Source organism: Hippocampus guttulatus, chromosome 8 (genome assembly GCF_054856545.1).
Source record: "Hippocampus guttulatus isolate MCC_2025c chromosome 8, RoL_Hgut_1.0, whole genome shotgun sequence".
Classification (NCBI taxonomy): domain Eukaryota; kingdom Metazoa; phylum Chordata; class Actinopteri; order Syngnathiformes; family Syngnathidae; genus Hippocampus; species Hippocampus guttulatus.
Window position 1 is genome coordinate 2,936,672 of NC_141268.1, and position 233,329 is coordinate 3,170,000.

A 233,329-nucleotide genomic window follows, 5' to 3' on the forward strand; every position below is an offset into this window, starting at 1 on the left:
GCCCAGATTAGCACCAGTTCTTTCTTTTTCCAACACCGAAATTGGCTCTAGCTCTAGCTCTGGTGCTTGAAACTGGTGCTTAAGATGGCCCCAATTACGTGTTGGGCCAAACTCTGGCACCAATTACATCAGGGGTTGGAGTTATCATGACAATCGCAGATGTAGAGGAATGACTCCCTGGACACACGGAAGTTTCGTACAAACAGTATTGATCGGTGAACTCCAGCACAATGGTGTCCCACCAGAAGAACGATCACGGATGTACCCAGATCGCATGCGATCTCCAATTCGCAGCCAGCCTATGTGATCATCTGATTGAAAGATATAAGCGTTTGTTGATTGCATGTCCATGATTTTTATACACTACAAGCAAGTATAATCGATGCTATGCTAAATTGCCTAGCAGATGCTAACAGTGCATTATTATTATTATTATTATAATTATGATCGCACAGGCAGTCTTGGGTAAACGTCGATATAAGCAGTGACGTTTAGACGCTTTATGATGACATAGCTCCTACTTGGCTCTTTGCCGGTGGAAAACCAAGCACATTCTTCGAAAGAACTTGTTAAGCGCCAACTAAGCACAGAACTGGCCCTGGCGCCAAACGTGCACCGCGTTTTTTTGGGTGGAAAAGGGGTATCAATGATTTCAAAATTAAGTAAGCTGAATTTGCGTATTTCCTGTTCAAATACATTGGCGAGAAGAAAGGCTGTGATAGACATTGCACCCTAAGTGCCACAAGAGACTACGCACATGCAGACAGTTCTTGGCGCGTGGCCTCATACAAGAGACATTTCTGGTTCTCTTCATTTCATTAATATACTGTACATGTTTTATCATTCATGTACTGCTCATGCTAATGTCTAAACGTCTGTCAAATAGAGAATTTACGTGACATATGGAGTCCAGAAAGTATTGTGCCAGTTTGGCAGGTGGCAGTGCTGAGGTTTAAAGGAGATGCTGGAGGTGGAGGGGGTTACTGTGGATGGCCCCCTCAGGTGGATGTCGCACCCTTTGCACACCTGTGATCAAACATTCTCCATTTACAAAAAATAGTAAAGTTATAGTTTTTGATTGACACTGTCAGGAGGAGCGGTATTACAACAAAAACATGCTCATTAATGTGGTTGCGCTTTGCAGTGGTGAAGAACTACATTGCGCTCTATATGGCAGGTCCGATGGTGTGGGAATAACTGTCAATTTGTCTGAAATCAATGAGGGAAGTCTTTAATAAGGATGACAAAAATAGTGTGACGTCAGATACAAAGTACAGTATTTAGTCAGTGAGGTAAAGGAATTTAATAATCTGCCAATCTATTTTATATTAATGAGTGATTTCTTTCATAAGAATGACAGAAATAGTGTGAGGTTAGATAAAAATATTTAACAAGCTAAGAAGCAAAATAGCAAAGTTGAAAATATTTAAATGAACAATATATGATAATGTACAGTAAAATAGTAAACAGGAAAATACATGACAATAAAAGAATATATATAACTGGACTAAATTAATTCTACCCACATGCAGAACTGTTATTCAAGTTAAAATCCCAATGTAACAAAGTTACAATTCCTCAAATTGTCAAAAAGGAATATCCTTCCATCCATTTTCGGATCCGCTTATCCTCACAATGGCCACAGGGCATGCTAGAGCCTATCCCACCCATCTTCAGGCAGTAGGCAGGGGACACCCTGAACTGGTTGCCAGCCAATCGCGGGGCACACATAGACATACAACCATTCGCGATCACATTCGCACCCAGGGACAATTTAGAGTGTTCCATTAACCTGCCATGCATGTTTTTGGAATGTGGAATTTTGGAATTTTCTCCTCCCTGTCACTCATGCTAAAATTTTGCTAAAGTCCAACGGATAACAATTTATTCCTATCTGCTCTAAGTCTCACACTATCAGCAATTAAAGAAAAGAAAACATATCACTTTCAAGTAGCTTACCTCGTTCTCAAATTAAAGAAGATAGGGTCTGTCCTTCGAGACAAGTTTCTCCTACGGGAGACCAAATAAAAAGTCAAATTCAAAATAGTCCTAATCTCCCAGAGGAAAAGAGCCCCAAATTTTAGGGATTCTTACTTTCATAACCTTGTATATTGAGTAACAAGAAGGGAGTGCCACAAAATGTTTATTTTTTCCCCAAATATTGACTATTTTAAGCTGGCTCTTGTTCTCCATTTCTGCAACATATTTTTCTTAGTTCACCGTCACCCATTAGGACCTCCTGTTCACTCATATTTATACCCTATAAGATATTAATTCAATCGTCAACAGCTCATTTGCCCATCAGGGTAACATGTTGATGTCAATCCTTTGAACACACTCGTTCTTTTGCCCAATTATGGCATGAAATTTCTCATCAACAATCTAATCTGTCTCTTTCCCCATCTGGGTACCACAATGATATCAATCCTCTGAATAAACTCATAAAACACATACCGGTAATCATAATTATACTTAGAAATCATAAAACACATAATCATGATTATACTTCGAAAAGCTGATTGTATAATTGTGTTTGTGTGTGTGTGTGTGTGTGTGTGTATGTCTTAAACAAAAAACAAATCAATACCTTTTCGCACATGTAATGACAGGCTTAACGTTCAAACACATAAAACGTAACTGTGAGATACATGCTTCAAGGGAAAACTCTTTTGGAATAAATTATATATATAATATATACTGATAAATTGTTACCATCACCAAGTATACCATCACATTTCTGTTGTAATATTTTAACATATGAAACATATTTGTGAGAATATGATCATTGGCAAAACTCTTACACTGTAAGAGTTTTGGGTACATGTAAGTAAGCTGTTTCTGGGTACATGTATCCAGAAACAGCTTTTCTTGTAATACCTACAGGTATTACCTGTATTGGCAAATATGATAACCATTTCACCATAAAAAAAGTCGTTGTCAGCAAGCAATCTCATATTTGAATATTTAGTTTGAGTGAAACTATATTTTAATTTGATTAAGTTCGTATGTAACCTTTGTGTATTTCATTTAGATGCTTAAATACAGTATGGCACACTGTAGTGTCTAATTCCGACATTTTCATTCTCTTCTGAATGTCGACTGTGGTTCTCTCTATTCCCCCCTCGTGGCTAAACCAAAAATTACTATTACAATGCACTGCCTCATTCCTTCGAGACCAGTGGCTCTTTACCTCATTAGAGGCACCGAACCCAACCAGTTTATAAGCACATTCATTACTGAAAAATAACAATTCAAGAAGTGTTTTTTCAGTTTTGCCGGTGTGAGACCAGAGTTGCTCAATTGGCATGACAAATCATGCAGATAGGATGCCAAGTGCATGTGGTACATATTCGTCAGACCACTTTGTTTTGTTTTGTTTTTTTGCTCGACATTGTTAGCGTGTATTCAAACATTCAAAAAAAAAAAAAAAACAATCACACGACGTAATATCATGACAGTCACACGTTGACTACTGAGCGAACTAAATTACCTGCAGCACTGATTGTAATGTGATCATCTGCAGCCAGTGTCTTAACCTCCTGAGTCCGAACCCCTGAGACCGATTTACCTAACCCCTGGGGTTCGCTCGAACCCAGGTTAAGAACCACTGTTTGGTTTGGTTTGTTTATTGAACATAAAACATATACAGTCATAATTTGACAGAAAATAAGGTAAATAAAATAGTAAAAGAAATAAAGAAATCAGTCTTCATTCAACACAGTTATTATGTTCAAGGGAGTAGGAAGAAGTAAAAAACATATCTAGTCCTACCCCGTTATGTGTTTATATCTAATAAATCATTTTTATATCAATCAGAAAAGAATCCACACCCTGGCACTCTTGTGTCAATTTTCTCTTGTATTCATAATGGATATTTCAATACCTTTCTCTATTTGTCAACTTAGTTCTGATTTATCATTGTATTTAATGTTTAGAATTTATCATTTTAACTCTGATTGATGTAGGTTGTTTGTACTATTTTTTTGAATTTGTTTTTGAACTCAGCAAGCGATTTACTCATTTTCAGGTCCGTTTCAAAATTATTCCACAGATTAACACCTTTGATAGATACACTTCTTTGCTTGATGTTTGTTCTTGTTTTGAGTTTTTTGAATAAGTTGGTACCTCTTAAATCATAGCTGCTTTCTCGAATTTCGAAAAACTTCTGAATGTTTTGGCAGAGCAGGTTATTGTGTGCTTTGTACATTAACTGGGCGATTTTAAAGTCAACCAGGTCATAAAATTTCATCGCATTTAATTTGATAAATAGTGGATTTGTGGGTTCCGTATATTTTGATCTATTAATAATTTTTTTGTAGTTTTAGAATAGGGAGTGTGTTTGTTTTGCAGGCATTCCCCCATATTTCCACACAGTAGGTCATATATGGTAATAATAATGAAGAGCATAATGTGTACAAAGATCTCTTATTCAGCACTTCCTTGGTTTTGTAGAGGAACTCCATGAGTGATTTTCAGTTGATTCGTTTTTTTATTTTTGAGCTGCACGTACTGATATCTGTTTTCTAAATAACTTTTTATCCATTTATAAGCTACACCTCTAATGCCATATCTTTCTAGTTTTTTCAATAATATACTGTGATCTATTGTGTCAAAAGCTTTTTTTTAGATCTAGGAAACCCCCAACAATAAATTCTTTGTTGTCTATATTAGTGGCTATTGCTTCCACAAACTCCATAACTGCCATTGAGGTGGTCCGTTTTTCCCTGAAGCCAAATTGATTCTTACTTAACAGCGCATGTTTTTGTATAAAGCTATCAAGTCTGCGAGAAAATAGTTTTTCTAATATTGTCCTAGACTAAATGTCAAATAGGGTTCTCCCAAGTTACTATCTCATTTGTAGAGGGTTCCATTAACCCGCCATGTATGTTTTGGGAATGTGGGAGGAAACAGGCACAGGGAATCCGGGGCCGGAATCGAACCCTGCACCTCTCAACTGCGATTTATTTTTTTCCTGTGGAGAAAAGGTGCAGATAAAATAAGACTTCTTTCTGATCCATTTCATTCTAGATTGGAGAACATCTGTATTTATATTATATTGCTGTTTCTTCTTTTGTAAATGAATGAAATAAATGAAAGGACGCACAAAACTGAGGCCTGGCGGAGAGCCAGTTCAGGCGCTGGTGGCAAGCGGAGGGTTCAGACATCCTGTCTGACGGTCCACTCCAAAACAGAGCGCTGGGCCTGGAACCGACCACGAGTGGGTGTGAGAGGTCCGCGGTGATGTCGGTGCTGTTGGATTCGCCATTGTAAAGATTGTCTCGATCAGACTCTGTAGCGTCCCTCTGGCATCCATCGAAGCAGCGCTTGTCGCCGTGACTGCTGAAAAATGTGTTCCTGAAGAGTTTTGCAGAAGACTAATCTTGATCAATCTGTCGCTACACATTTAATTTTGTTTGGAATTTATTGTGGGTTTCTGGAACACACAAAATATTACATCCTATTCACAATGTTCGCTCTGCACCGCCATTTCCACCCTGCGTATGGCTGTTCTTCGATCTAAAATGCGATTATGATACAGACTTTTTTAACCAAGATCAATATCATCCTCCAATAAACTTTTGCATATGTTCAGTACAAACACATTTCACATGTGTAGCATATACGTTAGCTTTGCAGCATTGTACCTCACACTCACTCACCACGGCAACAGTAAGTTATTGAAGTGCATTCTTGGAAATGTTTTATTAGTGGTGCAAGAGTAACAGTAAGCAAAATGTTTCGTGTGGAATTAAGGATGGTGACAGCTGTCGACAAGTCTTTGTGATTTTTATTACCTGTACATTGATGCTATTACAGGTTTTGCTAGAAATTTGTTGAATTTGCATTTGAAGCGCAGTAGTTCATTTTCTGAAAGTGAGAAGCAGATATTCGTTGAGAATATTAAAAGCTGCTGCAATTGAATTGATGAATGAAAGCAAATGAATGAATCATTTGAGCTCTGTATTGTGAAAAGGAGGTGAGCACAACAACCCAGGCGTTGAGAATCACAATTTTAAAAAGCTGTCCTTCCGACTAGCGTTGCAGCGTCTTATTTTGTCACTCGGTGGCAGTATTGCGACTCTGAACAGGTTTACCAACAAATATGCTGCAAGAGAAGAAGCGTATGTTGATTTCACCAATTTAAATGAATGTGAGCGAGCACCTTCTCCAAAAATAAATGGAGGCGTTTGAGCGATACGAAGAAATGTAAGTGTATTAAAGGTTTGACCGAGTCGTGTTTTCCTATGACTGGTTTAATTGTGTCGTTTTCACCCGTGATTTTGCAAAGATTTACGCCGCAACGAATGAATCAAACATTAAATGATCAACAAGTTGGACTGTTTTCATTCATTTATTACTCCTGATCAACTTGTATTACTTTACCCGGAATGGTCTTGCATATAATGGAAGCTTTTTAAATTACTATACTTTGATGAATAAAGTAAGATTGAGTTCTCTTTTCTGTTGTTTACTTTTTTGGCCCACCAGTTTAGCAAATAGGGCACATCTGCTCGAGCAGATGGAGAGCCGCAGAGAGATGTTGAAGATGCAAAGTAAGCAGCAGTTCAGCAAGTCTGAAGTCGCTCGTCAAAGGAACAGCAGCCTGCTACAGGTACAGCATCCCGTCAAGACCTGCAATGTTTTATGACCAAATGCACCCTCAAGCTTCGTAATTCAATGGCCCCTTTGCGGCACACACGTGCAACAATAGAGGAAGATCTTGGTTTTGTCTCATGTTTTCAACATGAATACTTTTTTTCTTGTCTGGAGACTTGTTTACTCAGCATGATAAACTACTACTTGCTATTTTGAACAGAAGAAAACTCAAACCAGAACCAGACTTTCCTGCTGCTCAAATATCAGGTCAACTACTGTGCAGTAAATGGAGTTTTGTAGTAGAGACAAAAGTTACTGAGCATAATTTCTGTGTTTACACGGGAGCCGAGGTCCCTGGAACACTTAAAATATGAATCAAGCTGATGCCACAGCAGAAGTAACTACAGCAGCAAAACCCGATTCCAGTGAAGTTCTGACATTGTGTAAAATGTTAGTATAAACAATACAATTATTTGCAAATCTTTTTGACCTGTAGTCAGTTGAATACACAACAAAGATATTTAATGTTCAAACTGATGAATGGAGTCGTTTTGTTGTATTGTGAGCATATCTTTTCCTATTTATGCATCTTAACCACCTATTAGTGGAGGCAAACGTGGAAAGCATTTAACATCTAAATTTCATCATATATAGAAACAGCAAGACAGAAGATGAAGTGAATGGAGGATACTATGGAGAAGATTGTGAAGTGTCGACTGAGATCTAGACCAGTACATTAAGCAATTTCAGTAGGCTCTGTCCTCGACAGTCTAAAGTGCTATCATAGCTTGTTATTGCACTGAGGATGAACGGAGGCTGCTGCTGCCAAATATCCTGCTCTGACAGAATCACAATGTTTTTTTGTACCTCAACTGTTTAACCCGGACAGACAAAAAGAGAATTTAAAATGAAAATTTACAAGCACAAGGCAAAGACAAAAATGCTTTCATGTTTGTGTTCATTTAAAGATGCATGTGGTTTGTTGAGACTATCATCATTGATCTTTTGTCAAGTACAAATGTTAATGCCATTGTTCTGAACAGTCTGTTTATTGTAGTGTAGTTGTCAGTTTCTACGATTGTGAATGGCGAGTAGCTACCCCAAACTAAAATGCGGAAGTACACAGGAATTGGGTTGTTATATCTTTCGAGATTAATTTTCATAAGGTGCGAAGCTCGGTCATCCGGGAGGGGCTCAGAGTTGAGCCGCTTCTCCTCCACATCGAGAGGAGCCAGATGAGGTGGCTTGGGCATCTGATTAGGACGCCTCCTGGACGCCTGCCTGGTGAGGTGTTGCGGGGGCATGTCCCACCGGGAGGAGACCCTGAGGACGACCCAGGACACGCTGGAGAGACTATGTCACCCAGCTGGCCTGGGAATGCCTCGGGATCCCCCGGGGAGAGCTGGAAGAAGTAGCGAGGGAGAGGGAAGTCTTGGCTTCCCTGCTAAAGCTGCTGCCCCCGCGATAGAAGATGGATGGATGGATGAGATAAATTTTCAGTGCCATTTAGTCAGTTACCTTTAACGGACACATTTTTAATTGTGCTGGCTTTCTGTTACGATAGGATGTACAGAGGTTAGAGAATCACCTCTGTGGAAGACCACTACACCAACCGAAAGTCCTTGCCCTTGAGGTAACAAATGTTTTATTTGAATGACAAATACACATTTCAGATCGTTTTTGTTACTTGGCACACAGACGCACTTCCGATCTGGACACATTGTATCACCACTGTGAACGTTCCTCCCACTAATCACTGATGATTTTGTGTCTCTAAACATACTTTTAACGCAGATTTTATTAATTTTTTTCTTGTTTCTAACACATTAGGTTTTTCAGATATTTTCATTTTTTGTTTTTAAGTTTGACCTACTGTATAAAAGCTAGCGCGATACGCATTTTACCATATGTTGTAATTTATAGCATTGATGTTTCAGTAAAAAAACAAAACAATATTACTATATTACATATATTATTCATTATTATTATTTAGAGGTGTCAAATTATCACGTTAATTGTGAATAATTAGTCATATTTAGCGCGTTATGTTTTTTAATCGCGTTAATCAAAATTTTAATCTCTAACTTTATTGTTTCTGTAGGTGGGTTGCCTTTTTCTAACATCCCTTTTTATGTGTTGGCTTCCTGTGTTCGAGCTGTTGAGGGTGGGGGAGCAACTGTCAGTCACAGCCTGAAGCGGACATTGATTGGCTGCCATTATGTTTGGGCTTGTTTAGCATAAGCTGATTGGCTCCCATCAGAGTTGGGCGGGCTTAGTAAGCAGTGTTGAGGAGAGGAGAGGAGAGGTGAAAATGGAGGAGCATGTGAGCGTTCTCGGCACAATGAATGGACAATTTACATTTCAAAAATGCCCTGACGGCACTATTGATAAAGGTAGAGTGTTTTGCTTAATTTGTAAGGAGCTTTCTTACCAACGAAGCAGCTCACGTTTAGCCTCCTACATCAATGCAAAGCACCCAGTCGCGAGTGCAGCCACGGCTAACGTTAGCACCGAAAGCATTAGCAATAGAGGGAGCCATAGCAAAGCTCTTCGCCAAACTAAACTCAAGGAGAACACCCCGCCTATGGGGCATGAAGTCAGCATAGCTGCTGTGTCCTCTTGTAGCCTATTAGAAGTGGTTGATGTTTATTTCAGCACTTTATTTTGTCATGATGAACAGTGTTATTTCTGAAGTGCTAACTTACAGCACTGTGATTTAATCGTCTGTTTTATACTGCGGTCAAGCCAGCCTCCACTCGCAAAATCGAAGTCAAGTGAGCCGCCACTGCGATTGTCAGTGCTCTGCATTACGGTAGTGCATTACGGTAGTCTGCCACCAGCGAGCGGCGTTGGCCACCTTCAAAATAAAAGTGCGTCCATTAATGCATAAACGTCATTTGTTTGGGTTAAAAGAAATTAATAAAAATATAAAATAAGTAATTTCTTGGCTGTCGGGTAAAAATTCACAGAGGAAGAACAAGAACTCTCAGAACAGCACCAATAAGCGTTCTCAAGTGGAGCTAGAAAATAAAGTCAATGGTAATTCTACATCAATTTCACCTGATTAAAAATAAATAAATCTAACTGGGTGATCGCGCAACCACACCAGGTTGTCGTCACACTAGAGCACGCCAGGTATACAACCACAGTACTGGCATTCAGATCAAATGTTCCATTACCAATTAAAATGCCTCTCAAATATGACATTTTGAGCTCCTCTCCTTATTGACCTGATTTCTGAGTTGATCTGAACATTAGTGATGGGTCCAGCGACACCGATGCGTTGACGCATTCGCCGGGCTCACAGAGCAAACCACGTGTTGGTGCATGTGCTGCTTCATTACGTCATGTGATTGACACGTGAACTGCACCGGCGCAGTTTGGACTGCATCGGCTGCTTGGCACAGTCCAGGCTGCGGCACTTAGTCCAGGGGGCGTTGACTCAGTGCAGGGGGCGTTGACGCAGCAAAAGCCCGCACAGTGTATCTAAGGAAGTGCGTCTGGCGACACGATGCCGACTGCCGAAACAAGCCAGACCTCACCCTCGCTCGATTAAAAATATATGTTTGGGCAATACGGAAAACACACTGATTATCAGAAAAAATGTGTTCGTCTGACTTCGAGCATCATGTCGGCTGTCATATAATAGGCTGTTATTATATGAGAAGTGCTTTATGAACGTTTGTACTGTACGTCATACTCCAGTTGATTGAGAGGTCCCGCCTATAAGGGGGAGTTCCAGAAAGTGACTGCGAGTGAGCACACCGCATGTTTGATGACTCTGCCACGTTGTTATTAAAAGTCACATAAAACGTAAACCTTGTCTGCTGACCATCATTACATCGGCTAGGCTAGCTTAGCTGTTGTCGTAGTTCAAAGCTTAATATGTGGCGTGGGTTGGGTCGGCGCCGCGAGTACGTGCTCGCGCTCACGTGCGCACAGCTGAGAGCAGCAGACTATCGACTGCTGAGACGAGCTTCACTCGAGTGACGTTGCTACAGTACGTGCATATTATGGAGCAGCTTCCGTACAAATACAAATTGTCCGCCATGTAGAGCCATTTTGATCTCCTTTTGGAGAATAAGGTAATTATTAAAATCTCCTTGTCTCACCAAGTGCCTCTCGGATTTTTGACATGTCTTATTCCATTGTGTGTGTGTTCTCCACAAGAGGGGAAATGCATGCATTAAACGCAACAGACTGAAATTTAAAACACTGGAGCATCTTATTTTTCTAAATCAAAATTTGTGAGGACAAAGCCCACAAGCATCCTCATTCACATTATTGAAACACATTGAATGATACAATATGAATGCATGGATGTGAATGATATTGTCATGGGTCAATGTCATCTTTGTTGTCAAATATGCTTTATGTATGACATGCAGCATAGATGAAATTTTTTCCTCTCAATCCTCAGTGCATATATGCATGCAAACATGCTGTGCATTAAACACACACAGCTAAGAAAGGATAGCAGCTACACTGTATAAAAAAGACGTAATCTGAACAGTATAGACAATATAAACAGCATAAACAACAACATAAACAATGGCTATTGTGGAAGAGTGAGGTAGTGCATTGTATACACTTAATCATCAAATCAGTCTGTTCAGTCTGTCAAGTGGGTTGGCTGCAGGGATTTTGAAGGTCCAGCAGGTGGCAGTGGTCAGCGACACAGTATCAACACAGTGTGTCATTGTGTCGACACGCCTCATGAGGCCTCATGGACCCATCACTACTGAACATGTTGACATTTTCGACCGTTTTGAAAAAAAATTCTTAAAAATTGAATCTTTGTTCTCCCGTGAGGGCTGTAGATCTGGGGGATCAGTTGCACTGAGGAATGGTCTGTGAGTCAATTTATACCAGTCCAAACGAGCAGATTGGCAACAGGTGGGTGATGAGCTGACGAGTCTCAGGTGTGAGGTGCAGAGCACCCTGGCTGAGGAGGCTGCCTGGCTGCCCCCTCCCTAACACAATTGAAGCAACCCTGCTCATATTCAATTCAGCCACATGTTTATCTTACAGAAACCATATTGAAACAAAAATATATACTGTATATTTCTCTCCCCCATCTTTTTCCATTTTCAAACATTTTTGAAAAAGCTCAGGGAGCCACTAGAGCGGCGCTAAAGAGCCGCATGCGGCTCCATAGTCGCAGGTTGCCGACCCCCGAGCAAGATGGTTCCTGGGAATAGTTGGCCAGTTAGTGAGCACTAAATAAAAAGCACTGGAACACCGGGCTGCCCCTCGTATTTTTTCATTTGTTGGATTATGATGTTTTTTTTTTGTTTTTTTAAGTGCATTGAGTAAGATTCCAACTCATTTGGAAGTAATTTACTGCCTTCAACAGCAACACCTATTCGTGAATGGGGATTTTCTTTAGGTGATTTTCATGCTATATTAGAGAACAACATGGAGTCCAAATATTAACATTTAACATCACATTAAAAGATCCAACTCATCAGCAAATTGGCAACTTCACTCGCTTGGGCATGGGGCAGTCACAATTTTGAGCTCTGACATTGGCATTTTGACCCTGAATCATTTGAGATAATGATAGGCTGCTGCTGTAATTGAATTGGATCTGTCTTTCAGGCATGCTATTGGGCATTTGTGGAAAAGTCCATTCCAATCTGGGAGCGCTTCCTTCTGGGCAAAGAACCACATCCTACTGATTGTCCTGGACCATTGACCAGGAGAGTTTATCAGGCACATCAAAGAGCAAAGGACCATGGCCTGCCTCCTCGTCCAAAATCTAGACCTGTCTAATTGTTAAATCTTGGGTCTACTGGTTTACGAAGACTGAGAGAGAACACAAACTGTGTCATTTTCAAATGGTGGGGGGGGGGGGGGGTCGCGTGTAACCCCAGGGAACACTTATTTTTTTGGCCATACTTGAATAAAGTATAATTGCACTTCCACTCCAGTAGGTGACAGTGACTTTTATTGTCAGAGTGTGCATATTCTGTAATGACTCAGGTGTAGGGTTTTTGTTGCACATAGCACAGAGCAGGTGATATGAAGAGCAATGTAAGATACCCTTTCCAAGAGACATCATGGAAAAATAAACAAGGGTGAGAAGAAAGACCAAAAACAATCTTAATAAAGTTATTCAGTTGTGAGTTGGATCTTATTTCTTTTGTTGTTGTCTTTAATGTTAAGGATACAATGTTATTTAGGTGGTGCACTGATAAAATCTTTTTAGACATGATAATATTTAGAGTTACAGTATGGAGGAGATTTGGAGGCGTGCAAAATATTTTCTTCTTTGTTAGGGAGGTAGGTGTAAGAAAAAGTAAATGAGAAGCACTGGTATAACTGATGACAAATGGTTCTGCCAGTCCCTCTTGCTGACATTAATGTCACACATCCCATGATGCATTGCACCACATTTGAGCAACACCATTTTGTCAGAATGGATAACATTGAAAACAAATGGAGAGTCAGAGCTTTCCCATTCAAATCAGAAGAGTCGTAGGATATTTAGCTGGATTTACATCAAGACTTCTTTGTCAGTCAAATTGAAATAATTCCGAATGAAGATCTGTGGTCACCTGTTTATATATGACACATGATCTTTTCTGCCTCGGCTGCGCCTAGAAATTCTGTCCATAAAGCTTATGAACAGAATCTGTGATAAATGGCAGCCTTGGTGGAGTCCAACCCTAGATAGATAGATAGATAGACAATGGGAATTCCAGCGTGATGGGGACTGGGCACGGTACAGTATAAAATATGCAGATGGGAGCAGGGTTATACAGTCGGGAAAAAAATGTATGAAATATTGAGAATCCATGAGGAAGCGCGGGTCGACAAACTGTTCAATAAAAGAGTGGAATGCAACTTTTGTTGTTTTTTTGTTTTTTAATGTAGCACTACAGAAGTGGGATTCATGCTGAACGGGAAGAGGACGTGATGGGAGTCATGACCGGAACAGGCACTATTAATTAATCAATTGCTTAATTGATTAATTACTGTTCATTACTTTTGTCTGGTATGAGACTGGATTATTTTTTTTTTTTTGTGAGAGTGGAATGGGACGGGACAGGAGTGAGAATCCACTAGTTCATACCCGGCCCATATAAAACTAAAGAAAATGGATGGCTGGATGGACATTTATATTTTTATTTGTCAAATAAATGCAAGTTTGGATCTTAGCTTTCATTCTGTTATTGAATAATTATTTTAAATCTATGAAGCTTCGAACTTTGAATGTTTACACAAAGAGAAATGTGAGAAAATTAATGCCTGACTGAGAAAAGGCTATAAAAGCAGGGGTCTCCAACTCCGGTCCTCGTGAGCCCGGATCCAGCCTATTTTATGTAACCTTGTTCCAACACAGGTGATTCAAATGATCAGGATCATTATCGCACTTTTGAAAGTTTGCTGATGATTTGATGATGAAGTGCTCACAGTCCAAAGCCCTGCAAAGAGCATTTTTTAAATCCAAGGCTTTGCTGACTTTTTCTTCAGTGTCCAGTGAATGTTTATATGGTATTTTCAATAAAAACAAGAAAAAATGAGTGTGGTATTAGTTTAAGCAGACTGTTCTTTTTTTTTCTTGTAATGTTGATGATCAAAGCACATTTAGAGAATTTTATGCAGAACTTAAGAAAGGCTGAAACCTGTCTTACTGCAAAGCATTTCTTATTTTCAGAAAAGAGGGGGAAAAAACAATATTTTGGTGAAATGTGTAGTCATTATGACCTGGTCTTTATGACATATACAAGTGCTGATCTTGACAATGTATATTTAATAATCTTAAGGTTTGCTTGAAGTTTATTGTTTATCTCTTTAGATTTGCCTGTTTAAAATCGCAGAAGAAAGAAAATATTTTCTATAAATTCAAGGGTTCACGAAATAATACAAAATGCAAGGCCTTTTTTCTTTTTGGCAAACAGTTCAAGGCAGACCTGGTCTATTTACAACGAACTCCCAGATGACATAAAAAATTGGAAATCTCACTGGCGGGATTATATCTAGTTCTCTCACAGCAGATAAAATTCAGCTGGTGTTGGAAAATATCTCCATAGAACAACTTTTACAAGGAGCAATAAAACAGGGTCAGGTCAATCAAGAATCGGCTTTTGGCTAATTTCAAAGAAAGTGGTCGCCATAATTCTGTTTTTGTACGTTTCCAGCAGGTGGCAGAGGAGGGCCTTCCCTTCAAACTGCACACCTGCTCCCAGTATAATCAGTCAAGCATTTAAGGGCTTCCAAGTTGCCAACTCTGTTGGATTTTTCCTCATCTTGCTCTTGACTTTTTCTCCAAGTGTTGAATTCTGTACACAATCTTTCTTGTTCCCCCTCCATGAGCCGTCACCTTACCGTGGTGGAGGGGTTTGTGTGTCCCAGTGATCCTAGGAGTAAAGTTGTCTGGGGCTTTATGCCCCTGGCAGGGTCACCCATGGCAAACAGGTCCTAGGTGAGGGACCAGACAGTCCGTCCGGCTCAACAGACCCCTTATGATGGATAAGATAAATGGATCTGAGTTTCCCTTGCCCGGACACGGGTCACCGGGGCTACCCTCTGGAGCCAGGCCTGGAGGCGGGGCTCGTTGGCGAGCGCCTGGTGGCTGGGCCTACCCCCATGGGGCCCAGCCGGGTCAGCCCGAAGAGGCAATGTGTGTTCCCCTTCTCATGGGCTCACCACCTATGGGAGGGGCCAAAGGGGTCGGTCGGGTGCAATGTGAGCTGGGCGGCAGCCAAAGGCCTTTTGGGCATACTCATTGCCCCCAGCTCAGTGCCTGTACATTGGGGTTCACACTGGTACATGAGAGGGTTGCCTCCCTCCGCCTTCAGGTGGGGGGACGGGTCCTGACTGTTGTTTGTGCCTGTGCACCCAACAGCAGCTCAGCGTACCCACCCTTTTTGGAGTCCTTGGAGGGTGTTCTGGAGGGCACCCCTGCTGGGGACTCCCTTGTTCTGCTGTGGGACTTGAATGCTCACGTGGGCAATGACAGTGAGACTTCGAAGGGGGTGATTGGGAGGAACGCCCCCCCCCCCCCCCCCGACAAGAACTCGAGTGGTGTTTTGTTATTGGACTTCTTTGCTCGTCATGGATTGTCCATAACGAACACCTTGTTCAAACATAAGGGTGTCCATATGAGCTGTGGGTTGTGACCGAAAGAACGAAATCCCGGATACAAGCGGCCGAAATGAGTTTTCTCCGCAGGGTGTCCAGACTCTCCTTTAGAGATAAGGTGAGAAGCTCGGTCATCCGGGAGGGGCTCAGTCTCCTCCACATCGAGAGGAGCCAGATGAGGTGGCTCAGGCATCTGATTAGGATGCCTCCTTGACGCCTGCCTGGTGAGGTGTTCCGGGCATGTCCCACCGGCAGGAGGCCCCGGGGACGACCCAGGACATGTTGGAGAGACAATGTCTCCCAGCTGGCATGGGAACGCCTCAGGATTCCCCGGGAAAAGCTGGAAGAAGTGGCTGAGGAGAGGGAAGTCTGGGCTTACCTGCTAAAGTTGCTGCCCCTGCGACCCGACTCTGGATAAGCAGTAGAAAATGGATGGATGGATGGCTGGATCTCTCTTGTTCATGCCATGCATTTTCTCACCTTGTTTTTTTCATCCTTCAGAGTAAGTATTTTGGTAAGCCTACTCTCGGTTTTGTGTCATTCACGTTTGGGCTATCGTCTTGTCTTTTCATGACAAGCTATTTCCGTTTGTTGTCTTTGCCCTATGTAAGTGTTGTTGGTTTGCTCTGTTTTTCTGATTATTTTCACGATTTGTTGGACTTTGTCATTGCATTTTTTGCTGTTGTTGTTTTTTTTTTTGTTGGTATTAATAAATTACTTTTGTTCAATTCCATCTGATTCCATGTTTTGAGAGTCCGATTCTGTTCCAGACCCTTCCGGGTACCGTAACAGGGGTACAGTCATCCCTCGGTTTTCGCACATCATGGGGACCAGAACCCGCCTGCGGGGAAACTTTCTCTCTCACGCATTAACATGAAACAACACATCTTTCTGTAATATTGTGTATGTGCTGTGGCATGACCTTAAAAAGGCAGTTCATGCTCGAAAACCCTCTAATGTGGCAGAATTACAGCAATTTTGCAAAGATGAGCGGGCCAAAATTCCCTCACAGCGCTGTGAAAAACTCATTGCAAGTTATCGCAAACGATTGATCGCAGTTGTTGCTGCTAAGGGTGGCCCAACCAGTTATTAGGTTTAGGGGGAAAACACTTTTTCACACAGGGCCATGTAGGTTTGGATTTTGTTTTCCTTTAAATAATAACAACTTTATTTTAAAAACTGCATTTTGTATTTACTTGTGTTACCTTTGACTAATTTTAAATTTGTTTAATGATCTGAAACATTTACAGTAAGTGTGACAAACATGCAAAAAATTAAGAAATCGGGAATGGGGATATCACTTTTTCACACCACTGTATGTGTTCATTTATTCTCCGAAGTACTTATCTGCAGTAGGGTCGCGGGCGTACTGGAGCCAATCCTAGCTGTTTTTGGGTGAGAGGCGCGGTGCACCCTGAACTGGTCGCTAGCTCATTGCAGGGCACACAATAGGGGTGTTCACACGGCACACATTTGCTCCGGCGCTACACCAATGTATTTTGTTGCGTTATATCTTACACCGGAGCAACTTTTGTGGAGCGTTCACACGTACAAAGCCGCTGCGCGTGTTAGCACTGGCGCAGCGGCTTTGTAGCTCCACTTTGTAGTTCTCCACTTTGTAGTGGTGCAGCTCCACTTGCGGTCACACGGCAGTTTCTGCAGCGGAGCAAAACGACAGAAAACAGAGCTGTCGTGTTGGTTCTTTTTAAAACTTATACACAACTCAAGCAACGACTGTACAGACATGTCCTTCTCCTTCTCGGTCTCCGTGCCTTCTGCTCGAGAGTGACCGCCCCCGAAAACGTAGATCAACATGACTTCAATGACACTCAGAAAAGCAAACATCTAACAACTCAGAGACAATCCAGTCTCCTACAAAAGCAAAGATGACGTTTGGGGACTACCCCCCCCCCCCCCCCCGTTCTAGTTGAGTTGGTATAACCCAAGAGGTGCCGCTTACTGTTACCAGCCATGTCTTGTGTCGTTATTAAACAAACGCATGACGGAAGTCCGACAGAGCACGAAAGCAATGCATTCTCCCTGTACGTAATCAACTCTTCTCGAGCATTTGCTCTGGAGCAAATTGGAGAGTTCACACGTGCAAATTTACATCGGTGCTGCTTCGCAAACGAGCATTTGCTCGAGAGCTAATTTTTAAACCACCTCCCTGAGGTGGATCAAATTTGGTCTGGTGTAAGCCTTTTTCCGGGTCTACGCCGGAGCTAATTTGCATGTGTGAACGCTCTACTGGCGCAGCGCCGGCGTAGCACCGGAGCAAATCTTGCCGTGTGAACACCCCTAATGACTAACAACCGTCTGCGCTCACACTCGCACCTCGGGACAATTTAGAGTGTTCAAAGCATGTGTTTAGAATGTGGGAGAAGACCCGAACGTGCCTTGTTTTTGGACAGCTGATTCCTGTTATCTCAATGATTGGCATGAATAATATTATGGTGTTGAGTGAGTTGTTGTGTTTTGGATTCCTGCAATGTGTGGGTTGTTTTTTTTGAGGGGGGGGGGTTGCATTTAGTTGACAATTTGTCATGTTTGCTTCCATGTTGTTGCTGTGATTTCAACATTTCTTTATTGTGTGATTTTTTTTGGGGGGGGGGCATTTATGTGTTTATGTTTCTGTGATTGGCTGGCAACCGGTTCCGGGTGTCCCCAGCCGACTGCCCGAAGACAGCTGGGATAGACTCAAGCACGCCCATGACCCTCCTGAGGATAAGTGGATTCGAAAATGAATGGATGGATGGGAATTGTTGTTGGGAATTGTTGAGTCAAAAAAAGTATTGGCATGTATCAGCAAAGTAGGGACCATGAATCACAGTTTGCATTCTCTGAGCAGTCCTTCCAGCCTTTATGTAGTCAAAAGAAATCCTTTCACTGCTCTTGTTTTGATGTGCATGTGTGTCAGCAGTAAAAACAAACCAGTGCAATGATTTGTCCGAAGTGTTGCAAACATGGACATATTGGGCTTCACTAATACTCTGTACACAAGATGTGCTTATACGAAAAATCACTGTAGGATTCAAAACACCGGCCGATTTTCTTCGCACCACTGTGCGAATGATTTTGATTCATCACAATCTATTCTAAAGGCCCTATTTTCGTGCCCAGCACAAGTCAAGTGCAAAGTGAAATCTAACTGGGTGCATGGGAGCAGTTTTCATTCTTTTCGTACATGCCCCGCGACCATTCTGAGGATAAGCGGCTCAGAAAATGGATGGATGGATATTTATGTTTTTGGTTTGCATGTCTCCTGTGTTTGCAGGCGTTTGTAGAATTTTTTGTTGTGCGGTTGTTTTGTGTTTTTTCATTTGCATGTGTGTTTGTCTTTTTCTTTGTTTGCATAATATAGTTTTCGTTTGCAGCAATCCTTTGTTTACAGCATTTGGCCCTGTGCGGCACGTTTGCACCTGTCAGCCATTTTCATTTTGTCCACTTTCATCCTCTTTTTTTACCATTTATTCTTTATAACTATAACAAGACATTACTGGAGCAAGCAAATATACTTTCCATAATTGGAAAAATAAAATGTTATCTATCTATCAAGCTGGCTATTTTTGCTACTTCATGGCTGGCCTGGTACTGAACCCCCACAAAATAACGGGGGCCCACTCAGCAGAAATATATATTGTAGCAGTATTTTTATTTATGTAGTCATTTATTAATCCTCATTAGCATCTTTGGAATTGACGGAAACAAAAAGGAATTAAATGAATCAAGTTACATTACTTTAATATTGTGGTACTTGGATTATGTTACAAACAACATATTTTAACAGGTAACTAGTAACTGTATCAGAATACATTTTAAAAGTAACCGTCCCATACACTTGTTAACATTCCAAGTGGAAGTTTTAGAAAGAGTGTAGTGGGGACACATGGTATGTGTCCAAGTAGAGGTTCAAACATACTCGCAAGCACGTTCGAACGTATTTGCTCGTCAAAATAATTTTACTCCGCAATGGCATCTCCACGTTTCCGTCCAGGTCGGTGTACGGTCGACACTTTTTCCTGTGCCCTGCCTATGACTATGTTTACAAACATTTTGACATTGTGTAGACAAATCCAACTTCATGCCTTACTCACCAATATATAAAACGCATGTAATTTTCCACATAATGTAAGTGAAATAAAACCATGGGTCATTTTGGAAAACCCGGACAAACATTCACAAAATAATGCACAGTCTCTTTTAGCGGTGCGCGTTCCCGAACACACGCACGTACTCGTGCGATCTGTGCCTTCTCAAGCTGACTTCCTGCACTCGCGCGCATATCATCAGGTGGCCATTGTGCTGCTCAAAGCCTGCTCAAACTGACCCCAGAGCAGCAGGTCCCGGCAACGCGGTTATCTCCAAGCCCTTCCTCCTCATCCAGCTCTTAGCATCGTCAATATCCTCCTGCTTTCTCTCGTGCGACCCCTCCCCCAAATGTGGTCTCTCCTCATGAATCTCTTCCGCGTGCGTTTGATTGACAGTTAAAAGATAGGAAACTGGTTCTACAACGTCACGCCAACTGCATCCTGTAGTTTGTATTTGTTTTGTTTTTTAAATTGTTTTTGTCGAGTCGTTTTACGGCAGTTTTCCCCCCCTCTCCTCCTATCCGAGGAAGAAGCAACATTTTTCGTCTCCCCTGGGGATTCGCCCCCACCTCTCCTTTTCCCTCTCTGAAGCTGTGAAGCGTCCTCCTCTTGAGGTAGTGGAGTTGTAGCCTAGCAGGTGTCGCCTCCGTCCAAGACTCAGCAGCATGTTAGATCCGTCTTCCAGCGAGGAGGAAGGGGATGAGATCCTGGAGGTACACCGCAAGGAGGTGGCGGCTCCGAAAAGCCTCAAAGGAGCGCGGCCCTCACCGAGCCGAGACACCGACGGCCACGGCGGCGCGGGTGGGCTGCAGCCGCGGGGCCGAACGGGCAGTGGCGGGCGAGCCTCAAGCCCCAGCCCGTCGGTCGGAAGCGACAAGGAGAAGGAGGACATTGAGAAGATGCAGAGGGAGGAAGAGGAGAGAAAAAAGAGACTCCAGCTCTACGTGTTTGTTATGCGCTGCATCGCATATCCGTTTAACGCAAAACAACCCACTGACATGGCCAGAAGGCAGCAGAAGGTAAGATCAGGTGGGGAAAAAAAGCCCAGCGGATCACACGCCCTGTGATTGTGCATCGCTCACACACACATACAGTACAGTACGCGGACAAGTCTCCTGACACAACTGTTGCTTCCACATGTGCACAAGCAGAGGTACCCTTTGTTTGAATTTTCGGGATGTGGAAATGGGTAATTTCAGATTGTGAAATGGCTTAATTGCTGAAAATTGATTGAGTAAACTTTAATGTGCAGCGGTCGTTGTTTGACAGCAATTGAGGAAGTGCAGAGGCGTGGCTCTGACTCCCCTTTAGTCTCAGTTTAAGACCCAGTAAACATGATGGAGTGGAAAAAAAGTGAATTGAAGACAAAATCTAGATATACAAACAACATGCTAAAATGGCAGTCATCAAATCCAAACTTGTGGCTGCAAATAGGTGGAATATGTTCAAGAAACACCAATTTGTGGGTTTAATAATATGTCCAAAAGCAATTTAATTAGAATTTTGTGATGACATTACATTTATCATAATCTATTTGTCTCTTTTGCACATCATGCAGGTCAATGAAGGGTTAAAAAAATCATTGTCAAGGGAACAGAGACTACTTTTTTTTCAAACAAAAAGCCTCGATAATAGAGAAAGGTGAGATGAGAGAGGACATGTGTATTCATGGCCTTCCCATCCATTGTAGAAGCTCTTGCATCAGCGCAGATGAATGAAGCGGCAGTGTTTTTTTTTTCTTACTCGCTTGTGAATCATCCAATCTATTGTAGAAACTGCTCCTTTGCATGACCTACCCAAAGCACTGAAAAATAACATCCTCTCTTCTGGGCTTGACATTGAGAAAACACCTTCCATCTGGGATTATCACGTGTCATTCCAGAGCGATATTTTCACATTTAAAAGACACAATCATGGTGAGGGATGAACACATACCTGTCAGTCTGAGGCTGTAGGTCATCTTCCAAGAGTTGCTGTTTGCGCTTACACACTGGTAAATGATCCTACAACATTCGTATCGCATGGACTATCAGCATAATGAAATTCTTAAAACGTAAATGAGTCTTTTGATACATTTATTGTCAAAATCTAACCAGGAGCGATCAAAGCACATTTTGAAATAATATTTTCAGTTATTTGGCAAAATTTCAGCAATTCATTTCAATGTGATCTTTGTTGTATGTGTAAGTGCCACTTTTTGCCATTTCAATCATCCCTTTTGATAGTTCCACTTCATAGCATTTCAGTTCACAGTCCTTGACTTGGAGAGAGTTTGTCAGTGTATCCATTCCCAAAGACTTCCTGTTTTTCTAGTGTTGTCACGACTTCCTGAGAAAATGGCAGCCCGGTGGTTGACTGGTTAGCCCGTCGGCCTCACCGTGCAGAGATGCAGGGTTCCATTCTGGCTCCGGCCTTCCTGTGTGGAGTTCGCATGTTCTCCCCGAGCCTGCGTGGGTTTTCTTCGGGTACTCTGGTTTCCTCCCACGTTCCAAAAATGTGCGTGGCAGGTTAATGGAACACTCTAAATTGTGCCTAGGTGTGATTATGAGTGTGAATGGTTGTTGGTCAATGTGTGCCCTGCGATTTTTTGGCAACTGGTTCAGGGTGGACCCCGCCTACTGCCCGAAGACAGCTAGGATTGGCTCCAGCACGCCACACGACCCTTGTGAGGATAAGCGGATCAGAAAATGGATGGATGGATGGATGACATGAGAAAATGCCTGTGCACTGACTGCATTGCTATATGGTAGACAACATGTAAACACAGAGCACCTATTATCGTTTTTGCATTTGCCTATGTACATGAACAGAAATTAAATAAAAGATAGAGAACCTATTTTTTTCCATTATTTTATGTACACAAGCATAAAAAATGGCAACAGAAAATCCAGAGGCAGAACTTTAATGTTCGCTCCACAGGGCACGCAGTAGGAGGACTGTGCTCCTTTTGAAGGTGCTTTAATCCATCCAGCACACTCGCCGGTGTTTGTCTCCCATTCTAGCAGATGGCGTCCATTGGCGAGTTTTTCTCTTCTTTTGCGTTGGTTCATCCATATTTTATCACTTTTGTAGCACCTTTCTCTTGCTTCACTTCGAACGATTACACAGTGCCATGGGCTGCAGTCATGTGATCGGAAGAAGCAGACGATGAATAATGATTCTCGATTCTTGTGAGGCAAGGAAATGGGAATTTGGGCCACGGTTGCAAGGAAAAAACTAACAAAATCGGAATGGGGGAAAAAATAATTGAGGCATTGTCAAACGTGATTAGTTGGTGAAAAAAACCAAATATGCACGTTTCCGTGAAGGCAACATGATCAGTCCACATTCCCAATATAGCAGCAGAGGAACTTGAAAACCCTCATCGCATGTAATTTTTTGTAATTCGGATTTCGCAATTTTTATTTTTATTTTTTTAATGAGATCTGTCTCCTGTAACCCTTTGCCGTCATATAGACATGCCAAGGAAGCTGCAAATATACTGAGAATGTAACACGCTCCCAATGCAAAGGCTAACTTCAAAATAAAGGCTTACTAAATAATAAATTGTCAGATAGAGCGTTCACACGTACAAAGTTATACCGATGTAGCCCCTGAAAACAGCTTAAAGTGGAGCATATTTAACCCTGCTCAGGAGGTGGTTTAAAAATTTACTCCGGAGTAAATGCTAGTTTGCGGGGTAGCACCGATATAAAATGGGACGTGTGAACGCAACAGGGGTAGACTCGCTACGCGTAAGAAGAGTTGATTACATACGGGTATTGCATAACTTGCATCCTGGGTATTTTGCACTTCTTTCCTTTGCCTCTCTCATCCTTTCACGGTGTCTGATAGACCACAGCGGTGATTTGTCTGGAGAAGTATAAACCATGGTTTTTCGATATGTCACAAACAAGGCGGGGAAAGGGAAGTACACATGCATGCGTATGTTTTATTTCCGTATTATTACTATCGTATTGCACGGCCGCAGAAACTGCCGTGTGAACGCAAGTGGGCCACACTTCTCTTCAGTAATCAGCTTTATACGTGTGAACGCTCCACAAAATTTACACCAGTGTAAGATATACAGTAAATAATAAATAATAAATGCTCTTGCGACGCGGAGGCCCAGTCTCATTCGGCTGGGTCGTCGCAGTGCGTAGAGCCGATCAGCTTCACCAGGGCCCGCCAATGACCACGGTCATGGGCCAGGTCCGCTGCATCCTCTAGGGTAAGGCCCTGGTGTTTTAGATCCTCTCTGATGACATCAAGCCATCTGGTGTGGGGTCTGCCGCGTGGCCTTTTCCAGCCGGCTGTCGCTGGATCGAATGAGAAGATGGCACGAGTTGGGTGTTCCGGGGGTAATCGGAGGAGATGTCCAAGCCAACGGATGCGCCTCTGAGCGGCCAGTAGGGATGCAGGGGGCTGAAGAGTACATTTTCGGAGGTCTGAGTTGGAAACATGGAGAAGCCAGCTGATGTTCAAGATGGTTCTGAGTGACCTGCTGTCAAAGCCGTAGATCCTCTTGGCCAGGGTCTTGTTTAAAGGCCAGGATTCTGCACCATACAGGAGGATGGGAAGAACTGCTGAGTTATAAATGCGCATCTTGGTCTTTTGGGACACTGAGTGGTGACGCCAGAGGGGCCGCCACAGTGACTGCATTGCCGCAGCCGCGAGGGCGCGTCTGCGGTCAATCTCTGGCTTGAGATCGTCGCTGCTAGTAATAGTGGATATACAGTATGGCAACAAAATACATCGGTGCAGCACCGATGCAAATGTGTGCTGTGTGAACACCCCGAGAGTTATCAATTAGACATTCATAATAAAGACCAACTGAGGAGAGATGACACTCAATTCTGGTACCAATATCGCGAGGGGGAATGAGGAGAAGCAGTAGATTCAGTTTCTTCATGTCACCCACGGATCTCCCTGGTCGCGCTCTCATTTATTTCTAATTGGGACCCATATACACTATCTCATTGAGTTCTTTGTTGCAAACATAAGCAATTCTTCGTTGCAAGCAGAATCAATTCTTTATTATTAATATACAAATGTATGATAAATAAAATACATCATTATTCACAGCAATTCAATAGCCATAGTAGACTTTTATTTTGAAGTTAGCCCACAGTCTTTTTGACATTTCTTCTTGCCTTATCACGGTTTTTATTGCCGTGCTTTTGTATAAAGATGTATTGTATTGTCTTATGTAGGTAGTTGGTATACCATCATCAACATAACTACTTCCTGGAATCATATTCAACTGCTAATTTAGGATGTTAAGAAACAACAAGTTCAGGGGTGGCCAACCCGCGGCTTGCGAGCTACATGCGGCTCTTTGGTTGGTTCAATGCGGCTCCCGGGCTTTCTCGTGACAAGTGTCAAACGCCTCGGTGGTGGCGCAGCCATTCAAACAACGGCGCTAAATACACAGAACTAACAACGTCAGCCTATCATCAAGCCCGTTACTTGATTGACATACAGGGCAACCAATCAGATGACAACTAAATCACCGCTTATGTGCAAACAATGGTGCTTAGCGCTTATGATTGTCAAACAGGGCAACCAATCAGATGACAACTGAATCACTGCTCGTGCGCAGATAACGGTGCTCAGTGCTAAACGCTAAGCTAGTCAGCTTTAAAGGTAGGGGTGACCAATAGGTCAATCGTGATCGACCCGGAGCCAGCGGACTGGTCCCAAGTGGAGCGCGAGCGTCATCAGAATCAGAATCATCTTTATTGGCCAAGTATGTAGAGCACACAAGGAATTTGTCTCCGGTATAACACACTGCATTAGTATCATCATAAACAAGGACATGACAAATAGGTATGGAAGGACATTTCGTAATGTAAGTGAACCGTAATGCGGTGCTACCACCCAGTGACAACTGTGAGACAATGTGCAAAGTATCAAGCAGAGCTAAAGTGATCAGTGGTAGAATACAATACTATGACAGTTGTACAGTTGGTGCAGAAAATCATTGAACCATTTTAAAATTACCAGTAGCAGTATTTGTTGTACAAGAAGAGTGCAATTGTGCAGATGTCCTTTTGCGCTTTAAAGTATCTGGTGCGGTGGAGTATACGTCAGTGACTGTTTACGGAGTTAATGGCGAGAGGGAAGAAGCTGTTTAAGTGTCTGCTGGATTTGGTGCGCATGGATCTGTAGCGCCTGCCTGAGGGGAGTAGCTGGAAAAGGTGGTGGGCAGGGTGCGGTGGATCCAGTAGGATTTTCCGTGCCCTTGTTTTGATTCTTGTAGTGTGTAAGTCCTCAAGAGTGGGTAGGGCGGTGCCAATGATTTTTTCCGCCGTCCTAACTGTCCGTTGAAGTCGGATTTTGTCTTTTTGTGGCGGTCCCAAACCAAACCGTGATGGAAGAACACAGGATTGATTCGATGACTGCCGTGTAGAACTGATGGAGCACCACCTGTGGCAGGCCATGCTTCCTCAGCAGCCTCAGGATGTAGATCCTCTGCTGGGCCCTTTTCAGGATGGAGTTGGTGTTGACTTCCCACTTCATGTCCTGGGAGACTGTGATTCCCAGGAACTTGAAGGTCTCGACATTTGACACAGGGCAGTTGGATAGTGTGAGGGGCAACTGTGGTGAAGGATGTTTCCTGAAGTCCACGATCATCTCTACAGTCTTGAGCGTGTTCAGCCCGAGGTTGTGTCGGTTGCACCAGAGCTCCAGCTGCTCCACTTGTTGTCAGTACGCAGACTCATCGCCGTCTTTGATGAGACCGAGGACCGTGGTGTCGTCTGCAAACTTTATGAGTTTGACAGCTGGACTTGTTGAGGTGCAATCGTTTGTGTAGAGGGAGAAGAGCAGTGGGGAGAGGACACATCCCTGTGGGGCTCCAGTGCTCGTGGTGCGTGTTGATGATGTTGTTCTTCCCAGTCTCACCTGTTGTGTCCGTTCCATCAGATCGTAGGGGACACACCGAGCTGGAGAAGTTTGGGGGTGAGGAGGTCTGGGATGATGGTGTTGAACGCAGAGCTGAAACCCACAAACAGGATCCTTCCGTAGGTCCCTGTGGTGTCGAGGTGCTCGAGGATGTAGTGCAGACCTATGTTGATTGCGTCCTCCACAGACCTGTGAGATAGACTAGAGATTCTATCGTGTACAGTCAACCAGTGCGCAGTGATTTTTTTATGGGAAACAATTTTTCGGTACTGTACAAATGATCCCACGGAAACGACACACTACCGGAAGCAATCATTACTGTGAAATCCTCAGGCCTGAAATAGCTAGTTTGTAGTTCACTCTCCATGATTAAAGGAAGAGGATATGCCTTAAATTGCATTTTGAGGTATTTTTCATCCACAGTCCATGGATGTAGTTTGTTTCCAGTATCCTGCCTTACAATGAATGCACTTACAGTTGTGTTTCTGAAATCTAAACGGCCATGTTTGATATGTTGTGTTTACTTTTTTTTGTTTTAAACACGCAAAAGTGTTTTATAAAATAAAAGACGGACAAGCCCAAGGGCATCAGTTTTATTGTTCGATGCTTTGCCCAGCACAACATCCCCATCTCGTCTTCCTCATCTCACTGTAAATGTCGGGTCGTGCTCTGGGAGCAGTTAGTGTTAGCATGGAGCGGTAACTGCTGAGCCCAACAGTAACCAAGTGCCATGGGGCCCTGATCCAGTACAAATGTTGTGTCCATATTTAGAAAGTAGTAGTGCTTCACTGATATTTAAACAAAAATAAACAAGTTGAAAAGAGAAAAGGATAGGTCAACAGTGAGATGGAGCTGCTGAAGCAGGCTGCTGCTCTCACAACGCCTTTGATCAAAAAGCTTTAAGGTCATTAATATCTCAAGATATTAACATAATTTGAAATTCTACAGCTCATGGCACACCGACAATTCCATTAAAATGTCTGTTCTTTTAAACTGACAAGCTGGGCGACTATCATTGCTCAGGGAAACATCAAAGAGGTCATAGGCTGCAGAGATCCACATCTCAGGTGGGAGATTCTATGAGTTGAGCATTCTAAATTGTGGGGGGAAAAAGGAGGTGCCATTTGCAATTATGGAAAACATGGATTAACATGTGAAAGTCAAATAACAACAAACACATTTTTGGCTTAAACCTTGTTCCAGAAAACCCTAAAGCAGGGCTCAGCAACCTTTTTGAAGGGGAGCGCTACCTGAATAAATGAGTGAATGAACGAACGTCTTTGTCATTCATTGTCATTGATTTGAAACAACGAAATTGAAGTGATTCTCACATTCATTCATTCATTCATTTTCCGATCCGCTTTATCCTCACAAGGGTCTTGGGGGGTGCTGGAGCCCATCCCAGCCGTCTTTGGGCAGTAGGCGGGGGACACCCTGAACCGGTTGCCAGCTAATCGTAAGGCACACAGAGATGAACAACCATCCACGCTCACACTCACATCTAGGGACAATTTTGAGTGTTCAATCAGCCTGCCATGCATGTTTTTGGAATGTGGGAGGAAACCGGAGTACCCGGAGAAAACCCACGCCGGCCCAGGGAGGACATGCAAACTGTACTTCTCACAGTGCTTGATAAATAATTAAAAACCAGAGCATAATAAATAACATCCATCCATCCATTTTCCGAACCGCTTGATCCTCACTAGGGTCGCGGGGGGTGCTGGAGCCTATCCCAGCCGTCTTCGGGCAGTAGGCGGGGACACCCTGAATCAGTTGCCAGCCAATCGCAGGGCACACAGAGACGAACAACCATTCACGCCCACACTCACACCTAGGGACAATTTAGAGCGTCCAATCAGCCTGCCATGCATGTTTTTGGAATGTGGGAGGAAGCCGGAGCACCCGGAGAAAACCCACGCAGGCCCGGGGAGAACATACAAACCCCACACAGGGAGGCCGGAGCTGGAATTGAACCCGGTACCTCTGCACTGCGAAGCCGACATGCTAACCACTGGACTACCGGGCCGCATAATAAATAACTTCGGAAACAAAATGAAAGAGCATCAATATTACATTAATAAACCAACAAGTAGCCCCAAAAAACACCAACATCAGCTAATGTGTTTAATACAGAGATGGTGTTTGCCAATAAAATAAAATATAAAACTCTATTTCTAAATTTCCTTGTTCCTCATTGGCGCCTTAATGAGGCAACAAGATTTGTCTAGTTCATCGAGGGAATGCAGAGGGCAACCAATGATTTTCTGGGCCATATTAATGATCCTTTGGAGAGCCTTCCTGTTGCTATTGTGCAACGAGCAAACCAAACACATAAACCGGTACAGTCAGTGAAGATGGTCTCTATAATGCCGATCGAAGGCCTCCAGCTTTTATCGTGGCAGATTGGTACCACTTGGGCTTTGATTAATACAAAGGGCTAGCAGTTTGATACACACTTGTGAATTAACAAATTTGCTCAAATGACCTCCGATACCATTCCTACAAAAACATAACGTCTCACTGGTGAGCTATTTTTAGAACAGGTCCACAGGCTACTCATTGTGGTCCTTGAGGACCACCCGGTGCTCACGTTGGTAAACCTTTGCCTTAAACACACCATTCCCCATTGCGGAACCTAAAGAGGGAAGCATTTCTCCAGCATGGACAAGAAATGTCAGCAGGATGGAACCAGAAACAAGGCGAGCTTGGATGAAAAACCTGTTTGAGTCTGAAAAAGACTCGGTTGGAGGTTTTCCTTTAAGTGGGAGAACAACCTGAAACATATTGCCCAGGGCTACAGTTGAATGGTTTTAGATTATTGCATACTGTACCCAGGTATTAGAATGGCGCAATCCAAGTCCAGACACCGTGACATCCGTGACAACACTAGAAAATGTATATTTGTAGATGTCCTCCATCCATTCTGACTGAACTTCAGCTATTTTGCACAGTAGAATGGGCAAACACTTTGCCAAGCGTGCAAAACTGCAAGCCCCTAACCACTTGCAATTGTGATTGCAGAAAAAGCAATTTCGACATAGTACTGACAAATGGAAGCTTATTATGTTTGCACACCAAAACTTTCAGATGTTTATTTGTACAAATATTTGAAAACAAGGTCAATTTTGTTTAACGTACACTCTTTTGGGTTTGTCATATGAAACACCAAATTGGAAAAAAAATAATTTTGATTGTAATGGGATAAAATGTGGAAGAGTTCAAGAGGAGGAATACCGGTACTTTGCAAGCCACAATAGTGACTTTGAACAGCAGGCTTTGCTGAGGCAGATAAAGAATGAAAGAGTCAGTTGACATTTTGTTTTAAGATCACACTCAGACAGACGCCTTACAAAACACATTATCTAGTCAGCTGGGAAGTGGGTGGTCCTGCTTGAGCGCCCGACATGCTCTTGGTCAAAGGAATAAAAATCATGGTCTGTTTCTTGTAAATTTGTGTCCTGTATTTAACGTGTGCTTGTATTTGTTTTGTTTTTGGGGGGGTGGGTGGGGTTGTGTTCGTGTGTCAATTCATTTGCCTTTATCTTAGTATTCTAAAATGTACAAAAATAGATGTATGTTATACTAAAGATGAATTAATTAATGGTCTTGGTTAAAAAATACAGAAAGAAAAAGGACTGAAAAAATGATTTCATATTAAATCGGAATATTGAGGAAAAAATAAATCACAATTAAATGATTTGCAAAATTGTTCAGCCCTACTAACGCCACCACTCAACTTTGCATCAGATGCCAATCTCCGAGGAGTTAAGGAAATAAACTGATGCCATTCATTTTTCAGAGCAACTCCCAAGCATTTCAAAACCAGAATTGTGCTTTGTTTGGGCACATTTCGTGGAGGATTTTTTTGTCAGTAGATTTCACACACGCTCCACATACATTTTTCAGAGGCACAGCAACACACTCACATCTTTAGATTGATCCTTTCTTGCGGCTCTTATTTTTGCCAAAATAAATAGAAATTAATTTGAGTTATTTCTCCAGCAACTTTACCGCAACCATTGAGGGTGGCGCTTATCAATATGACAGTCTGAAACATTTCAATGACTAATTTGCTACCGGGGCTTGGTAACCATCTGTAGTGGTGTTTAAGAAGCGTAAAACATGAACTCAAGATTACGTCATATCAATATTTAAATGGGAAGTTATACAATCAAATTTTGACACTAAAATCCACGGTTTTAGTGTCTAAGGTTAAACATAAAACCATAAAATATTCAAACCGTCACTCACCAAATACATCTGGACTGTACATCAGTAAATTATTGAAGTAGTAAATTAATAATTTTAAAATGTAAATGACGTGATTTATGACAAAATACAAAATGGTTTCTGTATTGTTTGTGACTGATGGTGACGGTCAAGGCAATGTTGAGTTTGGAATTGTGAGTGTGAAACTCCGTTTAAAAAACGTTTCTTTCGGGTCCCTGTGGGACACTGCGGTGTTGTTTTTATTGGTTTTGCTTCAACCTTTATGATTTAAATGTTAAATAATAACTGGAAAATGACAGTTGAGTGTTACAGAATTACAAAGTCACTACAAAGCAGGGTTTGTGCTTTTAGTTTTATAAACTGTGAGTGGTTTTATGATAGCTATTAGTAGTTTTAGAAACTGTGCTACAAGAATCATTGTTTGAGTTTAAGCATTCAGAAAAAAACAAACTCTTTCAATGCCAGCCATTTTTCAAAAAAGACAACGTCTTCGTGTCAGCCAATTTTGACAATTCTGACTGGTCTTTTAAGGCTCACACAATATTGTTTTATGACATAAAACCTACTAATTGAAAGAAAGATTCAGCTTTTTTCTTTCTTCACAAAAGTAAGGTTGTTTCTACCACATTCCAGTTTTGGTCATCAGCAGTCGAACATGGTTTGGTTTCACTCAAATCACCGATGTTGGACCAAAAGTGTGAAAAGACAGTTTATTGCAACAGTGACTTTCGTTCTAATCATTTTTGTTGAGTGACACTTCAAACATATGAACAGTCCCTTTCTTCAATAAAATGTCAACAACAACAATGCAAATGTGCTTTTAATGGCAATTTGACAAAGTTTACAAACTATTTGCACACTATTTATTCTTAGACATAGGATTTAGGAGTGTGTGTGCGTGTGTTCGCGTGCATGCATGCCATGGTCGTGTGTGTACAGTATATGTGTGTATGTACATTACGTCATTGCTTCTATTTCTAAAGAGAAATATTTTTTTGTGATACTCTTTGCAGGATATTTAACGTCACAACTACTTTAATCATGCAGTGCATATAACGTTGTGTATTTCCAATAACTTTTGTATTTCCAATTCCCGTCGCTGGCACTCCTCGTTTGGGTTCACGTCAGCGGCATGCAAGGAGTTCATTGGTACACATTTGAACATTTAATTGCTACAGATAATTGGGTGTCTGGGGTGCCTCCCTGCTCACCAATTGAGACATGAAACGAATAAGTAACTCTGGTATTTGTCTGTTTTAAAAATGTGTCTGTGAGTAAGCCATTTTTCGTTTTTAAAATGGTGTAGCCCCCCCTAACTAATAAGTGCATGGAGTATGTTCCATGAAGTACTGATACTACTCGTGGAAATCCTTTGTGTGCTCGCTTATTTTACAGTCCCGGGCATTTGCCTTGTTCAGCCTTCTAGTTTCACCCCATTGGTAATGACAACAAAACAAAAAATGTACTTGGCCTTGATTTTGCCTAAAATTAATCCGGATATCTTTTGACAACATTGAACGAACACGCGTTTGAGTTCGTTGTTTTGCTTTCACAAGCGTAACAATGTTGAGGCACGAACACTAGTAACAGTAACACCCCTCCACTCGCATTCTCATGGCCTTGCCATATTTCGGAGATTTCAAAAATTTCGGTGAGAACGGAAGCCACAAAGGTGCATGTGTGCACACAAAAGGCAGATTAATGATTGAATGTCGAGTATTTGAATAGCGTTTTGTGTAAACTAATTCATGTGTGATCGGCCAGGTACGGCCCCAGTGCAATGTTCAAACAGGTAGACAGGCAACCTGACATACGTGCAATAGACACGAGTGTTAGGAACACGTACAAATGGTCATGGCTTGAGGAAAAGGACTTGAACTGAGATTTTTTTGTCCAACTACATTAGAAAGGTTGACAAAACCTGCTAAGTCAGTTAAAATTATATATATATACAGTATATATATATATATATATATATATATATATAGTTGGTAAGGCATCGGTTTGGCATACAGGAGACGGTGGTTCGAATCCAGCTTGGGGCAAAAAATGAGCACATAACACCATCCAGTGTGGGTCCTTGGGCAAGATCCTTCACGCTAATGCCTACCTCATACAATGATGAGAGACAATAAAACGAATGACATGCCGGCTCAGACGTCGCCCGGCCAAACAAGGTCTGCGTCAGGTGCTGGGGAACCAGAGCACCTTGATGAAAAATGGGCTACTGGAACAAAGCGGAGATGGGCGAGATGCGATAACATGGCTCTGTTGGAATGCTACTACTCAAGCAACCCTAGTCAGAGGGGTTACACGCAGAGAATGTGGGCGAAATGGCTACTTCGAAACCCACAGTCACGGTCACAGTGTTCCAACATCCACAAACGGCAACTGCTGTCACAACTTGAGATTGATGAGGTACAACGCAGGTTCCATGGTGAAGGGCCCCAGGCTGCCAGATCAGAGGAGGAGGTCATACCAGAGAATGGGAGGCAAGCCCCAATGAATGAAATGCTGAGCGAGGCAGCAACTGACCTGAAAGCTAAGATCATGGCGAGAATGAAAGCTGGGCAACCTAGAAACCGATTACAACGGCTATGTGAAGTACCACCTGAAAGTCTCATGGAAAGTGTGAATGCAGCACTGAGGGCGATCCCTACCGTAACAATCACGGAAACCAATGAGCTGATATACGCTTCAGCATCAGTGATCCTTGAGATGCTTGGCTATAAGAGCAACCATGGAAGCCATGAGATACGTTACCCACCATGGAAAAGACGGTTGGAGGCTAAGATCAAGGCGGCTCGGAAAGATGTGAGTCAATTGACGCAGGCCCAGAGAGGTGTGATCAGAATCAGAATCATCTTTATTGGCCAAGTATGTAGAACACACAAGGAATTTGTCTCCGGTATAACACGCTGCATTAGTATCATCGTAAACAACAAATCATTGAACCATTTTAGAGTAACCAGTAGCAGTATTTGTAGTACAAGAAGAGTGACTACGTCAGTGACTGTTTAAGGAGTTAATGGCTAGAGGGAAGAAGCTGTTTAAGTGTCTACTGGATTTGGTGCGCATGGATCTGTAGCGTCTGCCTGAGGGGAGTAGCTGGAAAAGGTGGTGGGCAGGGTGCGGGGGATCCAGGAGGATTTTCCGTGCTCTTGTCTTGATTCTTGCAGTGTGCAAGTCCTCAAGAGTGGGTAGGGCGGTGCCAACGATTTTTTCCGCCGTCCTAACTGTCCGTTGAAGTCGGATTTTGTCCTTTTTTGTGGCGGCCCCAAACCAAACCGTGATGGAAGAACACAGGATTGATTCGATGACTGCCGTGTAGAACTGTCGTAGCACCTCCTGTGGCAGGCCATGCTTCCTCAGCAGCCTCAGGAAGTACATCCTCTGCCGGGCCCTTTTCAGGATGGAGATGGTGTTGACTTCCCACTTCATGTCCTGGGAGACTGTGATTCCCAGGAACTTGAAGGTCTCGACGGTTGACACAGGGCAGTTGGATAGTGTGAGGGGCAACTGTGGAGAAGAATGTTTCCTGAAGTCCACGATCATCTCTACAGTCTTGAGCGTGTTCAGCCCGAGGTTGTGTCGGCTGCACCAGAGCTCCAGCTGCTCCACTTGTTGGCGGTACGCAGACTCGTCGCCATCTTTGATGAGACCGATGACCGTGGTGTCGTCTGCGAACTTTATGAGTTTGACAGCTGGATCTGTTGAGGTGCAATCGTTTGTGTAGAGAGAGAAGAGCAGTGGAGAGAGGACACATCCCTGTGGGGCTCCAGTGCTGGTGGTGCGTATTGATGATGTTGTTGCTCCCAGTCTCACCTGTTGTGTCCGTCCCGTCAGGAAGCTGAGGATCCACTGGCAGATCGTAGGGGACACACCGAGGTGGAGAAGTTTGGGGGTGAGGAGTTCCGGGATGATGGTGTTGAACGCAGAGCTGAAATCCACAAACAGAATCCTTGCATAGGTCCCTGTGCTGTCGAGGTGCTCGAGGATGTAGTGCAGACCTATGTTGACTGCGTCTTCCACAGACCTGTTTGCCCGGTAGGCAAACTGGAGAGGGTCCAGCAGGGGTCCGGTGACGTTCTTTAGGTGGTTCAGCACAAGGCGCTCAAAGGACTTCATGACCACAGACGTCAGGGCGACAGGCCTATAGTCGTTCAGTTCCGATGTTGCCGATTTCTTGGGAACTGGGATGATGGTAGACTGTTTGAAGCAGGATGGGACCTCACACAGCTCCAGAGATCTGTTGAAGATTTGTGTGAAGACCGGAGCCAGCTGGTCAGCGCAGACTTTCAGGCAGGAGGGGGACACTTTGTCGGGCCCCGCAGCTTTCTTGATCTTCTGCTGCTTGAAGAGCCGTCTCACGTCCTGTTCGTGGATCTGTAGTGGAGAAAAAGAGGGTGGAGGGGTAGATAGAGTAGTTTCTGGTAGAGGTGGGTGTGTGTGGTAAATGGGGGTGTCCTTTTCAAATCGGCAGAAAAACATGTTTAGTTCATTAGCAAGACCCTTATTGTTCACTGTTTGGGGGGATGGCATTCTATAGTTAGTGATTGCTTTCAGGCCATTCCATACAGATGCAGAGTCGTTAGCAGAGAACTGTTTTTTCAGCCTCTCTGCATAGCTTCTCTTAGCGATGTTAATTTCCTTTGTCAATTGGTTTCGGGCGTGTTTGTACAGTGCCCGATCTCCACTTCTAAATGCGGCCTCTTTATCTTTCCTGAGTTGCCTGAGTTTGGGAGTAAACCATGGCTTGTTATTGTTGAAGGAGCGGAAGGACTTCGTTGGTACACACATGTCCTCACAGAAACTGATGTATGATGTTACAGTGTCTGTGTATTCATCCAGTGTGCCCGTTGAAGTTTCAAAGACGCCCCAATCAGTGCAGTCTAAGCATTCTTGTAGAGCTAGCTTTGCTTCATCTGTCCATTTTTTCACAGTCTTAACAACCGGTTTAGCACATTTGAGTTTCTGTCTGTATGTAGGTATTAAGTGGATTAAATTGTGGTCAGAAAGACCCAATGCTGCACGGGCGACCGATCGGTATGAATTTTTGATTGTTGTATAGCAGTGGTCTAGAATGTTGCCTTCTCTGGTCAAACAGTCGATGTGCTGCTTATATCTGGGAAGTTCACGGTTAAGATGTGCTCTATTAAAATCGCCCAAAATTATCAGGGGTGACTCTGGGTATTTTAGTTCGAGTTTGTTTACTTGTTCGGCTAGCGTTTGTATCGCCGTGTTAGCGTTAGCTTGTGGCGCAATGTAAACACCGACTAGTAAAAAGGAGGTGAACTCACGTGGCGAGTAGAATGGCTTGCAGTTTAAAGACAGCGACTCCAGGTCCGGGCTGCAGTGTGCGTCGAGCTTCGTGACATCAGTGCACCATTCTTCGTTGATATAGAAGCAAATCCCGCCACCTTTCGATTTCCCTGATAGCTCCGTGTCGCGGTCGGCTCGGAGAAGGCGGAAGCCGGGTAGATGTAGCGCGGAATCCGGGTGGCGGTCACTGAGCCAGGTTTCAGTGAAGCAGAGCGCAGCAGAACGTGCAAAGGTTTTGTTGGTCTTTGTGAGGAGAAGAAGTTCATCCATCTTGTTTGGCAGAGATCGTAGATTAGCAAGATGGATCGATGGGAGCCGGGTTCGAAATCCGCGCTGCCGGAGCTTGACGAGCACGCCGGCTCTCTTCCCCCTCCTCCGGCGGCGTTTCCATGCTCTGTACAGCGCAGCCGCTCCGCTCGCGATTAGCTCCGAAAAACCTTGTGGGTTTTCGCGTGCTGGTGAAAAAAGACCGAGCGTAGACTCCCCAATGCGCAGCAACTTTTCCCTCGTGTAAGTAAGCCGCTCAGGGTCGCCAAAAACTAACGAAAATGACAAAAACAGGGATAATACTAGGGAGCGTGTGACCGAGGCTGCCATACCTGTCGGCGCCCGATGAAAAGGCCGATACCCGAGAGGTACATCCAGATGACCATACCTGAAGCACTCGAAACTGCCAAACAAAGGCTCCAAGCCTTGTCCAGCCGCCTAAAGCGGAACACGAAAGAGAATGAGGCCAGATGAATAAACAGGCTGTTCGCAACACAACCTGCGAAAGTGTACGCTCAGTGGCAGGGTCCTAACAACAGATCTGACCCACCAAGACTGGAAACTGAAAGGTACTGGAAAGACATATGGGAGAAGGAGGTTGCACATAACAGCAGTGCACAATGGCTGGTGACCCTGAGAGAGGAGCACAGCAACCTCCCTGAACAGAACCCAGTTACCATAACAGTGGCAGACATACAGGAAAGAGTCTCAGATATGAAGAACTGGACAGCACCAGGCCCGGACATGGTCCACACCTACTGGCTAAAGAAACTCACAGCACTCCATGAGCGCCTAGCAGCACAAATGAACCAGCTGCTGAGGGATGGGACTCACCCAGGATGGCTAACCGAAGGGCGAACGATCCTGATCATGAGGGATCCCTCAAAGGGTGCAGTCCCATCCAACTATCGGCCAATAACCTGTCTCTCCACAACATGGAAGCTCATGTCAGGCATCATTGCGGCTAAGATAAGAGGACACATGGATCAATACATGAGCGAAGCAGAGAAGGGCATTGGTAGAGATACCAGAGGAGCCAAACATCAGCTCCTGGTTGACAGAACAGTCGCACAAGACTGCAGGTCCCGACATACCAACCTGTGCACAGCCTGGATTGATTACAAGAAAGCCTATGACTCGATGCCACATACATGGATCACTGAATGCTTGGAGTTGTATAAGGTGAACAGGACCCTAAGAGCCTTCGTTGCGAACTCGATGAGGATGTGGAAAACCACACTGGAAGCCAATGGCAAGCCACTTACCCAAGTGTCCATCAAATGTGGCATATACCAAGGTGATGCACTCTCCCCACTGCTGTTCTGCATAGGACTGAACCCCCTAAGCCAAGTAATCACCAAGACAGGCTATGAATACCGCCTCAGAAATGGAGCTACAATCAGTCACGTCCTCTGCATGGATGACATAAAGCTGTATGCTAAGAGCGAAAGGGACATAGACTCCGTGATCCACACAACCAGGATTTACAGCAGCGACATCGGGATGTCATTCGGGCTTGAGAAATGTAGTCGGATGGTGACTAAGAGAGGAAAGGTAGTCCGCACTGAAGGGGTCTCACTCCCTGAAGGAACAATAGCAGACATTGAGGACAGCTACAAGTACCTCGGTATACCACAAGCCAATGGCAACCTCGAACTGGCAACAAATACGGCTACGGCCAAATACCTCCAGCGAGTGAGGCAAGTCCTAAGAAGCCAGCTCAATGGCAAGAATAAGACCCGGGCAATAAACAGCTATGCCCTGCCAGTGATCAGATACCCTGCAGGAATAATAAGGTGGCCAAAGGAAGGGATTCAGACCACGGACGTTAAGACCAGAAAGCTCCTAACCATACATGGAGGGTTCCATCCCAAATCCAGCACCCTGAGACTGTACGCAAGCCGAAAGGAAGGAGGCCGGGGACTAGTGAGTGTGAGAGCCACTGTCCAGGATGAAACATCCAAGCTCCATGAATACATCAAGGAGAAGGCTCGAACAGATGACGTACTCAGAGAATGTCTCAGACAATGGGGAACAGAAGATGAGGCGCTGGAAGAGGGACCATCATGGGAGGACAAGCCCCTACACGGGATGTACCACCGGACCATAACTGAAGTGGCCGATCTCAAGAAGTCCTATCAGTGGCTAGAGAGGGCTGGCCTGAAGGACAGCACAGAGGCACTCATCCTGGCTGCTCAGGAGCAGGCCCTGACCACCAGAGCCATTGAGGCCCAGATATACCACACCAGACAAGACCCAAGGTGTAGGTTGTGCAAAGAGGCACCTGAGACGATCCAACACATAACTGCAGGGTGTAAGATGCTGGCAGGGAAAGCCTACATGGAACGCCATAACCAGGTGGCTGGCATAGTCTACCGAAACATCTGTGCGGAGTATGGACTGGAAACCCCAAGGTCAAAATGGGAAACACCTCCGAAGGTGGCGGAGAATGACAGAGTGAAGATCCTGTGGGACTTCCAGATCCAGACTGACAAGATGGTAATGGCGAACCAACCAGATATCGTGATCATAGATAAAGAGCAGAGGAAAGCCGTTGTAGTGGATGTAGCGGTGATGGAAACATCAGAAAGAAGGAACACGAGAAACTCGAGAAATACCGAGGGCTGAGAGAGGAGCTGGAGAGAGCCTGGAAGGTAAAGGTGACAGTCGTGCCTGTGGTGGTCGGAGCACTCGGGGCAGTGACCCCCAAACTAGATGAGTGGTTGCAACAGATCCCGGGAACAACATCGGACATCTCAGTCCAGAAATGTGCAGTGCTGGGAACAGCAAGGATACTGCGCAGAACCCTCAAGCTTCCTGGCCTCTGGTAGAGGACCCGAGCTGAATGAGGGACGGACACCACCCGAGGGGGGGTGAGACGAGGAATTTTTTTTATATATACTGTATATCTCACCCCTTGGGTGGTGTCCGTCCTCCATTCAGCTTGGGTCCTCGACTAGAGGCCAGGAAGCTTGAGGGTTCTGCGCAGTAGCCTTGCTGTTCCCAGCACTGCACTTTTCTGGACGGAGATGTCCGATGTTGTTCCCGGGATCTGTTGCAACCACTCCTCTAGTTTGGGGGTCACTGCCCCGAGTGCTCCGACCACCACAGGCACGACTGCCACCTTTACCTTCCAGGCTCTCTCCAGCTCCTCTCTGAGCCCTTGGTATTTCTCGAGTTTCTCGTGTTCCTTCTTTCTGATGTTTTCATCACTTGGGACCGCTACATCCACTACATCGGCTTTCCTCTGCCCTTTATCTATGATCATGATATCTGGTTGGTTCGCCATTACCATCTTGTCAGTCTGGATCTGGAAGTCCCACAGGATCTTCGCTCGATCATTCTCCACCACCTTCGGAGGTTTTTCCCATTTTGACCTTGGGGTTTCCAGTCCATACTCTGCACAGTTGTTTCGTAGACTATGCCAGCCACCTGGTTATGGCGTTCCATGTAGGTGTTCCATGTGTTGGATCGTCTCAGGTGCCTCTTTGCACAACCTACACCTTGGGTCTTGTCTGGTGTGGTATATCTGGGCCTCAATGGCTCTGGTGCTCAGGGCCTGCTCCTGAGCAGCCAGGATATATATATATATATATATATATACCACTACCGTTCAAAAGTTTGGGGTCACCCAAACAATTTTGTGTTTTCCATGAAAAGTCACACTTATTCACCACCAAACGTTGTGAAATGAATAGAAAGTAGAGTCAAGACATTGACAAGGTTAGAAATAATGATTTGTATTTGAAATAAGATTTTTTTTTACATCAAACTTTGCTTTCGTCAAAGAATCCTCCATTTGCAGCAATTAAGGCATTGCAGACCTTTGGCATTCTAGCTGTTAATTTGTTGAGGTAATCTGGAGAAATTGCACCCCACGCTTCCAGAAGCAGCTCCCACAAGTTGGATTGGTTGGATGGGCACTTCTTGCGTACCATACGGTCAAGCTGCTCCCACAACAGCTCAATGGGGTTCAGATCTGGTGACTGCGCTGGCCACTCCATTACCGATAGAATACCAGCTGCCTGCTTCTGCTTTAAATAGTTCTCGCACAATTTGGAGGTGTGTTTGGGGTCATTGTCCTGTTGTAGGATGAAATTGGCTCCAATCAAGCGCTGTCCACTGGGTATGGCATGGCGTTGCAAAATGGAGTGATAGCCTTCCTTATTCAGAATCCCTTTCACCCTGTACAAATCTCCCACCTTACCAGCACCAAAGCAACCCCAGACCATCACATTACCTCCTCCATGCTTAACAGATGGCGTCAGGCATTCTTCCAGCATCTTTTCATTTGTTCTGCGTCTCACAAACGTTCTTCTTTGTGATCCAAACACCTCAAACTTGGATTCATCCGTCCACAACACTTTTTTCCAGTCTTCCTCTGTCCAATGTCTGTGTTCTTTTGCCCATCTTAATCTTTTTCTTTTGTTGGCCAGTTTCAGATATGGCTTTTTCTTTGCCACTCTGCCTTGAAGCCCAGAATCCCGCAGCCGCCTCTTCACTGTAGATGTTGACACTGGTGTTTTGCGGGTACTATTTAATGAAGATGCCAGTTGGGGACCTGTGAGGCGTCTGTTTCTCAAACTAGAGACTCTAATGTACTTATCTTCTTGCTCAGTTGTGCAATGCGGCCTCCCACTTCTTTCTGACTCTGGTTAGAGCCTGTTTGTGCTGTCCTCTGAAGGGAGTAGTACACACCGTTGTAGGAAATCTTCAATTTCTTAGCAATTTCTCGCATGGAATAACCTTCATTTCTAAGAACAAGAATAGACTGTCGAGTTTCAGATGAAAGTTCTCTTTTTCTGGCCATTTTGAGCGTTTAATTGACCCCACAAATGTGATGCTCCAGAAACTCAATCTGCTCACAGGAAGGTCAGTTTTGTAGCTTCTGTAACGAGCTGTTTTCAGATGTGTGAACATGATTGCACAAGGGTTTTCTAATCATCAATTAGCCTTCTGAGCCAATGAGCAAACACATTGTACCATTAGAACACTGGAGTGATAGTTGCTGGAAATGGGCCTCTATACACCTATGTAGATATTGCACCAAAAACCAGACATTTGCAGCTAGAATAGTCATTTACCACATTAGCAATGTATAGAGTGTATTTCTTTAAAGTTAAGACTAGTTTAAAATTATCTTCATTGAAAAGTACAGTGCTTTTCCTTCAAAAATAAGGAAATTTCAATGTGACCCCAAACTTTTGAACGGTAGTATATATATATGTGTGTGTGTGTGTGTATATTAGAGCTGTCAAACGATTAAAATATTTAATCTAATTAAAAATGCAACTGTCATAATTAACTCAAATTCACTAAAAATTAATCATGATTACTCACGCATTTATGATCGTTTCTGAATTTCCTTTTATATTTTTTTGTCTTATTTTTCCCCATTTTAATGCTCTCATCAACATGGAATCATGAATCAGTTTTCTATGTGCAAAATGCTAATATTTACTGAAATAACAATTTCAATTTTCAATTTTGCATGAACATTTTTCACTTGGAGCAGTTATTCACACATAATCTCTCACACAATATTACTGTCCATCAACAACTGTGAAAAAAAATATTTTGTCACACAACAGCTGCTTTAACAGCTCTTTTTATGGAATCAAAACAGAGCAATATAACATTATAAAGTGCACATATAAGGTAAACTAGTACTCTGCCTATAGTGGATTTAAGCCATGGTTGCATACTTCGTTTGCTTTGAACACAGCAGTCCGGCTACGTTGATTCTGTTGGTCCTTCTTGCGTGGAAGTTTCTCTACGGTTTTGTGTAGACATCATTTCGGATGACTCCACTTGGTTTGATGACAACACTGGAGACGTTTTATTTTCAGTGTTCGCTAGGTCACTACCACTGCACCACTGAACTCTCGACGTGCCTCAGTGCACCGTCACTGTCAGACGAACACAGAGAAGCTCTACCCGCTTTATTTATATGGACACGGAACACTGTAACCTTCCACACAAAATAGTTCCAAACAAGTAACAATCGTGTCAGTGGCATTCATCGTTTTCGACAGGCTACCTGCTCTTTATTCACCAGAGGCTCATCAACCTAGTCTCTTATTTCTCTCCCGAAACAATGTCTTCTCCCGCTTGGTGTACCTTAGCCTTCTCCGCTACGTACAATCTCTGTACACAGCTTGTAATGTAGGCTCTCGCTGGCAATCCGTGGTGGAGTCGTTCGATGCAATGCGAATGATTTCAGCTTGAGTCGAGCTGTGGACAATGTTGACAGGCTTGCATGCAGTAGCCATACATTTAGCTCTGGCTTCAGCAAATTTGTTCGTCGTGTCATCCATTTTCTTCGCTTTGAAATGATCCATAGCTGTCTGTCTGAGACGAGGGGGCGGAGTACTCACGTCAGCTGTGTGCTTGGCCATTAAGTGGTATTTCAGACTCGACGTGCTATGATGATAGCTCAGTTTACGACTGATTACTGATGATATGGACCGTAGATGAAGAAACACAAAATTCCTTGCAAAAAAAAAAAAAAAATCCACATTACACGTTGACTGCCGTTTGAATAAAAAAAAAATCAACGCAACTGTTTGAAACTGTGAAAAAAATAAAATATCCAATCGTATTGTAGAGCAATACATGTGTATTTGTAAGTTCAATACCTTTCTGCTTTTATGTATGTACATACAACAAACATTTCCTGAGCAATCATTGTCATAATCACCATGACAAAACTTCTTCCACTAACATCTCCTGCTGTCTCCTATTCTGTGTGGACTTGTGAAAACCAGAGCAGGTACTTCGGGGAAAGAAAACATTTTCTTGCCTTGTGTGTGTCTCCTAGTGGCGTGTCATTCGCAAACAATGCGGTTTTAGAGCAGGCTCTTTGAAGAAAACATCCATCCATCCATCCATTTTCCGAACCGCTTGATCCTCACTAGGGTCGCGGGGGGTGCTGGAGCCTATCCCAGCCATCTCCGGGCAGTAGGCGGGGGACACCCTGAATCAGTTGCCAGCCAATCGCAGGGCACACAGAGACGAACAACCATCCACGCCCACACTCACACCTAGGGACAATTTAGAACGTCCAATCAGCCTGACATGCATGTTTTTGGAATGTGGGAGGAAACCGGAGCACCCGGAGAAAACCCACGCAGGCCCGGGGAGAACATACAAACTCCACACAGGGAGGCCGGAGCTGGAATCGAACCCGGTACCTCTGCACTGTGAAGCCGACGTGCTAACCACTGGACTACCGGGCCGCCCTTGAAGAAAACAATCTCAGCGAATTTGTTGGGTTTTTTTCATCGTATTTCTGTTAAAGCGTCATGTGATTGGTCAAGATTCGTGGTGATGTTTGTGTGTCCACACTAAGGCCCTGTTCACCTTGCTGATCAGTTTGGATTTTTTTACACATATCGGGCATGTATCTGATGTTTTCATGCAATGTGAAGAGTACAATCCCTGTTCTTTCAAATACGCCCCTTTCATATTGAGTACATCATTCGGAAGTGTATCTGTTGCATCTCCAAAATGAACACTCATCCGTACACATCTGACCTATAGGTCAAGAAAAAACACTCACAACAGTATGCACTCTGTGTGGGTGAGAGAGTATGCTTGGAAGACTACTTAGAATTGTCCATGATTCTGCAAATTTGTTTGAAGTGCCAGTGTGACTTTTATACTTTAAATTAATCCCACTTTTGTGGTGAAAGTAGTCATTCATCCACACTGACGATTCATTTGTTATGCGGGGCAGTAACGTGGTCGCATCTTTAGTCGACATGAAAAGAGATTTAGTAGCCACATCTCATTATTCCAAAATATTTCTCCCTCCTCCCACCTCGCTCCTCTGTTATTCTGAAATGAGCCACTACATGCGGGATCAAATTTACTTCTGTAAGCACTGTGCCACATGTCATAGTGTTTGTGTGCATGTCACTCTACGTGCTTTGTGCACATATGTGATATACCACGGACGTATTCCGTTCACATTAGAAATCACATTTGTTTTTGTAATGTGAATGAGTACATAAGATCAGATTTCACAAAAAATCCAAACTGAGCATCATGCCCTGCAATGTGATAGTCTAAGTCACAGGTGTCAAACTCAAGGCCTGGGGTTCAGGTCCGACCCACCCCTTCATTTTATATGGCACGCTAAAGCAAATCATGTGTGACAACTTGCACGATACTTGCTAAAATCTGTACTGAAATGTCACATTGTCATGTGTACTAAATAACGTTGAGATATTGCTATACTTTTGTTACTCTGTTTACACTAACTTGAACAATAATTGAACAAAGTATTATAGTTCACTTGATTTCAAAATGAGTAATCTATTACTTTGTTTTGTATGAGTAACAATGCGATGAGACTATGAAACATTTTTGGTGGATTCACCGTCATAAACGACCCTCCGGGGAAGACGTAACTCCAAAGTGGCCCCTGACAAAAATGAGTTTGACACCCATGGTCAAAGTAGACAATGTGAGAGTGCAAGTGAGCACTGCCTAGTAGTGACAGACACATTTTAAAGTTCAAAGATTGTCTGAGCACAGAGTGCAGACTGTTCAAAATTAAAAAAAAAAAAAATCATATACAGGTAGACAACGCAAACAGTCTTCATTAGGCACATGTGCACTGTTCACCTACTACAGTAGGGGGTGAAAGGACAAGCTTGTTAATGAATATACAAGTGTGTCAATTACATCTATTGCCGCAGCTACTATAGTTCTATATTCAAAATATTATTCCAAAATATTCTAGTTAATGTTGTATAGCACTCTGAGTATGCGAATTAACAAAGCAAGATCAACTTAATGTAGTTTTTTAATTAGCAACTGATTTTATACATAATTTGATAATAAAGTCATTCAAAAATTGAGTCGCCGCTAGAGCCGAAAGAACTGGTTCTTTTTGGGGAGCCGAGGCCATACAGCCTTGTCTCGAGAAACAGACGGCATTCCCATCACGAGTGCCTGTAGTAACAATTTATTGTGTCTGCATAATTCATGAGGACAGCATGTAAGCTACTAATGATGAAAGCCTTGCCAGTTGCCCTGCTGTGTTTTTACTCAAGCTCACACAACCACATATGAACATACACCACATGCTTGAGCGTCTGATGCCCCTCTCACACACCCACTTATACAAAGTCATGAGTGTAGCATAATTAGAAGTCGTGGCTGAGTCACCGTACCCATTACATCTATTGAGACTCTGATGCTCGTCATTGCTATGAAGCCGCAGGACAATTAGCATCTCAAATCCGCAGGCTTTTAAAGAGACTCAGAGCACTTTTTTCAGTGGGGCTCCATAGGCGATGAGAAAACTGGAGGTCACACAAATACAACCATATTTCATGATTACCAAGATGGATCAAAACATGTAGCAAAGAATAGCACAGATTGTCTGATATGGTAGTGACAGTCACAAAGTAATCATACAGGGTTTCCCAAACCATTTAGCTCATGACCGTAATTAGCCTCTCTTCTTTGTTTTTGATAAAAATGAAACAGAAATGATTGCAAAGTAAATTTATTGCACTGCAACTGGCTGGTGACCTCCAGCATACCCGATGCCCTTGGGTCGATATGCGGTCTGCAGAATGAATGAATGAATGAATGAATGAATGAAGGAAATTTAGTGCAGTTCTATGTGTATATGTAAAGTAAAGCTTCTTCAACCGACATTTTAATGCTAAAAATAGCATTATTAAATATAATAATACACATATGCCAGTGGTTCTTAACCTTGTTCGAGGTACCGAACCCAACCAGTTCATATGCACATTCACCGAACCCTTCATTTGTGAAAAACTTTTAAAATTCAAGATATAAACAACGCATTTATTTAAAACAGAAACAAGTAAATAAGATTTCAAGATATAAGTAAGTTGTTTTAATTTTACGATGTACTATCACGACACTCACACATTGACGACTGAGTGAACTAAATTTCCCACAGCACTGATTAGACGAGCAATGTAATGTGATCATCTGCAGCAAGTGATGGCCAAGCGGGCGTGTCATAACTAATTGACATGTTGAGTCGGGTGTGTCTTAATCTCCATGGCAGAGGCTCCGTCGAACCCCTGAGACCGATTCACCGAACCCCAAGGGTTCGATCGACTAAGGTTAAGAACCACTGGTATAAGCTAATGTGAACACAATGTCATGATTCTGTTTGTGACCAACAGGTGGCAGTGTAGGGCTCTCCCTGCAGCTGCACACCTGTTGGTCGTAATCTAATTATTGCTTTAAAAGGGCTCCCGGCAGGACTACTCAGTGTCGGGTTATTGTTTGTTTCCTTGCTACTGTCATGTTTCTGTCATGGTTGTGTTCCTGTTAGTTTTTTGCCTCAGTCATGGTTTTGTTTTGGTACTTTGAATTCCTTGTGTTCCTAGAACTTTGTTTGTTTCGGATTTAGTTTTCTCTGTGTTTTTATCAATACAACTTGTCAAGTTCACCCTGCTCCTCCCTCATGCCTGCTTTTTGTGGTCCACCACCACCAGCACCGTGCAACGTGAGACATAATAAGCTATGTACTGTACATGTTGCCCATGAATTAACATCCAATTTACTGTTTTACAAAATAAAAGACGAAACAGAGAAGATGCAGAGCAGATCCCTAGTTACTAAACCGAACCCCACGTTAGACAAAGAAAAACCCACAATCGTGATTGAAACAGAATGAAGTCACATCAGCTCTATGTTGAACCCCTTCAAGGACAGCAGTTACTACAGTGGACAAGCTTATCATGTTAGCAAGTTTCAGGGTGCATAAAAGGGTTAAAGATGCAAAAATTTAACAGACAAAGAGAAGAACAATGTACTGTAAAGATCAAAAAACAAACAAACACACACACTGAAATTACACAAGATGGACAAGAAAGAAAACATTGGAAGATTGGAAGATCAAAATCCTTTTAAACAACTGTACCTGTAGGAGGTGAAACATGTAGTCTGGATGGGCACCCTTCAAACCTTTCATAGGTAAAGGAGATCGATTAGCAGACGTGCCAAAATACCAGACAACAGTTGCAGATACTCCATTGCATTGAGAATTATGGAAATTTTGTGCGGTGATTGCATCAAAACGATCTGCAACAAAATGTTCAGTTTGGTACAAAGCAGTAGAGAGTACCACCACTTCTCAATTTTAGCCTCTCGTTCACTGGGACTATGTAATAGGACATTACATGAGCATGCAGTACCCAATCTCATATTCTTTCTCTCATGTACTTTGTGATACTCAAATGACTCCTCAGGCAATTCGGATACCTCCACAAAAATAAATAAATAAATAAATCCAGCACTGGCCACAGTTTATTTGATGTGTGCGCTGTCATTCCGAGATGTCAAGGAAGCTGCAAACACACTCAAAATTTAACACGCTGCCAATGCAAAGGCTAACTTTAAAAATAAAAACGTATAAAATTATACATTGATTGCAAATAGCAAGCCAGATTTGAACAGCATTGTTCAATAGAAGGAATGCCAGAAGTCCCTGCACTAAGGCGCTAAGCAATGTGCATAGTAAGAGAAAAGCGTTATTATATTTTTGATTATGGACTTGGTTGAACTGAGTTTGTGTGTGTGAGACGGCGCTCACAAATATTCATTGTTGAAAATGACTGTTTGTGTGTGTGTGTGTGCGTGCGCGGGCTCGCACGAGGAAGGGATGCGGTGATGCTTATGTGTGCCCATGTGTATGATGTGGCTCTTTGCAGTAACAAAGTAAAGAAAGCTTTAGAAATTGGCCCAGCAGTGGCGGATGCTGGTCCATCAAGGAGGGGAAGCTCAATTCCGGCCTACATCATAAAATGTGTCCGTTTATTTATACGTGAATTCTACTCTCCGTTCCTTTTCAAGAAAATTTTCTGGTACCCTATCATACAAACAAGGCGTCTTTTCCAGGGTCTTAACTCTGGTGATATAAGTCAGTCTGCGAACACAAACAATGACAATAAAACACACCAGAAATAAAATATTAATCTGTCGCTAGTCATTTTCAACAAAGAGAGTGTCGCTAATATTATGAGAAGAAGTCTCCAGTTCAACTCAGAACAGAATGAGAATTGAAAAATGCTCCCACGGATGCCTACGCCAAAAGATCGGTGATTGGCTAATTTCGCTGTCAATCAAAAAGAGATTCATCCTCAGACAGATCATCCAATCATCATGCAGAAAAGCTGAGCGTTCGGGCCAGCCCACTGGCCATAGACTCCCAGAGACGCTGAGCGTCCGATGGGTGGGACAAAACCAGCATTTATCCAATGACTCGTCTCATTTCAATGCATTGGGACAACCTACACTGAACTCTCTTGACGCCCAGCGTCCGCGCTGTCGACGCTCAGCGTCCACACAGTTTAAAGCACAGTGAAGCTGCGGGAATGAACGAGAAGAGAGTCGCCTCGTAACCAGTTATAAGAAGCTGATTTGGAATAAAAGTTGAGCGCGTTGTAGCGCATATTTAGTCAATGACATGTACACACAATTTCCCGGCAACAGTCGAATAAGGGGAGTACCAGTACTTATATTATTTCCACTTAAAGCACTGGAGTGGCCTCATTTGAAGGTTGTGCCACTTGTAAAGGTTACTCTCCTTAAATAAGGACTAGAGTAAGCACTAGAGACACCTCACACACAACTCGCTCTTGAAAGCATTGAAAAGGAACAGCACCAACAAGCTTTGCAGCTGTGTCCACAAGCATCTGAAATAGATCATTTGTTGCCATCCTTCTTTCAGATATATGTTGTATGAATATGTTATCGTTACAATTTCTAATCTTGCAATATATGTGTGAAATGAGGTTTTCGCAGAGATCATTTTTATTGAGTGAAGAAATAATGAAATATTTTGGTTTGTTGACCATTCTGAGGTCTCAGCATGGGAGATTTTAGTTGCTGCCACTGCCTTGCCCGCATATGAAAAGCTTGTTAACAGATAGCAGCTCTTTCCCTGATGAGCACACTGTCAATCCTTTCTTGGTCTGCCGATGTGTAATCTGGGATTACCCAACCATTTGTTGTTATGTCACCAACATCATGAGAGGGAGGAAAGCACATGCTAGCAATCACGTTTTCCTGGATAATTCTGCAGTGTACATTCTTTATTGATACACGCTTGGACTATTGGAGGTACAAATTATGTCCTTGCAATTGAAATGGAGAAGTGTGTGGCCTGGTGTTTTCTGGAGTTTTTTTTCATTGTCACAATGAAAAATGCTTCAACTGTGTTTTGAATTACTGATAGCAATCATGCCATGTAATCATTTTACATTGTCATTTATTGAAGTGCCATAATGGGCTGCAATTCTCAGAGGTGATTTTGTTGATCAGGACCAGAGGTGGGTCGTAATGCGCTACATTTGCTCGGTTGGATTTACTCAACTAACTTTTGGGATGAATTGTACTTGCCAGAGTAGTTTTGAGAATATATGTCAAAAGCATTCCGTTGTCTACTTTTATTTTTATCTCCCTCTAAATCGCAATTTTTTGGGGGGGTGGGGCCTACGGACTTCCTGCTTGGGCACTGTTCACCAATCAAACATCACTAGTGACCTTCGACTCCATTTCACTAATCAAGCGGACCCAGGCAGTCACAATGTAAGTAATTTCCATGAAGAATGGCCGAAAAAGTAGAGGATACACCAGCACGTGAATGTCAATTTCAAGAAGATGAATACCCTTGGCCTCACATTAAGTGAGAATTTCAGCTTCCAAAAGCTCATCATCTAACTTGAGAAAGCACATTGCGGTATGTTGTAGATAGTTCAGTTTTGTTGTTTACTTGTTTTGGCTGCGCATATGCGAACAGTTTTATGGTCATATGTCGCCATTTTTTGAAGTACAAGCTGGTGGCTAACCCGGGCTTGCGAGCTGCGGCTGGTTCAATGCGCCTTCCCGGCTTTCACATGACAAGCGTCGAAAACTCCTCGGCGGTGGCAATGCCATTCAAACAACAGAGCTAAATAAACAGAATGTACTACGTCAGCCTATCATCAATCCCGTTACTTGATTGACACAGAGGGCAACCAATCAGTTCCGACTGTTGCTCATCATGGCGTGCGTGCATGCATCTGTGCACGAGTGCATGGTTGGGCGCCCAAGTGCGTGCGCGTGTATATGCTTGAACGTGTGCGATCGGGTCGATCGTGGGAGGGTGGTTGCTTCAAAAGTCGGTCTTCGGGCAATAAAGCTTGCCCTATGTGGCAAGCTGACCCGAGTAGTAAGTAACCACTGCACCTCACATGCAGATAGTGCCTGCTTCGAGTGGCAACAACGGAATGCAAGCCAGATTTGAACAGCATTGTTCAATAGAAGGAATGCCAGAAGTCCCTGCACCAAGGCACTAAGCAATGTGCATAGTAAGAGAAAAGCGTTATTATATTTTTGTTTATGGACTTGGTTGAACTGAGTTTGTGTGTGTGAGACGGCGCTCACAAATATTCATTGTTGAAAATGACTGTTTGTGTGTGTGTGTGTGCGTGCGCGGGCGCGCACGAGGAAGGGATGCGGTGATGCTTATGTGTGCCCATGTGTATGATGTGGCTCTTTGCAGTAACAAAGTAAAAAAATTGGCTCTTAGTCTCTGACTCGTTGGCCACCCCTGCTGTCGGCTATCTCATGCACAGATATGTATGCACAAAACATTAAAAAAAAAAATCTTTATCAATAAACAGGAAGCTTCTTCATTAATCAAATGTTTTCTGCTTTGAGACACGATGCATTACATGCACCGTGTCTAACAACAGAAAGTATTGTTTGTGGTGCTTCGATCGATCGGCAAACAATTGTGATTTGTAGATTTTTGTGGAAAAACTGTGATCGGCAGAAATGGGCACTTAACCGTATTTGCCTGTCTGTCCTCCTTCCGTGACCTGGGTAACCTTCCGTCATCGTCCTGCTGTTCATAAAATCTTCCTCCGCCCCCGTCGTTCCATCCATCCATCCATTTTCCGAACCGCTTGATCCTCACTCGGGTCGCGGGGGGTGCTGGAGCCTATCCCAGCAGTAGGCGGGGGACACCCTGAATCAGTTGCCAGCCAATCGCAGCCCCGTCGTTCCTCGTCCTTTTAAAGTGCTTCCACCCTTACATTACACCAGTCCAGAAAAAAAGCATCCGTTAATGATGTCGTGTGAGAAAGGCTGACAGCCACGCGAATCCCTATTGGAGTTACCACTATTTTAATACCGACAGTAAAAAGTGTTCAACCGGCTAGCACACAATTTATTGCAATGCAATGTGGACCACTTTACACATAAAAACTATGAATTATGAACAGCATGAACAACTTTACATATACACACAAAAAAAAAACTTGTTTTTTTTTTCGGGTTTGGCCCCCTGCTGCTTCTCCTCCTCAAACTGCCCTTTGAAGGTGGGGCAACCCTTTCGGGACATCTTCCCCTTGAAGTAGACCAGCTTGTCAAAGCAGGCACTGTCCATGGCGGTCCTCTTTGGCCGGACGATGTCACCGGCTGTTGAAAAAAAACCCTCTCCACAGCAGCGGAGTTACTGCAGTACTTCAGTACAGGTAGTTTTTTTTCCCACTGAATGCTTACTTACTGGTACTCAAGCAATTATTTGGAGCATTCCATTTAACTTTCACTCCTATTATTTAAAATAAATACTGCTCTTACTTCAGTTCGGTTTTTGGCTGCTCAAAACACATCTGGACATTGAGCTCGCTCGTACATCAAGTAGAGGCGTGTACATATTTTAGGACAGAAATTGCTTTTGTGTTTTGAAATCACGTTATTTCATATGATCATTAATTTATGCATGTTGGAATTATTCATTAAGTTTACTTAATATCACTTTGTCAGTCGAAACATTCCACACATCCACCTGACCACTTGACCTGCTTATTTTTTTTTTCTAAGTGCCCTTTATCTCATCCCTTAAGTTTAGGACGCGATCTAAAAATTTGCATTTGTGTAAAACTGAAGCCTGAGGATACCGAGGCTAAGTCTGTTTCAGCTTTCATGCTGACTGGAGCAAATGTGTTGATTCTGTAGAGAGCAAATCTTGATTCCGTGGCCTGAAAGTTGATTTTTATGTAAAGTGCAAAATATTTCACCAAGCAATGGGTTGGAGGCAGAACAAGTGATATCAACCATTTCAGGGACAGCGGTTACGACAGTGGACATCTTATCATGTTACAGATTTACAGGGCCCATGAAAGGTTTAAAGTGAAAACTAGCCATTTGACCTGGATATTGTAAACATACTGCATACAGTATGATAATTTATGTAGTTCAACCACACAGACATTTATTACGTGCTCCAATGATGTGACATCATCTGCATTAGCCATCCACGTTACGTGCGGACCAGATGCTAGTGGAGGTGCTGAGGATAAAGCGGAGCCTCAGTGGGGATCGAGCCTTTTCTGTTGCCGGTCCTTCCCTCTGAAAGGACCTTCCATTAAATGTTACGCAAGTCCCTTCCTTGTCCATTTTTTAAAACTTGTCTGAAGACACATCTTCTAATACAATATGACACTGACACTGTTCTATTGTTTCCTGCTGTCCACTGTAAATGTATAGGTATCATTAATTTGTGGTTTAATTGACTGGTTTCACTTTATTTTCTATTATTTAAAGTGCCATGTTATGGCAGTTGTCGTGAAGTGCGCGACATCCTGTAAATAAAGTTGTCTTGCATTGTACTGTAATAACTGTAATAATTCCTCCTGAATCGCTCTTCTGCTGGGATGGAAAATACATTTGAATGTAATATTCTCCACCTCACCCTTATTTCCGTGGACTGCTTTCAGTTCCACGGTGAGCTTTGGAATCGGTGGCAAATGGAATTGCAGATTCCTGCGGGGACTAATTATTGAAAGAAAGATAGCAGCAGTTGCTCGGTGGAGAGCCCATGTTATCTCGTTTTTCAACAAACCAGATGGCAGCTGTGGGGACATTCTTTTCTTGTACAGATGATTATTCAGCTATTCACCACAGTTCAGTCCCGCACGGTCGTATTTTGTCTTGGATAGGAAACCCCGATTTGGTAGTTATTTCACCACAACCAACGTCAACATCATTGCAGCACAAACCAATCCAACTCATGAATGAAACAAAAAAATACACTGGCATTCGTGCAGCATTTCAAAAAGGGATTTTTTTTGTTTTTTTTTATATCTGGCTGAAGGGGTGATTCTCTGCACTGAGTACCTTGATAAATTGGTGATGTGTTTTTTTTTTTTTTTTTTTACTTTCAATAAACTTTCATCCATCCATTTTCTGATCCGCTTTATCCTCATCACAAGGGTCGCGGGGGGTGCTGGAGCCTATCCCAGCCGTCCTCGGGCAGTAGGCGGGGGACAGCCTGAACCAGTTGCCAAGCCAATTGCAGGCACACACAGACATACAACCATTTGCACTCGCTCTCACACCTTGGGACAATTTTGAGTGTTCAATCAGCCTGCCATGCATGTTTTTGGAATGTGGGAGGAAACCGCACTCGGAGGAAACCCACACAGGCCCGGGGAGAACATGCAAAGTCCACACGGGGAGGCCGGAATCGAACCCTGCACCTCCGCATGGTGAGGTCAAAGCGTGAACCACTGGACTAACGGGCCGCCCTCAATAAATTTTATTTAAGCAAAGTATCCAAAACATTTTGAAAATTCACACCAAATTCACAAAACACGCCGGTCATGTTCTAACGGTTATAAAAACCAACTAAAATGAAATAAAGATTAAATACAAGAGACAGTATAAACAAATATTTGGCTGTGCGTCTAATTTGTGTTGCCTTTGCCTGTGGCTTGTACGGTCTTGACACTGATTGACTGTTTTGCTACACAATGCTGCCGAAGGAAAAAAAAAGATGGCGGCCCTGAAATTGCGGTGATGAACTGTAATTTAGCGATGAGGAAAGAGGCTAGAAAAAAATTATGAACTGACGATGACAAACGGGTGGCCTGGCCACTGGTGAATGACCAATGACGGACCGGCAAAATTGACTGACACGCCCACCTCTGATTGATTATTGGTCAGCTCACACTTGCGGGTCGAAAGTATTGATAATGGCTTGCCTTCCTTGATGACCAAGTGTGAATGTTTGAACAAATATGCCAATGTTTAGGGCCTCCTGAAAAGTGATGATTTTGAAGGTACAAGGATTGTTGCATGTGCCGTTCTGCCCGACTTAACTATGACAAATCAAGTTTCGACCAAATTTAAATTAATGTCATACATCTATGTAAATTCATTTGTAATATTTGTAATGTGAATTAAGTTATACATTCAATTTTATTCAACATTCAGGAGTAGTTATATATGTTTTGATTACCTTTGGTTACATGCATGCGGTGTCCTGATTCTAATTTTGTTTAGATTACATTTGGTTTTGTATCAGTTTTGTTTTCTCATGTGCTTTTGGTCTTCCTCGTCATTTTTTATTTTTTTTTCCACCCATTGTCATCCGGGTCCCTTGTGTTATCCAGTCAGATCCCTCAACCATATGTGACTTGTCTTGTCTTCCTTGTTGTCTCGTCAGTTTTCTTGTATTTAGTTCCTTGGTTTCTGTCAATGTTCTGCCCTTTAGTATCGTCAGAAGGTGGCAGAGGAGGGCGCCTCCTCCGGATCGCACACCTGTCGTTCATGGAATCAAGCCGAGTTCTCTGTCTTTATGTCTCTGCCGGAAAATTCGCCTTACTCACAGCTCTGCTTCCAAGACACAAATTCTTCAAGACGTCACAAGCACTCATGTTCTTCGTTTTCTGATTCCGCTTAGTCGTCTTCGCTTACCTTTTGTAAGTTTTTTTGTTTTGTTTAGTTTTGTTGTTGTTGTTGTTACTGTTAGTCATGGGTTTGGTATTGTAAGTGTTTGCCTATTTTCTGACAAGCTATTTCCGTTTATATTTTTTTCCTTGCCTTTGCAAGTGTTTTTGGTTCACTCATGATCCTGGTGTTGTACCGGTGACTTTTGTTGTACTTTGTCGGTCTTGAGACCAGTATTTTTTTTTTTGTGTAAAAAAATATTTTTGTTCTTTCTTAATGAGTTAACGTTTCTGGAGTGCAGTTCCAATCCGTTCGGAATTTTCCGGAAGTCTGACCGTTTGTCAGTCTTGGTCAGATTGTTGTTGCTGTCACGTTGTATTGCTTTATTGTCATGGGTTTTTCTTTGTTGGTTAATTTGGATCATTGGGGTTTTCAGGACTTTGTTTTTTGGATTTAGTTTTTCCAGTGTGCCTTTAAGTGTTTTTGTTAATATATTTTGTTCAGTACACCTTGCCTCTTCTGCCTCCTTGCTTTTTGGGTCCAGTACCACACACTCCATGTCATGTGGAAATGAGTTTGCAGTACTGCTTTCATTTGCAGAGACGCTTTTCCTCAGTTTTTACATTTTTGACATGTGATACCAGATGGCTCTTAACATGCACTACTAGAGTGGATCATGAACTTCAGAAAATCCTTCATGGCTGCCGAGTGGCACAGGGGATGTTTCCCGAGGCGACGAAATGCATCCAAGTGTAAAAATGAGTTTCGGATACATCTGACGCAAAGAATAACAACACGACCGAATGAGATCCTTTCTCTCTCTCTTCCGTCTTGTCTCTTTGCCTGCGCAATCAGAAGTGTTGTGCAACAAAAATGTAGAAAATACATGGGATGAACCATAAAATTGATAATGGCTTACTGACAAAAAAAACCCCGAAACAGGATAGTATTTACAATGGTTAGTATTGCTGTTTTATATTGCAATTATCGTATTACGAGTGCTGTCAGTCACTGTTTCCGTCAGTATTTCAGGCCAACCCACGTGGTCCCAGTCCATTCCTTATTTGTGACTGCCTAGCAGTGTTAAGGGTGTACAGTAATTACCACGTCACACACAGGTGCTGCTAAATAAAGAAAAAAGGTCAAATAAAAACACACACACACACACACACACATTCACACACCCAGCGTTGTGATTGGTGAAATTAAATAATAAGGGACAGATATTATGATCTGTGGGTCCGTTTAATTTTTTATTTCTTCTGTATTTGGCTGCATGTCAGGTGTATGGCACCTGTGTTTGACATTTTAAGCGTTTAGCTGTCGCCAACATTTCGGGCAGATTGGGCTGGCCTGAAATACTGACGGCAGCTCACTGATATATACTCACCACACTGACAATGCCCACCTCTGCCATTTAATAATGAAAAACGAAACGTCACAGACACACTAAAAGGTCATGAAAATGATTTGAGATTCAGTAATTTGATGATGCAACTACCTTAATTAAAAACTATTATCTGTACCGTTATCGATATTGGTGGCTGTGATACTGGACCTGCATTTACTTGATATTGAATCGATATCAAAATGTGCAGTCTCGCAAACCACTATAGGGCAGGTTAACTTTTCCTGACTGCAGCTGAACAAAGTTCCAGAAGAAACTTAAACAGAACAAACAAAATTATGATTCATTTCTAACCCTGTTTAGTTAAGTCTGAGTGTGTGTGTGTGTATGTCTATATATGTATACATATATATATTCATTGCATTCAAAATTGAACTGAAAAAAAGCTTTCAAGGCTGTGAAGAATCTCTGCTTGAATCACTGTATAGGAAACCATAAAATATCACACCCATAAATCACTTTGGGTACTTTTCCATTCCCTGGCCCTGTTCTGCCCCACGGCCTCACTTGGACTGGTCTGGCTTTTGTTGCTTCTCAAGTACAATAAGCATCAACCAATTTGCCCAAGATCTATTGAACGGTGCAAGCATCCATTGCACGCTCTCAGGAAGCAGGGGTCTGCCACACCATTTCACAAGTGGCCGAGTCTTGGCCACTGGTTTTGTGGCAATTCAAACTATGAATCGCAGTTGAACGATGTGGGGACTCAAAAATTATAGTAAAAATAAATAAATAATATAGAAGCTTTCACACGGATGAAAAAGCAATTTCCGGTTTAAACGAGACACAGTCAGCCCGCCGCCAAGATATAAAAATATGGTAAATCCAGCGTATAACATTGTGTTTCACAGCAAGACCTAACCATATTCACAATATCATATGTACCGAAAGATGAAATACTAAAGATTGCTGTCAACGTTTTACTGAGCGGTATGCACGTTGTTGGTCTGTTCAAGAATGAATTGAAAGATAGCTCTATTTTCAATTGAGTTGTACAGTGGTAACAGTTGATTATTAATTGTCCTATATCTGTCATCCAATCATATGACAGTGATGTTACAGCTATCGTCGACCGGCGTTCTTTATAGAAGCACACAGGGCCAAACCATGCTGTTTTGAGATTGAAGTGGTACAATGGAAAAGGGGCTTTTGTTTCTTACGTGGCGATTGTGGAGATTGCCAAAGAAGGCATTCCCCATGATCGCCCCAGGTAACTTTGGTAAGCATTTGTGTGCATCTACAAAAGTAAGAAGGTCATGAACTTGTGTTTGTTCTTGAAGCTTACACAAATAACAATGTTTTAAATACCAGCATGCAAGCACTTGTCAAGACAAGTTCGAGTCAAACATATCAGTGAATTGTTACCACTGTTGTGATTTCAAGCTGAATGTCACTTTGACAATATTTCTATGGATTAAGAGTAGATGACAGATGGTTCCTCTGTAGCTGTGAACTTTAACCCCCATTAAGGAAGCTGTAATCACATACTATTTCTTCTGTAGCGGTGGCCATGGCAACAGTTACCAGGGCTCTGGACGGCAACTGGCCAGTGTGTTGAGTCTCTGAGCGGAGAGTTTTACTGGTCATTTATCAATAGAACAATACTGTTTCAATTGAGGGATCCTAATTCAGTAAAACATACCGTCTAACATGATTGAGTAACAATTGCAAATAAACCCACCTTATCGGTTGTGACGTTCATATCAGTGTACTTACTGTTGGAGTATGGGATTCGAGTCTGATAAACTATAATAGTTTTCTCATTTTCATTTTTATGTTTGTATTAGATCAGTAAGCAGCAGCTGCAAACAGTCAAAGAGCGTTTTCAGGCATTCCTCAATGGAGAAACACAGATTGTAGCCGACGAAGCCTTCATCAATGCTGTCCAGAGCTACTACGAGGTGAGTATAGAAAGAAAAGTGATGCCTGCAATCATGAGGATCATTTTGTCTTTGTTTCTCAGGCTGCTGTGGACTTGATCGAGCTTATTCTAGTATTTTTTTTCTCCTGAGATGATGACTTATCATAATAATTTTAAACACAAATCTAATTGTTTTACCCCAAGGCTCCAACTGAAGACAAAGAAAGAAAGAAAGAAAGAAAGAAAGAAGAGAAATTTAAACCGAAGAGGAGTCAGAGAGTGAGACATGCAAGATATTGGTGAAGACAGAAATAGAAAGATGCAGAGAAGGCTACAGAGACAAAGGATCAAAATTCATTTGACGATATTGGCTGTGTAGCATTACATTGACTTTTTTTCTGGTGTTACTGGACACTTTTGAAGTAAGTCCTTCCCAGAAGCAGTCGGAATGGAAAATATTCATCCCCGTTGTGTCCGGACTGCAAGTCTATCGCTCTTGTGTAAAACTGTCCCTTTCTAATTAGACTGCCACCTTATCCTCTGTGTGTAATGTGCAGTAGGTGTTATACCTGACCAATATAGAAGGAAGATTTCGGGAGAAAACCACAACCAAAGTCTATTTATTCCTGCATTGGCGAGTAAACAGGGATTTAGATCTAAAAGTGCAAGTGCCTTGACCCCTGGAGAAGCCGTGAGAGTTTGGTTCCGAGCCCATACCTGTCAACTTGTACATTTTCCCCGTATTTTATACGTTTTTTAAAATCATTTCAAATCATGTACGGCGTATTGCAACTTTCATATGGGAAAAAAAGAAACCGAAGAACCGATCTCACAAAGACCATTTTGGCTCAAATCCAGACCGTCTCACCTGCTGGTAGCCAACGACAATGCCGTCGTGGATCGCTACTATTGTCACGGCAAACCGGCAAAAGTAATCCTCAATCGTATTTTTTTTTTCATCGCTGCGTACGGTAGGATTGATAAAGCATGATGTGTGCATGCGCGGTAAGCTGTTGGAAGGTTTTTTGTTGCTTTGTAAGGGGAATCATAATCATTTATAAGGGCAGCTATTAACCGAGGTTGACAAGTATGCGAGCCTCAGCCGTGATCAGCTAACAACTGGCTGGAGTGTAATGTTCTACCTGTGCTTGGGATTTCTCTGGGTATTTTGTATATACATAGTATGAATCACCGAGATAGTTTTTTGGTTCAAATTACAACTCCAATGGTAACAATTCACTAAAAGTATTGATGTAGTCTGAAAAAAAAAATCTGATAGGAAGGACAAAAATTGAAGAATCTATGGGAAAACCATGGCAAATTTAGGAGAGGACGTGATTAAACTAATTGGATATGAATTCTTAATTGTTCTGTTATCCACAAAATGGTTTAGGGCAGAACGTAATTTCCATGTGTTGCTCTTCACATTACGAGTACATAAATGGTCCTTACTAATCATTAAACCCATTACACTCTCATCTTTTTACAACCGTAATGATGGCACTTCTGACGCTTTTACAAATCCGTAGCTATCTCAGAAATGACACCTTTTATTTTGCTGTTGGCTGTTGCGTAAATGCAAAATGGCTGCCTCGTCCTTGCCCTGCAGCTCGCTCACAGATCCTTCTGGTTTATCGCAACAACATAAGTGGCTCTCTGCGGAATGCCATCGCAGAGCACCAATGCTTAATGATTAAGGGTAAAGGCAACTTGAATGACAAAGACAAAGCATTTGTAAAAGAAACCAAAAAACGGAACACTTGAAGATGCATTTGTGTTAGTTTGCACGGAAAAGGAAATGCTAAGCAAAAGAACAATTCTATATGTGTCCAAAGGTGATACATATAGAATTGCAAATCAGTGAACATCTCTTGTGATTCATTTGGGAAGCTTCGGCATTAAAAGTATGGAATATTTTTTTTCCTTCGAAACAATTATGTTTGTTGAATGATAACAACTGACAGACATTAAATTAATCATATCAGTAAAATTCATGTTGATTCAAAAGGGAACTCAGTGGGCTTTGTCTTGACTGTTCTTGATCAATATTCTAGTTCAAAAAAGGTTCAGCTAATATCCTCATTTGAGCTACCAATATGTAAAACAGTATGTTTAATCAAAAACTAACACTACTCTCCCGTTCTTTTGTGGCCGCAGGTGTTCCTGAAAAGTGATCGAGTGTCTCGGATGGTACAGAGCGGCGGCTGCTCAGCCAGTGACTCGCGCGAAGTTTTTAAAAAGCACATTGAGAAGCGTGTGCGCAGCTTGCCAGAAATCGACGGCTTGAGTAAAGAGACTGTTCTCAGCTCGTGGATAGCTAAGTTTGACACCATTTACCGAGGCGAGGAGGACCCAAGGAAACACCAACAGAGAATGACTGCCAGCGCTGCCTCTGAACTGATTCTCAGCAAAGACCAGCTCTATGAGATGTTTCAACAGATTCTTGGTATCAAGAAGTTTGAGCACCAGCTTCTATATAATGCCTGTCAGGTAAGTCTTGATTATCGAGACATTGAAACAGTCTGTAACAACAAAAGTGCTTGGACACAGTCCCCTTAGGTCACATGTGGGGACTCAAGTTGACTCCATTCACTGTTTTGAGGACGGGTGACAGTGCGAAAATTAAAAGACACAGACTTGGTTTGACTTTGAAATATGTAGACTCGATTGTTGTTCATTGTATTTTTTTCGGTTTAACCCTTTGAGGGGCAGCGGTTACTCCAGTGGACAGCTTACCATGTTGACGGGTTACAGGGTGCATGAAAGGGTTAAAAATAAGATGTCAACTTAATTAGTATGCCAGCATGCTGGGAAATGACACTGCCATAATCAGATGATTCACTTGTCAATTTGGGAATGGCACAGTCGTGATTGGCTCATTAGCTTGTCACTCTGTTAGAACCCTTGTTGCTCAACGCAACTTCATTGAACATTTAAAAAAAAAGAACCAATGTTGAAACCAAGTGCTGTACATAAAACAAAACAATCGTGATAACGAATTTTTAAAAAAAAAGCTTCCTTTGGGATATATAAAAATAAATTGCTGTTTGAAATGAAATCAAGTTCACTTCACGCAAAGGCAGTCTCACTGACATAAATTTCTACTGTGGTAAAATTTTTTGGTGGCTTGTTGCTGCCGTAAAGGAGTATGGGTGTCACGTGGCAAGGTGGTGGTGGACCCCAAAAAGCAGGCAGGAGGGAGGAGCAGGGTGTATTTGAAGAAGTGTATTGATAAAACACAGAAAACTAAATCCAAAACAAAGTCATGAAAACAAAACGAATCCAAAGTAACAAACAAACACCATGGCAGAAACTAAAAACTCTCAATAACAAAAACATGACCAAAACATGACTGAAGCTAAAACATAACAATGAACTAAACATGACTGAAACAAACATGACAGAAGCCATGAGCAAACAATGACCCGACAATGAGTGGTCGGGCTGGGAGTCCTTTAAAGCCCTAATTACTTAATGACCAACAGGTGTGCAACTGCAGGGGGAGCCCTACAGTGCCACCTGTTGGTCCCAAACCGAATCATGACAATGGGTAACAAATATTTACTTTCAAAAAGGTCATTAAAGGAGGCTTAAAGGTTCCATCGAGGCAGCTTTCCGAAGTATTTTCTTAATCTGAATGACCTTTACTCCAAATATCCCAGGGTGTTCTTGCTCGGATAAAGGAAAGGAATGGAAAGTTATCTTGAGTGTGTTATAATGGGAAAATACATTTTCATCTTGCCTTTTTTGAACAAATGTAGTGTGTGAATTGAAAAAAAAAAACAGCATATCTTGGGAAAACACCCACATTTCTCCAATTCTGTTGATAATATACAATAATTTTCTGGAAATTTGCAAAATCCCCTTCAACCTATATTCTATTGAATATGATACACTAAAAATAGTTATTTTGAGTGAAAATGTATTATTTATTTGCAGAGATTTAGTCTGCAACTTTGAATTAGATGCCTGCAACACTTTCCCAAAAAGCTGGGACAGCGGCCTGTTTGCCAATGTGTAACATCACCTTTCCATTTAGCAACACTGCTAGTCTTTGGCTGTGTGTGAACCAATACCCAGCTTGAGAGAGCTCATGCATGTCGCTGAAAGATAACATCTCCTGCCTTCATTTAAACATTGCTGACAAGATTTTATATTGGTGTTATTATATATATTTGGATACATTCTAATACCGTATTGGCCCGAATATAAGACTTTTTTTTTTGCATTGAAAGAAGACTGAAAAAGTGGGGGTCGTTTTATATTCGGGGTCTAGCTTTGAAGTCAAGATGGCGCCCGAATAGGCAGCCGTCGGCAAGTGCTCTCACGAGCCTTGCTTTTTTTGTGTTTGTTTTGTCACTTTGTGTTTGTTGTTACGTCGTGTGGACCTGATGTGGACTTTTTTCAGCATTTTTTGGCCACGACATTCATCACGGAGGAGACTCTGTGCTTGGTGGTTGCGCCTTCTCGGCAGCATGGGTCGACCAGCACTGTTTTTGACTGGGAGGAATGTCGGCGCCATTTGACTGTTGTTGCTGGACAGTCCCGGGGCGCTTGTGTCTTGCGCCTATAATGGGCAGCATTTTTCACAGCCCCGCTTTGTTCAGCGGAGAGATCGGTGCCGTTGAACGGTCTGCGGCTGGATGGATGTAAGGCTTGAGGAGACTGTCTGTGTCCTATGTGTTGTGTTGTGTTATTTTTGTTATTTTGACTTCAAAATGGCGCCGCGAGAGTGGCTGCCTTTCCAGCAGCTCCTATATTTTGTTGTTCGACTTCTTCCTTTCATAACTTTGCTGCTGTGAATTGGGAATTTCTCCATTGCGAGACTAATAAAGGTTTTCTTATCTAATCTTATCTTAGACATTATACCCATTCACGACGCTAGATGGCGCCAGATATCATTGAAGCGAATGCTGAACTTGACTCCCCAGGCCAAAGTGAACTCCTGTCACGAAGAATACAAATAAAAATAGCGGTAGCACGAAGAAGAAAAATAAAAAACAGCAGTAAGAAAGAAAACAGAAGAAAATAATAGAAGAGACAACAGAAAATGGAGAAACGTAGCGACAATCTGGAGAAAACCTGGCCGAAAAGATCGGCCAGGTTAACCGGCAGCTGAGGAAAAGTTATAATGTAATTTCAAAAACCAGAAGTCATTCATTTACAAATGTGATTGCACTTTAGTTTACATATTTATTAAATGTTCAGATAGTAAGATTTGAATGAGGCAAAATAACATGCTTTTTCTCTCAATTATATTGTTCTAATCATTTGTTTCAGATGTACTGTCATTGTTTTCTGTATAAAAATTTATTTGGTGTTCAAACTTGAGTGTTGAAAAAGAGGGGGTCGTCTTCTAATCAGGGCTGTCTTATATTCGGGCCAATACGGTATGTTTTCCACCTAGCATCAGGAGCTGTAACCGTGCAGCACTTGGCATAGATTCATTCGCCAAGCAAGTAATCCTGAGCCCATTCTCGTAGAGTCAGCTTTCAATCAGTGGAGGCCACAGATGTTGAGCGAAAGCTTACGCCCTTTTGTTTTTTTCACGGACATTCCTTCTAGTCATGGTTGAACATGTTTCCTTTCTTTTCCTTTCCTGTCTTTTCTGCTCTTTATATGTACTGCGTGTATATATTAGAGCTGTCAAACGATCAAAATATTTAATCGAATTAAAAATGCAAATGTCATAATTAACTCTAATTAATTCCAAATTAATCGTGATTATCCATCCATCCATCCATTTTCCGAACCGCTTAATCCTCACAAGGGTCGCGGGGGGTGCTGGAGCCTATCCCAGTAATCGTGATTACTCACACATTTTTTATCGTTTCTAAATTTCCTTTTATATATTTTTTGTCCTATTTTTTCCCCGTTTTAATGCTCTTATCAACATGGAATCATGGATCTGTTTTCTATGTGCAAAATGCAAATATTGACTGAAACAATGATTTTCAATTTTACATGAACATTTGTCACTTGGGGCAGTTATTAACACATAATCTCTCACACAATATTACTGTCTATCAACAACAGTGAAAAAAATATTTTGCCACACAACAGCTCCTTTAACAGCTCTTTTTAGGGAGTCAAAAGAGAGCAATATAAAATGATAAAGTGCACATCTAAGGTAAACCAGTACTCAGCCTATAGTGGATTTAAGCCATGGTTGCATATTTCATTTTTCTCAAGTTTGCTTTGAACACAGCAGTCAGGCTATGTTGATTCTGTCGGTCCTTCTGGCGCGGAAGTCTCTCTATGGTTTTCGGATGACTAAACTTGTTTCGAGGCACAACACAACACTGGAGACGTTTTATTTTCAGTGTGTTCGCTACGACTGTCCCGCTGAACTCTCGACGTGCCTCAGCGCACAGTCAGTCAGACAAACACAGAGAAGCTCCACCCCATTTATTTATATGGACACAGAACACGGTAACCTTCCACACAAAATAGTTCCAAACAAGTAACAATCGCGTGTGTGGACAATGTTGACAGGCTTGCATGCAGTAGCCATACATTTAGCTATGGCTTCAGCAAATTTGTTCTTCGTCGTGTCATCCATTTTCTTCGCTTTGAAATGATCCATAGGTGTCTGTCTTAGATGAGGGGGCGGAGTCCTCACATCAGCTGTGTGCTTGGCCATTAAGTGGTATTTCAGACTCGAGGTGCTATGATGATAGCTGTTTACGACTGCAAACCATACAGGTAACTTTGGTCTTGTCAGTGGAACAATCTGGCAACTTTTTAAAAGTAAACTTTCCATTCATAAACTCTTTAAGTATCTGTTTTCGGTGTGTTGCGCTGCCGTGGCTGGCAAAACAGACATGGACGTGGACTTCTGGAGCGCGCTTGTTGTTTTGTTTCCGGTTTATTTATAGAGCAACGTAAAATCCGCTGTGACGTATGCCGTGTTAATCTCGTGAGAAAAAATTTAGTCACGTTAAAATTCATTTAAATTAAATGCCGATAAAAACGCTCTAAACTGACAGCTCTAGTATATATAGATAGATATATACAGTATATATAGATATAGATATAGATATATATACAATTCTGGAAAAGTTTTCCTTTTGGTTTTAAAATGTTTTAACTTAAACTTCGCGTGGCATTGTAGCAAAATGAGTGACTATGAGTATTTCTGCTTGAACAGTCGTTCTTCTTCGACATTCTTTTGGCAGTTGTCAAATGATTTCTGCTGCATTACCGACAAGTTCTTTAGCATGCTTTAAACAAGGTAGCCACCATTAATGCATGACTATTTCATCTTCTCCTTTATCTTCTTATCTTCTTCCATTTCTCCTTGGACTTTCTTTTGGCTGTTAGCAAATACTTTTGGGGCACTACCACTACTTTGTGGCCACTTGTGTTAATGCACCCAAAAGATTTGCCAACTGCCAAAAGAAAGTCAACACGATTTGGGAACGCGGATTGTGGATGCTGGTCTGAGCTCGAATTTTAATATATATAAATCACACCTAAGTATGAATCACAGGACCAGCCAAACTATGAAAAAAAGTGACTTGTGGTAAAAAAATATGACAAAGGAAATAAATGACTCAAAAGACAATTGCTCTTTAACAAGTTCACTGCAAAGTGAGTTGGATGTCACAAAGGGAGGGATTTCTTGTTATGATTGTGCTTTCAACAGAAATGATGACTGATAACAGGAAACAAATTAAATTGAAGCTAACACAGCGGATGTGTTGTGCTAGTAAAGCAAAGTGGGTGTATTTTTCCCTTCCATCAGATGGGCTATAGCTGTTAGGTTTGTGAGGGGGTCTGCAGCCACTGAAAGTCTCAGCATTGCACTGGGAAAGCTGAAACTGTGCATCACCAAAACAGGGTTAGAAACTGTTATGCCCTATCTAGGGGTGTCCGAGAAATTTGTAACATCAAACAGGATCCCGAGCTCCCTCAAGTCGCAATAAAGCACGAGATGCTCAACTTTGCGCTAATAAATAAATAAATAAATAGTGCGTGTGTGTGTGTGTGTGTATGTATGTATATATCTATATATATATATATATATATATATATATGGGTGGCCCGGTAGTCCAGTGGTTAGCACGTCGACTTCACAGTGCAGAGGTACCGGGTTCGATTCCAGCTCCGGCCTCCTTGTGTGGAGTTTGCATGTTCTCCCGGGCCTGCGTGGGTTTTCTCCGGGTGCTCCGGTTTCCTCCCACATTCCAAAAACATGCATGGCAGGCTGATTGAACACTCTAAATTGTCCTTAGGTGTGAGTGCGGGCGTGCATGGTTGTTTGTCTCTGTGTGCCCTGCGATTGGCTGGCAACCAATTCGGGGTGTCCCCTGCCTACTGCCCGAAGACAGCTGGGATAGGCTCCAGCACCCCCCGCGACCCTAATGAGGATGAAGCGGTTCGGAAGATGAATGAATGAAAATGAATGAATGAATATATATATATATATATATATTAGAGCTGTCAGTTTAGCGTGTTTTTATTGGCATTAATTTAAATTTGATACATAAATAAATAAATAAATAAATAAATGCAGCATTTGATACAGTGGATCACAGTATTCTGCTGACTCGTTTGCAGCACTTGGTGGGCATTGGCGGTAGTGCTCTTGAGTGGTTTAGGTCCTATTTAGCTGACAGAACCTTTTGCGTCAGCCTTGGCTGCTCTGAGTCACGCACTGCTCCCCTGTCATGTGGTGTTCCACAGGGCTCAATTCTGGGGCCTCTGCTGTTCTCTATCCTATCCTGCCTGGAAGAAATCAAAACCTGGATGCCACAAAATTTCTTGAAATTCAATGAAAAGAAGACAGAGGTGATACTGTTTGGTCCCAGTGGCCCTTGTACACCCAATCCTGTAGACTTGGGCCCCCTGTCTCCTTATCTTAAGTCAACAGTCTCAAACTTGGGCCTTAAACTGGACAGTGATTTCAAACTTGATCGGCAAATTGGTGCCGTTGTTAAATCCAGCTTCTTTCACCTTAGACAGCTGGCCAAAATAAAACCTCTCCTCTCTCATGAACACTTTGAGACAGTAATTCATGCCTTTGTCCCTTCCCGGCTCGATTAGTGCAATGCCCTTTACTTTGGAGTCAGACAGTCCTCCATTAAGTGCCTTCAGCTGGTCCAGAATGCCGCTGCTCGCCTCTTGACTGGTACTCGTAAGAGGGAGCACATAACTCCTACTCTGGCATCCCTTCACTGGCTCCCCATACATTTTAGAGTTATTTTCAAGATCCTCTTATTTGTTTTCAAATCTCTAAATGATCTCGCACCACCTTACCTCTCTGAGCTCATCCGCCCCTACACACCTGCCCGGCGCCTCAGGTCTGCGGACCAGACATTATTAGAAGTACCAAGAACTAAACTGAGGCTCAGAGGGGATCAAGCCTTTTCTGTTGCTGGTCCCTCTCAGTTTGGTGCTTTCTACCGTCTTTATTACCGATTTGTTTTACTTTTTATTGTTTATGTTAAATTGCTCCATGTACAGCACTTTGTATGCAGCGATGGCTGTTTGAAAGTGCTTTATAAATACAGTTGAGTTGAGTTGAGTTAAATGAATTTTAACGGGATTAAATTTTTTCTTGCGAGATTAACGCGGCACACGTCACACCGCTGTGACATGTGTGTGTGTAACATCCGCATGTTACGTTGCTCTACAAATAAACCAGAAACAAAACAACAAGCGCGCTTCACAGGTCCACGCACGTTTGTTTTGCCAGCCACGACAGCGAGAGACACCGAAAACTGATACTTAAGAGTTTATGAATGGAGAGTTTACTTTTAAAAAGTTGCCAGATTGGTCCACTGACAAGACCAAAGTTACCTGTATGTTTTGCAGTCGTAAACTGAGCTATCATCATGGATATGGATATGGATCATTTCAAAGCGAAGAAAATGGATGACACTACGAAGAACAAATTCGCTGAAGCCATAGCTTATGCCTGGTCATTGCCAAGGAGATTGCAATGACCAGGCACCCAGATGAGCTGAACTGGGCCCTTGGGCCCAAGGGCAGCGAAAAGGGACTGTAGGGCGGTAATCTCGGGATCAGTTGGACTGATATTGGAGATGGCGTCGGCAAGAGATCTGCAATCGGTGATGATGGAGGCAGAGGACCAGTTGTCATGCTGCTCCAGCCAGTTAACGGCATCGAGCATGGCAGCTTTCTCAGAGTGAAAAGAGCTGCTAAAGGTTCCGGTGGGCGCGTGCCAGCTAAGGAGATTCTACGCCATTCTGCGTACCGTTAAGCGTAGAGCCATCGGTGTAGATGTACAGATCAGTAGGCCCATTCATCTCTATTATGTTCCGCGCGGCCGCCAGCTGGACTTCGGGTGGGGCGGTTTTGCGGATGGGAGTAAAAAGGACAGTTGGGGGTAGGGGTGAGGGCCAGGTTAAGTTAGGAGTTGGAAAGTTGGTGGTTGGCTCAGGAAGGAGGTTGAGTTGGGAAAGAGCAGAGGTTGTAACATTACGCCAGTCTGAGCGTTTGAGGCGCTTCGGGATAGAGTTATGGAATAAAATCCTCCTGTCGTCGGTAGTGCTAAGATGGGCCCAGTCATCAGCCTTACGGAGCGACAGGTTTTTAAAACAGGAGGTCAGAGGAGGGAGGCTGGCTTCGAAAAGAACAGATTCAGCAGGAGTGGAGCGGATTTGGCCAGTGATGGCCGTGGCTGCTTGGAGTTGGGAGCGTTCCAGCTTATTCGTGTTGGTTGTGGACAGCCAGGGTGTCCATGCTGGGCCACACTCCTCATTGTCACCATGTACACAGTCCTTAGGTCAGAGGGGTGCCAGCCCCAGGACGAACCAGACAATTTGTAGAGTAGGTTGAGGCGGCTTTGAATGGACTGTGAAACATAATGGACGTGTTCATTGAAGGATAGCTGTCTGTCGTATTTCAACCCAAGAAAGGTTGGGGTGGCATTTGTGGAGAGGAGGGAGCCACCAAGATAAATTTTAGGTTGCCAAGATGCCTCAGCCGCATCCAAAGAGAAGAAAGTCACTTCCGACTTCAATGTGTTGAGAGTTAGACGGGCGTCTGCACTCCAGGCATAGACTTGTCGACTTTAGACTGCAGTCTTCTTCCCGCATGTGTTGTTCCCGGGATCTGTTGCAAGCACTCATCTAATTTGGGGGTCACTGCCCCGAGTGCGCCGACCACCACAGGCACGACTGTCACCTTTACCACTTGGTATATCTCGAGTTTCTCGTGTTCCTTCTTTCTGATGTTTCCACCACTTGGGACCGCTACATCTGCTACAACGGCTTTCCTCTGCCATTTATCTATGATCACGATATCTGGTTGGTTCGCCATGACCATCTTGTCAGTCTGGATCTGGAAGTCCCACAGCATCTTCGCTCGGTCATTCTCCACCACCGTCGGAGGTGTTTCCCATTTTGACCTTGGGGTTTACAGTCTATACTCCGTCTGCTCTGCTGTTAGAACCCTGCCACTGAGCATACACTTTTGCAGGTTGTGTTGCAAACAGCCTGTTTATTCGTCTGGCCTCATTCTGCTTCGTGTACTTGTACGACTGGACAAGGCTTGGAGCCTTTGTTTTTTGCAGTTTCAAGTACTTCAGGTATGGTCATCTGGATGTACCTCTCGGGTATCGGCCTTTTCATCACACCTCTCTGGGCCTCCGTCAATTGACTCAAATCTTTCCAAGCCACCTTGATCTTTGCCTCCAACCATCTTTTCCATGGTGGTAACATACCTCATGGTTTCCATGGTTGCTCTTATATCCAAGCATCTCTAGGATCAGTGATGCTGAAGCGTATATCAGCTCATTGGCTTCCGTGATCGTTACGGAAGGGATCACCCTCAGTGCTGCATTCACACTTTCCATGAGACTTTCAGGTGCTACTTCACATCGCCATTGTAATCGGTTTCTAGGTGCCCAGCTTTCATTCTCCGCATGATCTTAGCTTTCAGGTCAGTTGCTGCCTCGCTCAGCATTTCATTCATTGGGGCTCGCCTCCCAATCTCATCATCTACATTCATTGGGGCTTGCCTCCCAATCTCTGGTATGACCTCCTCCTCTGATTGGCCCTTCACCATGGAATCTGCGTTGCACCTCATCAATCTCAAGTTGTGACGGCAATTGCCGTTGGTGGATGTTGGAACACTGAGCTACTAGTTGTTTCGTGGTCAACCTCGACTGTGGGTTTCGAAGTAACCATTCAGCCCACATTCTCTGCATGTAACCCCTCTGACTAGGGTTGCTTGAGTAGTAGCATTCCAACAGAGCCATGTTATCACATCTCGCCCATCTCTGCTTTGTTCCAGTAGCCCATTTTTCATCAAGGTGCTCTGGTTCCCCAGCACCTGACGCAGACCTTGTTTGGCCGGGCCACGTCTGAGCCGGCATGTCATTCGTTTTATTGTCTGCTATCAATGTATGAGGTAGGCATTAGCCCTAGGACCCACACTGGATGGTGTTATGTACTCATTTTTGCCTCAAGCGGGATTCGAACTCCCGTCTCCCGTTCGCCAAACCGGTGTCTTACCAACTGAGCTATTGAGCCGCCATGCCGCCATGTCTTATATTACCAACAAACAGTCATCTAAAAAAAAAATTTAAACCAAAGAATTGCTTACCTTCTTGACTAACATAAACAGGCGAAATTTGTCAACTAAAAGGACCAAAAAATAGTTTATTCGAATATACGATAAGTAAACTATTTTTTGACTTAAATTTCCTCCCACATTCCAAAAACATGTGTGGCAGGGTGAATGAACACTCTAAATTGTCCCAAGGTGTGAGTGTGAGAGCGGTTTTTTATTCGTCTCTGTGTGCCCTGCGATTGGCTGGCAACCGGTTCAGGGTGTCCTCAGCCTACTGCCTAAAGACTGAGATAGGCACCAGCACCCCCCGTGACCCTTCTAAGGATAAAGCGGATTGGAAAACGGATGGATAGATAGATTTTATGAACTTCGCAGAAGTATACTTGGCTTGTACTAAAAAATATACAATCTTATACTTGTAGTATCCTTTTAAAACATAATTTGTTCCAATTTAAAATGAAAAAGGAGACTTTATATACTTGCACTTGAGTATACTTTCTAAACTATACATCATATATACTACTTTTTTTGTCAGGGTAGCACACGGTGATTTTGGTATGGCGAGCTATCTGACTCAACGCTGTCGTGGTTGTAAACACTATACTGAGTTAGGTGTGGGAACTCATGTCAGGCGTGCAAGTGCATCACCGGGTATCCTTTTAGCCAGGCCCCAAAAAAGTGAAATGGTATAAGACATTTAAGCACTATATCTCCACACTTATATTTCCACAACAGAGTCTTTCGTCTGTAAAAATGTTTTCAGCAAATATCTTCAAGCATGTCAAATGTGTATAGAAACCAATCTTTACTTCACAGGGTGTTTAACATTCAGGTGTACCATTTGATATTTGGATTTAAATGTTTTCAGCAAATATATTCAAGCATGTCAAATGTGTGTAGAAACCAATATTTACTTCATAGGTTCTTTAACATTCAGGTGTACCATTTGATATTTGGATTTAAATATTTAATTAAGCTTTAAGTTGACAAGTATTGGTCTAAATGTGCAAAAAATGGTTCCTCTGAAAAATTACACTAGTTTTTTTTAAACATTGTTTGAATCTAAATATGACAAAATGTTGCAGTTATTTTCAGCGAGAGCCACTTCACAAATGGCACTCTGTCCAAGAAGATCCTGCAGTTGTAAAGAGCTGCGCTGGCTAAACTGTACATTTTTTGAGAAAAAGAAAACTCCTCCACAATAACAAAAACAACAATCCCGGAATGCGATGCTTCTATTTAGGTGAGCAGCAAATTTTAGTCTGATTAGATACTTATAGAGACACAGTGAAAAGGAGGCAACAAACACTATACCACATTTGAAAAACCCAGAAGGTCGTCGTGCTAGGCTAGTCAAACTCCCTGTTTGTGTTTTATTGGTCAGGTTTGGGTTCAAACCCACTAATGTTTGGATCCAAAAACTGTAGACACAGACAAAATACGAAAAACAAAAATGTTTGTTATCAAAAACATATAACCGACAAAGTAAAAAAAAAATGCTCATCACAAAGATCCAGGGAAAAACAAGGACTCAACAAAAGGTGCTTACAAAAGGCAAGGTAATAGTCATACCAAGAAAACAAATAAAATGACAGGAGTCCAATATACACGAAAACAAGGGCGAGATCAAAATGATTAAATATCAATACTTACAAACTATGAAGTAAGAAAGAAAAAAAATGACTGAATGAGAGAGAGGTCAAGAAAACATCACTTGAGAATAAACAGAAAGCAAGATCAATAATCCGACAGCAGTCAGAGTTCTTAAATACAAGGCGTGGTGATGATGATGGGGAACAGGTGCGCCAGCTGGAGGGAAACACCCTTCACTCTGAAAACAAAAACAAACCCAGACAGTCATGACATTATCAGGGCGGCGGAACACGTTGATTTTTTTGTTCTCATTTTTTTTCATGGTCAGGATGTTGTTGATTTTGAACATAATGATGACAATTCTGACCACCGAAATGCTTATCTTTGATGACCGAGGGTAGCAAATATTAGTCGAACTAAATCCTGAGTGTCTCGTTATGCGCCAACCTTTGTGCGTGACAAATTGTGAAGGATGTTTATTTTGGTTTGGTGATGGTAATGATGCTGAGCCTGAGTAGCTTTATCATAATAATTCCATAGACCCAAACACACACAAGCATACACAGAAACTCCGTGGCTTTTATCTGAGGTTGCTATGGATACGGTACACAGAGGCAACCACTCTTTGCTGTTTTCCTTCCTTTCCCATGCTAACATAACAAATCTGAATGAAGATGGTGTGATTTGTTTTTAGCCAGTGAATATTTCATTACTGATCCATCCATACAGATGATCATAAAAAAAAAAAAAAAGAGAGGCAATACAGACAGGTGTGCGTGAGGTACTGGGGCAGCTTTAGGATTATTAATAAAGAATGATATAATGGGTGATTTGTGTGCGAGGGATGCTGGCCATCATCAAATTGTGCAATATGAAGTAGTTTGTGGGTTTGTTTCACTGGATATAATGTTCATGATATAAAGTGATAAACGTGCTTTTTAAAGTAACGTGAACAATGTATGATATATAGAGTTTGTCAAAACATTTTTTCCACACCTAGTACACACAGACACACACATCAGAATCAGAATACCACTTTTAGTTTCATCATCAGCATAAAAATCTTTTCCCCCCTCAAATTGTACAGTGTAATGGATGGTTTTATATATACAGTATATATATTATATGTACGAGGAGTGGAAAAAATGTGTGTGTGTGTGTGTGTATTGATTCCAAGTTGCAGTCATTTTATTTCTAGCACGTCAAGTTTTTTTTCTCCACAGCTTACATTATAAACAAAATTCAACTGATTAGCTATAGGAAGACTTGCCAGCTTATTGCGAGTAAACTTATCTGCAGCTGTGTGGTAACTTCTTTGTCCAGTCATACTTGAGACAGTGCGGTGAGAGGTGTGTGCATGTCTCATTTGGTCAGTGCTCTCAACATCTGCAAACAGAAAGCTTGCATAGTAGCAATCATGAGGATTAGTGCAAGCTTTTCGCTTTCATTTTATACGTGTTTTTCTGTTTTCAAAGCTTGTCAGCACTTCATCTTTGTGTTGCATTTGCATATATACACATTTATTTTATTTTATTTTTTTTAGGAAAATGAGGATCCTATAGCTCATTAACTTGATGTGATAGAGAAAGACTGAGATCATTTTTGGATTCCTCACACAACCGTTAAAATCAGCTCCCAGACCGAACTCAACGAAAAGTTTGCTCCCCAGTGTTATGTGAAACACTCAAATGCTCTATGCATAATATAAATCTTTTTTGTTTGTTTGTTTTTTTTAAACATGTTTTTTCTTTATTCATTGTTAGCATAATGCTGACTGTGACAATGACAATTTCCGATGAGGGACAACCAAACCTCAGGAGATTTGAGTGTCCTGTAGGGAGTGCAGGAGATTAAAGTTGTGACAGAAGTGTATTTTACTTGCACATGATATGGTATGAATTGTTTTTCTGAATGGTTTTCAAAACAATTCATGCTTAGAGCTCTTGACACTTTAAGTATTTTCACAGGGTATGTGAGTTCATCATTACTATGACACTTAATGACTTGCTCTCGCTAGTATGGCAAGCAACTGTTTTTTGCTGAAATTCTACTGCAACACTTTTCCTCTTTTCCCCCAGCTGGACAACCCAGATGAGCAGGCAGCACAGATCAGAAGAGAGCTGGATGGACGGTTACAAATGGCAGATCAGATAACCCGTGTAAGCAAATAAGAATGAATGTCCAAAGTGTCCTAATCATGATTGATGATGTGATGATGATGATGATGATATACTGTAGATGTAGAATTAATTTGGCAACAATGTAATATCCCTCTCCGTGAGCCGTCACCTTACCGTGGTGGAGGGGTTTGTGTGTCCCAATGATCCTAGGAGCTAAGTTGTCTGGGGCTTTATGCCCCTGGCAGGGTCACCCATGGCAAACAGGTCCTAGGTGAGGGACCAGACAAAGCACGGCTCACAAAGCCCCTTATGATAGATAAAATCGATGGCACTCAGTTTCCCTTGCCCGGACGCGGGTCACTGGGGCCCCCCTCTGGAGCCAGGCCTGGAGGTGGGGCTCGTTGGCGAGCGCCTGGTGGCCGGGCCTACACCCATGGGGCCCGGCCGGGCTCAGCCCGAAGAGGCAACGTGGGTCCCCCTTCTCATGGGCTCACAACCCGTGGGAGGGGTCAAAGGGGTCGGGTGCAATGCGAGCTGGGCGGCAGCCAAAGGCGGGGACCCTTGCGGTCCGATCCTCGGCTGCAGAAGCTAGCTCTTGGGACATGGAATGTCACCTCTCTGGCAGGGAAGGAGCCCGAGCTGGTGTGTGAGGTAGAGAAGTTCCGACTGGATATAGTCGGACTTGCCTCCACACACAGCCTGGGTTCTGGTACTAGTTCTCTCGAGAGGGGTTGGACTCTCTTCCACTCTGGAGTTGCTCATGGTGAGAGGCGCAGAGCAGGTGTGGGCATACTCATTGCCCCCCGGCTCAGTGCCTGTACATTGGGGTTCACACCGGTAGACGAGAGGGTTGCTTCCCTCCGCCTTCGGGTGGGGGGACGGGTCCTGACTGTTGTTTGTGCATATGCACCAAACGGCAGCTCAGCATACCCACCCTTTTTGGAGTCCTTGGAGGGTGTGCTGGAGAGTACTCCTGCTGGGGACTCCCTTGTTCTGCTGGGGGACTTCAATGCTCACGTGGGCAATGACAGTGAGACCTGGAGGGGCGTGATTGGGAGGAACGGCCCCCCCGATCAGAACTCGAGTGGTGTTTTGTTATTGGACTTCTGTGCTCGTCACGGACTGTCCATAACGAACACCTTGTTCAAACATAAGGGTGTCCATATGTGCACTTGGCACCAGGACACCCTGGGCCGTAGTTCGATGATCGACCTTGTGGTTGTATCATCGGATTTGCGGCCGCATGTTTTGGACACTCGGGTGAAGAGAGGGGCGGAGCTGTCAACTGATCACCACCTGGTGGTGAGTAGGCTCCGATGGTGGGGGAAGATGCCGGTCCGTCCTGGCAGACCCAAACGTATTGTGAGGGTTTGTTGGGAGCGTCTGGCGGAATCCCCTGTCAGAAGGAGTTTCAACTCCCACCTCCGACAGAGCTTTTCCCATGTTCCGGGGGAGACGGGGGACATTGAGTCCGAGTGGACCATGTTCCGTGCCTCTATTGTTGAGGCGGCCAATCTGAGTTGTGGCCGTAAGGTGGTTGGTGCCTGTCGTGGCGGCAACCCTCGTACTCGCTGGTGGACACCAGCAGTAAGGGATGCCGTCAAGCTGAAGAAGGAGTCCTATCGAGCCTTTATGGCCTGTGGGACCCCAGAGGCAGCTGACGGGTATCGACTGGCCAAGCGGAACGCAGCTTCGGTGGTCGCCGAGGCAAAAACCCGAGCGTGGGAAGAGTTCGGTGAGGCCATGGAAGCCGACTTCCGGACGGCTTCGAGGAAATTCTGGTCCACCATCCGACGTCTCAGGAGGGGGAAGCAGTGCACCACTAACACTGTGTACAGTGGGGATGGGGCACTGCTGACTTCGACTCGGGACGTTGTGAACCGGTGGGCTGAGTACTTCGAAGACCTCCTCAACTCCACCAACACGTCTTCCTTGGAGGAAGCAGAGTCTGAGGACCCTGAGGTGGGCTCTCCTATCTCTGTGGTTGAAGTCACCGATGTGGTTAGAAAGCTCCTCGGTGGCAGGGCCCCAGGGGTGGATGAGATCCGCCCGGAGTTCCTCAAGGCTCTGGATGTTGTGGGGCTGTCCTGGTTGACACGCCTCTGCAACATCGCGTGGTCAACGGGGAGAGTGCCTCTGGATTGGCAGACCGGGGTGGTAGTCCCTCTTTTTAAAAAGGGGGACCAGAGGGTGTGTTCCAACTACAGAGGGATCACACTCCTCAGCCTCCCTGGTAAGGTCTATTCACGGGTGCTGGAGAGGAGGGTCCGTCAGGAAGTCGAGCCTCAGATTGAGGAGGAGCAGTGTGGTTTTCGTCCCGGCCGTGGAACAGTGGACCAGCTCTCCACCCTTAGCAGGGTCCTCGAGGGTATGTGGGAATTCGCCCAACCAGTCTACATGTGTTTTGTGGACTTGGAGAAGGCGTTTGACCGTGTCCCTCGGGGAGTTCTGTGGGGGGTGCTTCGTGGGTATGGGGTACCGAAACCCCTGATACGGGCTATTCGGTCACTATACCACCGATGTCAGAGTTTGGTTCGCATTGCCGGCAGTAAGTCGGAATCGTTTCCAGTGAGGGTAGGACTCCGCCAAGGCTGCCCTTTGTCGCCGATTCTGTTCATAATCTTTATGGACAGAATTTCTAGGCGCAGCCGAAGCGTTGAGGGCGTCCGTTTTGGTGGCCTCAGTATTGCATCCCTGCTTTTTGCAGATGATGTGGTGCTGTTGGCTCCTTCAAACGGGGCTCTCCAACTCTCACTGGAGCGTTTCGCAGCCGAGTGTGAAGCGGTTGGGATGAAAATCAGCACCTCCAAATCTGAAACCATGGTCCTCAGTCGGAAAAGGGTGGAGTGCCCCCTCCGGGTCGGGGGAGAGATCTTGCCCCAAGTGGAGGAGTTTAAGTATCTTGGGGTCTTGTTCACGAGTGAGGGCAGGAGGGAGCGAGAGATCGACAGGCGGATCGGTGCAGCGTCTGCTGTGATGCGGACGTTGTATCGGTCTGTCGTGGTGAAGAAAGAGCTGAGGCAAAGGGCGAAGCTCTCAATTTACCGGTCGATCTACGTTCCAACCCTTATCTATGGTCACGAGCTATGGGTCGTGACCGAAAGAACGAGATCCCGGATACAAGCGGCCGAAATGAGTTTTCTCCGCAGGGTGTCCGGGCTCTCCCTTAGAGATAAGGTGAGAAGCTCGGTCATCCGGGAGGGGCTCAGAGTCGAGCCGCTTCTCCTCCACATCGAGAGGAGCCAGATGAGGTGGCTTGGGCATCTGATTCGGATGCCTCCTGAACGCCTCCCTGGTGAGGTGTTCCGGGCATGTCCCACCGGGAGGAGACCCTGAGGACGACCCAGGACACGCTGGAGTGACTATGTCACCCAGCTGGCCTGGGAACACCTCGGGATCCCCCGGGGAGAGCTGGAAGAAGTAGCTAGGGAGAGGGAAGTCTGGGCTTCCCTGCTAAAGCTGTTGCCCCCGCGACCCGGCCCCGGATAAGCGGTAGAAGATGGATGGATGGATGAATGTAACATCATTAATGTTGTTTGTATTTTTATTGTGCCTCAATTACATGTTGGTGATCCGACTGTCGTCAAAATACTTGAACGATCAAGAATTGTATAGTTTTGAGGGGTTGGCTATGTTTCACCTGTCTGCACTTGGAACCCCCGAATTGAAGAAAAAGCAACTGTGAAGTGAAGCACGTAGGAGTTACAACACAACTTGACAGCTTATGGAGGCACCATCCAGCTGCCAAATTAAATGTGTTAATTCACATTCAGACATTAGTGTGCTGCACAGCGGACACAACACCAAATACAAAAATGCCCCCACCCCTACCGCATCGACAGCTTCACCAAGAAATTCAGTGTGCACCACAGGGCGGAATCAAATCTGTGCATCCAACAAAACTCAATGAGTCTCAGTACATTTTGGCTTTGATGAAGTGATTCACCCCTCGGCATCCAGACTGCAAATGAATGAAATTTGCACAAAGCCACCACTGGCTAATTCAACCATAACCCCCATAAATCAAGCGCTCATTAAGATTTTATTGCATTTTGACTTACATAGGCCGCATTTCATCCCCAGGGAGCCCAATTACATTTCGTCTGAACACATATCCCAACGTATACAACCAAGCCACACCAGCCAAGGATGTGCCATGTAGCAAAAACGAACCCAGGTAGTGCTTTTAGCAAATGCTAATCTATGTCAACAGTGCAAGGCTGTTTACCTTTTTGTTTTAACATGCTTTTGTGAAGTCCATTGGCCGAACTCTGAACTTCACGTGAGAGTTGCTCTGGATCTTGGATTCTGGGGGCAGGGCACTTAGCGTGATGGTGGTGTCATGTAACAGTGGGACAGAAGCAGTGAATATTTAGCAGAATATTTAACATAAGGCCAAGTACAATGTTGTTGCTGTTTATTTTTTGTCCTAATCTTTTTTTTTTTTATTATGAAGCATTTGGTCTTATATTTATACAAAATACAAAGTACAATACAATACATTTTATTGAAATGTATTGTATCTTTCCTCGAAATCAAAATCAGTGATGGTACACGCTTGCTGCCGAAATGGCGCACGCATCAAGCACAGATTCTTCTTCTTCAATGAATGTCGTGGCCAAAACCCTGAAAACAGTTCGCATTGGGTCCGCACGAAGGACAACTAACACCATAAGACAAAACAAAAGACAAAAACAACAAAAAGCAAACCTCTTGAAGAGCTCTTGCCGACAGCTGCCAACTACGGCGCCATCTTGAAAAGTATTGAATAGATTAAGAAAACCAGCATCTGGTATCATTAAATGCATGTGTGATGTTTCTAACAAAGCAACCCATGTCAAAATCGATAGAGGGTTTGACGATCTTATTATTAATTTACTGGAGCCATACACAGTTATCTCAATACAAGTGAATGGAAGCGAACACTGGGGACTCCTCGTTAAAGATGTGTCTGAATCTGCACATCCTCAATCACCCATGGAGTGGTGGTTATGTATGCCTATGGGAAGAGTGCTTCCACACGTTGCGCCAATGGAGCTAGCACTGACACCAGTCGGCAGCGGCTCTGTACTTTCTTGGCTCTGCTGCGCACTTTCACTCGCTTTTCTGGCAGTGAGAGTAAATATGTCACACACCTTAATTATATCAGACTGTTGAACGTCAGCATGTGCTGTACATGTGTGATAAAACTTGTATATTGATGATATAAAGCCAAACAGCAATGCCGCTTGTGTCAGGGCACACGTCAAGTGGCTGCGTCAGCAATTCATGTGTGCGTAGTCGCTGGAGGCGTTGCACAAGAGTGTCTACCATGTTTTTGAACAAGAAATATACACATTTAGCAATTTTATTAATTTTCATGATTAAATCACGGACCAGATATGTGCACGTATACACACGCACAGAATGTACGCATGCGCATGCATGCATTTCATCATAAGCAACAGCCATAAAGGCCCCTAGCATGATCGAAACAGAAAAATAAAATTGATACAAGAGTTTGTGAGTTTGTGAAACGCAAATCACTGCCTACCTAAAGCTGACACAAAAGCATGGGACACACTTTTACAGCGTGTTAAGTACATGAACATCACTTTCGTAGCTCGACATGCAACGTATTAAAATGCTTCTTCTGGCGCTCCAGATTCCCATTCTTTGCCAGTGACAGCGTTGAATTGCAGAGGAAAGTATTTTTGAATGAGAAAAATAAAAGATATATATTGCAAAAGCTCTGATCGCAAGCTGCAATTGCAGATTGCTGACCGCTAAAAACTTCCGGTGAACTGTTTTTTTTTTTACTTCATTTTTTTTTAAAATACTTTTTTTTTTGTGAAACTGAAACTGATAGGATGCTTATGGTGTACTGTACACTAACACAAAAATATAAATCAGTAGTACACACACAGACACAGAAATCTTTTTTTTTTCCCTTTCCCCCACAGCCCTTGCGATCAATTTGGGACCAGTCCGTGGACTACCAGGTGACTGCGATCGACTTGTTGGATTATGTTAATCTGCACTTGAGTTTGTGCCTTTACAATATAGTATATTGTATGTAATTATGTTCACACCACAACTGTGTGGCAGAATTATGCTGTCATTGGTGAATACAAACTAAAGTGCGGGTTAAAATATTTATAATATATAAAGTATATACCTGGACTTGTACTAGATAAACCGCCTTTCATTTTAATTAATGCATCATTTGCATTAACCTCAGTCGTCTATAATGCATAACATTTGATATTGTTTGTTGTAATAAAGATTAATTTTCCATAATTTTTGTCACTTATAGTTGTTTTATTTTTTTTTTTTCGAAATATAGGACCAAAATTAACAATGACCCCTTTAATTCAAGTGCATTTATACAGTGGGGGGTGAAAAAAAGAATGCCATATTAAGAAATAATTGTTTTACATTAAATGACGTGTGCCACAATTAGCACACCTGGTTTTGAAGAACATACCACTGAAAATTAATTTTCCTAATTTTCTTCTATTAGGAAGTGTGTTTTAACATTAAGAGTGCAAATATCAATTGCATCAGATTTTCTGGAAAAACTTGAAGCCGATTAAGTACCAAAATAATGACATGCACTGTGCAGTGGCTTTAATATTTTGGACAACCGTCCTCTGCAACAAAACATCATATAATCTTCACCTACAACGTTGTTCTTGCTCTGTGGACACAACACTCCTGCTGCCACAGTGAACAGCTAATCAATATGTTGTCTTCCTGGTTCAATTAGCTTGGCGGAAGATTCCCTCGGTTTGCCTCGAGGGAGATGGAGACCATGTTCATCGAAGAGCTCCGGTCCTCAGTCAACCTGCTGATGGCTAACCTGGAGAGCATGCCAGTGTCGAAAGGTGGAGAATTTAAGCTTCAGAAACTGAAACGAGGTCACAACACATCAATCATGGACATGGGACAAGAGGATGAGAACACCCTTTCCAAATCTGATGTGGTGCTTTCGTTTACCTTGGAGGTGAGTGAACAGTGATGGATGAATGAGATTTTTTTATTTCTTTTATTTTTTGTACTGTAAATAAAAGTCACTAAATATGGTAAATAGTAAATACTGTATGTTTGTATTGACGGAGGTGCAAGTTCAGATCAGAAGCTACAGTACATATCTTTGTTACTGCTGCTGAGATCAACTTCCAACTTCGATGGCATTCCATCAATACACTGATACAGTACTTTTTTTTCATTTAACGTTATAGAGCAATGGTCAAATGTCTGGAAACACATGAAGAGGTGAAGAATTTCAAGCTATTTACTCATGAGGATACACAGCGGGGAAGTCAAAATCAGTTCAGGTCATATAGCATCGTCCGCACCATCAAGCTGACTGAGAATATACAAAGACGTGCAAAGCTGTTATCTGGGCAAAAGTTGCCTATGTTCAGGAATCTAAATTACACAATATTCTCTTGTGATAAATTTTCTTGTTTACCAAATAATTCCATCCATATTTCTTCATCAAGTCGATAACTTCAGTATCAATCTACAATTCAAGAAATGTTTAAATCATGAAAAAACACGGAATTGATTGCCTTTTCAAATGTTTGACTGGTACTGTAAATGTGATTAAAGTCACTCTGCACTGTCAATCTATTTTCAATCCCACCCAAGCAAACATCTACTCACAATCTGACCTTGCAAGTCACGATTGAGATGTTTATGGCTCTATTTTTGGGGGACCTGTGCCACAGCGCAAATGCCAGTAGATGTTGATTTTCGTATTTGCCATGTTGTCTCCGGCAAGACGGGCGAGCCAGCCCAGCAGAAAGAGTATCTTGGACATGCACCTGGCGGTGTGATATTTCGTGACTGAAAGGTTGATCGAAACCTGAAGCCTGCTCAGAACAAGTGGCAGGGTCGAACGCGACATAGTTCATTCATATGTTTCATATTTAAATGGCGAGCATCATACCATTTGAGTCATTGTTTTTTTTTAATCATTCTCAGTGGGCGGAACTGCTATGAGGTATGGGGGATGAAAATTGTGAACAATTTTAAAAATCAGGGTACAATTTTAAAAACCCTAAATTAAGGGTTAGGGGTTTGAAACTATGTTAGATATCAATGTTAGGGTTGGCTTACATGAATTAATTGCAAAAGCTAAATTGTAATGGTTACATCTACAATGTCCACAGCAGATGTGACAAATCTTTATCAACTATGGGCTTGTGAAGCCCATTGAGACTATTTTGTGATGCAGGTTGATGTGAATGCCTTTGACTTGATTCTCACAGTTTTCTATGGTGATATTGATAATTGTGATCAATTTTGGCAAAAAAAGTTTTCACATCATTTCATTTATTATACCAAAATTTCTTTCTGTCAAAATGGTGGGTTAGTAGAAAAATGCAATGGTCCAAGAGCAAATGCAAGAATTGTCACATTTTCAAAGTTTAAAGCATATTGGGCCATTTCATTTGGCCTCTTGCATTATGTCAACTTGTGATTGCGTGTTACAGGTGGTTATCATGGAGGTGCAGGGTCTTAAGTCTTTGGCTCCAAACAGAATTGTGTACTGCACCATGGAGGTAGAGGGTGGCCACAAACTGCAGACAGACCAGGCTGAGGCATCTAAACCCACGTAAGTCTACCCGACACACATCCTACCTCACAGACATTTATGCAGTAGAATAATTCCTAACATGAGAGCTAAAAAAAGTTCTGAATCCTGCTCGGGCATCGTGCTTTTTCCCCCCTCACTTTCCAGAGTTGTGTATTTAAAAATAGAAAACAATTTGAATAAACAAAGATGTCGAACAAATTTTACTCTCCACACTCATTTGTCTCGGCGAACATCTTTACCTCGTCCTCAAGCCAAAAACATGGAATAAGTAGTCAACATCATGCTCTAAAAGTTATTGTGGCGTGGTAAAGTTGTTGTCTTTAGAACCCAGATGAGATAAATTCTTCCTCCCACATTCAGAAAAACATGATTCTTAGCTTTAGTGAGCACTCTGAATCGCCTATCGGTGTGAATTCCTTCTCTGTCTATAAGTGACGTGTGATTGACTGTGATTTAGGAGAGTACCCCACCTACAACCTGAAATCACCTGGGATAAGATCACCCGTGTACCTAATTAGTTTAGAAAATGGAGAAATTGAATAGTTAGTTTACCATGTTAGCCTCAAAACATAGTGAACGTAGATTTACTCAGCGTCGATTTCTGTGCATCTCTGTGGTACTCTCCATTGGACTTCAAATACCGTTACGGCATTACTGTAAAAGTTATGGGTCCCACATTTAAACATGTTACTGGCCGAGGTATTGTGTGACAGCACTAAGAGTTTGTGCTTACGTGAATTTTTCTCTGGCCTCCCACATTCCAAAAACATGTATACAGGGTGGGTAAATGGGAATCAGAATGCAAATGGTTTGTTGCTCTGGCTGATTTTGCCTGGAAACAAAACCAGGAGGAAACACACCTCTTGTCCAAAATCAACTGGGATAGGCACCAGATGAACCTGACCCTTACCATCAGCAAGCAATTTAGAAATGAAATGCATGGAAACATTTGTGTAGTACTGCCACCTTATGATGAATAGTTAAACACAAAATGAGATTTTTTTAATTTGTTTTTTTACGAACCACACTGTCAATCACTAATCTTAGCTGGATGCCTGCAAAACTAGGAAAACCATTCCAGTGCCATGTAGTGAATGTAACCCATTTGTTCTGTTCACACATCCAGTCTATTACATAACAAGACAGTTATAGTGGATTTAAAAATAGAATGCTCTTTGACAAATGGCCAAGATTCATTTTCTATTGGGTTTACTGATGAATTAACTTATCCTCTTTTTGGAAAGAAGGCATTCATCTTAGCTGTGGCACAACAGATGTGATATAAATCATTGGATCTTTTGTAGATAATTCAGCAGAAGAAATGCAGTGGATGTGATTTTAATAAAAAAATAAAATAAACACTCACTAGCACTGTGAAAGCCTGTTGGACTCAGAATCGAGGAAACTAGCTTCTGTATTTGAGCACCAAATAAATGTAACAAAATTATGAAAATTGAATTTTAAACTGTTAGCTTCTGTACTTTGATGGTGGTAGTGTCGTGAATCAAATGGGTGACTTTCATGCAGGTGTTACAGGCTCATTTCACATAAATGTCTCTGTGACGGATTGGCCATCCGTCCAGAGTGGAGTCTTCCCGTCACTCAAATGAAGTAGCGTATTTAATTGCAGGAGAGACTCCAAATATAACACTGAAATCCTCACTGCAGTACTGACCCGTTAATGAATCTGTGTCTAGTTGGGGAACCCAGGGGGATTTCACAACGAGCCAGCCCTTACCTGCTGTCAAAGTGAAGCTCTTCACCGAAAGCACCGGGGTGTTGGCCCTGGAGGATAAGGAGCTTGGAAGGGTAAATTCTCCAGCCACTCTCTAATTCCACACATATACACATATTTAAACAAACACCTACTACTCATTAATGCTGTTTTTAATGAGATCATACAAAATACTCACCAACACCTTAACATATTTGCATTGCCTCTCCCCATCTTCGATCTTATTCTTAAATCCAAGTCCTTCACAGGTCAGCTTTGATCCCCTGCCCACAGCCTTGGTTAAATCCAGTCTCTCCTCACTCCTTCTCCTCATTTCAGCCATTGATACACTCTTGTCTCTCCACCGGTATAGTCCCATCATGTTTCAAAACCGCAGCTGTCACCCCAGTCCTGAAAAAAAATAAAAACAGGTTCAGACCCCAACAAATACAATAACCTCTGCCCCATTTCCTATCGACTGTTCATCTCCAAAATCCTCGGAAAAAATAGTTGCCACTGGACTGCACTCCTATTTGTCACGATAGCCTCTATGAGCCTTTCCTGTCTGATTTTCATCCCCTCCACAGTACTAAAAGTGCTATCATAAAAATCACCAATGATCTCCAAGTTGACTCTGGTTCACTCGCCATCCTCATCCTCCTAAGAGGATCCTTTGACACCATTTCACACATCTTCCTCCTCAATGGACTTCCCTCCATTGGCATCAGACACACTGCTTCCATTCGTTCCTCGAAGACCGGCCTCAGTTCATCCAGCTAAAATCCTTTTCATCATCCTCTGACCAGCCAGCTCAGGTGTGCCCCAGGGCTCTATCCCTGGATGCCTGCTTTTCATCATCTAATTCTAACACCTTCCTCTTGGAGCTATTTTTCATAAATGTAATATCCACTTCCATTGCTTCGTGGATGACGCCCCTATCCTGTAAACCCTAAGACTCATGTCCACGGTCCACCCTCTTACCTTACCTCCTGCTTATCAGACATTAACTCCTGGTTCCCATTTAATTTCATGTAATTAAACCGCAACAAAAACCAACTCTCATAATTGGCACTAAATCTACATATCCAAAGTTGACAATTTAGCCATCCCATTTTGGGAAGTCCTTGTCTTACCTTCACTTCAGGTGAAGAGGCTGTTTGTCATCATTGACAGCACACTCTCCTTCCACTCTTATATCAAAAGCATTACCCGGCTGCTTCCTGACACCTGCGCAACATCAATATACTTGGCCTCTCCCACACCCACCATTCTACCGCTATCCTGGTCACCAGTCGTGTTACTTCCCGTATTGATTATTGCAACTCTCTCCTCTTTGGCCTTCCTCACAAGTCCTAACATAAGCTCCCGAGTGGTCCATCATTGTAATGTAATGTAATACTTGTAGGTTGTGCTCCATCCAACCCCGAACAGTCCCAAGCAGTCTGAGATGCACAAAATGTCCGTTTCTAAAGGCTGCTCAGACAGTGACCTGAAGATTAGATTGGCCATCCGCATGGATAAACCCCAGAACATGAAGCATTGTGGGTAAGTATCTCTGTCAACATCAGAGTGGTTTTGTCCTTTTGTCATGTTTACTCCTGTCTTTGATGATTTGAATGTTCCATACAATTGTTGTGTCATTATAAATATGAACACAGGCAGCCCCTAATGAGACATAAAGAAACAATATTGTTTGCATTCCCTTGTAAAATACTTTTCAAAGTTCATTGTCATCGAACGCCAAATCTTTATGTGTAGTAAAGTACCACCGGGTGAATTTGTGTAAACCACTGTCATGCTGTGGCATCTGAAGTCACTCTTTTTGTACAGACATAAACCCAGGATGTTACACCCTTTTGGAGTGAGCAAATGCACTCTTTTGAATTTTTTCTGTCACGTTTATAGCATACACGATCACCTCTTTCCACTTCATCAAATAGCCTGACTCTCCGGGAATGATTGTCTGACATTTTCTGCAGACAGCACTTGCAATCATAATGGTACATTAAAGTTTGCATATATGAAGATGAGACTTGATGTACAAACAAAAATAGATACTGGATGTTTGAAGCATTGTTGTTATTGCCTTCAATAATACCACAGAGGAGGAAATCATTCATTCATTCATTCATTCATTCAGTCGGGGACCAAATGACTTTGTAAGATGCACTGATAACAGCAAAACCAGTCTGGCGTCTATCCACTGACTATATCATGATTCTGACCTATGATTGGAAACATACGGCACTTATTCATGTTTTTACATATATCTGCATTGCACCAAGGGTGTCATGGTGACCAACATCTGTTTTTTCTCTAGGTCCTTTGCTTTCCTCCCACATTCCAGAAACATTTACGTCAGGTTAATTGAACATTGTTTGTAGGTGTGAATGTGAATGGTTGTTTGTTGACATGTGTCCTTCAATTACTTGGCAACCAATTCAAGGTGTACCCAGTCTTTCGGCCAAAGCCATTTAGGATAGGCTGTCAACCATGGTGAGGATAAGTCATGGATGGAATGCATTGCAAGAACCCAGAGTCAACAGTCATTTATATGAGAATGGCGACCCCAAGTGGATCATAACGTTATATACACTCTTATCGACACTTGTTGTTGGAAGGACATTAACACGCAAAACACATTTTAAGAATGTTGAGCAAGGGAACGCATTTTTTTTCTTCCATGTCACATTAGGTCTCCGGATAAACATGACAAGTAAACATTTGCTGAGATTTGAAGAATGAATGACCAGCCGTTTTTAAGGCATTAAATGATTTGATTCATTTGCTTTTTTGACTAATGTTTGATTTGGCCCGATAGTGCTGTCTGAGTTGCTTTTTAATGATCTACTGTGAATGCAACATTTGTTCATTGATGTGTAGTAAAATGCATTGGCACTATTAGCTGGAGATGGTTTTCCTTCCTTTTCGATTCCGGCACTGGCCTTCCTGTGTGGAGTTTGCTATCCCCGTACCTGCGTTGGTTTCTCTGGGTAGTCCAGTTTACTCTCAGATTCCAGTGATGACTCTCAGATATTGTCCCTAGGTGTGATTGTGTGTGCGAATGGTTTTTCATCTATGTGTGCCCTGCGATTGGCTAGCAACCATTTCACAGGGTGTACCCCAACCACTGTCTGAAGACGGCTGGGACAGGCTCCTGCATCCCCTTGTGAGGATAAGTGGATCAGAAAATGGATAAATGAATGGCATTGTAAAAAAAAAAAAAAAATATATATATATATATATTACAGAGCATAATATAATTTATTAAGATAGATCATTATTTTAGTAGGGCAGCCTGGTGGTCAACTGGTTAGCGCTTTGGCCTCAGTGCACAGGTGCAGTGTTCAATTCTGGCTCCGGCCTTCCTCCCACTTTCCAAAACATGCATGGCAGGCTGATTGAACACTCTAAATTGTCGCTAGGTGTGAGTGTGGGTGTGGATGGTTGTTCGTCTCTGTGTGCCCTGCGATTGGCTGGCAACCTGTTCAGAGTGCCCCCCGCCTACTGCCCGAAGACAGCTGGGATAGGCTCCAGCATACCCCGCGACCCTTGTGAGGAAAAGCATATCCAAAAAATGGATAGATTATTTTAGTAAGATCAATACATTTTACTTTACTGATGTTATTATTGGAGCAAGACATACATACATACATACATACATGAGTCTTTCAGGCTTTTGCTCTGAAATACTTACAAATCTTTTAATGGGGAGGTCAATTCTCAAATTTTCTTTCCAAGAATATGTTCTATGCATCCTCACTAGTCTTAAATGGTGACTGTTGTTACCTGAGCCTTGAGAAACAACAATGTCATTTTCAGTAGCAGGAAAAGTGTAAGAGTGCACGATTGTCTGTGTCTCATGTGTTGTTTTGTATTATTTTGTCATTTTTTTGTTAACTTTTCTTTTGATAGCGGCACGGACACCCGCAGCGGCTCCTCTTGTTTTATGTTGAGAGGGAAGAAATTTCATCTGTGCTGTATGTTACACATACAGTACATTTGACAATAAAGTTTATCCAATCCAATCCAATCAGTTGACAGCAAGTGGCAAAAAAGCCACCCCCTGAAATAGCTAAAAACGAGTGAACTTTGCGACTGAATTCATACTCCACAACCGCAATATTAATCTGAATGTCATTTTTCGACTAGCAGAGCTGCATAGAACATATTATTGTAAATAAAAATTAAATGGGCTTGACTTCCCCTTTAATTAATTAATTTAAACAACAAAACGTATGCAGGAAAAGTGGTTAAGATTGCATGAATGTTCGTGTTTTATATTATGTGTTGTGTTATCTTATTTTGTTGTTTTATTTTAGGTTTATGTTAAGAAACCTGCCTTGGGACCACGGCTGAAAACTAGCAGATATGCCAAGCCCGGCACATTTACACTGTTTATTCTTATGTTGATTAATGAGCAATGTCCCAATGAAATAAATACATAAATTATTCATTCATTTATTCATTCATTTTCCGAACCGCTTTATCCTCACTTGGGTTGCGGGGGGTGCTGGAGCCTATCCCAGCTGTCTTCGGGCAGTAGGCGGGGTGCACCCCGAATCAGTTGCCAGCCAATCGCAGGGCACACAGAGACGAACAACCATCCACGCCCACACTCACACCGAGGGACGATTTAGAGTGTTCAATCAGCCTGCCATGCATGTTTTTGGAATGTGGGAGGAAACCGGAGTACCCGGAGAAAACCAACACAGGCCCGGGGAGAACATGCAAACTCCACACAGGGAGGCCGGAGCTGGAATTGAATCCAGTACCTCTGCACTGTGAAGTCGACATGCTAACTACTGGACTACCGGGCCGCTATCAATAAATAAATAAATTAATAAAAACATTCTGAACAGTTGTGAACATTAAATGTATCCATTGTAAACATTCTTACTTTCAGAGTTTTCATTTTTCTTCAAATTCAACAACACTGCTAGAGCTGAAAAATAAGTAAATTGATTCCTCAGATGACTGAGTTGTAGTGTATTTTACTTCGTTTTAGTTTATTTTTTTTGTCTCACTAAGTGCTTTTTATCATGAGAGCATGAAATGCAAATGTATATACCGGTAGCATATCAAGTCATCAAGTACATTCGTTTCATGTCTTTTGCTGAAGAGAACACTCTTGTCACAAACGGAAGGTCTTTGGAGGACCTAAGTGCAGGGAGACAAGGAGTGCCTTTTAGGTATACAAAAAAAGAAAAAGAAAAAAGAAGGAAAGAATGTTTTAATGTGCGAGGAGGCCGCCACACTTCACGAGCCTCTTTTGAGTCACCTCGCAGATGCTGTTTTATTCAGACCGACAAGCAGAAACAGCTTAGAGAAAGGCCAGGGGGAAAGGCAGAAAGCAAGCGCATCAGAGGTTCTCACAGACAGCCTGTGAGCGGCAGCCAACTGGGGTCCTCACCCTCGGATGTTCTTTTAAAATAAAATCCCTCCCGCTCACTTCTCCTGCACTTTCTCAGTGAATCATTCTTATTATTTCCCATTTATTATTATTATTATTATTTTCTAAGCGATCTTGTGAAAACGATTTCAAATTATTCCTTAATATGACTAATGATAGGCTACAGCTTCTATGTCTTCACATTTCCATGCTCATGTGCTGTTCAAATCATAGCCTTTATTTTTTTTCTCTGTGAATTTGTGATCTAACGTTTTCAGTTGTCATTTCCACGACACATTTGTGGCTTATTGTGGGGCAATTGTACAGAAATTATTTCGAGACCCTTTTGTAACTGACAGTGGTATTTTCTTTTTGTTTTTTTTTCACGGCATGAACATATTTTTGAAAATCGACATGTAAGCAGACACAATTACCACCACTCCTTGTGTCAGCTCAGAAAAACAAATTTGTGGAGCCAAAAAATCCCGCTGTGGATTTTGTGGCTGCAATAACCCACTTCAACCAGGTGATGTCCTAGTAGTATACTCGTTGGTCCATTTGCTCTCCAAGCTATGTGGGAGTCCTTCTGTGGCCTTCACAAAACATCAAAGTCACACTCTTACCTTCGCAGGAAGAAAATAGCCAACAAAGTTTAGTTTTAGCAGTTACACACGTGCGCGCAAACGCACACACACACATGCCCTGTTGGAAATGTCATTAATCATTATGTTTTGTCTAATTTTATGTTCACACGTGATTACTTTTAACCACACAGGTACCTATGGGCCATTGGCAAAAATGTATGGAAAAGATGGAAGAAACGATTCTTTGTTCTAGTTCAGGTAAGAGCAATGGCTTTTTTCCCTCTGAGCCTTGATTCCTACAAAACGTAACTCAAATCAAGAATAAAAAATAAATAAAAAACAGAAATATTTATTGGGAATAGAAGCATGTATATCTGTACGTTTGCATTATTATTACATTACTATGCTGCATTTCAAGTAAGTGGAAGATGAAGCGATTAATTCATAATACAAGTTTATAAAATTCACTTATTTTACAAATGTACTTTTTTTTCAAACTTTCTTCTTATTTTTCCTGTTTGATGAACAAAGTCTGAAGTTAATAAGAAGCCGCTGGTTGGGAATTTGGGGGCCGAAGAGGCTGGTTGCAGCCATTTCCTGGTGACTGCATCGGGACACGGGTAGCATGCAAGGGTGCGCGGGGGGGGGGGGGGACTGCCTGTCTCTCGTGCATTGGAGAGAATATGTCTCAGAGCTACACGTTGACAGGGGATTGACAAAGTCGAGTGAACACTAGCTGGCCTAACACTTGGAGCTAGAAAAGCCTGAGCGCTGCCAACTTGAAGCCTCTTGCTTGCTTTGAGCTAAATATATTGCAACTGACAAATACCGGTCAATCGACGACGCACTCAAATGTGTTTGCTGTTACGTATGACCGTGTGCGCATGCAGCAACAGAAAATACGACATTGTGTTTGTGCTTTTCACTGCTTTTTGATTTCACTTGCACTGCAGAACGTGCCTGGCTGTGTTTTTACTGTACAGCTGAATTCAAACGTCCTATCAAAAAGATAAGATGTGTCCAAATGACTTGGTCCTTTTTAAGCCCAGATACTGCTGCCTTGCAACAGATGTTGAAGATATGCTCAAATTCTTTTATTTTCCAAAAGACTTTAAATTCATTTAATTATCCGGACTTGTAAATTTGCCAACCTTTCCAAAAAATAAAACGTATCCAGTGTAAACTAATCTTTTAAGGGAGCTGGAGCCTATCCCAGTTGTCACTGGGCTCGAAAAGGTGTGCACTTTGGACTGGTTGCCTGTCAACTGGAGAGCTCCAAACAGAATATTCCCCTCAATTAATCTAATGTGTATGGGGAAAATTTGAGGAACCCCAGGGAAAACATGCAAGCATGGTGATACCATGCAAATATCCCACCGCAAGGCCTGAGCCCAAATTTTAAACCCAAACCCTACGAACTCTGAGGCAGGCATGCAGTCCGAACATGTTGTTCATGTGCGTACTGTAATAAGAAAAAAACCCCTTTATTAGTCTCGCAATGGAGAAATTCCCAATTCACAGCAGTAAAGTTATGAAAGGAAGAAGTAGAACAACAAAATATAGGAGCTGCTGGAAAGGCAGCCACTCTCGCGGCGCCATTTTGAAATCAAAATAACAAAAATAACACAACACAACACATAGGACACAGACAGTCGTGCAATCTTCACCAATTTTCTGCATACACTTTGTTGTCTGAAGCAGTTATAGATGAAAGAGTGTCCTTTCTCCAGTGGATCAGAGACGTCATGCTGAAAATGTGCACACGTCTGCTACAAGCTAAGTTTTGAAAGCAAACACGAAGCTGTAGCGTCCATTGACGAAAAGAGATGAGTTCACTTCTCGTGTCCCACGTAATCCGCTTCAAACTCCAAGCCGCGACTCCCAGCTCCAAATCCGCATCGGCGCTCCGCGCTAACGCTCCTTTCTTCTCATCGTCGGCTCCTCAAGACTTACATCCATCCAGCCGCAGACCGTTCAACAGCACCGATCTCTCCGCTGAACAAAGCGGGGCTGTGAAAAATGCTGCCCATTACAGGCGCAAGACACAAGCGCCCCGGGACTGTCCAGCAACGACAGTCAAATGGCGCCGACATTCCTCCAGTCAAAAACAGTGCCGGTATACCCATGCTGCCGAGAAGGCGCAACCACCAAGCACAGAGTCTCCTCCTTGATGAATGTCGCGGCCAAAAAATGCTGAAAAAAGTCCACATCAGGTCCACACGACGTAACAACAAACACAAAGTGACAAAACAAACACAAAAACAACAAAAAAAGCAAGGCTCGTGAGAGCACTTGCTGACGGCTGCCTACTCGGGCGCCATCTTGACTTCATAATCTGGATAACATACAGTAGAATCCGTCCACAAGAAACAGACTTGAGTCGGCTTTTATGTCATTTTGCAAACCAGGACTACAGTGTTGGGATCTTGTTGTCATCCATGCAGATCTAATAAAAGAGTAGACAAAACTCGATTGACAGAGAAGAGCCTGCCTGAGCCACATCAAATATGGTCGCCATATCTGTATGGTGGCCATATTGTATTTGACAAATTCCGGTGGAACACGAGAGTCACTCTGGGTGGAAGAGGCGACAATATCGGTTTTAATGGTAACTCAGTTTAAACATTATTAGCTGAGGGCGGTGGAATCCAGCGCCCTATGGTGCCCAACATGTACAAATTGCACAAGGATCTACTGTGCCTGTCATACTTTTAACGTCGGTGATATTCTCTGCACCCAAACCGGAACTACGTCATCGTTTGAGATGCCGGGCATAAAGCCATACATGTTACTCATCGATAACTGTATACTATTTATCCTGCTCATCTAAAAAGAGGGGCGGCGTGCTGGTTGACTGGTTAGTTCAATTCTGGCTCCGGTCTTCCTGTGTGGAGTTTGCATGTTCTGCTCGTGCTTGCATGGGTTTTCTCTGGTACTCCGGTTTCCTCCCACATCCCCAAAACATGCATGGCAGGTTAATGGAATACTCGAAATTGTCCTGAGGTGTGATTGTGAGCACGGATGGTTGTTCGTCAATGTGTGCCCTGTGATTGACTGTCAACCAGTTCATGGTGTACCCCGCCTACTGCCCGAAGACAGCTGGGATAGGCTCCAGGATGCCTGCGACCCTCGCAGGTATAGCAAAAATAATCAGTTTTAAAATTAAATGCAACACTGATCTCAACTTTGTGTTTCAGATGTTCCGAACCTGAATTGGATTCGGTCCTCATTATTTGTGTTTTATTGCTGTCCTCACATGACCTCCTCCTCATCGTCCTTGTTTGGACAGTATTCTTAATCAGAGTCCCCTCCTCAGAGCATTCAGACAGATTACAGATAAAGCTCTGCGTGAGACTGCGCTGAATGTATTGGCACGCAATGTCCACGTGCTTGAGCATGCTTAAAAATACAGTATTAGTTGTCTTTATTCATTCAACCATTTCATTCAACTAATCAAAGAAGTTGTTCCGAAAGTCCCTCGTACGCACTTTTCAAGAGACACATATTTAAATGTGTTATGATTGATCAAAATGCTTTACAATTTTCTGTGATTTTACAGTTTTATGTCCTTATGGGATATAAAATATTCTTCTTCTTTATAATGTCTTCATAAACACTCTGCATAAATGCATAATTGACCCCAAAATTACTTGGATTCGGTAGATGTTATCATTAACGGAAAGACTTTCCCAAGGCTCAAGCATGTGGGAGGCCTCTGGCACGCGTCATCCTTCATCTGTAGTTTCCGATTGTCAGCACCAACCCCCTCATTGCCCCACCCTTTAAAAAAATTACAATCTGTAGTTTTAGATTGGGAAAATCTGTCAGGAGCATCCCGCCGCCATACAACAGGATTATGTATTGGGGCGCCCAGATTTTATGCCACTGCACTGCATGTCAGGAGTACCTCAGCTTTAATATTAACACATGCACATTACACAATTGTTTGTTTCTGTCATTCCAATTCAAACATAGGACAATTGTGGGTCTTTCACTGCCTAAAATGTTTCCTTGCTAGAAAAAAAAGGTCAGCTAACTCTTTGGTGTAACTCCGAACAAATGAAGTTTGAGCTATGATTAAATGCGGCAAAAATCAGTGTTGGTATCGAGTGGAAGAAGTTCAGAAATATTACACATATCGTTTATGACTCATTGTAGCCATTACAGTGGACAATATGATTGGAAGGCAGCATACAGCTCAGTTGGGACAGGTGGGATGGATTTGGTGAAACAAGGGGGTACACTTTGTTTTTGTTGTTAAAATATTATGTTTTCACAACGTACCGTATGATGTAGACTTTTATTGAATGTTTTAAAAGCATATTGAGTAAAATTTAATATAGGAGCACCGCAAAAATGGGCTACAAATGCCTGTATCCACTTGTTTCTTACATATTCATGTGTGTGCATTTAAATACTTGATATACTTACCTGACACGATGCCTTTTTAGTCCCTCTGCATTTTAGATTTTGGGTGCTGAAGTTTGTTTGTAAATACAAGTGCATACACTGCATGCAACAAAAGAATTTGGGGATTCGCTTACATGTTTTTGATAATCATGTCTTTTGCCTGTTGAGTGACAGGTGAGAATTCAGTGGAGGGAGAACCATGCAGAGAACGGCAGTGGTAGAAAGGAACGGCTTTTTTTGGGGTGGCGGCTGGGGGCTGTCATTTAGTCTCAAATTTGCCTTTGTGGTTTCCTAAAGGCCAGAGAACTGCTGTAGAGTCCCTCCATCCTTTACTTGGCCCCAGGTCTCATCAGTGTTGTCGTTTGGAATTTCATTTGGCACACACACACACACACACACACACACACACACACACACACACACACACACACACACACACGGAGGCACGCAGGCACGCGCGGGCGCGCACACACACACACACACACACACACACAACACACACGCGCAAAGAATGCAGCTGCAGTTCGAGTGAGAGCTGCCACTTGCAGCAACAGAGGTGGCGACAGTGGCTGATTGGCCAGGCCTATTGATTTGTGACGACAGGCTGGTATGACTGGCAGCAACTGTAGCAGCAGAGTGTCACTCCACTTCCTGTTACCGGCGTAGACTGTGGCTGTCGCGCTAAATTTCAAAGCAAAGCCAAAATATCAATTGAAAATGGCCTTTTGAAAAAAAAAATCCTCAATGCGAAGATGATTTGAGCTAGAAAAAAAAAAGAACTCAGCTCATGTAGATTTAAAAATAGTACAACATTGCATAAAATTTGATAAAAAGCATATAAGTACAGTATTGTTCTTGTTGTTGTTGACTGTGCCTAAAAATTACAGAACAGTATATGTAGGACGATATAGGAAAATGGCTGTCTTCAATCAGTAACTGATCCATTGTCTTTGCCATGCGATCATAAGTTGACACATGACACAGGGCTCATTCACAATCCCCTCCTTGATTTACTGCAGGTGAGTCAGTACACATTTGCGATGTGCAGCTACCGAGAAAAAAAGGCAGAGCCAGTGGAGCTGCTCCAGCTGGATGGCTACACTGTGGACTACACAGATCCCCAGCCAGGTGACATACCGCTCAACAAAAATGTTGACATCCGTGGCTTTGATTGCTTACATGATTAAATCTACAGTACAACTATGAATCGACAAGTGTGAATACAGCATTACAGCGATCCCTCGCTATGTTGCGCTTCATTTAACGCGGCTTCAATACATCGTGTTTTTTTTTCCACAGTACTGTATTCAGAAAAAAAAATGCCTAATGACTCAGAGGTTTTGTACATGCCTGTATGCATGATTGGTTCCCGGCACAAAGTCGACCAATGACAGTGACTTGTGTCTCGTCACGCTGTTAACTCTCGTTTGCCTGCCTCTATCTGGCATGCTTACATCTGTTGTGTTTGCTACGTGCCCGGTGGATGGAGGGAGGGAGAGAGAGAGAGAGTGTGATTGGGCTTGTACGAAAAAGCAGCATGTGTCTCTTCGCATCCTCCTCATCAATACCGATTAATTGTCGTATCATAAACACATCGGCTGCCGCGGGTATAGCTGGCCAGGAGCTAGCTGGAGGCTAACGAGGTCTACACCGTCAAAGCGCAAAGTGAGAGTCACCCTCTACGTCACCAACACAAATCTCTAATAAGTGAGGGATCACTGTATTGCTAGTTGCAAGTGTGCATGATCAAAAGATTACATCATTGATAACTGCTTTGGTCCGCTGGCTGCACAGCTAATTCGTAGCGGCTACACTGCTAACGCTACGTGGGAAGACTGTGCAAACTCCGCTTGCATTTGCATGCTTTCCAAATCATCACATAGATTTACCCAGCCCGACTTTATATTATATTGTCCTTTGGAGGGTAATCGAAGGGGTGGGAGATTTGAGGCGGATGAAATCTTTTTTCCCCACCTCTGACCTGCTGTGTGGTTTAGTACTAAATGGGTAGAGACCCCCCCCCCCCCCCCCCCTCACTCCAATACACCTAATTCAATTGTTAATGATCGTTTCAGGCCTCGACTGAGTTTACTGATGAGCTGATCATTTGAATCAGATATGTTGAAGTTCAAGAGAGATTGAAAACAGGCAGGATAGGAGTCTGCAGTAACCCCCTGATGTACACCATAAGCAGGAAACTGTTCACTGTTGACGTTCACACAGTTACCGCAAAAATATTAGCTACACTTTAACCAGCCACTGTGCTACCCCAGGCATGCATGGATAATAGTGAAGGAAATTGGGTCACCCAGGATTACATCGACCTCTGAAAAAGGTTATCTAGAATTGCTGTGGCAATGAGACTTAACTCCCCTTTTTAACAATCAACAAACGAAGGAAAAAACGAATCAGAGGTCGTTATTTTAAGTTACAACTGCATGCGCCTTATATCCCAGGGCGCCCTGCGAGTGGGGCCAACAGAACAGGGGCCTTAGGGATCCAACAGAGGGGGGTCATCCACAAGGGCTGGACGATTTTCGAAAAAAAATAACCAAGGATAAAATTTCGATTGATCGTCCAGCCCGAGCATCCACACCTTTTTTCTGGAGCACCAAAAACTGCCAGTCACACCGGGCATTCACTCTGCTTGCTTGTTGGGTATATTAAACCACGTGTTGTGGGCCGCATGTTTCCAATACTTCTCTGAGCTTGTTCTTCATACGTTGATACTTTAACAGACTTAATCAATGAATATATGCTTTCTCTAGGCCTGGATGGTGGTCGGACATTCTTTAATGCCGTGAAAGAGGGTGACACTGTAATATTTGCCAGTGATGATGAGCAGGACCGGATACTCTGGGTGCAGGCCATGTACCGGGCCACTGGCCAATCCCATAAGCCAGTTCCTCCTACCCAAGTCCAGAAACTAAACTCTCGAGGGGGCGCAGCGCCACAACTTGATGCACCGATATCTCAGTTCTGTAAGTGCTTCACTCTCTAATTCTCACTTTTCAAATGATCATGATTTAAAAAAAACAACAAAAAAACCCACACTCATCCTGGATCTGATTGAAACACTTAGAAAGTGATGCTTTGATGATCAGCCCTTACTTGTTAATCAAGAAAAGTACATCGAAAAAACATTTCCTGTATCATGATCTTTTCTTTCCACACTTTGTTCTGTCCATTACGCTGTCTGACAATGGCATTCAGCTATTTCCTCTTTACTTTGCCCTCTGTTGTAAATTTGCTGTACTTTCAATGTTGGTGGCTTTGCTATGTGTCTTTATGTTTTTCTGTTTGTTCCTTCTTCCTTTTCCCCCTCTTTTTAACCTTGACCCGCTATCTTGTAGCTGGAATGAACGGTAAGCGCTTTCCTGCCTCTTTTCTCCTTCCTCTTGTTGTTCTCCCCTTGCATAAACATTGTGGCTTAAAGAACACTTGCAGAGGTGACAGATTTCTTTATCTTGAAAGGAATGCATAATTTATCATATTTTTGTAAATTTCCCCAGTGTGGGACAAATAAAGGATATCTTATCTTATCAATTTCAATAATTTTTTGTGAAATTATTTAATCAGAGTTGCAAGTAAACTTTTCTTGATGAATTTTCTGCGTTAATTCAGAATCGACCTCTGTTTTTTTTCCTCTCGCGCATCAAGGTTTCATTCTACTACTAGTACGACTAATAATATATAATCATCTTGATATGTAATATAGTGAGTGATAGTTATGAATTAAGGTCAGCAACAGCTGGATTTTTTTTCCTGAAACGTCATAGCTATAAATTACAATGCATGGTAAAATCACTGTTGAGCTTAAAACAAAACAAACAAAAAAAAGAAAATATCTCCCAAACCTGATGTGCTAAAAGAAAAAAAAAGAAATTTTAAAAGCTGCGTCAAAAATACTTTAACCCTTTCATGCACCCCATCACCTGATCACATGACAAGTTGTCCACTGTCGTAAGCGCTGTCCCTGAAAGGGTTAAGGGACCATCTCTGATTAAAATTTGCTGTTGACCAGTGTAATGTATTTACAAGTTGAAAAAGTTTCACCGATACCAGTTCAGGGTTAGGCAACAAAACTGAACATTTGCACCAAATAAAACTGACAATACTCCCTTTTTTAATTAAAATGGATCAATGATGTCTCACAATAATTGGACCTAAAATATCGTGAAAAATTGGCTCTAAGATCACTAAATTTGGGAGGTGAACCCGCCATCATGCATCACTCAAATCACAAAATGTACAGTCAACTCTTGCATATTAGAACAGTTTGGCATTTGCAACTTTTCCTGTTCGCAGATGTATTTTTTGAATCTCATATGTACTCCATTACTCACTGAATGAGCTGTTCCTGTGCTCAGGCCAAAGCAATGATAGGACTTCCTTGATGCCATCTCATGAAATCTTGGTGGTGTTGTTAGTAGATTTAATTGATGACTGTTTTTTTTTTTTTGGCTGAGTAGGAAAAGTCCTATTCTGTCGATGTGCCTTAAATGCACCTCACGTCGAGAGGAAAAGTGTGTTTGTTATTCTCACAATCCAGCTACAAGCAGCCTCCATTGCAATTGCAATTTGTCTGTGTTTTCTAACACTTAGAACCCCTGGCAAAAATGCTGGAGTCCTTAATCTCAGAGGACGTTCATTCAGTTGTTTCAATTTGCATTAAAAAAAAAGCAAATTACAGACATGCGAGAAAACTAAAGTCATTTCAAATGACAACTTTCTGGCTTCAAGAAACACGAAAGGAATCAAGAAAAAAAATAGTAGTCAGTCAGTTAAATTTTTAGATCTTTTTTTTTCTTGAGATTGGTTATTAATTTTCCCAGCAACATACGCCAAAGAATTAAATGTTTAAATTTCAAATCAAAATCAAATTATTTTTGTTTCATAATCAGTTCTGGTACGTTCTACTTTTGGAGAATCATCAACATGAATGAGTCGAAGGGTACTCCTGGTATGACAAAAAAGGTTTGGGCATACTCAAGCCAAAAAGGTTGGGAAGCACTCCTCCAGAGTATGGTGTCCAATATGAAGGCTTGTCCTCACCCTGGACATAATTTTTTATTTTATTATTTTTTTTGGAGAAACAAGCGGCTTAATTTTGTTATGGTTCCGAACAAAGTTGGAACTGAGTGCATACCAAAAATAAAGACCAGGAGTGGATCGAGTAAAAAAAAAAAAAGATGATGACAAAAACTGGTCGCGAGACCTACAAAGTACAACATAAGTCGCTGGGAACAACTCAAGGTATAATAATACAACTAAACAAAAAGCTCTTACAAAAGCCAATAGAAATAATGATGTAAAATTGCTTGTCCTAAAATGACAGGGCACAGTGCACACACACACACACACACACACACACACACACACACACACACACACACACACACACAGAGGAAAGCAAATACCAAAACTAACTGAAGAATAATAGACCAGAAATACGACGAAAAATCAAGAGCGATGAGAGATTGGACGCTGAGCCCTCTACTGCCACCTGCTGGAGACAAAACCAACCAGATCCATGACAAATTTAAGCCATTGTGTTTGAAAGCAGTACTTTTTTTCCTTCACCCCCCACTCGGCCGATATCGCGCTACCCTGTTCTTCATCAGTCACACTTATGCTCCCCGTCACCATCAGCATCCACCTCTCTTTTGATTTTTTAAAATTATCTAAAAAAAACCCCATTATTTCCTCACGGATCCTATACTGTAATCAATCATCAGCTCGTGTTTGAAGTGTTTCCATCTGTATTGCCTGACACATTGGGCACCCCTTGTTACCAATTGGAGTGGCCAGGATACTAACCCCCGTGGCACTCTGGAAAAAACACATTTAAAAAACGTTTTCAGTGTCCTAACCGTCGGGATGGAGCAGAATGCCCTCAGAGGTTATATCCAAATGCACCCATAAATAATGAGACGGCGCGATCCCTTTGTCACAGGAGAGCACGCAAGAAGAGATTGGCTAAAGCAGTGTAAAAACACGGTGTCTTTAATCACATCTTCAACAATGAGACTGCAGTGAGCAGAAAAACATACACTTGTGACCAAATTAAATTTTTACTCGCTCGGTCTCTCTCCCCAGGGAATAGCGGGGATTCACTGTACGGTATATATTGCACTTACCTCACTAGGCCTCATGTCAGAAAGCATCAAGGGCTTTCCTTTTTACTTTTTTATAGTATTGTTTTTTGATGAAAACCTTAATACCTTGGTCTGTTCTACCGGTCGGTCTCACCATCCAAAAACTCTCTAGCACCAACCTCAACATCTCCGATCACCTGGCTATCACTCTGGATCTCCACCTCCCTACTCCCCTCCCCAAGGAAAAGCGCACCATATCATTCAGAAAGGTCAAATCCATCTCCCCAACTGACTTTTCTACCTCCTTCCTCAACCACCTTTCCATATTACCTCCTCCACTGTCCCATGACCCCACTGTTCTCACCAACTACTTCAACAGCTCTCTCTGCTCCTGTCTCAATCAACTCGCCCCCATCAAAACCAAATCTGTTTCCTTCACGCACTCAGGCCCCTGGTACACCCCAGAACTCTGCAAACTTAAAACCCGAAAACGCCAGCTCGAAAGACTCAATAAAAAATCCGGTTTAACTGTTCATCTCCTCGCCTATACTGATCACCTTCAGTTATACAAGACCACACTCAACTTCAGCCGTTCCGCCAACTACTCCAACCTTGTCCACACCGACTCCAACAACCAAAAGGTTCTCTTCTCTATCGTCAACAAGCTCCTCAAACCCAGGGACATTTCAACCTCTTTTACCATCAAAGAATGCTTTGATTTAATTGACATTATTTAACATGTCCTATTAGTCTCTGGGCCCTGGGGTCACTTGGTGGCCAGTAAGCTAGGAGAAGTTAAGAAAGCATTTAGACATACAGTACAGGAAGTTGAAAGTCCTTTTTAGCAATGACCATTGTTATTTTTTCATCGACTGAAATAGCCTGAACCTGAGCATACCCAACAGAGTATTGCAAAGTGCTGTAAATTAAACAAAGAATTGTACTTTCACACTTTTAAAAATTATGAAACACTTCATACCCTGAACTTGGGCATTTCGACCTACTGTATTGTACACTTATAAAGTACTGTAAATTAAACAAAGCCTGTCTGGGGACACTTTAACTGAAAGAGGACAACAGTTAAATTAAATAGCCCATAAAGTGATGTAAATGTAACAAGTGGGGACATCTTTACTTAAAGCGGGGAAAAAAAAATCTAAATAAACATCTGAGTTTTATCGGGATCAGGAAGGAAACATTTTCAAGACATCCATTGTTTAAAATCAGCAAGGAACAGGTCTAGATTATAGCAATTGTGCGGGTTTGTGATTTATAAAAGCCTTTATAATTGGGTATCATCGGCATAACAGTGAAAATTAATGGTATACTCATAAATAGTATCACAAAGCGGATACATGTAGATGCTTGACAATAGAGAGCCAAGTACCCATCCCTGCAGGACTCCACATATAACATTACAAAACTCAGAAGTCGCATTTCCATGAATTACACAGTGCAAGTGCATCCTCGCTGTGAAGTAAGAACTACACCAGAAAGCCTGAAATGCCATCACACGATTCGAGGCATTCCAATAGTGTGGCATGATCGACGGTAACAAAAGCAGCGCTAAGATAAAGTAATAATAGTATTGATGAGGTGTCGGAGTTCATAGCTAGGCGAAGATCATTAATTACTTTGGAAAAGGGCATCTCAGTAGATATATCCTTCTCTGACATGCCACAGTAAGCCACTCCACTAACATTTGACGACATGGGAATGGTACAACATTGCACGCACATCAGCGTGTCCATGATCATTAATGCTGGGCCAATAACGCCGCTATTCTAAGCATGCCAAAGGAGAGGTTGTGTACATACTTGAGCAAGCATCACTGCATCAAGTATTGGTCTTTAAATTCCAAGTGGAATGAAGCATGTCATGGATTGCCAAGTGTGTGTGAGCATGTTGTGTTTGTTACAACTGCTGGGCCCCATCATCTGGTAATTAGCCAGTGAAACGTGCTAGGCCAGGAATTATACATGTGTCTATTGCACTATTAGGCCAGGCTGTAATCAGTTAGGTACCAAATAACTGTCTGCTTGTTCCCGCACGTATCGGTGGAATGAATAACATACACACACGGACATGAAAGTTCCGGGTATAAGGCAGTCTCCAAGTGCCCACTTCAGAGATGATCTTTGATCGCCATGGCCAACTTCACATCATGCGCCCATTATAATCTTATACTTTGCACGCTTCAACTTCACTTTGACCTCTAGTTTTAAACGAGTTTCTGCTTTAACCATGGCTGGGCCTCTCGCCTCTTGAAAAGGGAATGAGGGGAGTCGGTACACAATTGCGCAAAAAAGCCCGTTTCCGATTAAACCAAGCTGTGTACAACATCTGCGAAAATCCTAAAACTAATCTAGACCACCAACGCGCAGATTGACATCATGTAGACTTGCAAGACTTGCGTTGGACAAAAATATAAAGCCTAATCACGCAACTTTTCCAAACAGTGAAATATGCATTGTGTCAGCATGGGAGATGATATGCTAAGAGCCATCACACTATATGTTGTACTTAATAAAAACATCACATATTCAAATATTTAAATGGAATAAATAAAACATTCTTGTCACATTGCCTCAATTGAATGCTGGTCCTTGTGGCCAATATAAGACAGACAGACAAATATACTATTCGTTGAGGCGGTATTATGAATCTCACTTTACTTCTCGGCCAGGGTTCGGCAACCCAAAATGGTGGAAGAGCCATATAGGACAAAAAAAACCAAAAAATAAATATGTCTGCAGCCACAAAAAATAAAAGCCTTCTATAAAACTTACAATGAAGGAAATACATGCTGTATGTATGTAGGAGACTGGACTGTCTCAGAATTGTTTATGTTATTCATTCCTTTGTTGTGTGTTCACAAACGCCCCCATAGAATTTCTTTTGTGATTTCCTCACTTGATTTTCTGTTTTGGTGCATTATTTTCGCTTTTCTTGGTGTCATTTAAGTGATCGTTAATTTCCATTTTTCGGAGGCTGTCTTTGAACGCCTCTCAAGTTGAACGAGAGGAGAGAAGGCACAGAGTCGGACGCAGACGTGTCTGTGTTTGTCGAGACTGTTAAAAGCATAAATAAAGTGTACGTTTTAAAAAACCAATACCACAGCTCTCCTTTTTTTGGAGCTGCAACATGTATCTATAGCTACAGTGTATGAGCTATATTAGTCTTCTCTCAAAATAAGTTTGCTACAATTACAATTACCGATGAGCCTTAATAATTTAATGTTTTTTTTCTGTGCAGTGCATTCTGTAGAGCAGCAGTGCCCACCTTCGATCAACTTACCGCGATCGACTCGCGCAAACACACTTACAGACACATGCCAACCTACCTTCGTCGAGAACTGACGCGGAGGCATGGGAGGCCCTTTTGCAGCGTTTTTGACTATCGTAGCTCACATGTACCGTTTTAAAAATGCTTTTCACGGCCCTCCAGATTCTGTTTGCCAGTACCCTCGGTGAATCGTACATGAAATGCCGTTTTTTTTGGGGGGGGGGGGGTTGCAACAGCCACCTGCCTTGCGTCACACCCTGCTAATAGAAACGTGTGTCGCAGGCTATGACGCAAATCTTCTTTGACAGAAACGTTGAAATGTAATATTTATTCTACACATTTTTACAGCATTATAAAACGTTAAGAATGTTTGTGTCATGTTTTTACTCCGACAGAAACCATATTTAAAACAAAAAAAAAATTTCCCCCCCACATCTGTTTCCATTTTCAAATATTTTATATAAAGCACCAGGGAGCCACTAGATGGCGCTAAAGAGCCTCATGCGACTCTGGAGCCGCGTGTTGCCAACCCCCGTTCTAATAATAATAATAATAATAATAATACATTTCATTTATAAGCGCCTTTCAAGACACTCAAGGTTCTAGGCGGTACAATGCCATCTTCAATATGATTGGTTGCTGCATGCAGTCCTGCTTGGATGCAGCAGCCAATCATATTACAGCAGGAAGTGTCCTGCCTAGAAATCAAGTAGGATTCCTAATCTCATCTCAACTCTCTCAGCTCATTAGTACGGCACTAATACTAGCCATTCTGCTATTTTGCTGCTATTTTGAAGTGAGTTGAGTTCACTGCATAGAGCGATCATATCTGTAATTTGATATGAACCCCCCTCCTCCCCTGAAAAAAAACGTGGCCAAATCACGGGTCATATCTCAAAAAATTCATATGTTGGGTCAGTTTGAAACTTAATAAAATAAATACCAACAGAAACAGAGTTATTAAACAGAAGCATTTTAAATGCTACTGTGGGAAGAAGTGAGATTAGCAACCAATCACGTCATATATTATTGTAGATATAATTATATTTCTAAAGTATATCAATAAAAATAAGAATTGATGTTTTTGAGATTTTTACGTTAATTAATTCCCTAAATAATAACACCTTTACACCAATCACTGTCGACTATGCACATTCAGGAAAGAGATTATTTTTCCATCAAATGATTTATCCAAAAGAAATTGATAACATTGACAATCTATAATCATATCCTTTTCCAGATCAAAAAATGCATAAAGAGAGCTTTTGAATGAAAAATGGGCCATCCCGGCCAGATAATCCCTGAAAGAAATATCAACAGTGTTTTCTAGTCTACTTTCAAGCAAAAACTGTGGTTTAAAGGTTCAGCACATGGTTCATGATCCATTCAATTGACAAGAAATGTTTTTAGTGTCTGGGAAAATGTAATAAACATGAGCTCTTATCAGATGAGAATGACTCAAAGAGAAGAGCTAATGCTTCACTTGTGGACAGCCAAGCCCTCTTTTTCATGCTTTCTGCCATTTTTCTGGAGCATCCAAACTATCGTAGAAAGAGTGGTTTTAGATTCGAGTGAGTGTGCCTCCTTGTGTGGACTTTGCATGTTCATGTACATGTGGAGTCTGCACAGTATAGTGGTGAGTTTTTTGGTGAGATTTTTAATTTTGAGATCTATACAATAAATGTTCTCAAAATTACATAAAATCTTTTTTAATCCATTATGCTTTTTTTTAAACACCTATTCTATTTAAAATGAAAAAAATCTTTTTACCACCAGAAGTATTGCAGACACGTCCTGGATCCTCTCCTCTGGATCTATAAACAAATAGTAGCCATCAATCATTGTCAGGGCCGTCCTTCCCCAGTCCAGATGGGCGGGGGTGACGGGTGGGGGTGTCACTGCAAGTTACTGTCCATCCCTCCTGCATGCCTCCACTCCCTCTCACTCACATCAAACAGACCTGACAGGCCACCAGCTACAGTCCAAAGGGGCATAATGTCATTTTTTATAGATGTTTTTATTTTATTTATTTGTCTTTGGGGTGGGGGGTGAGTGGGGGGAACATTTTTTGAGGGGACACAATTATGCAGCTGCGAGCATCTTTTGTTTTGTTTGTTGACTGGCAGCCGGTGTGCTGTCATTCGGCAGCTAAGAGGACGATAGCTGACAAATCTTTTGAGAACTGTGCAGCAGGCAGTGTGAGCGTCAGGCTTGTGTTACAGATCTGTCTGTAGTTAACATGATTTTATATTATAAAGTATATTTAACCTCCCCTCCATGAACCGTGACCATATCATGGTGGAAGCGTATATGTGTCCCAATGATCCGAGGAGCTAAGCTGTCTGGGGATTTGTATCCATGGCAGGGTCACCCATAGCAAAGACGTGGTAGGTGAGGGACCAGACAATGCACGGGTCAAAAGACCGCTATGGTGAATAAAAATATTGGATTCTGATTTCCCTTACCCGGACGGGGGTCACCAGGGCTCTCCTCTGGAGCCAGACCTTGAGGTGGGGCTCGTTTGCGAGTGCCTTGTGGCACGGTCTGCACCATGGGGCCCAGCCGGGCTCAGCCCGAAAATACAATATGGGCCCCCTTTCCTATGGGCTAACCACCTGTGGGAGGGGCTAAGGCGATCGGGTGGTTTGTGAGCTAGGCAGCAGCCAAAGGTGCGGACCTCGGCGGCCCGACCTCCGGCTACAGAAGGCAGCTCTTGGGACATGGAATGTCACCTCACTGGGTGTGAAGGAGCCCGAGCTGGTGTGCGAGGCAGAGCAGTTCAGACTAGACATACGGTAGTAGGACTTGCATCCACACACAGCTTTATTTGTGGTACCAGTCCTCTTGAGAGGGGTTGAACACTCTGGAGTGGCCCATGGTGAGAGGCGCATAGCAAGTGTGGGCAAATTGACCCCCTGGCGTGGCACCTATACGTTGGGTTTCACCTCAGTGGGTGAGAGGATCAATACTCATGTGTTCAACGACAGCTGCACAGGAGTAAAAGTTGCCGTGTGAACACCCCTTGAGTCTCCCAGCTGGCCTGGGACCACCTCAAGATCCCCCAGGATGAGTTGGATGAAGTGACTAGGGCAAGGGAAGTCTTGGCTTCCCTGTTTAAGCTGTTGCCCCCATGACCTGACCTTAGATAAGCAGAAGAGAATGATGATGAGGAGGATATTTTACCTTCAGTAATTCAGTTGGTCACCAAGGCTTCTCCCATGTGTGTAAGAGGGAAAAGGCAAGCAACTCCTTGCTTTTCTGGCTGCACGCATTCTCCAATCGATTAAAGTCTTCTATCGGTTCAGATGGCGCAGGAGTCGCCACCGTTCCACCAATGCCAAACCCACACATCAAAATAATATGAACACTATCATAATATGTTTGCGCAGTACTACATGGGCATTGGCAGGAGCCAGTCATACCTCTCACATGCAGCGCTGGAGTATGGCGAGAGGGCTTGCCTCTGATTGTGAAAATGCTTCTTAGTTTTATTGCAAAGGCAATTTTGGCCCAGATATTGGCCTTTTGTCAAGAGTCAGCCTTCAGCAGTCCTCGGCCAAACATAAATGTCATGTGTATTTTGACACCACACCTGACACATCTACCTGGTCATCGTTTTCACATTCATTAAAGGATGTTCCGATCAGGGTTTTAAGCTGCCGATACCGATCATCCATGAGTGTGATCGGCCGATACTGATTATGTGGATTTGGTGCACATTTCTTTTTCAGAGCTACAACTACTACTTTTTCTTAAAAAAAAAAAAAAAAGATTCATTATTTCTTGGTTTTTTTCCATTTAATTGATTACTCAGATTGAAAAGGACATTTATAACATTTCTATCCCTTTATTATTTAAAAAATGGACATTGCTTCAAAAAGGCAGCGCAGAAAATGCACAAATTATGATTCAGTTCCTATGTTGGTCTGTAATATGTCAGAAAATCAGGGGAAATGTTATTTTCCTCAAATAAAAGCAGCTGTCCAATATGGATTAAACACAAAGATCATGTTTACATATCATGGAATTTGGTTTGGTTTCAAAGGGGCATGGGTTACTCAGGACATTATTCCTGAGTATGAGTATGAAATTAATAATTGAATCATTAATTGTATAAGTATAATAAAACGTAGAACGAGTATAAGAAGCCTGCCTCTAGTAACATTTAAGTTTTCAACTTAAGTTTCTCTATCTGAAAACTGAGTGGCACCCTCGTAACCTTGAAGAAGAAATCTGATGTGACATCATATAACGGTGCGCTGCCACACCGTAAATATGTGAATATACAAAGAAATGTAAGTCTGACTAACAAATCCAGACAGAAACCGCCACGCATTCCTCGTTGCGGCCATCAAAGGTATCCAGCTGCTGAGCTGAACGCAACAAAGCGAGATGCTATAGCTAATGCTAGCCCTTTGCCGTCTGTGACTTTCGTTACTTGTGCGTTGAAAATAAGACACAGCTCTCTCTCTCTCTCTCTCTAGATGTATATATAAATTTAGTTTCGTTTAATTGTTGTTATGACGCCGATGAACAGAATACAGGCATGTCATATGTTCTAGCCACTCAGTTCCCACAGTGCAACGTGTGGCGCAATGTATTTCTTGTTCGTATTTAAGTCACTACATTTTAAGGACGGTAATCGGGCTATAGCGTAACTAATAGCAAAGTATTAGCGACAAGTTTGTAATCATTTTAATTCAGTTGAAGCATATTCATTTGTGACCGGTGAAGCGAATTGAATTCAATAATTTCAAGGAGAATTGGGATATCTCTGTTTTGCTCTATTCATTCTGCAAGCTATCAGAACTGTATAAGAACTGTGATGCATAGCCATAACATCTATCAAAAATAAATTCCTGTACCGCTTCTTTTATGTGTTTATTTTACCCTGCCGTTAAAATAGCAGGACAGGTATCGTAAAAATATGTTGCAGAGGAGATGAGTCCGACCTTATAATAACGTGTTCTTTTTTTCCTTCCTTCCTTCTTTTTCTTTCTTTTTTCTTTCCTTCTTTCTTTCTTCCTTCCTCACTCTCTCCTGCCCGCCTATTTGGATGGGTTCTGAGGGCAGATGCGGATCGAGCCCAGAAGCATGGCATGGATGAGTTTATTTCAGCCAATCCCTGTAATTTTGACCACGCCTCACTCTTTGAACTGGTCCAGCGCCTCACTTTGGATCACAGACTCAATGACTCTTACTCCTGTCTTGTAAGCAAATTGTAAAATGCAAATTGTTCCTTGGTAAATAAAGTGTTTCAGAGTGGTATACGCTGTCTCTGTCACATACAGGGCTGGTTTAGTCCTGGCCAGGTATTTGTCTTGGACGAATACTGCGCTCGCTATGGGGTACGAGGCTGTCATCGCCACTTGTGTTACCTGGGTGACCTACTGGAGAGGGCGGAGAATGGAGCCATGATTGACCCAACCCTTCTACACTACAGCTTTGCCTTCTGCGCTTCTCACGTCCATGGAAATAGGTAGAAATACAATCGCAGCTGAGAGGTGTCACTCCACACTCCCAACACATATAGCGGATAAAAAGTTGCCTGTGATGTGCTCATCCCTGTCGAGTTTGATATTTTTCCGATTGATTCTCATCTTGCATGTTTTCATGTCTATTTTTATTTTTCCTTTGTCTTTTCCCTTTTTCTTTTCTAACCTACTAACTAACCATGTCCACGTGACAAAAATAACCTCCATTGTCCACAAAATTCCAAAATTTGACACAACCCCTGTTAGTCAGCGTGTGTCAGAGCTGTTAAACTGGCCAGTATCAGAGGCCGAACTGCAGCAAGCACTTTTCCCCTCTTCTCCTGAGCCCTCTCCCCAAAGCATTAGGAAAGAACTCAAAATCATTGAGTTTGTGAAGAAAAGGGATCTCAGGTCCCCACTTTTCTCAGGACAAAAAAGGTGAGTTACTGCTTTTGCCATTTTAAAGAAATGTCTCCCTCTATCCTCCTGACAAACGGAGGGTCTCCCTCCTCGGCCTAGACGGATGCACACGAAAAATCAACAGTATCTTGTCAAATGCATAAAAGGCTCAACTATAGTATTTTTTTTCACAATGTGTTTTGGGTTTATTTGACCCTGAGGTGAAATTCATTTTCTAAACAAATGTCATAGTGATAGCGGCGTAAGTAATGGTATGCTTACACGTGTATCGACTAAATTATCCAAAACAGTGACATCCACACATGTCAAGTGTGTCAAGAGAGGCTTAGCCAGTTGCTCCATATTGCCTTGAGGCACAGGCATGACAGGTTGACAGGTTGTCACTTGTGATGGGCTGAACATTGCTGCGCAACCCTTTAAAAAAATAAAATAAAAAAAGCCACACACCTCACCTAGACCAACCCCCCACTAAAACATACAACTCCGAAAAGCCATACCATCTTGCAAGATGTCTCCTTGCCAAGAGATGTACAGTTAGTTGTGCTCAGTTTCTCAGTGGCCTGCGACTGTGTCGCAACTTGACTTGCGTCCAGATTTGTGTCATGTCTGTTTAAACAGTCCATGAAACGATGTCTCCACCCTAAATATGTGACTTAATGACATGTCAAAATATCAGGAAAATAACATTTCGGTTGCAAATAATACAAAACGCATGTGTGTTATTTTTAATTGATTTTTGCTCTTGAAAATTCGTGTATTCCAAAAACAATCTCTTGAAACCAAAATTTTATGAATTAACATTTGATAAATGAAATGAGATAACCGTTCACAAATGAACTATGAAAACATGATCAAAACTGTTCCGATTTTCCAGGAGACTGATGTACATTGTGGTTGGAATGAACTGATATTCATTACTTCAGTTACACAGAGTTAAATGTGGTTTTAAAATAATGTTTTACCGACATCAATTTGTTGCTAGCTGTCTGTCACTGATGGCTCATTTACTTGTCTTCACTGAAGCTGTGTGGTCATCGGGATATAGAAACACGAGGGAGCCGACGAAGAACAATGTGCTGCTGGGGGAAAAACTAACAAAACAAAACAAAACAAAAAAAAAAAACGCCTCGAGTCCTAATTAGTGTGAAATGCTCCTCTTATAATTCTTGACTGTGTGAAAGGTGAGGCACTTTAATATTGTGCATTTTCAATGTGACACCCCATAACGTTTGCCAGCCTTGCCACAAAACCAAGGTTACAAAGAATTACAATGCATGAATTTCATAAACTGAGTATGAATATTCTTTTTTTTAACTTACTAAACACAGAGTAACTACTTTGCTCTCATATATTGCATGTGCAATATGCATTTTACCATAGGTTTATTTGATGTATTCGTAGTGTATACATACACATATATTTAGTCAAAAATACATTCAAATTTCAAAATAAGATTACCTTGTTACTCCGTCGGTTAGTATCAAACCACTCCAATAGTAAACAAATGCAAATGTAACACTACTGACATTTCCATTTTGGTGGCAGTGAAAGCAACCAGTTAACAAATTCGAAAGCCTTTTGCTTTGAGCCAAATTTCAGCAGCGACGGTCGACAGGTGGCAATGACGGTGTCTTGAAATGTTCATGCAAGTTGCAGAGGGCGTCCGGATTACATGATACTTGATGGTAAGCATGCTTGTACCCCATGAAATCAAACACGGCACTAATGAAACACTCCCGTGTGTTTTACCAACACCCTCTCCGAAACAGGCGCGCAGTTTGCCGCTGTCCGCTGAAAGGACATGTCAAAAAGAGGTGGGGGTCGGCAGGGGGTGATGGATAGAGGGTGTGTCATGTCTCCCGCTTCTCATCATACTGTCACAGCCACCAGTCCAGCGCCTCTCCTGTCACATGCACTCTGCTCAGACTCCACCCAGGCCCAAGCATGTCACATGGGATAAATGCAATCGAGATGCACATACTCACAGATGCACACCTGCTTGACAAGGACTATTTATTCATATGTAAATAGAACTTCAAATTAAAAAATGTCTCTAAAAATGACAGGGAAGGTATGAGGCTGAATGCAACCACCGAGTTATTAATAAAGTTATTGAGGATCCCACCAACGGTTGTATTGCCCTGAATTCTGCAGTGCTCTCCTGTATGACCTTCCTCGTGTTAAGGAATGATTGCCAGTGTTGCTGTGAAACTTATTTTGTCATGTTTCAGACCGGACGGTATTGGTACTGTCACAGTGGAGGAAAAGGAACGTTTTGAGGAGATCAGAGAAAGACTTCGAGTGCTATTGGAAAACCAGATTACACATTTCAGGTAAGGAAATATCTAACAATTTTATCTGGTGCTCATGAAAAACCCAAGAGCAGCATGATTAACCAAATGTTACACTGTCCCCAAAAGGTATTGCTTTCCATTTGGACGACCAGAGGGTGCATTGAAAGCAACTCTATCATTGCTTGAAAGGGTGAGTGAATTTTTTGGTGTGAAATTATAAGTTATGTCATTCGTTATAATGCCTTTTATACCAATATTCTATGTTCATGCTGTGATTATGAAAATGTTTTAAGGTGCATCACACTTTCATCAAACTATTATTTAATAATCATCATCATCATCATAATGCGATTGGCTGGCAACCAGTTCAGGGTGTACTCCACTGACTGCCCGAAGACAGCTGGGATAGGCTCCAGAAAGACCGCGACCCTCGTGTGGATAATTATATCAGATGATGGATGGATGGATGATAATAATAATAATAATAATAACAATAATGATAATAATAGATTGTATTTGTAAGTGCCTTTCCTGATGAAAAGCATTTCTGATGTCACTCTTCACTTCATATATTTTGTCATAAAATAACAAACACCCCGAGCGATTTGATCATAATAGATTGTATTTGTAAGTGCCTTTCTTGATGGTCCATGGGACTGCTCGGGGTGTTTGTGCGTTTGCTCAGACACAAAAAAAATTAGAGGGAACATTGCCAGGGAAGCCCAAACGTTTGTTATTTTATGACAAAATATATGAAGTGAAGAGTGACATCAGAAATGCTCATCAAGAAAGCACTTACAAATACAATCTATTATTATCATGAGCAACATGTGCCATGCAAATTGTGGTCACGCAGTATCATGTGCATCACTGTAGTCTGGGAGTCCTGCTCATGTAATGCTGTCTGTAGAAGAAATACTGTACATACACAATTGTAATGACCATTTATTCTATTATATTAAGTGGTATTACTAGAACTTATTGATCAATACACACCAATGTCCTGGTAAACAACACCAGATAAGCACAAATGTGACTGAGGACTGAAATTTCACCTTATTCTTCTTGTGTGTCTTTGTGACTTCTCCAATGGGTTGACACTTTGTTCAAGTAGATGCCTCTGTCTGATTCTTCCACAGTGTAAGGGTCCTTCTTATGAGTAGCTCTTGCTCTGGAAGGATTTAGGCCTGTACACATTTCAGAAAAAAAGTCAAAACATTCACATGTTGCACAATGACGTGTGTTGTAATTCATGAAACATTAATGAACTATATCTGCAAAATATTGAATTACACAGTTTTATTAGCATTTACACAAATTATATTTAATAATTATTATTCTTAATAAATTTAAATTAAGCTCGAAACTGATTGAGAACTTAAATTTCACCTTATTTTTTCCGTCTGTCCTTTTACCCTCTCCAGTGGTTGTACACTTTGTCCAGGTACTGATCCCCATTCCCATCATGCATCGTTGTACAATTTTCCTGCATTCAAAGGACTTTTGTGCTGAATGTGACGTTCCACACTTTTCCCTCCGAAAACTCACTTGCTACTTTAGCTTCGCAACACGTTCTCACTCGAAAAAGAAAAAATATCACCAAGTTTCACAGGTTTGTCTTCCGCTTGCACATACTCCGACAACCATTCCATCTTAAACGAACCACATTTCTTCTTTACTTGGTGAGTGGATGTGCCACTGCCCGTTCGTTTTGCCATTATTATGATGGGTAAAGAGTGCCTTGCCTCAGGTCACGCAGCCTCCGCGGCGAACACGCCTCTCTGCTTGCAGCACCGGTGCTCCGTAACATTCAGGCGTAGCTGCCAGTGACAACGCCGTGACGTAAATGCGTGAGCGAATTGCGTCAAATAACAACCTGGAACAGCCAATCACATGTTGCATAATACAGAATAAGCTATGCATTTATTTTATTTTCAATACTGGTTAGATTTTTACTTTGTGCACAGCTCAGATATTTTGTGCGCAGACACGCAGGGGGTAGTGCGCATTTGCTCACAAACCATGCTTAGAGGGAACAGTGTTCCCTGATAAAGCTGGTCCCCCCACGCCCTGACCCCGGATAAACGGTAGAAAATGGATGGATGGATCAAAAATAACAAACGTTGCAGGCATAATTTATTTTTAAACTTATTATAGAATTTGCTTCCATTGATGTCTCGACAATTCAAGTTAATTTGGTCTAATTCGCAACATAAAATGTTTCATCCTTAACCAGTTCTTACAAACTTGGGCCCATGTTATCACTGTCAAAAAGTCTGTTCAATAATATCTTCTATTACGATATACCTTTTTTTTTCCGTACCAAACTATATCTGGGAACTTATTATGATCTCAGATTTTGGACAGGTGTGATACGGGTGAAGCCACTGTGTGAATGTCTGATATTGCTCACCGTGGTTCATGGAAGGTTCAGGAAGTTTGGATCAATGCTCAGATGCATGGAGGGTTAGAGGAAACATTAATTGTAACTTCTAAAAATGTATCTTAGACCCTTTCCATCTGTTTGATAAGATAAGATAAGATAAGATAAGATAAGATATCCTTTATTAGTCCCACACTGGGGAAATTTACAGCCTCCAGCAGCAAGAATGTAGGCAGAAAGAAGAAGAAAAAACAAACAAACACCGTCCAATTAAGTGCAATATAAATACAAAATGGATAAATCGCAGTGCTATTTACAGTTGTTTTCCACATCATTCAATTATTAAATATTATTGTTGCTATTTTTTATTCAGCAGCCTGACAGCAGTTGGTAGGAACGAGCGTCTGTATCTCTCCTTCTTGCAGCGCGGGTGTAACAGACTCTGGCTGAAGGAGCTACCTAGTGCTGTCAGGGCGGGCTGGAGAGGGTGGGAGGGACTGTCCATCATAGCTTTTAGCTTAGTTAGCATCCTTCTGTTGCCCACCTCCTCCAGAGTGTCAATGGAGCAGCCCAGGACAGAACTGGCCTTCCTGACCAGTCGCTCCAGTCTCTTCCTGTCCCGGGCTGAGATGCTGCCTGACCAGCAGACAATGCCATAATGGATGGCCGAGGCCACCACCGAGTTATAGAAAGTCTTAAGGAGCGACCCCTGAACCCATTTTTGTAGGCCATTTTCAATTTCACAGATGTCATATCATTATTATTTATCATCATCATAGTTTTTAGATCCTCAATACACAGCTACAGAAAGTCAAGTCAAGTCAAGTCAACAGTATTTATAGAGCACTTTCAAACAGCCATCGCTGCATACAAAGTGCTGTACATGGAGCAATTTAACATGCACAATAAACAGTAAGACAAATCAGTAATAAAGGCGGTAGAAAGCACCAAACAGTAAAACCAAGAACAAATCTAAGTCATGCTGAGTCGAATGCCAAAGAATACAAGTGAGTTTTGAGGAGGGTTTTGAAGATGGGCAGCGAGGAGGCTTGCCGAATGTTCAGTGGGAGGTCATTCCAGAGAGAGGGACCAGCAACAGAAAAGGCTCGATCCCCTCTGAGCCTCAGTTTAGTTCTTGGTACTTCTAATAAGGTCTGGTCCACAGACCTGAGGCGCCGGGCAGGTGTGTAGGGGCGGATGAGCTCAGAGAGGTAAGGTGGCGCGAGATTATTCAGAGATTTGAAAACAAATAAGAGGATCTTGAAAATAACTCTAAAATGAATGGGGAGCCAGTGAAGGGATGCCAGAGTAGGAGTTATGTGCTCCCTCTTACGAGTACCAGTCAAGAGGCGAGCAGCGGCATTCTGGACCAGCTGAAGGCGCTTAATGGAGGACTGGCTGACTCCAAAGTAAAGGGCATTGCAGTAATCGAGCCGGGATGTGACAAAGGCATGAATTACTGTCTCAAAGTGTTCATGTGAGAGGAGAGGTTTTATTTTGGCCAGCTGTCTAAGGTGAAAGAAGCTGGATTTAACAACGGCACCAATTTGCCGATCGAGTTTGAAATCACTGTCCAGAAAGGTGGTGGGGATAGATGGATGAGATCCACGGACATATTTAAATCGGCAGTGGTAATCACCAGCTCATTCTGCACTTACTGCCATTGATGGCTATGGAAGGCACACCGGCCAGGCGTAGTGACAATGCTCTGCCTGTGCACGGATTGCTGCGTTCTTTTCCGCATACATATGTCTCCGTGGCAGATGTGAGTGTGCCAAATTGAAAGGGAATGAGAGGCGCCACTTTGATTGGTGGTAAATGGAATTGGCAGTGTTCACACCCACCGTGGTGCAAACTACCCTTTTTAAACGATGCACTGGCTTGCATGCATCTGAGAAGTTGCCAACACCCGGTCTAACCTACTCCGTGCCGAGGTAGACCATGTGCCATACTAGACTTGCACCGGACCGAACACGAAAATAAAGCCCCAACTGTTGGTGCACTTGTTGGTATTCAGAAAATGAAAGACTTATTTTCTTCCTCAAAGGTTTTGATGAAAGATGTTGTCACCCCGGTTCCACAAGAAGAAGTCAAAGCTGTTATTCGTAAGTGTCTGGAGCAAGCAGCTCTGGTCAATTACCAGCGCCTGTCAGAGTACGCCAAACTGGAAGGTAAGCTATTCTATTCTTCTGCCTGTACCATTTGATAGGTGTAGCTGAACAATGAGTAAAAATGCATTCAATTCTTCACTATTCCTTTTGCTGGCTTCCACCATGCCTCAGCTTCTCTTTCAACTGAGTCCTACATTGGCTCTATCTGTATTTGGGCTTTCTTCCAGCTGAATAGATGCTCCCCTCCCTTTGCCTTGCTTTCTAATGACCATACTCACCTCTCCCTTCTCGTCTATTGGTACTTGCTCATGATCACTCCCTGGTGTTTAACAACAGGAAGTTCAATAATTAGATGATAATGAGACTCTGTTGCGGCAGCTCATATTTGTGTTGGAGCAGGTTTTCTTTAGGAGACATCATCCACATTTAAAAAAAACAATCTATCGGCCCTATTTTCGTGCTGAGTGAAGTCGAGCACAAAGCACATGGTGGAGTCATTATTTTGGGGTTTTCCTAGACTTTGCACAGATATAATTAGATGCAGGATGGGACCGATGCGACACTCGACCAGTTGTTGCGGATCCCTCCCATCATATGCATTAAAAACAGTTCGGTCTACGCGCACTCAGGGTTTGAAACTGTGGAAGCAGAAGTAGACTCGCTGGGGTCAGTGCATGTCATTGGCATACGTGAAGTGAATTTACAGGTAAACTGCAAGATCTCCCCTTGCGGATGATGGAGTTGGCCACGCATGTGACGTGGGCAATTGGAAACTGCCTTTCACCTACAACTGTGGCTCCGTTTGTAAACCTGAACCCACTGCCCACCCACCCCCCCACAATAGTTGTGCCACATGGTCGGGGTCAGGGTTGCTATTAAAATGTTTTTAGATTCAGATTTTCAGATTCAGATTTAGAAAACTTTTTTTATCCCCATGGGGCAATTAGGACTTAACAGGCACGCTCTGCACAAGAAACATGAAAAACAATGACGAACATGGGATACAGTGCAAAGGGCCTGTCGGTACTTGCTGTGTGCACAGCGCCCCGAGATCTTAGTTCAGAAAGAAAACCACTAGGGAGGGAGAGGGAAAAAAAAAACACGCTCAAACTATCCTCTTCTGAGGATAATTTGAGTCCAGGAGAAAAAAGACCCCAGCACGTAAATAAGCATATGACAGTTACAACAAGTCACAAGACATAACATGTAATGAGGGGGGCAGATAGTTGGAAAGGGGGTGGGGGGAGCGCGACGCACCCCGTCCGACCAGCTGCTCAGACCATTCGAGCGCTCAGCAGATCAGTTCACGTCGCGGGGAAAAAACAGGAACAATAAAGGCGGTGATACAAGGGTGTGTGTGCGCGTGTGATTGTCTGGTTGTGTGTGCATGTCAGGCCGCAGCTGCTTCGTCAAGGTCTTCTCATGGATCATGGAGACAGTCCTGGCTTATCAGTCTATGGCCGAGAAGGAGGGGGTGATGGTAGGGCACTAGCTTCCATGCGTACTTTCTTAAAGGGGAAAGGTCCAGATAGCAGATGTTTTGGGAGCAGGCTGCCAAAATTCCAGACAGCCTTGAGTCCGTGGCCTATGTCTCTTCAATGGTGTCGATCAGCCAAATCCACGATTTCTTTTCTGAGCGCGGATTCCAACTTCTCCAAGTTGTTGTCCATCTTGCAATGACGCTCCAAAACCGTATCCATTTTGCAGTTGAGCAGAGTCACCGCTTGGGTCTGAGTGTTGGACACCCGCACCATGCCATCCAGAAAGACCGGCAGCTTCTTCATTTCCAATCAAGCCGCTCCCGTCGGTTGAATTTTGCGATAGATCAGGAAACTGCTAACACCAAACAGCAGCATACCTGTTATCAGAAGGACGATAATGTAGATGTCTTCCACATCCTCAACGGACAGTATTGACAGGCACACCATTCTCCACTTCCTCCGGTGATCTAGGGTGTACCCAGCCGCAAATGTCCCCGAGAGGCAAGTAGGCTCCCCACTGCCTGCCCTTCTCGTCGCGAAAAGTTTGTCGATGGCATCGAGAGACCAGCCAACCAATTCCATGGTTTGTTTTTAGGATGAAAATACGGCAGGAGGCTAGGATAGTCAGACAAGGACAGCACATAGACTGAGTGGCGAGCAGGGAAAGGTGAGGGGAGGACAGGAGCAGAGCAAAAAGTGTCTGCCTTCGTCGAGAGCCAAGCAGAAAAGCTCGAGAAGATGATAATGATTACACTGTAATTCATTCAACGAATAATTCAGAGGGATTGTCCTGCGATTTTGTCAATTTTACAAATGAAATATGATGACATCCACACTACACTTCCGTGCAGCGCCCAAACCCTCTGTCTAGAAATGTTTTTAGATAGTCTAAATTTTAGTGTAATTTTCTCACCAAAGTGGCAGGTGCGCTGGGGGAGTGTAATAGAAACGGGAGGTCCTAGTGATGCACAACGCAGTCAATCCAATTCACAAATACGGTTAATTAGACCTTCATTGGCACAGGAGCTGGGGATTTAACCATGGACGGAATATCCAGTGGTGGAAGGCGCTCTCCAAATGCCCACTTCACAGTGGCCAACTTTACATCATTCACAAATGCAGGTCTTTTTGCAGTTCCTTACTTTGCATGCTCTGGCCAAGTTGACCAAGTGCCTCTCCTGTGCTGAATTTCAAGGGAATGAGAGGAGGCACTATTGTCTTGGCCTGTGCCTGTCAATGAAAAAAAAACTAAGACGGAAAACTCCACTCATGGACACAGTTAGACCATGCTTTGCGCCTGATTTGCGTTGGGCACAAAAATAGGACCTGATGTGTCAGTGCAACGAAGTCTTATCTTGAAACAACACATGGATTTTATTTACAGTTCTTTCAGGACTGTAAAAAATAAATAAAATCTATATTTCTTATAAAATCTGGCGGCCCGGTAGTCCAGTGGTTAGCACGTCGACTTCACAGTGCAGAGGTACAATTCCAGCTCCGGCCTCCCTGTGTGGAGTTTGCATGTTCTCCCCGGGCCTGCGTGGGTTTTCTCCGGGTCCTCCGGTTTCCTCCCACGTTCCAAAAACATGCATGGCAGGCTGATTGAACACACTAAATTGTCCCTAGCTGTGAGTGTGAGCGCGCATGGTTGTTCGTCTCTGTGTGCCCTGCGATTGCCTGGCAACCGGTTCAGGGTGTCCCCCGCCTAATGCCCGAAGACGGCTGGGATAGGCTTCAGCACCCGCCGCGACCCTAGTGAGGATTAAGCGGTTCGGAAAATGGATGGATGGATATATTTCTTATAAAATCGATATCATATCACCCCATCCTCCGACAGCTCCACTGGCTCCCTGTCAAATTTAGAATTAATTTCAAAATACTTTTCTATACATTCAAAGCCATCCATAACCTTGCCCCCCCCCATCTGTCAGATCTTCAAATTTCCATTCCCTCTCGCACACTCAGGTCCTCATCCTCCCTCCACCTCTCTGTACCCTCGGCCCGTCTCAGCACAATGGGGTGCAGAGCCTTCAGCCGCTCTGCCCCCAAACTCTGGAACTCACTTCCACCCAATATTCGTAATATTGACTCTCTTCCCACATTCAAAACCCAGCTCAAAACCCACCTATTCAGACTTACATATTCAGCTTAAATCTTTCTCTTCTTTTATTTATAATTTTATCTGTGGTTTTATTATTTGCTCTTGGTTGTAAAGCGTCCTTGAGTGCTGTGAAAGGCGCTTACAAATAAAATGTATTATTATTATTATTATTATATTCTTACTAGAATACAGAATGACAATGCAGTCGCGTCAACCTACACATCTATCAGCACCAGACATTGTTTGTGGGCAGAACACAAGTCAACTGACAAAATGTGAACTTAACTTTATGTGATTAACAATAGAGGAGGTTGGGTGTTATGACATTTTTATTTGATTTATTTATTTAATTTTTTAGAATCAACAAATATTTAATAAACATGCGAAACAGGTACTAAATTAACAAATATCCAAACACTCACCGAAATGTGTCGTTTTAAACTCATTTTTTGTCGCGGGCCACTTCGGAGTAACGGCTTCCCTTAGAGGGCCGATGCAAAATTGCAACGTTATTTATTACCCATGACAATTTGACATTTCGGTCCAAATTTCAGCAAGAATCATGGTAGTTGAAACACATGATTTGCTCCCGCGGGCCACATAGAATGACGTGGGTGGCCGGATCTGGCCTCCGGGCCTTGACTTTGACACCTGTAATTTAAGATGATGTCTCTAAAGAAACGACACGACACCTGCCTGAACAAAATCAGGAAGTCAAACTTAAGCATCTCTCTTCCAATTGTTGATACTGTCCCCCCAAAACCCTCCTCTCATAATACTGTGCTTCTTGACATCTGAAGACAAAACATGCAGACCTTTTTGAACTGCTTCTGCTCTGTGGAACGAATGGTTAATCCAAGGCAGACTACCCAAAAAACATAGCAGCCTCAAGTTAACAGGAAATGACAGATGTTTGGATACAAGGTTTATTGTGTTGCTGTGTAGAAATAACAATTTGCAGGAATAACTGACAAAAGTTTAGTTTCTTGCTTTTACTTGCCTTTGGTAGTGGCACACCATTTAACATCACACTGGTCCGGTATTTATATGTTAATAACAACGAATCACTTTAACATTCACTTCATTGTTGAAGGAAGATTGCAGTCATTTTTTTTTTAACTGTAAATGTTTCAGAAATATAAAATGAAATCAATGTACTATAATACAACATGTTAGAACATTACACGGATACAGTACGACACACACAAAAAGGAAGTGCAGACCTCTTTGGAGACATGCACATTTTACAAACATTAGTTTTGTCCTGTTAAAACAAGTCCTTTACTTAATCGGAGCATGTTCAACAAAATCTAACAATCATAATGACTTTAAATACCCTCATGTGACTGAATTGTGTAATGGGTAAATGCATAAAATATGTACTGTCCTGGCAATGTTTATGTAGAGTTGTAGACTGTCGTAAAAACATTTTAACAAATAGTTCACCACCATTAAAATTTAAACCAAAATTTTGGGGTAGGTCTCATAAAAACATTTGACTGTATTGTAACTTGAAGGTAACCAGTCCACAAGTCAAAAAGTACAAAACATACTACTTTAACTTTGACAACAATTTCTTACAAAATGAGTGTCATGGCAAGACGGATTGAAAAGAAAATTCAGCTTTGATTTCACAAAGTAAAATAGTTCTTTAAATACAAGCTACCAAAACAAAAACTAGCATCACTTTACAGAACCGACACAGCTCCGATTATCATGACATTGAAAGCACAGTTTCAACACCAGGGGACAAAGAAAAATACAACTCACACATCCTCTGGAATGCTGAAATAAAGATGCAGTGAAGACAAGTAACAGCACTGTATTGATGATGGTTAAAAAACATTTAATGGAAACTTTTGGCCAAACTCCAAACTGTAGAATATTTGTAGCCTTCAAATGTCAATGCACCATTGTAACATGGCTCAATATCAATCAGTTTGAAGCCCTATTTTGGTAGACAGGCGCACGTGTACAAGGCATACATACGGCCGCTTCTTCAGTTTCTTTAATGTAGACTACAATTTAGACCACATAAAAGCACGTCTAAGTGGTGGCGCAGGGGGTGTGACACGTTTTTGGTGGATTTGACAGATTCAAAGTGTGTGGTCGATGACGTCGTATTGCATTCATAAATATGACAACGGCATGAGGCAATCCCTCCGAGTCATCAGAGAAATCAGTTCATAGAGCGTTGTCTCAAATGGATGCGCGATCTGGGTAGAAGGCAGTCTCCATGTCTACCTTAAAGCGGCTAACTTTATATCAGCCGCAAGTAGAAGATCGTGCAATTCCCTTTGAAATGTACTTTTCATCTCTTGCATCCACATTTCCCCAGTGTGGGACAAATAAAGGATATCTTATCTTATCTTATCTTATCTCATGTAGACCGAGTGACTCTCTGCATTGAATTTAGAGGGAATGCAGGGAGCCGCTTCCATTGGATGGCAAACAAGTTGGCATCGTTCCCTTCCACAGCGACAGACAAGGGCATAACCGTCCCCTTCTACCTGCGCCAGCCTAAAAAAAATATCAAAAGAAAACAAACTCCACCAAATGCAAAGTTAGATTACGCTTGTAGACTTGGGCTGGGCACAAAATTAAGGCCCTTGATCTTTATAATTACAAAATAAAATGTGAACAGTTTCATGCAAAATATATACAGTACCTTGTCAATTTGGCAACTTGAAAATTCAAGTATCATTGATTCCCAAAAATACAATTCTTCAGTGGCAACACACCCACCACACAAGCGTAAGCGTGTGATGACATACCATATTTTCCGGACTATAAGTCGCAGTTTTTTTCCATAGTTTAGGTGTGACTTTTGTACTCTGGAGCGACTTATGTGTGAAATTATTAACACATTGCTGTTTGATTTCATGTTATTTTCACATTAAACCACAAGAGGGCGCTCTAGAGCTGTGTTGATAAATCAACGATGAGTCTGACGTAAGCGACGTAGAAGAGGAAACGTCACATCTTCTACCTCCGGAGATGGCAGAGTTGTTTAAAAGTGACACAGAGGATGAACACTTCATTGGATTTAGTGATTCGGAGTGAGACTGATGGTTTGCTAAACTTGTTAGCATGTTCCTTATGCTATAGTTATCTGAATTACTCTTAATATCTTACGTGAACACATTCTCCGTTTTTTGTTTATGTGTTATGTCACGTTAGCATAAGTACACTTATTCAGCCTGTTGTTCTCTATTTTATTTTTATTTTAAATTGCCTTTTAAGATGACATGTCTGTTTTTGGTATTGGATTTTATCAAATAAATTTCACCCCAAAATGCGATTTATACTCCAGCGTGATTTATAATCCGGAAAATACGGTACTCGTACAGTGTGTACAAAGGATTCATTGGATAACCATACAGTACATGTAGGGCACAAACTGATACTGCTTTGTATGTTTGACCCAAGAAGGCCTATTTGCCTGAAATTTAAAATACCCAATTCACGTAATAACAAAATGGTTTCGAATCGACCCTGAAAGCCTTGGTCGAGCCCTCCGGACCATAATGGTCATTCCCTCTGACCCGGGCTTGTCGCATGCCTCGGTGTCCTCCCTCTTTCTCTGTAGGGAAAAAGAGAGAGATGTATGAGCATCCTGTCTTCTGCTTGGCGTCTCAAGTGATGGATTTAACCATTCGTGAGTACTTCCCTCATTTCCCAGCTTATCTTCTACCTTCATGTTTCTCTTGCATCCAGCATGCACAGCCACCACAACAAGTAGCCGTAGAGTGTTGTTTTTGAACTTCCTTAAATCTTTTGTTTTTCGTCTGAAATGGTGTACTTGTCAATTTCTTGACAGCCTTCCTGCACAATCTGCCTTTGATCGTGGTTTTGCAGTACTTCCCAAAAGCTCATTGTCTGTCTGCAACTTGAATGCATTTTTACTTTGCTTATGTGTATCCGCTTCCTTGTTTAAGATCATGATACACACGAGAGGTCAAAAACATACCGCTGTCTCCATTCAATAAACTACGAGATGAATGATGTCAGAACTAATCACATCGCCGGCTGACGATGTTGGCCTTCATTCTGTAAATGACAACCTTTGGGGTATTTGCTGCTTTGTTCAACACGAGATTGTCTCAAAATTCAGGGCCTTTGAGTTTTCTGTTCTTCTCTCTTCTCTTCTCTTTTTTTTTTTTTAAACATACACCGGTACTTTCTGATTCTACAAAATGAACATTGCATTTCTCTCTTCCTCCCTAAATTGTTCCCTCTTTTATCTACCTCCTCTCCTTCTTTGTCACCTGTCTCAAAAGTGGACAAATGTCAGGAAAAAATGGAGGATTCAGGTGATGTCTATTCTTCATTTACTATCAGCTTTACCTTGGCCAGAACATAGGTTCTCCTTAATTTGTTACTCTAGATGTTTACTTTAGTCAACCATACCTTAGTCTGCCTGAAATGTGTAAAGTGTATGAAAGATAATTTCATCAAGTGCATTGAACACATGGTTGGTTAGAAGAAGCCAACAGTAAATTGGGATGAAAATGGATTGATAATCTATTCCTGTGCCACAGTTCCTCTCACACATTTTGGAGGTAAAATGGACAAGATGATAGGCTAGGAAAAGCATGGAAAATGCCCCATTGGGATCTTTATTCCCAGTCATGGGCCAGCTCAATATTCTGAGGCTGAAAAGGAACAACGACGAAAGAGCGTTTCAGCCCCAGTGACAGGAAAGGCAGACAGAGCAGTCATCTATTATGTCCACAGGAGAGTATTGAAGGTTCAACACAATTAACAGGTCATAGGTCAACATCAAATTTTAACTGTGCCCAATTATCCACAAATGACTACACAGAACAGATCCTAACCCATTTTTTAAAGATTTTAGCATTCTTCAATACACACAGAAGGTAACGTGTCAAAAACAAATATCTTGAACTTTGGTAACAAGGCAAATGGTTAGTTATGCTGAAGTATTTGCTGCTTGAATGTGACTCGCCCGACTTCAAATCTCCAGTATCGATTCTTCCTCTCAACTCATTCTTGTTTTCCCTCAACACCCCTTGTTGAAGTTGTTCCGCTTTTAGAGTCAGTGTTGTAAAAAAAAGATTAGAAGAAGTAAAACTAATGTGATTTCAGGCGTTCATTTCACACATGAAAAACGTTGTCATGTAAGTGCATATTGTTCCCTAAAAATGTGTTAGAATTCAAAATTGGGCAATCTCAGCGAGACTTTAGAGCAGCAGTTCCCAACCTATTTTGCCCCATGGACCGGTTTAATGTCAGACAATAATCTCGGACCGGCCTTTAAGGCCGAATAAATACAACAAAATATTATATGATCTGCATGAAAACGGTGGTCTTTTCCTCAACATAATAATAAACACGAATCATGACATGAGAAACGTCCTATCTGGCCTCAACACTCTGTGGTCACTATGGAAACATTTAAACGTGTCTTCAAAATAAAATACAGCGTAAATACAAAGTGCATGAAAAATACGACTCACCATATTATGCAGAGTGGGCTTGGTGCATGGGAATCTCCCATTGAGATAAACCCGTTCTGATTTAGCAGAATCACAAGGAATTATGTTCAAACCATTCTTTCTGGCATCAGTATTTTTACCACTACAACTTCAGGGACTGATCTGATTTCATGTGCCCGGATAGATATTGTATTTCCCATTTAGTGGCGCAACACTAAACTATTACAGGAAAGAAGAAACAATTTGATTGGTTGTATGCATCGTGAAATAGTGTTTCTAAGGGGAGATCAAAAGCCAGCTATGTACAATAATCTAAGACAAACTGTGCCACCAAATTCTGACCTTCTGGCTTGAGAGACATTACTCTGGGGTGTCCTAACAAGTCCTCATTATAACAGTACAGAAGTCCCATTCTATGGGAGCTGTCAGCCATGTTAACATGACTTGAGTTCCTGCGGGCAAGTAACTATCAGCCACTTGTCTTGCCAAACATCGTCACTCAACCACTTGCCTGTGCCAGTTGGTGGACTGAATGGGGCGGGGGTGGGGGGTTCTTGAGACAGCTGGTCAAATTCTGCCTTTTCAAAGACAGTACTGGTCAGTTTTAAGTATTACTTTCCTGTGATGTGGTTTATCCAATCTTACTATTTCCATATCATTTTGAGATCTTCTTTCTTGAGTTTTGACTCTGACAGGATGTTGACCCATTTGTTTCCTGAATGTTGTGATGTGCTAATGTTTATACTTTGACTACAAGATTTGTTTTGTGCTCATTCAAAAATAGGAAATGTTCCAAAGGCAAGTACTGAATCTGATATTTACAGCTCAGAATCCGAGCCATATAATACAACTCCACCTACCCACTTCACAACTCGATTGTAAATGATAATGCACAAGCCGATGGCCCGATAGCTCAAATGGATACTGTGGTGGTAATATTTATTCATGCAATGATGCTACTGCATCACAGTCCAAAATACATTGGAGTGCATTATCATGCTTATACCATGGCCATGAAAATGAAACCAAAACAAGATTGGCATTTAAAAAAAAAAGTTTATGTGTGCGTGTGTGTATTAGGATCAGGCATCAATCAATGAAAAGTAAAAACAGCCTGTCAGTAGATGTTGCCATGGTATAATTCCATTCCACTCACTGTACATGATAGAGATGCATCCCAGTAGGGCAGTCTCAAACCTTTCATCGAATGAAGCTTTTTATACATAATTTGCACAGTTGAGCAATTTTGCTTGATCGTATCAATATGGATTTACCGTGAGAGCTGAATACGAAAAGCCCGGTTATGATTATGGAACAGATGTAAGTCTTGATAAAACTCCACCATTTTCTTCGAACACAAGATCACTACATTACTGCATGATGAGTGTTGAATGTTGTTTGCATCACTCGTGTCGACCATATTTTCTCTTCATGTTTGACATCGCTCCTCCGCCACACTGACAAAGCTGTGACACATTACTTGCGTACGTAATAGGACATTACTACTGACCTCAATCTGTACTATCACCACGAATTGGGACCTCATTTAATGTGTAATGATAGAATAGTCTTGTAAGCTTTCATTCTAAAACTGTAACTGTCTTTTACTGTTTCGACGATAAAAAAAAAAATCCTCAAAATACCCGCCAGACCGATTTAAGGTATGCTGATAAGCTCTCTACATTTTTTTCAATGCGTGCACAAGATTATCAAAGTAATTTGGGCTGTTACTATCATCTGAGCCAAAGACCACTTAAAAGACAAAACTTACTCAAAATGACAAATATGTGTTTTTAGCTTCCAGTTGTTGGCAGTAGGCAAGCTAGCATGCATGTTCTTGATGTAAAATCTTAACGTCAAAGAACGTGATATATTTTTTTATCAGCAGGATGCTTGCCACCTGTGTTTCGGTTGCATGCATTAAACCTGTGTCGAGGCCTTTGATAAGGAAGGTGAAGATTGTGTTTCAGATCAGACTCTAAAAGTTGACCTTTGTGCAACAGAGAATGTTGGTCGGTTAGTCACTCCCGCAAAAAAACTGGAAGACACCATTCGCTTGGCTGAGCTCGTAATTGAGGTGCTGCAGCAGAATGAGGAGCACCATGCTGAGGTCAGTGAGAATGCACACGCACGCACACACACACACACACACACACACACACACACACACACACACACACACACACACACACACCCTAACATATTTTGTTTGTGGGAAGGGTGTATGCATCACCTGTTAATTGCCATTAAAGTAAGAGACATGTTATTTTAAATTATTTTAATTCAGAATTGGATGGACAGTAGATGTCTTGCAAAGACGTTTCAGCACTATTCTCTATTTGGGTTTTACACTAAAAATGTTGGTTGGCTACCACCCCCGTATATATATATATATATATATATATATATATATATATATATAATGTTCGTTGGCTACCACCCCCGTATATATATATATATATATACGGGGGTGGTAGCCAACCAACATTTTTAGTGTAAAACCCAAATAGAGAATATATATATATAAAAAAAATCCTCGTCTCACCCCCCCCTCGGGTGGTGTCCGTCCCTCATTCAGCTCGGGTCCTCTACCAGAGGCCAGGAAGCTTGAGGGTTCTGCGCAGTATCCTTGCTGTTCCCAGCACTGCACATTTCTGGACTGAGATGTCCGATGTTGTTCCCGGGATCTGTTGCAACCACTCATCTAGTTTGGGGGTCACTGCCCCGAGTGCTCCGACCACCACAGGCACGATTGTCACCTTTACCTTCCAGGCTCTCTCCAGCTCCTCTCTGAGCCCTTGGTATTTCTCGAGTTTCTCGTGTTCCTTCTTTCTGATGTTTCCATCACTTGGGACCGCTACATCCACTACAACGGCTTTCCTCTGCCCTTTATCTATGATCACGATATCTGGTTGGTTCGCCATTACCATCTTGTCAGTCTGGATCTGGAAGTCCCACAGGATCTTCGCTCTGTCATTCTCCACCACCTTCGGAGGTGTTTCCCATTTTGACCTTGGGGTTTCCAGTCCATACTCCGCACAGATGTTTCGGTAGACTATGCCAGCCACCTGGTTATGGTGTTCCATGTAGGCTTTCCCTGCCAGCATCTTACACCCTGCAGTTATGTGTTGGATTGTCTCAGGTGCCTCTTTGCACAACCTACACCTTGGGTCTTGTCTGGTGTGGTATATCTGGGCCTCAATGGGTGTGGTATATCTGGGCCTCAATGGCTCTGGTGCTCAGGGCCTGCTTCTGAGCAGCCAGGATGAGTGCCTCTGTGCTGTCCTTCAGGCCAGCCCTCTCTAGCCACTGATAGGACTTCTTAAGATCGGCCACTTCAGTTATAGTCCGGTGGTACATCCCGTGTAGGGGCTTGTCCTCCCATGATGGTCCCTCTTCCAGCGCCTCATCTTCTGTTCCCCATTGTCTGAGACATTCTCTGAGTACGTCATCCGTTGGAGCCTTCTCCTTGATGTTTTCATGGAGATGGGATGTTTTATCCTGGACAGTGGCTCTCACCCTCACGAGTCCCCGGCCTCCTTCCTTTCGGCTTGCGTACAGTCTCAGGGTGTTGGATTTGGGATGGAACCCTCCGTGCATGGTTAGGAGCTTTCGGGTCTTAACGTCCGTGGTCTGAATCTCTTCCTTTGGCCACCTTATTATTCCTGCAGGGTATCTGATCACTGGCAGGGCGCACCTGTTTATTGCCCGGGTTTTATTCTTGCCATTGAGCTGGCTTCTTAGGACTTGCCTCACTCGCTGGAGGTATTTGGCCGTAGCCGCTTTCCTTGTTGCCAGTTCGAGGTTGCCATTGGCTTGTGGTATACCGAGGTACTTGGAGCTGTCCTCAATGTCTGCTATTGTTCCTTCAGGGAGTGAGACCCCTTCAGTGCGGACTACCTTTCTTCTCTTAGTCACCATCCGACTACATTTCTCAAGCCCGAATGACATCCCGATGTCGCTGCTGTAGATCCTGGTTGTGTGGATCAGGGAGTCTATGTCCCTTTCGCTCTTAGCATACAGCTTTATGTCATCCATTTAGAGGAGGCGACTGATCGTAGCTCCATTTCTGCGGCGGTATCCATAGCCTGTCTTGGCGATTACTTGTATTAGGGGCTTCAGCACAGCAGAACAGCAGTGGGGAGAGAGAGCATCACCTTGATATATGCCACATTTGATGGACACTTGGGTAAGTGGCTTGCCATTGGCTTCAAGTGTGGTTTCCCACATCCTCATCGAGTTCACAACGAAGGCTCGTAGGGTCCTGTTCACCTTATACAATTCCAAGCATTCAGTGATCCATGTATGTGGCCTTTTCATCACACCCCTCTGGGTCTCCGTCAGTTGAGTCACATTTTTCCAAGCCGCCTTGATCTGAGCCTCCAACCGTCTTTTCCATGGTGGGTAACGTATGTCATAGCTCCCATGGTTGCTCTTATAGCCAAGGATCACTGATGCTGAAGCGTATATCAGCTCATTGGTTTCCGTGATTGTTGCAGTAGGGATCGCCCTCAGTGCTGCATTCACAGTTTCCATGAGACTTTCAGGTGGTACTTCACATAGCTGTTGTAATCGGTTTCTAGGTTGCCCAGCCTTCATTCTCGCCATGATCTTAGCTTTCAGGTGAGTCTCTGCCTCGCTCAGCATTTCATTCATTGGGGCTGGCTTCCCAATCTCATCATCTGCATTCATTGGGGCTTGCCTCCCAAACTCTGGTATAACCTCCTCCTCTGATCTGGCAGCCTGGGGCCCTTGACCATGGAATCTGTGTTGTACCTGATCAATCTTAAGTTTGTGGATGTTGGAACATTGAGCTACTCGTTGTTTCGTGGTCTGTGGGTTTCAAAGTAACCATTCATCTTACATTCTCTGCATGTACCCACTCTGGCTAGGGTTGCTTGAGTAGTAGCATTCCAACAGAGCCATGTTATCGCATCTCACCCTTCTCCGCTTCGTTCCAGTAGCCCATCTTTCATTAAGCTATCATGAGCTATCCAATGAATCGTGTATCCAGTATGCCTGTGAGGTACAGTCATATGAGATGACCATTGCTTCGAGGGAAATCAAGTTTATATCTGACGTGCATTAATATGTTACTGCAAAGCTGCAACAGAACAAAGTGTCATTCAGAGCATGAACATTTCAACTTAGAGAGCCGTATTCACCCCCATTAAATATAGCAACAATTCACTTGTCGACAACTCAAAATGACACCACTTAAAATACGCCATGCCTGTACAAAATAACATGGCATTATAACATTTTCAAAGTTGATAATTGTAACTCCAGCAAAGCATTCTGGGAAACACCAATATACTTTTTTTGAATGACTGATGACACACAAACTACTGATCCCACAATGCAGCGCAAAAACTGTGTCATGTACACATTTGAATGACTGACATAGAAGCAAAGAAAAACAAATGTGTAAACATCTAACTCGGTGTTGTACTATTTTGTTGACTTTTGCTGTTGTAAACGGTGGGGGTACCATGTTTGAAGTGGAAAAGCTCCTTGCAGAGGTGAGAAAAAGTCAGCGGGCATCAATATTGTTTGCCAATAAATACCATGATTAAAATGCTGTAACAGCCACCTCACAACACCCACTTGAACAGATTACCATCGTTGCATTTCAGCATCAACTACCATTTAATTGTTGCTCTAAATGGGCGCTCCGCATTACAAAATATATCTGTTCCTTCTTGATAAAGTATTCCATATTCAGTCGTTCAGAGCTAACTCTCAAAGGTAGTGCATCCCGCCACCTTCTAAGCTGATGGAAAAATTACTGCATTGATACTTGATGTGAATTACCACACATTTCAGCTCCTCGGGGTGTTGTTCAAAGAGTAACGAGTCAGTGCGCATTCAGGAAAGTGAATGTTTGTGAAGTGCTTGACAGCAACCCGACCCTTGATCATGCCTCCACTGTGATCCCTCCATGGGGATGTACAGCAAGTGTGGCACAACTCAATGGGCTGTTTGTTTTTCTGGGTGATTTGATGAAGGAGCTGTGAGTAATGGTTTCAGTCCTGCAGCTCCATATCCTGTTTGTCAAGGAGCTGCTGCCTCCTCCGTGTCCAAGCACAGCATTGTTTTGCTTCAGATTATTTTAAAATATTCACAGGAAATGCAACTAAGAAGTATGTGTGCATATATACTGTGTGTATGTGTGTGTGTGTATATATATACATACATATATATATATATATATATATATATACACACATATATATATATATACACACACACACACACACACTTGTGTTTGTTATTCATTTATTGTTTTAGCAGCAGTTGTTTTTATCTGTCAGATTATTCATTTTCGTACAGCACTTTGTATGCAGCTGTAGTTGTTTTTAAAATGCTGTATAAATAAAGTTGACTTGAGTTGAGTCTCACTCGTCTCCTCGACTCTATCTGAAGGCCTTTGCCTGGTGGTCAGACCTGATGGTGGAGCACGCCGAGACCTTCCTGTGTCTCTACTCGACTGACATGGATGCAGCTCTTGAGGTGCAGCCGCCTGACAGCTGGGACAGTTTCCCCCTCTTTCAGCTTCTCAACGACTTCCTGAGGATTGACTGTGAGTTGGGCCAGGGGAAATGAGATTAGCCACTTACCTAGTGCTACACTTCACATTATGAAAAAAATAAGGATCGATATGATTTTATACACACTTAATTTATTCACACTTAAAAATGGTTACTCAAGGATATAAAATGAAAACATTTTATATCCTTCATCGGCAACTATTTGCAAATCTAATGGGTCCAAGTAAAAATTGGTTTTTACACAGTTTTATCTTATCTTTTTTCTGTGTGAATGCGTAAACATTATTGGGCATACAGTACACTCGATACAATAACATGAGCATTACATTATAGCCATCATTTAAAACACATTGCAATTATGCCTTCATTGCCGGCCACTGTCTGGCAGTCTTTCAAAAATTACAAAAATGTATAATTGGTTTGACTGCAAGTTTTTTTGGTTCTTTTATATCAAATGAATGCAGTGTAAAAGCATACCCTTCTTCAGCATGAGGATGTTGAACATTTAGTTTAGTGTGCTTTGTGGGATGGTGATTAATTTGAAGCATCAAATTTGTGGTGCTGCTGGTTCTTTATATGGGGAGGTGTTCTAATAATTCAGCATCTCTGAAACACACCATCATTCATTTTTTAAGACAGGAGTGTTTTATCAAAATAAGAATAGGGGGTTACTATGTTGTGTCCAAAGGAAATTGTGGACACAATGGATCTTCGAATTGTGAGTCATCTCTTTATATTCCTCGTTGAATTGTTTCCCTGTTTGTGTGCCTTTGCCATCTCCTGGTGATTATTAGCAGGAACCAATTGTTACCTAAAAGGGTCTGCCCGACACTAATTGACATGTGCATTCACCATGACACACTCTAACAGCAAACTACTTGGTGAGCTCTGCGCAGCCATTACGAAACGAAGATAATACCAAAAGCGTAGTTAACTACTGACTAAATGAAGGAAGAAGGAAACAAGCAAGACTTCAAAAGATATGTGGATGTGAGCCCGGGAGATTTGTGTGCCTTTTTGTTGAATCAGTTGTCTTCATCAACTTTTATTGTTTTGTAATGCCATTTTTATTTATGTTTCATGTCCATGTTTGTGACTAGTTCTCATGGGTTTCTTTATTGGTTGTGAAGGCTCTAAATAAATAAAGCTGTATTGTATTGTTTTGTATTCCCTTTAGCATAGCATGATCTAGTGGATGCATAGCGCAATTGCAGCCACTATTGTAGCTTCTATGCAACTTATAAGCCCTATATATGATAAATATACAGTTTTAAAATAGGCCATTCATTGGAGATGTACCTTACAATTCGAAGCGCCTTATAGTGCAGAAAATACGCTAAATGTATGTATTATGTATAAATAAGTTATGTCCATGTATTATGTTGATCTAAAATGTACGGCACCGTGACAGGTAGTTAGCTCATGACAATCACACAAGAAGGCTTCCTGTGTGGAGTTTGCTTGTTCTTCTTTTGTTTATGCTCCTGCTTATTTATTGCAGCGCAAGATTTCAACCATTGTTACCTCAGAACTGTTCTCCCAAAATACCAACAGCGCGTAAAGATTTCAACATAGTTAACTAACACACTGGACCAAGTTCATAGCATGTTGAAGGATACATTTAATGCTGTGCCTCGGCCCCATTTTGGACAATGTGACCACATATTGGTGTTCCTTCAGGCAGCTCCTCAAACTGACTCTCCAGCAAAGAAAACAGTAAATGTTTGGAATGAAGAGACTGATCTTGTACTCCAAGACTGCATTAACACTCCAAATTGGGATGTCTTTCATTAAAGAGTGAGGGCTGCATTGAAGTCTTATGCTAGGTTCAGACCAAACGTGAGATGAGCATTCCGCCTTGTTTTACTTACTGCAGTTTGACTGCTGTAGTTTGTACCAGACACGGCGGCTTCATTTGCGCACACCAGAGAAGGGGAGGGAGCTTTGCTTGACAGACAACTAGAGCATTTCAACAGGTCAAGAAGAGATAGCACTGCAGAGTACTTCTTTCCTCGGACTGCAGCCGAGCCACTCCTTTTCTCCTGCAATCAATACTGGTAAATACATTTATCGGGTATGCCAACTTCCTTGCTCACCATTCTCCGAGCCTGCTTTCTTCTATCCCTGTCCCGTACTAATTGATGGCTGCGTTGTTGAACTCCGGCTAGCTACAGACAGCGATGAGAAAGTTTGCTTCCATTGTTGTAGAATCTTGACTCAAAAACTAACTGTACACGACGCTGTGTGTGACATCGTACATTGCCAAAGCGTTTTGGCTGCTGCGAGGTGTTGTGTAACAAAAGTTAAATCCGCTATGCACGCATCCGTGCTCGACTGCAAGAACTGCATTGACTATATATGGGATTGCACCACCAAAAACGCTCACCTCACGTTTAGTCTGAATTTAGTATCTGAGGAGTATCTCTCCTTCTCAGCTGTCACGGATTACATCAGCACATGCATCAACAGCATTGCCGCTACCACGTGCTGCGATATCTATTGAAATCAAACACCTGGCCTGTGATTTATGGCCCATGCCATTTGCACGCTTCGCTGCATTCGCCTCTGGTGATAGTGATGTGCCCAAAAAAGTGCAATACGACCACGTAGATCCATCAGAGAAGCTAAGAGACCATTCAGGCTGAACCTGGAGGGAGAGTACAACACCCCTGACTCCAAAGAGCAGAGCCTCATCACATCACACACCTCCTATAGTGGCGCAACACCATGGACCAGGAGCAGCAACAACACACTGCCAGATTCACTGAACGAGTTCTAACGCCCACTTTGACGCACTCGCCTCATACAGATGCAGGGAGATTATACGAACAGTACTGCCAGCTGAGGTATGCAAAGGTCTGCAGGAAGAAAACCTTCAAACTGTACCATGCAGAACAGGAACGCATGCCAGAATGTCATTTAAAAAAATCTCAAAACATCTGTGATGTAGCCTTTACACCACTGCGCCACATATATATGACAGCTGTCCCACAACAGTACACATCTCCAACACACAGTGTACAAGCTTCTCCCATCTGGCAGACGCTACAGGAATCACACGAAGTGAAACAAGCCCAAAAAAAAAAAACAGCTTCTACCCACACACTAGCAGACTGCTCAACAAATGGCATCACAATCTGTCAAGCACACTGTGCAACATTTTACTTTTCTAATCTTGCACATTTGAACGCTTACACTGTGTAATACCTCTGCAACCTGCAATACTTGAATCGTCGGTGCCTTATATAATTTTGTTTTTCCTTTTGCGCCAACTAAATTATTGCTACTGCCAAATGCGGATGGACTGTCCTTTTTTTATTTGAAATGTCATCATTTTTAAATTGTACGGATTATATACAAAGCCCCCCCCCCCTTTTTCTTCAGCATTTATCTTTCCTTGTTTCAAATTGACCTTTTTATCTTTTAAATTCTTTGTAGAAGTGGAGGGAGACTAGCAAAGTAAGAATTCCATTGCTCAGTGCTTCCGTTGTTTGTACTGTGCTTGTGCCCTGCGATTTGCTGGTGACCTGTCCAGGGTGTAATGCTCCTCTCACCCACTGTCAGCTAGGATAGGCTCCACCTCACCCACGACTCCAATGAGGACAAGTCATCATAAAAGAATCACTGGATGGATTTAAAATTTCAAAATTGTTTTCATGACAGTACTACTCGATCAATTCCCCGAACAATTGAATCAGCTGCATTTAACAAAAGAACATTTCATTGATCATACCTTTAACGCTGATTATTTTTGCCAATTATTGAGTCAAGTTCATCAAAATAATGGTCGTCTGGTGCTGCTTTTGTTGAGGAAAACATGTTTCCAGAATATGCATGACTGAAAAGTGTCTCATATGCCATTTTTGTTGGAGCCAGCGTCTGTTTCTGGCACTGGTTTGTGTCGATGCACCATCTAAAATTATCAATACCTACTGTATGTGGGTGAACAACATGTATATTGTAAATGTGCTGACAATTGTGTATTCATTCACACGTGTGTGTGTGTTTGACCGAAGATAATGATCTTGACTTTGGTTGCTGCAGGCCTGCAATCTCTATAATGAACTGCATTCTTGCCTGAGGGAGCACCGCGGCGCTGTCTGTGGTCCTGTAAAGGATACACTTCGCTCTTAACAATTCCAACTCAACCAATTGGGTGCTAATTGTCCCCGGGGAATGTTCCCCCTTTTCTTTTAGTCAACCGGGAGTCAAGGAGAAGTCAGATTGTAATCCACTTATTCCTTGAAAATCTGCTCATTTGGTAGTGCCTCAAAAGGGCCCCACTTTGGAACACTGAAGATGTCAATTGAAATAATATACAGGAGGACATAGCAAACAATTCTTCTACCAGTAATTACAAGTCATAAAAAAAGAAGTCTCTGCAATACAGCCAAAGACAGACAATATACTGTATGTTGCCCACGTAAATACTCTCTCGACTCGAACTCTATCTTGATGCAGACTTACATTCTGCAGAAGGTCATCTGATCCGGTGCCCCTCAGCGATGCACTTATGCAGCAGTAAATAGCCTGGGTACCAGACAGCCGCCCAAATCTGGTTGCTATTCGAGGACTTAATGAGGACCAAAGCAGTCGCGTTTGGGTCGCGGCGAGCCCTGCAAACACACTCCTGGCCACAACACATCCAAGTGGACAACTGCCGCTGAAGTGGCTAATTGGGAAAGTGGCACTCATGGAACACAACAAACATTGCACCTACTGTGTATCGCTGACCTTGACTCCAATGCCAATACACACAAACACATACATGCTCAGAGGGGGAGAGAAAAACAAAGAGAGAGCGAGGGAGAGGAAAAGCAAGCACGCTGCATGGAGCCGTGAGCCATCACTTTAGCACACACTGGCCTCCATTTTATCTCCTGCGGTCTTTGTCAGTGTTGCCTTTTTCCCAGTTGGAAGCTGGCAGAGACAGGGGGACTGTGTGTGTGTGATTGGTTCAGATTAAGAAGTATTCTGACATCTCCGACCTGACACATACTGCCTCAATTGTGTCACACCTGTGAGAAGAGGTGCGAAAGTCACATTACCAACCTCCACTGACAAGTTTTTTCTTTCTGAACCAATTTTTTCACAAGTTTTAGAATATATTCCCAAATTGTTCATTTAACGCAGTAACGGTTGAATGTTTTTGATGTACACTCCAAATGTCACAAATGATGACTTATCATGCTCACCCATCATAGACTGACTCCATATGCATGAACATTCACAGTCATCATTTTTTTCTCAACAGATAACCTTTGCAATGGGCGGTTCCACAAACACCTGCAAGACCTTTATGCCCCCCTGGTGGTGCGTTACGTGGACCTGATGGAGTCCTCCATTGCTCAGTCCATTCACAGAGGCTTTGAAAGGGAATCTTGGGAACCTGTCAAGTAAGGAAACCTTCTTGACCTTTGCCTTCTAATAGGTAAGCAATGTCATGATCAAAAAGAAATAAAATAAATAAAACCTGTAAAACTCACAAAAAAAAGAAATAACTCAAAGATTTTTTAGTGGTCCCAGGAGCTCAGTTGTTAAAAATGCAATAACATTTGGGAGTATTTCAAATAGGTGTACTGATCATCCGGGCCTGTGTGGATTTTCTCCAGGTACTCGGGTTACTTCCCACTTTCCTAAAACATATATGACAGGCTAATTGAACACTCAAAATTGTCCCTAGGTGTGAGTGTGAGCGCAGTTGTTTGTCTCTGTGTGCCCTGCGATTGGCTGGCAACCGTTTCAGGGTGTCCCCGCCTACTGCCCGAAGACAGCTGTGATAGGCTCCAGCACCCCCCGCGACCCTTGTAAGGATAAAGAGGTTCAGAAAATGGGCGGATGGATATATGGTTGTCATATGGAGAATGTGACTTGCTTTCCCCATTTTGCAACAGAACTGTCCATTCGGCCCAACAGAAAATCTCTCTGGCATTTACATCACCGATCTACAAAGTAAATAGACAGGAAAACAAACGTGCAAAAATTTGCCCGAAGAAAAATAAATAAATAAATAAAGTGTGAGCCACTATGCATTATGATTTGGAATACAGTGTTTTTTGAGATGCTTCCAGCTTTCTGAAACCCGTTTTAGCAAGAATCGTTGCTATTATAGCATAAATGAGTTTGGTGTCAAAGAATGGAACTTTGACCTCTTTAATGTTCATCTACATCAGAGGTGCCCAAACTTTTTGGACCATAGTTTCGATCAACTAACCTCCCGCCATCGACCCGTTACCGCGCACGCGCACACACATACACATGCACGCCATGATGAGCAACAGCCTGATACGGAGGCATGTGACGCACTTTTGCAGCCTGTTAACTATCGTAGCTCACACGTACCATTTTAAAATGCTTCCCTCGGCCCTCTAGATTCCTATTCTTTGCCCGTGCCGTTGGTGAATTGTACACGAAGCAAACTCTGAATGAGAATATGAGAATAATGATAATAATAAAAGATATAGCGCAACAGATCTGATCACAAGCTGCAATTACAGACTGCTGAGCACTAACAACTTCCGGTGATGCAGGTCACGCGCCGCCATAGGTTAAAGATTTACCTGCTTTACTTTATTTCATTTTTTTAAATACTTTTTTTTTGTGAAAACAAGACTGATAGGAGGATTTGGGTGCAGTGTACACAAACACAAAAAATATATTACGAACATGCACAAAGACACACAAATGGTTGCGATCGACTTGGGGACCATTCCGCGTTCTACCGGTCGATCGCGATCGACGAAATGAGCACCCCTGATCTACATGAACATCAAGTGCCTCAGACACACTTAGAAGTGTGGAAGCTATTACAGCTGCAAAGTGGGCACTCAGTTACCCCTTTCTAATGTTTTCCACTATGACACATCTACAGTGAAACTCCTGTAAAACGAAATCATGTTTGCGACAAGAATTTTTTCACAACAGGGGGTTTTTCACTGTAGCAAATTTGATCTCAGATCTAAACACACACACACACATACACACACACACACACACACAAACATATGTGTACTCTTTATTTTTATTCCATTCCAATACTGCATAAGTATGAGCACACACTTACCGTATTTGACACTTCATATAGTCAGTGTAGAAAGAAAAAAAAAGGGAAATAAATTGCGAAATGTACGATCAGCATTCGCTTTCACTTACATCAATTTCTTGGATAATGTCTTTTATTTTGCTTCCCCCGTCTTTCATTTTGATCACTTTAACCCTCTATTCCAGCGTCAGAGCGCTTCTTGTCTTAGCTGCTTGACATCCAAAGGTCCATTTTGTAGCCATTTTAGCAATGCAACGTTCATGCTGCGTCTGAATCTAACAATAACAAATACTTCCTGGACCCGGTGGCTTTTCTTTCCACCACCTCACTGTCTAACTCGACCACCCCTCGATCGTGTTGCTCAGCTGATGTCAAGCAATGAACTTTTAAAGCCAGCCACGGGATGCTTCGTAGTCCTCGATGGCCATAGTTAGCCCGATGGAACTCGCCTTCTCTCTAATTAGCGCTCCAGTTAGCGTAAGGTTTTTAGCATGATAACAAGTAAAGCATTCCAGGAAACGTTCGTTTATTTGACTGTCCATCGAGCCACAAGCAATTTACTCTGAACAGCTAATCGGATGCATTCCACTCTATCTTCCACGGTTCTAGCTACAGTATTTACGCACATAGATAGTTGAGGTCCCTCTTGGCCAATCGGAGGGCAGGATGATGCTCGGGAAGCCAATGGCAGAGCAGCTATGAATATGTTGCGTTCAGGAAACTCGGAGCTGTGTTAACCAGTGTGGTGGTTGCTGTTGCCGTTTCCGAACCAAGCAGTAGAGGTCGCTGTTGGATTAGACTTTGTTGTAGTAAATCTCTTCACGAGGCAAGAGCAGAGAAAAAGATTTCGAATAATGCAACAGGGTTTTTTTTCGTTGTATGGGGGGCAGGAGAGTGGAAATGGTGTTAATGCATGAAGATTTGATCACATTAGGGGGTATTTTCGCCCATGTAGGTTTCTTTGTAGAGGAGTTTCACTGTATTGCCGAATTGATGGGACTCCTCCCTTAACTTCATTCACATACAGTTCTACCGGTGAAACATTATTTGCTTGGAGTTGAATGTACTATGACTGGATATTTAATTTTCAAAACACACCTAAATGGGGTGATCTTTAACATTAACTGTGCAAACACCATGATGTGTACCTTCCATGAGTGTGTCGCATTTGCAGTACGTCAGTATTTGTCTTCTTTGGGGGTTTTTTTGGTGTATTGTGTTTTTCTTTGCAGAAGTATAGCTAGCACTCTGCCAAATGTCAATCTTCAAATGCCCAAAGTACCAAATATATCGGTGCCAAGTGTTAACCTTGCACAAATGCCCAGCTTTTCTCCACCCAACTGGATGACTTCAAATGATGACTCCAAGTGTGTACTACTTGCCTCATGTCGGCACAGACATGCACGGCACATGTCTTTGGCATAAATGTGGCATCTAAATGACACAAGGCAACAGATTGGTTCTGCGTGTCTCAAAGCATTCATTTTCTTTTTATTTGAGATGCAGTATTTGTGTTGAACGATTATGTGATATCATGACCATCGTGTTCAAGTAGATGTAGGAAATTAAAAATTTATTTTTTCAAAGGAATTAAAAGGAGTTCCCCTTCTTATGTTCTCTCTTTTTTTCATTAGAATAATTGTTACATTCACAAACTAGGCAACTCATGTACAGTGGCTATAAAAAGTCGACAACACCTGTTAAAATGCCATGTACAAAAGTGAGACTAACGTGAATCTTTTCAGAACTGTTTTCACATTTAATATGAACACAAAAAACAGGCTGAAATATTTTATGGGATGCAGTACAGCATAGGAATATGAAAACCAATAATGTGGTGACATGTCCCCAGTCTTTAAGTGAGGCTCCGGTTTTGTACAGAATTGGCCAATGACATTCAAGCTCATGTTAAATAGTTGGCAGTACCTGTTGCCGTCATATAAAATGACTCTGATGAAGTCAAATTAAAAAGTTCAACTGTCCTAGTTGGCTTTTGGCCAATTGTTTGGTTCCATTTTACAGCAAAAGTTATGACCCACAAAGGGCTTCCAAACCAACAGCGGGATCTCATAATTAAAATGTGTCGGCCAAAAGAAGGCTCCAAAAGATTATTTATTTATTTTTATGACCTCTATCACCACGAAACAGTGATGGCAGTCACCGTCATGTGGCGAAAGGCATGCCTACCCACCCCAAAAAAAGGTAGGTTGCAAAGAGGCCAACAAAAAGGCCTTCAGGCAGATTAAAGGGGCCTCCAGAATTTGCGGCTTTGCCCTATACATTCAGTTTCATTCCCTTTTTGAGTTACTGTTCAGCACCATTTAAACCATTGCGGAAAAACCTATGTCACTTTGAAGGAGCACAGTCGCCTCCATCTGTAAATGGTACCCGAACTCTTCCTTCAGCGGGCCGCCTGTCTCACCACAGTAATGGAGTAGAAGGGTCTTCGTCAGGGACTGACCAAGAACCTGATGTTCCCTCTGTTTCGCAGACCAATTTCGAGCACTTTTTGAAATAAGAATGGAGAAATGCTGCCACATCAAAACGTGCCATAGAATCTTACCCCAAAACACTGAGTGGTGGAATCACATTCGTTTAAGGGTTTGCATGTTTATTTTTTCAGGTTGTTTGTAGTTTTTTTTGTTTGCCCAAAAACATCCTAGTTTTTTCTTCCAGTTTAATTCTACACGTTGTGTTGCACATTAAAGTAAAAAAAAAAAAAAAGGTCTAAATGTATTCATCTTGGTCTAAATAATGTAATTTGGTGAATTATAATTTGCACTAAACAATAAATTACAAAATGGCTCTAAAGTTCACATTGGTTTGTTAAAAAAGAAGAAAAAGAGAAAGATGAGTTGCAATTCAGCATTTAAATAAGAGAGAAAATCGAATTATAAATAAATCATTTTGTTATACAAATAAAGGTTATCTTATCTTAAATAAATAAAAAAACAGTGTCCAATATTTTGCCAATGTGGGATTTCTATTTTAATAATCAACAATGTGCAGTTTTACTGCAAATAGTTGTTGCCGATGGAGAGACTTATGCACTCCTTAAAGCCACATTTATGCCTTGTCATGGCGTTGAGCATGTTGCGGGCTGATCTCAGTGGAATATTTGACCTTCCCGGTGTTTTTTACCTTCTGTTGTTATTGTGTGCCATTGTGTGTTTGGGTCAGTTAAAATGAGGACAACATTTTTGTTGTTTCATTTGAATTGTGATCTCAATGTGTGAGTGTGACTCTGGTAAGTGTTGCCGTTTATTTCTTCCTCTACAGCTAGTTTGCATTTTGCCCAAAGACTTGTTCCTCTTTCCTGATGACAAATTCAGCGCTCCCATATGTCTTAAATGCATGTTTGCATATGACTTTACTTTCCTCTATCAGGCAGACATAGTAAACTCTCAGGCGATTTAATTTCTGTGTGTTTTTGATTGATTGATTTACCGTATTTTCCGCACTATGAGGCGCTTTGGAGTACAAGGCACACCTTTAGTGAATGGCCTATTTCCAAACTGTTTTCATATATAGGGTGCACCGCATTATAAGGCACATAGAATAGAAGCTACAATAGTGGCTGCAGTTGCATTATGCATCCACGCGATGGAGCTATACTCAAAAGGATACAATACAATAAAGCTTCATTTATTGTATTGTATCCTTCATATATTGTATTGTTCACTTTCACAACCACTGCAGCTGTAACAAAGTGCTTTCCAGAAGAATAGAAGCCACAATAATGGCTGGGGTTGCATTATGCATCCACTAGATGGAGCTAAGCAAAAGGCAATACAATACAATACCGTACAATACAATACAGATTTATTTATACTGTATAGAGCTTCAAACCGCTGTAGCTGTAACAAAGCGCTTGACAGAACATTTGAAATACTACGTCCAAGAAATCAGAATATTGATCCATATATAAGGCGATCATAAGGCACACTGTCAGCTTTAGAGAAAATTAAATGCTTTTAGGTGCCCCTTATAGTGCGGAAAATACGGTATTTATTGGCTAGTTGGTGTTTAGAAATTGATTTTGGAGAATATGTGTGTGCTCTGAATTTGCTCTGGAAATAGACGTCTCGTGTTTGAGATAATCAATATTGCAGAACCCGAAATGAAACACTTTTTACCTCTTGCTTTTAAAGCAATGGCTCAGGGACATCAGAGGATCTCTTTTGGAAGTTGGATGCTCTTCAGACCTTCATCCGAGATCTGCACTGGCCAGAGGAAGAGTTTGGCAAACACCTCGAAACAAGACTGAAACTCATGTCCAGTGATATGATTGAATCCTGCATAAAAAGGTACAAAGGAAATATAACCAGAATGCAAGCAGATAAAGTTGGAAAAATGTTACTGAGACATTTTATTCACATTCCAGCAGTGGCGGATGCTGGTCTGTCAAGGAGGGGAAGCTCAATTTCGGCCTCCATCATAAAATGTGTCCGTTTATTTATACGTGAATTCTACTCTCCGTTCCTTTTCAAGAAAATTATCTGTTTTGATCAGAGAAGAAGACAACAGCAGTCTCAGTCTGTCACTGAGACAGACCCAACACATAGTAAAAGCCAGCTCCCTAATTGCTAGTGAAATAGCATTAGCATCAAAGCCGTATTCCGACGGTGACTTTGTTAAACGATGCATGATGAAGGCGGCTGAACTTCTATGTCCCGAGACACGACAAGCTTTTGCCAATATTAGCCTGACAAGGAATACTCAAGCAGACAGGATTTCGGACCTATATCAATTGAAACAGAGAGTGAAGTCATTTTGTCAAATGTTTTCTAAAAGATATGTCCGTTAAATTTCAACTTTTTCCGAATGTTCTCATGCTTCTTTATACCTAAACAAAGGAAAGACATGATATTTTGGTTATTTATAGCAGAGTATGGTATAATTTTAATGGTCCGGCCCACTTGTCATCTACCGAGGCCGTATGTGGCCCACAATGTGAAATTAGTTTGTCACCCCTGCTACATACCTTACCATTCTTAAAAATGGGTCTTGTCTCCACTTCACTTTGGGCCGTTCGAGCATATTTTCCGTATCCTGAGCATAGGGCTCCTACGTATGTATAGTCCAACATACATCTTGTCGAAAACCTCCTCTTCCTCCAACTCTTCAAACACCTGGATTACCTCAGATAAATTTGAAACATCGCTTTCCGAATCTCTTTTTGACTGCCTTTAGACACTTTTCAGAGTCCGTTATTGCTGTATTGAAATGATGTCACACACCCAGATTTGATGCTGGTCATGGTCTCACTTTGGAAAAATGATTACTTTGTCAAATTTATGAAATAGAAAAGATTGTTTTCATGCTTTATTGACTGTGTTTTGTTGAATTATTTTACTTGTGACATTAAAATATTTCGTTTGGGATTTTCTAAAATTACTTCACAGTTGACCTTTAAAGAAAGCACCAATATATGCGAAGATAGTGTACGGGATGCACGAAAATGCTCTTATATGCAAAGGATTTAGATGTTAGAATCGGTCTAAAGCATAAGTGTGCATTTCTGAGCGAGTTTCCTCAAGTGAAGCTTTGGCGGTCAGTGAAAAATATGATCAATTTTGCAAAAAATAGTGAGCAAAGTCTCCTAAGTATTAGTTTCAATCAACCATTGTAAACATAATCGTATTATCCAGAAATGAACTAGAGATATTAGTTTGCGTTATGTAAAATTCCTATTGAGGCCCTTTGAATGTGTCTCGTCTTTTCCAAAGAACACGCGCAGCGTTCGAGGCCAAGCTTCAGAGGAGCAGCCGGGCTACAGACTTCCGAGTGCCGCAGTCAATCTGCACCATGTTTAATGTCATGGTGGATGCCAAGGCCCAGTCTGCCAAGCTGTGTGCGATGGACCTGGATCAAGAGGTAGGTTGGACCCGGAAATGACATGAGAGCAGCTTGTGACACACGCTTGCAACTATAAAGCTGATGTTTTTCAAATGTGGAAGAATTTTACATTTTTATTGGAATGGTAATAAGTGCATTTAAATTAATGAACCCATCATGACACATCAGTCGGGTAAGAAACATGTATTTTCGTAGTTTAATTCAGATATTTCTTTGTCACATTTGCAGTGTTTTTGTTTTGTTTTGTTTTTTGTTTTCCTCATTTGTTCTACACAGTTAAAATAATTTCACATGTGCAGTGCCACCTCCAGCTCTCCGCTTCTCAGTTGCTCCCCCCCCTCTTTGTCTTGTCAAAGTTTGTTCGAGAATGGGTAAGTGTGGCCACAGATTAAATTGTAATCACACCTTCCTTTTCCCAATTGTATAATTAGTCGTCAGTTTTCCCTGTCTGTCTTCCTCCTTTTTAATTGTTTGGATTTCATTAGCATATGTGTAGATATTATTGAATATACATGGGGTAGAAGTGAGACATCTCATCCTTCGCAGAATCTTGAGACTCATTCCCATTCCTGACAATGAATTCATTATTGCGCGGTCCATAGCTTTTCTGCTGGTGCCACAAGTGCAAACAAAGGGATTCATTATGGTAACACCGCCTTTGAGTTTCCATGACAGCAGTTCTTTGGCGGAATGAAAAGCTCCTTTGCCAGCCAAATAGTTAGTGACATACGGAAATGCAGTGTAAGATATAATTACAGTAATTTATTAACAATAATTAGAATCAACAATCCCATTTCGGAACAACGAAAAGTATCATGTCAACTGTTTGACAACTGCAGTGATGTTTTGCAAACAGCAGACTTGGAGGACGAAACAGAAATGAGCAAATTGCCTTGTGAATGGTTTTAGTTGAACTAATAATGATGTGATTCCTTGAAATATAACTGGGTAATTAAAGGTAAGGTATGTAATCATACTGAGAAGATAACAAATGGACGGTTGAGATCTCCATTTCTCTTGTGTGTTGAAAATGTATAAACCAGTGACATCACAACCATCAAAACAGTACAAGTATGACTCTGGAACCTGTTTTCTCTCCCGCTCTCTTTTTTTTTTTTTTTTTTTTTTTGTGTAGAGACAATACCATTCCCAAATTGACAATCTCATCGAGGAAACGGTGAAGGAGATGACAACCCTGCTGGTAGCAAAGGTAAAGTGCCCAATTGCTTTATCTGTACTAACTTTATCCAATTGTTCTGCTCGGTAGAATACACGCCTCAACGGTAATAGCTTGTCTTTTACCATAATATACATTTTCACTTCAAATTTCCAGATTATATTAAACATGTATACACCTTTAAATGTGGACTTTCACTTTCATTTTGAATTAACTTTTGACGTGTTCCTCACCGAGTGATGGGTGCCATCAACAACTTTGCTCACAAACATTGCAGGTTAGCCTTTCCCAAACCTTTGAAGCCACACACCCAGTTGAACATCCTGTCAGAGTTAGCGTAGCCCATTTTTCGCTGTGCATGCCCTCGAAAAAATTAAAAAAGCAGGGGGGGAAAAGTCCATGTTAGGTGATAAAGGCATCAATTGTAGAAACATGATGAAAGCATGACAACAACAAAAAATGTATGAAGAAATAATGCACTCTTGTATGGATTTAAATTCAAACATTGATACAGGAATAGATCACTAAAATAATAAATAAATTAGCTCCCACAATAACAACAAAACATATAGCTTTTTTAACGTCCATTTTATTTTATTTTTTGGAAGATAAGAAGCAATGTTTGACTTCCCTCTTATATGTAATGAGTAACATTACTATACAAAGATTCATAATGTAAATCAAGATGGAGTTTGATGCGATCCTGTTTAATTCTTCTCTGTTTCAGTTTGCGGTTATCCTCGAAAGTGTCTTGGCAAAACTCTCGAGATATGATGAAGGAACGCTGTTTTCCTCTTTCCTTTCCTTCACAGTAAGTTGGTTTTAATGGAAAAATTTGGGGGGGAAAGAACATTCTACATTCTTCTCATGCAATTGTCAAACTTGTTTTGATATAACCTGTCACATTCAAATGTGCGTATCAAACCTTAGAATCAGGTTTGATACGCAGGTTCCTCCTTTGCAAATTTTGTGACTGTAAAGTGATTATAAGTATGACACATCTTCCGGAAACTGCAAATCTATCAATCCTCGAGAGGCACGATACCTCACTGTAAGTGGAATCGACTTTCAAATTACCTACAGAGCTGCTTACAGAAGAAAAACTGTCAGGTAAAAGGAAGGGCAGTGTTCTATGGACCAATCTTGTCAAATGTGCCATTTCCTGCAATGAATGTAGCAATCTGTGCAGAATTTTCCACTGTAAGGAACCACGATGAATATTTTTGGATATCTCACTTTCAATGAATTGATGTCCGACCGCAGATTGCATTTAATATTGTGATCGCTTACTCTTAAGCTAAATAAAATACTTTAATTTCTTGCATGGACATGTCGACACAATGATTTTTATAAATGGTCGAGTTCAACCTTTTTTTTTTTTAAAACTCCAGGTGACATTTTATGACATGGCATACAGTATATTTAGCATTTTTTGTCATTTAATTGTAATTTAACAAAGAAATTATTTCATATGAACATAAAAGAAATTCTTCTTCCTTTAGCTAACAGCTATTTAAAAAAAACAAATCAAAACATCGTGGTTAAGCCAGGCTATTGAACAACCATATTTAAATGTTGTTACCACATCGACAAAAGGCATTCGACTGCAAGTTATACAGTTTCATTTATTACGCATTTTTACGTGAAAAGTGATATAGCGAAAATGCTGACTGTTTTATCATCCGTTTATCATCTCTCCCCTTTATGACAAGGTAAAAGCTGCTTCAAAATACGTGGACGTACCTGTAAGTGAAAGTTACTGTTCTGTGTACGTCTTTTTGTCTTGATTTACACTTTGGAACAAACATTGAAATTGAAATAAACATGAATTTTCCTTTTTTTTTGTCTTTGTTACGTACTTGTATTTTATTGAGAAAAGGGGGATAAAAGTTTCCACAGCATGTAATTTTTTTCACATTGCAAAACAGGTTTTGACATTGGATATAATAATCAATTCCAAAGTCAAGCTTTTGCATTCAAATGCGTTTGTTAATGTTAAATATATGCTTAAAGCAACATTTTAAGCATCTCAACTGTCATATTGATGTAGAGTGACTGTAGTTTTCGGACTACGAAATGCACCCGGTTCAAAGCCGCAACAGGTAAATCCATAAAACACATTTGTACAGACATTTGTTCAATAAACAAACATTGACCTCAGGTCTCCACGTTATAAGATGAGATATTTAAAGGAAAGAGGTCACACAGATAATTCTGTTTTTCAAAACTTTTATTTACCATAAACAGCTTAAAAATACAATTTTGTTCCCCCCCCAAACAATGCCAAACTCAGCTTGTTACACAGTAGCGTCAAAGAAACTTTCTTAGTCTCTCATGCTGTTACACGAGGCAAATTTGCCAAGGAGTTTAGACCGAGGTCGCACGACAGAAATTGCTGTATTTATGGCACTCGTTCCCTGTCCTCATTAAACTCGATTCAAGATGCTTATTTTTGCTCTCAATTGCTCCTTACACAACCAGCCGGGTACACTGATCCACACACGCAGAATCTCTCTCTCTTAGGCAGCCTGCTCCTCCCTCATGTGTGTGCAATCCAATTACAAATATCTGATGAATGTTAAGCATGAGGGTGGACTTGGACATTGTCATTGGTACACTGTGCCGTATTCGATAATTTAATTGGTCAAACGAAACGTGATTATGAGTAAATATATTGATGGCTTGAAACTTCCATCCATCCATTTTTCCGAACCGCTTTATCCTCACGAGGGTCGCGGGGGGAGCTGGAGCCTATCCCAGCTGTCTTCGGGCAGTAGGCGGGGGACACCCTGAACCGGTTGCCAGCCAATCGCAGGGCACACAAAGACGAACAACCATCTGCGCTCACACTCACACCTAGGGACAATTTTGAGTGTTCAATTAGCCTGTCATGCATGTTTTTGGAAAGTGGGAGGTTACCGGAGTACCCGGAGTACCCGGAGAAAACCTACGCAGGCACGGGAGAACATGCAAACTCCACACAGGAAGGCTGGAGCTGGAATCGAACCTTTGCATTGTGAAGTCGACGTTCTAACCACTCGACCATCGGGCTAAAAAATCACAAATAAACCACATCAGGGTTCGAAGTGTCGGAAAAAAAGGAGAGGCTTATAACCATGGAAATACGGTAGTTAGGCACTGCTGTTTTAAAATATAACAGATTCAGGGCCTTATTTTCAGAGACAGGCGCCCAAGCGCTTGGCGTAAAAACAGGCGCGTCTTCTTTTCCGTGCCAGGGGCAAGTCTAGTTTAGCGTCTCCCTGACTTTGGTAGACTGCGCTACGCCTCAGTAGGTGTTCCAGCGTATTCTATTGCACACACCATGGTGCATGTGGCAATTTGGTGGCCAAAAGTAGACTAGATTTTAGACTAGCTAAAAGCAGGTCTAAGTTGTGGTGTAACGCAATTTTGATGGATCTGTTACGCCCCACAATAACGTACAATGGTGCAAACAAAAACTTCTACCTGCGCGGGTCTAGGAAAATAAAAAAGAAAGAAAACTCAACCCATGTGCACAGTTAGACTGCGCTTTGCACGAACCTTGTGCTGGGCACGAAAATAGGACTTGAGGTATTAAAAACGTATCAGATGACATGGATGACTTTAATAGGACTAGGTAGTTCATAGTAGTTCATGCCTCACAGACACCGTTATGTTGTGATTTTAGTTTTACTTCAATTGTTGGGGCACCAACTGGTGGCCAATAGAAGGTGAAACAATTAGAATTAGCCTAGCAAATATAATAAAAGCAACCGCAATGCACCTTTGCAGAAAATAATACCGGGAGGAAGCAGACGCTGCAGGGGAGGATCACACAGGTGAAGCTGAAGCTTACTTTTTTCTTTTTTTTTTTTAAACATAGTCTGCTTAGTTTACATCCAGTAACTCTCACTGTTCTCAGGGCCTTGAAGCAATCCCAACTGGACTGTAATTATTATCTTAGAAAGAGTTGTGGTTGATTCAACACCCGACAATCGTCATTATTCTTTGCTTTACACACCACTTGTTGAGGCTGATCCTTTTGTCTTTGAAGGTTTCACAAAAATACAGATAAAGCAAAGCACATTAAGGCAGTTGTGGACCTAAAGCCACTGGTGCACCTGTCTATATTGAAGTTTAATTTTTTAAGCAATTTGACATTTCTCAATGAATAGTGTACAAACACTAAATATGGTCCAAAGTATGACCTCGAGTAACAGCCTTGAGTGGACAAAGGTTTGGACAAAACAAAATCTGTGAATTATAGAGCAAAGTCCGATTCGTGGGGATTGATTTACGGCGTTTGAAATGATAAGTTTGTTCCACTGTGGTGCGTTGAGTTTGTGTTTGTTGTGTCTGTTACTTGTCCCTGTGCAAATATTGGACAATGACTTTCATTTGTGGCCTTATACCAGATGGTGTTGATATGTACTGTATTTCATTCATTCATTCATTCATTCATTTTCCGAACCGCTTTTATCCTCACTAGGGTCGCGGGGGGTGCTGGAGCCTATCCCAGTAGTCCTCGGGCAGTAGGCGGGGGGCACCCTGAACTGGTTGCCAGCCAATCACAGGGCACACAGACACGAACAACCATCCACGCCCACACTCACACCTAGGGACAATTTAGAGTGTTCAATCAGCCTGCCATGCATGTTTTTGGAATGTGGGAGGAAACCGGAGTACCCGGAGAAAACCCCACGCAGGCCCGGGGAGAACATGCTTACTCCACACAGGGAGGCCGGAGGTGGAATTGAACCTGGTACCTCTGCACTGTGAAGTCGACATGCTAACCACTGGACTACCGGGCCGCCTGTACTGTATTTGTGTTTCCAATTTCAAATGTATGTGGCCTGACACTGACAGTCATGCGTAGAATACATGGTGGGCTCTTGTTGTACAACACATCCCCATTTGCTTTGAGTGGCAGTGACGGTGGAGAACATTTGGTCGCGTGTGTGTTTGAGCTGTATTAGCTGCCAACACTTTGGTCGTTGCAACATGACAAATTTCAAATTAATGCCTTGTCAGTAAATGTGAAGAGGCACTGCTTATACTGGCAGGGGTCGCAATTCTCAGTCCAGCATGCTAATTATGTTCTTCATATACAAATCTAGCATTTCACTGTTTAGAAAAACAAAGGACACACATTTACACACGCAACATCACAAAACATCATTGCAAATGTGCTAATGGAGTTTTGAAACAATGTCATTTGGGTTGCATTTTTCTTTTTACACCAAAAGATTTGAAAAAGGCAAAATATGCTTTTTGAATGGGTGTTGACTTTTGACGCTCCTGAATTGTCGGCAGTGAATATTTTAGAGATCAATGGCGGCTGCTCTCACAATCTGCTCTCCCAAATCTAATTGTGACATGTCCCATTTCGCTTTTCACATGGCCAGACCGTCAAGGGTTTTTTTTGGGCAGCTCAATCTACATTCTTTGACAAGAACTGAATGAAGAACTTTTTCTTGCAGTAATTCCTAATATTACGGCAGGATTTTAATTTCACGGTAATAATTGAATTTAATCTACTGTCTCAAATCTCTGACAAGGTACCTATACTGGGAGTTAAGCACAGGCCACCTGAAGGCAAGACAGGAGTTCTAACCACTAGACTAGTGCTTCCCAACCTTTATTGAGCCAAGACACGAATTTGACACAGAAAAAATCTCGAACCTGTCTCAATGGACTCACAACTCATTTTACTCAGTGTAAAATCTGAGCCTGTTGAATGGAACACAAAGTTGGTGTACTCAACACAAAGCCGTAGCTTCTTTTGGTGTATGAATAGCAACAGGTGGATTACAGAGGTTTATTCTACCTTCTGCCATCTAATGCAACTTTTATGACATGGTGTCATTCTAAACGCATTGAGTCATATAGGCTGGTAAGACTTTGTGCCAGATGTTGCCGTGTGCCCTTTGGCATTGTTGTCCATTCATTACCTTTGTCCATCCATCCATCCATTTTCCGAACCGCTTGATCCTCACTAGGGTCGCGGGGGGTGCTGGAGCCTATCCCAGCCATCTCCGGGCAGTAGGCGGGGGACACCCTGAATCAGTTGCCAGCCAATCGCAGGGCTCATTACCTTTGTGCTGATTGTTTTTTTTTTTCTTTCTAAATTGAACCTCAACAATTAAATGAAATAAGTAGCGTTACATACCAACCTGCACCAAAATTGGGTGGGGTTTTTTTCTCTCTCTTTAGCCTTACCTGTTCTTACACTTTCAGAAGCCAGGAATGGATGTGGCTGATGGTTATGTGACCTTTGTTCGACACTCCCAGGACATGTTGCGGGAGAAAGTGAATGAGGAAATGTACATCGAAAGATTGTTTGATGTAAGTAAACAATTTTCCATTCACTACTTAACTCCTCCGTATCGAGCTGCTGCCCAAACTGCATCCAATCGTCCAGTTATTTTGAGAAGTTGACCGCACAAACACATGATCGTCTTTCTTTCTGTTGGAAAAGAAAAAAAAAGTAAACCACTCATGCTTTAATCAACTTGCAACTCAGCCGCATGACACTGTTTGCTTTAAATACATAAGCTGGTTTCAAGTAACATCAAAACAGCATGCACTGTCTCCAAATGAAGGATTGCTCCCCCACTAAATGTATTGAAATAATCCCTGCATCTGGATGAGTTGTAGCTCTCCGTGCCTAATCTGAGGGCCTTTTTTATTGATCTTGGTCCCATTTATTCCTCACTTTGTCGTCGTGTTTTTGTGGAGTGAGGGTAGGTTTTTCGGGCAGGTATAAATTAACTACAGTATACGTACTATAGCTTGTTTTTCAGTGTCGGCACAATAAAATCAGTTGGAAAAAATGGACCAAAAATCTCTTTGCTGAACAACATTTTCAAATGACACGAATACAACAATATGTGTGCAAAAACTGATGTCCCTCTCTCTTTTTAAAAGATTGCCACATCTGCATAAAATACCTTTGCATCTGTACAAATTCTAGAGCAACTGTGTTTGGCATTCAAGCATGTTTTATCGCCGAGTTATTTCACTGGCCACTACAATTGACTACACAGGGAAAATGAGTCTGGTAAACTGAAACACAGATGATTTGTGTGCCTGTGTGTGTGTGCGTGTGCATGCGCGCGCATGGTGGAGGGGCTTAATCTCTCAGTAGAACCATTCTTTGACATCCCATTAAACAGGATCACACAAACATGTTTACTTCAGCAAAGATTCTTTAAGTCACAATTGAATCATTGCCAAATGAAACTGTTTTTGACTAAGTCATCAGAGTGTTTATGTCTTCTTGAGTATTTTGGAACTTGCATTATCCAGAGCTCAGACTGTTTTTCGGTTCATCCTAATTAGCATTAAAGCAAATCTAGTGCCGTGTTTCGATTGATCCAACCTTTTGTTGTTCTTGTAATGTTTGCCCTTCTGCTGTTTAAATAAGAAAAACATTGTTAAATAAAGCCACCTCTGTCAACATTGTCAAAGTGAAACTGCGGCTTCAACCTCTGATTAACAGCAAATTTATTAGAATCCTTTGAAATGAAACTTGAACTTGCAAAAAAAAAAAAGAACAGATTATGAACATTTAACATCAGGGACTTTGGAATTCGGTGTCATGTTGCGTTTCTTTCATAAAACCCCTTATGATGATCAAAATAAATGGAACCCAGTTTCCCTTGCCCGGATGTGGGTCACCGGGGCCCCCCTCTGGAGCCAGGCCTGGGGGTGGGGTTCGTTGGCGAGCGCCTGGTGGCCGAGCCTGCACCCATGGGGCCCGGCCGGGCTCAGCCCGAAGAGGCAATGTGGGTCCCCCTTCTCATGGGCTCACCACCCATGGGAGGGGCCAAAGGGGTCAGTGCAGTGTGAGCTGGGCGGCAGCCAAAGGCGGGGACCCTGGCGGTCCGATCCTTGGCTGCAGAAGCTAGCTCTAGGGACATGGAATGTCACCTCTCTTACAGGGAAGGAGCCCGAGCTGGTGTGCGAGGTAGAAAAGTTCCGACTGGATATAGTCGGACTTACCTCCACACACAGCCTGGGTTCTGGTACCAGTTCTCTCGAGAGGGGTTGGACTCTATTCCACTCTGGAGTTGCCCACGGTGAGAGGCGCAGAGCAGGTGTGGGCATACTCATTGCCCCCTGGCTCAGTGCCTGTACATTGGGCTTCACACCTGTAGACGAGAGGGTTGCCTCCCTCCGCCTTCAGGTGGGGGGACGGGTCCTAACTGTTGTTTGTGCATACGCACCCAACAGCAGTTCAGCGTACCCACCCTTTTCGGAGTCCTTGGAGGGTGTGCTGGAGAGTGCTCCTGCTCGGGACTCCCTTGTTCTGCTGGGGGACTTCAATGCTCACGTGGGCAACGACAGTGAGACCTGGAGGGCCGTGATTGGGAGGAACGGCCCCCCGATCAGAACTCGAGTACTGTTTTGTTATTGGACTTCTGTGCTCATCACGGATTGTTCATAACGAACACTTTGTTCAAACAGAAGGGTGTCCATACGCTTGGCACCAGGACACCCTTGGCCGCAGTTCGATGATTGACTTTGTTGTTGTATCATCGGATTTGCGGCCGCATGTTTTGGACACTCAGGTGAAGAGAGGGGCAGAGCTGTCAACTGATCACCACCTGGTGGTGAGGAGGCTCCGATGGTGGGGGAAGATGCCGGCCCAACCTGGCAGACCCAAACGTATTGTGAGGGTTTGTTGGGAGCATCTGGCGGAATCCCCTGTCAGAAGGAGTTTCAACTCCCACCTCCGACAGAGCTTTTCCCATGTTCCGGGGGAGGCGGAGGACATTGAGTCCGAGTGGACCATGTTCCGTGCCTCTATTGTTGAGGCGGCCAATCTGAGTTGTGGCCGTAAGGTGGTTGGTGCCTGTCATGGCAGCAACCCCCGTACTTGCTGGTGGACACCAGCAGTAAGGGATGCCATCAAGCTGAAGAAGGAGTCCTACCGGGCTTTTTTTGGCCTGTGGGACCCCAGATGCAGTTGATGGGTATCGACTGGCCAAGCGGAATGCAGCTTCGGTGGTCGCTGAGGCAAAAACCCGGGCGTTGGAGGAGTTCGGTGAGGTCGTGGAAGCCGACTTCCGGACGGCTTCGAGGAAATTCTGGTCCACCATCCGACGTCTCAGGAGGGGGAAACAGTGCACCACTAACACTGTGTACAGTGGGGATGGGGCGCTGCTGACTTCGACTCGGGACATTGTGAGCCGGTGGGCGGAGTACTTCGAAGACCTCCTCAACTCCACCAGCACGCCTTCCTTGGAGGAAGCAGAGTCTGGGGACTCTGAGGTGGGCTCTCCTATCTCTGTGGTCGAAGTCACCGATGTGGTTAAAAAGCTCCTCGGTGGCAGGGCCCCAGGGGTGGATGAGATCCGCCCGGAGTTCCTCAAGGCTCTGGATGTTGTGGGGCTCTCCTGGTTGACACACCTCTGCAACATCGTGTGGTCAGCGGGTAGAGTGCCTCTGGATTGGCAGACCGGGGTGGTGGACCCTCTTTTTAAAAAGGGGGACGGGAGGGTGTGTTCCAACTACAAAGGAATCACACTCCTCAGCCTAAGGTCTATTCAGGGGTGCTGGAGAGGAGGGTCCGTCAGGAAGTCGAGCCTCAGATTGAGGAGGAGCAGTGTGGTTTTCGTCCCGGCCGTGGAACAGTGGACCAGCTCTCCACCCTTAGCAGGGTCCTCGAGGGTATGTGGGAATTCGCCCAACCAGTCAACATGTGTTTTGTGGACTTGGAGAAGGTGTTTGACCGTGTCCCTCGGGGAGTTCTGTGGGGCGTGCTTCGTGGGTATGGGGTACCGAACCCCCTGATACGGGCTGTTCGGTCACTATATCACTGATGTCAGAGTTTGGTTCGCATTGCCGGCAGTAAGTCGGAATCATTTCCAGTGAGGATAGGACTCCGCCAAGGCTGCCTTTTGTCGCCGATTCTGTTCATAACCTTTATGGACAGAATTTCTAGGTGCAGCCGAAGCATTGAGGGGGGTCCGTTTTGGTGGCCTCAGTATTGCATTTGCAGATGATGTGGTACTGTTGGCTCCTTCAAGCAGGGCTCTCCAACTCTCACTGGAGCGTTTCATAGCCGAGTGTGAAGCGGTTGGGACGAAAATCAGCACCTCCAAATCTGAAACAATGGTCCTCAGTCGGAAAAGGGTGGACTGCCCCCTCCGGGTTGGGGAAGAGATCTTGCCCCAAGTGGAGGAGTTTAAGTATCTTGGGGTCTTGTTCACGAGTGAGGGCAGTAGGGAGCGAGAGATCGACAGGCGGTTCGGTGCAGCGTCTGCTGTGATGCGGACTTTGTATCAGTCTGTCGTGGTAAAGAAGGAGCTGAGCCAAAGGGCGAAGCTCTCAATTTACCGGTCGATCTGCGTTCCAACCCTCATCTATGGTCACGAGCTATAGGTCGTGACCGAAAGAACGAGATCCCGGATACAAGTGGCCGAAATGAGCTTTCTCCGCAGGGTGTCCGGGCTCTCCCTTAGAGATAAGGTGAGAAGTTCGGTCATCCGGGAGGGGCTCAGAGTCGAGCCGCTTCTCCTCCACATCGAGAGGAGCCAGATGAGGTGGCTTGGGCATCTGATTCGGATGCCTCCTGAACGCTTCCCTGGTGAGGTGTTCCGGGCATGTCCCACCGGGAGGAGACCCCGAGGACGACCCAGGATGGATGGATGGATGGATGGGTGGGTGGGTGGGTTTGGGTGGGTGGATGGATGGATGGGTGGGTGGGTGGGTGGGTGGATGGATGGATGGATGGATGGATGGATGGATTCTTTCGCGATTCCGGAACTGTAAAAGGCTCTTTGTTTGTACTCACAGACCAATATAAATCAGAACAAAAAACAAGGTATTGCTGGATAAATATTCCTATCGCAAATAAAATCACTCTCACAGCACACGCACCACATCATGCTCTAAACCAGGGGTCAAAAGAAACGTGCAATTTACAGCAGCAACATTTTGAAAGTAGAAACACAAAAAGTATTTGCATGCCAAAAATACATTTAAAAATAAACTGTACACAGTACAGAATGAAATATAAAATATAATTCTCCCAGCAATATTATTAGTTATTTTCTTTTTCTTTGTACAACATTGCTGAATTAGGATTTTGACCTCTGAGAAATGTTCTCACAATTAAATCGTGTCTGAATGTACTCTTTTCTTTTAATCAATTCGGCTTTGCTAAGCGAACATACCGACACTTAAATTTCTTGTCATGTGTCATTCTGTCAATAAAACTTTTCCTCCATTATTGTATATTTAGCAATTTATTCAGTGGAAGACATTGCACTAAATAAACCAAAACTGCAATTAAAACACATAAGATGGAAACATTTTGTTCCTGAAAATTTATGTTCCATTAAAATGTATGTTCCATTAACCTGTCATGCATGGTCTTGAAATGTGGGAGGACACCAGAGTAGCCCCCCTCCCCCAATTGAGTTGCAGGTCACATTAATGGTAGAAAATTTGAAAATATGTTTTTATATATATATATATATATATATATATATGTATATATATATATATATATCCATCCATCCATTTTCCGAACCGCTTGATCCTCACTAGGGTCGCGGGGGGTGCTGGAGCCTATCCCAGCCGTCTTCGGGCAGTAGGCGGGGGACACCCTGAATCAGTTGCCAGCCAATCGCAGGGCACACAGAGACGAACAACCATCCACGCCCACACTCACACCTAGGGACAATTTAGAACGTCCAAACAGCCTGCCATGCATGTTTTTGGAATGTGGGAGGAAACCGGAGCACCCGGAGAAAACCCACGCAGGCCCGGGGAGAATAAGCAAAATCCACACAGGGAGGCCGGAGCTGGAATCAAACCCGGTACCTCTGCACTGTGAAGCCGACGTGCTAACCACTGGACTACCGGGCCGCCCTATATATATATATATATATATATATATAAAATATATATATATATATATATATAAAATATATATATATATATATATATATATATATAAAATTCCTCGTCTCACCCCCCCTCGGGTGGTGTCCGTCCCTCATTCAGCTCGGGTCCTCTACCAGAGGCCAGGAAGCTTGAGGGTTCTGCGCAGTATCCTTGCTGTTCCCAGCACTGCACATTTCTGGACTGAGATGTCCGATGTTGTTCCCGGGATTTGTTGCAACTACTCATCTAGTTTGGGGGTCACTGCCCCGAGTGCTCCGACCACCACAGGCACGACTGTCACCTTTACCTTCCAGCCTCTCTCCAGCTCCTCTCTGAGCCCTTGGTATTTCTCGAGTTTCTCGTGTTCCTTCTTTCTGATGTTTCCATCACTTGGGACCGCTACATCCACTACAACGGCTTTCCTCTGCCCTTTATCTATGATCACGATATCTGGTTGGTTCGCCATTACCATCTTGTCAGTCTGGATCTGGAAATCCCACAGGATCTTTGCTCTGTCATTCTCCACCACCTTCGGAGGTGTTTCCCATTTTGACCTTGGGGTTTCCAGTCCATACTCCGCACAGATGTTTCGGTAGACTATGCCAGCCACCTGGTTATGGCGTTCCATGTAGGCTTTCCCTGCCAGCATCTTACACCCTGCAGTTATGTGTTGGATCGTCTCAGGTGCCTCTTTGCACAACCTACACCTTGGGTCTTGTCTGGTGTGGTATATCTGGGCCTCAATGGCTCTGGTGCTCAGGGCCTGCTCCTGAGCAGCCAGGATGAGTACCTCTGTGCTGTCCTTCAGGCCAGCCCTCTCTAGCCATTGATAGGACTTCTTGAGATCGGCCACTTCAGTTATGGTCCGGTGGTACATCCCGTGTAGGGGCTTGTCCTCCCATGATGGTCCCTCTTCCAGCGCCTCATCTTCTGTTCCCCATTGTCTGAGACATTCTCTGAGTACGTCATCCGTTGGAGCCTTCTCCTTGATGTATTCATGGAGCTTGGATGTTTCATCCTGGACAGTGGCTCTCACACTCACTAGTCCCCGGCCTCCTTCCTTTCGGCTTGCGTACAGTCTCAGGGTGCTGGATTTGGGATGGAACCCTCCGTGCATGGTTAGGAGCTTTCGGGTCTTAACGTCCGTGGTCTGAATCTCTTCCTTTGGCCACCTTATTATTCCTGCAGGGTATCTGATCACTGGGGGGGCATAGCTGTTTATTGCCCGGGTCTTATTCTTGCCATTGAGCTGGCTTCTTACGACTTGCCTCACTCGCTGGAGGTATTTGGCCGTAGCCGCTTTCCTTGTTGCCAGTTCGAGGTTGCCATTGGCTTGTGGTATACCGAGGTACTTGTAGCTGTCCTCAATGTCTGCTATTGTTCCTTCAGGGAGTGAGACCCCTTCAGTGCGGACTACCTTTCCTCTCTTAGTCACCATCCGACTACATTTCTCAAGCCCGAATGACATCCCGATGTCGCTGCTGTAGATCCTGGTTGTGTGGATCAGGGAGTCTATGTCCCTTTCGCTCTTAGCATACAGCTTTATGTCATCCATGTAGAGGAGGTGACTGATTGTAGCTCCATTTCTGAGGCGGTATCCATAGCCTGTCTTGGTGATTACTTGGCTTAGGGGGTTCAGTCATTGGCAGAATAGCAGTGGGGAGAGTGCATCACCTTGGTATATGCCACATTTGATGGACACTTGGGTAAGTGGCTTCAAGTGTGGTTTTCCACATCCTCATCGAGTTCGCAACGAAGGCTCTTAGGGTCCTGTTCACCTTATACAACTCCAAGCATTCAGTGATCCATGTATGTGGCATCGAGTCATAGGCTTTCTTGTAATCAATCCAGGCTGTGCACAGGTTGGTGCGTCGGGACCTGCAGTCTTGTGCGACTGTTCTGTCAACCAGGAGCTGATGTTTGGCTCCTCTGGTATCTCTACCAATGCCCTTCTATGCTTCGCTCATGTATTGATCCATGTGTCCACTTATCTTAGCCGCAATGATGCCTGACATGAGCTTCCATGTTGTGGAGAGACAGGTTATTGGCCGATAGTTGGATGGGACTGCACCCTTTGAGGGATCCTTCATGATCATGATCGTTCGCCCTTCGGTTAGCCATCCTGGGTGAGTCCCATCCCTCAGCAGCTGGTTCATTTGTGCTGGTAGGCGCTCATGGAGTGCTGTGAGTTTCTTTAGTCAGTAGGTGTGGACCATGTCCGGGCCTGGTGCTGTCCAGTTCTTCATATCTGAGACTCTTTCCTGTATGTCTGCCACTGTTATGGTAACTGGGTTCTGTTCAGGGAGGTTGCTGTGCTCCTCTCTCAGGGTCACCAGCCATTGTTCACTGCTGTTATGTGCAACCTCCTTCTCCCATATGCCTTTCCAGTACCTTTCAGTTTCCAGTCTTGGTGGGTCAGCTCTGTTGTTAGGACCCTGCCACTGAGCGTACACTTTTGCAGGTTGTGTTGCGAACAGCCTGTTTATTCGTCTGGCCTCATTCTCTTTCGTGTACCGCTTTAGGCGGCTGGACAGGGCTTGGAGCCTTTGTTTGGCAGTTTCGAGTGCTTCAGGTATGGTCATCTGGATGTACCTCTCGGGTATCTGCCTTTTCATCACCCCTCTCTGGGCCTCCGTCAATTGACTCACATCTTTGCGAGCCGCCTTGATCTTAGCCTCCAACCGTCTTTTCCATGGTGGGTAACGTATCTCATGGCTTCCATGGTTGCTCTTATAGCCAAGCATCTCAAGGATCACTGATGCTGAAGCGTATATCAGCTCATTGGTTTCCGTGATCGTTACGGTAGGGATCGCCCTCAGTGCTGCATTCACACATGAGACTTTCAGGTGGTACTTCACATAGCCGTTGTAATCGGTTTCTAGGTTGCCCAGCTTTCATTCTCGCCATGATCTTAGCTTTCAGGTCAGTTGCTGCCTCGCTCAGCATTTCATTCATTGGGGCTTGCCTCCCATTCTCTGGTATGACCTCCTCCTCTAATCTAGCAGCCTGGGGCCCTTCACCATGGAACCTGCGTTGTACCTCATCAATCTCAAGTTGTGACAGCAGTTGCCGTTTGTGGATGTTGGAACACTGAGCTACTAGTTGTTTCGTGGTCAAGCGTGACTGTGGGTTTCAAAGTAACCATTTAGCCCACATTCTCTGCATGTAACCCCTCTGACTAGGGTTGCTTGAGTATTAGCATTCCAACAGAGCCATGTTATCGCATCTCGCCCATCTCCGCTTTGTTCCAGTAGCCCATTTTTCATCAAGGTGCTCTGGTTCCCCAGCACCTGACGCAGACCTTGTTTGGCCGGGCGACGTCTGAGCCGGCATGTCATTCATTTTACTGTCTCTCATCATTGTATGAGGTAGGCATTAGCGTGAAGGATCTTGCCCAAGGACCCACACTGGATGGTGTTATGTGCTCATTTTTTGCCCCAAGCGGGATTCGAACCACCGTCTCCTGTATGCCAAACCGATGCCTTACCAACTGAGCTATCCAGCCGATATATATATATATATATATATATATATATATATATATTAGAGCTGTCAAACGATTAAAATATTTAATCTAATTTAAAATGCAACTGTCATAATTAACTCAAATTCACAAAAAATTCATTGTGATTACTCACACATTTTTGATCGTTTCTGAATTTCCTTTTATATATTTTTTGTCTTATTTTTCCCCCACGCGCTCTATTTATATCGATACGGAACACTGTAACCTTCCACACAAGATAGTTCCAAACAAGTAACAATCGCGTCAGTGGCATACCATACATCATATACCTGTATGATACAGGTAACTTTGGTCTTGTCAGTGGAGCAATCTGGCAACTTTTTGAAAGTAAACTTTCTATTCATAAACTCTTTAAGTATCCGTTTTTGGTGTCTCGTGCTGCCGTGGCTGACAAAACAAACATGCGTGGACCTATGCAGCGCGCTTGTTGTTTTGTTTCTGGTTTATTTATAGAGCAACGTAACATCCGCTGTGACGTGTGCCGCGTTTATCTCGCGAGAAAAAATTTAATCCCGTTAAAATTCATTTAAATTAATGCCAATAAAAACGCGCTAAACTGACAGCTCTAATATATATTTATATATATATATATGGGGCGGCCCGGTAGTCCAGTGGTTAGCACGTCGACTTCACAGTGCAGAGGTACCGGGTTCGATTCCAGCTCCGGCCTCCCTGTGTGGAGTTTGCATGTTCTCCCCGGGCCTGCGTGGGTTTTCTCCGGGTACTCCGGTTTCCTCCCACATTCCAAAAAAATACATGCGTGGCAGGCTGATTGAACGCTCTAAATTGTCCCTAGGTGTGAATGTGAGCGTGGATGGTTGTTCGTCTCTGTGTGCCCTGCGATTGGCTGGCAACCGATTCAGGGTGTCCCCCGCCTACTGCCCGAAGACAGCTGGGATAGGCTCCAGCACCCCCCGCGACCCTAGTGAGGATCAAGCGGTTCGGAAAATGGATGGATATATATATGGAGAGAGAGAGAGAGAGAGAGAGATATACTGTATGTATATATATATATATATATATACTTTTTATAACCATAGAATGCCGTGTATTTTTACTTTTTGTGGATGTTCACGTGAGTTGTAACTATTTTGTTCAGACGCAAGTAGAAAACGGCAACTGGTAAAATCTACGAGTTACTTTGAAGCACAATTTTACTTTGTATTATTTGATATTTAGGTCGTCCGCATTGATAATGTGTGTGATCTGTATATTTCAATCAGTATTTTTATGGTTCAGTCTCTTTGAATGGACGGATGTATATGGTTCCATGTACTGTATCTCTCTATGTCATTTCGTTGAGTCAAGGCCTTCAGGTGCAATCCGTCTCCTATCTTCCTCGCTGTTGTATATGACAGAGGTGTTCAGTGCTGCTTGTTGCTGATTCTTGACCCATAGCTTTGCCCAGTATCTGTTTTTCCTTCACGAGAGGTTTTCTGTCAGAATTAGTCTCAGTGTGAATTCTCTTTGTTGTCAAGCTGTATTAGGTCTGCCCGCGGCATCACAAAGGCCGATGAAGGTGTCTCTGGCTGCTCTGTTGTGCTTTTCTTGTCACTCTGTTCTTCTTTTATTCAATGCACATATACCCTAAAACAAAGCTTCCTGAGTCTTAAAACGTCAATGTCTTAGATTTGTTATTTTGCAATCAGGAGCACTAATCAAGCTTACCGTATGCACGCATGTGCCTGTGGTGTTATCACGACGGACATCAGGTGATGCAAAAACCGCTGTGAATGAATGGATTTTGCAAAAGTTTAGTTTTCATGAGCTAAAAGTGAGTTTCAAAATAGCTTCCGTTATGTGTACATCGCATAGTAAAATTCATTTTGATACCCATGATCAAACACATTTACCCTCACTTTATTCATATTCCAGTTGCGTTGTGTCATCATCATCATGATGAGTGGGTGCTATGTGAGCCAAGAAAGAAAGAAAATATCTGTCAACAAATTGTTTCCTCGCCAACTTGTGAACAAAATAGACATCATCACACATAGTAAACACATCATGTCTGGAACAACCAAATGTGGAATAGCTACAGGTAGCACCATCTTTAATCTACGGATGACGATTCATCGGCTGTTTCGCTTTTCTTGGTCCGACCGTATCTTGTTGAAAAGGAAGCAATACTATTGAAAACAATTGGCCTGGGAATTAATTTGGCTTCACTCAACATTTGGCTGAGTTTTCCTCCTGAACAAAATAAGATTGCGTTTCATTTTAATTGAGATTATGTCATGCACTTGACCTTGTAATTCCAGTAAGAAGATTATTTCACTATGGCCTCTTAATTACAGAATATATGTCAGCACTCATAATTTCATGTATACTGTGACAGTAGACAGGCCCATATGTGGCCTAATACTGGCAAGGTTAAACAACCAAAAATGTTTTAAGAAATTAAACATAATCTGAGATTAACTCTGTTAACAAGTGCTAACATTTTATAATCTGTCATAGACGAGAGGTTATGTTTTATTGGTGCAAAATGTGTAACTGATATTTGACCCATTTCTCCGCATGATCTACTGCTGTGTTAAAATAAGATGTACAGGTTTTGTTTCCGTTTACTATTTTACCCTGACCAAAAGCAATCCAATCATGAGCGTTTGAGCATTACATTGCTTTGGTGAAAATCCACTAAAGGCAGGTGTGGCACAATGATTACACTTGAATGGTTAATCCTTTGCAGGAAAACGACATTTGGGATTTTTACTTGTCAACGTCTGGCTACGTTGGGTTATGATGAGTATTTGGGCAAAAATAATAATAAATTGCATCACGGTAATAAAGAAACGCTTAAATTCACTGAAGACTCAATTTTCAAATTGAGTCCACTTTGAGGTGTTGCTGTCATCGAAATGCAGCTTTGAGCAGTCATTTCCTTCCATGTTCATCCCACAGATTCGAATTGTAATTTTATTTCCTTCGAACGCAACCCATTGCATTCATATTTTATCACGCCATGTGAAATTGATGAGAAGAAGCCAAAACGAGCCGTTTAAATTCTTGAAACTTTCAAATTTGAACGTCATGAATTGATGGGTATTGATCAAAACATATTTGAATGTACAGTATTTGACAGGAATGAATCAGTAATTTGTACATTAAAGTGCTCTTTGCTGAACTTCTCAAAATCAACCACAAAATGTTTCACATCTTTTGGACCCTAAAAATGAATCAAGATTGCTTATTTGCGTATGTTAAGTCTAACTTGGCCTACTTACACACAGAGCGCAGTGAATATATGCTCTGTGTGTGTTTATGTGTTCAAATAATAGAGAAAAATTAATTTGGTCCTTTTGCCCCCTCCCCTCCTTGGTTTAGTTCTTGAAAGAGTGGCTGAGGGCCCCAGATTAAAACAGATGTGCTTAAATGACACTGTAGAGGGGACTTAGCCCAAGACAGCCAGAGATCATTGATTAAAAAAAGCCACGTCTTTAGCTTGAGACAAATCCAGACTGGCACTGATATACCACATTTTGCTGCCACATGCCATTTGCGCCCGGCAGAGCCAAGCAACATAGCAGCCAGGTTCGGAGGAAGAGGGGAAATGGGGTTAAGGAAAAGGAGGGCTGAGCTGGCGCTATACAACTTGAGCGTCTTAAAGCCACCCCCGCCCCCATCTTTCCAAGCCATGGTTTAAATTGCAGATACAGGGATTACACAGGTCAATTATATACTTAATCTGCCTTTGCCCGGAGGGGATTAGGAGAACGGCTCATTGATTGATTTGAAGTATTTCCGTTGACCTTGGATGGTTATCGGCTTCACAAGCGTGGCGAAATTGCACTTCTGTGTGACGAACTTTAAACCGCTTTTGAATCGCAGCTGCTCCTCCCGTCTCGTTGGGCTCACCAACTGCTGAATGGCTGCGGTGGAGTGGGGTGAGGGCAGGGGTCAGATTGAACTACAGATTGAAGGATTTGAGATTGTTGTCGTCGCCACCACTGTACTTTGCTCACAGCGGGTGAGGGGTATCTGATGTTTGTGTGTGGCAGGAGCGTGAGGAGGGAGTGCTTAAGTTGTCATAGGCGAAAGGAATTCCAACAAACAAGTGGGCGATGAAGCCATACCACTTGACGGTCCGGGATGTTTCGCCTTCTAGATCCGGTCATGAACGGCCAGGCCCTCAGCCATGCCAAGTGAACAATTTAATCAACACCGAGCTACAGAAACACGCAAACGTAACTCCCTCAGACAATCAAGTGCTCTAAAACCTTTGATTTAGATATGTACACATTTTTTTGCACACTTTGTAGTCATGTATCCTTCAGTAATATGCATTGAAGAGTATTTTTAACTGCTTTCATGTGTCTCATCATAAAAAGATTATTTTACCACGACTGTCACTCATGGGGCTGAAGTGTGCAGACTAGTCATTTAAAGCCTTTATGTTACAGTCTCAGAACTGCAGTGACTGACAGAAAATGTGTAAAAGGCAGATTTCTGAAATAATTTAATTATGTCCTTTTGTGCAGTGTATTGAAAACCATAAGTCATGAAGAAAGAACATTTCACTCAATGGTTGTGTGGGGCAAGTGACAGTATCTCCAGTGGAGGAGGTAATGCAAGGGCAGAGCTGCGCAGCGTTTTTTTCCCATCCATCCATCCATTTTCCGATCCGCTTATCCTCACAAGGGCCGTGGGGGATGCTGGAGCCTATCCCGGCCGTCTTCAGGCAGTAGGCAGGGGACACCCTGAACCGGTTGCCAGCCAATGACAGGGCACACAGAGACGAACAACCACCCGGGCTCACGCTCACACCAAGGGACAATTTGGAGTGTACAGTCAGCCTGCCATGCATGTTTTTGGAATGTGGGAGGAAACCGGAGAAAACCCACGCAGGCCCGGGGAGAACATGCAAACTCCACACAGGGAGGTCAGAGGTGGAATCAAACCCAGTACCTCTGCACTGTGAGGTTGACACCAACACATTGAAATGTATGGGGTTGGGGTTAGAGTGACTTTAGAGACAGAAAATAAGTTGTAGGTGGACCTGGTGAGGGATTCTGGGCTGATGATGGTTATGTTGAGCTGTATGAAGTTTCTTTACATCCAGGATTTTATCTCACCAGGGCCATTTGTGGCGGCCCGGTGGTCGACTGGTTCGCGCGTCAGCCTCACAGTGCGGCGGTGCAGGGTTTGATTCCAGTTCCGGCCTCCCCGTGTGGAGTTTGCATGATCTCCCTATGGATGTGTGGCTTTTCTCCGGGTACTCCGGTTTCCTCCCACATTCCAAAAACATGCATGGCAGGCTGACTATACACTCAAAACTGTCCCTTGGTGTGAGTGTGAGCACGGATGGTTGTTCGTCTCTGTGTGAGGATAAGCGGAAAAAAAATGGATGAATGGATGGGGCAATTTGTCAGTGTGGAGCAGGTTGCTATGGTGATAGATTTGGTGGCAATGTGAATCTGAATGTTGTCATCTTAACAATGGAAGTTCAGGCCGTGTTGGCGATTAACCTTACCAGAGAGGATGAAAAGTAGAGGAACATGCACCAAACCTTGGGGGACACCTTGGGAAAGAGGAGCAGTGGAGGAGGTCCACTTGTGTATGTGGATAAATTGTTGTCTTTTAATGAAGTGGAATCAGAACCAATGATGTGGACGCAGGTTTCCAGATGGAAGGAAACAATGGAATGAGGATTGTGTCAATGCCAGTTGTGAGCTTCAGCCTGAATTGTTGATAGAGAGGTGAGATTGGAGAAGAGAGAAAGCTGTTGATGATGTTGAGGATGAGCTCAGCTTGGTATGTTTGTTTCAAATTTTTTGGTGTGATCTGTGACTTCAAAACATTTCAGGGGTCCGGGACCGACCTGAGTTAAATGTAGGAGTTGTCAATGTGGGTCATGAGAGGGGGAGAGCGATGGAAGACTTATGACGTGTTTATTTTTCAAGGGGTGGATGGGTTGTTGATATTTTGTACTGATTGCCATGGGGTTGGAGATATGGAGGTTGATGCTTGTGATTTGAGGGTGTGCTTGATAAATTCAGCACACCAAATCCATGACGTGTCGATGTGGTACTTGAACTCGCCAAGAATGAGAACAGGTGGTGAAATACTATGCAGCTGACTCTGAAAATGAGAAGTGGAGGAAGGAGGGGTTTGCTTTTTGAAGATAACAGCAGGGTTCAGTGGAGTGGGGACAGAAAAGTGGAACAACAAGGTCTTCAAATAATCAAAAACTAGCAGCGGGAATGTTGGTTATGTTGAGGAACTTGGGATGGATGGTTTCTTTTTCACTTTCAACCCAGCGACATGTCAAGAGGACCACAGGATGTTTTGGAGGTTGAACAAGCTAATGTGTGACTTATTACGATGAGATGAAGAGGATCGAACTGCGACAGCAGGCCGTGTGGGTAGAGCAGTGGCAGGAAAGGGCAGTGATGACTGGAGTTGGTAGGGGGAGTAGCGGAGCTGTCGTGAGAGGCTGTGCGCTGAGATCAGACTCTACAGTGAGGACAACGGAGCTGAGTGCGGAATGTAAATAATCACTCTTGTGGCAGTGGAAGAGCGTGAAATGTGTGCCGAATGTGAACTTTTAGACCTTCTGGTTTGACTGTGTTGGTCACTGGCATGTAAAACATCAGGTCACAAAATTGTTTCCCGGCCCGAGGACAGGTTGAAGTTATCGTTGAAGCCCACATGGTGTGTTAGAAGAAGCCAGGTGTGGAGTGAAAGAATTCCACTTAAAAGTCCGTATCCACGGTGAAGAGGACAGATAGGTCTGGTAATTAAGATCTATTTATTACAGGAGTGAAGATACTGGGGAAAGTGATTTTCAATTGTCAGCGAGATTCATGCTTCCAGCAGACATGGACGATAACGTCACAGACAAACAGATGGAGAAGAAACATGGCTGGTGGCGGGATAAGATATAAGTAAATAACAATCACGTAAAACAATTACCGCCATTAATTCCACACACTCACAGTTCAACAAAAATGCAGTTGGGGAAAAATCGTCATGTATCGCACCAATCATAATTTTGAACAAGCCCAACCAAGTGGGAGAGGTTGAATTGATCGCGTGTGACTGCTTGAACACAAACATATTTGCTTCTGTTTCATGAAGCCTTAAAGCAGTTTAGAGTCTTGATAATGACAAACAGAGAGCATTTTGCTTCCCCTTTCCCTTTTTTGGAGGGTGCCAAATCCTGCATGAATATTCCCTCTCTCTGTGTCGCTGGGGGAAACAACTCAGATCACGAAAGCCATGATCATCAGAAGTGGAAAATACAAGTTTAATGGCAACTTCTCCTTTATCAGCTCCCGCTGGTTTATTGATGAAGTCTGGTGGGGTGAATTGATCAAGGACCCACATGTTATCTCTGGGGTCTCTATCACCCTTTTACATGCCTCCTTTCACCCCTCTTCCCCTTTGCCTTGTTAAAAAGGGTGGTACGGTGGCATTTGTTTGATTAACTTGCCTGACAAAAGTGACAGCTGCTCACGGGCGTATGTGGATGAGTGGCCCAGCGCCGCTCCCTCTTTGTACATCTGTCAGAGTCGGAGCAGGGCGAGCGGGGTGAAAAGAGACAAATTGGACCCAAAAAGAAGGCCATTCACCTTCACTAGACCCCCTCTGGCACTCCACCCCTCTGTCCCATTCAGGTGCTCGGCGGGACCCTCAAGTGCTTGCTGGCTTATTCCATTTTCACTCCCTCTATAGAGTTCCCTGAGCCCACAAGTGTTTTAGCCCTCCTTTCCTTTCCCTCAATCCACCCCTAAGCGGCTCTTTGTGAGGAGAATGGCTTACTTTTCTCAGGGCCCCGAGCTGGCGGCTTTTTTTTCCCTTTCCTTTTTTTATTGTCGACCACAGAGCTTTTCTGTTGCTCATTGTGTGTTTGCTCAATGACTGGTCGCTGACCATAATTCCAACTGTTTAGTTTCTCACAACATAGCCCATAAACACCATCCTCCCACAATCATGCATGTGTCTATGTGTTCGAAACAAATGGCCAGGTTCTTTTTGTTGTTGTTGTTGTTTTTTTTATCCCATCGATCTAACACTACATTTGGAACACAAGGAGAGGCAAACACTGTTCAGATTTTTGTGAACTATTTACCTTTCCTGTTGGTTGAGCTTTACCGGCCTGTTCTTCAGAACCGCTTCCTTAACTCACTTGATGGCTGAAATGTCAATTGAACCCATTATGTTGCCATGCCAGCAGCGTTCACACTATGGTCCATGGTCAGCAGCAGTTCGTCTTTTGTGTGCGCAACACAATCAAAACAGTTTGAGACTTGTTGGCTTGTTGAGGGAAAAAACTTAGTCCTACTGCTTTGGTCTTGCCGGTCCTTCCCCCTCCTCAAGCAATCCCCTTGCTTGAATGGCCAGAGACAGTGAGTCAGAAGATGACAACATCCACTACAAGATGCTGAGCTCCATTCATTTGACATGAACAGCACCTTTCTTCTCGATCCACATGGAGAGAGACACATTTACACATTTAAAGCAAGTTGACATTCTTGCTGTACATGTTTGTCTCATTTTGAGTCCCAAAGCATGTGCTATATTCACCCATTCACCCAAAGAAACAGGCTTTCATGACAACACCCTTGAAAAACAGGCAGCTTTATCTACATGTGCCTTGAGCTGGTTGTTGTAGTAGTCCTGCAGTAAAGACTCACTTTACCGGAGAAGTGTTGTCAAACTCATTGTCTTGCTTCCTCGGAACACTGAGGTGAAATTTGTGTTGCTGCTGCCATCTACACTGATGAGGAAATGTTCGCAATTCAAGGCAAAAAGATCAGCCTAGCGACGTCTTGTATTTTGAAAAACTTTTAAGTCTGGTCACTCGTAAGTCGAGGAGCACAGTTCTTTTTTTTTTGGTACCCTTTTCCCATCATTTGTCATGAGGAGGACATAATTCATCAAGCCTGAGATGACTTGCTATTGATGGTTTAGTATATGTGAAGGGCAGGCTCAATCAGCAGCAAAACAGCATTTGCATTTGTTAGATCTGTCAATGTTGGTAATAGATATATTTTGACACCGAAATTTAGAGCAGAACAGGCTGAGACTGGTCGTGGGAGGGAACACCCAGCTCGTCAGACACGGTACTCCGTTAACTTACACGCGTCATGCCACCTCCTTTGCACAGTTTCATCTTCGTCTAACTGTTGCACTGAGGTGACTCTTCATTAAATTAAGCCACACTTGTGATCGGCATTGGCTGCACCCTCAGTATGCTGCAACGCCCAACATGACCCACAACTGACCAACCAAATTCACAAACACGCGAAGCAAGGCTTGCACCGGCACGAAAATCAAGATGTGACTGCGCTGTCTCAGAATTTACAGCCTGTAGTGTAAATATTAGGAGAAAAGTCATATAATTGTGAAAAGAAAATCTAATTCACGTGAATAGAATAAGTACAATAAAATATTTTTAAGCGACTTCAGTGAAATTGCACTAAACTAACATGCGACTTCTGCCCGTTTCCATTTGTCATTACTTTGCAAACACTGAGAGGAAGCTGCGCCGTGAGATGACGTCATATGAGAACATCTCTCTGCCACAAGACACTCGGCTGGCTGTCAACGAAAGTGATCACGGGCGGATTGCTGATTGAGCTTTCATGGTTTAGAAGAACTGTGGTCACAATTGTGTCAGCATTCACTACATCGGGAACCATCATGAAAAGGAGACGGCAAAAAAGATCGTTTATGTTGACAATGCTGTTGGAGATAAGGAGGCCAGCAATGCCGTTAATGTTTGTTTCTTTTATTAATTCCATAAATTTTTACATTTCTTCATCACTCTCAATATCCCTTACTTTATTGTCCTCCGCTATTTTTTGTGACTACAATATGGAGGTGTGACGCAATATCCGGTCAAAACATTTAAGGTAGTATCCGGTCCTGTAAACGTTTATTCACAAAACCTTTTTCCATCGCCGAAATTTGCATTTTCCTACTGTCAATAGGCTGAAAAATCCATCACCTCGCAGCAATAAAACTTTTTTGCAAATGTTTTCCACATTTCTTGCGGTTCCAGTCAGGTTTACGTTTGCAATGCTTGAAAATTCGAATTAGTTCCTGGATAATTAACTGGATTATCCAGGAACCCAACTAATATCAGCAGTCCTACTTAAGGTACGGCTTTATTGCTCGTTTACTCACACACACACCAAACCTGCCCTGCGGAGTATGTCGTGACAGGCTTGCAAATGAAGCAATGAAGCCATCAAAACAGCCTTAAAAGATGAGCCTTTGGAGTCTTTGGAAAGAAAAGAGATTACATTGAGATGGGACAGAGTGAAGAGAAAGAAGCACAGGGATACTTCTAATTACACCAACTACATTCAAGTTTAATGGAGCATTGTACAGTATATGAAGTCATATCTTTCTGTGCCAGTTAGTCAAAATACTGTTTTTCATTGAAACTGTTCAGTGGTGCAAGATAGGATGGGGAACACTGCAGTTGTTAATCCCAAAGGTTCAAACATCACCATAGTAATTTTATAATTATGAGAGAGAGAGAGAGAGAGAGAAAAAGAGAGAGAGAGACACCCCGAACCAGTTGCCAGCCAATCGCAGGGCACACAGAGACGAACAACCATCCGTGGTCCCACTCACACCCAATTTTGAATTGTTCCATTAACCTGCCACACATATTTATTGGAATGTGGGAGGAAACCGGAGAAAACCCACGCAAGTACGGGGAGAAAATGATATATGCATCCTGTACACACACACACACACACACACACACACACATACACACACACACACACTGTACATTGCCATGTACATACATACATACATACATACTGTACATACATATACACATTCTCTCTCTCTCTATCTCTCTCTCTCTTGCTCTCTCTCTGTCATAATTACAATTCTGATGCTTCAACCTTTGGGATTAAAGAATGCAGTATTATCCATTCTATCTTGCGCCACTGAACGGTTTCACTTAAAAACAGTATTATGGACACATGTCTTAGTCAAAAGAAAATTAATGATGGTGTGTGTGTAGACCAGCTGCTGAAAGAGAGAGCATTTCTAAACTTTTTTTTTCCAAATAAACCAGCTTGCCACCTGCCTACAGTTGAGTTGTCATGTGATACAAGCAAAGTTCCAATTTCAGATTTATCAACATTTGTGAGGAATGGGGAATGACATCATTCAGTGCAGGAGCCCGAGCACCATTAGCCTTGTGTGAAAAGCTCCATGTGCTCTCTGGGGGTCAGGCTTAGACCTGCTGTTGGATGGCAAGTTGAGCATGCAGCTGGATGCAAAGGGGGATTGCGGGTTGCTGCTGGGACTGGGATTGGAGGGAGGGTTGTGGAGGGGAGTGTTCCTTCCTACTGTGTGAGTTACTATGGTAATTGAGTGTCTTCATCAATGGGGCCTCTCTGCTGAGCTTGTGAGCCAGACTAGAATAGGCCAGCAGTAGGCTCTGAAAAGCAGACCAGGTAGGATTAGACAAACCCATTGTGCAAAGTGCAAAATGTCTTGTAGTCAGATTTAGAGTTTCCACTCCTTCAAGATGATCCGTACACTCGTGTGTGTGTTTGTGTGCCTGTGTGGGTTTTGTGTCTATCAGTGTCGGCATGTGTATTTGTGAGGAAAAAGCAGCGTTGCCTTTTGGTGTTCGGCTTGCTTCTCCCTCAAAAGGAAACATGTCACTTGTGATTAGTGTTGGCGCATCCACAATCATCATTCCATGCCTCCTGCTAATTGCAGACACAGCTGGGTCTCAGCAGGACGTCTCTCTCTCTCTCTCTCTCTCTCTCTCTCTCTGTCTCGCTCTCTCTCTCTCGCTCTCTCTTTTGTTTTCTCTCCCTCCCTCTCTGCCTGTGTCTTTCTTCGTCTTTCTCTCAAGTTATTGTATTTCTATATGCCTTCCTCACTCGCTCTTGTCTCCCTTTCTCAAATGTTGGCCTGAACAATGACTTACGGTTATGATAATGTAATGAAAAAAAAGTTGAAATGTCTCCTTTAATGTCTTGAAAGAAAATGATTGATTTTGTTAGAATAGGATGACTAACTGTACTACTACTACTCTGACTACTACTACTACTAAAAATCATCAACATTATCTTCATTGCCATGAGTTTGTGGCTCATCATTATTTCCTGCACGTTGGCTTCGTCCCAAGACCCCAAAACAAGATAACAGTAAAAAAAAAAAAAAAAAGAACCATCTCCAGAGAGAAACTTAGAAAGTAGGGAAGTAAACGGGCTCCAGACTTGAGGTAAGGACAGATGGTAAATGGGATGCCACTTGTATCGCGCTTTTCTACCGCGGGTACTCAAAGCGCTTCACACTGTTATCTCATTCATACTGACTGGTGACGCAGCACCAGGAGCAACTTGGGGTTCAGTATCTTGCTCAAGGACACTTCGACATGGTTGCAATGAGGATCAAAACACCAACCTGCTGGTTGGTAAACGACCACTGTACCTCCGAGTGAGCCATGCTGCCCACAGACAGAACAGAAATAACATCCTGAGCTATTAGTTTCAACATCGGAATGATTAAAAAAAAAAAAAAAAAAAAAAGAAACTGCACATATAAGTAGGTGGTCTTCCACAGTCTTAAACACAAATAGATACCTACAGGAGGGGCACCAGAGGCAGAAAGAGGCAGAGGCCCGGTAGCTTGTAATCCTCATGTACCCCCTGTTGTGAGGCCCCTCATCAGCTCCAACATTCCTGGCTCTCAGCAGCACAAAAGCTCCTGAGCGGCCCCTCAAACAGGGTTCACTGACCTTACAAATGGTTTGACTTTTTATAGGTTTTCTGTCTGTAAATAATGTGTACACGTATGCATGTTACTCATCGCCGCTTGTCTTCAGGGTTTGTAGTTGCCATTCCATTAAAGTAAAATAAGTGCTTTGAACTGATGACGTGAGATATTGGGTACCTCTTGATTAGCAGAATAATCAAATACAGTAAGTGCAGCTATGTACATTGACTTGTTTCCAGTTGGTGAACTGTCAACTGCCAAGATAGTATTTAGCAGCCAACACAACCACTGGTCACCAGATTGACTACCAATGTTCAAATTTAATTTTTTTTTTTTTTCGTCAGAGGATCCCCTTCTATTCTCCGCTCGAAGCAACTCTGGTGTAGTCAAACATATGAGAGAAATACACTGTGTGTGTGCGCTTGTGCTTGTGCAGTTTGTGTGTGTGTGACGTTGTAAGTGGGTTTTTGACTATGATTGGCTATCGCCGATGCCACCAAAAAAGATCCAGCAGTCCTAAAATAGAGGTGACCAGCTGTAACTATTTTTTTAATGAAGCATTTTTTAACTGTAATTTTGAGAATGGAAGCGTGGTTAAAGTAGTAATGACGGACTGGCTGACGTTCCAAAAATAGTGGTGACAAACTGTAATTTAGTGATGATGGAAGCATGGATAAAATAACAATGACTTTGACGAGTTACAATTAGGGCTATAGCTATCAAATATCATCGTATTCAGACTAAAAGTTCTATTGAACGATTGAGTCTTCACATAAGATACATTTCTGCTTGGTGAAAGAACAATAAACTTAATTATATTGTAATAATTACAGGTAGTCTAACGGCTGTTGCCAGACTAAACTAGACACCCGCTGCTGGTAGCTAGCTGCTAGCTTATAGCCATTAGCCGCTTATCCCGGCGACTGGCGCCGCATTATACAGTGGTGGTGTAATTGATTATTGGCTTTTGTTTGTTTTGTTTTGTTTCATCCAATTAAACAGGATTTTGAGAAGACATTTTGTTGACGTTGGTGACAATATGTCATGGCAATAAAAACTGGGCTCATGCCAGCATCCAGTTGCTGCCGCACCACATGCATTTTAAAGGTGAACTTCAAAATAAAAGTGTACCAAGCCATTGATGTCCATATATTGTTTGGCATGTTGCCCCCATGCATAGCCATGCTGTGAATGGCTTGTCTTGTCTTTCCAGTGGTGCACACCAAAATAGTTAGCAGAGGCAGTAAAAAAATTCCTCCAGCATTTTTTTTTTTTTTTTGATAAAGGTACTCGAATTACTCGAGGACTTGTTTTCCCCTAATTAAGATTTAGGGCTCATCTAAATTAAGGTTCAGGGACTGCAGTTGTAGTGCACTTACTTGCCATAATTTGATTCTGTAAACATAATATGTGACATTTTAGTACAATTTTATAGTTATGTGAACATTTGGGACTTGTGTGTTTATGGAGAAAATTTATGTGTTAGAGTTGTTTGGTTTTGCAATGAAATGACAACAAAAACCTCTCACAGACTTTTTTTCAAATGAAAGATTCATATTTTTGGGTGGCCCAAACCATTGCCCAACCAAAACCCCAAACCATTCTGACCCTAACGTAAAATGTAATTGCCCCCATAACCTAATAATGTATTGTGCCACCCTTTACAACAACTGAAATCAAGCGTTTGCGATAATTGGTGATGAGTCTTTCACATTGTTGCGGAGGAATTTTCGCCCACTCTTTTTTGCAAAATTGCTTCAATTCCGCCATATTGGAGGGTTTTCTAGCATGAACTGCCTGTTTAAGCTCACACCACAGGATCTCAATTGGATTCAAATTCAGACTTTGACCCTTCCCACTCCAAAACATTAATTTTGTTTTTTTTTGAGCCATTCACAGGTGGGCTTGCTGGTGTGTTGTCCTGCTGCATGATCCAAGAGCACTTGAGTTTGAGGGCGCTGACTGATTGTCAGACGTTCTCCTTTAGGATTTTCTGGCAGACAGCAAAATGTACTGCCCCATCAATCACAGCAGGTTGTCTTGGTCCTGAGTTAGCAAAGCAACCACAGACGATCACACTGCCACCGCCATGCTTCACTGTTGGCATAATGTTATTTTTATCAAAGGCCGTGCCATTTTTACCCCAGAAGTAACGGGGGGCACATCCTCTAAAAAGTTCAATTTTTGACTCATCAGTCCACAGAATGTTTTTCCAAAAGTATTGAGGATCATCAAGATATCTTTTGGCTAATATGAGACGAGCCTCTGTGTGCTTTTTGGACAGCAGTGATTTTCGCCTGGGAACTCTCCCATGGATGCCATCTTTGCCCATTTGTCTTTCTTATAGTAGAGTCGTGCACACTGAACTGAACTGAGGTCAGCGCGTTTTGGAGTTCTTTGGGTGTTGTTATAGGCTCTTTTCCAACCTCCTGGATGAGTCGTCGTTGCACTCTTGGAATAATTTTAGCTGGTCGACCACTCCTGGGAATGATTGCCACTGTTTAGTTTTATCCATTTGTGGATAATGGCTCAGACAGTGGTTTGATGAAGCCCTCGATGAAGTCTTGGAAATGGCTTTGTGACCTTTTGTGGGCTGATAGATTTGGAAACTTTTTTTCTCATTTCTTCTTGAATTTCTTTGTATCGTGGCATGATGTGTTTGTTTCTTGACATCTTGTAGCCGACTCCACTTTGACAGAATCAATTTAAGTCAGGGGTGCCAATTGCGTCGATCGGGTTCAACCGGTAGATCGCGGACTGGTCCCAACTCGATCGCGAGGGGTGTAGAGGAGAAAAAACAAACAAACAAACAAACAACACTATTTGCGTGTCCTTGTGCATGTTAGTAATATTTTTTTGTGTGTTAATGTACACTACACCCTAATCATCCTATCAGTCTCATTTTCACAAAAAGTATTTAAAAAAATAAAATAAAATAAAGCAGGTAAATCCTTAACCTACGGTGGCGCGTGACCTGCATCACCGGGAGTTGTTCGCGCTCAGCAGTCTGCAATTGCAGCTTGTGATCAGAGCTGTTGCGCTATATCTTTTATCGTTTTCATTATTCTCATATTCTCATTCGGAGTTTGTTTTGTGTACAATTCACACAGGGCACGGGCAAAGAATAGGAATCTAGAGGGCCGTTAAAACGGTACGTGTGAGCAACAATAGTTAACAGGCTGCAAAAGTGTGTCTCATGCCTCCGTGTCAGGCTGTTTGTTGCTCATCATGGCGTGCGTTGACGGATTGATCGCGGGAGTTTGGGTGATCGAAAAGTCGATCTTCAGTCCAAAAAGTTTGGGCACCCCTGATTTAAGTGATTTCTTGATTCAACAAATGTGGTGCTTGGGTGTTGCCTGTGAAATTGAACTTAGCTTTCCCAAAACTGTCGTGAGTCACAGTTTGTGATTTAAAAAGGGGTGCCCCCCATGAATTGCTTTTTCACATGGGGACAGGTAGTTTTGGGGGGGTTGTACCTTAATAAATTCAATTGGGATTTAGAAACTGCATTTTGTATTTCCTTGGGTAGTCTCTGTGTGATATTAAAATTGGTTTGATGAACTGAAACCTTTGTATGTGATTAATATGTAAAGAACACAGAAATCAGGAAAGGGTCAAATACTTTTTCACAGCACCATACATGGCGGGGAGTGATGCACTTTGCAGTCTGTTTCCTTCCTTGTTATTTACTCAGCATTTGTCCTAATTTTCATTTTCCAGTTTCACTTGACATACATTGTAATACATACTGTATGTACATCATGTATAGTTTTAATCAATGATTAGTTATTGATAAAGGAAAAGTTTATAAATCTGTATGTAATACTTTCAACTATTAATCTTAAAATGCCTCATTAGCCTTCCCCCCGCCTCTCCATTCAGCAGTTGAATAAATTAGTGCCCATGGTCTCAAATGAGGATATACAGTATGTCAGAACTCATAATAATAATTGGAGTAGGAGTAGTAGTAGCTTGACGGGCAGCAGTAGCCTGTTGGGAAGCACTTAGGCCTTGAACAAGAGAGGGTTGTGGGCTCAAACATTTGCTGCTGACAAAAAAAAACAATCCTGTGACATCCTTCCCTGGAGAGTACTTTGAACATTTGAATGTGCCCTTGAGGAAAATGAAGTGATATATCTACAGTTGATTATGCATTGTAGCTTTCTTTTCAAGTAAGTTGGTTATTAGAAAAAAGATCCTGTTGTCTATTGACAGCTTTAACCCTTTCAGGGACAGCGGTTACTACAGTGGACAGCCTATCATGTTATCAGGTTACAGGTTATCATTATTGGTGCATGAAAGGGTTAAAACTTGTGTAGAAAAAAAATGGTATTCATCATTTGACCTACAAATCTAAAAAGGCCATAGCCCCTTCATTACATCGCATGGCAAATGTATGCAAATGAAAAAGATGAATAGGGGAAGAAAATGTGTGCCATTTATTGAATCATATCCTGCTGGTGACACCCCCCTCACCCTTCCCTCCCACCAAGTGGCATGTTAAGACTTGGGTGTGAACACTGGCTTCAAGGCGAGGTTTGTGTGTATGGCAGTGGGTGGAAGTTTTTGGAGGCAAGGGTGGGTTGGTGTCAGATGGGGGCAGGAGGTCGCTCTCTCTCTCTCTCCCAGCTCTCGCTTGAAGCGGTGATGGACGAGCAGATGTATACGTGTACATGTGAGAATGTGTCTGCAATGTTGCATGTTGTGTGTAACGTGCTTGTCGCATGTGTATAGGTAGGGGTTCATCAGCATGCCACAAGGTGACAAAACCCATTAATGTATGCTCACACGCGCGCACACACACACACACACACACACGAAACGATATCCTGGTTGAAGAAATTGAATCAGTAGGATCACAGATTTAGGTCCTGTCGGGTTATGGCATTATTATGTAGAGTCATATTACGCTTTTTTTGGCTGTTATCAAGTGCTAGCCCCCTGCTGCCATGCACCCTAAAAAACGAGATCGGGTGAATTAATCTGTTATGAGGATTTTCTTTTCTTTTTAATTCTTGCCAAAATGAGTTAAACAAGAGGGGGCAATCACTGTTCATTTGACAAGCTCTGCAAGTGTCAATTGGCTTTCGTCTTCTTTAACATGCGGACACCAAAAGATCGTAATCATGCCCTTAAGTAGTACCACGTTGTCCGTGAAGTGAAAGCTGTTTTGATGGAGGATGTATTTTGCTCTGTTTTGAAGAGCTTGCGGTGATACTTGTCAGGGTTTTTATGTAACGAGTCTCCTTTGGGGTAAAGTTGGAGCAGGGGGAAAAAAAAGTGGTGGTGGTGGCTGAAGGGCATATCAATTGATTTTAAAAACATACAGTGGAAATTCAGTCTCATTATTCACTTTTTTTCTTGTGGGGGTAGCCCGGTGTCGAGTGGTTAGTGCGTCAACCTCACAGTGCAGAGGTCGTGGGTTCGATCCCGGCTTCGGCCTTCCTGTGTGGAGTTTGCATGATCTCCCCGTGCCTACGTGGGTTTTCTCCAGGTACTCCGGTTTCCTCCCACATGCCAAAAACAGATATACATACCTGCCATCTCGTTACCTCTGCGTCCCGCGTCCTAGACGCATAATTTTCCAGTGGGACGCACACTTCCAAATAATGTGCATTTTTGGGACGCAAGGAAATCTCTCAGTCAAAACAACAACAAAACGGCAGGCATGAGGATTTCACGGTAACGATTGTTACTGGTAGGGTGTCGTTTTTCGTGGCGCCATTTTGACGGTACCGAAAAATCGTTTAACCATCAAAGTCACCGCACACGAGTTGACTGTACGCGAACAAGTCTCTCCTGTGTGATCAACGCGATTTCACTGTCTGTATGGGTGTTTGTGGTGTTGTGTGTGTGTGTTTCTTCGAAATTACTTTCATTTTGTTTTGTTTTCAGTGTTGGGTGGGACGGAACAGATAACGTTATGTGCGCATGCGGGTTGCTATTTTCGTCCGAAAACTGAGGAGTCGCGCGAATGGAAGTTTGAGATGGCGGTGAAAAAACTCACAAAGGTCTACTAATTACGACATTTATGAACTGGGAATGCCAGTCTGATTTTTCGTATGAATCGTCCGAAGGGCGTATCACTAAACTCACCTGTGACGTATGCACAGAACACGAGAGCGAGATACGACGAGAGGCACGATTACCAGGCAAATTGGTCATTCGATCTATAGGCTAATCGCTATGAAAAATATTATGAAACAGTATTGGTTATTGTATAATTTACTGGTTGTAGCATGGTAACTTTATTAATAAAACATTCGTCACTAGGTGTAGTAATGCTAATGTTAACTGTTGGTAGAACTAATGATGACGTGTGTTAGATTCTTTCGTCAAATTGATAGTAGATTACACATGCATCGTCTTGGGAAGAGGAAGTCAAGCCACATCAATACTTACCAGGAAATTAATCTTTGCAGTGTGAGATTGGAAAAAATACTCAGATTTTGTGGTATGCTGTATTCATGATGCCATATGACTACACCATATTTTGATCCATTTATTTTTTTGAATAAACCTGGAGTACACAGCTGCTGATGTAATGTTCATTGTTCATGGATAGTTTTCAAACATTTACCCTTGAAACATTATACTTTTGAGTTTCAGAATTCTTGATTATGAATATCAGTCAAAATAGAAAAATGGGTTCCCATGATGAATGTTTACAGAACCCAAAATTTGTTATCGTGGTTTCCCATTGGGTAATCTGACGGAACCGAAAAACGGTTACCATGAATTTCCGAAATCCTCAGGCCTGCTACTGAATTCTTTAAATTTTTGCAGCATTTGTTTATAATTAAATAATAATAATAATACATTACATTTGCAAGCGCCTTTCACAACACTCAAGGACACTTTACAACCAAGAGCAATAATAAAACCACAGATAAAATAATAAACAAAGAAAGAAAGATTTAAGGTGGATAAGCAAGTCTGAATAGGTGGGTTTTGAGCTGGGTTTTGAATATGGAAAGAGAGTCAATATTACGAATGTTGGGAGGAAGTGAGTTCCAGAGTTTGGGGGCAGAGCGACTGAAGGCTCTGCACCCCATTGTACTGAGACGGGCAGAGGGTAGAAAAAGGTGGAGGGAGGAGGAGGACCTGAGTGAGCGAGAGGGAATGGAAATTTGAAGATCTGACAGGTAGGGGGGTGCAAGGTTATGGATGGCTTTGAATGTATAGGGAAGTAATTTGAAATTGATTCTAAATTTCACAGGAAGCCAGTGGAGCTGTCGGAGGATGGGGGTGATATGATGGAAGGAGGGGGTTCTTGTGATGATCCGGGCTGCTGAATTCTGAACAAGTTGAAGTTTATGGAGGAATTTTTGATGGACACCGAAGAGAAGTGAGTTATAGTAGTCGATACGGGAAGTGACGAGACTGTGAACAACGATAGCAGTGGTGTGAGGAGTGAGTGAGGGACGGAGGCGGTTTATATTGCGAAGGTGGAAATGAGGGGACCGGGTAATGTTATTGATGTGGGAGTGAAAGGATAGTGAACTGTCAAGGATGACACCCAGACTCTTCACCTGGGGGGAAGGAGATATAGTGGCATTATCAATTTTGAGGGAAAAACTGTCGGCTTTGTTTAGAGTAGATTTGGTACCGACGAATAGGTGTTCTGTTTTATTGCTGTTTAGCTTGAGGAAATTATGGGTGAACCAAGATTTGATTTCTCAGAGGCAGTGAGAGAGGGATGAGGGTGGGAGAGAAGCGTCGGGTTTGCTGGAGAGGTAGAGCTGGGTGTCATCCGCAAAGCAGTGAAATTGTAGGCCAAATTTGCGAAAAATGTTTCCGAGCAGAAGGAGGTAGATAATGAAAAGGAGCGGACCTAGGACAGAACCCTGGGGAACACCAGAAGAGACGGGGAGGGATTGTGAAATAAAAGAATTAAGTTGAATGAACTGAGAGCGGCCGGTGAGGTATGAGTGGAACCAACGTAGAGGGGTGTTGGTGATGCCTAGGGTAGAAAGTGGTGAGGAGGATGGGGTGAGAGATTGTGTCTAAGGCTGCACTCAGGTCAAGGAGGATGAGGATGGAGATTAGGCCAGAGTCTGCTGCCATGAGAAGATCGTTTGTGAATTTTATGAGGGCTGTTTCAGTACTGTGACGGGGACGGAAGCCGGACTGGAATTGTTCATTAAGACTATTGTCGGTGAGGTGGGAGTGGAGCTGAGAGGCGACAGTTTTCTCAAGAATTATAGAAATGAAGGGAAGATGGGAAATGGGGCGTAGGTTATTGAAATCATTGGGATCTGAACCGGTTTTTTTCAGGATTGGAGTGATAGCTGCAGTTTTGAAGAGCATAGGAACAATTCCAGTCGACAGAGAGGAATGGATAATGGCTGAGATGAAGAGAAGCAGAGAGGGTAGGCAGGATTTGACCAGAACTGTGGGGAGGGGATCAAGCTGACAGGAGGAAGTCTTGGATTTAATGATGAGGTCTGAAATTAATGAGAGATGGGGGAGTTCAAAAGAAGAGAACAGTTTGCAAGGGGTGAAAAGGTCAGAGGAGGGGAAAGGTACAGAGGAGCCCAGATGCCGGTGGATTTTGTTGATTTTTTCGTTGAAAAAGAGGAGAAGTGCGTTGCAGGTGTCAAGAGAATAAAAGTGAGGCGGTAGGGAGTCAGGGGGTTGAGTGATTCTGTTCCAAAGGGAAAAGAGAGTCTTTGTATTTCCAGCATTGGAGCAGATGAGTCCAGAGTAGTAATGTGATTTTGCTCGAGAGATGGAATCCCTGTAGAGGGATAGTTGAGCTGCATAGATGTCCTTGTGAGCAGTGAGACCGGATTTCCTATAAAGTCTTTCAAGCTGCCGGGTTTGGCATTTCAAGGAACGGAGATGAGGGGTCAACCAAGGGGCAGACCGAGTAAAAAGGACAGAGCGGGACTTGACAGGGGCGAGCGTATTGAGGATGCTGATGAGACCAGAGTTAGAACGGAAAACCAAGTCATCAGGAGTGGAATCAATGTCCGGAGTCTGGGTGGACAGCCATGCAGTGAGAGAGTCAATGTTAATGTCTTTAATATTACGGTAAACGATGGTCCGGGGTGATTTGGCAATTGAGAGCTGGAGCGTTATGTTGATTGAGATAAGGAAGTGGTCCGTTATTGGAAGTTCGTCAGCAGTACAGTTGGAGGGGGAAAGACCAGAGCAGCAGATCAGATCCAGGGTGTGACCTTTGATGTGTGTGGGAAAATCTACGAATTGATCAAAACCAAAACTATTAAGTGAAGAAGTGAAGTCAATGGTGAGAGGAAGAGCAGTGTTGTCCATATGTATATTAAAATCTCCCAGAATTATTATATTTGGTGACAGAGAGGAGAGATGGGTGAGGACAGCAGACAGTTCATTTAGAAGTCACGGTGGGGTTTGGGGGAGCGGTACACTGTGGCAATAATCGTGGGAATGGATCCAGATATTTGACAGGCAAGGCATTCAAAGGAGGAAAGTGGAGGGAGAGAAACCGGAAGTACTTTGAATGAGATTACCCTTCCCAGTAAGTGAACGGATGTTAAGTAGCCCGAAGTTGACGGCGGCAGTCTCGCTGCTGCGGGGACCGTTAGCCGACCTAGCCAAGCCGGCTAACGCACGATGGTCGATGGACCGGCCGGCGTTTCTGGATGGCCGACAGGAGGATGACCAGAAGGAGGTGATGCTGTTGGATCGGTTGAGGCAGAAGCCCCGACGAGACCCACGGTGAATGTATTTCCGGGAAGGAAAGCGAACGATGTCCGGGAGCAGATGTAGAGCAGGAGGAGGGCCCAGCCATTGGAAGCGGAGCCTAAGGAGCTCAGCCACCGAGTACTGGAGCAGACACTCGACAGGTCGATGGAGGAGCGACAGGATGATCCACAACAGTAGAACCCAGACACAGGCCCTGCCGACCCCCATCACGGGGCACAACAGAGCAGGGATGGCACGGGGCCTGGTCCGAGAGCCGAGCAGGTAGGACACTGAGACGCCAGGACGAAAACAGACGAAGATGGTTGAGAGTGTGAAGCAGGCGTGGATGGGGGCTGGAGTGGAATGACTGTGAGATGATGATAGTGATTCCGTGCAAAAACAGTAAAACAATCGAGCATAAAAACACCGTAAAACACAAATGTTTGTGGGAGAGCAGCGGCAGCCAAAACGCGCCAGCGTTCACTCAACCCGGAAGTCAGAGAAGAAGCTCCTGGTCCTCTGGATGTCATATAATTGTAGGTATATGTTGTTGTTTGTGTTATTATCATATGCTATCGAATAAGTAGAATTCGAAATTTGGGACTTTCTAAATGCATAATAGGACTCATACTTTTCTGATCAGCGAGTCCCTGGGAATCGCTGGGGGTAAACTGTATAATTATCACTGCATACAGTGATAATTTTACAGTTTGAGCCCTGCGAGTCCCGTAGTTGTATTTGTTTTGACTGAAAATTTTCCTTGCGTCCCAAAAACGCACATTATTTGGAACTGTGTGTCCCGTGGGAAAATTATGCGACTAGGACGCAGAGGTAACGAGATGGCTGTACATATATACATATCTATAGATAGATAGATAGATAGATCGTGGTGCACACATCGAGGTGTACCACTAACTTTTGAATGAACCTTCCAAATATCGGAATTTGTGCTCACTGCTTTGCAGTATATATACAGTGTATATGTATATATATATATATATATATATATATATATATATATATATATATATATATATATATATATATATATATATATATATATATATATATATATATATATATATCCATCCAGCCATCCATTTTCCGAACCGCTTGATCCTCACTAGGGTCGCGGGGGGTGCTGGAACCTATCCCAGCCGTCTTCGGGCAGTAGGCGGGGGACACCCTGAATCAGTTGCCAGCCAATCGCAGGGCACACAGAGACGAACAACCATCCACGCCCACACTCACACCTAGGGACAATTTAGAGCGTCCAATCAACCTGCCATGCATGTTTTTGGAATGTGGGAGGAAACCGGAGCACCCGGAGAAAACCCACGCAGGCCCGGGGAGAACAAGCAAAATCCACACAGGGAGGCCGGAGCTGGAATCAAACCCGGTACCTCTGCACTGTGAAGCCGACGTGCTAACCACTGGACTACCGGGCCGCCCTATATACATATATATATATATATATATATATATATATGTATATATAAAATTCCTCGTCTCACCCCCCCTCGGGTGGTGTCCGTCCCTCATTCAGCTCGGGTCCTCTACCAGAGGCCAGGAAGCTTGAGGGTTCTGCGCAGTATCCTTGCTGTTCCCAGCACTGCACATTTCTGGACTGAGATGTCCGATGTTGTTCCCGGGATTTGTTGCAACCACTCATCTAGTTTGGGGGTCACTGCCCCGAGTGCTCCGACCACCACAGGCACGACTGTCACCTTTACCTTCCAGCCTCTCTCCAGCTCCTCTCTGAGCCCTTGGTATTTCTCGAGTTTCTCGTGTTCCTTCTTTCTGATGTTTCCATCACTTGGGACCGCTACATCCACTACAACGGCTTTCCTCTGCCCTTTATCTATGATCACGATATCTGGTTGGTTCGCCATTACCATCTTGTCAGTCTGGATCTGGAAATCCCACAGGATCTTTGCTCTGTCATTCTCCACCACCTTCGGAGGTGTTTCCCATTTTGACCTTGGGGTTTCCAGTCCATACTCCGCACAGATGTTTCGGTAGACTATGCCAGCCACCTGGTTATGGCGTTCCATGTAGGCTTTCCCTGCCAGCATCTTACACCCTGCAATTATGTGTTGGATCGTCTCAGGTGCCTCTTTGCACAACCTACACCTTGGGTCTTGTCTGGTGTGGTATATCTGGGCCTCAATGGCTCTGGTGCTCAAGGCCTGCTCCTGAGCAGCCAGGATGAGTGCCTCTGTGCTGTCCTCCAGGCCAGCCCTCTCTAGACACTGATAGGACTTCTTGAGATCGGCCACTTCAGTTATGGTCCGGTGGTACATCCCGTGTAGGGGCTTGTCCTCCCATAATGGTCCCTCTTCCAGCGCCTCATCTTCTGCTCCCCATTGTCTGAGACATTCTCTGAGTACGTCAACCATTGGAGCCTTCTCCTTGATGTATTCATGGAGCTTGGATGTTTCATCCTGGACAGTGGCTCTCACACTCACTAGTCCCCGGCCTCCTTCCTTTCGGCTTGCGTACAGTCTCAGGGTGCTGGATTTGGGATGGAACCCTCCGTGCATGGTTAGGAGCTTTCGGGTCTTAACGTCCGTGGTCTGAATCTCTTCCTTTGGCCACCTTATTATTCCTGCAGGGTATCTGATCACTGGCAGGGCATAGCTGTTTATTGCCCGGGTCTTATTCTTGCCATTGAGCTGGCTTCTTAGGACTTGCCTCACTCACTGGAGGTATTTGGCCGTAGCCGCTTTCCTTGTTGCCAGTTCGAGGTTGCCATTGGCTTGTGGTATACCGACCGACTTGTAGCTGTCCTCAATGTCTGCTATTGTTCCTTCAGGGAGTGAGACCCCTTCAGTGCGGACTACCTTTCCTCTCTTAGTCACCATCCGACTACATTTCTCAAGCCCGAATGACATCCCGATGTCGCTGCTGTAGATCCTGGTTGTGTGGATCAGGGAGTCTATGTCCCTTTCGCTCTTAGCATACAGCTTTATGTCATCCATGTAGAGGAGGTGACTGATTATAGCTCCATTTCTGAGGCGGTATCCATAGCCTGTCTTGGTGATTACTTGGCTTAGGGGGTTCAGTCCTATGCAGAACAGCAGTGGGGAGAGTGCATCACCTTGGTATATGCCACATTGGACGGACACTTGGGTAAGTGGCTTGCCATTGGCTTCAAGTGTGGTTTTCCACATCCTCATCGAGTTCGCAACGAAGGCTCTTAGGGTCCTGTTCACCTTATACAACTCCAAGCATTCAGTGATCCATGTATGTGGCATCGAGTCATAGGCTTTCTTGTAATCAATCCAGGCTGTGCACAGGTTGGTACGTCGGGACCTGCAGTCTTGTGCGACTGTTCTGTCAACCAGGAGCTGATGTTTGGCTCCTCTGGTATGTCTACCAATGCCCTTCTGTGCTTCGCTCATGTATTGATCCATGTGTCCACTTATCTTAGCCGCAATGATGCCTGACATGAGCTTTCATGTTGTGGAGAGACAGGTTATTGGCCGATAGTTGGATGGGACTGTACCCTTTGAGGGATCCTTAATGATCAGGATCGTTCGCCCTTCGGTTAGCCATCCTGGGTGAGTCCCATCCCTCAGCAGCTGGTTCATTTGTGCTGGTAGGCGCTCATGGAGTGCTGTGAGTTTCTTTAGCCAGTAGGTGTGGACCATGTCCGGACCTGGTGCTGTCCAGTTCTTCATATCTGAGACTCTTTCCTTTATGTCTGCCACTGTTATGGTAACTGGGTTCTGTTCAGGGAGGTTGCTGTGCTCCTCTCTCAGGGTCACCAGCCATTGTTCACTGCTGTTATGTGCAACCTCCTACTCCCATATGCCTTTCCAGTACCTTTCAGTTTCCAGTCTTGGTGGGTCAGCTCTGTTGTTAGGACCCTGCCACTGAGCGTACACTTTCGCAGGTTGTGTTGCGAACAGCCTGTTTATTCGTCTGGCCTCATTCTCTTTCGTGTACCGCTTTAGGCGGCTGGACAAGGCTTGGAGCCTTTGTTTGGCAGTTTCGAGTGCTTCAGGTATGGTCATCTGGATGTACCTCTCGGGTATCGGCCTTTTCATCACACCTCTCTGGGCCTCCGTCAATTGACTCACATCTTTCCGAGCCGCCTTGATCTTAGCCTCCAACCGTCTTTTCCATGGTGGGTAACGTATCTCATGGCTTCCATGGTTGCTCTTATAGCCAAGCATCTCAAGGATCACTGATGCTGAAGCGTATATCAGCTCATTGGTTTCCGTGATCGTTACGGTAGGGATCGCCCTCAGTGCTGCATTCACACTTTCAATGAGACTTTCAGGTGGTACTTCACACATAGCCGTTGTAATCGGTTTCTAGGTTGCCCAGCTTTCATTCTCGCCATGATCTTAGCTTTCAGGTCAGTTGCTGCCTCGCTCAGCATTTCATTCATTGGAGCTGGCCTCCCAATCTCATCATCTGCATTCATTGGGGCTTGCCTCCCAATCTCTGGTATGACCTCCTCCTCTGATCTGGCAGCCTGGGGCGCTTCACCATAGAACCTGCGTTGTACCTCATCAATCTCAAGTTGTGACAGCAGTTGCCGTTTGTGGATGTTGGAACACTGAGCTACTAGTTGTTTCGTGGTCAACCGTGTCAATGTCAACCACATTCTCTGCATGTAACCCCTCTGACTCGGGTTGCTTGAGTAGTAGCATTCCAACAGAGCCATGTTATCGCATCTCGCCCATCTCCGCTTTGTTCCAGTAGCCCATTTTTCATCAAGGTGCTCTGGTTCCCCAGCACCTGACGCAGACCTTGTTTGGCCGGGCGACGTCTGAGCCGGCATGTCATTCATTTTACTGTCTCTCATCATTGTATGAGGTAGGCATTAGCGTGAAGGATCTTGCCCAATGACCCACACTGGATGGTGTTATGTGCTCATTTTTTGCCCCAGGCGGGATACTTTTTTTTTCAACTTTCAAGTGGACTTGGTTTGGACATGTATGTATCCTATGTAGAAATCAAAAAGTTATCTTTCTATGCCACCAAAATTGTCTTCACAGTGGCACTGTTTGGGGACCGCTGACATTAACTCATTGAATACCACCCCTTTTCACTGGAGCAACCCCCTCAATCCCTCACATTTTACTGAATTTTGACTGATTTGCAAGGCCCAAAGAAGTTTCTGTTCTATGGCTATACATACATGCAACCTGTCAAAAGAAAGGTGAGACTCTCTTCTTTGTTTGTTTCTAGCTTTCTCCGTTCGTTGGCAATCAGCATTAGAAAACTGCTAAGTTTTATGGAAAAGGCCGATTTTCTGCAGAAATCCAGAGAAAATGAGCTTTTTGTAAAAGCATGCATTTCAAGCATCATTTCAAGTTTTACACTATTTTTTGCTTTTGTGGCAGCTCAAATACCTCAATAATGTGTTCCTCCTACAAAAGAACATTACAAATGTTTTTGTCGCAAAATAATTTATTTGCACACAGCAAAACTATTGAACTATGAACAAAAGTGCAGCTGTGGAGAAGATGTTTTTTGGCTTCCATCCAGTTTGTCACCACATCGATTCATCCCACCACGTCCAGATGCACGACCTATAAATTATAGAAACATAAAAAGTTGCAAATATATCTTGCTGCTGAGTGAGGTACAATAATTTTATTTACCTTTCTTTCCACCACCAAAGCGAGGAGTCGTCATCTTTTGGCTTCTGGTTGGACAATCTGTAATTTATAGAAGTATGTACAATTACCACACTTTTATTTTTCTATTTTTTTGTTGTTGCTTTCCACTTACATTTCAACATCTCTCACACACACACATACATGCTCGCACACTGCTATTTACACCATTCATTCCACGTTGCTCAGCATCCAATTTGAAATGAAATGGAATATGAATTTAACACTAGTGGTTTTAGCAGAGCTGAGCGGACCAAATGTGTCCTGTTTTTTTGTTTGTTTGTTTTTTGAAAACCTATGGCGACATGCAAGTCAGCGCATATTTTCATCCACATCTACGAGACGCATCAACCGTACATAAATGATGAGTGTTACTGGCAACTTCATAGTATAGCGGGGAATGTAGTGGTACATAAAAGTGACTGAGGAGGCATAAGAAGTGATGAAGTTTTGAATGGGAACTTGCTAGTCAGCAGTTACCTCCTCGTTCCAGCGGCTCTGGCGAGGACTCTCAGCTGCTTTCCGTTATGTCCGAAGGCACACATTCGTCCGACATATCGGGATCCAAATCGCTCTCCAATTCATCGTTTTCGGCGTCGTCTACGAGACGATTCCAACGAATCGCTGACGTATGCCCGGCGTCGGCCATGCGAAGCAATGCAGCCTCTTTGCCGTCATCGCTGGAAGTCGCTGGGGAGGCGATTTGTGGGCGATGTGGGGCATCGGGAGGCACAAAATGCTCTGCCAAGCGATGATCGCTGACGTGGAGCAAGTTCATCTTCATCAGATGAACTCGAAATTCGGTGTGAGCTATGCGGGCTGCGTGTAGCACGGCATGTTTGTGCAGGCCGACGTTCGTTTGACGGGTGCCGCTTTCGATTAGTGACCGAAGCGTCATTTTCTCTTCCACACAAACACCATCTCCTTTGTTGTTTTGTTTCGAGGACGCTTTTATACCAAAAAAAAAATCATTTTTAGTTAGTTATTTCCTTTTCTCCATCGTTGCTAGTTGCTAATGTTCCAATCCACTATCCACATACGCCCCTCCTTCACTGTACGCCCTTTCTACTACTTCTGCGGCGTGATCCTGGTTGATTTTTGCACCACTGCCACCCGATGGCCATTTTTTTGCTATTTAACATTGCCGTCAAGCCTAATCCTGTGGTGAGAAGTTGCATCAGACTCTCTTGCACCTTCCCCCATGAAAACACGTGATTGACGTATTAATACGTCATGGGGAGGGAACGGCTATGCGCAAATTGACGTATTTATACGTCTAAGGGTGCAAATAAATTCGATGTTGTTCTTGTGTATTTTTGGAATGTTGCTGCAGCGTCAATATTTTAATACTCATCATCGTAGATTTTTTTTCTTTGAAGCATTATTATTAATTTGTACAAATGCAATCCCTTGATTTTTAGTGAGTTAGTAAAAAGTCATAGCCATCCTTTAATTGTCCAGTATAAAGACGGTAAATGTGAACAAAATCTCTAAAACTTCAAGTATATTGTGAATATAGTATATTACAAATATATGGGGCCGATACCGCTTCTGACAAGACAACAACCCCAAAAGGCGTAATTCTTGGATCCATCATAACTCTAACACGGAACAATAGCCAAAAGGATGATCAATGCCTACTTTCTCCCCTCTACCCTCGTGTGCCAGAGGAGACAAATTCTGGACTGGTCGTCAGTCAGTCGCAGAGCACATATGTAGAGAATAGACTGACAGACAACAGTTCACGCTCACATTTACAGTACACGGTCTTTGAATGGAACTGAACAGATACCGCCTGCACCTTAGGTATTAGGATCGGCCCTTAGTCAGGCATACAAGCTCAGTTCAACTGTAAATTCTCTTGTCAACACAAACATGCACGGAGTGTGAAATTTGCTGATTATACTTGCAATGCCGGTCTGTACATTAACTTGACATTTATAGCGATTAATATGTATGACTCTGGTTTTACTTCAAAACATTGATTTTTTTTTTTTTCAAGCGGAATGTACTGTGCACCCAGTAAAATTCCTTAGTCTGGAGCCTGCTAAGCTACTTCTTATTTCTCTACTTTGCTTTTAAATGTTGCAGTTTTAATTACAGCATGTAAGGCATATTGTTGTGTATGAAATACACTGTAAATCGGTGATTCTACTTTTCTTTTTTTTTTTCTTTTTTACAACCCTTAGTTGCCAGTAATTGTATCAACAATGTGAGAAACGTTTTGATTCTTTTTAAAAGGGGAAGTGAATTCCAAAATGCAGTCTAAACACATTCTGATGAATTCTCTCTTAATTCTCATGACCTGTTTCAATTTGTTTAGTTGGGGTGCTAAAATGCTAATTTTGACTTACAAACGATGTTGCAGAATTGCACGTTTCAAGCCTTGGTGATCGAGAACAACGGTCCCCATTCTTTTATTTCCACTGAGGAGTGGTTTCACATGAAGCAACATTTGTAAACAGGTGTAAAGCAAATATAAATCAATCTTATGCGGAATGTAATTTCCATTCTTAGTTGGAGCCCACTCCTTGTCTCTCTCCATTGAAAATCGCCTGTAAGTGATAAAATTGTGTTTTTAATTGGACTGCAGTTACAGTTCCTTAAATACAGTCGTATCACATGACCAAACCGAGTCGGTTCACATGTATAAAGAGAGTCTTTAGCGGATGCACCTTATTTTCAAGATTAATTTCAAACTCGGATGAGCAATAAATTTGCTCCCTGTGAGTGGCCTGGTATCAAATGTGCCACCGACTGCGAACAATCATCTGCCCGGTCGTTGTATAAGGTGCACTTCATTTTTCTCACAAGCTGACAGTACGCCTTATAATCCAATGTGCCTCATATATGGATCAATATTCTGATGTATTGGATGTAGTATTTTAAATGTTCTGTCAAGCGCTTTGTGACAGCCGCAGCGGTTGTTGAAGCTCTAAACAGTATAAATAAAGCTGTGTTGTATTGTATTGTATTTCCTTTAGCTTAGCTCCATCTAGTGGATGCATAATGTTCTATTCTATGTGCCTTGTAATGTGGTGCATATAGTATATGAAAACAGTTTTAAAATAGACCATTCATTGAAGGTGCACCTTATACTCCGAAGCGCCTTATAGTGCAGAAAATACGGTAAATTAAAAAAAGAGACTTTGTGTTGTATATTTTATAGCCAACACATTATAGTACGAGCAAAAGCCCTTTAAAATGAATCAAAGTCATGCCCTGATGCTGTCGAGACATTGATGACAATTCCTGGATCAACATTCACTGTTTTAAATGTCTTCAAATGAGTAGAACACTCACATTGGCCCAAAAAGGATCTAAAACTTGATGAAAATAACAGGCATTATGTGTAGACAAGATGTCCTTGACAGACCCCCCCAAATGCCATGGCGGCAAGAAAACTTGCGACATAACTGTCAAGCCTCTTTTGACATAAAATGAGTAGGAGCAAAGCAGAAGAGGACACAAAATGGCTGCTGTGAAAAATGGCAGTTGATGGGTGCTGCGTGGCACCATGTCTAAAAAGTCTAAAGAACGACAAGAAGTGAAGGAGTGGATGATGGAAAGAGGGAGAGCAGCCAGTCACTCCATGCCTGGCCTCCCAGTGGGGGGTTATGCTTGGGGCGAGATCACAGGCCTGCTGCCACGCTGAAGCCTTCACAGGCACACAGCGACAGATAGGCTGCTGCTGGCACCAGGTCGCCGCTCTGATTCACCCCAGTACTGCATGGCCGCAGCCATCTTCTCCTCACCCGTGTCCCACTCGCTGACCTGATCTCTTCATCTTCAGCTGTCATGGCTGTGATTGTGGTGTGCTTTTGAGCTTGTTTTGTTGTTGGTCGGGCACAAGTGCTCAAGAATTTGGTTCCACTCTACTGATGGTGGCTGTTGTTTTTCAAACTAAGTCGCCGTGCTCTGTTTTAAAGGGCATTCCAATAAATTTCAATGTCATGGCATCTAAATTTCAGCAGTTCAATTCAAAAATGTGTAACTGATATGGTTTCACTATACAGAGTTAAATATTTCATGATTTTAAAAAAATAATAATAATTGTGATGCTAACAGTTTGTGAAAGCCCGAATTCACCATCTTGTCATCATCCAAATTTAAATATTGCATAAGAAATTATCAAAGTGACATTTTTATTTTAGAAACTTAGTCGTAATTTATCAACAGAAAAGTGTTTTCCCATTTGTTTAATAATCTAATTTAGTGAGATGTGCGTTTATGTGTTGCTCATTCTGTAGTCTTACTCATCTTTTCCTGGGGTGGAGTTCAGCAGTTAATCCAAAGATGAGTGACTGATGATCATCACCACCTAAACATGGCACTGAAACACTTACGAGCCTCCGTTGTTGTGTGTGTTTCCCCCCCCCCCCCCCCCCCCACTGTCAGTATTCTGATATTCCTCTTATCTTCATTTGGCCATCCTTTCAGAAATGGTGTCACAAAACTCCAACATTTGGGGCATTTGAACTTGAACAATCAATCTTATTTACAGAATCCAGGCCTTTCGAAAGTGCATCTTGATGGTGATGAATTTGATCCTGAAAATTAACATCAAAGGCAAAAAATTATCAGCTGCAGTGGTATTGATGCGAGATGGGCTAACAAGAGATGTTAAATAGGAATCATTTCAACTTTTCCAACTCAGAAAGTACCACTTAGCATCTGGCACCTCCTTATCCAACCCAATTTCTTCCAAGTCGATTCACCGTGCATCCACTTTTCTGTGACCCTGCCAGTTGAAGTCAGTCACCTTCCATTAGTATCAGCCTGTGCTCATTATTCTCCATCAATTACACATGACAACAGCCGGGCCCCACAGAGGGACATATGAAAGCTTTGGGCTCCTGCGCGCAGTGTGCCTTGTAGGTACTGATGTAGGGGAGACTGGTCTAAATTGAGTCATGACAGCATCTCAAGGTTGAAACATGCACCTGTATGAAGGATACTAGCAATGTCAATAAAATGTTTGTCGTGTTAGTAAGTGATCTTTTGGTACCAGTCATTATCTGCATCACAGTCAACCCCCCCAAGTGCATTTCCCTGGTTTTGTTGGACAGAAAAAGATTGAAATTTCAATTATTGTTTGTTTTATCAAACATAAGTATCCCAATATGACTTTGTCCTTGCTCCAATAGTGTACTGTGATGGTAGTTTTCTCTTGAACAGAAACAGCAAATTCAACAGAACTTAAACATGCTACAGGGAAACTACAACGAAATGTTTCACGGCCTTCGACAAGTGCCTGTAGGTCTGTCATTCACAGGACTTTCTGTTTTGTGCCAAGAGCGTCATCCCTCTTTATTAGGATCCTATTAAGTGATGCCTCATTGCCAGCTGCTTCTTCCTGGAGTAAACACTTAAATAGCAGCCTGTGCCGATGGGGCCGATTTTTGAGAGGAAAAGAGACTGTATTTTTTTTTCTCAATCAGTGCTAAGTTGTATGGGTGTTGTTGAATTGGATCAGAGAACCCTTTATACAAATAAAGATTTGTTTGCCAGCTCCTTCCTGCTTCTGCTTCACTCATCCACTCGTACTGCTCTTTTTCAGCAATGGTATACCAGTACAATGAACCTCATCGGAACATGGCTGACGGACCGCATGGACCTGCAACTGCATGTCTATCAGTTGAAGATTCTCATCAGAATTGTTAAGGTGACAACTCCATTTGAGATTTTCAGTCAACTTAATAAAGGAAGTTTCCAATAAATTAATATCAACGTCTGTTGAAGGTGAATGAGGCTTTGTTCATTTGAATCTATTGGCCTCACGGCAACATTTAACGATGTGTAGAATGAGTCTGATTGCCTGCATTGGGAGGCTTTGTCGATAAATGGTGCTACTACGATTAAGATACAGTGAAACTCCTCTAGAACGAAACCTACATGGGCGAATATACCCCCTAATGTGAAAAAATCTTCATGCATTAACACCATTCCCATTCTACTGCCCCCCATAGGACGAAAAAAATCCCTGTTGCGTTATACGAAATCATTTTCTCTGCTCCAGCCTCGCGAAGACATTCACTACAATGAAGTCTAATCCAACAGCGACCTCTACTGCTTCGTTCGGAATCGGCAACAGCAACTACCACGCTGGTTTACATAGTGAACGATGTTTATTTCGGTCACAGCTGCGAATTTCCTGAACGCAAAATACTCATAGCTGCCCTGCCATTGGCTTACCGAGCATCATCCTGGCCTCCGATTGGCCAAGAGGGACCTCAACTATCTATGTGTGTAGATACTGTAGTTAGATCCGTGGAAGATAGAGTGGAATGCATCCGATTAGCTGCTCAGAGTAAATTGCTTATGGCTTGACGGACATTCAAATAAACTAACGTTTCCTCGTATTACAAGTAAAGCATTTTCCTCGAAAATGCTTTACTTGTTATCATGCTAAAAACCTTACGCTAACTGAAGCGCAAATGAGAGAGAAGCGCTCCAGTTAGCGTAAGGTTTTTAGCCTTCGAGAGCTAACTATGGCCATCGAGGACTACGAAGCGTAGTAAGCTGGCTTAGAAGTTCATTGTATGACATTAGCTGAGCAACGCTGTCTTGGGTGGCGATCGAGGGGAGGTCGAGTTACAGACAGTGAGATGGTGGAAAGAAAAGCCACCGGGTCCAAGAAGTATTTGTTATTGTTAGATTCAGACGAGCATGGACATTGCGTTGAAAAAATGGCTACAAAACGGACCTTTGGATGTCAAGCAGCTAAGACAAGAAGAGCTCTGATGCTGGAAGAGAGGATAAAATTGATCAAAATGAAAGACGGAGCAAGCAAAATAAAAGACATTATCCAAGAAATTGATGTAAGTGAAAGTGAATGCTGATCGTAAATTTCGCAAATTCTTTCCCTTTTTTCCTTTCTACACTGACAATATGAAGTGTCAAATAAGTGTGTGCTCATACTTACATTATGCACTACTGTATTGAAATAAAAATAAAGAGTACACATTCGATTGTGTGTGCGTGTTTACATCTGAGATCAAATTTGCTACAGTGAAAAACCCCCTGAACATGATTTCGTTGTCGAGGAGTTTCACTGTAGCTGCAAACTGTGCCCCGCCTAATTATCAAGGTATACTGACAGGCAGGTTCCAAGACTGCTTTCTTAACCCTTTCTCTCTGCAACAACAAAGTTACGTAACGAAGGACGTTCTTCCAGTAAACTGCAAAGGAAGTCGGGAGTATTTGGACAAATCAATTATTGTATCTTACAAGTGATTGTCAAGTGAAACAGTAATTTGAGACAAAAAATAAAATATAAAGGGGCTGTCTGGACTCGATGGAACTTGTAATTCCTGATCATGCTGGAACAATGCCAACAAAAATGGTGAGCGGGCACTGCTCGAATCCTCATTACCAGAAAAGAGCTAGGAAGAAGTCTCTGCACCCTTTTCATCTGAGAGACTGTTTACTGTTTAAAGTTAAGTCAACTTTATGTTGTGCCACTACACAGCAGGCACATTTGGAGCAGGTCTTCCGCCTCACACATTAAAGGAAACGAATTGTTTACCCTTGCGTGAACAAGCGCAATGGTGGCAGACGAAATGAAAAACTCCTGAGGAAGAAACCATGATCAGAACAGAGACTCAGGGCTCTGCTGACAACGTCAGGAGAAAGATACCCTTGCAGAAAAGCACTGGCTACTGAAAAAGCGGAAGCCAGCCCCAAAAATGTCATCACAATAATATATTCTGTGCAACCCCCACTTGTCTAAACACGGCATCCTGATTAAGATTGCCTTTGTGGAATATGAATTCAGGAGCAAAATCCACCCGTTTTTAGCAGTGTCAGGGGGCAGCCATTTTGCCACTTGGCTGTTGACTGAAAATGACATCACATTTACTCAGGGCTCAGCAAACAACAAATCACAGCTCTGCTCGCCAACGTCATCTGACCAAACTCAGAAAACAGGTGAGGCATAAGTGGTCGTTACCTGAGCCATTAAATACTGTGATGTCATTTTCAATCGACAGCAAGTGGCAAAATGGCCGCCCCCTGTGGATAAAAGTGGTTGGAATTTGCTGCTTAATTCATTTTTAACAAATGCAATTTTAATCAAAATGCTGTTTAGAATAGAACGTATTGTAATGACAATTTTGGGGTTGACTTCTTTATTCAAATATGTCCTCTCCTATGACATCTTTCAGGCTATTTATCTCACCCCTGACAGGTAGTGTATGTAAGAGTGCATGCTGGCCAGTGGGATGATTTCAAAAAATATACAACGATGATGAAAACAATAATGCGTTCACTGAATTGATTTTCATAATGATTCAGAGGATTCAATTCCCAGTGTGACTATATTTCTGAATGGAATGCCTCTATGATGACATCCACTACACAAGTCCGCAGACCACTACACAAGTCCGCCTGCACCTTGATCCAGCACGCCCCTGACACTTGTGAGGATAAGCAGACTGGACAATGGATGGATGGGTTTATTTGATAGGGACAGATACAAAAACAAACTGTAACACAACAGTGGTTGTTTTAAAGTGCTCTATAAATACAGTTGAGTTGAATAAAAAGCAACGATAAAAACAAAATGATGAAACACATGTAGCCTTAAACTTGAGTGTACTGCTGCTTCTGGCTCATCCATAATTTTGTGCGCTTTTTAAACAAGCCTAATCTTACCAAATATTTTAATTAGCCAGGGAAAAATTCCACAGATTGGCTCTTCTCGAAGAGAATGCAGCCATGGTCAATTCTGTCAGGTTCCGGTGAGAACCGGTGAAAAAGAGATCCCACAAACGTAGACAAGTTTAAGATGACAAATGAGATTTATTACATACAATTAATAGTGACAAAGTACAACAAAAGCCTCTGGCTACAAAGAGCGAGGATAAAACCAAAATCAACACAAAACACTTGCAAACGGCAAGGATATCAAAATACACGACACCGAGCATGACCGGAAAACAATACATGCATGTGAAGTTAAAACACGATGACTAGAGAGCTATGAAACATAAGCATAAGAGTCTAGATAATCGAACACTTGTTTCCAAAGTAGTGAGCAACAATGGCTTGCCGTTGCCAAAGTCCTTTTAGATTCCCGTGATTGCAATGCGCCGTTGGCACGGCTCTAGGGGAACGCCCCCGACTCAACTTAGGCACTGAAATGGGAAAAAGAAAAACAGAAAACCAAACGTCAACAGGTCTGAGAGTAAAACCATGACAAATCCATTCTTTCTAAAGGCCACCTGACAGTTTCCATTTGTGGCCGCTGGAGTGGTACTTTTTCTCAGCTCTGCAGCCGGACCACATTAACCCTCAGAGAAAAAGTGGACTTGATGTTGTGTCTTGAAATAAATACATCAACCTAAGAACGCCCAATTATAAACATGTGCAGTACTGTATGTCCTGTTTAAAATGCGTGTAATACTGTTTCTCGTGTGTTTGATTTTTAGAAAAAGTACCGTGACTTCCGCCTTCAAGGGGTTCTGGACTCCACATTAAACAGTAAGATGTATGAGACTGTTCGAAATCGTCTGACCTTAGAAGAAGCCACCGCGTCAGTGAGGGAAGGAGGGATGCAAGGCATTTCGATGAAGGACAGTGACGAAGAGACCAGCGATAACTAAATCGAGATGGCAACAAAAAATGTCACAGCAGGTTCAGCAATATGCTGCCTAAAACACACACAGCCTTCCTCCGGTCAAAAGCGACTGGCCCAATGATTAACATCACTTGCTGTTCGTGGTTTTTGTTCTTTGTTCATGTAAGAGTTTATTGTTTACGTCAGAATTGATACAAATGAAATGCACCGTGTGTGAAATACTTGCGAGATGTAGGCCAATTATTCAAGTCCTTGCCTAGGCTTAAGATTGAATTCACCACAAGATAATATTAATACAGCAGTGACGAAAAAATATTAGTCAAATGTAAATGTCAGCAGCAAAAGGCCAACTGGCAAAGACTCTGTTGTATTCAAGTGTATTGAAGTATTGTGTCAGTGTCAAAAATCCAAACTGTTATTAAATTGTCACTGATTAATATTGTTCTCGCTTCACTGATAATGGCACTGGTAAAAATGGATACTCATAATAATTTAACATCAAATCTGCAGAACGTATTTGAAATTCTTGTTTAGTTCTTGTTTTCTCTACTTAACTTCCAAATGTTCTCATGCAATATGTTATGACTTTTTTTCCCCCAATACTGGAGACTAAGCAGTGAAGGCAGCTACTGCATGTTATATCCCTTAAGGGAGGAAGTGAGAATTATGTCACTTGTCTTTTTATTCTTACAAATCCACAGACTTTATCAGCACAAAAGAACAGTGTATGATGTATTTCATGTTGTTGGCCGTTTTATCACAACATACCAAAATGTCTTCACTCCTGACACAAGCCTCATTCACTTCCTGTATGTCGTCTCTTAAGCTTCCTCTTCAATCAGCCAGCAAGCAGCCTGGCACTAAAGTTCCAGATTGTACCACATTGGCCGCGACAAATTTATGGTACTGTACATGAGACTGTTCTCTACATGAACTTCCACAACCAGTCTCTTTGTCGTGGTTTTCCATAACAAGCATAGAATAACTGTGAAACATGCTGCAAACATACATGAATCAAAGACACGCTGTGTTTCTGTATAGTGATGACACAAGAGATCTCATGATGGTAGATGAGAGAGGCTGTAATCTGGTAGGTGGCAGTGCCCAGGTTAGGGAAAGGCATTTGATTCAAGCTCCTTGATTGGCTACAGAAAAATGATCAATTCATTATTCAACTACTTAATGTTTTGATGCATAGCATTGTCATTGTGGAGGTCTGCGGATGTTGCTCATGTTCACAGAACTGATGCTGTTTAGTTTTGTTTATCACAGCTTAATTTACCGTATTTTCACGACCATTCGGCGCACCGTGTTGTTGGGCGCAGTCTCAGTAAGGGGTGCTATTGCTGTATTTGACACATACACAAAACGCACTGTATTATTGGGCGCAGCCAGGCATGGTAAAACATACGCCACCTTAAACATACGGCATGCATGCACGCACGCTAAAAACACGTTTATAAAAAGGCAACGGAAGCAAAACTGAGTTCGGTTGTACTTTATTTAGCCATTTTACAATGTACTCACGTTTTTCTCTTCACCTCCTACACGCTCACCCTTCACTCACTGGCGACAGGTACCTGCTAGGGGCGTGCCTTTAGCGTCCTCTTACACGCCCACCCTTCACCTCATTGGCGACTGGTACCTGCTAGGGACGTGCCTTTAGCGTCCTCTGACACGCCCACCCTTCACTCATTGGCGGATGTCCGCATGGCTGTCGTCACTCACTCCGCCTTTCTCTATATAAACAGCGTGTCGGCCAGAGGTGCTCTCAGTCAGGCTTTGGAACTCGGCGCATACACTAGACGCTCCGCATTATAAGGCGTCCTTTCCATTTTGGAGAAAATTTAAGACTTTTAATGGCGCCTTATAGTCGTGAAAATACGGTAGTTTAGTTTAAACCACCAAATACAAACGGCAATTCTATTGACGTTGGGAGAGTATGTATAAAACAAACAAAAACAGAACACAATGATTTGCAAATCCTTTTCAACCGATATTCACCCCAAAAACAAGATATTTCATGTTTAAGTTGATTATACCTTTGTTAAAAAAAAAGGTCAAGTTTTGGAGGTGAAATTCTATCCCATTCTTGCTTGATCTGAAACTTAAGTTCCTCGTCAGTCGAGGGTGTCCGTTGTCATATTATGTGCTTCACAATGCACATGTTCGATTAGAAACAGGTGTGGACTGCTCTTTTACAATGAAGACATGATGTTGTAACACATGCATATCCTTGTTAAAATAAGCAGGGCGGTCCCTGAAATAGACTTTGCTATTGCTTGCAGCATAAGTTGCAATTTCAGCATTATTGGTGCATTCGCAGATGTGCAAGTTATCCATGCCATGGGCACTAACACCCCAATCCAAATGGTCCTTTTCCTCTTTGAATATGACATCCATGATTTCCAAAACCAAGTGGAAATGTGAACTTGTCAGACCATAACATATCATTTTCTACTGCTTATTCGAGGTTGGGTCGCGGAGGCAGTAGCTTTAGCAGGGAAGCCCAGACTTCCAGGGCCCTCCTGCCGGTGGGACATGCCCGAAACACCTGACCATGATGGCATCCAGGAGGCATCCTAATCAGATGCCCGAGCCACCTCATCTGGCTCCTCTCGATGTGGAGGGGAGGCGGTTCCCCTACCGGATGATCGAGCTTCTCACCTTATCTCTAAGGGAGAGCCCGGACACCCTGCGGAGGAAACTCGAGCTTCGTGTTTCGGCTCAGCTCCTTCTTCACCATAATATACCGATACAGAGTCTGCCTGTTGATCTCCTGCTCCCTCCTGCCCTCACTCGTGAACAAGACCCCAAGATACTTAAACTCCGACACTTGGGGCAAGATCTCATCCCCAACCCGGAGGGGGCACTCCACCCTTTTCCAACTGAGGACCATTGTCTCAGATTTGGAAGTGCTGATTTTCATCCCAACCGCTTCACACTTGGCTGTGAACTGCTCCAGTGAGAGTTGGGGATCACGGCTTGAAGAAGCCTTCAGTTTCACATCATCTGCAAAAAGCAGAGAATGCAATACTGAGGCCACCAAAGCGGACCCCCTCATTGCCTTACCGCGCCTAGAAATTCTGTCCATAAAGGTTATGAACAGAATCGGTGACAAAGGGCAGCCTTGGCGGAGTCCACCCCTCACTCGATACAGATCCGATTTACTGCCAGCAATGCGGTCCAAACTCTGACATCGGTGATACAGGGACCGAACAGCCCGTATCAGGGGGCTCGGTATGCCAAACCCCGAGGGAGACAGTCGAACGCCTTCACCAAGTCCACAAAACACATGTAGACTGGTTGGGTAAACTCTCCTTTTCCACGGATGGGATGAAAACCACATTGTTCCTCCTGAATCCGAGATTCAACCTCCCGTTGGACCCTCCATTCCAGTACCCCCGAATACATGTAACCAGGGATGTTGAGGAGTGTGATTCCTCTGCAGTTGGAACACACCCTCCAATCCCACTTCTTGAAAAGAGGGACCACCACCCCAGTCTGCCAATCCATGTGATGTTTTAGAGGCATGTGAACCTGGACATCCCCACAACATCCAGAGTCTTTAAGAACTCGGGGCAGATCTCATCCACACCTGGGGCTTTGCCACCAAGGAGCTTTTTGACCACCTCAGTTACTTCAGCCTCAGAGATAGGAGAACCCACCTCAGAGTCTCCAGGCTATTTTTCCTCATTGGAAAATGTGTCGATGGAATTGAGGAGGTCTTCTAAGTATTTTCCCCACTGACTCATCATGTCCCGAGTCAAGGTCAGCAGCACCCCATCTCCACTATACACAGTGTTAATGGTGCACTGCTGCCTGAGGCACCAGATGATGGACCAGAATTTCCTCAAAGTCGTTCGGAAGTCGTTTTCCATGGCCTCTCCAAACTCCTCCCAAGCCCGTCCGGGTTTTTGCGTCAGCGACTGCTGAAGCTGCATTCCGCTTAGCCAACAGATACCTGTCAGCTGCCTCTGGCGTCCTACAGTCCAAAAAGACCCGATAGGACTCTTTCTTCACATTGAGAGCGTCCCTGACCGTCGGTGTCCACCAGCTGGTTTGGGGATTGCCGCCACGACAGGCACCTTGCGGCCACCGCAAAGTGGTCGGTGTACACTCGTCGGGCCACACCACACATTTGCACTTTGCATCAGTTGATACAGTATATGGCTTTCGCTCTGCATGGTAGAATTTTAACTTGCATTTACAAATGGAGCAATAAATTGTGGCACCTTTCAGCTATACTCCTTTAACTGTATACCCAGTCATGCCAGTCACATGTTTATGTTGAACCTGTTCAACTGTGAAATGCTCCAAACCTTTGGGGTTTTTTTGTTTTTTTTAACACTTTCCTAGACTTTTGTTCCCCCTGTCCCAGCTGTTTTGGAACGTGCTCAAGGCATAAAATTCAAAATGAGAGAATATTTGCAAAACAGCGTTGGTTTGAACATTAAATATATTGTCTTTTTACATATTCTATAAGTTGAGAAGGATTTGCAAATTGTTTTATTCTGTTTTTATTTACCTTTTTGCACATCTCTCACATTCATTGAAATTGGGGCTCATAGTGGAGACTCACTTAACAGCACCTCTGCGAGTGGCAGCAAAGTAGTTCACTACAACTTCCCTTAATTCTTTGAAGACACAATAAATCAGGTCCACACAACCAACTGATTTCTTGTTGAACAATCGCTGATTATTCCCATTCCAAGGGCCAGGGACATACTCTATTCAATACCGACTATCTCAGAATAACACCTCAAAGTCATTCTTTGATTGATAATAGTGGCGTATGGTAAAATTCAGGTGGGCAACCAAATTGGTAATAGCGGGGCTAAACTCAAATTGTTAATAGAAATATAGTATAAACGTTGACATTTGTTCCATTCAAGCAAGGACATTTTTTTCAGAAATGGAGGCATATTTATTTACTCATGCAGTTAAATTTGCTATATTCTGACAGAGATAAAAGTTATACATTATTTAGTTAAGGGAAATACTGTGTACAGATCATTTATGGTAATTTAATTCAAACTTCAAATCAGTTTATTTAAATGGCAAAAGCTGTTTCATTGGAAAGGTTTGTGCATTCCCATTTTAAAAATGTCAGATTTTTCTTGCTGTAGAAAGCAACACATATCACCTGATTTTGGTCTCTCGCGAAAACCGCTGCCATATCCCTGTCATTTGTTAAATAAGATTTTATTTGCTTTTATGATACCGACCTGTTCTCATTTTTTTTCTGTTTAATTTCCAACCAAATAGTTTGTCGTCGTTGCTGTTGTTGTTTTGGTAAGTGTACATCCTTTCAGTTAGTCTTTGTACATTACATCACAAACCTTTTTATGTGCCCTTCTTTTCAAAATGGATGGGAAGTTTTTCCGAATGGCCAACGAGAAGTGGTGTGTTTCTGTATTTTACTTCTGTGAGCGTTACTTTCCTGTAAAAGTGCTGCATGGTAATCGGTATTCACTTTTCCAAATGATCTTGCTCCATGATGTGAAGTTACCGATTTGTTTTTGTCGAGCTTCTGACACTAGGCAAAGTGCATAGATAACAAGAGCATTAGAATAAAGGTGAATTGCCAAAATATTTTTTTTGCCCCGGTTGTTGTTTTTTTCAGTGCGTGCACGGACTGCATTTAAAACCACAAGTAGAATATTGTGTAAATGTTGTTTGGTTATGATTGTATTTTATTCCAAGGAGCACTTTTCACGCTGTGGCAGTTGACTGCAAAAAATAAAAAAATTAAATACATATGTTAATACGCTGCTCTGGCCTCTGCCCCACCCTCGGGCATCATTTTCTTAAGAAAAAAATCTGAGATTAATGTGGATTAAAGCATCATCTTGAGAGTTGATATTACCGTCCAGAAGGAGATTGAAAGAATTGCCAGAGCTCAAATGACCAAAATCAAATCAAGGGCCCAAGATGGAAGCTAAAACCAAAGTCAAGGGGATTAGTTATCATATAGTCCCAAATTAAAATAAGAAAGGATGGTTTAAATGATTTTTCTTGTGGGGCTCAGGGGGACAATAATCTTCCTCGGTCAAGACGAGATAAAAACACAATTTTGTATCTTGCAACACGTCAAAATGTGGAATGACTGTATTGATCCCACCAATAAATTCTCACACAACCAACCCCCCCCCCCCCGCCGCCCACACACACACACACACACACACAATTTTTGTCCTCTGCAGTATTGTCCTTTTTAAGCAGCAATTCAAACCAGTAGGAGTGATTTGCCAAAATATTTTTATTGCAAACTATTGTCAAACATGGCTAAAAAGGTTCTTGAGAAAATTAATAAGAGGGGACTTTGTTAATATTTCTCATAACAATTGTGAGGATATCATTTCAAATTTCACCCAAAAAAACAATGATTGATATTAAAATGTATTGAACCTTTTCCAAAATCTTTTTTTCAACATGCAGTGGATCACATTGACCCGTTTGCATGGTGTACAGAAGCAATCTTACACGAACTGTACAATGACAGAACATACACTCAATAATTATTTTCACTCAATTCAGAAATGTTCTCATGTCTCTTGAGAGGGGTCGCTTAAAACCAATAAATAATGTTGTGTGCTCCTGACAGTCCGAGATTTTTATCTTATTTTATTTTATTTTCAAGAATGAATTGAACAGACATTCTTGTGTGATGAAAAATAAAACAAAAGACGGGAAGGGGTCCTTTCAGTGGTGCATGCTTTTGACCCTGGGTGATTATTATGTTTTTTTCCCTCCATATATTTTGCCAGTGAGGATAATGAACAGTGAGCATCCCGCATTCCCGTCTAATCAACATTGAGCACGAGTTGCTGCGGACAGAATACTCTTCATTTAATATCCCCGTGAATATCCAGACATGATTGGGCAATTGTTAGCGAGGGATGACACCAGGGTGGATTAATGGGCCCAGATATTTACAGCAGCACAAGCTGAGCTTCTTTCCCCTTTCAATTCCAATCATGCAGAGAAATTGAAAATGATAACTTGATCAAAATCGAGGGATCTCCAACTGACCAGCATAGGCGGACACGGTGACGAGTCTGACATGCTGCAGCTGTACTCGGGAGTCCTGCTGTAATATGGATACGCAAACAAGACATTGCGACAAATTGCCACATGGAGAAACTAATGACAACAGACAAATAAAAAGTGCCCGTGTGCAGAGTATCCAACAGCTGAAATAAACAGGTTTGTGATTTGTTCTTCAAAATGCATATTTCATTTCGAAAGCTTTTCGCAAAGTTCTTAAAGGTAAACAACAGCAATTTACAGCAGGAAAAGGTTATTTTTGTAACGCTGTTTTGCGTGCCAGAAAGTGTCAACCTTGACAACCATTTGAGAGGGCAGGTAGATGTCAGATCCTTTTAATAAAAGCAGTGCGCAAAGCCTCTTATGTTTCAATGCACCAAAACCTTTTTATAATGGCCTTAAGAGCGGACAACAAGTCCACTGATTAATTTTAGATATTTTCCATGAAAAGAGTAGCTTATACTTCAAAACAATCTCACACAATATTCAGACAAGACCGAAGAGCGGATTGGGTCATAACTCAAGCGATGAATGTCATAGGACTGTTTGTCCCTTTTCATGGACCTTTACAGTTAAATCCCATATGGGGGGATCAACATTATCACCGTTTTACTGAGGCCGCTATGATTGTTAGATGCGTGTCAAAGGTCACCCCCTTCTGCTGGTGGCACATTTGACCGTACCTCTCCTTTCACATCTGTCTCACTCATCGGATTGTTTAAAATAACGAGTTTGCCGGTTTGATTGATAGCCACATGCCTGCATAAAAATGGAAGGACGAAAGGCCCACCTACAAATTCGCGAACTTTTTGAAACATGCTAAAGTCAGTCAAGAAAGCAATTTTATATGGTTTGTATTGCCTAGTTTCTAGTACATGTTAACAGCTTTCTGTTAAAGGTGTGAAGGACAATAGTTTTTTTTTTTTTTGGGTGGTCAACAGCCTTCGATCTCACAGCTCTGCACTTACCAGCAGCCGAATCCCATCTCCACATTCAGAACCAAAAAAAGAAGAAACTGTCGTAAGGTGACCTTTTTTCAAACAGTTACTTGAGGATCATGAATGTGATGTCCTCATAAATGAGCCATAGAGCACAAGTGGAAGAAACAATTCTTGCCTCTAAAATTGAATTCTCTTTAGTCACAGCAGTGTTTTGAAGAAAAATTGGGTTATTGTTTTTTGTATATTTGTATGTTTGAAGATAGCAAAAAGTTCTAAAGTATAGCCTCCCTTCTCACTGTCCACCTTCACCTTTTTGAACTAACCTTGTGGCCCATGTCAAATGTCATTTTGGGTATTCTATTTTTTTGTCATGTCACGGGCCACTGAAAAATGGATGGTGGGTCACAAATGGCCCCCGTTCGATAGTTTGGACACCACTAGCCTAGTAAATAACGCTGCAGTGCATCCAACCGTTTTCTTTGTTTTGTTTTGTTTTTTTGCTGTCGCTCTCATTGAAATATCCATCAGTCCATCCATTTTCTGATCCGCTTGTCCACAGAAGTGGAGCCTATCCCAGCTGTCTTCGGGTAATAGGCGGAGGACACCCTGAACCGTTTGCCAGCCAATCGCAGGGCACACAGAGACGAACAACCATCTGCGCTCACACTCACACCTAGGGACAATTTAGAGTGTTCAATCAGACTACCATTCATGTTTTTGGAATGTGGGAGGAAACTGAAGTACCCGGAGAAAACCCACGCTTGCGCGGGGAGAACATGCAAACCTCACACAGGAAGGCCATAGCTGGAATCGAAGCCTGAACTTCTGCACTGTGAGGCCAACGCGCTAACCAATAGACCACCGGGCCACCTCCATTGAAACAAACAAACAAAAGAAAAAAATCTTCTGAATTTATTCAAGGTTTCGCTGAACCCAAAGACTGCCCAAAGCCTCTTGTCTTCACATGAGTCACGATGGAGCCAGAGGCGTTTGGACATAAATGTGCACACGCACAAACACACACCTGTTATGATTGAATATAATTGCACAGAAGCAAGTGAGGTGCTTCATTTATTCCTTCACTCATGCGGAAATAAAACCAAGTATGTCATGGTCTTTAACATTCAACATTTGCCCTTGGCACGCATATTTCAAAAAGTAAATGTACTATTCATCAGTAACTATAATGGTCAAGCTGCCATTGAGACTAAGACGAACGACTCTTTTACCTTTGAGAATATTTTCATTGCGGATCCAAATCGGCTGTGCAAATACCTTGGATCGCCACTAATCCACGTTCTGTGTAACTCTGCCATCACCTGGAAAAAATCAGCTTGGGTTAATAATGTATCAAGTACTTTTCCCTGCCGTCAATTCGTACAGAAATTGCAAAGTGGCAATAGGAACTAAAGTGGATATGTGGTAAAACTGTTGTCCAAATGCTGGGTTTTTCAGATCCCCCCCCACCCCCCAAAAAAATGAGATCAAGAGAAATCATTCCAAAATGGTTTCCATTCAATTGTTGGGACCTGAAACGTGTACAAGATTAAATCTTCTCCCGAGAAGAATTAAAAATAACTGAAACGATGTGGTTGCATAAATGTGCACACGCTCTTTCGACCGGAAATGTGGCTGTGTTCAGAATTAAGAAATCCAATTCAAACTCATGTTAAATATGAGTCAGCACACCGATGTCACCATTCAAAAATGGCCTCTGATTTACGACCAAATAGTGATCTCCATTTTTTTTTCCAGCAGATGCTTGAAGGTCTTGTGCTAACAGTGACTGCTACTTCAAACTGTTCACAATTCCCTCCACCACTTCCCTCTGAAGAAAAAGAAAAGCTCAGTGTTGGCTTCATTGGACCATAAATCACTTCCCCATGTGTGTTAGGGAGGATTTCAAGTGTGTCTTTTTTTTGTTTGCTTGTTTTGCAAGTTAATAATTCCATCTTGCCACCCCACCCCATAGCCCTTTTTGAATTTTGGAAGGTCATCCATTTTGGGGAAATGTATATTCTCCACTTGATGATTGTCATTTTTTTTAATGACGAGAAAATTTGAGTGACAAAATCCCTTGGATGCTGTGGTGGGAGCTGTCCGCAAACTATGGCCAATGTGATAGAACTCAATTTATCGACTATACTATAATTCCATGAGTAACAAATTTCCAATTGTCTGATCAAAAATATTTGCGCTTGAGATTATGAAGCGTGATGTTATATATTGTATTTTACAAATAACGTCAGAGTAGAGGAGCAACTTTTTCGTGTTCCCTTTTTTGACGGTGTTTCTGAATTTATCACAACGTGTAAAAGCTTAAAGGTTGAATGGATGACAGATACTTAATCTGTGAGCGTTTGTTTTTGATGACAGAAATGAGCCACTGTCCTGGATCTGTGTGAAGGGGAGGTGTGAGCTGGATGCGGTATTCAGATATCAGGTCAAAACATGATAGAATTAAATCTCTGCTGAAGAACTGAGACTTGGACTGATAAAAGGACTTCGAAATGTAGTCAAGCGCTCACAGAATGATATCGTATCACCTTGAGATAGCAGATGTTAGTTTTGCCCACAGTCCTTGCAAAAGACTTTGTCATCGCAGCGGTAGCCCTAAAGAGGAATTATACTAAATAAATGTTGGGACAAATGACCACTGTGATAGACTACGTGACAGAAAATCAACCAGTTCAAATAACAGAATCAAACTTGTTTTTTCCCCGGGGCAATTTGTTGCAAGGCAGAAATTGTGTCAAAATGTGGCCCATTAGCTGTCTGAATTGTCATCTAGAAGCCATGGGTAGTGCATGCTCCGAAGAAGAAGCAGAGAGAATACGATATTTGATGGACCGGTACATGAAATTAATCATGCAGAGCTGAAATTTTCCTTCTTCATTCAACTCAATAACGCTAACGACCACAACGAGAGGGTACACTAATTCCATCGCTTTAACTCTTTTCTTCACTCACTTCCTGATGACACAGTATGGGGGGTTAAATACTTTGCTCAAGAAGACATTGGTACTCCCTTGACCGGTCGCTAGCCAATCGCAAGGCATGTGAAGTCAGAGTAAAAAGTCAAATTTGTGGCAGTTTTATTTTGAAAGTTTTTTTATTGGATGCACACACATGGATGGTAGCACAAGCGAGGTAGTGAGCAGGAGCTACAACTTGTGTCTGAAGTTTTGCCAACTTAGAAAAGTTTTCACTCTATTTGTCAACTTTTGCAACCCCTCTGAAAAGAAATTACCAAAAAGGAAACGTGGGATTTTTTTTTTTTTTTTAATCACCCAAGTGGTTGGCAACATTTTCTTCCTCTGATCATGAACTATGGGTCATGACCGAAAGAACGAGAAGCGGCCGAAATGAGTTTTCACCCTGCGGAGAAACTCATTTCTCCGCAGGGTGTCCGGGCTCTCCCTTAGAGAGAAGGTGAAAAGCTCGGCCATCCGGGAGGGGCTCAGAGTCGAGCCACTTCTCCTCCACGTCAAGAGGAGCCAGATGAGGTGGCTCGGGCATCTGATTAGGATGCCCCCTGGACGCCTCCCTGGTGAGGTGTCCCGGGCATGTTCCACTGGCAGGAGGCCCCGGGGACGACCCAGGACACACTGGAAAGACAAAGTTTCTCCAGTTGGTCTGGGAACGCCTCGGGATCCCCCAGGAAGAGCTGGAACAAGTGGGGAGAGGGAAGTCTGGGCTTCCCTGTTAAAGCCGTTGCCCCCGCGATCCAACCCCATATAAGCAGTAGAGAATGAATGGATGGATGGAGGGCTGGTAACATTTGATTGATTTTATGATTTTATGTCCTGTTTTTATATAATATCTCGTTTACTAATTTTTACATTGTATTTTCTTATTGTCTGTACAGTGTCCTTGGGTGGCATGAAAGGCGCTTTTAAATAAAAATGCATTATTTCCTGCACAGTGGAGGGAAGAGTGGCCAGAAACCATAGTACCTGGAGAATCCCACACAAGCAAGAGGAGCACATGCACACTCCACACAGGTTTGTATATGACCCCAAACACACGACAACAAACATGAATAGCGTTAACCACCCACCCAAAAAAAACTTGCCGTCATTTATTCTACCCTTTGCAAAAAGTCAACTCGGGAAAAATCCGAACCGAAACTCACTCAGAGTTTAAGGGAGAACACGAAGAATCCATACAGAACGCAAATACTTCAGGAGATACCGAACTGAGTTCACTGCAGGTGGTTATGCCACAAACTGGCACCGAGAACGGGTTAGGGAACCAACTTACCCTAACATGCTGATGAGCGACAGGTGAGTAATTAGCAGGCGAGCCCCAGGTGTGAGATGCTGAGCACCCTGGCGGAGGAGGCTAACTGGCTGGCCCCTCTCGACAGCCCCCAACATCAGAAGTGAGAGGTAGATGAGCTGACCACTTGGCTTACGTGCCGCTACACATATGGGGAAGTACTAAAAGGGTAGGGGTGAAAATATAAAATTACATGACAAATGTATCCTTACATTTTTGCTATGGAATCATTACTCTTAATTGAATAAGAAATGCAGATAGTGGACCATATGAATACCAGCACAATGTAAAGAAATTTGTGAGGCACTGGTCCCGATGGCCATGAAGCAAACGCTGCTGCATTGTGATGTGCTAATATCTGAGAGTAGTATCAATTAATGTAGGTGTAATACATTCAAAGAGAGTAAAATCTCTCGCGACTCACACGTTCTGGTCTCATTTCCTCAAATTTAAGTCAGTGAAAGTTGTCACCATGGCTGCAACGTGTGAGGACAACTGTCTGTGATTTCCTGTGATGAGACGTGCGGACCACAGTTTGGAGCATTATCAGCTTAATGTTTCATCATCAGTATTCAACAGCAATTACGACTGAAAAGACAGCCATTTGAATTCACTTCAAGTGAACATAGACATCATTGAACATGATTAAAATGTGGTAAACTGACATTTTTTTCCCTCTTCTTCTCTAAAATTTTCTCTCTCCCTAATCTGATGGGATAAGCTACAATGCACCCTGTGTTCATGTCCCTAGCCCGTACAAATACCGGGATTTCTGGCGTTTCAAGGAGAGTCAGATGTCAGTTATCTTTAATAAATTGCTGCACAAGAAGTACAAAAACTGTCCACACGACAACCCTACCCCATAATTTTGTCCATTTTATACAGCCACTTGTCCCACAAATTTATTATATACTGTGTATATATATATATATATGGGCGGCCCGGTAGGCGAGTGGTTTGCGCGTCGACCTCACAGTGCAGAGGTACCGGGTTCAATTCCAGCTCCGGCCTCCCTGTGTGGAGTTTGCATGTTCTCCCCGGGCCTGCGTGGGTTTTCTCCGGGTGCTCCGGTTTCCTCCCACATTCCAAAAACATGCATGGCAGGCTGATTGGACGCTCTAAATTGTCCCTAGGTGTGAGTGTGGGCGTGGATGGTTGTTTGTCTCTGTGTGCCCTGCGATTGGCTGGCAACTGATTCAGGGTGTCCCCCGCCTACTGCCCGAAGACGGCTGGGATAGGCTCCAGCACCCCCCGCGACCCTAGTGAGGATCAAGCGGTTCGGAAAATGGATGGATATATATATATATATATTAGAGCTGTCAGTTTAGCGCTTTGTCTGTTTTGCCAGCCACGGCAGTGTGAGACACCGAAAACGGATACTTAAAGAGTTTATGAATGGAAAGTTTACTTTGAAAAGGTTGCCAGATTACTCCACTGACAAGACCAAAGTTACCTGTATCATACAGGTATACGATGTATGCCACTGACGCTATTACTACTTGTTTGGAACTATTTTGTGTGGAAGGTTACAGCGTTCCGTGTCCATATAAATAGAGCGGGTGGAGCTTCTCTGTGTTCGTCTGACAGTGACGGTGCGCTGCAGTGGTAGCGACCTAGCGAAAATAAAACGTCTCCAGTGTTGTCATCGAACCAAGTGTAGTCATCCGAAATGATGTCTACACCAAACCGTAGAAAGACTTCCGCGCAAGAAGGACCAACACAATCAACATAGCCTGACTGCTGTGTTCAAAGCAAACTTGAGAAAAACGAAGTATGCAACCATGGCTTAAATCCACTATAGGCAGAGTACTAGTTTACCTTATATGTGCACTTTATCATGTTATATTGCTCTGTTTTGAGTCCATAAAAAGAGCTGTTAAAGCAGCTGTTTGACAAAATATTTTTTTCACTGTTGTTGATGGACAGTAATATTGTGTGAGAGATTGTGTGTGAATAACTGCTCCAAGTGAAAAATGTTCATGTAAAATTGAAAATTGAAATTGTTATTTCAGTAAATATTTGCATTTTGCACATAGAAAACTGATTCATGATTCCATGTTGATGAGAGCATTAAAATGGGGAAAAATAGGACAAAAAATATAAAGGGAAATTCAGAAACGATAAAAAATGCGTGAGTAATCACGATTAATTTTTTAGTTCATTTGAGTTGATTATGACAGTTGCATTTTTAATTAGATGAAATATTTTAATCGTTTGACAGCTCTAATATATATATATATCGATAGATATATAAAATGCCAAGGCAGCATGTGTGACTCTCCCCTAGTGATGAGACATTTTGCCAGCCGAAACGCGTGGTCTTTGCATGCCTGTAGGCAAACAACAAGCCTCGCCTTCAATTAATGCTTGAGCTAATTGCTGTTAAAGCTGAACATGGGGGTCTGAGTTAAAGCAACAGGATCAATGTTTATTGTGCGGATCAACCACTGGTTGCGCCTGAATAAACTTAAATGACAGGGTTGTTTTTTTTTGGCTACATTTACATTTGAGAAGCACCCAGACAACAGGCACTAATTCTTCCATGCTGAGGTGCAGGTGGAAGACAAAACAAAGCCAGGACGTATTTAAAGATTATTAACAGGAAAAAAAGTGTCGGGGGACGAAAACATGCTGGGTTAAGTATGCCACTAAGTCTGGAGAACCGAGGGAAAACTTCACCTTCTCCCATGTTTGAAAGTGGAAGAGGATAGATTTTGTTGCATGTCTGATTGTCGGTCAAACCTTTTCAAATCTGCGGAAAATACAGGAAGCTAAATAACTCACTGTACAAGAGTGAAATTTTGACATTCCATTTGACAGGCCCCACCAAATGAACCTCAGTCATCAGATATTTCTTGAGTGATGTCCAAATGTGATGTCATGATTGATTGCGTGTTTCAGTGTGTGTGTGTTTTTTTTATTGTGCACTATAAAAAAAAAATTCATTAATTGAATGAACTCAAAATTTCAAGGCAAAAAGCTTTGTGAAAATTTCGAGTTAGGTCATTTAATAATAATAATAATCATAATAATACATTTTATTTGTGGGCGCCTTTCTAAGCACTCAATAACACCTTACAACAAGCAGTTAAAAACACAAATACATCATCTTCAGTATTGCTTTTGTGAAAGCTGGCTTTCCTGCACACACAACAATAAGAATTTACATATCCGTGTATTGAACTCGAAATTATAAATAAATAAAAATTCAGCAAATTGATTTGGAACAAACAACTCACTTACTTTTTTTTTTCTTCGCAGTGCTATCTATGCACTCACTTTCCATATCTCAATCGAATGTAAAATGCTGTCACGGATACAATGCCAGGCAGGGGTTCGGCATGATTTCACTCGATTGCTCTTCAAATTAACGAAAACACCTGACTCACAACTCACAGAAAATAATTGGTTTATTTTTTATTTTTTTTATGGCAAAGTAAATTACTTACAATTTAAAGCAAGTTGACTGCTTCCATATTTTCAAAATATGTTGCTCTGTCTGTTTTCATAATCATGCAATCATGGCTCATCTGAGTTCACATATTGCTGTTAACGCAACCAAACAAGTCAACCTCAAACCTGTCGACCAAATGTCTGTAATATTTGGTAGTGTGGTGGTATCCCACACTGCAATAATATACAGTATGTGACATCAAATGTATAAATAGAAATGTAAATACAGCAAATGAACATTTGGGGGCTTGTTGTAGTTGTTTTTTTTTTTTGTTTGTTTGTTTTTTTTGCTGGACATGGGTCATAACGATGACTTATATCCTCGGCACTCCTCATCCTCGGCACGACACTGTCGTCATCCTTACTCAGTTCAGGTTTCTGGGAGCGCCTGTGCTCAAATGGCCTGCAATGTGAACACATGAATTGTACTCGGTCTTTGTAGCTCTTTGTTATTACGACACAACACTGGGGATTCCAGCAAACTTCTTGCAGGCCTCTTTAAGGAAATAAAGACATCCCTTTTGATATCCCTTGTCTACTTCTTTTCTGCTTGCCGCTCTTTAATCCGGCCCTGCATTTCTGGAAGAAGAGAACACATAACGAGGTTCACGCAGTGCTTTAGTAGCAAAAAGTGAAAGAACTTTGTGGGCTTTTTCCTTCCATCTCTTTCCCTCCCTGTCTGAAAATGGCCTCTTTTGAATAGGGAGAAGGAGGAATTTGGTTTAATAGGATCCAAGGGGAGTTCCTGCTCTTGAACAGGTGGAAATATTGAAAGAGCACGTTCGGATCCTTGAATCCAGCATGTGTTAAACAAATTGGAGTGTCACGTGACATGGAGCAGGTGAGCGCATGTTTGCTTGTTTGATGATTGCGTATGTAGATAATTGAAGACCATTTAAATAAGCTCATATTTATGTTATAAAGGATTTAGTTTATCTAAAGCATTAATCTGTGGATAGGATTTGAGGGCGGGTCGATGGAAGTGGGCGTCTCACTGTCACACATTTAAGAGTTGGGGTGCCAGCTGATGTCACTACGCGGAGACCGTAATCGACTGGGGCGGTGCTCATGCCAACATGACACAGAGAGCACTCGCCTCTTTTTTTCCACACCCATCTGACCATTAAAGAGGCTAACTCAGATCGTACTTCATCCAGTCTCCAGGAGCTTAGATTGCAACTTTTCTTTTCTTTTTTTTTCTTTTTTTTTTTTGGTCCTCTTCCCAACTCGTCTTCCTCGTCGCCCTAACGAGTAATTTGTGTGCACTAGTTAATGAGCATTAATCCAACACGCCTGGATGCCATTGTTGCAGCGGGGCTGCCATTTGAATGCAAATGCATGAAGCGGGCGGCAGCAAGGTGCTTATTAAACTGATGTGTGCTCCTGTCTTTTCTGCTGGAAGCACAAGTGAGTGAAAAGGCAACTCCAAGAAGCAAGTCGGATATTGCGAGAGGAATTGCGAGCCTATAAATTGCGTTCCGCTACAACGAGGACGAAAACTTCCCAGCAAATGTCAAGCGCCGGCTCTCTGGGGACGGTGATGTCCTGCGGAAGGACCGGACCTTCCGCGGCTCCCAAGACTCTCGCCTTCTCAATAGACCGAATCATGTCCAAGAGCTCGGAGCCGAAAATGAGCGCGGAGGAGCGGTCGGAGAGTAAGAAGCTGCTCGGGCTCTGCTCCCCGATCCCTTGCATGATTCCGCTGCAGCCTTTCGGCTACGACCTCCAGGCCAAGGCCCTGATGAACTACTCGGAGCTTTGGAGAGCGAGTCTCAGGGGAGGCTTTTGCGGCTCCGCGAGCGCGCCGTGCAAGGGAAGCTGTGGCGTGTGCGCTAAAATAGACTCCGGGTTGAAGCAGCCCGTGTTGACGACGGGAAACAGGGTCGTGAAACCGCAGGTGATCCACCAGGCTGTGGCGATGCCAAGTGGCGGCTCTCTCTATTATCTCAACTACCTGGATTCTGCCTATCCTCAGTCGGACTTTCTGGCGGGCCACTGGGTGAACAGCCCACACGCTCAGGCCTCCATCTCCGCTCACCACAGACTTTTCCTCTTGGAAAATGCCAAACTAGCCGCGGGGGCTGACAAGATTCCCACCCATCAGTATCCTCACAAGGAGCACCTTCCAGGGCAGCTGGATCAGATCGTGAAAGAGAACCACAATGTGAGCGGCGAAAAGAACGGCTTCAAGACTCATAAACTGAGCAGCAGCAGCACTGGAGACGGAAAGCCTAAAAATTTCACGTGTGAAGTGTGTGGAAAGGTAATCGAAATGTGACCATTTTTAAAAGAATGAAAAATACAACGAAATCTCAGCGTAGTGACATTTATTTGTAACTACATTGAAACCAAAAAAGCAAAAATTTTGATTGGCGTCACAAATGATTGAGTGAATAATTGTATAGGGTCGCCGGTAACAAAAAAAAACAATTCTCAATTCCACAGGTTTTTAATGCTCACTACAATCTGACCAGACATATGCCGGTGCACACGGGGGCCCGTCCCTTCGTGTGTAAAGTGTGCGGGAAAGGGTTCCGACAGGCCAGCACCTTGTGCAGGCACAAGATCATCCACACACAAGTGAGAAGAGTGGCAATCACACACATAAACGTGCCTAGAGATGTTTTTTCCTGCCAAAACGTTAATCTTTAATTTACTGCCCTTCAAAGGAAAAACCACATAAATGCAACCAGTGCGGAAAAGCGTTCAACAGAAGCTCCACGTTGAACACACACGTTCGGATCCACGCCGGGTACAAACCTTTCGTGTGCGAGTTCTGCGGCAAAGGATTCCATCAAAAAGGTAAGTACAGTAACGGGTTTTAACGGATTCCATAAAGCGTGAATTTCACCAAACGTTAATATCCGCTACAGATTAAGTCGTCCCCACTTGTTTTTTTTTTTTTTTGTCGTTGTGTTTCGTTTGTTTGTTTGTTTCACGCGTGCTTTTAAATCATATCTGGGTTGCTTATGGGTTGAATCATAAAGGAAAAAAAAGGCCCTCATGGACATCATTACGTGATGTTATAAATTCAATAGCGGTTAACTCAATTTTGAAAATATTTCCATTCTTTTTCGTCGTTCTGTATCTGATGGTTTTAGTCAGTCATAATCCATCACGGAGGGGGAATTTACGAAGAGATCTTATTGCCCATTTTTATATAAACATGCAAACGCGTAAGTCAATTAATTATTTGAATACATTTATTATTATTATTATTATTATATTATTGGTATTCGTTTTATTATTATTATCATCATCATCATTATTATTATTATGAGATAGTAGGTCCTGATAATGGGTGGATAGAAGGTTGGATGGATTATATTAGTCGTATTTGTTATTGTTGTTGGAGTAGCAGTAGTGTTATAATTACTACGACTTAATTGGTACTTAGTCCTTTCACGGTGAATAAAATATCTATCTGTTTATCTATCGAATTTTTTGGGGGTGGAGGGTGCGGATGGGGGGGAGGGTGAAAGTAATGAAAAGAGAAATAGTTGTAGGCCCACAGATGAGCATGAAACCATCAGTGGAAATAGGACATGTCACTTTACACTGACTAATTCCCCCTTCAAGATGGCAGCATTTGCTCTGGGTCAACTGCTAGACCTCAGCAAAGTTGGGAATCTACGCTATGTTTCCACTTGTCACCACACTTGATTTTGACAAAGTTTGACAACTTCTTGACTTCAACGCACAATCGCAGATTAATGAAGTTTGGTCAGTGAATCGGAGCGGCTCTATAACTTCACAATGAACTGCTGACCTTGGTGGGCGAAACAGAAAACGGGGCCTCTTTATGCTCACTTTTTGGAAGCGCAGTACGCAATAGCCTGTCACTTTCACTCTGATGTCACCATCACCGTAATTTACCTGTTAGCATTTTTACAAGGAAAGTTAACGGATTGTACATTCGTTTGATGTTTTGTCTAATCAAATTTAACTATTATAATTTAATTTCAGAATTATATCAACAAAAATATTAACTGAACGATATTTGCAATTCAAACGCATATCTGTTCAGTGCTTTGGAAAATATTTTTGATAAATGCTTAATATGTCTTGACACGCACTCATGCACACCCACTTGGACATGCACACACTCCTGTGTGAGGTCTGCAATATTTTTTTTTGCAATAATTCAATATGTTTTGACAAACCATTTTCGCTTGCATGTTTGCTTTTTTCCTAATTATGATAAAAAAAATATATATATATCTAGATGACACAACTATGTTGCCGAGATATTTCTTCACTAAAGCTCATGATACTTCGGAATGTATGGCCCTTTATTTTTTTTTCTGCCATTGACAGGAAACACAATAAGGTCTTATTCTTTGTTCTTGCGTGCCTCCCCCTCAAGGTAATTACAAGAACCACAAACTGACTCACAGTGGGGAGAAGCAGTACAAGTGCTCCATTTGCAACAAGGCCTTCCATCAGATCTACAACTTGACCTTCCACATGCACACACACAATGACAAGAAGCCGTTCACCTGTGCCACCTGTGGGAAGGGCTTCTGCCGTAACTTTGACCTGAAGAAACACATCAGAAAACTGCATGACAGCTTCTCTTCCGCCACAGATAGAGAAGCCAGAGAGCTCCAGAGCTGAATCAATCCCCTAAATCTCCATATGCGTTGCAACCAGGCTATGCGAGGCCTCAAACAGACTGCCTTATGCTCTACATGTGTCACCAAGATTAACAGATATGAATGGTCCAGAAAGAAGGTGGAAACCGTTCAGAGTCATACACTCGATCATGTTCAGTCAAGTCAAATAGCCAACTTCAAGAAAATAAAGACTTTTTTTTTCTGTCAAGAAACCCGTTGTCTGATGCCTGTTATAAGCATCACACAGGAAGAGGAATGATTAAATTGTACATATAGGGAAATGTTATTTAAGAGATGAATAATTTGAGGTGCACCTCTTTATGTTGTACATTTCACTGAATTCGTTCATGTTCATGCATAAGTTCTAAGTTATAATAATGAATGTTTGAGCCACGTTGTTTCCATTATTGAAAAGCTTGAAAATAAAACTTGAAAAGATGCAGCTTCAAAGTCTTTCATGATGTGACTACGCATTGAGAATCATGGAGGGAACAAAATAAGCATTTTAATTCATGTTTGGGTCCGTTTGATTAAAAAATATATCGATAAAAAACTTGAATGAATGATATGCATGGGATGAAAAGAAACTTTTCATGTGTGTGGTTTTTTTTCTTGTACTTTTACAATAGCACCTAATTGCAATTCTGTTTCAATAGCATACTTGGAAAAATAAAAAGAAACTATTGTGATTTTAAAGGTACACGGAGAAGTGAGAGTACTGTAATCGTGAAGTGTTCTTTAAAGTCACATCGACACCGTCTCTTCCACTGTGCTCTGAGGCCACTTTGCCTCAACATTTATTGACAGACACGATCTCACTAATACCACATTTACACTTGACTCGGGCGTAATGTCGCAAATGGTCCAAAATAACATGGACTCTTGAAAACGAATTACATTAAGCAGCTAAACGGCCTCTGGGGCTTGATGGCGGAGAGTGAATGCATGTGGCGGGCTTGGGTTCAGCACATCATCAGAACCGAAGATAATGGAGCACTCAGGCGCAGCTCTTCATCTGGACCTCTGCGTTAATAGACCACAAGTTATTCTCCGCACGGCTCCAAGAACAATATTATCCCTGCACACATTCTGTTGAGAGGTAGGTCCGTGCTCCCAAATGGAGATCTTTCTATTAACAGCCAATTAGTGCTCAGGCAGCCCGACCACGGCCGCTATTGTACTGACTGAATACTCACTTGGCTAATGTGACTATAACATATACTCTGCTCACCACCTGTCTGCACCTGTCTGTCAAACCATCTTTGAGATGCTGCATCTCCCCCCCCCCTTTTTTTTTTTTTAAATATCCGAATGCTTATCCTCGCGAGGGTCCAGGCGTGCTGAAGCCTATCCCAGCTGTGGACAATCTATATCAGGGGTGCCCATTAGGTCGATCCTGATCTACCGGTAGATGTAAGACAGGTCCCAAGTAGATCCGAGGAGTGTCGAGGAGAAAAAAAACAAACAACCATTTGTGTGTCTTTGTACATGTTAGTAATATATTTTTTGTGTTAATATACACTGCGCCCTAATCATCTTATCAGTCTCATTTTCACTAAAAAATATTTAAAAAATAAAATGAAGCAGGTAAATCTTAAATTTACGGTGGCGCGTGATTACAACCAGAAGTTGTTAGCGCTCAGCAGTTTGCAATTGCAGCTTGTGATCAGAGCTGTTGCGCAAAGAATAGGAATCTAGGAGGGCCCAGGGAAACACTTTAAAACGGTACGTGTGAGCTACGATAGTTAACATGCTGCAAAAGTGCGTCGCATGCCTCCGTTTCAGGCTGTTTCTCATCATGGCGTGCGCGCGTGTGTGTGTGTGTGTGCGTGTGTGTGTGTGTGTGTGTGTGTGTGTGTGTGTGTGTGTGTGTGTATGTGTGTGTGCGCCGGTAAGGGTAGATCCCGGGAGGTTAGTTGATCGAAAAGTAGATCTTCGATCCAAAAAGTTTGGGCACCCCTGATCTATATAATACATACTACAGATGAATGCATCGACACTCTCATGACTTGAAATCCAGGAACCCCCCCCCCCCCACACACACACACACACACACTTCTTGTGGGTGTCACAAAGCCTGGTTAATAATGAGTTTAAAATGTCCAAGTCCTGAACGATTTGGCTATGGAAGTGTTGACATTTTGCATGGCAGTAGACTGGTTGTTGGGGAGATGCTGGCCTGTTTTCTGAGTACTGATGGGCAAGGGACAAACCCCCTGCGAGGCAACTGAGAGGCGCGACACATGCTCCTCTAACACTCTGACTCTTGCCTGTGGGAAGAGCTTCTTTGTGGTGTATTTCAATCAAGTAATACACGTCTGGAAGTGAAATTCCCCCCCTCAACAACATGAATAAAATCAAGATGTAAGAAACAGAAATGAGAATTATAAGATGCAGCTGTTATTCTAATTCGAGCCGGTTTCTTCGGAGAGATGGGGGCTGAAAAGCTTTCAATTAACGAGTTGCACTGCGAACCACGTCGCTGTTATTTGAAAGGCGGTTTCTCTTCACTTCGATTCAAAGCAACGCGTGGGGCGACAGGACGCTCTTTTCACACGCACACACAGAGCGCCGGCCGCACTTTGCGTGCGCACAAGGCAAACGTCTTTATGGCTGCGGGACACGGACAACATGGGAGCAGTAAACAACCAGGTTGCCCCCCCCCCCCCCCCCCCGCCTGCACTCCCCCACCCCCCTCCCACACCTCTTCAACATCTGAGCAACTGCATCAGCATCCACAAACACGTTAATTGACGAACCGGGCCTTTAATTACTGCGCGCCCAAGCGAAGGAGATTAAGCGCGCTGGAGAGCGAGGCACCGCGCGTTAATCAGCTGTCAACAACATGAGGACATCTTTCTTTGGCTCCCCGCGCCACTGCGGGATCACCGGGGATTGAGGCAATTTACTGGCCACAATGGAACTCGTTTGAGACAGGAAGAGAAAAAAAGAGAGAGGCGGACTTTTTGTTTGGCCGATTGAATTGATTGTAAATGGGAGATTAGCGGGGAAGCTTCAGCGGCGGCCTGTAAGTGCCCGATTCGAGGAGGGGGGAGAGAAAGAGACCAATTAAGTCGACCAAATGTTAACTTACATCAGTTTCCCCTCATTTTAGCCCACATGAAATTCCAATTAAAGCGTTCCCCGCTCTAAAGCCTTCATTCTTTTGGAACGGGTCGGGGCGGCGACACTTATTTATGCGATCAGACAAAACACAAAGTTCCCACCACATCTGCGATGGGCCATTTCGATAGCAAGTAAACGATTTAGTCTTTTTTTTTTATTTTGTTTTTTCAGTTTAATCAGCTATAGAGCTAATGTGCAAGAATAAGGACAAGTCCCTTCAGTTTTTGCCCACAAATCTCGGCAAGTCACCATGGTCATTGTTTTATATTAATTTCAGGAAAATTGTCCGTAGTTGTCAGCCAGTTGAAATATAATCAATTTTCACCTGTGAGATACAACATCCAAATAACACTATTTAAACATGAAGACTGCTTTGTGTGTCCGTTTTGAAAAGGTGATTTAAACTTGAAGTTATGTCAGACAATTTTGTATATGTTATCTCAAACAATTTGATCATGCTGATTTTTCATCATTCATGACCTCATGCTCTTGCAAACATGTTTTATTTGGACGTCAGCAGGAGTGTTTTCCAAATGCTCAGAAAATAAATATTTGAAATATTTTAATTTCAAGCTATCAAACAGGAACATTTAGATTGATTGAAACTGTTCTTCTGTTCAGGAAAACACTGGTCATACACACCTTAAACTGAATGTGTAAATGCAAATCTTAAAACCTTTTTTCTTTTTTTTAATATGTCTTGAATGTGTATAAAGGTCCCCTCCCCCATGCATCCCTTCATTAGGCACTGGACCTTTAGCACAATGTGCCTTCAGGATTTATTGTAAGTACTGAGGGGTTAATGAGCAGTGGTTGTATTCCCGCTTTAAACGAGTTGAACAGAGCAGGGATGGAATAGACTACATCGGTTTTTCAAATGTGGAAAGAATGTACATTTAAATGCATGTCAGCTTGATACATAGCGTTTTGCATGTGTGGTATAAAAAATAAGGTTAGTAAAAATTCAAAAACAGCAGCATCTTGAGGCTTACAGCATTGATGAATGCAAGATGTGATGCATGGAAATGAGCCACTCAAGAAGCGACCAGACACAGACAGACGTGTCATTCACCAGCACCTCATTTAGATTCTTTTTACAAAGTCAACCCTAAATCTTTCTCAACACAAACCTCATCAGAATTTCTTGAAGACGGTGCTGAGCAGTTTGTTAGTGGGATGTGCCAATTGTGCCAGCGTGTCTCCGTTGGCATGTCAAGTGTGCAGTGAGCCTGCATGGAGAAGGTTGTTGCTGCAAGCGCCGGGTCGCTGGGAACCGAGTTGGAAGAGAAATCCCATCATTCAGCTGGTATCAGACTTCACTTTTTGATCTTCATCAAGTTTCCTTGTCTTCCCTCACCACTTGTTTGAAGCATAAGATGCAGATGATTTGATGGTGAACCGCTGCGAGTTGGAAACAGAGCATGACGCAACTGTGACTGTTTGACTGACCCTGTGCCAATTGCCTTATTAGATTACACTTTAAATTGTTGTTTATTTGTTTTTAAGATTTTAAAGACTTTGCCGAGAGATGCAACATTTTCACTCATTTCTCTGAAACTATTGATGGAATGTTGGTTACAAAATTCCAGCAAAATGCGGATTGTTTAGCCCTGCAGAGCAGGACAGAATGAAAACTAATCATTGACAAAATGTAACAAAAGGCCTAGCTAGTTGTGTTAAAAAAGAAAATAAAAACATTAACAGGGGCCGAATATGTAAATGGACAAAAACTCCAGCAATAGTTTAAATCCTTGATATACTATGCAGAGCTTCAGACTGCCCCGAAATAGAATTTTGCTCCTAAAAGACAGTGCAAGTAAATTGTTCACCTACTTGCGCCTGTGCGATCAGTCAATTTGCAGATTTAAAAAAAAATATATATATATATACAGTATATACTAGTCTTGAATAGTTTTTGCTGATGATGAACTTCTCGTCCATTCTTCAGCCCATGTATCAGTAATATAGTGACAGTGTATATTTACCGCACTATGAGGCGCACCAAAAAGCATTAAATTATCTCAAAAGCCAACAGTGTGCCTTAAAGGCCTTTACAGCAGCTCCTATATTTTGTTCTTCTACTTCTTCCTTTCATAACTTTGCTGCTGTGAATTGGGAATTTCTCCATTGTGAGACTAATAAAGGTTTTCTTATCTTATCTTACCTTGTATGGATCAATATTCTGATTTCTTGGACGTAGTATTTTAAAAGTTCTGTAAAGCGCTTTGCTACACCTGCAGCGGTTGTGAAAACTCTACATAAATAAAGCTGTATTGTGTTGTATTCCCTTTAGCATAGCTCCATCTAGTTGATGCATAGCTCAACCACGGCCACTGTTGTAGCTTCTATTCTATGCACCTTATAACGCGGTGCATCCTATATATGAAAACAGTTTTAAAATAAGCCGTTCATTGAAGGTGCGCCCTCTCCTCCGAAGTGCCTTATATTGTGGAAAATACGGTACTTGGCAAGTCAATTTACGGGGCCCTATTTTCATACCCAGTGCAAGTTTAACGGTTCGCATGGGTTGGGTTATCTTTCTTTTGGTATTTTGGCATTTGGAAATGGGCTTTTGTGTCATTGTGGGAGGCAACATGGCTGACTTGATTTCCAGCCAATCGAAGTGGCTCATCTCGTACTCTTTAAATTCAATGCAGGCGAGGCGCACAAATTTTGACTGATAAAGGGTTCCAAGATGTTTTTGGCACATGTCAAACATTACTGAAAAGGTGTGATCATGACCAAATACATCATTAATTTATTCCTTTCACTCTTTATTTAGAGTTGCTAATAATGCTTCTATTAGCTCTGATCATTCACAACACAGTCTATTCAAAAATGTCGATCTTTGCGTCGCCTATTACATTGTATTAAAATCTAATCGCCTACTCCTGCAAAAAAAATAAGCTATATTCGCCATCCCACCCTACATCTCTCGACTTTATTCTGGCAATGTCGAGCAGTGTGTCATTATTGGGTTGGATCAATTGATTTGGGGATGTCCGGTGCTACTGCTAATCCTTTTGACCCGACCTGACCCTGCTTGGAAATGTTCTCGTTCTCTTTATTCATTAATCGTGAATTCTTCTTCTTGTTCACACAATTAAAACACCCTCTCGTCTAAATGCAACTCAACTTGCTTGTCCCGACAAACCTTAAGAATTAGAAACCCCCGTCGAAAGACATTTATTCAAAATGCAAATCTCAGACATTAATTAAGATTATCATGACACAGTGGTAGCTCAAAAGTAGTCCTCCCCCAGTGGTTAAACAATTTCCTATTCAACCAAAATTTTCAGTAAGTAAATTCAAAGTCTCAGGGGCTACAATCCGTGCAATTGATAAGAATTTTGCCATTGCCATCATGACTGATCCAATTCCTTATTTATCGTCATTCAATGAGGTAATGAAATAATACAAAGTTGTATGTTATCATTGATGTCACTGTTATTATTCATCTTTCTCATTACATACTGTATATGATAATAAAATTGGTGTTTTTCTGATATGGGCAAAATGTTATATGCAGAAATAGGTCGTATTATTTCCCATTAAAACTATGCAAAATATTAATGGCTTACCTTAAGTAGAGTCTTACATTGTGTTTTGGCCAACCGCAGAATTTGTGTAGGCGATGGCACACCCACTCAGATGAACGTCTGGATCACCACCTATGCATGCACGGCACAAATATTTAAACTAATTCATCTAAATATATTCCATAATCATTTGCTTGCAGTGAATCACAATTTCAACCACTATTTCTTACGAAGCTTGTATCAGATATTTACTTCAGTCTTGGACTTGAACTCATCCAATATTATGTATATTTTCTTTGACCCTTTTTTGATTCTTGATTATGATTCTTTTTTTTTTTTTTTGTAACACACAACAGTTGAACAAAAAGTGAGTCATCTTTCCAGGCATTTTTCTTCTCTTCTTCTGATTGAAACAAATTTCAAAACATCTTTCTGCCCACCAGCACCACTCGAGCAGCATTGACACGCTTATGTGTATTTTCTACTGGTATGTCCACATTCCCAAACAATGCACGTTAGCTTAAAGGAAGGAATCATTCATTTTATGTATGTGGCTTGATTGGCCATAATTAAGTTTAGGTGGGTGGGAAAAACGCATATCAGCTGAAAAATACACCTTTATATTGATATATGTTACTTTTACAGTACCTTTTTCAACACATGGGTACGTCAATTTTGGATCCAACGAGACTTAACGTGCAGTTTATTGAGGGACAATAGACACACATTGGACAACGAGGAGGACACAGAGATAAACAGTGGCATAATGCGGACCAACAATTTGCAAGGGCTCGACCAGAAATAGCAAACAAGATGCACACTGGGCATGTTAATCAACATTTTCTACAAAAAGTGGACTTAGGCAAGTGTTGTTGAGCCCCCAGTATGTACAAGTACAGGCATGCACATGCATATTTCAGGACCAGGAGTATTTTATAGTTGGAGACGGGACATACTGTGCCACGCAGGTGACAATAATAACCAGCGCTGTGTCAAATATGCATCTTTTACATCAAAAGTGCAATCTCACTCGGTAGATTTATTTCACGGTATTGGCTGGAAACCATGTGGCTTCATTTTTTCAGGATTAACATGACAGATGCATTTCATTCGGCATAGCTGTGTCATTGTGCAGACCAGTGGAACGTTTACGCACATGTGATGGTTCTCTAGTGATGTCCTCATTGAAGATGGTGGCCAGCTATGTTGTTTTTTATAGTACGTGAACAAAAGTGAGGTCCTTCTTGACGAGGCTAGACCTGCCCTTGAGCAAAGCACTGAACTCACCTGAGAGATGAAGCGGGGCAGCACTGTTTGCACACTACGCAAAACATCTGGCTTGAGGGATGGGACTCGGGATAGTCAAAGGAGATGTCGCTCCAGTAGGCGGTGTGCTGTCTTGGTCAAGTTGAGGAGACCAGATACTGTAACAGCAGTAAGAATACATTTTGATTATTATGTGTGGGCTCTCTTTCATTAAATCATTATCTTAAGATGTTAGGAATCTTTTTTGGGGAACCAATTTGTATATGCATGTTTGCCTTCTTTGTGAATGACTCATTTATGTTTCCCACTTATATGGAAAACCAACTAAATCAACTCTTAACAATGAACCTCTGTACTTGTAAAACAGTGACAATTTTATTGGTCCCAGTCTGCCCCAAACACTTGTTTCCCAATTTATATTAAGTTTGTTTCAAACAAACAAACACTCCCTCATAGGAACCACTCACATTTTCCCTTATTTCAAATTCTGTACACAATATTAACATAAGCTACGAAGAGCAAATTATGTGAGCGAATGTAGACTGTGTGCATAATAGTCAATTGATCATAGTGTGATGGTCGTAAAATCAAATACAGCTCCCTGGTGCCTTACATGGATATGTGTCAAGAGAGAATCAATATGAACAAAAGGCAAAAATATACAAGCGCATGCCCACTTAGTCTCTCAGTCAATATGAATTGCACTGCACATTTGGAATTAACCAGGCGACAGCAGAAAGACATCCATGGTAGAGGAATCAATATATGGCGACTGAAGTCAAATTCAGCTGTCCCGATCTCCCTCGTGGGCCTTAAAGGAGTGTCTTCATGTCCAGCCAGGGAAGAATTTTAACACTACTCGCGAGCAGGTTCTGCACAAGTGCAAAGGGTGCAGGGGGTGGGGTTTGGGTCATTATTTGGCAGAGCTTCATGAGATGAGAGCAGAGTGGTATGCAATTACAGTAACACAAGTGAAGTAGGGGGGGGGGGGCTCATTCAAGGAAGTGTTAACACTTGAATGTGTGCAGTGGGCAAGGAGCTGCGCCAAGCTACCTTAAGGCCAGTGTTGCTTCCTTTTAGCGTATGACATGAAGCCTTGGATTTAATATGAAACAGCATGACAACAGACAAGGCCACTCTGAAGGGAAAGACAAAGAGCCGGCCGGCAGTCCGGGCTCCTAAGCGGAGTTGACATGCCACCATCAAAAGAGAGACTATGGATTTACAAGCTCACACGGGGTCACAAAAAAAAACAAACCATAAACAGTGCCAGCAGGCATGATGCTCAGCTGGCGCTCTGATCTGTCAAATTTTAAATGTTTCAACCAAGAATGAAAATGAAGAATTAACCACCAGGAAAAAACCCCAAAGACTCCTCAACAGTATTGCGTTGTCATTCGCACGCTATGCACCTGACAGAGATCTGTGAGATACAAACAGATGGATTTTGGTGCGTGAAATAATGCACCCAAAATATTTTCCTTCTTCTATTCTTCTTCTCCCCTTCACTTGGCACTGCAAGGACCCACAGCATATTACTGAATGACGTGCATCATGCAATTAGCCATTATCCAATCAACTTGAACCGACACTTATAGCATTTACATGGCTCTGGGCCCAGCCAATTATGTGCCTGCGTGCTCTCTGTAGACTTACACTTGACAAAGTGCATCGCATGATCTCGCGGCTCCAAAATCATGCACTCGACTGACATAGAGGAGAGCTGGAGGACAGTCGGGCGACTGTGTGAGGTCTCTGAGGGATGTGGGGAGGTCTGGTCCGTGACAAGAGCAGAGATTCTGCCTCTTGTACCCCAAGGCCCCGGCGATGAGCTAGTCATTTGGAAGGGCTCCAGATCGTGCTCTTCAAAACGTTTTAGATAATTTGCTACATTGCTTCTTCATCTTCTTCCCTCCCACTACCTAATCCTGTCACCCATGATTGGATACACACGAGTAATACCCCCCCCACCCCTCCCAATTTGCCTGCTTAAATCCTGCCCTTGACCTCACAGCATTTGCCCCTCATCATCACCCAGCCCCTCTCAGTCCAGACTGGTCCAGTCAGTCATGGCCAGAGGCGAGATGACCCCTGAAGGCGCCTGCAGCATTGGGGCCACAGCTGAGGAGCTGGGGCAGCTGCCAACCACCAGCTACTTCAACCCTGGCTATCCGGATGATTGCATTTGTCAAGCCGCCACTCCGCGTCAGCCCGTCACAAGCCTGATCACCGTCAATTAGTGGTTCAAGTAAGAGTAGGGGGCCATTCTGCTTATGTACGGGGAGAAAGTAAAATATGATAAGAGTATGGTGCTTATCAATCACGTCTTGCAGTGAAGAAGCGGTTATATTATTTATTTTTAAACAATAATTGTAATGCTTTAATGCAATTACCTGTCCAATTTGGACACTCAGCTTCATATTTTAAACTGTGCCTGAGACAAAATGGCTAAATGTGTTTTAAAATGATTGACTGAAATTTTTTTAGTGCCCTGAGAGTGGCTGGCGACCAGTTCAGGGTGTAGCCAGCCTCTCGCTCGAAGTCTGTGACCCTCATGACGATAAGCAGTTCGGGTGATGAATGAATTACTTGTTTCAGCTGACAAAGGATACAGTGACAATTCTTCACCATCGATTACATCGTCTTCATTTAACACAACCCTGACAAGTAAAATCACACAAAACCAACAGTGCTTCTTGAAAATCTGGCAGTACTGTAATTGATCAAATGATGTGATGTTAAAAGTTCACCATATTTTTGGGGGTTTTGTTGTTTTTAAATGTGAAAATGACTGCTATTGCATGTGAAATCATTCAAAAAATATATTATTTTATGTTGAATAACGGAGGACAAAAACAATTCAATCTCATCAGCAGTTGCTCAAACTGAAACGTTATTTTTTTTAAAAGATTTTTGAGTTACTCTCGCCCCCTATTGGTTAAAACGTAGTATTACCAAAACAATTCTCAGCTCCTTTTTCGTCCTTATTACAAAGGCCAAATGTGATCACATAGGCCTAGTCCCATGCGGTTTGTAAAATAAATGTTTTTGTTTACATTTTACGAACAGTCTGCATATCCCGAAGAGACTTTTAAAAAAATTATAACTTAAGTGACTGCTTCAAATGAACGGAGGAGGGAACTACAGTCCTGCATGCAGCTCTGTGTCTCGTATCAGCCGAGAACTACCACACTAAGTCTGCTGGTCTGGAATTGGTCAACTTGGGTCAAACATGGCACAGAAAGTGTGCATCAAGGATCACGCAGACATAAACCGGCACTGTCTGCGTGATCCTTCAAGCAGAATTTGATTGGGTGGCCTACATATTTAGATAACGTGTTTGAATGAATAAATAAATTAATGAATACACATGAGTTGGTGTTGTTACAAATTAAAAATGTTTAAAAAAATGTATTTTAAAATGTATTATTAGGTGTTATAGTCGACTCCTTAGTTACTTGTGTATTGATCCACATTGTACGTGATGCATAACTCCAGTGGTGAGAAATACTTATGCAGTTCAGATAATTATGTTTAAAAATAAAAGTGTCAGTCTTGATTGAACTCCTGTCTAAAAGAAAAGTGTAAAGACTGAAATGTAAGGTAAAAACATAGAAAATCCTTTTTTCCAAGCAATTTTGTACAATACCCGGGAACTTAGCTCAATGAAAATAAGCAGCACACAAAATAGTTTCCTCTATTGATTTACACAGTGCTTGTACTAAGAAGAAAACGCGCTATGTGGAGCAAACTTTTTATTTAAAATCAATATGTTTTGTAGCTTTGCTAATAAAGTTGTTACCTGTTGAACAAAAAATGCTAAATAAGATAATGATGAAAACTGAAAAATGCGTCCAATTCACATGACAAGATCAAATGACTCATAACAAATTCATTCATTCATTTTCCGAACCGCTTGATCCTCACTAGGGTCGCGGGGGGTGCAGGAGCCTATCCCAGCTGTCTTCCAGCAGTAGGCGGGGGACACCCTGAATCAGTTGCCAGCCAATCGCAGGGCACACAGAGACGAACAACCATCCACCTAGGGACAATTTAGAGTGTTCAATCAGCCTGCCAGGCATGTTTTTGGAATGTGGGAGGAAACCGGAGTACCCGGAGAAAACCCACGCAGTCCCGGGGAGAACATGCAAACTCCACACAGGGAGGCCGGAGCTGGAATTGAACCCGGTACCTCTGCACTGTGAAGTCAATGTGCTAACCACTGGACTAGCGGGCCGACCCTCATGACAAATGACAATCGTAATATTATAAACGATATACATGCAACATGTGTAAAAAATACAAACATGTTCAGAGATTATATTGAACAAATAATTGTTTATTACAGGTTAAAGGCAGATCTAAAAGTGTGGGTGTTTAGTGCTGTTTTAAAAGAGGGAAGTGTGTCTGAGGTGATGAGGGAACAATTCCAGAGGGAGTGGGCGGCAATAGAGTAGGCTTTCTCTCCCCAGGTCTGGTACTTGGTTCGAATAAAAGGGGTAAGGATGTTGGCATGGGCAGGTAGGGGTGTGGTCGTGAAGGTGGTCAGTGAGGTAGGAGGGGGCAAGGTTGTGAAGGGCCTTAAAGGTGATGAGAAGAATTTTAGACTTGATTTGTTGTTGGATGGGGAACCACTGTAGATGTTGGAAGACTCTGGGCAGGAGTGGGTGAGGAGACGGGCAGCAGAATTTTGGATGTATTTAAGTTTGTTGGGGGTTTTGGTGGGTAAATCGTACAGGATGCTATTGCAGTAGTCGAGTCGTGAGGTGATAAAGGCGTGAATCAGTGCTTCAGCAGCTGAGAGGGACAGGGGCTGTGTTAGACTGAGATTTAGTTATGCTATTGAACTGGTCAGTGAGGCATGATTTTTAACCAGGAGAGAGCAGTGCCAGGTTAGGAGGATGGAGTGATT

At 42.7% G+C, this 233,329-nt stretch overlaps 4 protein-coding genes across 8 annotated transcripts; 3 read left to right on the forward strand and 1 right to left on the reverse strand.

Moving 5' to 3' along the window:
* Positions 1-6,095: 6,095 nt before the first annotated feature.
* Positions 6,096-12,725, forward strand: cep15 (centrosomal protein 15). Its single transcript, XM_086118878.1, has 4 exons — positions 6,096-6,207; positions 6,490-6,613; positions 8,162-8,230; positions 12,199-12,725. The coding sequence occupies exons 1-4, from the start codon at positions 6,179-6,181 to the stop codon at positions 12,370-12,372; spliced, it is 396 nt and encodes a 131-aa protein (XP_085975004.1). The 5' UTR covers positions 6,096-6,178; the 3' UTR covers positions 12,373-12,725.
* A 7,273-nt stretch (positions 12,726-19,998) lies between these two features.
* cadpsa (Ca2+-dependent activator protein for secretion a) lies at positions 19,999-205,740 on the forward strand. 5 transcript variants are annotated; one of them, XM_086116892.1, is made up of 30 exons: positions 19,999-20,794; positions 58,398-58,511; positions 60,629-60,961; positions 74,686-74,766; positions 81,476-81,712; positions 83,211-83,332; positions 85,012-85,123; positions 86,434-86,573; positions 91,196-91,262; positions 96,434-96,542; positions 98,183-98,395; positions 109,871-110,007; positions 110,089-110,276; positions 110,539-110,709; positions 112,923-113,024; positions 113,112-113,175; positions 117,416-117,539; positions 124,651-124,719; positions 128,524-128,630; positions 132,947-133,103; positions 138,326-138,467; positions 141,346-141,480; positions 144,265-144,420; positions 145,843-145,990; positions 147,108-147,182; positions 147,877-147,960; positions 148,862-148,894; positions 153,366-153,473; positions 196,126-196,230; positions 199,997-205,740. In XM_086116892.1, the coding sequence occupies exons 1-30, from the start codon at positions 20,441-20,443 to the stop codon at positions 200,168-200,170; spliced, it is 4,161 nt and encodes a 1,386-aa protein (XP_085973018.1). In that variant the 5' UTR covers positions 19,999-20,440; the 3' UTR covers positions 200,171-205,740. The 5 variants fall into 5 exon arrangements, with proteins under 5 accessions (XP_085973018.1, XP_085973019.1, XP_085973020.1 ...); XM_086116893.1 differs by lacking the exon at positions 141,346-141,480 and having other exon boundaries at positions 20,000-20,794; XM_086116894.1 differs by lacking the exons at positions 124,651-124,719; positions 141,346-141,480 and having other exon boundaries at positions 20,001-20,794.
* LOC147200847 (uncharacterized) lies at positions 130,639-132,388 on the reverse strand. The gene is given in 3 exon segments (XM_086117360.1): positions 130,639-130,677; positions 130,793-131,500; positions 132,335-132,388. Coding segments are annotated over 3 exon segments (801 nt in total).
* Positions 205,741-216,913: 11,173 nt separating the features above from the next.
* Positions 216,914-220,928, forward strand: fezf2 (FEZ family zinc finger 2). Its single transcript, XM_086118847.1, has 4 exons — positions 216,914-218,133; positions 218,316-218,450; positions 218,540-218,672; positions 220,237-220,928. Exons 1-4 carry the CDS (start codon positions 217,381-217,383, stop codon positions 220,485-220,487), a joined length of 1,272 nt encoding a protein of 423 aa, XP_085974973.1. The 5' UTR covers positions 216,914-217,380; the 3' UTR covers positions 220,488-220,928.
* The last annotated feature ends 12,401 nt before the right edge of the window (positions 220,929-233,329 follow it).

What these genes read in the sequence shown, in the direction of transcription:
- fezf2 (XM_086118847.1), top strand. Translation starts at nt 217,381, where the DNA reads ATGTCAAGCGCCGGCTCTCTGGGGACGGTGATGTCCTGCGGAAGGACC. An exon ending in CGTGTGAAGTGTGTGGAAAG is followed by an intron (nt 218,134 to 218,315) that starts GTAATCGAAATG and finishes TCAATTCCACAG; the next exon opens with GTTTTTAATGCTCACTACAA. An exon ending in CAAAGGATTCCATCAAAAAG is followed by an intron (nt 218,673 to 220,236) that starts GTAAGTACAGTA and finishes CTCCCCCTCAAG; the next exon opens with GTAATTACAAGAACCACAAA.
- cep15 (XM_086118878.1), top strand. Translation starts at nt 6,179, where the DNA reads ATGGAGGCGTTTGAGCGATACGAAGAAAT. An exon ending in TTTGAGCGATACGAAGAAAT is followed by an intron (nt 6,208 to 6,489) that starts GTAAGTGTATTA and finishes TTGGCCCACCAG; the next exon opens with TTTAGCAAATAGGGCACATC. An exon ending in CGAAAGTCCTTGCCCTTGAG is followed by an intron (nt 8,231 to 12,198) that starts GTAACAAATGTT and finishes TCTGTCTTTCAG; the next exon opens with GCATGCTATTGGGCATTTGT.
- cadpsa (XM_086116892.1), top strand. Translation starts at nt 20,441, where the DNA reads ATGTTAGATCCGTCTTCCAGCGAGGAGGAAGGGGATGAGATCCTGGAG. An exon ending in GAATCTTGGGAACCTGTCAA is followed by an intron (nt 138,468 to 141,345) that starts GTAAGGAAACCT and finishes TTTTCTTTGCAG; the next exon opens with AAGTATAGCTAGCACTCTGC. An exon ending in TTCTCATCAGAATTGTTAAG is followed by an intron (nt 196,231 to 199,996) that starts GTGACAACTCCA and finishes TTTGATTTTTAG; the next exon opens with AAAAAGTACCGTGACTTCCG.